Source organism: Mytilus edulis, chromosome 4, assembly GCF_963676685.1.
Source record: "Mytilus edulis chromosome 4, xbMytEdul2.2, whole genome shotgun sequence".
NCBI lineage: Eukaryota > Metazoa > Mollusca > Bivalvia > Mytilida > Mytilidae > Mytilus > Mytilus edulis.
The window spans coordinates 25861950-26139965 of record NC_092347.1 but is presented as its reverse complement, the minus strand read 5'-3'; the positions used below and the strand labels follow the sequence as shown (position 1 = coordinate 26139965).

The 278016-nt window shown below is 31.5% G+C and overlaps 4 protein-coding genes and 1 long non-coding RNA gene across 9 annotated transcripts; 4 read left to right on the top strand and 1 right to left on the bottom strand.

The window, feature by feature from the left end:
* Nucleotides 1–62007: 62007 nt before the first annotated feature.
* Nucleotides 62008–92838, top strand: LOC139519305 (transcription factor COE3-like). 4 transcript variants are annotated; one of them, XM_071311282.1, is made up of 16 exons: nt 62145–62537; nt 62853–63006; nt 63211–63274; nt 64660–64715; nt 65672–65745; nt 66669–66737; nt 81298–81379; nt 82779–82899; nt 83788–83859; nt 84142–84272; nt 84718–84844; nt 86925–87013; nt 87953–88139; nt 88826–88963; nt 90670–90866; nt 91304–92838. In XM_071311282.1, the coding sequence occupies exons 1-16, from the start codon at nt 62404–62406 to the stop codon at nt 91307–91309; spliced, it is 1701 nt and encodes a 566-aa protein (XP_071167383.1). In that variant the 5' UTR covers nt 62145–62403; the 3' UTR covers nt 91310–92838. The 4 variants fall into 4 exon arrangements, with proteins under 4 accessions (XP_071167386.1, XP_071167384.1, XP_071167383.1 ...); XM_071311283.1 differs by lacking the exon at nt 83788–83859 and having other exon boundaries at nt 62125–62537; XM_071311284.1 differs by lacking the exon at nt 90670–90866.
* A 17493-nt stretch (nt 92839–110331) lies between these two features.
* On the top strand, nt 110332–145028 carry LOC139519304 (kinesin-like protein KIF11). Its single transcript, XM_071311281.1, has 25 exons — nt 110332–110468; nt 112897–113124; nt 113711–113852; nt 114102–114221; nt 117908–118032; nt 118649–118739; nt 119454–119599; nt 120001–120097; nt 120542–120637; nt 124329–124417; nt 124687–124774; nt 127084–127293; nt 129036–129243; nt 129729–129901; nt 130411–130539; nt 131226–131381; nt 131586–131630; nt 132784–132845; nt 133782–133881; nt 134348–134431; nt 138133–138228; nt 139511–139733; nt 140210–140391; nt 142760–142864; nt 143624–145028. The coding sequence occupies exons 1-25, from the start codon at nt 110410–110412 to the stop codon at nt 143768–143770; spliced, it is 3201 nt and encodes a 1066-aa protein (XP_071167382.1). The 5' UTR covers nt 110332–110409; the 3' UTR covers nt 143771–145028.
* Nucleotides 145029–148101: 3073 nt separating this feature from the next.
* LOC139519303 (uncharacterized) lies at nt 148102–153209 on the top strand. Its single transcript, XR_011663561.1, has 3 exons — nt 148102–148356; nt 150108–150283; nt 151129–153209. It is a non-coding gene; the product is annotated as an uncharacterized lncRNA (long non-coding RNA).
* Nucleotides 153210–157839: 4630 nt separating this feature from the next.
* LOC139521783 (probable JmjC domain-containing histone demethylation protein 2C) lies at nt 157840–247533 on the bottom strand. The gene is made up of 22 exons (XM_071315404.1): nt 247159–247533; nt 222003–222155; nt 216649–216765; nt 211448–211654; nt 205404–205488; nt 193347–193444; nt 185468–185552; nt 182232–183897; nt 179953–180148; nt 178127–178243; nt 175094–176902; nt 172676–172858; nt 169883–170171; nt 169232–169424; nt 165387–165604; nt 164804–165082; nt 164314–164426; nt 162389–163244; nt 160912–161133; nt 160245–160510; nt 159100–159411; nt 157840–158767 (listed from the first exon to the last, which is right to left on the bottom strand). Exons 1-22 carry the CDS (start codon nt 247312–247314, stop codon nt 158690–158692), a joined length of 7698 nt encoding a protein of 2565 aa, XP_071171505.1. The 5' UTR covers nt 247315–247533; the 3' UTR covers nt 157840–158689.
* Nucleotides 247534–251464: 3931 nt separating this feature from the next.
* Nucleotides 251465–276254, top strand: LOC139521782 (receptor expression-enhancing protein 1-like). Of its 2 annotated transcripts, XM_071315402.1 has the most exons (10): nt 251465–251607; nt 262494–262566; nt 263179–263255; nt 264443–264563; nt 265747–265860; nt 266863–266992; nt 267343–267420; nt 269619–269732; nt 270600–270685; nt 271489–276254. In XM_071315402.1, exons 1-10 carry the CDS (start codon nt 251576–251578, stop codon nt 271555–271557), a joined length of 894 nt encoding a protein of 297 aa, XP_071171503.1. In that variant the 5' UTR covers nt 251465–251575; the 3' UTR covers nt 271558–276254. The 2 variants fall into 2 exon arrangements, with proteins under 2 accessions (XP_071171503.1, XP_071171504.1); XM_071315403.1 differs by lacking the exon at nt 267343–267420.
* The last annotated feature ends 1762 nt before the right edge of the window (nt 276255–278016 follow it).

Here is a 278016-nt window from a genome sequence, read left to right as displayed (position 1 = left end):
TGCTTTAAAATAAATAAATGCTTTAAAATTCACATTAACAAATTAGAAATTATTAGCAAGCAACTATTAATCTATTATTGTAAACATCAGAGTTATCTTTCTTTCATAGTGATAATTTATACAAACGTTTGGAAGACTTATTGTTTTTGCTATGTGTTACCCATAGTACACAGTCAGTATCAACATGTGTTTTATACTATTAAATTGTCTTTAAAAAATGACAAGTGTGTATTCATGATGCCAAACTTTATATCCATTCCAAGTTCAGTGAAAATACCAGTAAAACATCATGCAAGACAAACATAGTTGAGCAATTATTATAAAACTATAAAATTATTGCAAATAGAATGAAATTCAAAACAGTGTGGCTGTGGCTATTGATTGACACATTAAATTCATCCATTGACTGGGACAATTTACGTGAACGTGTGTCTGTAACAACCACTGTTCACGACGTACCTACGATAGACATTTAAACTGTGGGGTCACCAAAGGTTTCTTAACGCCTTTAATTATAAAATAATTCGAAAAATTAATCAGGAATAACACGATGTTTTGATTTATATAAAATGTATAAATTAAAACATAAAGGTTATTCCTGATTAATTTTTCGAAATACTTTATTAAGGTGTTAATGACCTTTGGTGATCCCATAGTTTAAGTGTCTTTAAAAAGTACACAGTGAGCAATGGTCGTTACATACAAACGTTCACCTAAATTGTCCCAGTCAATGGATGAATTTAATGTGTCAATCAATGGCCACAGCCACACTGTTTTGAATTTCATTCTAGTTCTGTTTCCAAGATGGTAGATATTAAAAAATCAAAATCCAACAATAAGCTGACATTTGCAGCTAAAAATGCAAGTCAAAACAACCATTTATTCTCACATGACCAAGTGTGAACTATTCTCCTTACTAGCCAACTCATTTTTCATTCATCATCATCCATCTATAAACTTGTAAAAAACCTCCTCTGTAACCACCTTAACAATTTTTATTCATAATCATACTTAAGGTATTTAGTTCTATTTGTTCTTGATGCTTCTGTGATATAATGATTGAATCATGGTCACCATTATTATAAATCGAACGTGCTCGTAAAATACAGGCTATTGTCTGTTATCTTGGAAATCGTTATTGGTATAGTGACAATGGTCAGTTTGTCAAGATCTGATCACTTCATTTCCAACCTTATTATAGGAGTCTGAAATGAGGATTTTTTACCACTTCAAACATGTTTGCACATTATATTTAAACTGATTTAAATAGAGAGAAATTGTAACTGTAAAAATGATCAGCAACACACATCTATACCCGATCGCCAATTTGACTGAAAACAAGAATTTAAAGACAACTTTAAAAAGGTGGGGGGAAAACAAAAATACTGAACTCCAAGGAAAGTTAAATTGAAAGACGCTGACCCATACTGCATTTTTGCCTATTAACTTGAAACAGAAATGGATTGGAGCAAACTTGATCAAACAAATACCAGTATGACGTACTGTCAAGATGTTTACTCCTTATATGAGTTGTTTCCCTTAAGTGACCAATTCGAGCATGTTTGGATAGTATCTCATCTTGAAAAACTGTAACATTATTACTGAAACTGTAAATACGAAAAAAGTAATTAGCAAAGATTACAAAAACTACCACTATGATTGAAACGATTAGCATACTATAACTATTTAACTCTTGAAGGTCTACTCTCAAGCCTCATCGTTGAGCACTCTCAACATAGGTTGCACATTTTTAATACATCACGCACAACCAAGGAATCCACTTGTGGAGGGTTATAACTCTCAGTCAAGAGACCTTGTTCACTTTCTAGACCCAAGGGTATTCATAAATGAAAATTCCGGTTCAATGCATATTTCAAAAATAATATGGTTGCAGAGTTGTCTTTCTTCGAATGATCATGGCTTTAGTTTAAACAATCGAAACGGAGGGATGGCTTTTTTTTATGCCCCCATTATTATGCCCCCCCCCCCCCCCCCCCCCCCCCCCATTAAGGGCATTGTGTTTTTTCGGTCTGTGCGTCCGTTTGTTCGTCTGTCTGTCCCACTTCATGTTAAAGTTTTAGGTCAATGTAGATTTTGGTGCAGGGAGTCCAATCAACTTGGAACTTTGTACATGATTATGTTCTCTATGAGATGATCTTTTCTAATTTTAATGCCAAATTAGAGTTCTGACCCTCAATTTCACGGTCAACTGAACATAGAAAATGCCAGTGCGGGTGTACTATGGACACATTTTTGTTCTTTTTGTTATTGTTTTTGTTGGTTCATAAGTTATGGGCGTATATGAATAGAAAAGCTTGTCCATCTATTTTTTTAAACAACCTAAAAGTCCTCCAATCTTTACTGAAAATTAATGTAATGTAGATTGATGGTTTATCAAAATTTTAACGTATTTCGGACATGCGACCAAATCATGAATGCTAAAGCTGCTTCAAAGAGCAATTTTGAAAGAATTTGGCAAAATTTGCATTAGGGGCGGCCATTCAGGTAGTGACCGCAAAGTAGTAGACGACAATCACAGATTTTTATTTTTATTTGGTATTGTTGACACATTTTCTGCGTTAATATCATTAGATACAGTCACAGAATTTATTTTTTTAAAGTACTTTTCTACTCTACAACAGATCCATCCATTAAACAATCCATTGGATTACCAGTGAAGATGATACATGGCTGAAAACACATTTCAATTCATAATTTCTCAAAATATCTAACAGCACAACAATAATGTTAAATCTTCAAAGGAGTAGGTCCAGTAAGACCTCTTTTTGGCCCCAAAATATAGCAGTTTTACAAAATAAAATATAGCAGTTTTACAAAATTGTTCAAATGTAAACTTTTAGTTATTCATTGGATGGTAAAATGCTTCTGCTACATAAATATGGGCTGTTTTTGACAAAACAATGCACATATATCGGGTACTAGCACCATTAAGTCATGCTAAATTACTGAAATCTTCACAATTCTAGCATTTTAGTTAAATTTTAGACGGTTTCCGTGTAAAACGAAAGTGGCCGCATTCGTGTTCATCCAAAATATTGAAATATAAGTTGTATTTTATGATAATACATAACATATATAAAGGTTGAGGATAAACACGGATGCGGCCACTTTCATTTTTGACAAAATCTATCTGAAGTGACCTTTTTCGGCATATTTGGTAGATTTTTCATATTTGAGCTTGAATCGGATCGTTTTTAGTGACTAAATTAGTTAAAATCTTTCACATAACTTAATTGAATCAAATGAAATAGATACTTAAGTGTTTAAAAAGTGGTCAAAATCTTTTGTCGGATGAATCTGAAATTTGAGGCCAAAATCGGCCCTTACCGGACTTACTCCTTTGTGGAAGAAAATTTGTCTTCTTCCCAGTCGCTGGAATTCGAACGCATGCTATTGGGATATCGTGCCAACACCGCCTGCACTGTGTCCATTGTTCTAGACCACTCGGACACCTTTGAATGGACAGTACATACTCATAATGTTTCATTAAAGGTTCTATACGTGAAACATTGAACCATGTCTAATAAAATGTCAATTTTTATGACTTGGCTTTTTCACTGAAAGGCTTGATTTTTGTAAAACACTATTCTAATTTATTAAATTGTTTTGTGGGGAGTGGAAAAGGCCGTCCATGCACACACTCAACAATAAAAGTTTATAGAATGGTTACCTTTTTGAAGCTTTATTATATTTCTAATAGATGCCATACCTCATAATCATTTTTTTGTATATTTACGCTTACTCTTTGCATACCCAATTCTTTCAAACAATTGTGATGTTTGATGTCATGAGGATTTCAATCCTTTTCCACTGGTTTATCTGATGATAAACATGCAAATGAGTGAGGTTTATTATTATTATTATTATTATTATTATTATTATTATTATTATTATTATTATTATTATTATTATTATTATTATTATTATTATTATTATTATTATTATTATTATTATTATTATTATTATTATTATTATTATTATTATTATTTGATTAAGGTTTATACTGAAAGAAAGAAAGAAAGAAAGAAACGTAACCAGATGCCAGAAGGGCCGGGTTGTCTTTTATTTATTTTACACCAGCACTATTTCAAAAAAGCTTTCAATCCTTACATAAATTCATAATATCGCATCTCAACTTGTGTACAGCTTTAATCATATTTGGATTAATTTAGAAATAATAGATCAACAATTTGTAAAAGATATGAAAAAACCCACAAGTTTGACAAATTTTTGTATGTTTATACCCAAAAAGACATCCTTAACCAAAATTCCAACTGTATATATGTTTGATAACAAACAAATTCAGAAACAAATTAAATCATCTTCATTTCTGAGTTTTTCAAAAATTTAATTTTGTATCAACACCCCTTTAACGGTAACTTATGTCAGTAGGGCTGAATAGCATTTATGGAAATAAATGAAAGTGTGTTAAAAATTATATAATGTCAGTATGTTAATAGAGACCCTAATATTCAAATTCCGGTGAGGTTTGACACATTAAATTTTAGATTTGACCCTTTCAAGTTTGTCTGAAACAAATATAAGGAAAATTTACACTATCTCTATAGAATAAATGTATGAAATCAATTACGCATACACCAAAAGATACCAAATCGTCGGTTTATTTATGTGTGCATCTCATTCGTTGTTACAACAATAAAACATAAAATGCCAACATATATAACGTAAAAGTATGAACTTCAAAAGACTGATCGATGATTCGATGGTAAAGTAGTATTTTATTTCAACTGCACGAACAGTTAAATTTCCCAGACAAATGTTTGCGCTGCATCCTGCTGTGAAAATGATAGATGGAATGAAAACCATAACGGTATCATTACAACACTTTCTTGCAGATATTTATCCAAATTTGGTGGACACAGATGGCGATTTACTCTGAGACCGTTATAGGACATTTTCGTGTCAAATTATATGTGAGCGTCACATTTTAACGATCGACCACCTTTGTACTAGAGTCAGAATAATTGTATGTCTGTCAGTCAGCATCTCAGTAGGTCACTACATTCTATCATATTTAATTATTGCTAATAAGAGCGTTATTTTCACGTTTAAGTATGCCTTTAATTATATTTTGTTTCAAACAGATGAACTGATCTAAAAAGATTTTTATTATAATTTGATTCCGAGAAACCAAAATCTTTTAGAACGAAACAACGTTTTTTCCCCATTATGATGACTATTTTGATGTTCGGGAGAGGAATTTGTAAAAGTGAATCTTCACTTGTTTTCCTATTAATTGATTTTGATAAAAAAAAATATCTTAGACAATTTTTGTTTTGATGTTTTTAATACGTCAACATTTAGGACAGTTAGGACATTCTAACTTAGATGGTCCAATAAGAAAGTTTTTATGTCCATTCTCCTTTACTTCTATACCATCCGGTAATCAAACTCATGCCGAGGGGTCTTTCTATAGTTGGTGTGCGGGATGCAAAAATACGCAACCGGCCACGTCTAATCAGACAGGTATTTTTTATTAATCTATTTTTTTATATATAAAATTGAGAATGGAAAGCGGGAATGTGTCAAGGAGACAACAACCCGACCAGAGAGCAGACAACAGCCGAAGTCCACCAATAGGTCTTATAGTTGTTAATTTCTGTGTCATTTTGGTCTCTTGTGGACAGTTGTCTCATTGGCAATCATACCACATCTTCTTTTTTATATGAACTAAAATTTAATAAAAAAAAAAAACATACAAGACTAACATTGATCAGAGGCTCCTGACTTGGGACAGGCTCAGAAATGATACCATGTTTTTCTCAAGGCTTTATAACATAATGTAATACTGTCACAGTCTATGCTGTTTTCAATGACGAAACAGAATTATTTTCTATGCCCCAAATAAAAAAAAACAAGGATAGATAATCGTTTAATTACACAAAGTCTCATGTTGAAACCTAGCACTTAGAACATCTTTGATGATAAATGGTCAGATAATGAACTTATAATGACATGTTTTATCTAGGGATTTTCATGAAAAGAAAGTTTATCTTTTAATATGCTTTTTATGAGGAATAATATTTGCTTTTCAACAAAGGTTATTATTCTTCTAACGAGTAAGAAGCTCGGTTAATGATTATAGCTTGATAATTGACCTTAACATTCTAATCTTTAAATATGGACAAGATTTGCCTCTTTCTGTGACAAAGGAAAACTTGCATTAAAAATTGAGAATGGAAATGGGGAATATGTCAGAGACAACAACCCGACCAAAGAACAGGTAGCAGCCGAAGGCCACCAATGGGACAACGCAGAGAGAAAATCCCGCACGCTGACCCCTAAAAAAATTGTGTACTAGTATTAGAATGTCTAAGTTTGCTTTATGTGAATTTAATGTAAAACCAAATTGTGTCATTCCATATTTCAACAGTAAAATTAACATTGACCATAACCGTTTATTGTTGTGCAAACTAGGGCGCAATCATAGATCAGTACAACTCTCGACCAGCCGAAACCAAATGACATATACTAATAGAAGTTTTAAACTATTATAGGTCATTAATGAGCAAAACCAATACTGCATCGTAAGGTATAAAAGGCTCAATATTTACAAATGTAAACAATTCAAACGAGAAAACTAACGGCCTAATACAATGTATATATATATATGTTTATAACAATAAACTGAAAACAAATATGATATATACATGTATATAGCAAAACACGACAACAACTGAATTACATGCAGGCTCTTAACTTAAGACAGAGACGCATATACAGAATATTGAGGGGTTAAACTACAAGCCATGAAACAACAACCATCGCAGACATTTAATATAATATCTGGTGGTATTTTATCCAAATTTAAAAATGTTTTAAGTCACAAACAAAGACAAAAATTTATGTAATATAGAAATGTATGTATATTTATAAACGGTTATACTAGTCTTACATTTGACGAACAGTAGCTTCTGTTTCGACTTCATCACTAATATTGTATCCCCAAATATTGAACAACATTCTGTGAAGGCTATTCAAAATATGTATCATATTTTCTTTCAGAAAGATATTCATCGGATGGGTATCATAATTTTATAAGATAGGAATAATATTCCCAATAAAAAGAAAAAACTCTATGGAAATAGCTATATAATTATATTGTTAAATAAATTAATTCCTTTTGATATATTTCGTTTGATGCAAAATGTTTGTCATAATTTAAATTTGCAAAGCTGTAATCTACAGCAATTCGTTATGCTCAATAAAATTCTTATTTTGTGAACATTTGTAAATATGTTTAAAATTGTGCAAAAGTATATATAAAAAAAAGTGTTGTTTTTTTTATATTCAAATCCCTCTAGGTTTTATTAACTTTTCCATTTTACCAACGAATTTAGGGGAAAGCTGTGATTATAATAATGTTATCATAACAGGTCTGGTGGAAAGTGACTATAAATTTGCGACATACAAAATTAAAAAGAGTAATAAATAAGAACATTTTATTTTATCTGTTCTGCAATGGAATCATATGGAGCGCATTAGTGAATTTAGAAAAATAACACCTAAACAGATTCTCGGAGATCATCCTAAATTTCTCAAACGGTTTCCAATTCCTTTCGAACATCTGCTATCATTTGTACAACTGTAACCATTTAAACTAATTTGTCGGCCGATTAACTTTCAATTATATCAACCTTATTTGGAAAATAAACATTATTTCTGACCAATAAATGATTAAGTAAAAGAGTTAAGTGATTCTGACCGTATTTTGTCTAATAATATTTTGATACAGTTCCTTTGGGCAATCAAAAGAACTCCTTTTGTAATTATGTGCTCCTAATTTTCCCAACGTACGCCATAATTTCGTTATTCTTCTTGGGGCACGTGGCTGTGTGAATTTACCCGTGAGAATATTTTTATCCTTAGGACATGTTATGCGTGGAACTTTGAAAACATTCCTATGAATATCCTCCGTGATAAAAAAAAAAAAAAAGCAAAGCAAATTAAAGTTCATATATATTTTTTGAAATATTTTCTCTAATAATAATACTATAGCTATAATACTAATAACATGTTTAACCCCGCCGCATTTTTGCGCCTGTCCCAAGTCAGGAGCCTCTGGCCTTTGTTAGTCTTGTATTATTTTTAATTTTAGTTTCTTGTGTACCATTTGGAGTTTAGTATGGCGTTCATTATCACTAAACTAGTATATATACATTTGTTATGCGGCCAGCTGAAGGACGTCTCCGTGTGCAGGAGTTTCTCGCTGCATTGAAGACCTGTTGGTGACCTTCTGCGGTTGTCTGTTCTATGCCCGGGTTGTTGTCTCTCTGACACATTCCCCATTTCCATTCTCAATTTTAGCAAGGAGGTTATATTCTAATATAACCTCCTTGATTCTAGTGATCACTGCTAAAACAAAGAGAATAAAAGTTCATATTTTTTTAAAACATTTTTTCTATTGATGATACTAGTGACCATAGTGTGGTGATGGTGGGAACGACGGAACATATTTTTTTCAGATTTAATATACACATCATTTTTATATATACCGTAGCCTACAGATGTTACTCAATATATAAATCAAATGTTAAAAGAAATGCAATAGCATTTTTTCCAATTATGTTATTCATTTCTATTCGAATTGTTACTTGTATTTTTATTATTCTAAGAATTACCATTAAACGATAAAATATCACTGATACCAATTAAAAAGATTAACATCACTTTAGAATACAAAACAAAAATTCTGCTTATATTTTATAAACTGTTCTAAACAGATGGCATCCTATTTTATTCCGTTCAAGTGTGTCATCACAGTTTTCTCAAATTTCAACATCCATCAGAACCATTAAGATTACCACTGAATTACAATAATAACAAATTATATGATGTAAAAACGTATAACCTTTCAATTTATTTTTGCGTTCGGAAAAGTGTCTTTCACTCCGTATCCCATTAAGAATTTCCGTGCGGAAAGATCATGCAATCAAACAAATTGCATGATACTATATAATTACAATTCTTTGAATGTAAAGATTTGTTAGCGATAAATATAACTTTTTAAATAATCATAATATTTTATTTATTGCATTCAAACTATAGACAGACAAATGTTCTTTAATCTTTAATGGTTCAATGCTCTTTAGTGGTTCAATATCATAACTATGGAAACAAATTCTAGTTTGATTTTTAATGATAATTAGTTATTTTAACGAATACTTTTTATATGAATTTATAGTTCATAAGTTTGTATATATGCTGTGAAATCTTATTTCTGTTATTATATGCTGTGAAATTTTATTCCTTTTATTTATAAAAGGAATAAGATTTCACAACATTACCAAACAATCAAAATATATTCTCACTTTTATAAGTGTATTATGAATTTTTAATAAGAAATTTGTCAGAAAGAAATTAATTTTTGTTCAATTTATATTTTTTTCAGGATGTATTTATTGAACGGATTTTTCAATACACATTATATTAAAAATACTAATACTTTTATTTTGGTATTACTGATTTAATATTCTAGACAAAACAAGGAATATATAACTTCTTATCAAATATAAATATACATATTCACATATACATGAAACATCTGACAATAAGTTTACTGAAAAAGATAAAAATGATATACGTGTTAGATTCTGCAGACATCTCTTCAAATATTAATTTCTCCTTTTATTATAGGCACCATGAGAGAGAAGTTTATTATAGGCACCATGAGAGAGAAGTTCAAAAGTATCGTGTGAAAGGCGCGTTTTCTTCACACCACAAACCAAACATTTGTAGTTGTTTATTAAATTTTCTAGTCTCAAGATATAATTAAAGCAGCGTTTCTTACATTATTGTAGAAATGTTCTAACAATATGCTTTGTACGAGTTTCCTTTGGGATATATAATCAGAGAACGACCGACCTTCCAGATCCGAACGATTTCTTCATTAGATTAGGTCTAAACTAACAGGTATAGATTGAAAAATGTATTCAATGGGGAAAAGTAAACATTATCCATTAATCAAATTTTACAAATCCCTGCCGTAATTAGTTCCTATGTTATTTTCTCAGAGCTCATCTTTAGTGGAAACATTACCACTTTTCCTGTTGTAATTTGTATTACGATGACCTGACAACGTTAACTATGGATAGATGGACTTTTACAGTAAACGAGAATGTCACAAGAAAAAATAATAAAAAAGATATATGAATGTCTAATTATGGTAAAAAAAAGAAACATTTTTTTAACCTCAATTCTGCTTAAAAAAAGAGTCTCAGGACAATAATATAATATTATAATAATACAGTTTTTTTTCTGTTAGTCGTTTGACGTTTACCGAAATCTCCTTTCAGTCGCAGATATTTAAAGAAAAATATATTCTCAGATAAAAATTGAAATGTATGAAAATTAATTACTGGATAATGGCAAAATATTATATCAATTGTGGTGAAAGTAAATAAATAAGAAAAGAAAAAAAGACACCCGGTATTTAACCGAAATAATTATTCATTTGACTATGTCTGTTCAAAATATACATTTGGAACACACAATATAATTCACTGTGTGTGCTTTAAAATTTCTTTCAAGTTACTGACATTATCTTAGTCCCGTCCAGAAATATCTGGACAACTGATATATAGATGAATTTGGCTGTTTGGTTTTATATAGCTTACTGTATCTACGTATCTTCACACCCTTGATTCGGACGCACGAATTTTTTTAATAAAGTTTTAGATTCATAAACTAATTTAAAATCATCTTATCTGACTTTTAAGTAATATCTTAAGGTGTTATCGTTTATGAAAGCGAGCATCACTATGCGAAAAATAGTCCAATAGTTCCAACTATTTGTGATTACAAAAACATTTAAACTTTTTTATATGATTAAAATACCATATTTTTATATCTATGATATATACAAAGTTGCATAGAAAAAATGTCAACACATTTTCTTCCTATAATAAGGTTTCGGTATAAACAACTACTTTATAATCGTGTTTTATATACTATAATATAAATTCATAGTTTCTGCAAATATCTCTTGGTAGACAGACGGATGCTTTTATAACACACGTTATAATTTCTCTTTTTTTAGTTTGTTCAAGTAAAGAAGGCCCAACTGGAATATTCTTTTATCTTCCAAAACTGTTAATTTTGTTCTTAAGTTATATGTGTTGGGGTTCTTTATGATTTGTATTTTCTTGACTCTCTGGAGAAATTTCAAATTTTATCTTTCATACTTTGGAGAACAAGCAAACTGCCATTGCTATTATAAATAACAATTTCTACCATTTGATAACCATGCTTAACGAATGTTATGTAGATAAGAATAACTCGTATGAAAACATTTGTTATTAGAGAATTTTTATCATTCAAAGCAAGTGTAATAAAAGCCACGAAAAAGTAATAAGTAGGCGAGATGTTCAAGGTATAAATGATTATCAGAATAATAATGTGTACTGTACATAAGTATTATCTAACAAAGTGTAATACTTCCAGTTACTGTGGATCTCAAACCTATTTTTGTTATCATATTTGCCTGAAATATATAACCTTCCGATACTCGTAGAATAGCGTCTGATACGGTGCTTTTTATCCGCATTTTGCTTTTTGTCCGCATTTGTTTTTGTCCGATAATTTTGCTTTTTGTCCGACACTTTTGCTTTTTTTCCGTTGCCTTTTGTCCGTTTTGCTTTTTGACCGTTTTTCCTTTTTGTCCGATAACTTTCCTTTTTGTCCGACACCTTTGCTTTTTGTCTTTTGCTTTTTGCCCGTTTTGCTTTTTGTCCGCTGATTTTGCATCCTTATACAGTTGACATTCTCAATGATAGATGCAGTAAAAGACTTTAAACTGTCGCTGATATCTGTCTGTCTGAATTGCTGGATATCCTTCTCGAATCTGTCTGTCTACTGTCTGTCTGATATCTGTCTGTAGGAATCTGCCTGATATATTTATATCTGAATCTGTCTGTAATCTGCCTGCCCGATATCTGTCTGTTATCTGTTTAGCTGATATCTGTCTGTTGTCTGTATGCCTGATATCTTTCTGTATGACTCTGCCAGAAATATGTCTGGTTGAATCTGCCTTATATCTGTCTTTCTTAACTATCTGATATCAGGCTGTCTGGATCTGCATGATATATTTCTGTTTCACTCTGTCTTTTATCTGTCTATCTGATATATGTCTGTCTAAATCTGCCTGAAATCTGTCTATCTGATATCTGTCAGTTTGTCTGAATCTGATTGATATCTGTCTGTCTGAATCTGTCTGATATCTGTCTGTCTGAATCCACCTAATATATTACTGTCTGACTATCTGTTATTGGACTATCTGATATATGTCTGTCTGAATCTGCCTGATATTTGTTTTTTGTTTCTTTTTTTTTTTTTATATATCTGTTGTATGTCTTTCTGATATGCCTGTTGAAGATACGTTACATGTCTGATATCAGAATGCATCGAGCCTTCCAAAGCGTTATATATAAAGAAAAAGATTTGCGAACGAACTTGATAAGATTCACCATTTCTTAATCTGTCTGAAATAAGCTAAGACCAAACGAACTCGCGTATATCGCTTAATATTACATCAGTGTTTCAAATTACATCCCATTTATACATCAGTATGCAGCTTTTGATAAATGACTTTAAAGAAAAAAATTATTAATACAACTGACAGAAAAAAAACTCAGGAACAAGTTTGTAAGAGCTTATTTTGTTACTTTTTGTTACTCTTAACCGCTAATATTGATAACATTCTTTTTCTCCTTTAGAAATAAGCTACTCATGTTTTTAGCTTTTCTTTTAATATTATGTATCATATTGTCACTTGTTTCTTACCCTATAATAAAATTCTTCTCACTCTCACCCCCTATTTAATTCTTTGGTATATGAAATATTCCTTCTAAGTAGTTTTGCTGATTTTTTTTTCTTTCTTCTGTTTTTTTACATATGTCAGCAATATTTAAGAATATATTCATGAAGGAGTCGTCAGCTTATTCTTTAAAAAGTCCATGTCTGAAATGTATTTAAAAATACTGACAATGATAAATCATCTTTTAAGACAAGTGATATACGTTGAAAACTGAATTTGACTCTTGGGAAAAATAACACTGGTCTACAGATAAACAAAACCATTATTAAGTGAAATATTAAGTAAAGCTAAAATTTACAACAACGTTTCTTTTCATAATCGGTAATGAACATAGGAGATAAAATATTTAACTGTTGAGAAAGAGAACGTTATCAATAATTTTTTTTCCAGAATCCAACGGTTCGACGGATTAAGCTAGTTTTAGTGCTTTCCAATTCGATTTAATCCTTTCTTTAATCTTTCAGCAAGTATCAACAAAACAATTAATTTCAGAAAAGAAAATGTATAGAGAAATTGACTGCATGCAAGATAGACTGCAATTTGTTGGTGACATAAAAACATAATCACTTAGAAAAATTGCCATGGCCATACTCACGGGGGACATTGTTTTCGACATGACGACAAAACGGAGTCATCATTGCCGCGTTACACAGTGTCTACGGGGACAGGACTATAATCATCTGTTATCTTTACAGCTTGTTCTAGTGCATGTACATATCCTCAGAAGACTTCCCATTTGATTTATACTAGAAAGAAAATAATTTGACTTTGTTATATTGTCTAAAACAGAACGAACAATAAAAATGTCTTGATTTTCAATTAGTGATATTTGTAAAAGTAATAGGCTTTCTGATTTCTGTTTCTTTAATAAGTGTAATATACTTTTTTTTTAATTTTCCGTGGATGATATTCTTTACACCCGAAGCGATGTTTGCATTATTCTAAAATAACCATTCATATTTTGGAGTGGTTACATTTATTAAACGAAAACTTGACTGAAAGATGCCATATGCTAATAATAAAACAAATCAACTTATCAACGACTATTGGTGTCATCCAATTTTGTATTCTTTTTAACAAATCATAATATAATTTCAGCAGTAGAATATTGAAAATAAACGGAGATCTCATTCATACAGGACTAAATCATGATGACGTGACAACATAAACACATAGAAAACGTAAAAGGGACAGGTTAACGAAGGGCTAGTTTTGTTTGTAGGAATTCAATATAAACATTGGCATCTTCTGGTTGCAGAACATAATGAACATTTTTTTAGCCCAACTATCTATTATTACATCTAAAATTGTTTGCATGTGGTTGGGTTTTTGCCTTGATACGCGATACTAATCCCACAAAATTCGACAGCGAATTTAGTAAATGTTCAATTTCTTTTCAATCTGATAGTGCTTCCATTGAAACTGATAAAACTCAAAACATGAATATTCAAAATATTTTGTAATTCTTTATCCTTTTTTTCTATAAATAAAAAATATTGTAATTTTGCTGCTTAAGACGTTCAGCCTTGTATCAATTATTCGTCTTCTCCAATTCGAAGTGGCAGGGTTACATTATTGTTTCATCTTTAAGAATATAAAACTAATGTACAATATCAATATTAACCCAGAAAATTACATTACAGTTATCAGTTAACCATAACCATTATCATTTCCGACAATTTTCGACTTATCACCGAGAAACTTGGACCAAAGTTGTCATTATTTGCATGCTTAATTTGTAACCCGAGCCATAATTCCTACTTCTGGTTTTTCTTTTTCAGTCGAAGTTTTGATCCTAGATAAAGAATGCAGGTTATTCGGAACTCCATTTGTTAAATCGACAAAGTACTTTTTGACATGATCCGAGTAAAGTATGGTGGTTTGGATTCAATCACGTTAACAATTATTGGCATATTTGGTCATTTTATATTATTAGTCGTTGCTGTGTCTATTGTTCTGTGATATGATGGATTGTCATGGTTATTGTATGTTCTTTTACTGGGAACTATTCATAACAATAACAGAAACTGAATAATGTGCAGACTACAATTATCACATTACAAAACAACTTTCTTGAAGTTACTTTCCCATATCGTACCAATTGCGTTATTTATTTGAAATGAAATACTTTTCTGATGCACACATGCAATAGACATGAAAGGTAATGCGAATTATTTATTCCCGTAAATAACAAATTTTGAAACCGAATGGTTCTATTAAGGAGAGTGACGACACAGCAATAACGAAAATTATGTATTATCTTTGAACGTAAAAAGAGTAAAACGGAAATATTAGGAATAAAAGATCATTATTATAAAAGGCAACAATATTTTACTGATGTTCAAACTCGAAATTTACTAAATCTATTTGAATATCCATAACCAATATTTAGATAAACTGAGATATTACCATGAACTTTAAACGGGTCGAATATGGCTGCGTGGACAGGGTAATTACCATGCATGCATATGGGACATATTTAAGAGCTTGCAGCTATCGGCTGCTACTTATATACTTTGCCTATAGAAACTGGTAGATGGTAAAATATACCAAAATTAGAAAGAAAATGTAATTTATGTAAAGAGGATATTGGTGATGAATATCATGTATTATTTGTTTGTAAAAATGAAGAGATAGTAAAATTGAGAAACAGATATTTACCACAATATTATAGAAATAATCCAAACATTGTAAAAATGGAAGGTCTTTTGTCACTTTGCAATATTGAGTTACTAGTATATAAGAAACTGTCAGTGTTAATCAGAAAACTGTCTTCTCTTCTTAAAATTTTGTTTGTATTAATTTGTTAATTACATGTTCATTTCTGTCATATTTAATGTATGTATGTTATCAAAAATGACCTCTTGTAAAACATTGTAAATGTGTCTGAGTGTTTTCCTAATAAATCTTGAAATCTTGAAATCTTGTTAAACTTCACCAGTGTCTGAGTAGAAAGTTAAGGATCAAGGGGTGTGTCAACGAAGTCTCGTCCTTTTTCTAACAAACTTCATTAGAAGGTACCAAGACCCTGTTGATAAATATTCCATATCAACTTCACAAATAGTACACGATGGTCTTGATGTAACGATTGACGTGATTAATCACCTAAATAACGTGTTTTATTAACCAACTAAGTGCATTATTGCCAAAAGTGACTGTTTATTAAAAATTACATATTTTCTGTAATGGCCCTGTTTTTCTGTAATGGCCCTGTTTTTTTCTGTAATGGCCCTGTTTTTCTGTAATGGCCCTGTTTTTTTCTGTAATGGCCCTGTTTTTCTGTAATGGCCCTGTTTTTTCTATAATGGCCCTGTTTTTCTGTAATGGCCCTGTATTAATGCCCAGTTTGTCTGTATTAAGCCTTGTTTGGGTTTTTGATAAAGTTAATAAAACTAAGTTGTAAAGAGTATAATACCTTTTTGTATTTTATTTAATTTGGTAACCAGCAACCAACATTAAAGAACCATATAAAGGGATCACTGTTCATCCTGTTTTTTAACACATATCTCTTTCAACTTAATATCTTGGATATTTGGTATATTTAAAGCTTTATAATGGTGAAGTGCAAATTATTTTGTTCAAACTAAACTGTCATTAAAAGAGTAAGACAGTACAGTACATCAAGTTAGCAGCAACACATACACTTTTGTTCAGTTGGTTAATAAATGTATTAAGAAATGGGTGTTTTTATAATGGCCCTGTTATATGTCCTCGGTCAGTAATAATGGCCTCGGATGTCTGTGATAGCCCTCGGCGTTGCCTCGGGCCATTACAGACTTCCTCGACCATTATTACAGACCTTGGACATATAACAGGGCCATTATAAAAACACCCATTCATTAATACCATAATAATATATGTCTTTATATTACTAATCCTACGGTTTAATCTGTTTTTGGTGATATCAATTTGACGCAACTCTGTATTTATACATCCTGTCATTGTATTATTGTGATATGGTAAATTTTTATATACTTGTCTCTCATATTTGCTCATGTGCTTTGTCTCTATGCCCTTTTGTGTATCTTTGTTACCTATTTGTTTGTTCTTATAGTACTTAAGATTATAACACAATGTTGACTGTTGTATCCCTATTTTTTTGCCATTTTAACCTATTATACATGTTCGTTTTTTACACACATCGTTAACATAATGGATTTTATGCGAGTGTCTTACAAGTAAGAGGTATAGCTAGCTGTAAATGCAGATGTTATCCACCACACAAGATAAAACCTGTACAAAGTCAGGAATATGACAGTTGCTATCCTTTGGTTTAATGTGTTTGAGCTTTTGAGTTTGCTATTTGATTAGATACTTTCCGTTTGGACTTTTCCTCGGAGTTCGGTATATTTGTTATTTTACGTTTTCTGTCAAGCGCAACCGCACTGACTCAGTCAAAAGATCACAAGCTTGGCATCTCGGCCAATCCTCCTCTTTGCGTCAGTACGTCGAGCACTGATCCAGGATACGAGGCGAAATCGTCACAGAATAGAATTTTTAAATCAGTCAACTTTACAAGATCTTAGACGGCAAAAAGAAAAAGCCTCTCACGAGTTCCTACACAGATACGGCATTCAAGGACAGCACAAATGACTGAAGTGCAGCGAGTAAAATGTGTATATAAGAAATCTGGCAAAATCTCTTGTTATTGTTAAGTAACATGTACACGTTTTGAACTTGACAACTCGGAATGCGAGGAAATGGAATGCTTTCACATGGCCATAAAAGTGCGAGGTTTGGCATGCCATAAAACCAGGTTCAACCCACCATTTTTTCCTTTAAAAATGCCCTGTACCAAGTCAGGAATATGGTCATTGTTATATTATAGTTCGTTTCTGTGTGTATTACATTATAACGTTGTGTCGTTTGTTTTCTCTTATTTTTGAGTGTAAATTCACATTGCGATAAGACGTGTCACGGTACTTGTCTATCCCAAATTCGTGTATTTGGTTTTGATGTTATATATATATGTTATATTTGTTATTCTCGTGGGATTTTGTCTATATGTGTTACATTTTAGTGTTATGTCGTTGTTCTCCTCTTATATTTAATGCGTTTCCCTCGGTTTTAGTTTGTTATCCCGATTTTGTTTTTTGTCCATGGATTTATGAGTTTTGAACAGCGGTATACTATTGTTGCCTTTATTTCATGTCGTTATTTTTTCTTTCTCATTTGAATCGACTGTCATTCAAGTGAGGAGTTTAGCTAGCTATAATACAAGGTTAAATCCACCATTTTCTACATAAGAAAATGCCTGTACCAAGTCAGAAATATGACAGTTGTTAACCAGTCGTTTGATGTGTTTCAGCTTTTGATTTTGCTGTTTGATTAGGAACTTTCCTTTTTGAATTTTCTTCGGAGTTCAGTATTTTTGTGATTTTACTTTTTACTATCAACTCAATTTTTTCCCCTGTTGCCTTTATTAATTAACCAACCATGTTCTGCCTGATTAAAGTTAGAAATATGCCTGTTTTTCCATTCGTTCGTTTGGTTGATAATGTCTAACGGTTGATTTGGTCAGTTTTTATGGACTAACCTTTTTTCTCAATTTACCTTGGAATTACAAGCATTTCTGTTTCGTATACCGTTAATTTCGGAATATTTGATATTTTCAAAAGACGACCGACTTTATTAACGATGTTTATTTAAATTCTAAACAATTGTTTAATTCCGTCTATTACCAGTGATAAGCGCATGCGGTATCTTTGTTATTTTTTTCATAAAATATTCAGAACTTGGACTTATAAGAAAGGTAATCCTTTTTCTCGATTTTCTACATCCTTCACTTATACTGCTACATTAGGAACGTTAATTATTCATGTGTTCAACTATGCCATACCTTCAAATAATAAAAGAACCGCTAATATGAAACGCATATGTAGTCACATCAGACTGAGTATGCTTAATAAAATATATATATGTATGGTTTGTAAATTTGCCAGGCTCTCGAAAAGTCCACAGCATATACAATAAAGTAATATCGAGGCGTTAACCCAATATTTCAAAGATAAATTGGAAGAGGAAGAAATGAAATGAGTGAATGGTTAAGCGTACTGGAAATTAAAAAAAGTACATAAAATAACAATTGATCACAAATTATTTCCATGAAAAGAGTTTTGATCATATCCCCATATCCACCCCCAAATAAGAAGCCAGTATATAAACCTTCTTTTCATTAGAGCCTGGTTATTAATCTTTAGTAATGGCATGTCAGGTTTAAATAGGGAATCATAATTCTTTACTCAACTGTGTTCTATTTATTCTGTTTATTCTTGCTTTATACATTATGATATGCAACACAAATGCTCCGTCAAATACTTAATCAATCTCAAAGAAGAGAAAGAGGTGTGATATACATTAGAATTTTTTTTTAAAGAAAAGAAAATATTTTTTTTACTATGTATAAAGATTTAAATATATATTCTTAATTCTTAACGTTTTAGGAAAATTGTAAAGCCATGTTCATATTCCACAAATGTAGGAATAAAGGCAACAATAGTTTCCGCTGTTTGAAAGTCATAAATCGATTGAGAGAAACCAAATCCGCGTTACAAACTTAAACCGAGGGAACACATCATCTGTATCAGGGAAACATCGAAACGACAGAAACACTGAAGTGCAACAAAAACAAACGACAATACAACACACATGCAGAGAAACGAACTATAAGATAGGAACTGTCATTTTCCTGATTCATAAATTAAAATGAAATATCGTCAAACCAGCTCAGTGGTGGCGAAACATTTTGAATCCTAGATATTCATTCCCATCATTGACTATGATACTTAGTCTATTGTCTACGTATCTTAGATTTAAATTAACCTTGTGGACATCAGCTTCTTCTAAATACAACTTTTAGTCTTGACAAAGAAGACAGTTTATTACAGTGATTTATGTGGACTTTATTCGCTGTAATCCCAGGATTTGTTATTCGGAGATATGTCTCCAAATTTATAGAAACATTAATACGCGTGTCATTCTGGATTGAATGAAAAATTGTCTGTTAATGATGAACATGTTTAAAATAAATATCCAGTGTCAAGATTAGTGATATAAAAATCATCTTAATGCATTGCGATTCTTAGACGATCTTACACTCTTAAGAAGAAACTAATTCAGTTAATGATTTTTTGTTGTTGGTTTAAGACTGAATATGAAATTTAAAACAACGTTTAACTAAAATAAATGAATAAAATATTAAAAAAAATATTGAAATATAATTTTCTATTATGCAATAAACATTTAAAATGTAAAATACTCAAATCTAATAGTGAAAGATTTTTCTCACTCTAAATGTTATTTACATTTTAATTGTCGCGAAAATTAGTCGAGAAAGAGTAGATAAAGTATTTATGAAGGAAGTGAAAGAATAAGAAAAAAATGTATAAAAATATTAAAAACATTTTTTGTTTAATGGAATTTACAAGCACTTTTTCATTGTTCTCAAAAGGTGAATTGAAGACCAAGTAAAATTTGGTAATATTATTTTTCAATGTGCAGTACTGTCAAATTTAATTTAAGAAGCCTTACACGATACATGTCATTCTGTAACAATTGTATAAAACAATTCCATCCAGTTATTCTATTGCTATATTTCCATTAATTGTTTGGCATTAATACGCCATGGGTCCCAACTGATCAAAAGTCAGATTTAATTTCTGATAAGAAAGAAAGAGCACGAATGTCTCGTCAATTAAAAATTTAGATAAAGTAAGGATGACCATTTTTCGTGATCAGATAGCTTATCAGCCTAATGTTGCATACAGAACTGTTATTGTTGCAACCTTAACTTCTAACATGGTGGTGATTCGATTACTCAGTGTCGACATGCATTTTGGAATGGTTTCTTAAATTTTTGTATCAAATTGTTATGCATTTACAGTATTCAGGCCCGTTGTCACTATTTTCTTGTTTCTTGTCAAAGTTTTTGTTAAATAGTTTGATAGTGAAAACCGTCGAAAAAAACTCTGATTAAATCATTGATGTACTTGGATGGAAAAAGTAAAATTATAAAAATACCGAACTCCATGGTTAATCCAAACAACGGAAAAAGTTCTTTATAATATGGCAGAATCAAAAGCTCAAACACATCTAATTAAAAAGAAAACAACTTTCATATTCCTGACTTGGTACAGGCATTTCCCTACGCAGAAAACTGTGGATTAAAACTTGTTTTACAGGTAGCTAAACCTTTCAATTATTAATTAGATTATAATCTCACCCTAATTTTATTTAAATTTGGATGGACTTGGACGGCAATCATTTAATCAGTATTCAAAGTTTTGTTGGACCAAGTTTGATAGTAACAACAGATGACTTTGACAAAGTAAAACTTGGTAGTAACATCCAGCTTTACATTTCTATTTATTTTTCTGTATTTTTTTTTTATGAGAATATAAACTAAAACAAAATTGCAATATCCTTTGGTGAATGTTTTATTATAATCGATACATAGAATAAAGATGACAGTAGTATACCGCTGTTTAATGGTCATAAACCGAATAAACGAAAACATTTCCAGGTCACTTACCAAAACAGAGTTAAACAAATCATCTTTGAGAGAAAAACAACGGAATAACAGAAACAATGAACTATTGCAAAAAAGGTTATTAACGTTAGAGAGATCGGATGTTGCTGCGAATGTTTACAGGTCGTACTACCAAACGGACACAGCCGGCCGAAAAAAGATCAAAGTCAATCTTGGAACAAATATACTGTAAACATAACAAATCAATTCAATTTGATGAGTCCAAGTATATTAAAATACAATAAATAATATTCGTCATTTGGATTCAACGACTACTTCGAATAATTTTGGTTTATTTCACGATTTCCGTTTTATTACAAATATTACATATATATGGACGTATAATGCATAACGATAACTAAAACTATGTAAAGGAATGCTTCATCCTTGAATCTTACAATTAAATGCAGCATAAAAAAAACACCAATTTTGGTGATGCGCTGAAAAAGGCCAGGCAGATTTGAGAAAACAGTAACTTGACTAGTGTTATTACAATTTTGGAATATTATAACCACAATCAAACATTTTTTTTTTGTAAGATCGATTCAGATGAAAATTATATAGAATGCCTTACAAAAAGATAATAACGCATCAAACCAAAGAAATTTTCCAAAACTGATCTTATGTGTCAAATTTAATACCGAAATAACTAAATAAAATGAAGATATAAAAAATCTGCGTTGTTTTGTTTTCCCTGCATCACTCTTATAAATTAACCTAATTTTGTATAAGATAAGCATGTTTTATTTACACTTTGTATTGCGTTTTGTTACAAATATATTACGTTTGTGTTTGACCAACAAGGCAGGAACTGCTTGAAAAAAGGTAACATGGAATGTGTTTAATTTTATACCCTGAACTTTATTAAAGATGCTTACATTTTATTCTCCTATGACTGTAATATTCAATTATGTTAACAATTAATTAAGCCAATTTTTATGTATGTGTAAAAAAAAACAAAAAAACAGTTTTGATTTTCGTAGTTCACTTTTTTTGAAACAACAAATCAAGGTATCAAACTTAAACTAAGGGAATCGCATGAACTCAAATAGTAACGAGGCTGACTAAATATAAAAATTTCAAAAAAACTCCGAGAAAAATTAAGGAAAGTCGACTGTCATACAAGTAAGAGGTCTAGCTAGCTATAAAACCTGGTTCAATAGAACATGTCTGTGCCAATTCAGGAATATAACAGTTGTTATCCATGCATTCGTTTTCTGTGTTTGAACTTCGATTTTGACAATTGATTAGGGACTTTCCGTTTTGAATTTTCCAATGAGTTCAGTATTTTTGTGATTTTAACTTTTCCCTAATCAAATGACCAAATCAAAAGCTAAAACGCTTCAAACGAATGGATAACAACTGTCATATTCCTGACTTGCTACAGGCATTTTTTTTTATGTAAAAAATAGTTATCAAATGTACCAGGATTAGAAAATTGTGGATTGAACCTGGTTTAAAAGGTCCCCTACTATGCATTCATGTAATGCTATTCAAATTTACACTCATAACAAATCTCACAATCTGGAATAAAACACAATCGGTTACATTACAGATCAGACGACTTTACTTTAGAGTGTGTATAGATCTTTACATGTAAAACATCAAATATACATGCACGGTCAGTTGCACTCTGTTTAATGTCTTACCCAATATTTATGAAAAAAATGTATTGAAATTGTGTAATACAGATTAAGGCACCACGATTTCTACAAAATACCCATCCTTAAATACGTATTTTTTTAGATGAACTATATTGGTGTGCAAGCTTACTGTTCATGAATACGCCAGAGCAATCTAAGCCAAGTTGAATGGAGGGTAGAGTGCTCAAAACATATTTTACTCTACTACATTCTTTGTGTGGCAGTCCTACACCAAGAGCCTATAACTACAGTGGTGTTCGTTCGTTGCTGTTTGTGCATAATTGTTTTTAACACCTTGCTTTTCGTATAAACCATGCTTTTGTTTCCCTTTTGGATTATTTTACATTTTGTCATCCCGGGCATGTTAAGGATGTATTCTTCTGACGTTTCAGTCTCGTTGAAATCTCGTTCTGGGATTATTTCCAAAACATGTTATACAAGTGGAAAATATCAATGAATTTTAAAAATTTCATAATCAAACATAACTCTGTAAAAATTTTTTTTATTTACAATGAACAGTTTTGTGAGTAATCCAGTTTTCAAATTTTATGACCATTCAGGTCAGTCTTTATAGCAAATTTTTTGAGAAAATTGACCAGGGGTACAAAAAATGATTTTACAAATTCATGTACATCCCATATCATTTTTGTCTTTACACATTTTTTAGATATGTATTTTTTCAATCATTTATAACAAACAAGTTGAAATAAGATGCATTTTGTTCTTAAAAATCGCAGATTTACAAAATTGACAGCATGGTGAATTTGACACAAAAATGCATCAAAATATGATAAAGTTTTCTTATATTAACACGTACCTGTAGTTTTTTTTAAGTAAAATTTATTCAGATTGGTCCACTTCATCTTTATTGAAAGCATGAAAAAAATTGTGGAACTGTGATTTTTTTCACGATAATAGCCCCAAAAATAGGTAAAAATTGAAGAAAAATATAAAGTTCTAACATGACGTCCTTCAAACACGTTGAGTACACTTCCGTGGTCAAACATGAATATGTTGTTTTGGCTGTTCCGATCGTACTCCCACGTCATATGCTTTTTTATGAATGAGCTACCCGACGTCATAGAACGTAGACGTCAGAATATAAGCATTTTACGGGAAAATACACGCTTGTGAAACCAAAAAATCATCACAACAAGGAAATGTAAAAATGTGATATATAAACCATTTTTGTAAACATATAACACATTTAAGTAAAATTATCATTTAATTTCATCCAAACCTATCTACATATGTTATTTTAAATAGTTTAAGCATGCCACTTATTCAGTTTGCTCCGTTATTTTACGCCAATTTAATAGAGCGTTTATTTATTGGCACGGCAAATAATGCCTTCACCTAGAGCGTTTCGATCCAAAAAAAATGGCCCTATTTGTCCTATTAGAATCGAAATAATTCATGGGGGCTTGAATATACCGTGATTTTACCACGGGTTGGCCCTTTATGACAATATCGCTCAGGGTAAAATATTTGTCATAAAGGGCCAACCCGTGGTAAAATCACGATATATTCAAGGCCCATGAATTATTTCTTAAATCATCAAAATTGGGTATTTTCGATGGGCCGTAGCAAAAAAAGAAGTGCACCGCCATATGATTTTTTGTTCCCTAATTTTTTATTTACAGTCATACAAAAAAAATCAGGTTAAAGAAAAAAGTTTAATTCTAGAAATGTTTGGCTCCTCAGAGGTGTACATCCTTAAAGCTATGTATACCTGTAATAGTTCAAATTCTTGTAAGTCGGTTCTTAGATGACAGTTGTTCAAGGGCAATCGCACGCGATCTCTTTTAAATTGCAGATGTTTAGATATGATTTTGCGGTTGCGAAGAAAAAAATCATTGTATAAAACCAGAAAGAAATTAATAAATAATTATTTGTTTTGTAAAACGTTTTGAAAATTACACAATAGCATTCAGAATCAACACATTAAAGTTACTGTAATTTTATGGAAATTCTTTGACATAATAGGTTTGCACTGTTAATACCAGTGAAGAAATGATAACATCTACATGGACTGTTACATTTGTTTAGTTTGTTAATACTATCACATTATGGAATAATCATGTTCAAATTGTCATCCTCATTTAATAATTGTTATTGAAACATACCCTTGTTAAACGAGACATTAATTACACCTTCGCAACAAGTAAAAAAGTTTAATTATGAAATGTACATCTAAAAGTGCTTTGATCACGACATGTTCAAAGAGTAACATGGCACCTTACTGCCCTTAGTGGATCCCTGGCGACAACCATAACGTTATATGATGTGTACCGAAGGGCTTGTGGGTACTCCGTTTGTTAGCATACTCAATGATAGCATATTGAGTATTGGTTGTTCCGTTTTGTAAAAGATCACTTAATCATTTGTAGTATTTGTGGAGGGATTTTGATTTGATGTTTAATTAGATGTATGAGATAAGGCTGGCAATAAAGTTAAAATATCATTGTTTTCCTTTGTATTACCAAGGGATATCCATTCATTTATTATTTAAAACGATATTTCATCTTTGGTCTATAATACTGATTAGTTTTTACTTTTTATGTGAGATTTGTCAAAATTAAATTCATAATTGTAGCATTCTGGTCGGGGAGAAAAATTTTGATTTCATATGGGAGTAGAAGAAAAATCAAACTTGTTCATCAATCCGTGTTTCATGTCTTTATCAAATGATAAACGAGTATAAATAATGTATGAGAATTACCTGTTCCTTCACCACAGAGTAATTGTGTGGAACGAATGGTTTAGAAAATAGAGTTGTCCTGTTTAACCCATTAACATGATGAGTTACCTTGTGATGGCTCAATTAAGCCTTTCACTTTACTCAGGCAGAGCTTGTTTTAGATGATGCCAGACTTTATCCAGGTGGAGCACTTGAAAGAGATACAGAAATGTTATTAGTGCACTTCAGACATAATTCTATAAAGTAATCATATTATTTTTTTGCTTAATTAGTTTTTCTCTCAAATAGCACAAATATAATAGTTAATGACCTTTTGGGGGAATTAGAACTTTTTTCGTGCTTTTTGATCAAAGAAATAAGATAGCATGAAATGTGAAATTCACTGTTTCCGTTAACTTTGTATTAGCATGTTCCTTTAGTACTTAATGGTATTTTAAAGATGTGACATTACTTCCAGGTACACACCTGCATCAACAAATCAAATTAGCGAAATTAATTGAAAGCATCAATATTCTTCTGCTACTAAAATTTTGTTTGCGAACTACGTTTGTATATATTTTTTCAAAATCTTTTCATTTAGCCTTTAGTATTCCATAATTTTCTTGTTATTTATTCATGAGTAGGTGATTTTCTATTTTAAACATTATATTGGTAATACTTTCTCCACTGGGTAGTAGATAACTAAGATGATTGATATTTATTTCGAAATACTCTTAAAGCTTTTTACAGCATATTCACCAATTGTTGTATGCAAAACGTATTGTAATTTTGTTGTATACACAATTTGTGAAAAAAAAGTTTTAACAATCAAATTATTTTAATAAATATTAAATAAAACAAAATTCTTCAAGGTCAATTTACTTTTTCCTTGGCTTTTGGTATGGTTTGTGTTACACAATTTTACTGATTATTTTTAGTAGTGTTTTGAGGATTACTGTTTGTATATTTGTCTGGTATTTGTTTTGGCTATGATGTTTTCCATTCGTTTGATGTGTTTGATCTTTTGATTTTGCCATTTTTGATAATTGAAGTTTCCTCGGAGTTCGGTATTTTTGTTGATTTTTACTTTTTTATTTTTTTTTATCTATAGTTTTAAATAAAAATAAAGCAATAAACAAAACCCATGCCCGTGGCAAGTTTAAATATTAAGCTAATATATTGTTTAAATGTTAGAGGATATATATTAAAACAACGTACGTTTCAATCGACGCTACTCACGAATCTGACCATGTGACAGCAATTTAATAAGCAAAATATGAAGATTAGATTTTATCAATTAACGAAAATCAAACTTCATTAACAAGTATATGCATATAAATTGTCATATTTTTGTATTATGACAGATGAGGAACATGCTTGAACAAAGGATCCAATATGACAATAAAAGTTTGTTGATCGGTACTGTATCTGATATGGTCAAGTGTACTTATACAGATATTGGTATGACAGTCCGCTACGTCGCGGTCTAATGATTCTGACAATATTATCTGATCGTACCGACACGTGAGCCAAAAGGCAAAAGTGTGCTGAAATACATCCTTCTCTATTGTTTTCAATCATCATCAATCAAACATTTTAGGAAAATTAATTCTTTCATTTCCATCAATTTAATAAAACACCAACACTTAATATCAGGAAATAAGGTTATTTTACCGTGGAAATGCATCCGGCGTATGCACCTATTTCGCAACATTACATCAAAAACGGAGCAAAACAATCAGAAAGCTTTTATATTTCCTGCGGCATGGATGATACGGCGATAACTAGTTTGCCGTACACAATAAAACACCGCAGTAATTGCACTGTAGTATAACATTGCAACAAGGAATTAATTTCATAATTGATATTGAATTGGGTGGTTTTTATGAAATGTCATCCGAGTGACAATAGTAGTTTTCTATTTAGTAAATGTATATTCTCTTCCATTAGAGTGATATTAGCTATTGATTGATACAGATGGCATTCTTTTGGTTTGTAAATGATGGGCAATGAACATTTTATTTCATATCTTCCATTCTCTGTTTATGAAATGTTATGTTGGAAATGTCTGTATTAACTTAAACCAACTTTAAAGGAAATTTAATTATGTATAAAGTGTATATCATAAGATATAAGTTAAGGCGAATGATTCCAGAGTGCAATGGGAATACTTTTAGTACGGTGGATCAACTTTATCTAACAAACACATAAAATATTTCATTGATGATGTATTTCATTAACAAATAGGAAAAAAACTTTACTTTGACATTCAGAAATTAATGTTTAATTACAAAAAATCAAACAAAATATTATAAATGATTTATTTCATTGATTGTTGAGGTCCAGTGGAAGCAAAACGCAAAATGCAACACTTGATTGAAGAAACATCAAAAACTTCCAAAAAATAAATGCGAGTTAATAAGCAATAAATCAGAATCCACATAATATATTATACCTTAATTTAAAAAAAAATTAAAAATAATTACAATAGCGTTACTGAAAGTTATACTCATTTAAATATAATGTGTTTCTTTTTTTAAAAATGAAACAATACCAAGATTATAATTCAGTACGCCAGACACGCGTTTCGTCTACATAAGACTCACCAGTGACGCTCATATCAAAATATTTATAAAGCCAAACAAGTACAATGTTGAAGAGCATTGAGGATCCATAACACTTTTAATATATATCCAAATGTTTGGAGAATTAGGAAATATTATGGTCCGGGATAAACAGACACTAGCATTCAAACATTCTCTAGTTGAAGACCATAAATTATCCTTTAGAACTCTTTTTTTTTTGGTAGTATAATATGTTTTCAATGGATAGGTTTCGTCTACTTTTTTATTTATAAATGAAAAACAATTTCATAAAGAACAAACGCGGCAATTTGTTCCTATCTGGCAAAGTTGAGTTCATTCTTACTATATTATTTTTCATAGAGATTTAGATTTAAATTTTATGAATGTTTAGTGCAGACTTTAAAACTATTGTAACCAGATTTGTGTCTTAGTTAGGAAAACAAGTTTCAACATCACTAAACTTTTAACTGAAGATTCAGTGTCTACTTTACAAATAATAATACCTAATGGTCCTGGGGCACAGGAGTTAGGTACTGAAGTTGTGTATTTTTTTTTATATTTTAAATCAGTTTTCCCGTTATTTGTATTCGTGCAATTGTGTTTCTTTTTGGTCGTATGAATTTTGACGCAACTCGGTATTTATGTATTCCTATCGGGTTTTTAAACTTTTCGTTTTTGGGTATTCCTTCTCAATTTTGTCTTTTTGTCTTGAAGTTTTTAGTCAGTTGTGTTGTATGTTCACATTATTGATTGCTGGATACCAATTATTGTCAGTTTAACCTAATGGGTATTTTTGGGTTGCACTTTTTTTTTAAACAATCGATGGATATTGTCCAGAGCTTTCAAACCAAATTGTTCACTCAAAAGGAACACACTTGTTATTTTATACCATAATTACTTATATGTAAAAAATATTTCAATTGTTTAACCTGTCATCAGGAATATTTGGATATAAGTACTTAAAGCGTCCACATATATAAATTTGGCAATAGTAGTATACCGCTGTTAAATGTTTATAAATTGATTCAATTGTAAAAAAAATCGGATCACATTCTAGAACTGAGGGAAACACATCAACTATAAGAGGTAACAAAACGGAAGAACATAAACAAATAAAACTTAATTAATGTCGTTTAAATAAACCTATCATAGATACCAGGATTGAAATTTTATATTTGCGCCAGACGCGTGTTTCGTCTACAAAAGACTCACCAGTGATGCTCGAATAAAAAAATGTTAAAAAAAGAACAAATAAAGTACGCAGTTGAAGAGTATTGAGAACTAAAAATTCCTATGCATTTCTGCCATTAGAAGACTCATCTCTAACCGTGGTACACAAATCCTGTATTAAAACAAACAGTTAATATAAGTTGAGCTTATCATGTTATTACTTGCACTTCATTTACTAAAGACAAAAAACGATCAGTACCAAACGCACTACAGAAAATATTCGATTAAGCAACATGATGGATCCAAGAAAAAACGCGTTCACTCAAATTTACGGAAGGGAAAGCAGTTACCGTGCAGTTGCCCATGGCTGGTGAAAAATAGTTTTTATATTGCTTTTATTGATGGTACAATGGAAGAAATGAATGAAGAATTGTTGCTACGACAATTGGAATATATCCGTGTTCATCTTTGACTCGGTTATATCCCATAACGGTTAAAAAATAGTTCACAATTGGAAAATTGAATGCATCACTGTTGTCTTAAGTTCTCAAACGACCATAATTGCTAATTTTTATATACAAGTCTTAATATTTATCACATGTTTTTGTGTATATTGTATAAGTTCAATGGGCTCAATGGATCAGAAGCCATCAATAATTTTAGACACCAAACTTTTAACTGTTCAGAGAGAGAGAATTATCTATATACCGAAAGCAATTTCATGAATACAGCTAGTTCTTTCTTTATTATTATTTTATTGTTCTGTGGATCAAGTCTGCCACACAATGATAAAAAAGAGTAGAAAAATTGTAATAGGAATGTCGTTGGAATGGGGACTACCTGTTAAAAAACGCTTCCTCCAAACGAAGTATTCTTTTGTCAATTGGAATTAAATCAACCATCTGGAATATAACTCAATCAGGTTGGTTTTATACACAGTGTGATCAAGGCATGTGAACTTAGCTGAGCACATTTTTAATGAAATAAATTGGAACATATTTTGCCAATCTATCTTGAAGTTAAAACAACTGATAAAAATTTGTTTATGGGTAATGAAGTCAAATATTTTATCTCTTGTGTGAAAATGATTATTTAATTGATAAAATTTGATTATAAAAAGTAAAATCACAAAAATACTCCGAGGAAAATTCAAAAAGGAAAGTTCCTAGCCAAATGACAATATCAAAAGCTCAGATAAATAATCGTTTGGTTTATGCAGTTCAATTATTCTGCTCATGACTATAATTGTTCGATACTCTAAACATTTTATCAAATCGGCATCCATTTTATTACTCTAAACATTTTATCAAATCGGCATCCCTTTTGTAAAGGGAGCTATTTGATATTTATTTGAAAACAACATTGTTTATTACACCATCATAATTTGATCGACTGTTATTGAATATCTGAGTAGTCAATGCGCTCTCAAAACTTTTCAACTTCATACTTGTTTGGCATTTTAACTATTTTGTTCTGAGAGTCACTGATAAGTTGCATGTAGACGAAACGCGCGTTTGACGTATCAAATTATAAGCATGGTTCCTGATAATTATTTACACTGATGTGTCGATTTCACTGCTGGTGAACGTTTCGTCCCCCATGGTATCACCAGCCCAGTAGTAAGGAGTCAGTTTCACAACAAAAAAGTCACGACTATAAGATTTACCCTAAGTATACTGAATTGTTAATGTCTTACGATCAATCGTAATCGTTTTTTTGTGAAAACGACTCCAGCAATTCGGTGTTTACATGAATATCAATTATATGATCATTTTTTTAAATTAACTGTTTGCAAAAGTATTATTTGAAATACTTACGAGTTTCTTATCACAGCTAATTTTGAATTTTGTGTCCTCAATGCTCTTCAACTTTATACTTGTTTGGCTTTCTATGTTTTTCTTCTTAGCGTCATTTATGAGTTTTATGCAGAAGAAACGCGCGTCTGGCGTATCAAAATATAAGACTGGTACCTTATAAATATTTGTTACGTTTGGGGACGTTTTTTTCAACAAACTATCGTCATTCCTATAGAAAATAATGGTGCCCCTCTTCTTGTCGACTTGCTTCTTTATAATTGTGAGGCTGACTTCATACAGGAACTTCTTATGAAGAAAGATAAGAAGTTAGCAATATCCTTTTACTTAACTTTACGCTATATAGATGATGTTCTCTCACTAATTCATTAAAAATTTGGTGACTATGTTTAACGCATCTATCCCATCGAACTAGAGATAAGGGATACAACAGATACAGTTATATCTGCCTCCTATGTTGACTTAAATTTGGAAATTGACAATGAGAGTCGGTTGAAACAAAGCTTTACGACAAAAGAGATGATTGAAGCTCCCCAGTTGTGAACTTTCCACTTCTATGTAGCAACATACCAGCAGCGCCTACATACGGAGTATATATCTCCCAATTGATACGATATTCCCTGGCATGTATTTCCTATCATACTTACCTTGATAGAGGGTTGCTGCTCACAAGGAAGCTATTAAACTAATAGTACCAAATGGTGAAGTTGAAATCATCCCCTCGTAAATTATACGGACGCCATCACGAGTTGGTTGACCGTTATGGAATAACCGTTTCACAGATGATATCGGATATGTTCCTTATGTCGTAACTACAATCCCTTCCATTTTCGAGAATGTCACATACCGAATTGTGGAGCAGGATCTGTTTACCCTTCCGGAGAACCTGAGGTCACCCCCAGTTTTTGGTGGGATACGTGTTGCTTAGTCTTTGGTTTTTTATGTTGTGCCTTGTGTACTATTATTTGTCTGTTTGTCTGTACATTTTGTATCTTTTGCTCCTCCTTTACATAAACGGTCTTTTTTTTCAGCACCAGATACGCATTTTGACTTTCAATTTCTTTTCAGTGATGCCCAAGCCCAAAATATTTGAAAATCATAACTGAAAACAGTAAAACACTAAATAAATTTACGGTCACCATCTCGAATTGGTTGACAAATTCGATGTGTCTTTATCTTAGAACTAACAAGCGATGCGTTTTTGCGTCATATATACCAGAATAGTCGTCTGATATTTTAATCTACCGATTTTGTCCTTTGGGTGTGTGATGCATGCATAACAGGAGATGTTTTACCCTGACGAATCACCAGATAAAGCATCGTGTTGTGTTCCTGCAATTCCCTCATTTATGTTTATAATATTGATGCATATCTTCTTGATTGATTTATGAGATTTGGACATTGGTTAAAAGCTGTTGTCTCTGATCTAATACTGTTTTGTTTATAACTTATTCGAATCATATGTGAGAATTTGTCATGTTAAGTATTGTTTTGTGTTTGGTTGCTGTTTCGTTGACTAGTTTTTGAAATATTTCCATTACTCATATATTCTTTATCAATTATATCTTTCCCTATATGTAAAAAGTGTGATATATCTTTCGTCTCATACGACAGTTATGCGCCTGGTCATTTTCCTTTGGGACCACATGCAATTCTAAATGTTTTCATACAAGCATTTACCTGTTTATAAGATAAGAAGTTTTTTCGGTTTATCATCTGTGTATTCATTTTTTGGGAAACTTTTAGTCGTTGAAAAGAAATAGTCCCACATTTTTTCTTCAAGTTTGGATAGTATTTCGATATGCATTTTATATGATGATGAACTACCATATAAAACATTAATGCATGAATTTTCACATAGAATATATTATACAAAAAGTGTTATTGGTATGAGTGCAATGGACATTATTAGTGTGGAAATACAAAGCTTCATTTTAATTCTGTTATAGAATAACTGATTAAGTTAATGATACAGACATCAATTCAACGATGATGATTAATTAAATATCAAAATTCTAGAAATATTATTTATCAATTCAGATAATAGAGACAGTATCATATATGGACGCAGCTGAACTAGCTCTAACATTAACAATAAATTCTGTCTGTTTCCAGCTAATTGGGTATGCACCTCATATGATGTCATATGACAAGATGTAAATCGTCGCCATTTTGGACATGGAAGCGTGTAAGTGACACCGATCAGAACTTTATTTGATTAACATGCCTTCACAGACGCCATCCCAATAAAACGATTAAGTTTGGCACGTGTTTCGGGTGGATTAATCTACGTTGCTCCAGTATAATGCTGACATATTAATATTCTTCCATTTCATTAAAGTAGAATATTTTGGCTTAGACTGATTATCTTGAGACTAATTTAAATCAAGCAAGAAATAACATCATTCTCCAAACAGCCATAAGTTTAGAACTACACGCAACAATACACTGTTGTTGAACAGTTTGGGACTACTTTAACACAGTAGTCTCAGACAGCGTATATTATAATTAATAGTTTAATGAACTTTTGTTTACCCTTTTAAAATATATGACGGTTATGCATAGTAGGTGTCCTTGTAATTCTCAGTATTTAGAACTATTCTGTCTTGATGTTTACTCTAGAAAGATTGAAAAATATTCGCTAAATTAAAGGCTTGCATCACAATATTATTCAAAACACTGTAATGAATGTGCAATTGTCACGTAAATGAATCAAACGTGCTGGTCACAGAAAAAAAATCTTATCCTGATTTGAATGTGCTTGTCAAGCAAATGGCTGAAATCATTCAATGAAAAGTGCTTGTCGACGGGTGCCACGTGTGGGGCAGGATCTGCTTACCCTTCCGGAGCACCCGAGATCCCCCCCCCCCCCCCCCCCCGTTTTTGGCGGGGTTCGTGTTGGTTAGTCTTAAGTTTCCTATGTTTTGTCTTCTGTACTATTATTTGTCGGTTTGTCTTTTTATTTTTAGCCATGGCATTGTCAGTTTAATTTCAATCTATGAGATTGACTGTCCCTCTGGTATCTTTTGTCCCTCATTTATATGGTTGATTAAAAATTTTATGGAGAAGACTTGATAAGTATGATTTACTTGTGTCTAATCCATTTTGCTTTCATTCAGCAAATACAATAATGTTGAAACTATTAACTAAACTAAACTAGAAGTTTTTTACCCTTGGAATGTAGTCATACGACTTTGGCTATTGTTGGTGATATAGAAGTCTACCTTTTAAAGTGAACACAAGAACACAATTAAACCGTTTACATTGATTGACATTGATAGCCATGCATTATGGCTATCAATGTCTCTTCAGTGATGCTCGAGCCCAAAATATTTGAAAATCCAAACGAAAACAGTAAAAGATCGTAAAACATTAACAGCAAATTAATTCATACAAATAAATAAGATATATAGTCTGTTTACCTCTTACAAGCGTTGTAGCCTTTAATTGGTATTTTTTTTTGTTTACCATTTTTTTTAAACTTTTTATCTCGATCACTTGATTAGATCTGTATAAGAATGATTAGCAACTCAAAAACGACAATTAATTCAAATGATCGAAATAGTTGTTCCTATTAACATCATGGTAGCATTTTATATTGAAATATCTGTCCATCAGAAATTATCAAGAAGACAAGATGGATGCCCCGCAAATTTCCGTTGAACCCAAATATGAAATACTTGTACTGGCATTGCATTTTGTTTTGTGAAAAATTCCAGGTAAGAAAAATTGGCTCATTTGAGCTTCTAATTCATTTTGAATCTGGATGGCACTCGAAGAATTTTTTGACAATTCGAAATGTTCACAAAGTTTTAGTAACTTCAACTTTTCACTGGGTGTTTAACAAAAGCAGGAAAAAAATGGCACTACCTCTTCTAGTGATTATATTTACAAAACTCAATCGCCTGACTATACAAAATTAAAAAAGAAAAAATGAAAAACTGGGGCGTTTCCTATAAAGATATTCAATTTCTGGTTGTCTGTCAAAGGCTATATATTGTAACAAAGAATAATTGTGTTTTAATGTACTTATTTATTAGAAAGAATTCAATACTATGAATGTATACGCGTATAGGCAGTTAATATTTAATTCGCAAATATTCAATGATATGCATATTCTAATCAAAATCATTTGATATAGTATGTATTCTTTACGCACTAACAACAAAGCGGTAGCATGCAAAACAAGAATAGAAACGCTACAAAAATATATAAAATACGTATGTTAATATTAAATTTGATAGAATAGTTAATTAACAATACTGCAATGTCTAGCCTAACTATAGATAAGTAATTCATAATTTCGTAAAGATAACATTTATGTAAGAAAACATCTGTCAAAGGGGTAATATCACACAATATAGTTCCTGACTGCACGCGAACGTTCCCGCCGGGGCAAAAACAAATGACTCCCTTATGGTCTACTTATTCAAATACCAAACATCATAAAGTCGCTTTCGCTTCTCCGGTTTTAACCGCCTTTGTAATTGCAATTTGTCTATCAGAATGGATGTGTTTAGGCAACCCTCGCGAGAACAAAACTTATTAGAGAAGGATTTCTTTGTAATTCAACGGCTAATGTAAACAGTTTTTCTTTTTGCATGATCTTCCCATTTCTTGAAATAAATTACTTTAAGCACGAAATAATAGTTCCAAGTATCGAGGTTTACAAAGGCAAAAACAATCCCATTTCTTTGAAAGTTTGAATAAAATAACTCTCAAATGAAATAAACTGATCTTACTATAGTGATCTACTAGTATAATTATTATTATTACTTTTTTTTTATAATTATTATTTATCCAAACAGACACTAAACTTTTTAAAGTAGACATTGGTTATAGAAAACGTTTAAATATAAACACAAAAACACAACAATAGTATCTCCTCTATGAAATTATTATACATTACTAAATACACAAAACCCAACTTTTTTATCATTATTCTTATGATTTTAGTAATACTGTTGATATAATTTTAATACAGAATATTGAGGGATTTTTTGTTGATGTAGCTTTCAGTGGAGAACAAACTGTAGATAGAAAAGCATCGCCAAGTAAATTTTCTTAAGAAAAGTTTAATCTTTAAAATAAATGGATCAAATAGATCGACAAAATCTGTAAAACATATTGTAAAATAATTATAACATTCTCTGTATATTACTTATCGTACCGTTTCATCAAACATTTGGTTATTTTTGAATGTTTTGTGAAATATGACAACATCATGGGAATTTATCATTACTGATATCAATATATGATGATTTGGACGAGGCCTACCCCTTATCGTGTGCATCACTCTTCTTGTGTTTTACACTAAGTAAAGTCCATCTTTAAGATAAGCACGTCATTAAAAAGCTTTTTTGCTTTCAGTTGACTAATATTTGTGCAAGGTATGTTATGGTTCGTTGCAATGACAGTGGAAGCCACACTGTGGAGTACAGTATCTGCTCTGTGAAAATCACATTTTACAGCTGTTTAATTTTCGTATCAAGATTTCATCTTTTTATAGATGTGTCGGAACATTGATATAAATTACAATACCTGGTAGTATTGCGCTGTTTACAAAGTTATATCTGCAGGGGGTCTTTTTTGTTACTTTAACTCTTTCTTAATAACTTTAAAACGTTTAAAGTATGCATTCATTTGCCGTTCGTATAATTTATCGAAGATATAAATAATATTAAAACCATCCTCTATAAATGAATTACATTACACAAATAAGTTACTGGAACACTTCTATAAAACCATCCTCTATAAATGAATTACATTACACAAATAAGTTACTGAAACACTTCTAATTTAACTAAAGATTTTGATGTAGTGTAAATGATTATACGTCGTTTAATATTTTTTTTAGTGAGAACATTTACTGTGCAGCGTATTTTGTTTAAGTAACCTCATACATTTAAATGTTTTATTTATAAAAGGACAATAAAATCATTCGAATCATCATCATCATCATCAAAAAATCATAGGAAAAATGATATTTACATGTATATTATCACGTCTAAGCCACACGATTACATGTAGATGTCACTATGCAACAAAAAAATAATCAAAATATCTAAGTTAACCCCAACAATTACATTCATTAAGTATTGGAGTTACTATCTCATTGACTAAATCCCATATATATTTTTATTTCGAATACCCAGCATACTGAAAACTAAAGCATGTGCGACATAAACCAAGAGATGGTAGAGTATTTATATAAGTAACTCCGGAAGGTTTAAAAGTGTCAACTACTTCGTCATATTGTCCTGTAGTCGGATGCATTATTCGATAGGATCTAACCTGAGTTTTTGGCACACATGTTTTATATACCCTGAAAGGCTTAAATAATGTCAATAAATTGCCTGGTTAATTAAAAAAAAAACTACATTTCACATCATTCAAAAATAGACTATTTCAGAAGATCGTATGGATACATGTTTATTTTAGTTCCTTTTTGTTGTTGGGTGCAGTATATCAATGGCATTCACTCAATATATCCTATAATTCATATGCCAATTATGTCAGAGTATTTGTGTAAAGCATCGATTATATAAAAATAAAAATGATTGCCAAACAAGATATATAGTAACCAAAGTCAAAATGACGCTTAAGAGTAAATTACCCCATTTTTTTCTTGTTTAACTGTCTTCTAACATTTTTTTTTATCTTGTTGTAAGTTCCAGGCTTCTCTTAACAATGGATCCAATCCAAACTTAAAACAAATGCTTACATACCAAAAAAAGACCCTCGTAAACTTTGTGAAAAAAACCTTGAGGCTTTTGTTATATCACAATAGTAATTTAGTAAATATCCCAAACAGTTCGTAAGATTTTATTCTTTCATACATATTTCATATGATTTTAGCAGTTGGAGAAAATCGTTTGTGACTTGTGTGTATAATTAGACAAATGAGATATAGAGAGTGTATAATAGGACAATATTTCTTGTTACGTCTCCCGGGTGTAATCTAACCCATACAGACAGTTTGAATATTTAATTCATTCTGTTTTATGACTATACTTGATGCCTCTTAATTAGGTACTCTATGCGATGAAGAGTTTGCTTTAGGACCTTCATTTTATCATGTCTCTTCACAAACAGATCAATAAACAAACTTCCATTACAAAAATAATACTTCTGGATCATTGTATACATATTTTACGACCAATGAATAATAGCTCCGTTATTTCATTCAAATTTTTGAAAATGTCCCTCTTTATTCAGGATAAAATGGTTAATAGCCATACAGAGCAATAGTACTATCGTTTAAAAAAAAGTATCTACTTCTAATGTTTCACTCATATCATGTTTTCTGTGCGACTGGTTAATACAAAACAAAGAAGGAAATAGTACTGTTCTCTCTTTTGTTTTGTTATACTGCAGAGGAAGGCATGTACTCCTGAGAATAAATGCAAAATAAGAAAGGAAGTATGTCTAGATATTCGCATATGTAAATTTTTCTGTTTAATTTTTTTATCTGTCATGTGTATGCTTTTAGAATAAGTAAATACGTATCATTGCATTTTATATCTCAAAATTGCAATAAAAATATATGTATAAAAATATAGCAATCGGAAAAAAACTAATTTGAATCGATTAAAACAAAAACACGCAGAGTTCAATATTGAATATCTTTGGTTAAAATGTTCAAAATAATCTGCCTCAAAATGATTTTTTTAAATGAAAACATTGAAAATTAAAGAGATATTCTAACTCACGAAGGTTCTAGTCGCTCGTCATTTGATAGTCATATAAACGCCTATATCATGAGTTTTAAGTATGAGCATTAAAATCATATTAATTCCAACTTTGAAGTGATAATGAACAATTTCAGTTTGAAATGCTGATATGCTAAATATCAAGAGAAGCAACCTGAAGCTATAACAAGACTTGCTATGCTACACATTTGTTTTACGTTCATTTTTGCGTACATAAGTAAGGCTGTTGGTTTTCTCGTTTGAATTGTTTTACATTTGTTATTTTATAGCTGACTATGCGGGCTTTGTTAAAGGCCGTGCACTGACCTATAGTTGTCATTGGTTTCTTGTGAAGAGTTGTCTCATTTGGAAATCACACCACATCTTTTTTTTTTGTATATATTACAACAATTACACTACAAGAAAGACACGAACATACATGTAACAAATACATATATCTACACTGTAGATAATTCATGGTGCATTCAATTGAAAATATTATCTTCTAAATGTCTAGCATCTGGCGCTAATCTTGATTAAATTTTACCAAGGGAGTCCAAACCAAAATATTTGAAAGCCAGTATATATATGTAAAACTCGTAAGGAGAGGCATGATCATTGGTGTAAGATACAGAATTTAACAAAGACCATCGTTAATGAAATTAATGAAAATTGCTATTAGAACGATTAATTCTTGCAAAGGAACACAACATTAAGATATGGTTATGAAAGAAAACATATATGTAATTGGTATATGTTGGAAATATATGTTCCTTAAACTAAGTGATTGAGAATTCATCATGTATATCATCTATTTTAAATTTTTTTTTAGATATTTTGCAAATCGACACAAATGACCGACTCAAAACTATGAGTTTTGATAAATGACACGATGTTATAGATTTATAACACTGTCTATAATTCATGCTTCGGGTTATTCATTCTTTCCAAACTCTCATCACTAACGCGAACGACATCAGTACATATGTATTCAAACAAGGGAAACCATGTCCCGCTCACTCTCATCGTGAACTCTTGGTAGAATCGTAATTTGGCATAAAACCGTAAAAGTGTAACTCATAATGAACATGTGTACTTAGTTGTAAGTTGATGTTACCACAACTCCAATGTAGACTACCTAACCAACAACTTTGACCCGATACGGGACGGACTAACAGACAGACGGACGCACCAATAACTTTGACCTTTGCTACATATATCAGTGCCCCCATCATACTTGCAGCATCCAATTCTAAACAAAATCATACACAAACGTGAAAAATAAAAAAATAAAGTATTTCAGCAGGGCCCAGTTTCACGAAGCTGTCTTAGGACTAAGACATGTCTTAGGATGGTCTTACGACATATCTTAGTCCTAAGTGGGTTTCACAAAGCGGTCCTAAATTAGGACATCTCTTAAAGTTGGTCATAAAGTTAGGACAACGCGAGAGGTGTCTTATGATGGTCTTAGGATAGTTATACGTTTATTTATATAAATTACACTCATTTTTTATATTAATTTTGAAAAAAACATCTTATTCTTTTTTCTTAATTTTGCATTGAAAATTTCAAATTTATATTGATGTATTGTTTAAAGATAATTTATATATAACATGTATAAATTACTTTTATTTTTTTATATTTATTTTGCAAATTATGTCATTATATTAATCAATACGTTTAGAATAATTTATGGTAAGACATACTACATTTACATGATTTTTTTCCGTAGATCATATTTATATTTGAAAATATAAAGAACTTGCGACAGGTTTAGGATGTCTTAGCCAAGATGATCCTAAGACAGCTTCGAGACGAGGTCTGAGATATATCCTAGGATAGTCATAAGAGGATCATAAGACATGTCCTAAGATATGTCTTATGACATGTCTTAGGATAGCTTCGTGAAACCGGCCCCAGGTTTACGATGGCGATTTCGTATTTAGATCTTGTAATTTATATATTGTAATTTAAGGCTTTAATATATCAAAATATATTATCGTATTTTGCTAAATTTGCACTACACGTATCAAATTTTTCACATAATGAGAATAGATTTTTTTAAATAGCAAAATCATAATGTTTTTCCGTCTTTTTCTCCTGTAAATGACCTTCTTTAATTCGTAAATAAATTACAAAAGTAGGTTTTAATTTATTATGTAGTATACACTACAGAAATTCTATGTCTAGGTTTTATGAACATACATGTACGGTTTTTTTGATAAAAAGTAGTAGAGTAGTTTTTCTGTGTTGTAAGTCATGACTATGTCTAAGATATGCACAAATGTTGTCTAGAATTATAGAAGGCAATAACCGATAAACTTCTATTATAATACAGTTCGAAACATTAATATATTTTGTTCATTAGCACTAAACAGAATGTTTCTGCAGTTTTTGTTTTTTTTTCATATTTATTTTTTTTTTTGGGGGGGGGGGGAATTTTCAGCTGCACACGATTTTCACAATCAAGAATTATTTTATGATAGATATAACTTTTTGCCAACCTTTAAGAATCGAATTTCAAAATAAACTTTCATGTATTTATCAAGAAAAACATAAAAAATGGCGTGAAAATGCTTCGGTGAAAACAATTAAAAAAAAAAAATCCAAAAAGAGCAATCAAAGGACCAAGCTTTACAAGAAGTAAATACGAATTGAACTTTTTTAAGAATTACAAAAAGGGAATGTGCATTTGCATGAAAAATATTTATGTTTAAACTTAAAAATAATTAATCAACACTCATTATAACTTTGTATGTAGTCATTTTTGTATTGAAATACGTCTGATTCCAGCAGCAGCGGGCAAATGTCAATTTATGTGTTTTGAAATTTTAATATTGTAGCACAAATGTATTATCATTTAGGCTCAAATTACTTTTGGTCATATGTATGTGAAAAAAATTATATGCCGTAAGCAATCTTGGATGTTTATTTATATATTATCGGTAGTATTATATTACAAAAAAAACCAAAACAAACAAACAAATAATTTATTAGAGTCTCACCTCTTTAAAACATTTGCAGTAGGAAATTATAATTACAGAATTAAAATAAAGAGAATTTAAAAATAAATGATGGAGAGAAACAAAAATCATTCAAAACAAGTTTTTTTTAATCGCGTCTTTTCATTATATGGACACTATGGTACAAATCTGAATTTAAATAAAGAAAATAAGATGAAAATAAAAAAAAATAATATGATATAATTCAAAGGTGATATTCTAATAATCATATGATGCGTATATATTTAAAAGAAAAATATGTGACTCATTTATAAAATGCATTATAATAATTATTATTATCTTGTTATCATTATAATGGTTATTCATAATGTAAACCGAGGCAGCTAATTTAATCCATGTTTCGTATTCTTCTCGATTTACCTATATATATTTTTTTAGAAAAATAAAATATTTCAAATTTATTCCCATAATAGACATGTGATGAAATGGCACAACATACGTAAAGGAGATATCACGGAGGGAGGAAACAAAAAAAATTAATCTTTGCTTCACAATTTCAAATACTAGTACAAGATGTCTTCTTCGCCGTATCTTTCAATATATCGATCTTATTTTGACTCAAATAGAACTTGATTATTTTTTTGAATCAAATATAATATATAAAAAAAACTTTCATTAAAAACAAAGCTGTTAAACAAATACAATAAAAGCAGATTTTTTTCGCCTATAATAAAATTTTCTTCATTGTGATATTTTGTTAGAGGATTTTAGTTAATTACAAAAAAGATGATTTTCAGAATAACATTTATTTTGTTAAGCATCGTATTTTTATGTAGGTGTGGTAAAGTGTTACTGATGTTGACACTGTAATGTATATCGAGAAAATTTCATTTGTGTTTGCTTAAATATAAAACATTATTGTTCCATTGTCTTAAGTCTACTGATTTAAATTTCACAAAATAAAAAGCAGGAAGACAGTCACTAAAGAATAGATATCCGATGAAGATAAAATGAATTGCTCTGACTAATTCTAATTACTAATGTCATTTTAACAATTAACTCAAAACAATTAAAAATGGAGGGAAGTTTCAATTATACACAAATCGTGATGATCCAAACTATTTTCCACGATTAATTGCTCTAAGTAGTTTTAAAAGACTTTTATGATGTTAAAATCTATCAGCAAATAAAATCCAAAATGTTTTGTTTACTTCCTGCATTTGAAGCATTTCAACACAAACAGTCACTAACGATTACATCACCGATCTTTTACAGAATTGTTTAAAGTTTTCCACAGTTTTGTTCTATTATGTTAAATCCACTAATCCAATGTGTATGGTTCAGTAAACATCCATGTTCGAGCTGAGTCAATCGCCTTTTTCTATATTTCAACTCATTCAATTTACAAATAGAGCAAACTCCTCTTTAGAACACAATTATATGCACATGCGTACCTCAAATATTTTTTGAAAAAATGCCGTCACTAAACACGCCACATTTAGGTGCCCTATTTGTAAATCCACTGATCAACTAAACCTGTATAAAACTTTCCCTCCATTTAAAAGTTTTTGAGGACTGATAGAAAATGCAACTCACCCAAACAGTCCGTTCCTGGATATAAGAAAAATTGTAAATTACCATGTTCAGCTTTTAACTAGAAGTAATCTTTGAAATGAATGACTTCTGTTGCTTACTCAATTTTGTTTATCATCTAGTTTTAGTGCATTATGCGCAAAGAAAAACCCAAATGAATAGTAATTATTTCAAAAACTTGTTGTACGGTTATCTGATTCATCCCTTAGGTACTATACCATATCAAACGAACCCGAGCAAAGACATTTAGGGACTACGGCCATGATTACGTCCCGGTTGGGGAGTACTTCACGTGCTAAAGTAACCGTTGTTAACTATCCAATCCCCTTTTAATTGAATTAAACATGAAATTTTAAATATGGGAATAGAAAAAATCAAAGCAATTTGCACCGATTTAATTTTCAGTTTCTGTAACATTTTGAACTTTTCTTTTGACGTACTTGGGATAATGGTGATCCCAAAGCGGTATAAAGTTACAGAAACATGGATCGATACACAACAGAACGGAAGCTGATCTTTGTCTCTACCAGTCAAACTGAATTTCTAGGCAGGGCGATAAATAAAGATGGTTTATAATTTAAATAAAAATTGCGACCAGATGAAATAAATCATATTTATGAGTTTGTCAATTAAATATATACGGAAAATAACACTGGCTTTCATAGACGAACGTCGCTTGTATTAGTTAGGCCTCGTATTGCCTTAGGCTGGCCAATAAATTGTCACATTTTCCTAATTGATTTTGGCAGATTTGCATAAGAATTTTCTCCAGTGTCTTTCGACATTTATTGTACTGAAGGAAAGTCATAAATTTACAAGTTCTGAATTTCCATGGGAAATTAAATATACCATCTAGAAACAAAGGTGTCATTTTCAATTTGACAAAGTTATTAAAAAGTCGATTACAAAAAAATAGATCGACTTTGCTTTTGTTTTTGTCGTTCAGGCGATGGTAATGTAATGGTTTGAAGAAACACTAAGACAAAAACCGTAGATCATGTATTTGTCTTAAATTCTAGTATTTTAAAAATATTGTAAATTTATAATCCACAGAATAATTCGAGAATTTTAACATACATTTGAAATTGAAGTGAAAGGAAAAAAACACATTTTATTAGTACTGCTCTTCCTAAAAGTAAAGTTCATTGTACAATACATAAAATAGTTTGTTTTTTACATAATTCCTCTGCGTTTTAAACTGGGACTAGTAGTATGATAGTCCCACGTTTTCAAACAAGAAACTATTTTTAAATGTTTAAAAATGCTTACTAAAAAAAATCTTTGTGAATAAAATATACCAAACAATATCGATCGATGACTGTCAATATTGTTAGATAATATCTAGCCAGATGTTGGTAAATCCAAATATCATTATTATAAGACTATCTAAAATAATAACTATGAGTGTTTTGCAACTATTTCCTGTTCAAAAAACTTATTTGCTGTTCCATTTGGAATTTTTTTTATTGTATGAATTTCAAGATTGGAATTTTTTTTATTGTATAAATTTCAAGATTGGAACAGCTTAATCTAAGTAGACTGATAATTGATTTATTCAACATCACAATCATATATACCGATGAAGGATATCTGTTATCCGAAATATTTATAAATAATTACATTTATAGTTCCTTTTTATGTTATTGGTGCCGTTATGTACACATTTTAGGCGTTTATATATATTATAGCTTTCTACCAGATCATAAAAATCAGTTGTTAAAAATCTAGGTTGATAATACTGTGCAGTTTTCTAAACTGTAGGCTCTGACCAGTCTGGGGGTTTCGAATCTTGTAATTTTTCCTGTATAGAAAGAAGGACATATTTTTAAAAATATCAAAATTGACTTCTGATGAATTAGAACAATTTTACTGAGTCAATCAGTTTTATTATATAGGTATTTGTATGTCTGATTATTTTCATTTACCACCTTCAATCTGGGCTGAAATCCCATCACCCATTAGGCGAAATAACAACTGAACTGCAGCTAAATTAACTTTGCTAAAATTCAAAGTACCTCAAAAAGTAAAACACCAAAAATATCATACTCCGAGTAAAATTCAGAACGGAAAGTTCCAAATCAAATGGCATAATCAAAAGCTAAAACGCATCAAACGAATGGATAACAAATGTCATATTCCTGACTTGGTACAAACATTTTCTGATGTATTTTTTGTGTGCATAGAAAAAGGATTTGTATAGTCTCACTATACAAATTCTTGCATAGAACATGGTTTTAAAGATAGCTAAAGCTCTCAGTTGTATGACAGTGTAAATTTGGAAATAAACAAAATGATTTGTCTATGCAAAAAATAAGCTAGACCTTTGTAACATTTGAAAAATTAAAAAAAGACATCGAACAATAAAATATAAAGTCCATCACAGTAACTTAACGAAAAAATAAAAGTAAAATAAACACACTAAATACTGTGGACTATTTCATGTGCTCTGAAAGAGAAAATAATCCCTGCTCTCATAGTGTCATCTCATGTGTTTCTCATGACAAGTGAAACTCATGTGATTCGTAAGAATTGGATGTATGTCGTGTACAAGTGAGAGATATACATTAAAATTGCGACAAATGGAATATGTATCTGCATCAACTCTGACATAGATTATTCTGAATGGTCTATTAGTCATAATGAAGTCTGTTTAACTTTCGCAGGGTACATTTCATCCTTGTCATTAAAGCATGCGTTTAGTGATGAGTCTTTTGTAGACGAAAAACGCGCGTCTGAGGTATATATGAAATTTCAATCCTGGTATCTATGATGAGTTTATTTAGTAGTAACATTTTGTAAGATGCATCTCTCTTATTAGGAAATACCAGATATTTAAACATCAGTAAATTGCTGTTGCCTCTAATCTAATATTATATCAACTATAAAGATATCTATATTTCATGTGCGGATACTGCTGTTTACAGGTTGCTGTTAAATATGAAAAGTTTACAATAGGAGGATGCCGTTTACGGATACACCAGACATATGCTACAATAAATTATGTAACATACATAAGGACTATTTTTGATTACCTAGGAATAATAATGAAAAAAAAAATAGGAGTGATTTTGATCATACTGTTTCAATAGTTATCAGAGGTACAAGGATTATAATTTAATACGCCAGACGCGCATTTCTTCTACATAAGACTCATCAGTGACGCTCAGATCAAAATAGTTGTAAAGCCAAACAAGTACAAAGTTGAAGAGCACTGAGGACCAAAAATGCAATGCAAGATACCAAAGTAGCAACCCTGTGGCATAAAGAAGTCCAGATAGAAAGTGTCAGGTTTGAACATCGATTAATTACTGCCGCATTTTATCCACGTTATGTTAACTGATAATATAAACACTCCAGATGCAGATACGCTTTTACATGTTGCTATAAAGTATGGAAAATTCACAATGAGAGAAATTGTAACTTTTATCGATAACACAGACATGTGCTACTTAAAATACATAAGGAATGTATTTTAGGGTGGACAATAACTATCAACGTGTTTAGATTTGAAGGTAGTAATTATCTGGATGTTGATGTAATTCAATGTGCAATGCAATATTTGAATTGTTTAATTTATCGTGTCAGTCCTTTCAAAGGGAATGATGATGAAAAAGTGTTATTGGTTGGTTGTATTGAAGATTTAAAAATAACATTAACATCCGGCCCCTATCAGGTTTTTAAAATATTTTAGCGACTTTACTTGTTTTTTGCACTTTCAAGCTTCCAATTAATTGATTTATTGTTAATGCATAACATGTTAGACATTGGATATTTTCATATTCTTTTCTGCATGTGACTTAGTTCCTCGAAGGATGAAATGACTATTTTAAAACTTATACTATTACTATAAGGTATTTCATTATGTCAATCATGGAAAGCAAACTATCAAAAGACAAATATTTAAAAAAAAAAAAAAGAAACAGTTGTATGGTAAACAGTTATAAAAACCAAAGTTAATTCATTTACAGGGATTATTTTCAGAGAAAAATCTTTTTAATGCATACTTTCAGGAGGTAATGTCTATATTCAAATATTATATTTGTTTGGGTTACTCATCCGATTTTGTCAATATAACGGAATGAAAAACAGCTATCAAACAAGAGGATGATTAACCTAGCTATAAAACCAGGTTTAACCTATCATTGTCCTTAGAAAAATTTACTTTCCAAGTCAGGAAAAAGTAAAATATAAAAAAATATCGAACTCCATAGAAAATTCTAAACAGAGATTCCCTAAGGAAATGGCAAAATCAAAAGCTCTAAAACATCACACGATAACAACTTTCATATATATAGTCCTGACTTGATACATATATTTCCTGTTCTTAAACATTGTGGATTAAACCTGGTTTTATAGCTAGCTTATCCTCTATCTTGTATGGCAGTCACATGCAATTCCATTATATTGACAACGATATGATAACAAAACAAATAGACATCATAGGTGAAAATGTCAAAAATAGGTGGTTCAGCAGTCAACATTGATTTATAATCTTAAGCATTATAAACACAAACAAAAATGCCAATAAAGAAAAACAAAAAGGCATATAGACAAAGCACATTAGCAAAAACGAAAGAAAAGAATACAAAAAATTACCATAGCACAATAACATAATGACGGGATGTACCGAGTCTCGTGAAACAGACATTACAAAAAATAGACTTACAGTAAACGTCATTATTTACAAAGACAAAATTAAAAGAATACTTTAACACGTTATTAACAAATAAACTCATTATAGATACCAGGACTAAATTTTGTATATACGCCAGACGCGCGTTTTGTCTACAAAAGACTCATCAGTGACGCTCGAATCCAAAAAAGTTTAAAAAGGCCAAATAAAGTACGAAGTTGAAGAGCATTATGGACCAAAATTCCTAAACGTTTTGCCAAATACAGCTAAGGTAATCTATGCCTAAGGTAGAAGATGACAAATAACGTCAATACATAAGGCAATTGTTTTTCGTTTGTTCCATTTCTTGATAGCATTTGATTTTGTCAGTTTTTATGGAGTTTCCTTTCTACGGTTGCCTTGGAGATCGGTATTTTTGTTATACTTTTTTCAATACAAATTATATATATATTTCCGAACTTTACATCGTATAATAATAACGCGGGGTTTTGAACATTTGATTTAAAATTTCCTCAATAAAAGTTTATGCCGAAATTGAATGCAGTTAGCCAATGATTATTCGTACGAAGGCGTCTGATCAATATGAAAAATTATTCATATACATTATACGTTTAAAATTCTAATATAGGATTAATGTGTGCAACATCAAAATTTGATGACAAATCAACATTCAACCCTCCCAAAAATAAAAAATACAAGTAATTTAACTTTTGGTTATATATGAGCTGTTATACTTGACTGTATAAAAAATAAGATATGGTATGATTGCCAATGAGACAACTGTCCACAAGAGACCAAACTGACATAGATATTAACAACTATAGGTCACCGTACGGCCTTCACCAATGAGCAAAGCCCATACCACATAGTCAGCTTTAAAAGGCCCCGATAAGATGTTTACTTTTGATATTGTTGTAAAAAAAATATTTCTTTTTAGAGGTGAATTGATGTTTTTTGTGGGTTTTTTTTCTTATGTTTTCATACAGTTTATTATTATTTTTTGTGTTATATATATACTATTTTTTTAACATGTTTATTTCCGAATTTGTTAATATAATTATAGTGGCAATGACGGCACAAGCCCACAAAAAATATATAAGCATTGTAATTTTTGAAATGACTATCCTTTTTGAAACTAAGTAAATACAAGAGTAGTATACCGCTGTTTGAAATTCACAAAGCGTTCAGAAATTCATATAAAATTAACAACAGTTACAAAATTAAAAATTCACCTTTCTACATGATTTATATATTTTAAGCGAAAAAGTTTAAACTAAAAGGTTCCCATAGTGATATATGTTTTGGAAATCATTCACTATTTTGTGTATGAGTTGTGATTAAAATGATCAATACTGATATGCAAGTTTCTGAATACAGCTAAACATTTTGATATGCACAACATTTTCATGACTTTAATCTTCAAGAAATTTATGCGATTCCATTATATATTCATATATACCGATATAAACAGAGTTGAAGTCCGTACTTTGACCTTTAATTGTTTACTTTTTACGTATTGTTATTTAGATGGAGAGTTGTCTCATTGGTACTCATACAACATCTTCTAATTTGTATGAGTTACATTTATTTTTGTATATCAAAAGGATTAAAAAGCTGATATTTTATAAATTTCAACACTTCTTTCACATACATATAGCAAATGCATATTATCAGAATTAACTATTATAAATGCAATGTATTCTTGGTAATAAATAGGAAATACTAAAATTGAAGAATTGAAATAGTCATAACGAACAGTTCATTTGGGAACCTTTAAATTTCTGTTTGTCAAATTGTCAAAGTCTGCACTTTGCATCACGCAGGATAAAGACATCTCTTGTATATCTTCTACATTTATTTAACTCTAGAGATTATAGATTAAGAGGATGTGTTTTTTTTAAATTCAACAAAAAACTAAAAACAAAAAACAAAAATATTAAAAAAAGGGAAAAAAGACAACAGATAATACACGGAACAAATTATTCACATAAATTTATGTGATAAAAAGAAAGGAATAATAATATTCTAGCAGATTTAACGAGAAAAATGGTACTTAGTAAATATTTGGATAAATTACAAACAAGATTCTAATAATTTTTAAGTTTGAGGTAAATGCTTGAAAATGACAGAAAGAGAAAAGCTTGCAAAATTTCGTAGTAGGTAGGCATATGCACATCAAAGAACAGCATTTATATGTGTTTGTGTAAAATTATTTTCAAATATTTCAATTTATTACTTTCAAAACTGATTTTTTTCTGTATTATAGGAACGCATCAACAATCGGTTTATGTGCTACCTGTGTTATAACTCAAGTTACTTATGGATGTAGTTCAGGACTATCCATGAAAATGGATAAAACGTGAGTTTAACCAAAACTGGACACTTTATTTAAAAATCAAAGTTGCATTCAGAAGCACATCAAAATATTCATGTTTAAATGAGAACATGGGTTTCTTACCCTTTCAAAGCTAAAAAAATTTCTCTCAGATGCTATACCGGGTAACTATTTTTTGAAAAGTCTTACTGAATACTTTGGAATTTATTCAAACTAAGAATCCCTCATAAAACTTTCCATTATTTATTAAACAAATCTGTCTCACTACTAGTCTTTCTATATGTTATTAACACATTTTTTTAAAATAAAAGATCGCAAACAGATGAGGTACATACAACCAATAGTTTCTGTCCGAATACGTCATCTCGTTTGAGCGTCCATTGACTAAAAAAAATATTTCAAAAAATGTATTTATCTGTGGATATAACTTTTGTAGGGTTTTCTTCAATATATAATATTGTGTAATAATTACATTAGCTGTATGTTTCATTACCATTCGTTATTCTGATTGGCCACCTGCACATCTCGCGTTATTGCTTACTATTCAAATGCATTACACAATAATTACATTAGATGTATGTTTCATTATAATACGTTATTCTGATTGGCTAACTGCACATCACGTGTTATTCCTTAAGCAGTTGTATCACAAAATAAAACTTATCATTCATGATGACACGAGGTCCCATAATAAAGTGCACAGGTAAATTGAATAAAAAACTTGATGTAAATCGTGTTTTCATGATCCTAGCTAAAAAATGTAATTATAAGTATTGAATGCTTCTTTTTGTAACTTCATAGGGTTGTAAAAGCGTTGACCGTGCGCACATATTTAGAATGAAGCGCTTCCGTACTTCATACAAAATGTACTTCGGTCAACGCTTTTACACCCCAATAAAGTTACAAAAAGAAGCATTCAATTCTTAAATAAAATTTATCATTCACGATGACACGAGGTCCCACAATAAAGTGCACAGGTGAATTAAATAAAAACTTGATAAAAAGCGTGTTTTCATGATCCTAGCTAAAAAATGTAATTATAAGTATTGAATGCTCCTTTTTGTAACTTCGTATATGGTTGTAAAAGCGTTGATCGTGCGCACATTTTTGTTAAGACGCGCTTCATACAAAATGTACTTCGGACAACGCTTTTACACCCCAATGAATTACAAAAAGAAGCATTCAATTCTTGAATACACATCTTAAAACATTTAAGTTTATTTATATATGTATATATAGTCCTAAGATTTACAATATACGAACAAGAAAGATATATAAATATGTACGGTTAAATTAGTTGGCTTTTTGACACTCTTGCATTTAAGAAACATGTTCTTCTTATTAAAAAGATATGTTATGTAACTTGACTTGGATGTTAATATCGAATTGTCAAGGTATAAATTTGTTTATGTCATCCAGTCAAGAACAAATTAAAGACAATAAATAACGAACTGAAATCGTGACAACGAACAGTTCATAAGGGAACCCTTAAATTTCTGTATGTCAAATTGTTAAACTTAATATTCTGCTGGAAGAACCATCCTGTGTATTTTAGTTTATATAGCTCCAGAGATTAAAGATTAACAGGATGGTTTTAAAACGAAAACGTTTCTTTTATTCATTGCTTACCCTTAAATTGAATTTTTTGACAACAAAAACATAACAACAGTTGAATAATTACCCCCTGTCTTGCAATTAATGTTTTAACGCTCAATATGTTTTTCTCTCTTTTATGGCAGTTTTCCAGTACAGAAATAATCTTTATGTAGATATAGGAAGATGTGGTATAAGTGCCAATGAGACATCTTTTCATCCAAGTCACAATTTATAAAAGTAAACCATTATAGGTCAATGTATGGCCTCCAACACGGAGCTTAGGCTTGGTTTGGTTTGGTTTGGTTAATTTAAAACACCTGTTCAACAATTCAATGTTTTAAATTCCCTTATTATAAAAGATATGGCACAATTAAAATCATAGACTACAGATGAAGACTTTCAAAAATTTACATTTTTTTCCATTTTCTTTCGATCGATTCTTAATTTCTTGTACTACTTGTCTAATCTATTGAAATCGAGTTGAAATTCCCATTTCTTTGATATTCCGACTGGTTTCGTTATAACTGGTGACATAAATATTGTAAACAATGTTAACGCATCTACGGAATGCGTTAAAAAAAAAGGTAAGCCTACAGAAGAGCAACTTGCACTGAAATAAAGCACGAAACCATAGCTTATTATGACAGTTTCAAGTTCATTTCACTGTTCGTTCATTTTTGGTTACTTTAAATTTCCGAGGGAAGAAAGAATGTTGCAGTGTTTTACTGATGCTTGGTCCGTTTCTGTGTGTGTTACATTTTAGTGTTGTGTCGTTGTTCTCCTCTTATATTTAATGCGTTTCCCTCGGTTTTGGTTTGTTGCCCCGATTTTGTTTTTTGTCCATGGATTTATGAGTTTTGAACAGCGGTATACCACTGTTGCCTTTATTTACATCCTTGTCATTTAGTCAGATAGTCATATCAGGGGCGGATCTAGCCATTTTTAAACAGGGGATTCCCAACAGCCCAGGATAGTGTCAAATGAAGGGGTCCAACCACATGCCCCCATTCAATGGCATCGATCATCAGAAAAAAGGGGCGTTTAACAACATGAACTACCTCCTAGATCTGCCACTGCATGCATATGGTGGATGTTGTGGATGCAATGGCATTTTTACCACGTCTTTTTACACTATCAAATCCTGTCTCCTTCTGCTGGATTGGCTTAGTTATTGGTTTGCCATCTAGTTTGTATCTTATTTGTCAATTAAGGCGATTACCGATGTTCAACGCGTTCGTTGTTTATCGTGTTTTACTCTAGTTTTAACAACTTTCCTCTTCAACTTCGTATTTTATTTGGCCTTTTAAACATTTTTTTATTCGAGCGTCACTGATGAGTTTTTTTGTAGACGAAATGAGCGTCTGGCGTAAATATAAAATTTTAATCCTGGTATCTATTTTTATGAGTTTATTTGATTCAATGTTCTATGTTAAACGAAACAAAATGTTCAAAGATTGTAGTCTTGCCAATTTTTAATATGTTTTACAAAATTTATACGTAAAATGAATGTTAAAATGAATTGTGCTTATTGTTTATGCCTTAAAACAAACTTTCTTGTATATCCATGATGATGGATTGTCCTCTCTGTAGTCTTTATAACTGTTTTTGTGGAACAGAAACTGTTTTCTTAGCATTTGACTTAACCCTAAAAAGATTAAAGAAAGGACAAATGAAAAGTTATAATTTGAAGAAACACAGAGATGCACAATGGGATTACTTGGAAGAGAAAAACAGCAGTTTACGGAACACTACACAGAAAACATAATGTAACGCCAACTCGAACCACGTAAAACCGCAGCTAATTTCAGGTGACTTGAAAGTGAAAGCATTCTTGCTCCTCGAGATAGCTTCAACTTTTGTTATGGAATTTTACAAGTTCTAAAAAAAGAAACTACCCAAATGTCAGTTTCTAGATTTGAAACAAACTTATAGTTGTATCTGTTGTATCTTTTGTAGAAACTTACAGATACATGTATAAGATTGTGATTTATCATACATGTGATGAAAAGGACCAAGTCTGTTTTAGTATAACAGTTTGCTTAACCAGCGGTAATATTGCATGCCTATCCCTGGAGAATAGCCGAACACAAAATAAAATAAAATCACCTTAAAAACTAAACCACTCAAAATGAGATGTTGGTTACTCATCAGAGACTGTAAAACATGAGATATGTGTGAACCATCAAAAAGTAACAAACATAAGATGATTGCAAACCATCAGAAACGGACAGACATTAAATGATGGCAATTTATCAGAGAAAAACAAGCATGAAATGATGGCTACTTATCAGAGAAAAACAAGCATGAAATTATGGCTACTTATCAGAGAAAAACAAGCATGAAATTATGGCTACTTATCAGAGAAAAACAAGCATGAAATTATGGCTACTTATCAGAGAAAAACAAGCATGAAATGATGGCTACTTATTAGAGAAAAACAAGCATGAAATTATGGCAACTTAACCTAGACGAGCAACAGAAAATGATGGTAACTCATTTGAGACAAACAAACATGAAATAATGACAACTTATTAGGGGGAAAACATAAGATGATTGCGAATCACCAGAAACTAATACACGTTAGATGATGGGAAATCATTAAAAACAAACAAACATGAGATGATAATAACTCTTCAAAAACGAACAAACATTAGATGATGACAACTCACCTGAGCTAAAACAGACTTATATTATGGCTACTTATCAGAGAGAGAAAAAACATGAAATGATGGCAACTCATCAGAATCGGAAAACATGAGATGATGGCTACACATCACAGACAAACAAACATGAGATGATGACAACTCAATTGAGGTAGACAAACTTTTAATGATAGATACTTATCAGAGAATAAACCAGCATTAAATGATGGCAACTCATCAGAATCGAGTAAACATGAGATGATGACAACTCAATTGAGGTAGACAGACTTTTAATGATAGATACTTATCAGAGAATAAACCAGCATTAAATGATGACAACTCCTCAAAATCGAGTAAACATGAGATGATGACAACTAGTCAGAAACAAACAAACATGAAATGATAGCAACTCATCAGAGACTAACAAACCACACATGATGGCAAAACATCTATTATGGACGGACTCACATGATAATGGTGATTCATCATAAACGAACAATCTTAAAAAGAAATGGTGACTCATCCCAGACAAACAAGCATGAGACGATGGCAACTGATCATGGACAAACAAAATTAGATGATGGCAACTCATCAGAGACGATTAAACATGAGATGATGACAATTCATCAGAGACGGAAAAGGATGAGAACTCTTAAGGACGAATAGGCATGAATTGATGGCAACTCATTAGAGAGGATTAGTACATTGTATTTATTTAATATTATCAAGACTAAAGAGCAAATACAGCATAAACATGAAGTAATGTATGGTTTTACCGTTTACATTAAACTGTCTGTGTTTCGGAAGGGCAAGTGTGTTATAATACAGAAAATATGACAGACCCGGTAACTAATGAAGTATATAGAGATATGAAGCACACAAAAATGTATTGACAATCAGTTGTTATATTCCCTATAATACGACGTATACTAATAGATATTATAAACATGTTTACTTTACAATAAAAAAACAGATTAATATTAATTGTTGGCAGTTATAAATTTTGTACAGAAAAAACCTTCATGAATACGAACAGCTAGTATATTCACGTGTGTAAACGAAAAAAAACCCAGACGTATATGAACAGAAATATGAAACCTGAGCACAGGACAAAAACCCAGACGTTTACGAACAGGAATTAATATGAGGTGTTGAGACCCCTAAAAATATAATGTATATAAGCAGCAATAACAAAACTAAAACAGCATCAAACAAATACGCAGACGTATATGAACAGCAATAAAATGACTTTTCAGAACTTCGAGACTTCAATATTTGTGTTGGTGGTTTTTCTTTTGTGTGTTGTTTTTGTCTTAGATTTTCTAATGTTATGATGTTATGCCACAATTTCTTAAATTCGCTCGCAAACATGATTTAAACACGCCGCATTCTGTAGGTTACGGTCCCAAGTCAGGACCCGGTATTTTAGTTGTTTTTGTTGGTTGCTGTATGTCATATCTGTTTTTCGTTTATTGTTTTTAACATACATCAGGTTGTTAGTTTTTTGTTCGATTTTTGAGAAATGAGACTTAGAAGGTATATAATTTCGGCTTTGTCGTCAGTGTCTATACATTAAAATAAAATGTGGGTGGCATTCTTCAATTGAGACTATTTTGAATTTCGTTGAGTAATTTTTGTTTATATATATATTTGCCTTGATGTTAAGTACATGCATTATTTCCTTTTTATCGCTTTCTTTTGTGTTTAATCTTTTGGTTATGGAGTTCCCCGTGCAACAATTAGATATAGAAGAAGATGTGGTATGAGTGCCAATGAGACAACTCTTCATGCAAGTCATTATTTGTAAAAGTAAACCATTATAGGTCAATGTATATTTAGCAATCAAATCATGTTCCTCAGAACTTTTTCTTTGATATTTGATAAATGTGCTAGATTAAAAAAAACTTATTTTTTCTATTTTTCATCTTAGCTCCACCAAAATCTTCAATCAGACAAAATAAAAAATATAACTTTGATACTGGATAACGAGTCATTTGGGAAAACTTATATTGAAAAATGGCAATATCATCCCATAAAATTGTGAATATAATAGAAAAGAAAAGATATAGTCTAGTTTTATTACTTTACTGACACTTATTTGAGATCTATATATTTTGTAAGGTATGATGGCTTTTTTTGTATACGTGGATTGTCTAAAAACTTGCACTAAATGCAATTTGGGGAAAAGTACACCCGAAACGGAACAATTTAAAAAAAAAAGTCCTGCAACATTCGGTGATTATCAACGAAAAGATACTTTATATTTTTATTTAAATATTATTATGGTTTTTTTTTGTATTTAAAGGGGCACCGGCTGTTAAATTCATGTTCACCGATTTTACTCAAATTCTCATACTTAATTTATGACAATGTAAAACATTTATCCAAAGTATAAAAAGTCTTAAATAAATAATTTACACGGCATGGGCTCTAGAATATGTAGCTTTGTTTCGTGTGTATCTTAGTCTAACCGCCATTTAATTATCTATTAAGTTGACATCCAAAGACTTCCGATGGTCATATAAGCGAAATAAACATAAAAAAAAAGACATGAGTAGAAAGTGGACTTGTGCAATTGGATTTTTCCAGGTCTGTTTAATTTCATTTAATATATAGATTGAAAATATATGTTAATAATCGTTTTTACATGTATAAGAATGATGTTTTGTGGATCGAATCAGTCAATCAAATGATTTACCTTTGTTTCACTTTCAATGTTGACCATCTGTTCCTTTAAATAGATCAACACGCACAATGCATGCGTTATGAATCTGTAGCTAAGGATTTAAATTGAAGTTCACATGTATACGGATTCAATGAGGTTGAATTATTCACTTGCAAGTGAATAATTCATCATCACAGTTTCTTAGCTTGTTTTGACAAAATTGAACCATATTGGTCACTGAAAGCGAATTATTATTTCACTATTTCACGTTCATTAATGATTGAACAAAAAAATATTTAATTTTCATATATCCCTTTAAAAACGAATATAAAAAATTTGCAACTGGTTTTAAAATTTTTAAAATACCTACCGAGTAATCAAATTGGAATTCGAAAAAGTACGTTTTCTTAGAAGAAACAAGCTTGAAAAGATTGGACACCAGCATGATTTGGGTTACCGATATTTGATATGTGTGTACTCACGGATGACCATGAGGTGTATGTTTCGCTTGTAGTAGCAACAATCCTTTTTTTCTTTGTTTATTTATTATATCATCAATTGCCACTCAACAGCTTTCATCAATGGAGCATGATCTGCTTACCCTTCCGGAGCATCTTAATTTACGTTTTTGTGGGGTGAGTGATTCCAGATGTTTGGTTATCTTCGTGCATATATATATAGTGTTGTTTCGAGTATTGTCTTTTTCTTTTTCAAATCGACTTTCTTATTAGACTTATGAAATTTGATTGTTCTCTTAAATTATTTTCTTTTTTTCTCGATCACACAAAATTTCGTTCAAGTCAATATAAGAAATACTTCAGTCTTTGTTTAAATTTTTTGTTACCATTTTCAACATATTAAATGCTTATCAACATTCCTGCATTAAATACTGCATAAAATTACGAAAACTTCAGTTCAGCATGGCATAATTTACAAATGATTTAAATTTAATTTCAAGACGGTAATTATTTCGAAAGAAACGACACATAAAGATTGTGTACTAAAGATAGATCTAATCTAATACTTACATATTCTTCAAGCCTATTCAGGCGATTGAAATTAGTCACCACTTCGTATTTTTCCGCGAATTAACTGGATTCAAAAAATCAAAATGGTACGTTCTTTTTTTTAACTAACAAAACAAGTGGGAATAAAGTACAATTTTACTTCATGGCGGTTGTGAATTTGGACGCTCTACTATAATAGAAAAATCTAAATTCAATTTTTGTTCATTGCCATCTGATTTAACTCCAAAGCATTTTAAAAATATTATAAATATATATGTGCAGGCTGAATAAATTAGGCAATTAGGGTAAAGGCATATATTTTATATTCCTTAAACATTACAAGCAAAGAATAGGAAATATTCACTGAACACAGTTTACTCTTAACAAGTTTGTGGTAAAATATTTATTTATCTCTCTTTCATTCGTTTTGTATAATATGATATATAAGATTTATCAGTTTTTTCTCAGATAACACAAACTTTTTCTCTTTTTTTTTTTTATACAATATAGCATTGGCATTCCGTATGTGTTCCATTTCTTTGTATTATAACATTATCTCATGTTTTTAATAAAACAAATTCCGTTAATAAAACGCGATGTAGTGAAATTACTGAACTCCGAGGAAAATTCAAAACGGAAAGTCCCTAATCAAATGACAAAAACTTATGAGAAAAAATTGTCAACTCAGTTTAACATATATATATATATATATCCTGATACCGGTATCATCTTTGTTGGTGAAGCTTCATTCTGCATCGTATTTAATAGAGTTTAATAGAGAAAAATTAAGAAGAAAAAACTGTGAACACTGCATTACTTTGTCCATCTCATTTGAAATTTGAAATTTTTGACCAATTGCTGTCATAAATTCATTTAAAGTTTTATTATTTTCTTGAACGAGCAGTACTTGCATGTGGCGTATTTTTTTTTTATTATATAGACTGTAACTTACTGTACCGCTTTTACAAATTCAACCACGGAACAATATAGATCCTTGTTTTGGTGTTAAATATTGAGATAAGTTTAAGGTGTCTGGGCTCTTCAACAAAAAAATATACATTTTTGACTTATATTTCGAAATATTTCAATTTGTTTGGAAAAAAGAGTAAGCAACAGAAATTTCTCCCCTACATGGATAATATGTTGATGAACTTGAAATATATCTTTTTTTTTCCAAATAGATATTTATACTATTTTGTTTAAAACAAATGATTCAAACCAATGACGTTTTCATATATTTTTTTAATATATCTAGATCATGCATGCTCAACGACATTACTTCATTTCGCGTGCAATTTCAGTTTTTGTTTGAAATATCCTGATTAAATTTTAGTCAAAATATGAATAAAAGGTTATTTAGAGTATATACATGAACAATAACGAAAAGCCAGAAGCAAGGGAAATGAGGATGGTGGAATGGGGTGGGACATACAGTTTTGAACATTAGACAATGTATATATGTAATGCTCTAAATCGTATACAAGCCTGCCAAAATCTAAAAATAGGCAGTTCTCAGCTATATAATTTGATTTCATATTCAAATATACATGGCTTGATTTTAAATTTGCATCTACAAAAGAAGCATAAAGAACCGATTCCTAATTCTATTTCCTCATTAGTTATCTATCATGTATATGGAATTATGGAAAGAAATAATAAATATTATTTTCTAAAATGTATGCATGAGGCAAATAAAGAAAATAAATAATCTGTAACCAATGTATATGCTTTAGGCCAAGTTTGTGGTTACGTTCGGTTTAATGGTGGGTTTAGATGGTTTGGTGTAAAACAAAAACAAAGACCACACAAATGAAAAACAAATATTTGAAAACATTCGGACACTTGGAGGTAGCTCAAAATAAAATAGAACATGCATGTGTATAAGTTTGGTAAAAAAAAATAAAAACCCTGCTTTACACTACAGACTAACGAGATGAGCTGGATCTTTAACGTGCTAATATATATAAGCGATAACAGTCCGCAGGCGAACATGCCATCCTTCACGGACACACTAGCCTATCTCTGAGCAGACCTACAGTCTTTGCTATACTTACTCCTAAATACAGTTAGCTTAGCGCAGAAGCTATAAATAATTTATATTTTATACTCGAAATCGTACGAATGCTGCCCAAATGGCAGGTTTGAACTACCAAGTGTATAGTCATTCAGAAAGTGGCTTTAATTTAAATAGTACGAAATAATTGAGTGTTGTAATTTCATCAGAGTTTATTTAAGAAGCTGTGTTACTATAATTTTAGTAAATAAGTAAGATAATTGCTTATTTATGTTTTCTATATTTCAATAATGTGATGATGAACTGACGACTTGCAGCAAATATTACAGAATACATCTATAATTTACCTCATTGCTTTAATTCAAATTTAACTTATCAAAGCAGGAAATCAACCTTCTTTTCTACGTATGACTCAAAATGGTTATGCCAAAAAAACTTAAAAGTCTAGATCGTGTTTGAAATCAAAATGTGTATGATAACTTGATCAAGTAAATAAATAATTAGCGTGGACCAAACTTTAATTGTGACTGTTGTGGCATATTTATTTGTACTGTCTGGTCATTTCTATAATGGTGTTGATCATTAAGATTTTTCCTGAAACAAAGTATTGTGTATTGACAAAAAAGTTTTAATTATGCATAAGACACTTTAATTCAACTTTCAATACCATTAAGACCCATTGTTTCTATATCAATAATACATATTAATGGACGATAAATGTCATTTCAGTTTAAAGCCCCTGGTGATATCATTATGTCAAAAATATGGATTCAGAAATCAAATCTGTAGCATTTGTTAAAATGATCATGAACTGTTATGCAACATCTTACCCTACATTCAGAAAAGAAATCACTTTTTAATTATCTTTCTTCTATTTCTTAACTCTTGAAAAAAGTATATCGAACTCAAAACGGAAAACGATAAATACTAAAATACAATGCATTCGTATTCGAACAGTATGATTCCTTTAAATGATACAATAATTTCTTACATTTTGAACGTACACATAATTGCAGTTAACCTGGGAAAAGTATACTAATATATATTATGTGACGGATTTAACAGGATATAAAAGAATTGTTTATTTTAAATATAAATAACATACCATATTTAGAAAGAAAAAAAAAACACTACAAGAATACAACACTTGTCTGAATAAAAATGTTATAATGTATTTGTTTGTCTTTATTAAAGAGTGATGGTAAACTGAAGCTAGCAGGGGGATTTCTATTGTATGTGTGAAGTGTAGCGCAATTATATTATTATGGAATAGAGATAATATTCTCCAGATGGTTCAAATGTCAAATGACAAGTGGGCGTGACTTTCTTTACTACAACACGTGCTTTTGTTTTCATTTAAATTTATTGAAAATGCAATAAATTAGATTCTTTGTCAATCCGCATTGATAAATACTGCAGAATAAAAAAGATTTACATTCTAAAATAAATATATCATCTTTTTCATAATAATTTGCTAAAAACTGGTACCGTGAAATCGATATGGTTGTTTGATTTCCTGATGAGATGAAAATAACATGTGCTAGTGGAATCATCAATGACCCTTAATATCCATTGATTGGTTTTCACATTCCCACAGTTGAAGTCCCGTTGGTAAGGAGGCGGTCATCATTGGAATCACAGAAGCTGATTGGTTGATCAGGTGCCATCTTAATCGTAAAACAGTTTCCCGTGGGATATATTAGCATCCTTGGGGACATAATAGTTACACCATACACTGGAAAGCAACAAAAGCCATACCCGAGAGAGTTTGTTCCAGAACCCGAGTGAGACGTCAGCCCGTGTAAACAATAACAGTTTAGTCAAAACTTTTTATTCAATGAACAGCAAAAATATTTCTACATTTTAAACTCGGAGATAATATATATTGGTGTATATTGAAGTTTGAAAATAGTATGTGTTTATTGTGATCAAAATAATACATAAATGTAAAATATTATGATAAAATTTGTTATTTGACGAAAGGATTTCATGTTTGGAGTGACTGAGCCCGCACCATCAAGAGAATTAAGTACCGGTCCCATGAAGGAAGAACCTCATCCCGTTGGTCAGAGCAACCCCGTGAGAAACTGGATGCAGCCCACAGTCGTAGACCAAACCGCAAGGTATTTATTTATTATTTCTTCAGTATACTTAAAGCAGATTGTAAACTGTTTTTATTATTTCTTATCCTAAAAAACAGATCGTAAACTGTATCTTTTAAACTTGTTTTAAATATTTTTGCATTTACAAGCTACCATTTTACAAGGAATATTTAAATCATGAATGAAACCCCAAGAGTGTATTAAGTTATCTGTCGTTCAACTCCCAGGTAAGATTGTTACAAGAAATTGCCAAAATTCTCACTGGACCCGTCCTGTTACTTTTCTCTCTGTGTTTCCCCATTGGAATTTATTATCAATATATTAATATATTTGCAGTGTCGGGTTTGGCAGAGCTCACTTCGAGAAACAACCTCCCAGCAATTTACGCAAAAGTAACTTCTTTCATTTTGTGCTAGCTTTATATGACAGACAAGGACAACCCATAGAAGTTGAGAGGACAGCATTTATAGACTTTGTTGAAAAGGAAACGGTAATATACTATTTTCATTTCCCTTTTTTTTTTAATTTACGGTTTTTGAAATTTTTGTGATATTAGATATATTTAAATAGAACATGCCTTTTTGTAAAATACATTTCTTCGTGAAAATTCTGTTCCGTTGAATTTGTATTTAAATATGTACAATTAAAATATAAGGACATACAATATATCTAACAAGAAATCTTACTTTTTCAGGAAGTTGAAGGACAGAAAACAAATAATGGAATTCATTACCGATTACAATTATTATATTCTAACGGTAAGGTTTTATTTTCTTATTATTATCATTCACTATTTGTTTATTTATGCAGCTTTGTTTAAAATATTGACAATAAATAACAATTTAATATGCGTGAAATAAAAAAATAAGGGGAATTTTATTGAATGAATATTAGCAAAATTGGAATATTTTGTTTTTATTAAGTACCATAAAATCCGTATGAAAGGTTTATTAACCGTAGCAAAGATCTTTGATGACAAATTATTCAATGCATGATAAAATTGTTGTTAGGACATTTCATAAAAATAAAATTTTCTAATAACCAGAATTGCGTGCTGGTAATTTTCATTAAAGTGATATCGACCACCATTGCCTTAAAGTCTCATCTTTGTCGTCTGTCTAGGAACAATTTTTGTGCGATATCAACGGTCAGATTTAAAGAGGATTAAAACAATATTTGTTTACAAATGCTTTAATCGGATGTTTTACCAATTTAAATTCAAAACCACACGTGTTAAGCGTACCGTTAATGCAGAAACAAGGACCGTTAAAATAATGTTCTAAAATATGATTATATGATTTGGAATAACATGTGGTATATAGAAAACATGTGGAAGTTTTAAATTATAAATGAATATTGACTTTCCGTGTTAAAAAGGCACTGATGATGACAATTAACAATATAACGGTTTTATTCTGAGTTTGGTCGATGAAAGCGAAATAAAACAAAAACAAAACCTGTAGAATTATAAAACTGACAGCCCCATTCCCTTGTGGTTTTCTTGTTAGTTATAAGTCATTCAAATACTAACATGTTTTAAAAAAAATCTTACAGTTTAACAATTTTAGTATATTTTTTGTTGTAAAATATAAAACTTTAAATTAACTCAAATCAAACAAAAAAAATAATTTCATATAGGCGTTGGATATCTGAATAATCTGTTATAAAATACATTCCATCCAATATTCTGATGATATCTTATTTATTCTTGTCTATTTGTCTAGATACCATGCATTTTGTTTAATTTGAATAAGATAATATTAATAAAATATTTCATAGCCTGATGGATAATATTCTCATGAAAATATATCACTTTATTAATTCTGTGCCTCGGAGGTGCTTTCAGTCAAAACCCTACATTAAATAGCTCATACCCATATTTTAAAATACTTATTTCCTTCCCTTTTCTGTTCCTATACTTTCCTTATATGTTCTGTTGATTTTTCTTATATGATTGTTTTATTCAGCGTTTGCAGTATTTGTTTTGTTATTGCGTTTTCATTTTTAAATGTTTTGCATGGTCAAGAAAAGGTTTTGCGTTCTTGTTAGGTTCAACTGGGACTATTATAGTCCCAGAGTTCATGTATATTTTTTTCTCATATTTTTGGACTGGATGCTTGATTTGTGGTTTTCTCTTTGACAGGTGTCCGACAAGAACAGGACCTATTTATACGGCTCATTGACTCCGTTTCTAAACAGGTAAGTTTTGTGATATTTATCATAATGTAGCAATTAAGCCCAAAATAAATGAAGCATAAACGATCATCACCCTTTTGTTTTCTCTTCAATGGTAATGGAACCAATACAATATCTATCCAATTTTCAATGACTTTGTAAATATTTGTTTTATTTTAAATAGGATTTCCTCTTTCTGTTTCCTCACCAATGCTTGTTGTAGTTGTCATAAATCATAATTATATTTCAAGGTTGGATGCAGGGTTAATTTGTATAAATGGAAGTAAAGTTGTCCTAATGATAAAAATTGTCACAATCTTTTTCACTATTTGCCGAAAAAGTTAATGATGGCGACCCTAGTTAATTGATCACTATGAACAATAATTTAATCACTTCAGTTCGATACAAGAATTTCTGTTTTGTATTCCGTTAATTTCGGAACATATGGCAATAAAGACGACCGACTTTGTTAAAGATGTAAATGAAATTCCAAACAATTGTTTAATTCCGTCTATTACCAGTCATGGGCGCGTGCCGAGTTCACACAATCCATCCATTTGAACATAACTACAGGCTCAATTTGACGGAACTAATTCACTGAAAGAACGTGATAGATATAACCATCTAGATTACCAAATGGCAAGAAATTGGTCCTCAAATCAATTAATAGCTACCCAATCTTTTTACTTTTTATTGAGTGCCGATTATTCCATTCAATCACTTTCATCATTCGGACCAATCTAACATTAATATTTTATTCTGACAGCGTTCCGAAATAAGATGTCGTCTGCAGTATTTGGCAATGAATAAGATATTGATGTTTAGTCAGATTTTTCAAGAAAAAGCAGTTTTAAGAAAACGTAAATCTCTGAGACAATTCAGAATTCGCCATTTCTCTTGCTGAAGTTAATTTATTTTTTTATAAGAATTCTTATTTTGTGTATGATGTACAAATTTTTCGTTTACTGTTTTTTTTCCAGGCCATTATATACGAAGGTCAGGATAAAAACCCAGAAATGTGTCGTGTTTTACTAACACACGAAGTTATGTGTAGGTTCGTACCATTTATCTATTTTTATATACCTATATACATTTTGTTAATGTAAGTCCTATATGTAATTTCACTAATTACCATTGTACCATTCATTAAAGTTTTGTTTGAAACATATATTTTTATATATATATATATATATATATATATATATATATATATATATATATATATATATATATATATATATATCCTGTTGAAATGTCAAATAAAAATTAAAAAAACTGTTGAGTGATCCTGGGTGGCATAAATACTGTATTTTCAGAACAGAAGGATTTTCATTGAGATTACTATTTTATGACCAAACAAAACGGAACGATTTTCAGTAAAAGAATTTCTCTATTTGATCATTTTGACACCGTCATCAAATTACAATGCCATTTTGTCTTTTATGTTTACAATTAATTTATATATTTAAAAATCTGACAAGACTATTTTTATTATCTCTACATGTTACTTCAAGATACAGTTAAAAGATGCTGCGCTCCCAGCTGGGATAGTCACACTCAGAAATTAATGCACGTGTAAAGCTTGCGAAATAATTAACTCCCCATTCGTTACATAGTTTCGACAATTAGTTTTTAATCAGTTGCTCTTTGTATTCGTTATCATCTTTACCCCCTCCTATCGCGCCCGTCTGGGAGTTGACGTTTCACATGCTTCCGTGAGTAATTTGATAATATATACATCTTAAATTGAATTATCACCATAACATAAAACATCTTTGAAAACTGATTACATTGTTCTAGTGGTTGAAGCAACATCACGGAAAAAGCAAACTTTTAAACAAAACGAAAAACTCAATCATAAAATAAAATCTTCCTTTTATCTTTTTAAGGCCTTGAAACATCAAAATCCTTAATAGACCAAAAACTGTGTATTTACCGATCTTTTTATTTGTTTACATATTTTTTTTTATTCTTCAGTCGGTGTTGTGATAAAAAGAGTTGTGGAAACAGAAACGAAACCCCTTCTGATCCGGTAATTATAGATAGGTAAGTTGTTATATGCACTTTCAGTTTTGTGTACTAGTATGACTTTTGTTTTGTTATTCATATTTTTTTTAAATATGAGTTTGTTTGTTTTTAAATCAAAGGTCAATGTTTAATCTAGTGCTCAGCAGATAAGTTAGTTTCAATTGTATTCGTTCCTTTTTATTGGAAGTTTGATGCATACATATTTGAATTGAGTGCTTAAAATTGCTTTTTTGGATTGTTATATGCTTTATTAGAGGTATTATTTGTTGACCCATTGATTGATCCAGATATTTCAGTACTATAAATTATAACCCTCTGTCGCTCTCGGGATAAAGAGAAGAAAGTTAAAGCCTTTTTACCCCGACTCCCAGTCCAAGGACTACCACACTATTTACAATATATCTACCCAAACTTGAAAGGAAAGAATGTCGCCAGTAATTTCGCTATGTAATGTTTTAAGTTTTTCTTCATGATTTGTAATGTTGTAGGGTTTTGTTCGTCTCTTTTGAATTCCTTCACATCTTTAATACTTGGCACAACGAGAACTTGCCATGGAAGCTTCTGTCTCGGGCAAAACATTAGATATTATTGGTGATATTCAGATGTTATATTTTGTCGAACTTTTGTTGTTGTTTGTAAGGCCATTTGAATTCATTTACCAATAATGCCCTATTATTCACCTTTATTCCATGAATGATTTGCTTGTTATTTTGAAGTGTCATAAATGCAATACGACAAACAATGTGTAATTTGAATGGGTTAAATATTTGAAAAGTTTTGAATATTTAACAGATATATTGCTATTAATAGAAATTAACCATATAGTAGTAAATAATTCAAGAGACTGATAGAAAAAAAAACATTGAAGTTTGTTTGACAGCTTAAATTTCTAAACTAAAATGAAATATTTACAAAATAATTATTGATGAGGAACTAGTATCGATTTTGGAGATGATAATTATCGTGTTTGTCATCGCGAGTCGATTTACTAATGTTTAAAAAGACAGTGACTTTTCAATGTTTTATAAGTTTAAAAGACTATATGAAGCGCGACAGAAAGATATGATCTAAATGCTTTTCTCTGGATATTTGTCCCGCACTATAGTCTATGGTCTATGCTTTCATAAGGCGATAAGAGATTATTAAGAAATAATTTACGATCCATTTTACACAGTGTTGAAACAAACAAATCGATGTTGAACATCTTCCATTTCCAAAGTTAATCCTGGTTAATACATCGAGTCTTCTTTATTATCTTATTAACAAACATATTGTATTACGATTGGTTTGGTTTACTGAAATTAATATTAGAAATCATAGGTCAGAGAAAAGAATTAGTTTCCCGGAAAACACTGCATACTCACGAAACATGTTTTTTTTTTCAATAGACATTTTTGTCATAGTTATTTCACATTACTTTTATAAATAAAAAAAATTGCAATTGAGCAAAGAATGTTATCTTTTAAATATCTCGTATCCCACTTCGAATATCTTTATTCAAAATGATAAAACAATGAAAATGAAAATAATCCCATAGTTATAATAATATTGTACATGTATATACTCTTGAAAATCGTTATATAAGACAACATGCATCTCTACAGATACAAGTATGTTTTATCTTATAATGAAAAAGTAATAGCCTATATCACTTATATTCCTAAACAAATTTCCTAGAGACCGTCCAATTGATGGAAATACATCCACTTCAAACACTCTAGTAGATCTAAAACGAATAAATTTTAGCGTTTTACTTTTTTCGTGCACCCTCCAGCATCCGGGTCTTTGATCATTGACATAGAGCTAGGAGTAGATTGTCACGCATCATACTGGTGTGGAGTTTTTCTTAGTTTTAGTAGATAAAACCATCTCTGGGGAGACATTTTACGTGTATCCTCCTTAAAGCTAGATTACCTTATCAATCCTGAGGATATTCTAATAAATTTTCAATATTCACGCACCATTTCTTAGCTATAGTTCCAGCATTTATGTGATGAAACCAAGAGCCGTGTGCAAAGTGTCGTCCCTCCTCTGGAAATCAAGTAATTATGTAGATTCAAATTTTAGATAAAAGGTTTCGAGAATTTTAAACTTTTTAAGAATTTTAGTAGTTAATTTGAGTTATAATATTACATTCAAAATTGTTAATATTGTCCGAAATATATAAACATTGAAAAAAAACATCCTTTTATATCACAAAATCTTTTCAAATATTTTGTTTTTAAAAATACAAAAAAAAAAAAGAAAGAAAATAATTTGTATTGACAGCAACAATTTAAAAAGGGATATAAAAAGTCTTTAGTTTATATAATTAGATTTTTGAACGCTGATGAATTAGTTTTACAAATAAAAGCAAAAGCTTCACATTGAAGAACCAATTTAATATATTTCATTGTCTATAAATCCTAAACACACATTTTAATCAGAAAATTAAAAAGACTTTTGAATGAATTCATAATATCATAAAAGAATAGCGATCGCTTGTGTACACATACTATTAAGGGAAGTCGGTACATTTACTTTGTGTATCACGAATGAGCATATCAGAGCATTATCAATTGGAATGAATTGAAAATGAATTAGTTATGAATCTTTTATACTTCTCTATTGTGCAAATGGATTCCAGGGCATGATAGAAAATGCTGGCATAGATATATTTATTCCCTCAGGTACTCTGGTGGTTGTTTCGTCTCTCTGTGTTGTAATTCTGTTAATGAAATATTTGACGGGTCCGCTATACTTAACTGCAAGCTAAAAGTATCGATAAATAGGTGTGAGTGAGCATAAGGCGAAAGTCATTTATAGTCTCGGCTTTATTGTTCAAGTTTGTTTTGACATCTGGCTCACGGTACGTCTTCACACGTAAACAATGCGCCACTTATACCTAACGTTAATCATATTTAAAACATAATTTCATTTCATTTTAACACAGATTAATTGATTTGGTGTAAATATTCAAGAACCAGTACACGTTACATAAAAAAGGACATTTATTCCCCATTTCCATTTTTATTCTTTGATTTGGTGCATATTTAATTTCAATACAATCTGTTATGTTTTTATAATATAAAACAATTTGTATTAATTTCACATGATGGTTACTAGTATCACACGTTTCAAACGCACACCCACAAATGTAAATATTGTTATAAATTTCTAGTATTGTCATATGCTCGGTGGCTACCCATTTCGTGGAAAAAAATATCTTCTTCAAATATGTATATTCTGTTTACTAAATTTAAACATTAGAAATTGTTACAAACTCAAATACGTATACAGGTTGACGTATGGCTTCGAGATTATTGTTGATAACCGTATACCGAACTTATAAGTCTTTTTTTGTTTGGTGTGGTTGTTCGGTTGCTGTCGTACTGACATATCCCCCACATCTCTTTTTATTCACATATCCAGTTACATCTATGCCATTCATCAATAGACGTATTTTAAGAATTTATATATAATAGATCTTTACTCTTAACATGGATGACTTTTTGGGGCATTTTCTGTCAAATTAAGCTTCAAACTAAACGACGTTGATTAAGTTTTGTTGCCACCAGGCTTTAGTCCCGTTAACCATAACTTCATTAATACCGATAGCCGATATAAAGGAATTATTTGTCTGTGTTTTTGTGACGGCAGAATGCTATCTTTTGCACTTTGTCAAGATCTTTGCTGTCTTTCTGTTTTATCTAGATGTGACTCGGCTTTAATTCAACTCTTACGTGATTAAGGGCATCAAAACAAATGAAAAAGTTTGAGGGAGAATATTCGTCCTGACTACAAGGCATTTAAAGATTCATTATGGCAACTTTACGGAATGATTTTTGACCCGACTGAAAGTGAGATAAGGTTTTTATGGTCTGATCTTAGATAAACAGATTGTTTTCTTTTTTTTCCAAATGAAATTTCCGACAATCCTTTTAAGTAGGAATTGCTGGAGACATGAAGTAAAAGCTGTATAATAGTACCGTTCGCTCTTAAATTTGTTTATTTAAAAATTTCATTGAGGAACATAATTGAGTAATATCATATTTTTCAGCCTTTGATTTTCTGCTAAAATTATATAAAGAACGTTATAAATATTTATTAATTTGTTTTAACATGTACTAATATAAACATAAACAATGGAAATACGACCTTACAGTTTTTTATGATAGTTTTGACATAAATCATAATTTGAGTGCGGACAGTAAATCCTTATTTCGTCGTTTCATCTGACCTCATTGCTTTAACATCCTTAAAACGTGAATGCTATTTGTATCTTCAGTAATAGCCGTGTAATTAGATTAGTTAGAACAATATCATATTAATTGACAAAAAATGAACATTCATTGTTTATAGAAAATGGAATAATTTTATTGTCCGGTTCATCGAGTTCTCTTTTCTGGTAGTGCGATCGTTTATAGCCTTCCATAGCTTTCATCGAGCCAATTTACAAGTACTTAAATGGAAACCAGGATCTCTCAGTTGTCTGACCATGCTTCGCTAAAAATTAAATAACCGACAAATTATATCTGACAATATTACTTCAATGTTTTTAAACAAGTCCTCAAGTCTTCGCTGAGTCTGTCATGTCTAATGTCATGAAACTGCCGAAGAAAATGTTATTTCATATAGTTTTACATTTTATCCTGAAAGCACGAGGGTTTGGAAAAGGGATTAATGACTTTACATTAATAGCAGAAAATTGAAAATAATGATTAAACAAATAAGCCAATAGTAATATAATAAAGAATTAAAGAATTTAGAAAAAAAAAGAAAATTTTCATATATAAAGAGAGAAAAAAGGGACACATATTATTTAATACGTAATATAAATATTTATATGTTAGAGAGTCAGTGTTGCTCATTCTTCAATTCATGTATATATATATGTAAAGAATATTACAACCCCAGCACGTTGATTACAATATTTATCCATTCTCCTTATAAATTTTCAAATTTTTATATCTATTATTTATATATTTAGTAGATAACTATATAGTAAAGGAAACAGTTTCTCTTTGACTTAATGAAGCATGCAGAGGCAATGTTCCGAAAAGTTAAGGCGAAAAATAACCGGGGATCCCGCAGTTGCATTTATGTAATTGAATCATAAAGATTTTGATATTACAAAAATACTAACATAATCATTGAAGGTTAAACACTTACCAAATAATGCTTCCCTACACTATACTAGATAATTTATCCCGAGGTGTTCTGAGAAAAAAGCTGTAAAGCAGGTAAAATTTTACAGCAAATGTGCAATAACGAAATGCTTCTGTTAAAAAGAAGGACAGAATTTATTTATATCTTTTCAATATCTTATTTTTCCCTTAGAAGCATTAGTAAAGAAGTGCTATAAAATGCAAACAAAGCTGCAGCGATAAATTTAAATTTGCATAGCTTAAGGGAATCTGCTTGTTTTAAAATTTCTCCGAGCAAAAATAAGAAGATGATGACTTCTTTATTACAAAACAAATGCAAAAAAAATCTTGTTTTATTGTTACACCTGAATGTAGAACTAGTTTCAGACATCGGTAACATGTCTGTGTCACGCGAACGTGTCTTCCTTCACAACTGATCGTTCAACAAATCTTATGTTAACTTGAAAAAGATTACCATTTTTATAAGAATTTATCAACACTGAATATTGATTCCAGCGAAACATTAAATAGAAATAAATATCGAAAGTAATAAAAATTAATCCAGCTTGATTGAAAAAAATCTAAATGTATCTGCTATAGTTAATCGCTTTTTAAAAAAAGTGATATATACACAGTGCCGTTAAATTGAAATTCTAGATTAGCAGTTTGTAGATATTAGAGGAGCATATACATATTGTAAAATAATAAGAAAATGTGGTGTAATTGTCAGTAAATAGTCAGCTATAAAAGGCTCGGAAATGACAAATGTAAAAAAATCTTCTTCTTCTGCTTCTTCTTCTTCTTTATTCGAATAAGCAGTAGTCTAACATTCCTTCTTTTTCGTAAGTCAAATGCTCAATTTGTCATTTTGAACAATAAACTATGTCTAAAAATACAATACACAGCCACAAACGTATACATAAGAATATAAAGCGAGTAAAAAAATAACACGAAACAAAAAAAAGCAAAATAGTTAAGTTGAATAAATATTAAAGAGATGTACAGTACTATTGGTTTTGTTTTATTGTACTCCTTCGTTGTTGAAATCATAGGTTTCTGTTCAACAACTTCGAAACTAATTTAGGACCTTTATCCCACCCTTCTCCCTCCCCCCAAAAAATAGCAAAATAATTCATGAGAATGATTTGCTTTACTTTATATATTTCAATGACTTAAATGATTAATTTAACGTGTTGCTTTTTTAATCCTAAACGTTTCGTTTTTATTGTAAATTCCCTTTCATTTGATTAATTTACCTGTAATACATATAGATATAAAAATTACAATAATCATTGAGAAAAGAGATTTATTTCCTTCATATTACATGCCGTCAACTACAATCAAAAACTAACTACTATATGCCGTGACAATACAAATGTCTGTAACGTGCCGTACCCGATCCGATAAATGATCCCCTCTTGGGATGATCTAGTTAAATAAAATGTTGTTCTTTCCTCCTGTAAGTAAACCGTTTTCGCACTAGATTAGAAAGTTATATATGGCCCCATAGGACTTGACTGTTTGTATTGGAATATGGTATCAGAATGGGATCCCACGCATCACCAGCTAATTTTATTTTCTGGATTAGTTTAACAAGGAGACCTCTTGGGATCCCTACTTTTGAATATTCATGGTGATCTCAACGAGTTTGCATTATCAAGAGAACAGTTATCCTATTAGGGAGAATAGTCAAATATATTTGGACAAGAGTCTCCTGTGGGAAAGTTAAATGCCTAAATCACGTATAATCACGTATCAAATAAGGTTTATCACATGACTATTTACATAACATGTTTATAGATTGAGTTGATGTTGTGACGTTACTACATTGCTGTCTAGGACGGTAAATTCAGAACAGTGTGAAATGAAATAAAAGTACGTTCTGTAAAATTATTAAAATACAAAATTCATCATCAGAAATTTCATTAGGGTTTTATTCTTTTTAAATGATTTTACTAATTCAGACGAGTGAATTTATAAGAGTTTTGTAATGGATTATTGATCTGGCGTGTTAAAACAGGTGACAAGTTGATGGAATCAAACGCTTTACAATTAATGTATGATATTATATCATGGCTTCTGTTTTCACCAACTTATTTATAATGGGAATACACAATAAAATTCACGGTCATATGGCAGTGAATAAGCTACCGATTCAGAAACTTGGTCCTGAATCTGATACGATTTCATCTTAATAGAATGATCGTATGGTGAAAAAGTTAATTGCATTTGCCAAATGACGGTATTCCTTCTTGAATTATTTAACGATTTACAGGATCGAGAAAGACAAGGATTAACACTTTTTAATGTTGCTTATTTTACACCATTGCTTTTTATAATACATATTCAGTTTTTGGACTGAAATTTATAAAATATTCATGTGAAATGTTGCAATTATTTCAGTAAAAGGGTTCTTCAAATAGAATTAATAATGATCATTGCTGATACGACAATTGAATCGATAATTCTTAGGAAATCATCACTTTGAAACAAAATATTTAGTTGTATCTACTTTGGAATAAAACATTGACTTTGAGTTCAGACGGGGCACAAAGATCAGAGTAGCAACAAAAAATAACTTTAGAGTTGAAGATTTAAATTAATTTTGTTGACATTTCGGTACAAAGACATTGATTTTTCCGTTATACCATAAAAAAGTAATATGAATTAGGCAGCAGTTTATGACTGAGTTTTTCTGGTAAATAATGTAGCTTTAGCATTAGTGGTTAAGTAAAAGATCACACTTCGGGACATTCTTAGTCCTTCTATAGTCTAATGGGGCAGAATTTCATCTGGTCACCAACATTAATCATTTTCCTCATTTTGTCTCAGTAATGTGATTAAGTCTTCGATTTCTTAGTTGATCACCAAGCTCAGCAGTCGCCATCAGGAATTTGCGCGCGAATGACAGAATTTATTGTATCGTCTGCCTGGGTGCAGATGGGGTCCCCTCTCCTATCTGATGAAAGCAGTAATTGAAAAGCGTTAACGACAGTCATTTTTCACATAACTGTTTTGTGGATCTCCTTCAAATTACCATTTATTTTATTTGATTGCCCTCCATTGTTCACACTTCTTGACCTATTGGCGGATCATTGGCAAGTACTATTCATTCAGAAATTCTGTTTTGTCTTTTCAAATAGAATATGGGCTCTCTGATAAAAATATTAATGAATTTTTATATAACTGTAAATTAAAATGTATGCATCACTGATCAAGTCAATGAGCATTTCATAAAATAATTTTATGACATTAAGATATTTGTTATGATATATTTTTCAGTAAATAATATGTTATTAAGTCTCCACAATTTGTTTTGTAACAAAATCATACTGATCAGTATGTGTGTGACTAATATGAAAGACAATTAGTCATTGGTAGTATATTTAACCTCAATTCAGAGAAATAAACAGGCAATCTAAACAAAAAAATTGTGTATCAAACACTTTTATACATGCAAGAAAGACCAACTTGCTGCGCTTTAGAGAATTCTGATGACTAATTAGGGATAAACTCCCAGTGGCTTTAGATTGAAATGTGAACAATTAAAGAGAGGATTGTGCATTCAGCTCAGACCTCCGCGTGACAAGGATCATATCCCATGGGAACCACGTGGTCGATGTGTATCGGGAAGTCAAAATTACAATAGTCAATGCTTTAATATTATCTGTAACTTGTTTAAGATATATTTTTTACTCAATCAATAATTTCGATGTTTGCTCTGTTTCAAATTAGGTTTATAAGGAAGATGGTTATGGTAATATCCACTGGTATCCGTTTTCCATGTTTTCTGGAGATAAAAAAGATGTTTCATTATTGCATTTTTACATGTGATTATTATTTGGATTCTTGCCTTTAAACTTTTCATACCTTATTGGTTAATAGTGAATTTTTAACGTCCAGCGTAAAGTATTACACGAACCTATGTCACAGTTTGCTGTACATGCACTCATCCGTGATGGGCAAAGTCATAGTTGATATTTCATATAGTATCAAAATACTTTATTTCGTCAGTATTACAAATGCTCCAAATGGGCTGGTGAATGACTTCAAAGTATTACATTTTGTCAGTACACAGATTTGAAACTGTAGTATGATTTGACATCTTATAGCCCAAAAAAATATTTATACGTTTTATGTCCTGAAGAAAGTTTGTTATGGTTTTTCTTTGCATCAGACTATATTTCACAATATGTGGATAAGTTTAAACTGCCACGAAAAGATATTATTTTCCATCTTTTCTTAACCAGCTCATCAAAGTTGAAAATTAAGTGGTTTGAACGTTGATGAGGGAGTTTTATAATGTAATATATTTTAAAGCGACAAACTGTTCCCTTGTGTACATTTTATTTAATAGAACAAACGGAAGATAAAAACATTTAGTTACTATTTAACCTCTCTTCCTTTACCAATGTTCTATTCATGACGAATTACTCTCCACGGGTTTTCTCGACTTGTCAGCGAAACCAGCTTAGTAAATTATCTAAATAGGACCCTGAAGAGATCCACTTATATTTATAGACTGAGAGTATAATTAGTGTTATGGTGCTTAATTGACTTTACTGCAAGTTGTCGATTAAAGGGGCAAGTTGTGTTTGGATGAAGGAATTGAAGAATGTAAATATAAGGACTATAGCTTACATAAAGATGTAATATAAGCATTGAATTATGGCAGTGATCATCTGTGACAGTTCGTGTCAGCCATTGAAATGCGTAGGTTTGTTGATGTTGTGCGTCTACTGGGGATTAGTCGTGACAATAAGCAATATTTTAAGACGAAAATGAGCCAAGCGACAGTTTAAGAGCCTTTCTGTTAGGACCTGTTAAAAAATAATATTTTAACGAGATATATCTGAAATAATATTTTAGCAAACACAGTTTGAATATAGCCATGTTGTCTTATACTTGTAATTTTTTAGGATTTAGTGCCGTTTGGTAAATCCCAATGTACACTTAATTCTAGGAAATTTCAGAGGCCCAGTAACAATTTACTGCATAGCTAATGATATTTAATATTATAATGTTCGTATAAAGTGGTTTTTTCTCCCATCTTTATATGTTCATAGCTTACCATTTATGAAATTAAATTAAAAAAATACATATGGTATTATAATTTATAGTTGTTTTCGTTATGTTAAACCAAGGTATGGTTTTGTGTTTGGAAGACGCTTTGATGGGAATTTAATTCCCTGTTTGTCCTTAACAAATATGAAATGAAAAATATTTATTTATTTATCAGCAGAACTCAACTTTAATTCATATTTTTGGTTTTCATTTTACATCAATTCTACTGATTTCTTTGACCATACCTAATACGAAACAAATGTTTTATCCCGCCTGACGTTAATGCCGTTTTACGGAACCTGGTTGGGGTTGTTATATGTTATATCAGAATGTATATTTGTATCTCTGGTAATGTTGTGTTGTAGAACTTTGAAAGTCTCTGTTATATCTATTCGGTACTATTTTTGTAAACTGAATACCCATTTTGTGTTCACTTATCGCTGAACTTCGGTTTGAAGCTTTTAAGATGGAATGGCGGACCAGTATTCTATTTTCGTGGTTATTAATATTGAGAGCATACGTATTGAAACTTGTCTATTATTGAATCCTGTATTTAAAAAGCAGCGTTTCTATATATAATAAAATCGGTATGCATGTTTTGAATACATAACGATCGTAATAAAACCAGTTTAAATTATTGCATGCATAAGTTCATTTAAAGCTCAAAACATTTCATAAAGAAAATATTTGATGGATTTTCCCTACTACATTTTTGAAGTGTTGTTATATTGTGATCGGGAATATTCCTTATCAATAAAATAAGGGCTAACCACCTCCTTCAGGTGCTGATATTTTGGGTAGAGTCATGCAACTTATGCTGGTTTGATTTTGAATAAGTCAGATTTCCTAAAATTACCATTATTTTTACTACTGCACTTTGTTTATAGTGTTCTTTTGCACATGGAGTATTTCAAAACTCAAATGCATTCGCCTTATGTAAAGTTTCACCAAAGTATAAATGTATGTCAACTTTGTATTAAATGATGTTTTGACGTTTAGAAGTGCATACTTCTCTAAAGTCATAATCAACTTTCAATGAAAAACTAAAAAGAAAGAAAGTACAATTGCTCTTACTAATTTGACACAAAAAACAATTCAGTGTTGACTTCTATGAAATTAAACATTATTTGATAATACACTTAGACGGCGACTAGAATCACCAACAAAGTCATCGATTGATTCACACTTGACCATAACTGACAGTGGTTCAAATTTAATTTTCCACGGGATCGTCAAGGTGTAAAACTTTTTGCCGGTTCGCATTCTAATAGATCATTCCAGCTTTATTGTTAATATTCTGACCCTATCGGCCAAAAGTTCCTGATGCAATTCAGGGTCTCTAGAGGGGTATTATTCATTTAACGAATTTACATCATTCACCTAATCAACTGGTATCAATATTAAGTTGATCTGTGTGCTTGGTTAACTGATCAATACAATTCCGGAAATCGTCATGCTCTAGAATATTAAGGTTTTAAATTAAAACTATATAGCCATAAGTACTTCCGGTGCCACTTGTGCATATATAAATTTTCTGTTCCTAAATATATATTTGCAAAGAAAACGATTATTGTTTTGGGGTTTGATTGTATTTTGGCAAATTATATCAAATGTTTTTGTTTTTATGTTGTGTTTTTTTTGCGATTTATTAATGAATTTATTGGTCCATTAGTTACTGAGTAAGGAAATGACCGTTTGATATTTGCCCACATTCCACTGACACGGTTGCAAAGCATTCATTTCCATTCTGTCTTGGGCAAAGTTATTCATGTCCAGTTCTTTCCTGGCTATATTTTCATATTCAAAATCTTCCAGTTCCCTTCCTCCCCCCTCCAAATAAAAATTATTAAAAGTTGGCCCTCTCAGTAATATCAGTTTTGGCACTAAAATGTGTACATTAGTTTTTCTCGCTATCATTTCTGTTAATGAAATGCTATGATTGAATAGTGTTTTCTATCGGGTTATCGACTAGAAAACGCTCTTGACGTTTAATGTATGGGATTACGATACTTTTGACGTTTCTAGCATCCGATGTCGTGTTTTATATTCACTTCTATCATTGTTTTTATTCATACTCCGGTTTTCAATAGTTGTAGATCGGAAACTCTTATTTTAAAATCGATTATCAAACTAATTCAATCAGTAATCTGTGATATCCGAAACATTTCCGGATTCACTTAAAACCAAATATCATTAGATGATTGCCGATGTAAACCGTTTCCGATTGGCATAAATGGGGCGGCTGCAACATTACTGAGACGTCAATCAAAACCAACCATGCTGAAAATAATATTCTTCAACATTAAACAGATCGATATATAGTTCTTTGTCAGGTAAAATGTTCGTAAAGTGGTTTTCAATACATTTCACTCTACTTTTAAATAATGTATATCCTTTTGTTTTTATACCAATCTTTGTTCTGGCAAACAACATAAAGGATTATATAGCACTACAATCTATGGGGATCTGTTTGTAAGATATATAGCTTATTTCCTAATTAGAACATCTTCTCTATTATTTCGATTACATTCAAGCATAGAGCCACTTGATATGCTGTTATTGTGCTGAAAAATTTTGGACTTTTTTTAGCTTCAACTGTAAGATTTCCGGTTCTTTCTTCATAGAACAGGTTGTGATAAGAACGTTTTTCCAAACTGTATCGGAATACCCGATTAATTCCCCTGTTCTATCTGGGTTTGTGTTATTAATTTTGATTTTAATTTTTGTTGGTTTTTTATGGGCTATAAATATTTTTCTGGTTTTTCTTGTTTCCGGTTGACCATCATGTTATCTACTTTTCATTATTCGTCTTGTTATTTTCAGCTTTTGTGTATCCTAATTTTTCTTGCATGATTATTCGAACTTGGTCTTGTAAATTTTCAGTAGCTGATAGTTGACTTATAATAGACAGAACTATTGTGGTTATATGAAACAAATATAATATTTGAGACCTGTTTATTGACGATGGATGAGATAAATGCATGGTGATGAGTTATAATGAAATGAAAAACGTTGCTGTTAATATTCAGTTGTTGATTTTTATCATTGAATTATTGATTGTAACATGCAATATTCATAACGAAAATGTAATTATAAAGTATCTTCTTAATTAAAAAATAACGTTGTTATTTTATTGAAAGCAATATAATTCACCTGTCATGATCAGTTTGTTTGTTTCGTTTGTCAGATATAAAAGACATGTTTATTCATCTCATTTTCATCCGAATAACATTTTAAGCTTGGATTATCCTTTTTTTCATTTCCCTAAGAGCTTAACTCTTTATTCCTTTTCTCCTTCTAAAACAAATAGTTAGTGTCATCTGTGGTTTTTGAGAAAACAAATAGTAAGTGTCATTAAAACAAATAGTAAGTGTATTATTTATGTGGTTCTTCTTCTTCGAAAACAAATACTGAGTGTCATATGTGGTTCTTGTTTTAAAACAAATAGTAAGCGTCATTTTTTATTCTTGTTCTTAAACAAATAGTAAGTCATCTGTGGTTTCTTGTTCCCAAACAAATAGTAAGTGTCATCTGTGGTTTCTTGTTCCCAAACAAATAGTAAGTGTCATCTGTGGTTTCTTGTTTCCAAACAAATAGTAAGTGTCATCTGTGGTTTCTTGTTTCCAAACAAATAGTAAGTGTCATCTGTGGTTTCTTGTTCCCAAACAAATAGTAAGTGTCATCTGTGGTTTCTTGTTCCCAAACAAATAGTAAGTGTCATCTGTGGTTTCTTGTTCTCCATAAAATAGTATGTTCTCCACTACTGTGCCAAAATATTTTACATCGTTCGGTCCAAAATTATTGTCAGTGCTTGCCATCTATCTATAATCATGCTTGGTTGTCAAATTTTAGTCGAAGAAAAGATTTGTAAGCTATACCAAGAACATAATTATTTTTATAGTTTGTTCTTATGTTGTACTGTTATACCACTGTCCCAGGTTAGAGGGAGGGTTGGGATCCCATTAACATGTTTAGCCCCGCCACATTATTTATGTATGTGCCTGTCCCAAGTCAGGAGCCTGTAATTCAGTGGTTGTCGTGTGTTTATGTGTTACATATTTGTTTTTCGTTCATTTTTTTTTTACATAAATAAGGCTGTTAGTTTTCTCGTTGGAATTGTTTTACATTGTCATATCGGGGCCTTTTATGGCTGACTATGCGGTATGGGCTTTGCTCATCGTTGAAGGCCGTACGGTGAGCTATAGTTGTTAATGTCTGTGTCATTTTGGTCTCTTGTGGACAGTTGTCTCATTGGCAATCATACCACATCTTCTTATTTATAATGATTTTCTTAATAAAAGCTTTTTAAGAGGTCTATTAAAAAGTTACTGTATTAAATGGCATTACCATTACCATGATCTTGATGTAATGTACTTTTATATTTGTAGGTTTTTCTTGAAATTCTTCATGAAATGTAATCAGAACTGTCTGAAAAATGCTGGTAATCCACGAGATATGCGCCGCTTTCAGGTAATAATTCCTTTTACTTAATTCTTTCAGGCAGTGATCTGAAAAGTATTGTTATATGCTAAAAGATTTATTTCAGTTCTAAATAGTTTTCGCAATTAAACATATATTGCTCAGACGTTGATATATGTTTCAGTTATGTTTTATTTAATCTCATTTTTGTCGTGTGAAAATGTCGAATCTGACAAATCAGTGAAACAATACAAGTATATAACGAGAAAACAAAGCGAAGAAAAAGCGCTATTGTTAATAGAAGTTGACTGTCTTTCAGAAAAATGACATTTAATAGAATTATTTACAAATTACAATTTACGTTAAACTAAGAAGACATTATAAAGCTTTTTTAAGTATTACCCTAAGTAGAGCTGAGAGGATTAGCCTTGTCAAAACCTAGTGATTATTGGGAAGATTTCTCAGAGTTAATCCTAGATTTTTATTAATGGCAAAGGGGCTTTTCTATATGAACTGATGCTTCTCCATTACGATTCCACGATACACCTTATAATCTCTTGTGTATTGCAACTGCTATTCCGCATATTTTCCACTAGAGAGTTTCCATTTCATAAAATCCTAAGCAGAAACGTATTGAGGCTAATAAGCTTAAGCACAGTCCGTTTACCAAACGAAAAAGCCTTAAACTTCAATGGGAAATGGCTTAGGAGAAAATAATGGAAGGTTGTTAGCGAGCATCGCAGAGGGATTTTTATGTCGTTTGTCAAATCTCTTATGGAATTATGTAGCGGTGACATTTTGTAAAGAATGATGTCTTCTCAATCCTAGAACAAACAAATAAAATCTTATTGTGATAATAACAGTAGTTTTAGTGACGTTAATTAGCTGTCGGTGTATTAAGAGTAAACAAACTTTGTTTACTGATGTGCCACACGGGAGGTGTATTGGTTAATTAAGCCAATATCAGCATCATTAATTCACAACGTTAACCAAATATTAGGGCTCATAACATGAATATTAAATCCACTTTAACGATACATATATCTTTACAATACCCAAAAATAAGTAAAATGTTTATATCTATATCAACGAAAATAATTTGACCTTCTTTTCACAATAATGTAGCTTTATCTACTGATCTAAACAGTCATGTTTTTCAGTATATAGAAATTGTATTTTGATAAAAATTGTCCATGATTTTTCTTTTCAACATCACGAATTTTAAATTGAAAGTCATGCACGTTTAACGTTTTCACACTCTTTTTAATTAAGAATTTATTTATTTTATCATTGTATTCATTTTGGAAAGGATGAGAAGTAACGTATACATCCATTCGTTCTGTCCCTCATCCTTTTCTTTCTATCTTAGGTTGCTGTATGTACAACAGTATTATATAAGTAACGTAGACCTCCATTTGTTTTGTTCCTCATCCTTTTCTTTCTATCTTAGGTTGCTGTATGTACAACAGTAAGTATTGAGGGTCCAATCCTGGCGGTCTCCGACAACATGTTTGTCCATAACAACTCGAAACATGGCAGACGTGCACGAAGATTAGACCCAACAGAAGGAGGTATGCAGAATGAATTACTTTTATCCCTTTTTATTTCTTTTGTCTTTAATCACTTAGTTCGTGTTAAAAGACCTTTTTCTATATTAGATGCACGCTCCCTTTCTTAGATCAGCTCCAGAGTTCCTCCTGTGTATTTTATTTAGTTGTGTTTTGCTGCTTTTTCTCTTTTGTTTTTCTACTGCTTATTATTTTTTGTTTTATATTTTTTCATCAGTTCTTTTAAAACTTAACATAGTCCAGCAATATCAACATATATTTTTAACGTAGTCCAGCAATATCAACATATATTTTTAACGTAGTCCAGCAATATCAACATATATTTTTAAGATTGCGTTGTTTTACTGCATTTACAAACGATTGACAAGTTTTCATTGGAAGTTATTTAACATAAATAACTATTTGTTACAAAAATTATCAGAATGATTTAATTTTCATTTTCAATTATAGCTTGTCAAACGTTACCATCATTGAGGCTTGTATTATCGTAAGACAATTATTCTGTGATCAAAGACTATAATTTTAATTAGAACAACAAAGCGGAACGTTTGAGTTTGACTTTGCAAAACCAGCTGTGTGGAATTGAACTCCGAAAGTCCCATCTGGCTAACACTTCGGAACATCTGTGGTCATAATCAAATATGATAAAACGTTTTATCACAAAAAAAGACAATAGCCACTTTCTTCAAAACTGTATTTATAATCAACTTTCGAAATAATTTTCCATCTTAAAGATTTTATCCTCAGGATGAATAAAATAAATGTTTCAGAAAATCATTTGTTTTCTAAATAAAAAGCAAAACGAAAACTGAAGTTATTGGAATAATTTGTTGGTTTAATTGAATGACTTTATAGATATATATATTCTTACTGGTTACCCCTCTTATTTAGATACCTGGTTACTGGCCGACCCTTACTCCACCAGGGCATTTTCACGTTATCCAAGGGACTCGGGTATGCTTAGTAAGTAAAAGTTTATTAGTACCAAAATATTAGCTGTTAACAATATTTTGATGATCATTATTATGTTATGATAAATTGATTTGATAACCTGTATATTTAATTTTATTTGCACTTTCTTCCATTTTGTACTTGTGCACTTTTATTTTCTTCTCTCTCTCACTGCTTATTACTTCTGACGTCATTTTTTCTGTAAATGTGAAAATTTTCTTTTTAATGTTATTCGTTTTAGTTGTACAACTATACTGTGAAGAAAAAGATTATTCATTTTGATTTTTTTTTCAGCTACACCTTGTATAAAGGCTATCTGTCCGAGCGAGGGGTGGACGTCAGGTGGAACAACAGTCATAATCATAGGGGACAACTTCTTTGACGGATTACAGGTGGTCTTTGGTACAATGCTTGTTTGGAGCGAGGTAGGAACTTCAATTTTGAATTATCTTCCCCAATTGTTTTGTTCCTTAAACTCGATTTGGATTGTACTGTGTATTTTTCGACATTTCGTTTTATATCAGTTTCTTAATTGCAGTACTTTTTACAATAATCTATTGCATTAGTAGATTTGACACTTACTCAATTTTGGCTATTGCTGTACACCAATCAACCAATAACCATTCTTTTGATTCAATTATTGAAAAAACAATTGAAACAAAATAATTGAAACACAATGTTTTTTTTGTGTTTTTTTAAAAGGTTTTATGAACTAAAAAAACATTATTTTATAGTTAATATTTATTCCAGTAAGTGGTTAATATAATATATTCAAATTATTAATAATCCATCAATGTTATTCTTTGAAAATTAAGAATGATAATTGCTGTACATATTTGAGATTTATTCATTTTTGTTTTTGTTTTTCAGTTGATAACATCACATGCGATACGGGTACAAACACCTCCTCGTCATATCCCGGGGGTCGTGGAAGTAACATTGTCGTATAAATCAAAACAGTTTTGTAAAGGAGCCCCTGGTAGATTCGTTTATACAGGTAATTATACTCACAACCGGAATTTGTTTTACAGGTCATAACTAATACCCACAATCTGAATCATATTACAAAGTGGTCAGGTGCAATAGAAAAAGCTTTTGAAAAGTCGAGAAATACTTTCTTCTCATTCGTCCACAATTTATTAAACATATGTATAAGTTGTGTAGCACATTTGTTGTCTCGTAAAACATATGTATAAGTTGTGAAGCTCATTTGTTGTCTCGTAAAACATATGTATAAGTTGTGAAGCTCATTTGTTGTCTTGTAAAACATATGTATAAGTTGTGAAGCACATTTGTTGTCTCGTAAAACATATGTATAAGTTGTGAAGCTCATGTGTTGTCTCGTATAAAACATATGTATATGTGTGAAGCTCATGTGTTGTCTCGTAAAACATATGTATAAGTTGTGAAGCACATTTGTTGTCTCGTAAAACATATGTATAAGTTGTGAAGCTCATTTGTTGTCTCGTAAAACATGTGTATAAGTTGTGAAGCTCATTTGTTGTCTCGTAAAACATATGTATAAGTTGTGTAGCTCATTTGTTGTCTCGTAAAACATATGTATAAGTTAGGTGTGAAGCTCATTTGTTGTCTCATTGGCCTTTCATTCAATAATGATAAGTGTCTTGAGTTTTGTTTTTACTGCTCTTTATTTGCATAGCTATTTAGATGTACTCATGAAACAAACTCTTCAACATATTTAAGTACCCTATACCTCCTCATATATTGTTGAGTTTTCATTAAAACGAAAATGATACAAGGCTTTACAAATTGGTAATAAATGTACTTTTTAATAAACTGTAATCTCAAGTTTACAGTTTTGAAGCACAATGTCAAAAAACTATTTTAATTTTTCAATAAATACAACAGCTTTGTCCGCAGAATCTTTATCATAATTGATTGTGAAAATGTGCAATTGTTGTAAAGGATTCGTATCTGATCGCCATTATATTGGATATATGGATTTTCATCAACTTTTAAAAGCATTTGTACATTAGTTCTAGCCAAAGGAAAAGATTACACGTGTGGTTCTCCTTTAAGCATGAGTTTAATACTTTGATTAAAAGTGAAGATTTGAAATATTGTTTTCAAGAAACTCTTTAATAAGGAGATTTTACACATTTATCGTTTTCCACTGTAAAAGTTAACTGTCATTAGGTGTGAACAACTCATCAGCACATTTGGAGCGACATCAGCCAATGATTGGTATATCAAGAATATTAGACTTCGATCGTCCGATCACCATATGGGTTATTAATTTATTGTCATGTGGAATAAAATATTCCATTTCTAAATGACATGTGAATTTTCACTGGTGTAAAAATCATCCATCAAATTGACATACCCCCAATTCCTAAAGTCAGATTCGTAAACGCAACCGAAGTTTCGTATTAACGGTTAAAATTGGGTAAACCGACTCCGGGAAAACTTTAAACGATAATGAGTTTACTAGAAGGTTTTAACGCCTTTATGATTTAGCTTAAAGAACATGTTCTCCAATAACATGGACATATACTACCGGTCTAGCCAAATAATCCCTCTGTATTTTAATCATGCAATCTTGTGTGTCATCGTGATTCCGTGTAATACTGTGAGTAGATTCCTATCAATGTCCCATTCATCTGCCCGTGTTTGGAGGTGCTAAAAGCCATAATTATCTTTCAAGCGAAAATGGAACATATTTTCAATCGAATATGAATTTGATTCTGCGATTGAAAGAGCATTTGTTTTCTTCGTGTTTGATGGATGACATTACAATAGTATTGGATCAAATTCATAACGATCAAAACAAATAAAAATACTAAAATACAATATGGTAACTGTCTACGTACTTTTTTGTCAATTGATTCTTTATAGGAGTCGCAAGATGAAAATACTTATATAATGTGAATAATTATTATCCTTTAATTTTGTAAATTGGGGGATTTCCAAGTTGGCTTGCATCTACAGCATATTTTTAGATAGTTGATTATACAAAGGTTGATTGCGACATACTTTTTATTTGATGAACAATTGATGAGAAATCGTTTTAAACAGACAAACACGAGTGTATTGTTCATTTTTGTTATTTCTTGTAGCTTTGACGGAACCAACAATTGACTATGGCTTCCAGCGATTGATGAAACTTGTACCGAGACATCCGGGCGACCCAGAAAGATTGCCTAAAGTGAGTTTTTTCTACAGCAGCTTGCAATCATCATTGTGTTTTTGTGATATTTTATATCTTAAAAGGCCGATACAATTGCTTCTGTAGTAACCTAATTACATTATGCAGAATCGCTAAGTTGGCAGTAGACATATATGGTGTATTCCATAAGCTAATAATCAATTATTAATTAATTTAATTGGTTATTCTATTTAAACTCAATTTTGCACGTGTCATTAAAGTGTCGTTTATCAGCGTCCCATCTCTATAATGGAACCCTATTAACTATTTATAGACATGGTATTGTGAGCATTCTGGGTTCTGGCGATTTATTATGTTACATGATTATTGATAAAACTACACGCAGAAACTTGTCATACTGTTGACATTTTACATTTGACATATTAGTTTGCTGTTATATTTGAGGTTTTTATCATACTCACTTTTATCCACTGATCTTGCATGATTCCTTTGAAGTTTGTCTCTCGAAAGGGATTTGATAATTTTCGAATATTCTTAAAGTATCAATAAAAATTGTTAAAAAGATAGGGACAGAATTTTTCACACATGCATATATCTGTAGTCGTTTATGTTTATTTCGGCATTGTCATAATGCTTATAAATGTCCCATATATTTCACATGTATTGTGTGCCCTCTTCCTATGAGTCTTTTGTGTGTGTGCCTCTTTCTTTTGTATTAAAACAATATATACATCCTGTTGGATAGCACATCATTTTACCTCGAAAATGACATAAAAATAGCACAACAATTCGGTAGAAGTGGAGACTGATAAACCTAAGATTTGAAATTTTTATAGTACAAGTTTGTCAAATTGAAAAACTGAAACTAAATCACATTAAAATGATTCATTTTATATATCAAACCTAAAATATGTTTATGTGTTTCCATGCGTATCGTGATGAAGCAGTATTGAAAATGGTATAATTGTTTTATTTAAGGAAATAGTGCTAAAACGTGCGGCTGACTTGGCTGAAGCTTTATATAGCATGCCTAGAAATCCCAACCAGATATTACCACCTCCTAGATCTCCAGCGATCAACAATAGTTCACCAATGTCTAGTTTTAACACTTATACTGGCCAGTTAGCCGTCAGTGTTCAAGATCCTGGTAGCCAATGGGAAGAAGGTGAGTTCTTTTTTCAAACACTCTTTTTTTTAAAGAGTCTTATAAAAAGTATTGAATTACTTGTTCTGAAAAAAAAATTCCCAGTGATGAGACCAGGTTCTGGTTATAGCCCACCTATGACAAGTTCTCTGCCCAATGGGTGGACCCAGACAATGATAAAAAAAATTGTTGAATATACCTTGTTGTTTATGTCATTGAACACAAATCCTTCCCTCTCAAATCGATAATATGTATTATGGGAAAAGCGAATACAAGCGGAAATTTACTAAACATGCATTTTCATTACAATCTTCAAGCCTGGTATCTTTGATAATGTTTTTTTTTTAACTATTCTTGAACCTACATTGGACGAAGTTAAGCAATCAGCAATCAAACAACCAAACAATATTTTTGACATTTATGCCTATTATGTCTGTTTGTTTTGTTCACAAATCGTTGTCAATAGAATGGAATTTTATACGAATGTTATACAAGTGTGAGGTTTAGCTAGCTATAAATCCAGGTTTAATGCGCCATTTGATGCAGTTGTTATCCATTCGTTTGATGTGTTTGATCTTATGATTTTGTCGTTGATTTTGGATTTTCCGTTTTGAATTTTCCTCACAGAGTTCAGCACTTTTGTGATTCTACTTTTTTCTTTGAACCCCCTTTGTCTGACCTAAAAATCCAACATTATTTTCTTGCAGGTTACTCACGGGGACAGTCTTCTAGTGTTTCACCTAGAGGTTATACATCTAACGGCTCAACACCACACAGTAACGGAAGTAGTTATGGCTCTACTGCCATGAATGGTTACCATCCCACTGGGGGATTAGGTAATATGGGTAGGTATTTTTTCTTCCTATGAAATATTTTCAGTGTGCAGGGTAAACTTAAAATGTTAAAGTTTTAACTTTTAGTACAAACTGTCACGAAATTGGTAAGAACCTTTTAAAATATTTGTCCCTTTAAAAATATTTGTCCTTTAAAGTCCTTTGAATTATATAAACAGTTTCAGACAAGTATGTGTAATCATTAAGATGAACATTTATAGCAGACTAATGTCATTTGTTACAGTAATCTGTAAACATGTTGTATTTACAAAGATGATTAGGACTAGTTTTGTACCCTTTTTTCGATAAGAAAATTACAATGGAATACTGCATCATTATAATCTGAAAGCAAACATTGCGTAATAAACTATCGTGACTATGATCGAGAAGTAAATTTTACGCATTTTGACATTATTTTTCTGAAATACATTGACATTTTTTGTGAGCTCGAAAGGAAATACACTATTGCAGAAAGTAAAAATAATAATTTAAATCCAAGAAGCCACTCGTTCTCCTTTTTAATCCCCAGCTCGTACAGCAGCATTGTTTATGTATACCTGTTCAATGGATGACAAATATTTTTAATGGTTAACTTAATTCATTTTATCGACTGCCTAAACCAGGGCAAAACCTTTAGGACAATTTACTCTTTATTTGATGAAAATGAAAGATATCAATTATAAACGACTCCATATTTTATAAGATGACATTAACCATTACAGATTATAAAATTATTGAAAATTCCAAACAATGGGATATCGTTTTAATCATTCAAAAATACATAAGCAATAATATCAGCTGTAGTATTTATTACCAATATTGTTCTTGGACGAAGACTTTCTATAAAAAACCTGTAAAACAGACTTGACTAAATGATAACAATAAATGCAAATTGCCATTTCAATAAATTAAGAATCTTGGGTCAATATTATCAATGTTGTTCAAACAAAATTATTTAGAATTTATTTGGTTTGAATACCGACACTATCTGTAGCATACAAATGTATTAACTATTGTATTAGAGAATAGAGGGGATCCCTTGTGTTTTGTGTTTTATTAGCTAGCAAACAAGTTTGTTAGTTAGGGAGAAATCATTAGGGAATCGTGATGACATTGGTCATTAACTAATACGGAAACTGTATTTATGACTTTAGGTTAAATATTGTGTTAGGGGTCGATACATTGTCACTAACTTCACACTATGGAAAGTATAAAAAATCTCATCAAATCCTAATATTTTGTCAAATGGTAGGCTCTAATAAATTGTCAATCAAGTCATGGTGGGGAAAAAGAAGGAAGGAAGGAACGAGCTTTTGTAGACTGTTAATTGAATTGATGTTATTATTTGAAAACAGTAACATCGGCGGTGTTTTTTTAATTTTTAATTTTGAAAAAGTATGAAGGTACTGACGGGGCAATAAAAAGAACATAGGTTGAAGGATAGAACATCTCTATGGAATAAATTTGAAATAGTTTTAAAACCAACCAATAATTATATCGAAAGTAAGCAGGTCACCTTTAGAGCTATGCAGACTGTCTCATGGCAAAAAGTTTATAATAAAACATGATGATAAAAGGTCCTGCACGAAAAAAACCAATATGCTATGTACCAGAGTTTTATTATAACTGTTGTGTTATCTGTAACTTTACGTTTATCTGTAGTGTTGTAGTTTGTTTGTCCTTTCCTCTTTTAACTGTTTTCTTTTTGTTTTCCACAGTTGCACCCTCACAATCACCCTCCCTGCCCCACTCTAACTCTCATGGCGGAAGTGGAATATTCTCATTTTCACCAGCCAATATGGTCCACGCGGTGAAACAGAAAAGTGCATTTTTCCCAGTGATGAGACCAGGTTCTGGTTATAGCCCACCTATGGCAAGTACTCTGCCCAATGGGTGGGCCCAGACAATGATAAATGTTAGTATATTTAGTTATAAATATTTTTCTTTCTTCAGTACATCTCACTTTTTATCAATGAACAAAGTATACCATGTTTATTTATTTATTTATCTGGTAAGAAATCAGAAGTTATCTCTTTTTATTTCTATAGTTTTCATCACTTAAGTGTTCTGTACATATTGGCTGCGTGTTTTCCGTTTCTCTTTTGCATGAAGCTAAACAAATATAATAAAAACTGTTCCTCATTTCTCATTAGCATGAAGCAAGAAAAATACAATAAAAGCTGTTCCTCTTAATATAACTCCTTTATAACCTCTCATAAAAATTAGCTGTTGCATGACCTTAACACACCTTTGTTTTTGTGAATTTTTGCCAGTACTAAACATTTATTTGTTGTTACTGTTGAAACTATAATAAATTTTCGTTTTCAAAGATTTTTTCTTTTTTGATTACAGGAATGAGTGGTATTGTAGGATCTCCATTTTCTGCAGTAAATCCTTTCGCTCTACCAACTTGTAATGGACAAACTTATGGTAGTTCGATAATTTCAGCTGCAAAATAATCAGATATGTGGACTTCAGTGGTTGGTCAGCATAAAAGGGACAAGTTTTTGTTAAGTCGGAGTGAGTTTCGCTTAATACTAATTCTACAAATGGCAAACGTGGAGTTACAGAACGGTTTGGAAGGTGAAAAGGTGTCTAAGAAGCAAATTGCCTTAAATGATATAACAAAATTTGCTCAGAAACAGTGCAACTGTAATCAAATGTCTCATTATATAGTCCATTTTTATGAACATATGCATGTAAATACACATATTTAAAGCAGTCTATGCTGTCAGATGTATGACATTTTTAAACCATATTTATAATTATATCTGAAAGAATATTGAAGATCAGTGCTAACTGTGTCGGACTTCTTGAGACATTTTCACTCAAATTTATTATTGTGATATTGTTTGAACAAATACTCCTAATGTATTTTTATGTTTATATTTATATTATGTATATTTTGTTGATATTTTGTCCTCTAGTCTTGCTAAACAAAGAGTGTCTAGTCAGTTTTACGTGTATTATTAATGTTATTTTTATTATGATCGTAATGTATGGCCAATTTTCATACAAAGTGCAATGAATATGTATATTAGCTTTTTGAATCTACAGTTAAATGAATGCCAATCTAGTCCGTTTTAATATTTGCATTATAACTGTTGAATACCCATTGGAATATTAATATAAGTTACATGAAAAAATGTCTCAATTGTCAAACAAAAAGAAAGTGTTAACATTGTTTCATTTTGATTTGAAAGGTGGTTGTGATTAGCTTCAACTTCAATTAGTTAAGCAAAGAGAGTCCCAGTAATCTTAAATATAATGCTTTTTCATTGCGTGTTTTCTTTATTATTTTTAGTTTTGTTAATACAATTCTTCCACACCAAGACAACTAAATTGAAGAAAAGTAAGAAAAATTAACAGATTCAAGTTAGTTTAATTTTCTTCCGTCCATAGTTCTTTCTGTCTTAAATGATTTGTAAGAATTACATATAATCTGAGCAGGACAAATACGATATGTATGTACATGTCACAGTTTTTGGCAAATTTGGTAAGAGTCTTATATAAAGTATTGAATTACTTATTCTAAAAAAATAGTAGATAGATCAATACATTAATTGAAGAATATTCATACCCAAATACCCAAATATTTCTTTGATTAACATTTTGAAAATGTTTATGAAGAGGTAAAGAGAATATATATTTCATTATCTCAAATCGAAATCTGCATTGAGATATATGTTACAATTTAGGTGTGTGAAATATTTTAGAATATGTAATGATTTCTGTTTTTTGCAATGTGAGCATATAGACTATTTTAATTTATTATAAGAAACCCATTGAAGACAGTACTCAGGATTCATAGTTTAACGTCACTGTCAGATGTCATTGTATACTTTAACAATTTTTATGGATACAAATTAAAGAAACAAAATATCTTATAGTGAGTCATATTTCTCTGTCAATTACATTATTTGAATTAAAACATGTACAACAAATATATAACACAACAACAAAAACATATATACTGAACGTTTATGAATTTAGACACAAAGATCCTATTGCTTTGGTCAAAAACATTGCACATGCATTATCTAGTACACTGTACATATATATATATACATATTTAAAACAACGCTATTACTAAACTTTATTTAAAAAAATACACGAATAACATATATCTTGAAAACTGTAGTTGTAAATACGCAAGTAACAACCAATCATAACACTTATGAAACAAGAAACTTTCACAACACTATTTAAGAGATCGGACGTTGTTTTACTTTGTTTGGTCTTATTTGAGTTTGGAGGAAGAAAATACCAAGAGAGCCGTGTAACACATAAGTTAGAAGAAAAAAACATGACAAGAACAAGAAAAAAACCAAAAGTCCACAAAACTTTACAAAGAAAACTATTGAGCATACAATGAAAAACCGGAAGTTTAAGGTAATCCAGGAGAATCATTAACTTCCGCCGTGATACTCCTAATTAAACGTTGATGATATAAGTCATGTATGGTAATTAGACATCAAACAATAGCTGATTAGTAAAACTATAAAACATCAACAAATTAATATGACTGAAAATGAAAATACAGATTTCTTTGACGAATGATAAAAAAGACGCCACCTGTTTTTTTTTATGAATTTACAATCACAATGTTCAAAATATACGAAACCCGAAAAATGTTTACCCTAGGCAAATTATCTATACCGGTGTTGGCCTTCCAGCTTATTTTATAAGAGCATCACTGACGAGATATGTGTAGACGAAACGCGCTTCAGACGACCAAATTATAAGCTGGTATCATATAAGAAATAAAACAAACATTGCAATATAAAATAACAAACACAAGTATTTCTGACAAAACGCCCATTCACTCAAGCTGTATTAGTGAATATTGACAAAAACAGTGTTGATCTTTCAATAGAATTTTCCTAAAGGGATTCCTAGTACGTTTTACGTCAAGTAAGGACTTTGAAAACCATTGAGAGTAAACACTGCCCTATTTCCAACTTTGTCGGTATGTGCATTAAATACCCGACAACATACTTTCCACCTTTCTTACTTAGAATTACCATATGTTGACATACTGTTTCCGTCTAAGAAATAAATCAAAAAAGGAATTACCAAAATATGAGAAAGTACACCAAGAATTCTAAATACTGAGATGTGTTTATATGGTTGCCAATAAGACAACTATCTAACTGACACCAACGTAAGAGGATGTTAACAATAAGAGTTCGCTATGCAACTTTCAACTATGAACAAAATCATAGTCATATAGTTATCTATAAAAGATCAAATCATGGTAATATGTGAAAAGTAAAATCACAAAAATACTAAACTCCAAGGAAAATTCAAAACGGAAAGTTCCTAATCAAATGGCAAAATCAGAAGCTTAAACACATCAAACGAATTGATAACAACTGTCATATTCCTGACTTGGTACAGATACTTTCTTATGTAGAAAAGGGTGTATTAAACCTAATTTTATAGCTAGATAAACCTCTCACTTGTATGATAGTCGCATCAAATACCATTATATTGATAACCATGTGCGAACAAAACAAACAGACATTATAGGTAAACATGTCAAAAATAGGGTTACAGCAGTACACATTGTGTTGTAATCTTAATCACTATATAAGCAAACAAATATGTAACAAAGATGTCCAAAAAGACATATAGACAAAGCATATTGTCAAAAAATGGAAGACAATAATACAAAAAAAGTACAGAGCCACGTCATATGAATCAAAGAAACACAAAAATGCATATAGATGTTCCGGACAATATGCGTATTTGGATCATATCCGTATAGTCATGGCTGGCCATATGGGTATGTATTCACGAAATCCAACCATACGCGGATGGTATGGGTAATTAACAAGTTTACTTTTAACATAGGTTATGATCCTTTTAGTTGTCACGTCATTAAAAAGACGCTATAAAAGGTCCTTGTATTATATTATAATAATAAAAAAGATGAACTAAACAAAAATAAGCAGTTTCATACAGTTAATTTAACTTACTTGTCAACAATATCGAAACACATTTTATACCTATGACCATTACTGTATTTGTTATTACGAGTGACTGGCAATATGTCGACTTGGGAAGATAACTTCTAAAATTTATTTATGACGAACTGTTAAACAAGTATCAAGGGTACCAGGATTATAATTTGATACACCAGACGCGCGTTTCGTCTACATAAGACTCATCAGTCCCGCTCAGATCAAAATAGTTATAAAGCCAAACAAGTACTAAGTTGAAGAGCATTGAGGACCCAAAATTCTATTCCTGGGATAAGAAATTCCTTAGTTTTTCGAAAAATTCAATGTTTTGTTACAGGAATTTTTTACAAATGACCATATAATTGATATTTATGTCAACACCGAAGTGCTGACTACTGGGCTGGTGATACCCTCGGGTACGAAACGTCATCCAGCAGTGGCATCGACCCAGTGGTGTACATATAAATCAAAGGTACCATGATTATAATTCAATACGCCAGACGCGCGTTTCGTCTACATAAAACTCATTAGTGACGCACATATCAAAATAGTTATAAAGTCAAACAAGTACAAACTTGAAGAGCATTGAGGACCCAAAATTCCAAAAAGTTGTGCCAAATACGGCTAATGTAATTCATTCCTGGGATAAGAAAAATCCTTAGTTTTTTGAAAAATTCAAATTTTTGTAACAGGAAATTTAAACAAATGACCAAATAATTGATATTCATGTCAACACCGAAGTGCTGACTACTTGGCTGGTGATACCCTCGGGGACGAAACGTCCACCAGCAGTGGCATCGACCAAGTGCTGTAAATAGTTTCGTCTACATAAGACTCATCAGTGACGCTCAGATCAAAATAGTTATAAAGCCAAACATCGGAATGGCCCAAGACCTTGATATCGCTTCATGCAGCTGCTAAGTAGGCTAGCTTTTCATTTACAAGCAAAAGATGCAAGGGATCGGGCAAATGCACTAACTAACTAAGGAATTAATATCTTATGTTAATATAGCATTTGAATTATAAAATTAATGGTTTTCATGTAACCATCATTGGTTTTTTTTTTAAAGATACAGTTTATTGTATTATTAAAACGTTTCTAATGCATATTTGAAAAAACCCCACCTATATGGTCTAAAAACTCAAATGGTCCATTCTGTTAATAAACAAACAAGTATATATTAACATGGTCCAACCATACACGTACGGTCGGACCATATGAGTATACGCATATGGTCATGACCGTACACGTCTGGTCCAAATACTCATATGATCCGGAACATAGACAAATTACATAGATATATGCGAAAACAAGAAACGGAAAACAAAAATGACACAACAAATACCAGCAATCGTTAAACTACAGGTTCCTGACTTGAAACAGGCACATAAAAAATGTGGCGGGGTTAAACATGGTTTGAAAGCTCAATCATCCCTTTAAATTAACTGCCACATTGGCGTGACAGGAAAGATAAGCTCAAACTGTAAAAATTAGTAGTAAAGGTCTAGACTTATCAAATCGACATAGTCATTTTTTCAAAGACTAAAATGAATGTTCATATCTAACGAATCCAATGTAGAGATGCCATAAACAACCCAAAGCCATCTGTGTTAGTACCGATATAGACCATTTTCAAAGGTCATACTATAATGCTAAACTGATAACCTTTCGGATGATCTCATCCATATTTGCGGGCTCTGTAATATCGCTTTTGTAATAACATTTCTTCGGTCAAATTTTCTGCATCTGTGAAAAAATAAGTTTTAGTAATTTGTTCTAACGAAATCTTTTATATAATAATTTATCAACTCAATATGTTTACGTTCATTGTATCGGTACTGAAACTGGGTCTTCTCAGTTCCATTTCAGTTACCTGTCCTACCTGTTTTCTCTGACATCGTTTCTCTTCTAATCTTCAGTGATAATATTCACTGTTCTTATTGTTTTACACCAGAAATATTTCGACAATAAATGTCTGTTCAGAGATACAAGAGGTCGAACACTGTAAAACTCAAAAGGAATAGCAAAATCCAGGCGAGAATCAGAGCTTTGTAAACCTAGGGAGGTATATTCCTTAATAAAAAATGATTTTCAAAATTTTGTGACAGCAAAGTTCAATAACATATTATCCATTTTTCAGGCCAATACCCAATAACTGGCTACTGCACTGTAAACTGGTTCATCAACTTTAGGGTCAGCCACTGGTATCTTAAATATACGTAATTTACACACCCTGAAGTTTTGAAAAGTTGCTTTTATATTGACCTATTTTTATTTTGGAGCATCTGATATCTACTGTTTGATTGAGTTCCAATGTAGTTTTCTGGGAAGAGTTTTGTGAACCTTTGTAGTTTTTTCTTCTTATTTTGTCACGGTGCTAATTCTTTATCTCTTACTTCTGGTATTTTATTACCCTCTTGATATTATAGGTATTGTAATAATTGGTAGTAACATTAGAATTTACAGAAGATATGTCCTTTCTTAAGTGTTATATTTTAAATTTTATATTGAAGTGTTATTGTTATACTCCGTTCAATAGTCAGAGATTAACATCAACTAGGCTGTAGAAGAGGGGCGAAATAATCAGAGAGACAGTCAAGCTCATAGATTGAAAATAAACTGACAACGCCATGGCTAAAAAATAAAAACAAAAACAAACAAATAATAAATAAACACAGCATAGAAAACTAAAGATTAAGCAACACGAAACCCACCAACAACTGGGGTGATCTCAGGTGCTCCGGAAGGGTAAGCAGATCCTGCTCCACATGTGTCAACTGTAGCATATGATTCGCAGTCAGAAAGAAACACATATAGGCTGTAATTCAGAATTCTGACCCTGGTATGAAGGAACACCATTCGGACTGTAAAACAAGATTCTGACGCTGGTAAGGAGGAAATACCAGGTTCTAAAGGGGTCTAATTTAAAGACTTGAAGAGCACATACCATATTTATCGGAAAATATGGTATGTGCTCTGATAATATAACAACAATACTTCAATACAAAATTCAAAATTCGAAATGCAACACTCAAGAAAGGACATATCTTGATAACTGTAGCTGTAAATTCTAAAGTTACTACCAATTCTTAAACAAATTAAACAAGAAACTTATGTGAATTATAGCATTGAGATGCAACGTAGTTAAACAACAGATTGTTAGAAATGGTTGAAAAAGTTTGTTTTTGGAGGACGATAATATCAAGAGGGTAATAAAATACCAGAAGTAAGAGATAAAGAATTAACACCGTGACAAAATAAGAAGAAAAAACTACGAAAGTTCACAAAACTCTTCCCAGAAAACTACATAACCCAAAAGTTAATGAACCAGTGTAATGTAAAAAAAAGCCTCTTCCTTTTTCAAAAAAAAAGTTCATCGGAAGTTACCAAGAATTTATTGATAAATATTCAGTGCCGATGATTTGAATAATTAAAGTTTAACTGATGAGAGTGAAGAAATATCGTATAAATACACGTTATAGTGGTGGAATCTGTTTCTCTAATAATTTGTATCCTTACTTTTCAAAGATTTGTAGAAAATTGTGTAGTTTTTATGTTACGTCATCAGACATAGTCGCCTATTTTCATGACTTCACAATAGGAAAATTCAGAAGAAATCAAGAAAAATTTGACGCTGAAATTCAATGTTGACCAATCATTTGTCGAGAACAGATATTTCAATAGTGAGGAGAAATGTAAAAATAGCACAAAAATTAGAGAATCTCGGTACTGACTTTGATTATCATCTTAATTACTTGTTCTTTTATTTGTTTCCGTACCTTATTTTGTAAATTATTAACCTTTACCGTTTAATTTTTTTTTTGTAATATCCTTTTGGCCTTATCGGTACTTGTGATACCCCCCAAAATGTGTTGTTGTTCTGTTGTCCCTTTTTTTTTATGTATTCTTGTCTTTCATTTTTGCTTATATGCTTTGTCTATACAAATATTTATCTTTGTTGATTTCTTGTTGTTTTTATAGTGATTATAAGATTATAAATAAACTCATCATAGATACCAGGACTAAATTTTATTTATACGCCAGACGCGCGTTTCGTCTACAAAAGTCTCATCAGTGACGCTCGAATCCAAAAAAGTTAAAAAAAAAAAAAAAAAAAAAAAAAAAAAGCCAAATAAAGTACGAAGTTGAAGAGCATAGAGATCCAAAATTTCTAAAAGTGTTTCAAAATACAGCTAAGGTAATCTATGCCTACACAATGTTGACTCTTGAACCCGGTTTTTTCTAACGTTTTGGCATATAATGTCTGTTTGTTTTGATCTCACACTGTTTTGGGACTCTCGTACAAGTGAGAAGTTTAGCTAGCTATAAAACCAATTTTAACCCACCATATTCTACATAAGGAAATTCCTGTACCGCGTCCATTCGTTTGAAGAGCTTTTGATTTTGCCATTTGAAAAGGGACTGTCCGATTTGAATTTTTCCTTGGAGTTTTGTATTTTTGTTATTTTATTTTTAACCAATTGTCAAAATCAATTTCTCAACACTGATATACCTCTGTGCATTGTATATTGCGCTTGCTTTATTTACAACCACTGGGTCAATGTCACTGCTGGTGGAGTTTTTATTCCCCGGGGATATCACCAGGCCATTAGCAAGCACTTCTGTGTTGACTAGAAGTATCATTGATATGGTAATAATTATAAATTAAATGTTTACAAAACTTTAAAGGAGTAGGTCCAGTAAGACCCCTTTTTGGCCCCAAAATATAGCAGTTTTACAAAATTGTTAAAATGTAAACTTTTAGTTATTTATTGGATAGTAGAATGGTGCTGCTACATAAATATGGGCTGTTTTTGACAATACAATGCACATATATTGGGTACTAGCACCATTAAGTCATGCTAAATTACTGAAATCTTAACAATTCCAGCATTTTACTTAAATTTTAGACGGTTTCCGTGTAAAACGAAAGTGGCCGCATTCGTGTTCATCCAAAATATTGAAATGGAAGTTGTATTTAATGATAATACATAACATATATAAAGATTAAGGATGAACACGGATGCGGCCACTTTCGTTTTTGAAAAGTGGTCAAAATCTTTCGTCAGATAAAACTGAAATTTGAGGCCAAAATCGGTCCTTACCGGACCTACTCCTTTTAGAAATACTAAGGCAGTTCTACCTCAGGAATAGATTACTTAAGCTGAATTTCGCAAATTTTAAGGAATTGTTGGTCCTCAATTCTGTTCAACTTCGTACCTTATTTTGTCTTTTTGTAGACGAAACGCGCGTCTGGCGCAAATACAAAATTTCAATCCTGGTATCTTGATGACTTTATTAATGTATCTCAATTGAAACGTTACGCTGGTGCATGGGACGTGCATATTTCACAAAAACTTCTCCAACAGAGTTACGAAGAATGACGACTGAATAAGTTTTAAGGTGATCATCAAGAATTCGTTGACCGATTATGTTTCTCTGCTCATTTTTTGCATTCCTCAGTAAAGGCGTCTTATTTCACCGATTGTGACACCTTGACGGAGTTTGAAATCTTTTTCGCATGGTGGGCGAAGCATGCATTGTACGAGACGCTTAATCTCTTAACGCATTTGGTTTGTCGAACTCCTTTTGGAGATTAATCCATTCCCTCTGCTTTTGTTTGTTAAATTAATATGTCTTCTCAGTAATAATTTATGAGATTTAAATATCGGTAAACTACTGTTGCCTAAATCTACAATACAACATTAAAAATCACTTATGTTAGGGATTAAAGGGCCCCAAATTAATACAACTTACTTTACTGTTTTACTCATTATTTAAGGCCATGCAGTTATCTGTAATTGTTTACATCCACCTCATTTGAACCCTAGTGGATGGTTGTCTCGTTGTAAATGATCCCACATCTTCTCATCTTATGTACACTATGTAATGATGTGATATCTTTAGGGTAATTTCGCAACAGGTGTACGAAACCTGGAAAATGTTATATGGAGAAGAAAGTTTGAACACAACCTTTGATTGTTTCAGTGTATCTATGACTAAACTTGTTAGAAATGCATTGACGTGCCAATTTTCGTCCGTTTGTCTTTACAGATATTCTATTTGAAAATCGTTTTTATATCACTTTACATGCTGCACGCTACATTTGCAAATTATATAAACTTTATTTATAAGGTATTGTTCCGAATGCAATAACTGAACCAGCAACTAAACGGTAATGGACAGAGGACAACTGGATTGGCGCTACACAAGTAAAACGGTCGCCGGCACGAAATGGTTGACCCAAACCCACGTGTCTAAATTCGCAATAAACATTATTCGCGGACTAACATATTTTTAAGATACCAGGAAAGTGGTCCGACTGAACATATTCGTTTTCTACTATGTGACATGGCAGGAAACGTTAACCTCGTCCGCCATCGATCAGCATGGATTCCATGCGATCATCTGCGTTTTTCATCTGTTGGCAATCATAGCACTTATATTCGTATTTCGTTATTCGAACACCGGTAAACTCATGTTGCCTTTTATCAAATAGTTCATAAGAATTATCTATTAGTACTCAAGAGTATAACAGGAATCGCGAAAATATTGGGCAATACAATAGACACATGAATAGACCACAGCCACCACAATCACCAACTCATTCGAAAAAGTAGACGAACAAAGACAAATAACATCATGTTCCTGTGTTTGAGGAAGAATTTGAATACGCTGCTACACAGGATTGACTTTGTTCGGGATGTTGTATGCATGCTTTAATGGTTTTGTCTCTGGTCTAACTCTTACTGAACTGAAGTACAAAAGCAAATCTCTCAGAGCTATTGAATATTTATTCAAAGGGCATTAACTCTTACTTTATTTTTAATGTATTATTTGGTGTTATTTTCACGATAGGGAAATACCTTATATGTGTTTTTCTAATTTTATTTGCCAAATGTTTAAAATCAAATGTGATTTCTTTTTCAGATAAAGAGACAACATTTAGAAGAAACAGATTTTTTCTTTAACATGCTTGGTATTATGTGTTTTAAGAAATGAAGATAATTAAGAACTAGACTCAACAATTGACTTTTGTCGTCAATATTCATAAGAATGATTATGCCTTTAAAACCAGATTTGATTAAGGCTTAGACTTGCAGATTGAACAGACACGTCAATTAATTAAATCGTTTTACACTTTCTATTTTGAAAAAAATAATTGCTTAAAATACAATTAAAGTCGCAAACGTCCTAAGAAACAGACAGATATTCTCTTCCCAATTATGTTTATTCTCAAGATTCCATAATTGTAGCACACTGACTTAAATAAGAAAATGCCTGTACCAAATCAGGAATATGACAGTTGTTCTCCAATCGTTTGATACGTTTGAGCTTTTGATTTTGCAATTTGAATACGGACTTTTCGTTTTGGAGTTTGGTATTTTTACAACTTAACAAAACCTAATATGAAGAGTAATCTCTCTCTATCGTTCCCTGATTCTCATTTTTGTTACTTCTGCATCAACACAAGCAACGAAAATAACATACAATACTGTAAACCATTGACCAACAAACATGTTTTCAAAAAGAAAAAAAACATTTCAAATTTAAGAAACATCTGTGACTCTGATATTGCTTTTCTACCTCAAGAATAGATTACCTTAGCTGTATTTGCCAAACTTTTAGGAATTTTTGGTCCTCAATGTTCTTCAACTTTGTACTTTATTTGGCTTTTTTTATCTTTTTTTATTCGAGAGATACTGATGAGTCTTTTGAAGACGAAGCGCGCGTCTGAAGCATATACAAAATTTCAATTATGGTATCTATGATGAGTTTAACTAAACTAAAAGTAAGAACATCAAATCTTATTTGGAGGAAAATAACCTTTCAAACACAAATTTAAAAAATGATACACGATGGGAGATACAGTTCCCTCAGACATCAGGTCTGTAAGATTCCTATAATTTAGGACAACTATATTAAATTTATATAAAAAAAAAAGTAAAAAAAGTAATATAGCGTAGACATGAAAAGAGGGAATATCTAAATTAAAACAATGGACAGATAATTTCCTCCAAAATTTCACACAGTAGCTTCTTAATAGGAAGAAAAAGAAGGGTATTAACATTAATCTTTAACCTCTCTTTCCACTATATAGATGATCTCTAACCTAATAATTTAAAGTTTGGTGACTAACGGTTGAATGTATCTATCCAATCCAACTTGAGATAAAGGATATAACAGATACAGTTAAATTTACCTCAAATCTTGACTTAAATCTAGAAATTGACAAAAAGGGTCGATTGAAAACAAAACTTTACAACAAAAGAAGATGATTTAAGCTTTCCAATTGTTAACTTTACATTCCTATGTTGTAATATTTCAGCAGATCCTGCATACTGACTATATATCTCTCAGTTGATAATATGTGTTACGGCTTGTATTTCCTATCGTAATTTACTTGATAGAGGTTAACTGGTCACAACCAATGAAACGATCTATCCAAGATTTTTAAGTTGAGAAGTTGAAATCATTCCTTCGAAAATTTTATGGACGCCATCACGATTTGTTCGACCGTTCTTGAATATCTGTTTTAACAAATACGATGGATATGTTCCAATTGTTGTTACCACAATCCTGTCCACTTTTCCCCATAGATTGTTATCTTCCAAACAAGACTTATCGTCGGGTTTGTGAGTATAAATCCCGAATGACGCAAGCCAGTGCTTTCGACTAGGATTGTCAGTTTCCATCTAAGGTCTGTTATTTTCTCTGATCATCCCCTTGTCCTCCACCGATTCAATTTTCTACAAGTCTCGAAACTGAAAAAACAAGAGGCTGTCTTGAACGAATGACTGCTGTAAAACTAAGAAATTGTTGTTTATCTCCTTGTGTAGACTGGTTCGCCTGTCTAGATCAATGTGCATATTACATATTTCATATATCAACAAGGTGATTATATATAGCGGGATCCCAGTCTATCTCCTTGTGATACATAAATTCGCATATAAGTAGACATAAGTCCGTTGTGCTTAGGATGTCAAATAAATTTAAAAAAAAAAAGTGTCGGAGTATGTTTTAATAAATCTACACGATAAGTTCCCACATTGTAAATATGATTAGAGACATTTATGTTAAGGTCAAGTTACAGCAAATGAGCTATTTCACAGATTTCAGTAAAAAAAATATACAACTTTGGCTCGTTGATCTACAACTGAAAATCGAAAAAATAATGGATTTATCTCATTTATCATTTGAAATATTACTAATTGAATTATTTAAAAATGGGCCGGGTAAACATTCGATGAATGCATTATTTTTTTTCGATTTTCAGTTGTAGTTCAACGAGCCAAAGCTGTATGCAGAATTTTAGCAAAATCTGTGACACACTAGTAGCCCATTTACTATTCCTTGACCTTCAGCTGAATTTATAAATTTCAATTGAAACTAGCTGCCACGAAAATGTTAACACACCGTAGATCTTCCAGTACTAAAATTAAATAACAATATGAACGTCACACATTATATTTCTGTGATTGTATCTTACGATTCTTTACGACAGATGATAAAGCAAATCTGAAATCAAGTATATTTCCATGCCTTATCCGGTATATCATGCACTGTGTTATAACTCTAGATTCTACTGACGCGAAAGGGTAACACTAGGCCACCGAAATCTGAGTTTTAGTGCAGTCTACATGGCCAGGTGGACTGGTCCAGATACTAGATTGCTGGACACAGTTCATGCTATGTTGTCCCGATATACCAATAGTATGAGTTCGAATCCCGACGAGGAAAGAACTAAAATGTGTTTCAGCAAATTAGAATGAATGATCACTGTTAAACTTAGTAGACATGCTTTAGCTTATTGTGATGCATAAATTCGCATATAAATAGAATTGTGTACGTTGTGCTGGGAATGTCATATTAAATAAAATATGTCTGGGCATGTTTAAGACTGCACGAACAAGAGCCCTTATTGTAAATATGATTTAAGACATTAATGTTATAAGCTAAACTTATAAACTTCAATTCAAACTAGATGCCACGAATGGGTTAGCACACTGCAGAACTTTCTTTTCATTTGATAAGGGACTTGCCGTTTTGCATTTTCCTCGGAGTTCGTTATTTTTTTGTGATTTTACTTTTCTGGAAAAGGTAATGGGACAATCGCCTTTAGTTATCATAATGATATACTAGTACTCCGTAAATGTTTCTCCCTTCTTTCTTTTTCCATACACCGTGAAGTTTACTCCTTTATAATTGAATCATTCTATGTGTTCTTTTTTGGTAATGCTCTTGTCGATTTCCTTGTGTTTACATCGGATCCCTCATACTCATGATTTGTCGGTGTCTGCTTTTGGTTTGTTTGACTATATATTCGATTGGTGTCTTGTTTATTCCCCATCTAGTGATCTAGTTCACTCCGTAAATTTATAGACACCATCAAGAATTGGTTGATCTATACGATGTTTCTGTGTCTAACATATATAACTAAAGACATTTTACGACGTCTTAGATAGTTATACAGAGAGTGAATTTACATTGCTATACGACGTGTCTCGTTGTTTTATACATCCAACATTCATGTATTTATTTTTGATGTTTCTGTTATGCCTTCTGTTGTATAATGTGTTATGTCTTATCGTTTGTAGTCCAAATACTTATAAATCTGCCTTTCAGTGTCATCATTGTCATGAAAACTGTTTGGAAAAATATTGTGAAAATAATAGTATAAAATTCAAGATAGCATGTAAGTTACGTAAACGCGTCACTGGTTCTGATACCCTGTGGTGTCTGTCGTTGGTGGAATATGTTCATTGTTGTTCTGTGGTTAGCATGTTGTCACGGTCGACTTTTATATTATTTGTTGATTTTCTGTGCCGAATGCTGTGCTAGCCATTAAACCTGGTGCAACTCCCTATTATTTCGTAAAATGTCCTATACTAGATCAGGAATATGGCAGTTCCCTCTACTAATGTTAGTGTTTGTTTTTGTTGCACTTCGGTGTTCCTGTGTTTCCTCTTATAAGTTGATGTGCTTCCCTCGGTTTTAGTTTGTGACCTGGATTGGTTTTCTCTCAATCGATTTCAGAACACCGGTAAACTCTAGGGTAAACTACTCTTGCCTTCATTCAAGTATAATATCTGTACTTCAGGTTTGTTTGTTATTAATTATTATGAAAATATTCATTATTATCATTATTAATATCATTAACTTTTTAAAAGTGCATATTTCACAGACGACAAAAGTCCAATCAAATCTTTGCTTAGCGTATATGAACAGAAAAACATCACGGTACCGTACAAGACATTTATTGACTCACCAGATAGCCCTTCCGTGAGGAAGAAAGAATTCCAAACATCTTTATTTAACAATTATCACCTTTTTGTGTCAAATTAAACGTGTAATTCTCACTGCATGATATCGACCAGTATTATTTAATCAGAACTTGTCAATCTTTGAAAGATTAGGTTTATATTGTATGCGACATTACCGAATACTGATAAATTATTTCATTAATCATTGAAGAAAAGAAGGTCTCAGTGTCAGAGAGTTGCACGGGTTTGACTGGCATCTCACTGCCGTTTCATTCTGTGATTCTCTCCATTGTATCAAATCATTGATTTTTGTTGCTGAAATATGCTAATAAGTGTAAAAGACGTTTATATTCAGTTCATACTCTGTGCTGCAGTCATTTCCATTAAAACCAGTCAGTATCTGACGTATTCACTCAGCTGCACTATTTCAGAGAAAACAATTTTCTAATGAGAAGTTGTTGCTTTAATCATGCAATAAACGTATTAACGGATTTAGAACTATTTAAATGAAGTCCTGATTCAAGCTTGTCGATGGCCTATCTGTTTAAAAAGCAAATTTTCAATATGGCGATTTAAAAGAACTTCAATTAGTTTAATTGAAGAGTGGAGCTGGTATGTCAGTAACTGCTAGTAGTTCTTTGTTAATTTATGTTGATCATTGTCATTTTACTTAGTTTCTTCTGATACCTTTTCTTACATCGGAATCGGACTTCTTTTAAACTGAGTTAACTGTGAATTTTTCTGTCAGTTTGTTTTTATTCTACATTGGCTAGAGGTATACTTAGAGGTTTGAGGCCTCATCAACCGTGTTGGCGGATATTCGTTCAACAGTTTCAAAAAAGAAGATTTTTTTTTAAAGCCGTAGCGGCCATGTTTTCGGAGGAAACAAAAAGTAAATCATTTTTTTCTAGATAACCCAAGAATCATTCACCTTAATTCAAAAAAGATGATATGGTATGATTGCCAATGAGACAACTCTCCACAAGAGACCAAAATGACACAGATATTTTAACAACTATATGTCACCGTACGGCCTTCGACAATGAGCAAAGCCCAAACCGCATATTCAGCTATGAAAGGCCCCGAAATGACAATGTAAAACTTTGGTGTAAATTGGTTTAGTAGTTTCAGAGGAAAAGTTTTTTTAACGTTAGAAAACATGATAAACAAATTGTGTAAAATTGTCCTTAAAGAACAATAAGTCCTAGAGGGGTTAATTGATCATATTAACTTATTTGTAGATCTTACTTTGATGAACAGTTTTGCTGTTACAATTTATCTTAATCTATAAGAATATTCAAGGTAATAACAGGAAACTGCAAAATTTCCTTATAATTACCAATTTAGGGGCAGCAATGGTTGGGATGATGCCACTAAATTGGTAGTTGGGTTGTTAGGTTCATCTAAAAATTTCAGGGCTCATAGAATTTGGCCTTACGAACATTTTTCCCGTCAGATTTGCTCTAAATGCTTAGATATAAACCAAAAACTGCATTTTACCCTATTTTCTATATTTAGCTTCGGCGGCCATATTTTTTTGTACGAAACTGACAACAAAACACAAACTTTATTCTAGATATTCTAAAGATCATTCAGCTTAAGTTTGGTTGGAATTTGTACAGTTGTTTCAGAGGAGAAGATGTTTGAAATAGTTTACACCGCTCGGACGTCCGGACGACAACAGACGACAAAAGCTCACTTTTCCTTTGGAAAGATGAGCTAGAAAGCTTATGGATAGTAGTTTAGTAACTAAAATAAGCTAACAAAAAAAGCAGAAGCACTGTCATGAAACAGAACAAATTTTGACAAGGTGAAAACAATGCAAAAAAAGCCTCAACAGAAAAACTAGTTTTGCAGGCAAACATCGGCATGATAAGCCAGACCAAGTATTTGCCAATTTCTTTATATCATTTACGCATCACAGTTTACAGCTCATTCAAGAGTATGTTTAAAACCTGCATACCTTAATATTAAACTATGTAGGCCGTATATATGCAGTTGTTCTCACATGTGGAAGGTCTGGTGTTTCTGATTTATAAAAGAGTATAAAAGAATTTCGTACATATTCGCTTAATGTGGGTTTCTTTACCAGGAGTATGCTCCTTGTACTCGATTTGCAAGATCAAGCATGAAATCAGGCATTTTGATTGGTTGGTTTTGGAGTATGAGAACAAAAAACAGACTCGAAAGTTTTATGACTTCAAGGTCTGAACTACTGACGTTATGCTGCTATCAATGATAAATTACTTCTATAATTGATAGAGGAAAGGACATGATTTTTATCTGTCCACTACAATAATGTTTCGACAAAAGATACTAGACGAACAATACTAAAGTCTCAAATGAGTCTTTATTGGTCGCCAGACTTGATGACAAATGCATTTATATGACAAGCCGATTTGTAATATCATTTTATTTTTTTTTAATATATCAAATCAAATTACATGATATTCCCTGTCTGTTTAGTGAAGAATGATCATACCTTTCAAATCAAATTATTTCATATCCCCTTCCTGTTTGATGAAGAATGGGCATGCAGGTGTCCATTCACTATTCTGCATGCCAAAGAACGTAAACAATCGCCAGACGTCTGTGGTTCTACGATTTAAACCTGCTGACACATTTTGCGTACAACAAACAACAAATACGATACAAAAAAAAATGTGGAATGATTGGCAATGGGACGAATTTCCACCACAGACCAAATGAGTTTATGTTACCATCTAGAGATCTTTGTACGGCCTTCAACAATGAGCAAACCGATATCTTAGAGTAAACTATAAAGGTCCTGACATGGAAATGGATAATTAACATAGAAAACGTAAAAGCTTCTTTTTTTTTATCGAAACCTTTAGTATTAAGCTTCCTGTTTAAAATTTAGATATCAAAATACAGGACAGGACAGTTTCCATTGTTAGTATATATCAGCTTTATTCAAATTCAGTCCAGCAGGAAGACCGTAACTTGACCTATAATGGTTTACTTTTATAAATTGTGAATTGGATGGAGAGTTGTCTCATTGGCACTCATACCACATGTTCCTATAGCAATATACAATATAAAGGATATGAAGAAGTTAGAATAATGTATACTATGCCGAAATATGAAAAGTACCGTAAGCAATCACTACACGATAAGTGCAGCCCCCAGTCCCCGTTTAGAACTTTTAATTGGTTTAAATTGCATTTCACGGTTCTTCGCTTAAACTCTTGTGTAGTTTTCAACTATATTTCTATATCTGAAGGAATTTTTTATTTTATATTAATCAAATCATGTAAAATTAAAATATGATGGACACTATTTGTGGTTGATATTAAAAGTTTATTTAGTTATTGGCCCTAATCTCCTGACTTTAAGGGTGGAAATTTTGCCAGCGGGCTGTGTGTAAAACATCTTCAGATGAGCCAAGTTTCAAAATCCTCATAAACAAATACCAATGATCATCAATGCTCTCTCTTGGATTTTTACATCTTAATTGTGTTTTTTTCCACTTCAAACTTGCCAGGTAGCTGGGCAATGATTCAGAGAAAAAAAAAGAGAAAAAAAGTTAATAATCAAATCTATGGCGAAAAGTCTGTTCAGATATCTACCAATACAATTTAGAACATTAAGTTGATAGAGGCCTTCTTACAAATCTCACTATTTTTTGTCAAAATATTATCTGTATTCTATAGTGTTATCAAGGATTTGTATAGTAATCATTGGTCGGTTATAAAGGGGCATAAGTTAATTAACACAAAGTTATAAAGGAATGTTTGTAACGTTTATTTTTCGCTAAAAAAAAGAGCAAGAAAGTAAGTACGGTCACCCATTTTTTTCTTTTAATTTCTAAAAGCAATTCATAAGGATTGATGGCTTATCTTCACATTTAATATTTCAAGATTAGACCACTTATATTTTTTCAGATTTTTTTCTAATCTTACATTTTTTTATTTTTCTTTACCTCGTGTATCTTCTAAACAAGCTCGGTAAAATATGAATCTAACTAACTGTAAGTGTTTAACGACCTTGAATAGCTATACAGTAATATGAATCTGAAAATAGCACAATTTTGTTATACCCCATACATTCCGGAAATATTGTCCGTGTTTGTAATAATTTATTATTTTAAAATAATATAAGTATCAACCAATCAAAAATTTGGTTGCGTTCTTTTAAGCCCCTATTTCTCATTGGTTGTTTCGAAAGCCCACCATATTCGAATGTTTATTGTTTTCCTGTTTAAAAATGAAGCCTAAAACTGAAAAAGATAAGAATCAACACATACAAGTTGCAGTTCGTTGCAGGTAAAACTTTTTTATTTTACAAAAGAGTGAGAACTCAACCGATTGCCAAATTGCCCGGAACCAACTCGCCCAAAACTCAGGCTCTCAGCTTTTCACACATGAATACAGAATACAGAATGAATCTTTGTGAGTCCTGTTAGTGCAATTACTGTGGAGGGGTCTTTTAAGGGACAACATATGCTATGGACGTACAGGTGACCCTAGTCCGAGATTACTCTGACGTCCAACGGCTGTTTTGCCAGACAAACTGGGGCTGTGGCGACCCCAGCTTGTCTGGCAAAACAGCAGTTGTACCTCTTCTTCTTCTTCCGAATACGGGAGTAGACTCCTAGGTTGGAGTGTAAAACTTCCCAGAACTTGTGTGCTATGTACATATGGACTTAATTTAAAAATAATATGACAAAGAAAAATCGTTTACAATAACATATACATACATAATTTATGTACAGTGGCTTTGTAGTTTAATAAGTTGTTGTTGATCCTTCAAATGTTAGAGTGGATATGCCACTTTTGAAGGATTCCAGGTTGTCAACATACCTATTGCTTCAGGTAGTGAATTCCAGTCGGAAATAGTGCGGGGATAGAATGAAAATTTATAGAAATCTTTATTTGTTGATATTTGCCTAAATTTATGTTTCCCACAAGTACATGTACGTCCATCAGATATTGTTAAATTGTCCTTAGGAACTTCAACTAACACCCAATTTATTTTATACATCATAGTTTTTTTCCTTCTTATTTCTAAATTTTCCCATTCCAAAGATTTAATTAAATTTGAAACTGCTCCAGGTGATCTGTCTTTATAATCATTGAAGACAAACCTGGCTGCCTAACGCTGTACCTGCTCAACCTGAGTGATGTGTTGTTTTTTGTACGGATCCCAGACATGGGAAGAGTATTCGACGACTGGACGGACAAGTGATGTGTATGTAAGGTTTCAAACCTTACGTGTGCAGTTTTTCAAGTTCCTACGAAGAAAACCTAATGTTTTATTTGCCTTACAGGTAATATTGTTTATATGTGTTCCCCAATCAAGATCATGGCTTATAGTTACGCCTAAATATTTACTGTCTTTTACTGCTTCTAAAACATGATTGTGCAATATATAATCAAAAGAGGAAGGTTTACTTTTTTTACTTACCTCAGAGTAATCTCGGACTAAGGTTTCCCGAGCTTTAATAGAATTTTAATAGGGTTACTCTGGATTTGTGCCTTGCTACCAATGCTGCTGCGCTTCAGTGCAGGAGTGAATAATATCCTGCTGACCTAGATAACCTGTGTTCATTATTCTCTAGTTTTTCCATTACTTTCAATAGATATAAATAAACAATCGATAATCATTTGAAAACTGGTCAAATGTTTTATATTATAAGTAATCGAAATTTAGGTTTGCTATGTCAACTCCAACAAGATAGAGGTCTTTGCCTGGATCAGTGTAAAAAAGAAATAGATAACTACAAATCTTTATGTCAAGCAGATTTGAATGAGATTTTCAATTTTTACGACAAAGTTCACTTTGCAATGAATCTTCTTGCACATCATGTACAATCAACTTTTGGATTTCTTCTACTAAGTGGTCTGTACAATGTTTGGAAGCATGCTTAGTGTAAGCCTCCCAACAAAATCAAAATTTAGACTGTTATGAGTCTGAGGTATTGATAAAGGCTTAAAAAACACCTTGTGTAGATTATAACCATGAATTGAAAAAATAATGTATATATTTATTAACTCTTATTATGCTTATTGGTGTTTTGAATACGCAAACATGTTGTACATTTACATTTGTGACTTGAAAATGTCTGCTAAAATATCTCCCCCTCAGCTGTCATAGCTGGGAGAGAGACCTCCCTCTTGGAAGGTTTCAAAATTTTTCCTGAACAAGAAAAAAATAAAATTAATGAAGCTAAATGATTCAGTGCCACAATAAAAATATAAAATTATGAAACATTTGTTTGTGTTAATACATATAATTTTGCTGAATGTAAATCAACGTGATATACACTGATGCAAAGCCAGAACTTATCTACAGACTCCATCTACCTTTGTTATCAACAAGTTTTTTAAAGGTAAACTGTTTTTTCTATTGGAAAAGTTGATAAACGGTCAACCAGCTCAGGCAGCTGTGTTGCTTTCTTCTTTCTATAAAAATAACATACAATATTTGCTACGGTTCCTGAGATTTCAATTATGAAAACTATGAGGTCATTTTTTGCTGCAGCAAATGTTATAATAATTCCAGTCAGGCAAACATGTGTAAATTAAATTTTTGCAGGGAAATCTGGCAAAAAAAAATATAATTCACTTTCAGGAGTGATTGAAAGACTTTTTTAAGTGTTAAGATTTTTTTGTGAAAAGACCAACAATTTCTAAGAAATCTTCAGTTTTGTAATTCATTTGTAATTTACATTTATTTTTTATCTATTTTCAGGGGTATAAACTCTTCAGAAAAAAGGCAAGGCTCCTATTCAGTTGTTGATTCCAATGGAGACAAGAAGGAGATAACAGTTAAAGAACGCTTAGGAATCAATCCAACTACAAAGACCTACAATTTTGACCATGTCTTCCCACCAGCAGCCTCTCAGCTTCATGTTTATACCAGCATTGTTATACCTATTATTGAAGAAGTGTTACTGGGATATAACTGTACTATATTTGCGTATGTTTGAACAATAATCTGGCTGTTAATTAACAAGAATGTATATTTATGTATGCAAAGAATGAGTAATTTTTCCAAAGGAACCATTGATGATAATAACCTTCATTGGTACTATTTTACGAACCCTCTTGGATTAGTTTTTCATTATCTTAAAAATCAGCTGAAGAGGTCAAAATGAAATAAGAGAACCATTTATGATATTGATATTATTTATAAAGTCAATTAATGCTTCATTGTAATTATTATAAGCATTGGCACTTTTCACTTCCATGAAGATTATGTGGTCCTACACCTTCATGACCTTCAGTCATGATTCATTTTCTTTGAATGTTTACATATTGCCATTTTAATTTCAACATTTTGCATTATACTAATTAATATACAATAAGGGATCTATCTGTGTCTACAGTTTATTAAATTGAAATTGCACATGTTTAAGTTATATGAACAATTTTGAGAACATATATATGGAGTTTAAACAAGCATTGGAAAATGTGATTTGTCTTGCACAAACAGTAATGATCAGTCAGCAGTCTCATCTAAAAAACATTTTTCATTATTAAGATCTTTTGCTTCTCACCTTCAGATATGGACAAACAGGTACAGGAAAGACATATACAATGGAAGGAGAGAGAAGTGATGACCCCAGTGTATCCTGGCAAGAAGACCCATTGGCTGGTATCATACCTAGAGCTATGTTTCATATCTTTGAGAGACTTCAGAGACAGGTAAAAGCGATAACTAAGTGTAGAAAACTTTCAACTGCTGACGATACTTGTGTTTGGTTTTAATGTTCCCAAATTTATGAAATACATTGCAACAAAATTTGTTTTTAAATCACAAGTAAAAGTAGAAATGAATTTATTTTTAAAAAATCTGCTTTGCTAAACTAGTTGTTAACATGACTATTTCCAGTTTTAGTTCTCTATCTAAGCTATTAATTTATTTATTTCTTACTTAATTTGTTTGTTTTGAAGGATGTTGAGTTTTCCATCCGTGTGTCTTTTCTGGAATTGTACAATGAAGAATTGTTTGATCTGTTAGGATCTACAGACGACCCACTTAGACTCAAAATATATGAAGACAGTTCTAGAAAGGTTTGTTGTTTGAAGAAATTATGTTTTTGAAATTTTTTGTCTTATTTTGTGCTTACAACTGACACAAGATGAAATTGCACAGTGTTTTAAGGGAAAATCAAGAATCCTAGTGCTCTGGGTTTGTTTCTTCAGAATGGTAACAGTATATCTTTGACACAAGATATATTTTTGTTTGGAAATTTTCACAAATGTAGTTCAATGTACAAAGGTGGCCCTCCAAACATTTTTTTCACTGGATTAAACGATATATATATAATACAAGATATTTTAAAGTAAAATTAAGTTTAACAGCATTGTCAGATTATTTCCTTTCAATTGACTGAAGGATGATTATAAAGAAAATAAATACTTGAAAAATGAAATTATGGTTTTTGACCATGCTATAAATATTAACCCTTTCGCCGATGAGTCCCGTTTTACTGGGATTGTAATACCTCTTTTATATTTCCGGCTAAAAACAGTGCAAACATGAGTTATCTTTCTTTGTTGAATACCTGGATGAAAGTGTTAACATGGCGCTTTCGTTGTTGAAAACCGTGTCAAAATCAGAGGAAATTTAAGGAATTTACGAGAATTTGAAATGAGGGAACATTTTTTTTTAAAGAATATGGAAGACTTGAAGTCAAACTAGTATACTTTTTTGACATAAAATGTTGTTTCTTGTACAAAACACTTGGAATGGACATCGTTCAGTGTAAGGAATTTGTACAGCCTCATTAAGTTTTTCAATATTTTGCCGTTTTGGGTAAAAAAAAATACGATTTGGGGCCAAAGAGCAGAATTTTAAGAACTTCACCTAGATAATGCTGAAAATTTGAATATTTTGTGAAGAAAAAATTATCAAAACATGAACAAAACTGTGAACATGGTGTTAGTGAATGAAATAAAGACACAAATAACTACAGACAAGTTTTTATTGACATTTATTATGAAGATCTCCAACTTGAGTAATAGTAGCCAGGGAAGCCACCGTCTCAGAGTAGCTTCTGTCTGAGCAGCTATCAGTGAAAGGGTTAAAACAACTCAGAGCCTTCCCAGATTCATTTTAACATTTTAATTTAGTAATAAAGGGTGAAACATTGTAATCATTGTTGACTTCTGATTTGTGTTCTCGTCCAGTATCTTTTGATTACACAGATGTTTATTATCTAGAGTAAATCCAGGGCTCACGCTACCAGGCGACTTGGGCGAAGAAGTCGCCTTCCCGACCGTCACTTCGCTTTCCCCGACCCCCAAAAGCGAAAAACAAGTCGCCCTGTCCATGACGATACTCGCTTTCAGTCGCTTCCGTCATCAGACATTTTCAATTTTTACCAAGCTGATGAAACATCAGTTTTTTATTGATAATTAAAGAAATTCAGACATACACGATTCATTATCTTTAGAAAAGAAGTTGAAGCATTGTCTTCGCAGTGTGTAGCAGTTTATTTGATAAAAATACAACTTTTTATCACTTCATGCATTTCTGCAAGTTCTGGTGCTTGTTACTCGAAAACGTACATCAACCTGAATTTCGGCGTCAAAATAAGTTTATTTAAACGTGATAAAAGTTGCCTCCAGTAAATTTTTAATCCATTTATTGCATTAAAAACTTCATGTTCCTTTCCAAATAACTTGTCAAACATCGTTTATTTTTGTAAATTTTCTTGCATTCGTCCGCCATTGACCGATTTCTAAACTACGGATCTGAACCGGGGCAGCTATGACCGAAATCCGTACTTTTGCAATAATTACTACGGACGAACGGATGGAACAGCTGACAGAAGAATATTGATCCCAGAGGGAAAAATTACGCATTCAACACGCATAAAGAGACTTTTGGTTACATCTACATGATCTAATTGATTGGTGTATATAATTCCATATATTTTTTATGGATTGTTTCAAACTATTGATTAAAGTTGCTTAACTCTGAGACTATCATACTAATATCAATATATTATGGCCCAGCTTAATAACTTTTATATTTTTTTATTAGAAACACTGAATTTCATACACAAGATATTTTAAATTAAAATGTAATTGATATATAATAATTTCTTTACATTTTTTATTTTTTTTATTATTTTTTTTAGTGCTAGATATATAGTTGGTAGCAGGGTTTCCGCTGGCGGTCGCCATTTTCGCAATTTAAAAAAAAAATTGTGGCGATAAAAATTCGTCATTTGCGAAAGAATTTGGCGAAAGAAATATATATAGAACGATTTGTTTACCTCCATCTTGTTAATTTACTTTTTTCGAGTTTCTCGGACTGTACCCGATCAGACAATACTCGGAATTCACCTTGACCTCATTAAGATTTGGACAGAAAATCAATAATCAGCTGATTGCATTTTATAGCTATCGACATCAAAGGACTAATTAATAAAGGTGTTGATTGAATTGTTTGTCAAAATGATATAGTTAAGTGGCTTCCGCTAAATGTCACATACAGAATTTATTTACCACTTTGCGACGCACGTGTTTGAAGCAAACTTTTGACGTCTCCTCTCCTTTTAAAGATAGTTTAGAAAAGAAAGCTGTTGTTGTGACGAAAAAATCAAAAGCAAGAAAAATCTCCGATTTAAAACTTTAATTATCCTTTGACTTTAATATAGGTAATTGATTAGGGAGACTACTTTAAAGTCGTTTGAGTGACACGTGTGTTTCAAGCATAGTTTTACGTCTCAACTTTTTCATTTACGATGGTCAAGAAAAGAAAACTGTCATTATAAAGAAATCTACCCAAAAGTTTGGGAACAACCCCTCGAATGAGAGTAGCCCTTCAATGTTATGAATACACATCAAATGAGGGATCAAAATATCATGTGATAAAAGCTTTTGTTTTGTTGTAAAAACCACTTATTAGTACAAAAGGGCACATCAATATTTTTCTTTTAAAGAAACTTTCCCTACGAACTATACTGGTATTATATAATCAAAAAATGTCCATTAATTTTGTTGTATTCCAGGACTTATATCTTCTTTATTATTAAAAGTATAGTGGCCCCCTCATTTAGAAAAGTTGTTTAAAATACAATGAATATTTTTCCCTTTTATGTTAAAAACAAAATCTGTTGTTTTAAAGTAAATGTTTAGTGTTTATTCATTAAATGTAGACTCTTAAATAAGTTTGACAGAATAAGCATAGACACAATGGGGCAAAAAGGGGGTGTAAGTAAAAAGGTAAATTTTAAACGAAAAATATAGTTATGTTACCTGGCGAAAAAAATAATAAAGTGGCGATAAATATATTGTTTTGGCGAAAGAGGTGGCGAAAAAAATAATTGACCAGGGGAAACCCTGGTTGGTAGTTTTTCACAAGAACTTTAGTAAAACTTTAACAACTTTTAATTTCAAATGTAACTTTAATTGTAATTTTTTTACTTAGATATGAATTGAACAATATAAAAAGAACATTATTTACATATATTGCCCTTTATACTATTGTAAAATCCAAACATTGCAGCGCACCGCACGAATGAGCACTTCTCTTTCAAATCTCACCACTTCTCCCTATCAGTTTCAAAAAGAGAAATCACTTCTCCCTATAATTCTGAAGTAGTGTGAGCCCTGAAATCCCAATTTCACCACCCATGATAAGTAAACCTTGTGCCATTTGTATATGAAAAAAATCTCTATTATCAAATACAAAAAAATGATGGAGTAAATTTTTATGTTAATTACTATTTACTGACATATTTTAGGGATCAGTTATCATTAATGGATTAGAAGAAGTGGTTGTAAGATCTAAAGATGAAGTTTTTCAAATAATAGAAAGAGGATCTGCCAAAAGACAAACGGCTGCTACACTGATGAATGCTCATTCAAGGTGAGATAACTGAAAATCTTGATAAAATTACTAAAATGGGTGAATATTTAATCCTCCCTTAAAAATCATCTCTTGAACTGTTTCCTAACTTCCTCTTTTCATTTCTCCTACCCACATCCCCTTTCTGCTCAAAAACGTTTTTTTGTATGAAAATTATATATTTCATTGTTCCAGTCACAGGGTTTTCACTTTAAATGATTTAATTAATTCAATGTGGGAATTTTTAAAGAGAGTTTACTCAAAGACCACATTTTTGAAGCACATTCTAATTGTGTGCAATAAAATGTTCAAATAGCATTAATGAACAAATGTAGAACAAAGAAATATCTTATCTTGTCTGTCTTTCTTCACTCATAAAATTCTAAATGGTTCATGCATTGAGAAGCTTCAAGAAATGTTTTGTTATTTCACCTATAAGGTCAAACAAATGACCGCTGTTCCAGAGATGAGCATACTAACACAAGACCACAGATCATTCAATATTTAGAGAAAAACATTATTTGTTTGATGAAAGTGTGTCAAATTATAGATGGAATTAATTAAAAGATTAAAACAAAATCTTAAAACACAATAATGACACTATAGTCAGTATATCAAATAATATTTCTATTTACAGTCGTTCACATACAGTCTTCTCAGTTACTATACACATTAAAGAAAACACGGTTGAAGGAGAAGAATTATTAAAGATAGGAAAGCTGAATTTAGTAAGTACTGCTCAGTATATTTCTTGTCTGATTAGGAATAAGTTTTTGTTCAATCAGCTTTTCAAATACTGATATGTTAAGCAACCAATAGTCAATCAATCATTTTCAATATCCTTATTTAGCCTATTGTTACGCTGTTTTAAACTGCAGAATAATGACATCTGTAGAAATCTCAAATTTCTCTAAATCAATAGAATGATTTTCTTAAGGTACCATTATCTTTGTTTGACAAACCATTTTTCAAACTCCATGTATAATCCCCCCACCCTTCATTTTCAGTGGAAACATGCTTTGTCTCATCTCAAACCCATTTTTTCTTGGGAAACACATTTGCATTTAAACAATTTATCAGCCTCCCTCTTCCATTATCATTGTTAACTCGAGATTCAGAAGGTTTTATATGCCATTGGTTACCCTTTACCTTGATTATTTCAGTTTCTCAGTTAATGTAAGCTAATGTAAACTATATTTGGTTTATTGGTAGAGGTTTATATTAGGTTAGACCAGGTTAGTCATAATTGTGACCTGGAATATCCAGTTTTATTCAGCCTAGAATATTCTCAGGACAAATAGTTTCCGTCGGGATTGATCCATCTTTATTGGTAGATTAAAATTTGTCTTCTTTTTCCCCCAAAAAAAGCTTTCAACTATTAAATTGTCATCAATAGATCATAGCTTTTGTCCTTTGACACATAATAAAAAAATATTTTTAAGGTGGATTTGGCTGGTAGTGAAAACATTGGTCGATCAGGAGCTGTAGACAAGCGGGCTAGAGAAGCAGGCAGTATTAACCAAAGTTTGTTAACATTAGGGCGTGTGATTACCTCACTTGTAGAACGTTCTCCTCATATACCTTACAGGTTAGTCTAAATGTTCTTTTATTTTTTTTTAATTTCAGGACAATTTCTAAACTTTTTGGCTTTTAAAAGGTAATTGAAAAATTTCAGACACATAAATTGATTTGTTTTAACTATTGCTCTAAAGTTATGATTTTGTCAATATTATATGACATTTTTGTGTTCTGATAATCTGTTTCAGGTAACTTTTTTTGTTGTTTTATATACATTATTATATTATCAGCACAGTTTCTATGCATTTATAGGTATCGGGAAGGTAGTAAGAACTACTACTTCTATATGTTACTTAAATAATAGAAACCTTACTTTACTTTTATATGTAAAAAATAGTCTTGATGATTAAATATGGGACAAGTGTTATGTTTATTTTATTATATTACTTATTTATTGACTATTTACTCCAGAGAAAGTAAGCTGACAAGGTTGTTGCAGGATTCACTTGGAGGGAAAACAAAGACATCAATTATAGCTACGATATCACCAGCATCCTGTAACTTAGATGTAAGTTTTAACATGGAGGGGGGGGGGGGGGGGGGGGGGGGGGGGGGGATGTAAGGATTCACTTGGAGGGAAAACAAAGACATAAATTATAGATACAATATCACCAGCATCCTGTAACCTAGATGTAAGTTTCACGAGTGGCTCCATGTTAAGCTTTATTTGAATTCTTGGACTAGTTATTGTCATTATTACATTGACATTTAATTTTTTGTAGAAATAAATTAGAAAATGCAAGGAACTATATCTTTTTCTGTACAATCTCATCTGTTATGCTGCTATTTCATCAACAATGTCTTGACAACACCAAAGAAGGGAAATTATCAGTTTATTTTTTACTGGGAAAAGGTGGTATTTATTGCCACCAATGTTATATAAAGGTATATTTGATACTATATTTTATATACCTTGTAATAGATTTAAACAAATAATTACTGATATTTTCAGGAAACTTTGAGTACACTAGACTATGCACACAGAGCTAAAAACATAACTAATAGGCCAGAGGTTAACCAGAAATTGACAAAGAAGGCTCTTCTTAAGGTAGGTCTACATGCTAAATGAGACTTATAACCAACTTAAGTAAACAAAAAACTGACAAAGGAGACTCTTCTTAAAGTTGATATCCATATACAGAATTAATGATTAATGATTTTATGAACATGTAAAACAGAAACTGGTGAACAGCATGTGTTTTAAAATTAGATGAGAAGATGTGGTAATGATTGCCAATGAGGCAGCTAAAAATGAAAGACCAAAGCATAACGATGTAAACAACTACATTTCACTGGAAAACTTATAACAATCAGCAAAACCCATATAGTAAAACCCAGAGAGCTACAAAAGTCATCAGATACAAGAAGGTACATGTACAAATATATGTGTAAAACATAACAACAATCAAGTTTATTCTTCGAAAATATTTTTCTCTCTTACCACCTTTTTAGCTCACCTGGCCCAAAGGGCCAAGTGAGCTTATCTCATCACTTGGCGTAAATCGTCGTTGTCGTCGTTAACTTTTACCAAAATCTTCTCCTCTAAAACTACTGGGCCAAATCAAACCAAACTTGGCCACAATCATCATTGGGGTATCGAGTTTAAAAAATGTGTCCGGTGACCCGGCCAACTAACCAAGATGGCCACCATGGCTAAAAATAGAACATAGGGGTAAAATGTAGATTTTGGCTTATAACTCTGAAACCAAAGCATTTAGAGCAAATCTGAAGGGGCAAAATTGTTTATCAAGTCAAGATCTATCTGCTCTGAAATTTTCAGATGAATTGGACAACTGTTTGTTGGGTTGCTGCCTCCCCAATTGGTAATTTTTAACCGGATTTTTGTGACAAAAATGTCGGTTATTGATTTGGGGATGTACGGCGGGCGGCCGGGCGGTCGGGCGGGCGGCAATCAAATGTTGTCCGTGCATTAACTCATGAACCGTTCAACCAAAGCTTTTAAAATTTTAATATGTTATTACTGACAACTATACGAAGGTCAAGTTCAATAATGGCGATTTTGACTTTTACCGTTCAGGAGTTATGGTTCTTGAAAGGCGGCAATCAAATGTTGTCCGTGCATTAACTCATGAACTGTTCAACCAAAGCATTTAAAATTTTAATATGTTATCACTGACAACTATACGGAGGTCAAGTTCAATAATGGCGATTTTGACTTTTACCGTTCAGGAGTTATGGTTCTTGAAAGATTGAAAAATGGAGTTTTCAGTCGTGTCCGTGCATTTACTCATGAACTGTTTTACCAAAGCTTCCCAAATTTTAATATGTTGTTACTGAGGACAGAATGGAGGTCAAGTTCAATAATGACGATTTTGACCTTTACCGTTCAGGAGTTATGGTTCATGAAAGATTGAAAAATGGAGTTTCCAGTCGTGTCCGTGCATTTATGCATGAACTGTTCTACCAAAGCTTCTGAAATTTTAATATGCTGTTACTGATGACAAAATGGAGGTCAAGTTCAATAATGACGATTTTGACTTTTACCGTTCATGAGTTATGGCTCTTGAAAGATTGAAAAATGGTGTTTCCCGTCGTGTCCGTGCATTTTCTCATGAACCATTCATCCAAAGCTTTTGAAATTTTAATATGTTGTTACTGATGACAAAATAGAGGTCAAGTTCCATAATGACGATTTTGACTTTTACTGTTCAGGAGTTATGGTTCTTGAAAGATCGTAAAATGGCGTTTCCATTCACGTTGTTGCATTTACTCATGAACCATTCAATCTAAGCTTTTCAAATATTATTATTTCAAAATGTTGATACTGATGACAAAATGGAGGTCAAATTTGATACTGATGATTTTCACTTTCACCATTCATCAGTAATGGTTCTTGTGATATTGCCAGGACACAAATAAATGTAAATAAATCCGGTTTGCTGTCGTTGTGACAGCCTCTTGTTAAAGAAATTTTCGGCTTTTGGTTTATTATCTTGAATACTACAGGGCTCACACTACTTCAGAATTATAGGGAGAAGTGACTTCTCTTTTTGAAACTGATAGGGAGAAGTGGTGAGATTTGAAAGAGAAGTGCTCATTCGCGCGGTGCGCTACAATGTTTGGATTTTACAATAGTATAAAGGGCCATATGTAAATAATGTTCTTTTTATATTGTTCAATTCATATCTGAGTAAAAAAAATACAATTAAAGTAATATTTGAAATTAAAAGTTGTTTAAGTTTTACTAAGGTTCTTGTGAAAAACTTATTCCAACTAAATATCTAGCACTAAAAAAAAAATTATTTTAAAAAATGTAAAGAAATTATAATATATCATTATTACAATTTAATTAAAAATTATCTTGTGTATGAAATTCAGTGTTTCTCATAAAAAAATATAAAAGTTATTAAGCTGGGCCATAATATATTGATATTAGTATGATAGTCTCAGAGTTAAGCAACTTTAATCAATAGTTTGAAACAATCCATAAAAAATATAGGGAATTATATATACACCAATCAATTAGATGTAACCAAAAGTCTCTTAATGTGTGTGGAATGCGTAATTTTTCCCTTTGGGATCAATATTCTTCTGTCAGCTGTTCCGTCCGTGCGTCCGTAGTAATTATTGTAAAAGTACGGATTTCGGTCATAGCTGGTCCGGTTCAGATCCGTAGTTTAGAAATCGGTCAATGGCGGACGAATGCAAGAAAATTTACAAAAATAAACGATGTTTGACAAGTTATTTGAAAAGGAACATGACGTTTTTAATGCAATAAATGGATTAAACATTTACTGGAGGCAACTTTTATCACGTTTAAATGAAGTAACAAACTTATTTTGCCGCCGAAATTTAGGTTGATGTACGTTATCGAGTAACAAGCACCGGAACTTGCGAAAATGCATGAAGTGATAAAAAGTTGTATTTTTATCAAATAACCTGCTACACACTGCGAAGACAATGCTTCAACCTCTTTTCTAAAGATAATGAATCGTTTATGTCTGAATTTCTTTAATTATCAATAAAAAATTGATGTTTCATCAACTTGGTAAAAATTGAAAATGTCCGATGACGGAAGCGACTGAAAGCGAGTATCGTCAAGAACAGGGCGACTTGATTTCGCTTTTGGGGGTCGGGAAAAGCGAAGTGACGGTCGTGAAGGCGACTTCTTCGCCCAAGTCGCCTGGTAGCGTGAGCCCTGTACTATTGTAGATAGAGACAAACTGTAAACAGCAATAATGTTCAGCAAAGTAAGTTCAAAAAATAAGTCAACATGACCAAAATGGTCAGTTGACCCCTTTTGGAGTTATTGCCCTTTATAGTCAATTTTTAACAATTTTCATTAATTTTGTAAATGTTTGCAAAATATTTTCCTCTGTATCTAAAGGGCCAAGTCTATTATAGATAGAAACAAATAGTAAGTAGCAATAATTTTCAGTCCAGTAAGATCTACAAACACAATTTTGTCATGAATCCATCTGTGTCCTTCATAGACCAAGGTGAGCGACACAGGCTCTTTAGAGCCTTTAGTTTTTATTATTGGAATTCATATCTGAAAAAAGTCTAAAGAACAATGCAGCCATACATTATAAACACTCTCCTTTTCAGAAATTTATCCCATGGTAAAAATCTGTGTATTATACACATTAAGACTGTACTTTAAATTTTATGGGGATTTCATGAAAAACAGCTTCCCAGTTCATGTGTAATATTTTAATGCCTGTTAACAGGTATGATATTTTCTTTATAATTTTAACGAATGTGAGTGGTTTTTTTAGGAATACAATGAAGAAATTGAAAGACTAAGAAGAGATCTTCAAGCTGCTCGTGAGAAGAACGGTATATACATAGCAGAAGATAATTACATGTAAGTTAGAATTGAGATCATTGTTGAGGGAGCCTAAAGTTTCAGGGGAACAATGTAAAAGCTGCTTGTGAGGAAAATGACATACACATAGCAGAAGATTATTACATGTATTAAATATGAAAACAGTTCATTGTTAAGGGAAAAGTTATTTCATTTAAAGATTTAATTTGATTAATATTGAAAGGATCATTTTAACAGTTCACAGCAAGAACATTCAAACTATCTCATTCAAGATCATATGTAATTGACAAATGACATATATATTTCAGTGCCATGCAATCAAAGATAACCCAGCAGCATGATTCAATCAGGGAAATGGAAGAAAAGATAGCTGCTCTAACTGAAGAAAGGGATAAGGTTTGTCATTGTACTAAAGTCTTGTCACACTGGAATGTAATTCTATCTAAGACTTTTGTTTTTAACATATTACTGAACATTTTCTGAATGTGTTGATAATGAATGGTCATATTACCTAGAACATAGGAATGTATTTAAAGTATGATGACTATTGTTTGAAATGTAACTAGAGAAGTAAATATTAGATTAGATACATGATTATGTTCCAAATGTAATAGTTTAAAAAAGATATATATTTATATATGAAGTACATGTAGTTTGGGCTTAAATTAAAATATTGTTTGTTTGCAGTTTACCGACCAACCTTTGAAAATGTGCCTGACTGTGAAAATTTTATTGCTTTTAATTTGAAGAAATTATTTTCAATACTTCTATTTACTCCATCTGAAATTTTGGGTCGTTTGGAATTGATTTAAAGTCTATGTCAATTACACGTTTGAAGTTAGGTTTTTCTTCCCTACCTGTCAAGCGTTCATCGGACCCTTTAATGGTAAAACACATGGAGATTGTTTAGGCCAAACAAAAATATATGTCTGTTTCCTGCTGCCAAGGCAAATAAATCAGGGTCGGTTGGTCAGGATTTTTTTATTTTTTATTATTTTTCTTTTTTGCACTCCCTGCAGTCGGTTCAATGTCAGGTTTGTTTGGGTCCTGTACCCAAAAGTGTGTTTATCTCTTTAAAGAAGCTTTGATTGACTTCTCTTTTTAAACCTTAATTGTAGCACATTTGTGCTGGGAGCAGCCATTTTTATTGTTTAGGCATTGTATGATACGGATCCAGATTGGACTGGAAACGATTTTTTTCCGGAATTTAAAAAAAACCCACCTAAGGTTGGGTTTTTATCCAGGGTCGGTCGGAAGCAGGAAACAGACATATATATTTTTTGGGCCTTAGAGGTATCCACGAAGTCATGGAGGAGTGCATTATTCTTCGTCTTCTGTCAATTTTAAGACAAATAATACACAGAAAAGTTTCATAGTAAACTTTTTATACTGATTCAAGCAGAATTGCACATGGAATGATGTCTTCGATATCATTGACGATGATGCAGCAGATATTTATAAAACAGACACGATAACCGTTTCTGTCTCAAACAAATCGGATACAGAATCTTTTTAGACTGACTTTATGGAACCAATATCAGTGGTTCAACAATTCGACAGCAGCCTGAAGTATGCCATATTTTCTTTAAATCGTTGTGAAGACAACAAAGATGAAACCACTCCTCCGTGACTTCATGGATACCTGTAAACATGCCTGTACGGTGGAAGGGAACATTTGAAATGTTAAATCAATTAGAAACCACACAAACTACACAAAGATGTAGAGAAAGTGAATGCCAGGTTGGCTTGAGAAATAAATATATTCTCTCTGTATCAAATCTATCTTCGATTGCAATGAGTATGCTCCTTTAGGATAAGGGGGGCTGCCCCACTCATTGCAATTATTTTCTCTCTTACAATATTAAATAAACACAAACTGTGTAAATTAAATTGAAACATGTCCTTAGGAGCTATGCTGCCAATTTTTTTATGCAGTCAAAACATTTCAGTACAGACCATTTACTTTTAATGGGGTGCTATGGATTTCACCGACCCAAAGCTAGTCTGAAGATTTTTGTTTGTTTGAATTAAAGCCTGGCATCAACATATCTTTTAAAATATAACCTTTATAACAGTCAGATGTCTAATATATTTTTTTAAGGTTGTCTTTTTTTTCAATTGATGAAGATTCAATGGTTGATTTTTTTTTAAAACACACTCCTACATTGTCTTTTGAATCTTCAATATCTACATTTTTCTGATGCAAATACTCTACTCATGAAGACGTTCTAGTATAGATGCATATATGTCTGTGAATATGTTTCTTTACAACAATTCTAGTCATTCCTTGTTTATAAACTTTATAAGTGTTCCAGTATTTCATAATACCATATTTGTATGTCATAAATTGTATAATGACACTATGTTAAGTTTCAGTTTTGGTTAAAAAGGTTTTTACCTGAAAATGCCTGTTCATTTCATGTTGGTTTTCAGTGTTTGTTGTTTAAAATGTTTTTTCTTCAGAAGAAACTTGGTTTGTTTACTGCTTGTTTAAACTTTAGTTTGGCTGATAAAATAAAATATTTTCCTGCCTACCGACCCTGCAGTCTGAAGGTACAGTCTGAAAACTGCAAACAAACACATTTTTAAGGTTGGCCTTGTGTTTATTGAATTGCACACTCGAAACAATTATTTGTATTATAAATGTATGAATTATAATTCATTTGTGTGCTTACAAAATCTTCATTTGGTTTAAACTTTTCTAGGTAACAGATTTATTTACCATGACAAAACAAGAGTTAGAGGAGACATCACAGCAGTTAACAATCACCACAGAAAACTTGGTAGCTACTACAGAAACATTACAGGAAACAAAGGTCACTTTAGGTGAAACCAAACAGGACCGTGATGAACAACAACATTTGGTGGGCAAACATGTGGAAGCTGAGGAGAACTTATTTAATGAAGCAAAACAGGTACGACAGAAAGGAAGCAACTGGTGTCACAGTTATAGGATTTATATTTACTTTCTTTAAATAATCCTTTTGTTTGAATATACACAGGATCTTGCTGTAAACTGTTACATACTTTGTCTTACACAAGGTGTAATACCACCATTGATTCCCCCCTATTAGTCTTTGTTAAATTTGTACTTTTCAAAAAACTGTGCAGAATTAATCTTTGTTTCAAATAAAGAAATACTTGGCATGAATAAAGTGTTATCCTGTCCAGTACCATAGAAAAAAAATCACTCAACATTTCATTGCATATAAGAAAATAACCATCACTGGAAGTTAAACAATCAAAGTTCTCCCCTTATTTAACCTGTGTACAAGATTTAGTAACCATGTAACCTCAAGTTTCCAAAATATTCTATAGAAACTCCAAATAAAAAAATAATGGTGCATTGAAATACCAAGACATATATTTATGACACAGAAATGTTTTACTGCAATAAAATGTAGGATTAATTACCTCAAACTGTCAAATTCAAGGGAATATTTTTTTCTACCTGTTTTCGTATACAACTGGATGTGATGTACCATTTTGGTAGTACAACACCATAATCATCTAACAGGGATACAGTTGCAATATATGATACAATAAATTGTTTCCTGTGATAAATTTGTTTGTTGGTGTTATTATGAGTGAAATGGTTGCCAGTTAATAGCAATATCCAGTTTACATGAATTCATAGATGTATTTATTACTGTATAATTCACAATTCACAACAGACTACACGAATGAATTTTATTTTTACAGGACATTCGGTCTGGTAAGCATCCTAGCTTTACCAGACCGAATGAAATCTTACCAGACCAACTTTTTTTACATCTAATTGTATATTATCCGACAAAAAACAACAAACATATGACTTTGTTGTGCCCTACTCCTCCCCAAAATGCACAAAAACAAAATGATGTAACAAGAGGATATATTGTTATGAAAGTTGTGCACAATTGCTTGAATGCATTACAGTGAAGAGTAATGTCCCATTTTATTGGATTTTGACAATGTTTGTGAACTAAACATAATTTAGAGTTTCTGTTTAAAATATTATTCCCTGTTTCTTCTTTCTTTTTCATATATCTTTTGGTTTTCAATTCTAGTGTTTATATTTCATAGCTGAATTTTGTGATTTGCTTGGATTTTTATTCATTTATTGTATTTATTCGGCAAACCCGGAATTATCCTTATCCGTTCTCAGAATCTGATCCGGTTTTCTTTACATTTCCGGTTGTGCCAATGATGGCAGCCATTGTTGTTTTTGACAGTCTATATGTTTTTACCCGGATTTACACATTACTGGTTGGTGATTTTTGGGCATAAAGCCAACGGTTTAACAAAATAAACATCGCTGTGATGAATAATAAAGATGAAAATGAATTTGAGATCGTTTGGCAATTTTGCTAGAATGTTAGAAAAATCCATGAAAAAAAACACCGGACATTCAGACCGGAATTCAACAAAATTTTACCAGACCGATCCATTCTTTACCAGATTTGTCAGACGGTCGGACGTATTTCGTGTAGTCTGTCACAATAGACTGAAATATCTTGCATATGAGTTCAATTAAAAAATGGATTAAAAGTGTGTACACTATATTGACAAAAATACATTCTGAAAAAATTCCAACCTAATGAATTATTTGATTTAACCAATTGATATTGTATAGGTGAAGTGATAGATCTTTACAATTTTCTTTACTTTCTTTCAGCTTTTGGATACAGTAGAATCTACATCATCAGATGTTTATGGCTTACATGATAAAATAGACCGTAAAAAGAAAGTAGAGCAACACAATGAGGAAACACAAGTTTCATTCCAAAATAGATTTCAAACTGAAGTTACCAGCATGCAAGACAAGCTGACAGAATTTGTTTCCTTACAGAAGACTTCTTACAACAGTCTTATGGACCAATCAAGTTAGTTTGTTTTGTCAGATGTTTTAATGGGGATCATGCCTTTTATGGATAATGATTCACAATTTAATTCAGGATACATACAAAGTACCACTTCTGATTACACGTGTGCAACTATTCAAATGTTTACTAAGCAATTTCATTCAATCCGGACAATTTTTAATCACAGATGAAACCAATTATTTTATTTTAGATTTGTTGAATGTTGTCAGTTTTTAAAGACATCCCAGTAAGTGAAAATTAACAGCTTACTTTGCATTGACCATAAATCATAATGATTATAAAGAATCTTTGTTTCTGATGGCTTCAATTCTTCATTCGATTTTTTTCTTCAGAAATCTAAAATCATAGAATTTTTTAAAACCCACAAACATGTAGCTTTTGATAAAATCATGAAAATTGATACCCACGAATTAAAGTACTTTCACAGTAAATGAAAAACACATACTTACCTGACTTGACTGTATCAATATGTTTTTTTTCTTCAGAGAACTTATTACAAAGGAGACAAGAGGAAGTATCTACACTTTGTTCACATATAGCTGATCTTCATTCTAATATAACCTCTCACACTGAAGAGTTAACATCCTGTCAGGAGAGACAATTAAATAACACAACCACATGGGCTGATCAAATTAAGACAGACACTACATCAAAGAAGGTAAGGTTAATCATCCCCAAATATTGTGTAAAGTTCCCAAATACTGAAATAAGAAAATGCAATGTTTGTTGAAATTTTCAGTTTAGAATTGATCCAAAAAAGATTCAAGAAACAAGTCCAAAATATATTCTAACAAAAGCAGAAGTTGAACTTTATTCAGATACCAATTTTGCTTTGTTTGTGCTTGGATTTGTGCCTTTTTACCAACACAATTGCAGTCATTTTAATGTTAGGGATATTTATTTTCAAACTGTAAAATTAGTATTATTTATCAAGAGGCTAGTATGATTTTTGATATTAAACTAATAAGAATAGGTGATATTTTGTAGTTGCACGAATGTTCACAAAACTATATAAACTTAGCAGAAGGTCTATGACAGGTATTCTCTTTCCATTTATAAAACAGAAGTTCCATTTCTCTTCCTCAGACATTGTTCTTATTTTAAACTGTGTAATACAACAAAAGTGATTATTATGTGGATTTTTAAAATCTCATCATATTATTTCAGATGGAGGAAAGTCAAATGATGTCTACGTTTAAATCTGAAGAATATGTTCCTCTTATGACAAACATACACCAGAGCCTTACTTCTACATTAAACAAGTTGTCTCATGAAAAACAGTCTATGACCACACAGGTTTGTAGTATAAATTGTCTTAATACCCTAGTTGTTGTCAAATAAACAGACAAGACAAACACATGCTTTTAAATATATGGTATTTACTAACACGTGTTTGTATAGTCCTGATCTATGACAACACTGGTTTTTAGTCACGAGTCAAAACAGTGTGTCAAAAACAATACATGTTTGTGTATGAAGTTCACTTATTTTGATGATTATATCCCACTTTAGGAGTGGATACTGCATTCAGTCCTTTAGTTGGTCCTTCTGTTACACTTGGGTACCACTGAACTAAATGACTTCATATTTTGTCAGCAACATAATAGTTATGATTTGTAACATTTGAGCACTTAGTGGATCTGTTTTTGTTTTTTAAAAATTTTGAGAAATAAAATCTGACCTCTATGAAATTGCATATAAGTACCTAAATTGGCTCTTAAAAATCAATCAATCATAATTGAGTAACATCATGTGCTGTAAATTCAGAAATTATTTGAAGGTTTTATTATAAATATGAATCATTTAACGGGGTTAGTATCACAATATTAAGAATGTGTATTCTGATATCTAATACATATAGCTGTATGCAGATTTTCCTTAAAATGCAATAATTATTCACACATTTGTGTTCCTTTCTTTGAAAAAATTGTGGATAAATCATGATATGCTGTACTTATATTCTGTCATTTTGTTTTTATTAGCAACCTGCTGTTGAGGATATGTTGAATGATTGGGCTACAAGTCTGCAGACAAGTTTGACTAGTATAGTTACCATGGTTACAGAGTACACAAGTCAACAAGAAGAAAAAATGGAATGGCTTCAGAAGAATCTGACAGAACAGCATGATATTGATGAGGTATACATACACAAGTTTTACAAAGAAAGTTTTGTCAATTTGAACACCCTCTGAAAAATAAAAGTTACAATATTTGGAAAATATGAATCATTGGAACAGAACTATGATAAAAAAAAATATAGGATTTATGAAGCATTTTAACTGCAGAAGTATTTTTCCTAGAACAATTTATCACATTTGTATTAAATATTGATTCCTTTACAGGAAATGATGAAATTATTGGAAAGAAGACAAGGCTTGTTGAAAAATGTAAGTAATTAAATAGTTATTTATATACAAGTCAGTCCAAAATAGTATTAAAGCTGTTTAATTTCAATAAACATGGGAATATAAAGTCATTTAAAAATTGAATGAAGTCAATTTGCCTTCTTGTGTTTCAAAATGCACATTTTTTGTCACATTCAATTGCTAATATAAAGCCTATATGATTGTAAAAAATTAAACTGATATGATAAGGCAAAGTGTTTGGTATATTATTTCACTTCTAGGTGTCATTTTTGGAAATGCATTATAAGATACATCATTTGTTTTATAGTTTTGAAGCTTGAAACTTTTTATGCCGATTAAATTCAGATACCAGAGATGTGCAAACTGTCATAATTAACATTGTTTGTTATCTTTTTTTTTAATTCCTTTTCAACTGTCCCTGAATTCTAAAATGAAGACTATATTAATACAGAATATTACATTGTCACATATTCTTTATAAGATACCTTTACATATGTTTTTCTTTTATATTAATGAAAACTTGAACCTTGGAGAAAGTTGCCCTTTTAACAAGTGTGTAACTGATCTCTCAATAGAAATACATATTTTGTACATCAGTTCAGGACCAGAAAAATTTGTGGAAGAAAAAATATGTAAACAAGCTATGTCAAATATAATTTTGACAGCTGCTTTCAGAATGGTCATTAGTCTACATCAACCTATAACATTTTTATGGTTAGCCTGAAACTTAGTTAATTTTAGCAATTTTCAATTGAGGATGCTCATTTGTGACCATTTTGTCTGTTAGTTGATATCCCTACAGTGTGTTTTTATGACCCATTTATGGGCATTATGTTTTCTGGTCTGGTCTGTTCGTTCGTTTGTCCGTCCCGCTTCAGGTTAAAGTTTTTGGTTGAGGTAGTTTTTGATGAAGTTGAAGTCCAATCAACTTGAAACTTAGTACACATGTTCCTTATGATATGATCTTCCTAATTCAAATGCCAAATTATAGACTTCCACCATTTTCACGGTCCATTTAACATAGAAAATGATAGTGCGGATGGGACATCTGTGTACTGGGGACACATTCTTGTTTTTTTCAGTTTTGCTTATTTAAAATGAAATACAATCATGTAACTCTGCCATTTGAGCCTTGACCTATTCTTATAATAATAAGTAATTTCAATAATTTCAGACAAATGAATTTGTAGAAGACCGAAAGCAAGCCATTAAACAGTTCTATCATAAAGCAGAAAGGTAAGGGGTCATGTGATTAAGCATGTACAGATTACAAGGTTTACTGACCATAGATACCTTTAAAAGGCTTTTATATTAAATATATATAGTCTCCAAATTATTCTCCAAAATTAAACCTGCCAGACAGGGGCGCTACATTACAAATTTCTCGTTTTTTTTTCAATGCATTGCTTAAATTAAATTAAACTGGTATCTGCTTGAATGAAACGGTACAAAACAAGTTAAAAAGACAACCGTAAAGTAAACCAGCTTTCGATATGTAAACTACAAAACATAATCAGCTATTAATCGTTCTGTTTTGGTGTTTCATACTGACTAATATGTTTTGTATTGGCTGAAGACCCTTCAAATATTAATTTCATAGATATACTAAACACTGTTTCACATAAGGATGGAACTGTTTTACTTTCATAGTTGATTATAGAGATATCTATTATGTACTGATTTCATCTGTCACCGTTTTTTTTCTTCTTTTACACATGCTATTCAAACTTTTGGGTTAACCAAAGACTTATTTTAACAATTGTGAAGTGTTCTAGAATCATTTACAAGCAGTTTCAGCCTCTGTTAGATGATGGAAACAGGTTTTTCCAAGAAAATACTACAAAAGACCACACACAATTTGAAATTACGGGGGTTTCATTAGACCTTTTCTCACAATTACAAAAAGTTTTTTTACCTGAATTTAATGGGGAGAAGAGGGTGCAGACTTTGTACCAGTGCGAATTATACAACCCTGATTATGGTAATGAGAAATAAGTACATTAATTAAGCAGGTTGAAGATTTCTGGACAATCAGTTAATGCAGTATTAAAGTGAATGAAGAAAAAAAACAAACTATAGTTTCTCTCCAACACCTTCAGAGAAACTATTGTTTTTTATTAAGATGTTTGCAAACATAGTTATAACTCAAAATTGAATTTGTATTATTTTTAGCAAATTAAAGGAGGTCCAGAAAGAAAATGAAGTGAGTTGTGAGAAGATTACCAAGTCAACTTCTGAAAACTGTCAGACAAATCTGATGGAGGTAGACAAGGTACGAAGCTAGTTATATTTGATTTCATTACTACTACAAAGTATACTGAGGTCCATTCACATGTTTTCTTTTCAAGTGCCAGCATTGACTAATTTTTGCATCTTTTTAATTATAAAAAAAAACAGATATGCAGCTCAGTATCAGCTAAAACATAACCAAAACCACCTTTTGAGTCATTCAAATGTATCATTAGTTGTAGCACTTAGTATACAACAGGGAGCAACTACTATATCACATAATATAAGAGGGAATCTTTACTTCTAAAGTTTTGTTTGTAGTGAAAAGCTTGTCCACTAACATTTTTTTTTCTGCCTCTGTAAAAGACAAGAACTGGGTGTAAACCTTAGCATATTCACCTAGGTAGTTACACTCTTTGCTGCCATGTTGAAAGTCATGGGTTTGATTCTTGTCTGGATCAAGCAATATGTTAGTAGTTGTCAAAACAGGTTTTACCTTTTATTTACAGATACATACAGAAGTTGCTACATGTATGGAGTCATGTGACATGTCTAAAAGTAAAGTTCTGGAATTCCAAAATGACAGACAACAGGTAAGTTATAAAATAACATTGTAATTGCAGCCAACAAACTTAATGAGATTTAACTGTGTGTTGGAGAATAGACAGTACTGAACAGAAATTTATAGAGGCACACAGTGTTCTCCCCAGAAATTTTGGATAGCATCACATTTGGCGTAAAAAAAAATATTGTAATTTTTTCAATGTAATTTGTCGCGTCGTGGCAATGCTCTATTTCCTTTATGTTATATACGTTATTGTTTATTACAAATTTATTATATAGTTTGTATGCTATTGGCCCTCATCTTTTTAATAAAATATTTCATTCCACCCTAATCTTTGTGTCTATTTTGTTGAATTCATAACTGAGAATACAATTAAACTAACCATATGATGCATGATAACAGATTTTTCAGTTTACGTTTTCTATATTCATTTATAGTTCCAGAATTATTTTTTTCCTCTTGGGCCAAATAAAAATATATTATGTTTCAGTTACCCTACCTACCCAGCTAAATGAATGAATGGTTTATTATAGTGCAACCTGTATAGATACAATTGCACTTAACCCTTTCGCCGACGAGTCCCGGTTTACCGGGATTCACGCTTCAGACAGCTGACGATGAGTCCCGTTTTACCGGGATCGGAATACCTCTTTTATGTTTCCCGCTCAAACAGTGCAAACGTGGGTTATCTTTCTTTGATGGATAACCCGGATGAAAGTGTAAACATTGCGGTTCTGTTTGTTGAAAACCGTGTCAAAATCAGAGGAAATTTACGGAATTTACGAGAATTTGAAATGAGGGAACATTTTTTTGGAAAGAATATGGAAGAATTGAAGCCAAACTAGTATACTTTTTTGACTTAAAATGTCGTTTTATGTACAAAACAGTTGGAATGGACATCGATCAGTGTGAGGAATTTGTACAGCCTCATAAAATTTTTCAAAATTTTGCCGTTTTGGGTTAAAAAATTACGATTTGGGGTGAAAGAGTCGAATTTTGAGAATTTCACCTTGATAATGACGAAAATTTGAAAATTTTGATATTTTATGAAGAAAAAATTGTCAAAACATGAACAAAACTGTGAACATGGTCTTAGTGAATAAAATAAATACACAAATAACTACAAATAAGTTTTTATTGACATTTATTATGAATATTTCCAACTTGAGTAATAGTAGCCAGGGACGCCATCCTCTCAGAGTAGCTTCTGTCTTGGCAGCAATCGGTGAAAGGGTTAATATGTAGGGAAAAAAAATGATTCTTACAAAAAAAAAAAAAAAAAAAAAAGGGAAGAGAAAGTATCATATAGCAATAACTTTTAAATTAAAAATCTTGTTCTTTATCATGTTATGAAATATATTGGTTAATGGTACTCAATGAATTAGTCCCAGTTGTTTCTTTTTATCAAAATAGTATTTATTTCCAACAAAGTTATCTAACAAAGTCTGTTAATGCTTAGGTATCATTGTTTTCTGTTATTATCCTAAAATGCGGATTTTTGTCATATCTGGTCCGGTTCCGATAAGGATTTTACACTAAAATAATCAATGGCCGCCGATAGCAATGAAAAATACGAAAATAAACAATGTTTGACAAGAGATTGGAAATGAATATGACGTTTTTAATGCATTAAATGGATGAAACATAACCTAAAACCAATTATGATCACTTTCTAAAGAAAGTACAAAACTTATTTAGCTCAATATCAAAATTTTCACTCTCAATTTACACGGGAAGAGAAAGAAAGTACTAATATTTTGAAAGTCATAAAATGATACGACTCAACCTCTTTGTAAAAAGAGAAAAATTGTTTGTTTTCTGAATTTTCATATTGCAAACATATATTTCGAATTTTTTGTTTATGATTTTCTGATTACGGCAGATTTTACAATAAGAAGGAAATATTGTTTTTTTGTATCCATCAAAAAAGCAATTGCTGAAACTGTGAAACAGACTGTGTAATGGAGTAATGCATTATGGTATTGAATAAAATGTGTCTTTCTGAGTAAATAAAAATAAAAATTACTCTGTGTTTGTGTTTTTTGTTAGAATTAGAGGATTTTCAATTTCAAAATATTGGACATGGAATAGACATCATGACCTACTTTACTGACATCCAGCTTATTTGGAGTGGAATTTTGAAGTATTATTTATAAGTGGAGCCTAATAACATGGACTTCTATTTTAATAAAAAGTCTTCTTTTGTGTTTTAATCATAACTTTAAGGCAGATTTTTATTGGTAAAGGCTAAAAAAGGTAATTTAATAATATTGTTGCTAACGTCACGTCTTTTCCGTCCATTGTGGTATGTCACGATCGCAATTTTCTTAATGGTTCTCAGACAGCCCATTGTAGTTATTTTTATCCCGGGTTTTATAAATAATTGAAAATAGCAATCATATTAAATTTGGATGACGTAAGGGGTTCAAAGGACTTGAGGAATCAATATCATTGGCTGTTTTATTTTTTGCGAACGTTACTGCTCGACGTTTCCGTCCAAATCAGTGTCACGTGAGCAACATATATTTAGATCTGTAACTCTCCTGTATAGGAGTTACGATATCGCCCTTTGCAGAAATAGATTTGGAGTCAGTTCCTTCACATGATGGGGAAGCAAAGAAGGTAAGTTGTATGTAATATCGTTACAAGAGGACCTTAAATGTATTCCGTCCACCAAAAAGACGTTCGCAACAAAATGTAATGTCATGATAGTAGATGTTGCTAATGTTACTATTACGAATTGGTTTCTTGTGTATTCATTTGATATAAAGTACACCTGCCAATGACATTCTGTATATTTAGAAATTCTAAACCAGACTGTACAATTTTATTACTCCAGGCGTATATTAAACATCACTGTGTGCATACATTTTAACTTTTAAAGATGTTGTTGCTCATGTGACATGTCCAAATGTCGCTAACGTTACTCATTTTTTGGTTTCTTGTGTATTCATTTGATATAAAGTACACCTGCAAATGACATTCTGTATATTTAGAAATTCTAAACCAGACTGTACAATTTTATTACTCCAGGCATATATTAAACATCACTGTGTGCATACATTTTAACTTTTAAAGATGTTGTTGCTCATGTGACATGTCCAAATGTCGCTAACGTTACTCATTTTTGTCTCTGTCACGTTAGCAACATGAAAGTAGGAGACAGAACACAATACTGTAAAATCTGCCATACATTCTTGTCGAAATTTCCGATTGCATACCACGTGGTATCAATCATGTCACAAGTGACAGCTTGGGGTATTCGTATCCAAACAGTTATCACCCAAAGGGCAATTAACACCCATTTAATCACTCTAAATTGCCTCTTTTGTCCGACTTGAAGGGATTACAATTAAAGGTAATATATTTTTTATGATCATAAGCGGTAATTAGAATAAAGTTCAAAATTTAGGACATGGCTTTGCCATATAGAAACGAGAAAAATAACATCCTGAAAATAATTATAGCATCGCGGAAATAATTATAGCGTCGCGGAAATTATTATAGCGTCACAGGAAGAAAATATAGCGTCGCGGTACCGCGACGCTAAAACGGCCTGGGGAGAACACTGGCACATATCTGGCACTAACCTTATGATACTTTTGAATAGTGTGGGAGGTGGGCTGGTGGTTTATAGAAGAATGGATGGATATTAAGGCCTAAAATAATATACTAGTGGACAACAGACTAGTGGATTTTACAAATATTTGTATTTTTTATAATTTATAGGTATGGTCTGCCTTTGAAGAGAGGATTTGCTCAAGCGTAGAAGAATTTAAAAAATCTAGTCAACAAAATTCAGAGAAATATGCAGAAAAATCAATGGTAAGCATTTTAATGGGATGGGACTTACAAAATAGTAACATTTAAACAAACAATTGGTAAAATGTATTGAAAGTTTATGATGTGAAGTTTTTTCCTCCCAGTATCAACAAGGCCAATGTAAACCAAACTGTATTTTTCTGGACATGTTTAATTTTCTTTTTAAACGAAAATTATGGAAAACCACTGTCAATGAATGTCGCACTGATGTTTTTGCATTATAAAAAGTGCAAAATAGATATTGATCAATCTTAACTTCAGACAAAATAATTATGGTTGATAAGGGAAAATTATATTTTGATGGACAAGTTTATGTACAGTTTAAGTTTGATTTAAAAACATACAAGTATACAGTATTAAACACAAAAACTTGTTTGATTTGATGTTGTAATTTTGCTATCTAATCTGCATCAATTTTATTTTGTAACAGTTATCCTATATCATATCCAGATCATAGGTTAATTACTCATTACATAATAAGTACACTATATTGCTGCGGTTCTTTTCATAAAAAATCTTAAATCTTTAAGCGTAAGATTTTTTGTGAAAAGAGTTGCTGGTGTATTTTTAAGATTTGTCAAAAATAGAATAGATATTTTTTAAAGATAGTATTTATGAGAAAATGTTATTTAACTCACAATTTCATTTCATGTTAGCAAAAAGATTCCAAGCTATATATATATATAGAATAACCATACCTTGTCTCGAAATATCAATGTTATGTGTACAAGGCTTAGAAACAGGTAGAAAGCGAGGCTGTGCCGAGCATTTCTACCTGTTTCGAGCCGAGTACACACAACATTGATATTTCGAGTCAAGGTATGGTTATTCTTTATATACTGCAACTTTTAAAATTGTTCTAAATGAAGTGTTTAGGGTAAAAACCATCATTTCCTAATATTGCGCGGAAGAGGTAAATTTTCCGCAAACCTGTATGTTTTATAGACGTCATAAATAAAATACTTCGGAAACACATTGTCAATGTCATAAACAAGGCGATACACGGTCAGTGACTATATCACATATAAATATACGGTCAATGCAATTTGGCTGCTCAAATAGCACAGCTGCAGTATATATTCAAAATATCCACCCTGTTCAATCGTGTCAATATACATTAAAATTCTTTTCAATATGTATGGTACCTGTATAATATGTTTGATAGCTACATTTCTTCCACATAATGCTGTAAAAACCATTAGAAATATTTCATTGAATGTTGATTAAATAATTTGCAATAGACATTGATTGTCTCAATTATTTTTTTAATTGAAATGCATTTTAGAGTTTAACAGATCACTCCAAGGAAAGCACAGATAAACTGGTATCCAGTGCTAACCAGGACCATACAGAAGTAGTCAAACATATGGAAGTCAGTCAGTCACAGATGACCGAACAGATAGATCATGTGACTGAATGGTCACAGTGTTTGACCTGTGAATTAAACAGAAGAACAGAAGATGTACAGAACTTTTTGGTGGATGAAATAAAGAAAGATATTCCTACTGGTTAGTCTTTCTATATTTGTGTAATATCTTCATCTAACAAAGATTTGACAGTAATTGAATTAAAAAAAAAATTGTTGTCTTTGTGTACTTTACATATGATTCAATTCTGTCAGTTATTGTTAATTTTAGTAGATCTTGGCAAGTTCCAACTACAAATTCTCTGATATTGCGCATTATTGCTATTTTACGATATTTTAAGCTTACTAACTGATAATTTCCTTTCTCAGCACAGTAGAGTGTTATGAAAAATTATCACTAGCAACTAAGGGTGCACATGCCCATTGTCAATGAAATGATTAACGTTGTCATAGGTAAAATAGCGATTAAGAGATTGGTCATCTCAACTAGATTGCTTTTCTAACTTTCACTGTAACGACTCAAGCGAGAAAATCCATCTCCTTGAGAGTATCAACTATATTCTATAATTAATGCCATGTATCTAGCAACTTTTATAACTTTATACTATTTTTGAACAGGTTTAACTCCACAGAGACGTGAGATAACTTATCCTAGAATCCTCACTAAAACAGATGATCATGGTGTGATCCTGACAGATTATAGATCAACATATCAACAAGATCCAATAGTGATGAACTTAGAATCACAACTAGCCACAGTTGATGAGGAGAATAGTGCACCAAGAATAGTTATTGAACAGGTAGGTACATCATATTACACCAACATAGTTATAGAACAGGTATCAAGTACACCAAAAATAGTTATACGACAGCTAGGTTATCATAGTACACCAACATAGTTATAGAACAAGTAGGTACATCACAGTACACCGAAATAGTTATAGAACACTAGGTAAATAACAGTACACCAAAAAAAGTAATAGAACACTAGGTACATAACGGTACAGCAAAAAAAGTTATAGAACACTAGGTGCATAACGGTACAGCAAAAAAAGTTATAGAACACTAGGTGCATAACGGTACAGCAAAAAAAGTTATAGAACACTAGGTGCATAACGGTACAGCAAAAAAAGTTATAGAACACTAGGTGCATCACGGTACACTAAAAAAAGTTATAGAACACTAGGTGCATAACGGTACAGCAAAAAAAGTTATAGAACACTAGGTGCATAACGGTACAGCAAAAAAAGTTATAGAACACTAGGTGCATAACGGTACAGCAAAAAAAGTTATAGAACACTAGGTGCATCACAGTACACAAAAAAAAGGGATAGAACAAAATGATGCATTACAGTACACTTTTTGCCAGAGGGATATGACAAACACCTATAATTTTAATTTAGCCAACTACTTCTATTTTTATGGAAAGCCCTGGACTGGTCAGAAAAATGTACCAATTCCATTAAAGTGTTCAATCTTTGTGTGATAGAACAATTTTAATTCTTTTTTTTATTTATAAATTGTTGCATTTCTGTCTTGAATTGGAAACTCTTTTTTTCTGACAAATAAATATTTTAACCCTTTCAACGCTACACAAAAAAATAGAAAAATGGCTGCTGCTGCTGCATTTTTTTTGTGTTCATTCATTAGAACAGTATATTCCTTTTCAGACTGCTGTATCTTTTTTATTATAAGAGATACAGAAAAAGTTATTGCATGAAAAATGCTCAGGAGAGTATGAACTGTAATGATAGGCAGTTATTTCAGTAAATTTTTTATCAGGTTACCTACATTTTCAGGTAATTAACAGGTAAAAGGTGTAATTTGTTACATTTGTGTTGAATTTTGAATAAAAACTACTTTTCGTCTTCATCTATTTTGTTTTTTTATCTGCCATATAATAAAGAAGACACCAATTGCTCGATTCCGTAGCGTATTGCACCATACACAACGTATTATGTAATCATGGCACAAATCAGTGGCTCCGTCCTCAAAATTTTCAGTCAACCTCCGTTTTCCCCCCTTTTTTTACGTCTCGTAATGATCGATCAAATCATATTTCCCACACGAATTGAATGTAATAAACACATTGAGATAACAAGAAACCTTTTAACTAATCCTCGTCATCAGTTTCGCCATAGAAATGCTGAAATATTTCCATATTTACAGCTTCGTTTCCGATTTCCGCCATTTGCATTTGTCAAAATATTTGTTTTTATTTTCCGTCAATTTTCCTTCTACTGCATGATTTTACAATAAAAATTGCCGGGATTTCAAGCGCAAATGAGACATTGCATATCCTCGATTCATACAAGGAAAAATTAGAGAGGACCCGAATGAAAACCGAATGGTTTAAGAGTCCTTATGCAAAATCCGTTGTCATCGCGGCATATGCCGTGAATAGCAGTGGCGGACAGCGTATGTCATCGCGGCATATGCCATGTATAGCGTTGAAAGGGTTAAAAGAATCAGAACTAATGTAATGATTGAAGAAAAAAGTTGAAATAACTGCACAAAAAATCAATATGTTCTTCCCTCTTCATGAAATTGGGACATGTGTATTGCACATCATGATCTTACCATAAGACATATTGAAGGAGTGATGAAGGTTGGCATATAACTGTGACTGGTTCCTTGTTAAAAGACAGTGATATTGTTTGCCTCAAATTGAATACGAAATTAGACTTTTTCCACTAGATAGAATTCCCAATTACAAAAAAAATGGCATAAAATTCCTCCCAATAAGTGTTGCATTTTCCGATTGCACTGTTAGTAATGTTAGTAAATTCTTATACATGTAATTATTTTGATATGAAAGCGCTTTTGAGATCTGGGTTTCTGATCAGAATCATCCAGTGTTTGTAACACATGTGGTTTTCAATGCATTAAGTACCATCATTGTTTCCGTTTCTTTCCTCTCCCTAAAAGTACCTTACAGGTTGAAAATGTCTTGACAACCAAAATATACAGTAGAAATGTGCAAAAGAGACGGCAATGGTCAGCAAAAAATGGAGCTGTGTTTAAAAAAATAAACAAACTGTCTAATTTCAATAAAAATTATAAATTTTTCCCCAAAAAAATTGTAGAGGTAGTTTTAAAAAAAGACAACCGTATCAGTAACGGAGAACATACTTAGTTCATCTTTTACATCTTAATTAATTGTTTTAGGTAAATGGAGAGGAAGAGATAATCCGAGATGATATGAGTGATTGTAGCAGTAGGTCATGTAAATCTTCAACGTCGGGAATCTCAACCATGTCAGGATTCAGTAAGGTAGGGTTTTATTATTGCAATGATGTGTCATGTTAATCTTTAACATCTGGTACTTCAACCAAAATGTGTAGTGTAAATCTTCAATATATGGTATTGGTATGTGAACCATAATGTGTCATGTAAATCCTCAACATTTGGTCTCTTAACTTTAGTGTCATGTAAATCATCAACATTTGGTATCATAACTTTAGTGTGTCGTGTAAATCTTCAACATTTGGTATCTTAACTTTAATGTGTCATGTAAATCATCAACATTTGGTATCTCAACCATGTGTCATGTAAATCATTAACATTTGGTATCATAACTTAAATGTGTCATGTAAATCATCAACATTTGGTATATTAAGGGCTGTTCCAGAAAATACTATGTCCCCCCCAGGGAAGGCAATTTTTTTAAATATTATGTGGGTGGTTGTATTTGAAATACCAAAATGCAAAGGGAGTGCTGTTCTAATTAAATTTTATTTCTGTGGGTGGTGGGGGTTAAAAAAAAGTGCCGTCCCTGGGGGGGACATAGTATTTTCTGGAACAGCCCTAACCATAATGTGTCATTAAATCATCAACATTTGGTATCTTAACCATAATATGTCATGTAAATCATCAACAATAGGTATCTCTACCATAACGTGTCATGAAAATTTTATACCAATTTTCTCAGCAGCTAAAAAGAAGGGGATACAATACATTGTAATCTTATATCAGTTGATATTTATTTTTGTTGTTTTATATCAGTTGATATTTATTTTTGTTGTTTTATAGGCATCAGATACAAAAGAGAACAGAGTGAGGAAACACCATACCAAGTCTACTTCTAGTACAACCAGCAAAAAACCTAAAACAAATCAAGACAATATAACACCAAGAGGGAAGTCACGACTTCCGCTAAGGAGCAACAATGATTCATGAGAAAAAAGGATTTTTATTTACTATTTAAAGCTGCATATACCTGTACATTAAGACATTTTAATTGTTTTAGTGGTGCTTAAATTTTTAATCGGTTTTAACTTTTTTAGTGCATTCATATCCAATTGATGTTTATTTTATTATAGCTCATCTTGTGTTTATTTACCTCAATGTAATGTAAATAAAACTAAAAAAAATGCCATAGAATTAGATTAATTTTTAAATGGAAAATAAGACATTTTGCTAGTAAGAAATGCATGTAAGGTTCTAATATTTAAATGAATTTTAAAGTTAATGAAAGTATTCACAAAAATTCCTCTGTAATTTGATTCCTCAGATGCAGTAATATATATATATATATCAATATTTTTCTATGATTAAAAATTGCAACTGCTTTTTGTTGTTAGAAATGATATTAATGATTCTTATGGAAGTATTAAAGATTCAATAAAAAATACAATATGTTTTTGACAAAAGCTCACTATTATTATGTTCCATCTTTCTCGGATACATTTTGCAAGTTTCTCAAAACCTAAGTATATTAATTATGATATTATGTATATTTTTAACCATAAAGACATCATAATATTTTTGTTTGTTAAGAGATTGCCTGTAGAATTTTATGAGTAAATGTTGAATTACTATTTTGATTCTTATATATGTTTCCTATCTTTCTTCTTTTTCTCGTCTACTCTTTCTTTTAGTATATACATGCTGAATTCATAATTAATAAGAGCATACTCTGTTACTGAAATATGGCAATTATAATCTTTTGTTTGAATGTTATCCACTATTAACATTTATTGTATATAAATGACCGGTAAGAAAGCTGTTCATGTTTAACCTTCAGCTATAAGTCATATGTATCAAAAAACTGCTGAATTCATTTCTTTTATTTTCTGTGTGATGTTATAATATTGTTAAGATCATTTCCATTGTGGCTAAATTTTCCTACAGTTGAATTTTAAATTGTTTTTATGATCCTTTAAAAAGAATCTACAATTGTGCTATAACAATAATGAAATGTGTTTCAAACACTCAAATTATTAACAAGTAAAATGTCAAAAAAGAAAAAAAATATGTTTTTCTAGTCAACATTTTGTGAATTCTAATATGTTGGTTACAACTTCTGCTAAATCATTACTGATGCAGCAACTTTTATCAATATTTATATATATGGTGTTTTAGATATGAGTTTTATTTAATTACACTTCCTAAAACTTTGAAATGTAACAGAAAGAAAAAATAAAGGTCAAGGTGTTGTTGGTTTTATTAATGGCATTACAAGATTACCTCCCTTGTTTTCTTAACTTCCTTACCTTTGACACAAAAGGAGAAGGTACACACCTTTTCTAATTAGCCCGATGGTATGGCATGATATAATATAGCAATTTATTAAAGAATTTATGTCATGAAATTTTCCTTTCTGATTCAGAAAGCAGTGGTTTCATAGCAATTTGACTTCAAAACTCACAAATATTTAAAGATTAAATGAAGACTATTTAGTATGCATTAGTATTGACTATTGTCTACTTAAAAAAAAATCTTTTACCACATATTCTAACCATTTGTATAAAATCACAAATATCTATATCGGTCAGAATATGAAGCCTAATTTACAAAATCAAATACTACCAGTAATAAAAAAAAGCCAAGAACTGCACTAAACTATGAATTAGCAAATAGTAAATAGTTTTGAATAAGAAAATGATCTGTTCAAAACACCTTTTAGATGGAGCAAATTAAACTAAACAACTACTTGTTGTTTTTGATCAGTATTTAATGCTGCCTTTAACAGGTAACGTAACGGTACCCAAATTGCACCGAGTACCCAAATTGCACCTATTTAGAAAAACTAGCAGCGAAAATCTTACAAGATTTCATAGAGACTAAACAATTTGTATTTTTATGATTTGATACTAAGCACATCTTTCAACATAGGTAAAAATATTTAGATATGCACAAAACTTTCACAGTATTTATCAACAGATGAAGTATTTACTGAAAAAGCAAAATGTACTGAAACCTCGCCATGCGACGTCATCAAAACGTCATCTTTTTAAAATGAGCAAATACAATATGTTACAAATATCCATTTAAAAAATAATGAAGAGTAAGCATGGACTAATATCCAATTGTTCAAAATATTTGAAGAAATTAAACAAAAGCTCTGTTATTAGACTTTTGACGATGTGAATTTAAGCATGGATGCAATTTGGGTACTCCTCATTTCAGAATAATTGATGGTTTGGAGGTCAGTTTAGGCCAATTTTTCTATCATTCCATATGGAATAAAAATCAAATTGGTGTACCTTTATAATAAAGAAGGATACGGCTACAAAATAAACACAAAATGGACATTTTTGTCTTTATCATAAAAAAACGTAGATGAAAAAACTGTCAAAATAGGTGCAATTTGGGTACCGTCACGTTAGAACATTTTTGACTATCAATTTTTGAATTTGAAGTAAGACCCCCTATAAAATTGTATTCGATAAAAAGACATCTACCAACACTATTACATTTGCCTCCAGTACAACAACCTGCGGATAAAATATATACCATCAATTCCTCCTATACATTTGTTTCTGGAATAGCCTTGACAAAATATGTCTTAATAGTAAAAGTTCAGTTGTCATTATGACATCATGTAGTCTGATGAACTGTATGAAACCTTTGATAATTGACATATCTATTAGTGCACCAATAGGTTCAGATCACTTTGGATCCAGATCTATATTTATCTCATCTGACCAAAATAAATTATTATTGAAAACTATCATACCTGCCAACTTTTCAAAATGCCCATGGGGTTTTTGCGTGCAAGATGGCTGTCACAGTCCAAAAAAACCTTCAAGGGGGCCTTCAAATACATTTTAATGTTGTTTGGCTTCTTCATGCTTTTATAAGCCTAGAGTCATTGTAAAATTAACTGTTTTGTTTAAAATTGGGGACAAAATTGCTGTTTCAAAATTTTAAAAAGAGCCTCCATGGGGGAAATCCCCCGCAAATAGTGACAGTTGGCAGGTATGAACTATAAAAGATAAAGAGAAACTTTTGACAGCAGTAAAGAGCACCAAGACAAAATTTACAATTAAGTCAAGAGAATTGACTACTAATGGGAGACAAAAAAACAGCAAAAATATTGATTTTTAGTCACTTTATTGTGTTGATGGCAAAACACTTAGAGAAAAAAATTAATCAGCATTGCAAGATAAAGAAGAAATTTACTTATGAATTCTATCATAAGACTACAATGTTGGTAAGTGACCATCATTGAAGATGCACTTAGATCAAGGTAAGTGACACATGTTAATGCCCTGCCTATGACTGCATTATATTTTACATTTTATGGGTTTATCCAATATAAGTTGGTTAAAAGGGGCATTAGTTGATAAATTGATTGATTGATGTAGAACACCACTTTAAACGTGCTATTTCATGGAGGTCAGTTTTAATTGGTGGAGGAAGCTAGAGAGAACCACCCAACTTCGGTAGGAAAACTAACAATCATGATCACTAATTTTACGATATGTCTGATATTTCTCTCTGTCAACAGATTATTTAGTATTCAACTCTTCCCCTTATTATCTTGTGTTATTGATGAAACAGGTACATGCTAGAGTATCTTCTTATATGAAGGTATGTACAGATATCCTGCTGGAATGGATCCCTTTTTTGACACATCCAATATATCAATGCAATTTCACCAAGGTAATATTTCAATGGGTCAATAATTTTCATCTTTTGATTAGATCTTTGTATAAATGTTGTTTTATTGTTTAAAATCAAGTCAAGATGTAAAAAATATAATGTATGTGATATTAATTGAGAAATATATGTCATATATGAATGGATTGTGATTTCGCCATAAAACATTTTTATTGGTCAGGATTTAACAAGACTACAATATATGAAGAGGGGGGGTTTAAATCCCAGCTGCATATGTACCCAAAAACCCATGTGGAGACCCTTATTAAGTCCTTATATATGCACCTTCAGTAATTTGCCTAGGTGAATATCATATCTCTGAGGGCAATAATTGTCGAATATTGGAATCAATGATGTCATGAAAGCTGTGCATATGTTGGAAAAAACGTGTTCATTCTTTAAATTTTTAAGTTTAATATTATAAGGTAAAATTCCATATGGAGGTGATACTAATTGACTGTGTCCTAATTGAAGGAGGCTTAGACTAACAAGAAGAAGCAAATAAAATGAATGATTTCCAAGACGTAATTATTATTGGGACGGTTGACAAAACCAGAAGCTGTTAAGTCGATTGATTTATATTTTCTAAACAGGTTAAGCACGTACAACGTAACTGAACGATTGGACTTTGACTTTTCCCTCTAGGTAGACGGCCAATCAAAATCGTCAAACACCACGCATTGACCGTATGGTTTCTAAAATTAGAATCTAGCATAACAAATCTGGAAAATAGTACACAGCTGACGAAGTGAATGCCGGTGAAAGAAGAATACTTACAGTTTCCTTATATGAATAGTCGAATGTTTGACCAGAAGACAATAGCAAATCTGTTTTCGGCCAGTGCTGCAACCAACGTTGCCATTCAGTTTTGTCACAAGGTAAAATTTTGACCCATATTACGTTACGTGACATAATACCCTTTTTACACCGAGTGTATTTATTAATTTAATTGTCAATATACATGTAGAATGACATTCGGTTATTTTGACTGTACAAAATTCGTAACATCAACAAATCATATGGGTTTATTTACTTATTTAGAATATACACGACTTTATTAAATTATAATGATTAAACAGCTGTTTATAAAATTTGATTAGTAAGACACAAGCACTGGGTTTTATCCATATCCATATAAATAGAATTTTGATGCTTCGTCCAATCAAGGATTTGTTATACTAAACAAATCCTTGGTCCGATTGATGTCTTAAATTTTGGAACAGTAGTAGAGAGTGAGCTCATTCATACATGTATTTGCCTTTATTTACCCGTTTATTGACAAAATATAAATGACTATAACCCGAATAATCCAGTCGTTATATTCCGATCACTTCGGTCACTCTAGTATACTCTAGAAAAGTAGTGGATAGAGAGCGCTGAATTATTCAAGTTAAAATGACCTATACACAAACTAAACATGCCAGTTAAATCTGAACTGCTGGATAACTCAACCGCCGGTTACCATATCTATATAAATAGGGTGCAAACATTAATCCATCATTTTGCCTCTGATGAAGGTCCTTTTCAGACCGAAACCGGTCAGGCTATAAAACATCACCAGGCGCTGTTAATTATGTGTATTGGTATATGTATACTATATTTTTATGCTTAAACATGACATTTACCCTAATGAAAAAATTGGATACGGATGCAATTGTAAATGATTCTGTATCATGGTGTTCAACGCTGAATGAAAATATGAAACAAATCTAAAACATTAAAATCACTTATTAATAGATTATTTATTTTTTTACAAATTTTTATCATTATAGCAGTACATGTTATTCTATTGACAATCAAGGATCTAAATTTTTATCCTTATGGTTCTGGCAGTCCATGTTAATCAATTGAAGATAAAGAATTACAAGGATATTCTAATTACCAAATTATTAACAGTGTCTAATCAGCACTAGACTGGCACATTTATGACACATCTCACTAAATAATACAAAATTTGGTGACTATGTTGAACGAATCTATCCCATCAAACTGGAGATAAAGGATACTACAGATACAGCTAAGTCTGTCTCATATCTTGAATTACATCTAGAAATTGACAATGAGGGTCGTTTGAAAACAAAACTTCACAACAAAAGAGATGATTTCAGCTTCCCAATTGTGAACTTTCAATTTCTATGTAGCAACACTCCAGCAGCGCCTGCATACAGAGTATATATCTCCCAATTGATACGATATTCCCAGGCTTGTATTTACTATCATGACTTCCTTGATAGAGGATTGCTACTCACAAGGAAGCTATTAATTAAAGAGTTCCAAATGGTAAAGTTGAAATCATCCCTTCGTAAATTTTAAGGATGCCATTACACGTTGGTTGACCGTTATGGAATAATTGTTTCACAGATGATATCAGATATGTTCCTTATGCCGTTACTACAATATCCTTTCCCTTGTCATGAATGTGACCTACCGAAATTAGACTTTTTACAGGATTTGTTATAACATAAGCAACACAACAGGTGCCACATGTGGAGCAGGAACTACAACAAAATAACCCAATTTACGGTACTTCAAAGCCTAAAAAAACTAATAAATGTAAATTTTACACTAAATATGAAATGTTTTATTGATATATACATTGTATATATAAATATAATTTCTTTACTTCCAGTTACTGTTAGTGCACTGTTTTTAACTTCTCAACACCAAGTGGTATAGACAGAAAACACAGCCACTGAATATTTTTTTTATCTTGTTTTAATATATTGGAATAATTAGTGAATACTCAGCAATTTATTGCAAAATGGTGAAGGATATGTCTGCTGTTCAACCAAAGAATCTCCCTCGGTATGTAGAAAAAAATTAGCAATATCAGATCATCTTTAAGTTGCAATTTGTGAATGTTTCCTTTTGTACAAGCCCTTATAGTGTTAAAATAACTTTGAAAATAAAAATATCAATTAGATTTTTAAGCCTCAAGGAGACGAGGGAGTGAAATAACAAGTGACAAGAGGCCATTGACTTTTAGTTGATCCTTAATTAATAACATGCTTAAGTAACTATACTATAATTATGTTAAAATTGTGATGTACACATAGAAGTACACTAGTATGTCGTACAATATCACAAGAAAAGCAAAAACTAAAAAACATGATAATAATTTCAGTTGTATGAAAAGTGTATCATCTAGACCAGAAAATGTTTATCGTGTTTATGATATTAAGTAAGAAAAAACATATAGTGTTCTGTTCACTGTAGCATTTTAAATAATAGTAGATTTTAAGTAGCATAATTCTCTAAAAATATAGCACCACATTTGTTAATAAACTCATCATAGATACCAGGACCAAAATTTTATATTTACACCAGACGCGTGTTTTGTCTACAAAAAACTCATCAATGACGCTCGAATCAAAAAGTGATTAAAAGGCAAAATAAAGTATGAAGTTGAAGAGCATTGAGGACCAAAAATTCCTAAAAGTTATGCCAAATACGGCTAAGGTAATACATTCTTAAGTTATGTAAAATCTATTTAGAAAACACAATAGTACTGTGTTCTAAAGATTATAAAAACATTTGTATTTAGAAGTACTGTATAGACTACAACTAATCTACATGTATATGGTCACTGGTGTGATTTTTTTTTACACAACATTGTACAATATCCATGTTAGAATCCTTTTATCTTGCAGGGAAAACAAACCTGAAAATATGCAAACAGACACACCTCCCTCTCAAAGAGCACATGATCAACAGGACCCAAACCAAGCTCAAGATAGGATGAGCATTAGGAGATCTGCATGGGAGCCAGCTTGGGGACCAGTCTTTAAGAACAAGGAACATTTTGTAGAAATGCACCTTTGTTAAAAATTTGTTGACATGAAGCTTTAAGCATTTCAGATTTACTAGCTCTTGAGAGTGATACTGTGCTGTATAATTTTGTATATTTTTTGTTTTGTTTGGTTTCATTTATTAACCAAGATTTTTTTGATTTATCATGCTGCTTTAAGATATTAGTCTATATCTATATATGTTTATAACATAATTTTGTTATAAATCCAGTTTTTCAACTAGATTGATAATAAGAGTCATTTTTCGCTGTCACTGAAAATGATATGTTTGGTTAAAGTCTTATATTTTCCAATGATTCATTGTTTTTTTTAGCTGTCATAGTTCCAATCTGATAGACTTATTACTACTAAAAACTAAATTAAGTGCAGTTGCAGACATTTTTTCACCATTTTACAATATTTTGCTTTTTTATGTTTTGTGCCGTGATATTTGCTTGACATTTTGTGCAATGGGGTGATGGTGTTTGAATCATATAAAAATAACAGTTACATAAAGAAATTTAAGTACGCAAACCCCTTTAGGATACCTCTGGTTTATTTACCTCTGTTCGGTGCTAGTTAATATAGGGCACATTAAATTGATATAACTGTAATACATGTACATATAGATTGTGTTGTCATAATGTTGTGAATTATATTTTGGATATACAATAAAACCTGTCATCATGGTCATGATAGACTTAATTTTTTGGTTTTTAAAACAAAACTAGCTGATTTTTAATATAATTAACTTGTGAGGGGTCATTCAGAAAAAAAACCACCCTTATATCAAGTATCTTTCAAGACATCTTCTGAGTATACTGAATCTACAAAAATTATTCAGCATCTTACTATTGATGTTTTTAATCATTCGTAATATCTAGGATTTTTTTTTTTAATCTCTTACTTTATGTATTACAGTAGTTTTGCCATAATATTAAACAGATTTATTTCACTATTTTCTAAAAAAAAATATTTTGAGTGTTTCTGTATTGAATGATTCGATTCAAAAATTTACATCCCAACATATCAACCTCCAGACAATATAGATGTCTAGATAGATGTTCATATGTGTTGCTGCTTGAAACTTTACAAAGCTTTACCCTTGTTGTATTTACTTCTGCCTTTTGAAATCATTCTTATTCCCTTTTAGCATACAAAATTGGGAAAAAATGAGTATGCATAATTTGAACAACACTATCAGCTTTGTAAAACATATGTATCTGACTTTTATTGTATAATTATATGTATTTCATTGACACAAACGTGAAGTTTTATATTTTTACCGGTGATTTTATTTATTGTTAATTTGGAGGAGTATAATATCATTGCATTTTATTTTTATACATAGAATAATGAAAAAGGTGATTTTTGCTTGTTTGTAGAGATATTTTGGATACTTTAAACTAAAATGTGAAAACTTAAATACTTTCATTTTTGAATTGAAATAACTGCTTAGATATTATTATTTGTTTTATACATGAAAGAGGCATTAATTAATGCAGATCTCAGTAAGGTAGAGATTTGTAGTCTTTTTAAAAATAAATGTAAGAAAAATGTTTGTTTTAAAAAAGGCAAGAATTTTTTTTTTATAAATCCACATGTACAGCTAGTCATCTTGAAAAAGAACATGCTTTCTACAAATTAAATTGTCTGTTGAAACATTATTTGTATCATTGTTTTTGTATTGTCAGATTTTGCACTTTTTTGGTCAGAATTATAAACAAAACTTCCAAAAGTCAGAAAAAAGCCAGTTTAAAAGTATTATTTAAATGATACATGTACTTATTGTTCCATTTTGATTGAATAACTAATGTGAAATGGTTTGTGTGTTTTTAAATTAACTTTAAATAACAACAATAAAAGACATTGATTATTTTAAATGAGTACATGTACTTGATTTATTATACTGTGTATAATACGAAATAAAAATGTAATTTGTATCTGTGTCATCTTATTAATGATCTTTTGTCCCACATCTTACTTGCTACTTTCGAATGGCAATGTAAAGGCATCTAGACCATATCTTTATATAAGCAGCTGCAGTTGATTCAGAATTGTCCAGAGTTGTCTTTCTTTTGCTGTAAACTTATCACTTAAAATAAGTTATTCAATACCCAAGTTAATTTAATTTATGGATCCAATTTCTGAAACCTTTGTTAGAAAAATAAAGCTGACCATACAAACAAATTTTTCTAGTATTTAAAAAAAATCTACCCATATGGTTGAAGTGATGTCTCCATACCAATTTGCATTGCCCTTTAAAATACTATCATTATTGACAACAGAAGTTGAAAAATAAATTCCAGAAAAAGTTGTTTGAGAATCTGACTTTCATCTCCCTTTTACTGATATAGAAATCTGTGTTTATCTTCTATACTGAAGGACAGTGACACGGCTACAAACTGACAAGATCTACTTATGTTACTTATTGAAGGTTGTTTGTTTAATGTGGGCACTGACTCAGAAAAAATAATGTGATGAAATAATTCAATTATTGTTTAAATTGTTTGTACATTTGATACTACTGGGTTGTACATTTTCTGAATTGTGTGGTATTGGTGGATTTTGTTATAACACTGATTGAGATATAAAAGTTTGAATACTCACAAAAGTAGAATATTCCTGTTCCTAGTTAAAAACGGCATAATTGATTTTGTTTCAATTATGTCCTGAGCATTTTTCTCCTTAGGGTAATAAGTTGTTCAAAGTGGATCTATGTAAGATTTGTTGACAACCTGACTATACTTTGAGCAATATAACAACTAAACATATGTTGTAGGAAATTAAACTATTTGTGGTTATGTTTGGTTAATGTCTCATTGTCTACATCTCCTGGTATTTATCTATTAAAATGTGGAGTCGTCTCATTAGCAATCATACCACATCTGATTTTATATGAATTCCATCATCTAAATTCCACACCAGCATCTGTACTTGTATCCTTGATTCATTTCATAAGGAACCAGATGCTCCGCAGGATGCAGCTTTATACGACCGCAGAGGTCGAACCTTGAACAGTTGGGGCTAGTATGGACAAACCATTCAAGCTGGATACAGCTCTGAATTTGGATTGTGATTAAATAGTTGACACAACATAGGTTTCTGACACAGAATAAATGTGGTCTAATGAACCTAATTTTCTTTTTGCATTTGAGCAATTCACTATGCCAGTGAATATTAATCCTCTCAAAAAAAAATATTTGAAGTTTTTCAGATTTAATTTCTGAAATCTGAAATGAGAAAAATTGACCCCCCCTATTTCTTTTTTCCACCTCCCTCTTTCCCCTATTCCAACAATGATCTCAATTACTACTCATTTAAATACATCATAAAATATTAAAATATAAAATGTCATAGTCATGGTTAAAATTAATATTAATTGATAGTAACTTCTAAAAAAATAAATGGGGAATGTGTCCAAAGGGACACAGATGATGCCCCCGCTAGCATATAACGTTATAAAAGGATATAACTCAAGAACTGTAAAAGTGAAGCTGCCAAAAATTGAACTTAAACTGAGTTTAGAGGTAATAAGCATTATATACACATTTCATTAAATTTAAGTTAAGAGAACAGAAACTAAAAAATTCTTTAATTTTTCCATTTTCCTGATTTGGACCAACTTGAAAACTGGGCCCATAATAAAAAAAAATAAGTACATGTTTAGATTCAGCATATCAAAGAACTCCAAGAATTCAATTTTTGTTAAAATCAAACTAAGTTTAATTTTTTTGACCCTTTGGACCTTAATGTAGACCAATTTGAAAACAGGACCAAAAATTAAGAATCTAAATACATAGTTAGATTCAGCATATTGAAGAACCTCAAATGTTCAATTTTTGTTGAAATCAACAAAGTTTAATTTCGGACCCTGATTTGGACCAACTTGAAAACTGGGCCCATAATTAAAAAAAAATAAGTACATGTTTAGATTCAGCATATCAAAGAACCCCAAGAATTCAATTTTTGTTAAAATCAAACTAAGTTTAATTTTGGACCCTTTGGACCTTAATGTAGACCAATTTGAAAACAGGACCAAAAATTAAGAATCTAAATACATAGTTAGATTTGGCATATCAAAGAACCCAAATAGTTCAATTTTTTATGAAATCAAACAAAGTTTAATTTTGGACCCTAATTCCTAAACTGTTGGAACCAAAACTCCCAAAATCATTCCCAACCTTCCTTTTGTGGTCATAAACCTTGTGTTTAAATTTCATAGATTTCTATTTACTTATACTACAGTTATTGTGCGAAAACAAAAAAAATGCTTATTGGACCCTTTTTTGGCCCCTAATTCTTAAACTGTTGGGACCAAAACTTCCAAAATCAATCCCAACCTTCTTTTTGTTGTCATAAACCTTGTGTTTAAATTCCATAGATTTCTATTAACTTATACTAAAGTTATAGAGCGAAAAACACATGTCTTCGGACAACAACGACGCCAACATCATACCAATATATTGGTTGGTGCTAGTGGGTTTGTGATCAAGTATCTAGTGTCTTGTAGATTGGTGATTTGGTAGTATGCTTGATGAATAATATTCCAGTGTATTAGATTGTGATCAATGTACAGTAGATGTCTTATGATATATTAATAAGTAAATGGTCATAAATAGAAAATCAATACAGGAATCAGACTCCATTTGAGTGAGTAAAGTAACACCTGTGAGTAAAATAACTAGTGTCAAACATTGATTTTGTTCCTTTCTGATGGTTCAGTATAATTGTCTCTAGTATGTTGATTCTTAGTCAGTGATAAAATGAACCAGTGGTTTAAGGTAATCTTATTGATTGATTATAAGTGGTTTAAAAGGCCTGATACATAATTTTTTACTTTGTTGTTTGGTTGTCTGGAATTGGTAATCTTTGGTGCTCAGGCACCCTCTTCTGTTGTTTGAATCTCCTTTATATTTGCAGACATAGAGTATGAAATATACTGTATGTCATTGATATTGGTTAGTTATTCAAAGTCTGACTTGCTGATGTTTATACCATTGATGGTGGATGGATGTGCAGTTTATTGAGAAGGTTATCATATACCGTAGTTTTCAATGATTCTGTAAATAGGGTTTAAGATGTGTTTGTATATGAGTTCACTGTAGCTTATATGTTTATCTTGGTTTGTTTTGCTTCTTCCAAGTTGTTTTTTTATCTTTTTGATCTCCACACCTACAGAACTGGATGAATTAAAAGTTGATAATTACCTTTTTCATTTGTCTTTAATTCAGTTTAGAAAGAGAAAATCAACAGCTTTTGACAATCTTTCTCAACAAGATTACAGCAATACAAGGTCATTAATGATTACTAGTATATTGTAGTGAACACCATATCTAAAGTTGACAAGTACATGAACAGGTTAATTTGAAAACAGCACAATCTGACCTTAATGACTTAACAGATAGAGCCCACTCAATCATTGTTTTTTTGCATACTGGTATTGATTGTCAAAAGAACATAACTCTCAATACCATGGCTGATTATTGGCAAGTAATACAACAACAGTTTACTCTAAAGATCCAAAAGCTCTTCATATATTCTTTTGTTCTAGAATTGATATGATTCAACATGATCTAATATAGAATAAATTGAATACATGTATTGTGGAGGACAACAATCTAATATAGAATAAATTGAATTCCTGTATTGTTTAGGATATTGATCTCTCTGATGTATACCATATGATGTTGACATTCCTATTGACATGTTCAGGTAACATGTAAGACTTTCCTGACGTACCATTCAATGAATGCATGATAGTCAATTTCTACTTTGTATTAAGCTTTGTTTGTTATATGTAGTGGAAATCTCCTGTTACCTAATTTTTTTTATTTTTTTTTTATCCTTTAATATGGAATCATATCTGGATGGTTAAAGCCATGTGGTACAAGTGCGACACACATTTTAAAAAGACTCGACAAATGAATTTCATCTTGGAGGGCCATAATTAGTCTGTTTTACAGTAATTTAAAATCTTTCCTCATAGGTTGCGAGTCCACTACCTTCATCATGTGATCTGATTTACCATTTCTTGTTGTTTGAATACAAGGAGCAGATTGTTATCATGACTGATTGATTTTGATCTTGTTTATTGTGTCCTTGTTAAATGAGCTTCTGTCAGTAGAACTGGAGGAAATTAAATTTGACAATCTAGATGGAATCACAGGACTATTACTTATAGATAACTCAAGTACATATTCTTCAACTACATAAATTTCTTTTTTGAGCTAATGTCTGACAATATAAAAATAGGAAGATGTGGTATGATTACCAATGAGACAAATCTCCATCAGAGACCAAATGACGTAGAAGTTAGCAAATATAGGTCGCTCTACAGCCTTCAATAGTCTATATCAAGTTAATTCACAACTTTTTTAGACTGGATTAATTAGAGCTTGACATATAATATTCACACCTGTCGATTGATGAAGATTAAATGATGACCCCTTTAAATGTCTATGTTATTTTAGTTGTTGGGCACTGTCTCATTCAGGTATATCTCACATATCAGCTATATATATAACTATGTACTAGACTGCAGACAAAAAACAATTACCAACTATTCATATATCAACTTTAAAGTATTTTTATTCTCTTTAAAGTACAGCAATATGATATAAGTAAAACCATAACATATTAAAGACTTTGTTTAAATAAAATTTTCAACATTAAAGAAACAAATACATTTATGTAAGAACAAATTTTTGTAATTATGACATAGTCTGACATTTTGTGATTTATATCACATTAATCGTTAGACTTTTTTAAAATGTGAACAAAAATTTACCACGTCATATAAAAATATCTTCCTTTTATCATATTTTATATATAATATATACATAAGGCTACGTAAATAAACAGTACTATTTTAATACAAAATCTGTATAAGCAGAACAATGAAGAACATTTATTAAAATGACAACATGTAAAAAGCACATGATGCTGTTATTTGAGCTATTGTGATATTAACCTTCTATTTATAGATTAATATTTACATAATATGGTTTTACCATTACAATACATGATCAATGAAGCACATGAAATACTTTGGCTGATCCCTGAAAATGGATCTAAATGATCAACGGAAGATACTTTGTGTCATATATCTCTCACACACACACATCCATACACTGGTTGATATAGTTTCTCTTCAATATGTATGGTTCATTTCTTTTCAGAATCTGAATGACAAGTATGCTTGAAAAAAACAAAAATATGTGTTGTTGAAAGATTTAAAATATCCCTGAAAATTTGAGATCATTGAGATCGTGGCTATGTGACAGCCATTTATAATGTGTCCTAAATCACTTTAGTGATGGCACTTTGTTTTACTGACATAAATATCCCTGGTTAAGAAATGACCAGTCATTAGCACTGAGTGGAGACACATTAGGACTTAAGATGTAGATAAATGAATTCCTTAGTCATCATCATCCGGGTCATGTTCCTGAAGAACTGCCATAGAATCTTTAACTGCATGGTACATTATATTCTTTACCTAAAAAATAACATAAGCTTCATTAAGATTTCAGTTTATACTTTAATAAATTTATAATAAATTTATAATAAATTTATAATGTAATCTGTAATTTTGATCAGAGTTATCTCTCTTTGTTCAGAGTTACTGTATGTTACAGCTACCGGAGTTAAATGCAACAGCTTTAATGCATTTACAAATTATTATGGTAAACTTATAAGCTTTTGAAAGTTAGCTTACAGAATTTAAATTATTTTCTTTACATCTCTTTCAAGTATTATGAAAATGCAACAAAAGTTATGACAGTGGCCATCTTTGTATCAATTATTCAAATTCATTCAACAAATAATTACCTGTAGTTTATCCTCATGGTTGGAATGTGTATCTGACAGACCTCTGAACTCTTGTGTGAGACTAACACAATGATTTAAGTGTTCAGGAGAAACAAAATCTTCAGCAACCTTTATACAACTGTGTAGATTACGAACTTGATGTGGTGCCCCTGCAGGTATGAATATGGCATCTCCCATACATTGTACAATAGTGTAGCCTAGTACACCATACTCTTTGTAAAGTCGTTCACGTAATTCCTCATCTAAATACCATGCCTGGTCATGGATGGGATCATGTTCTGCTTCTATCTCTTCACCTCTTTCTTTCCCAACCTGAAGCATAAAGTATTTCATATATATAAACTCTTTACTACACTTTAAATCTTTCTACATTTATTAGTCAAAGCTTTATAAGAAAACACTCAAAGAGAAGTGAAATGTGTGCTGTTTCAGAGCAAGAGCCTTTCAAACAAATGGTCACATTACTATTGTATGTGTTTATGAATGAGACATTTTTACAGACCTAGAAAAAGAGAGTTCCTATAAAGGTTCAATTTTAAGCTTTTGCATTGGATATGGTATCAGCATTTCACAAAAGGGCCTTTGTTTGAGATTCCATTGTGTTTATGAAAGGTCACATGACCTTTATTTACAATATTTGATATTTATAAGTCACATGACATTTTGATATCTGAACAATGAGCTGACACCAATATTTGTACATATTTATGACACTCAACTTGTCTAAAGTTGATTGGTGTATGAAATATTTATTTACCACAAAGTAAACATTGATATTAGATAAAGAATTATTGATTTAGGTCAACACTACATTTCCTTTGATAAGGCATTAACCATTTCAATGGAAATCAATTGACACAATTTTGTAACAATTAAGTGTTCAGCTGATTTCACAGAAATCAATAAATAATTCTATAACCCAGGTACTTGTTTAGTTTAAGTGGTCTCTTCATGCATAGTGAAACATTGATAGTTTAGTACAATTATTGGTAAACTGAGAAAATAAAGTAATTACTTTGTTCATCAATAAGACAACATTTCTGAATTTCGATTAATTTATAAAGTTTAAGACCCTCCCTATTGGGTTGTGAAGATTGTTTGATAGGCTGAATTTCCACCTTTTCCTTGAATGATTACAAACTTACCATATTCAGAAAGTCTCTCATTTTGTCAGCATCAATGGCATCAAATATATGCCAGAGAGCTCCTGGTACTTCATACACCTCTCGTACACGTCTCTTGGTTATGATATCACATCCAGCATTATCAATCGCCTGTAAAGCAGCACTTTCATGTATTGCTTTTCCACCGGGTCCATCATCAGGGATACCAACAAACACCATCACATTGACAGCATCAGAGACATCTAAATGCAGATTGGTAGTACCCTCAGCAGGAAAATATGCTGAGCCTGCAATAATAAATAAGTTACATATAGTTTTACACTCCGTAAAGGACAATATGGAAAAATAAACATGTTACAGTGAATTATGATTTTGCTGTCAGTTAAGGACAGTTTATACAATCTCAAATGTCATAGTTGACATTAAATTAACATTTAAGTAGAAATTTGTGCTATTATTGAACATCAAAGTGATATTGATATACAATATTAAAATTTCATGGTAATTATTTTTTTCCCCCTGTTCAACTAAGGTGTTGTATTTTTCATTTATATCTATATACTTTTAAACATGACTAAGGAATTCATTTTTATTGCATCTCCTAATAAATTTTATTTACATTCTTCTGGGTTTTGGATGTTGACATTAAGTGTATATTACAGAAAAATATTAGCATTTAAACACATACCATATGCATTGTACATTTTTGGTCCTAGATCTGGTCTAACGAGGAAATCAGGTAGACGTGATGCCAAGTTAAGTTTACCATGACGATGAGTATATTCTGGCAGTGGCAAAGCTTGCATGAGATCATCGAAATGATTTGGCATAATGTCGCTGAAATCATCACCAGGAGGCCAGTCCTTTAATTTGAGTAACATTGGGTTCTGGGTCTCATCAACCAAACGCTCTGCAAAAGTTAAAAATGTCTTATTATAAAATGTCTTATTATAAAATGTCTTATTATAAAATATGTATAAACAAAATGATCCTTAAACTGCTATTATAGTAATTATGCTGCATATCACAGAGGTGATATCTTGTAATCATAATATGACCAAAAGCTATCAACTTGGATAGAAAAATGGTCAAGGTTCATGTTTTTAAAAATAAGAATCATGTATATGGTCCTAAATAAGTGCTTTCAGGGATTTATATATGATCAATCCACAGCACTTAAGCCCATAACCCTCTTGACATTGTATAGACATCCATCATCACTGTCTAAAGCCCTTCTTTTCCAAGCAACATTTAATAAACAAAATAGAAAAAAGGTAATATCCCTCATCTGTTTATCTGTTTTAAACATTGTATGGTGATATATAGTACACACATTATCAGGAGTATAAATCAATATATTGAAGATAGTGTCTGTAATTTATACAATATATAAACTTAAGTTTCACACCAATATTAAATTTCAATATTCAACTCCTTTCAGTATGGCAAGATTATGTAATTCTAAATCAAAGCATTAGCAAAAGTAATTTGATCAATTTTCTCTGGTTCTATATAAGTTTTTTGGCAAGAATATTAAACAGATTACATGATTACACAGTCTGAACTCATTGGGTGTTACCTGTCAGATCTAATTTATAGCAGTTATTATCATGCATATGTTAGCTTTCATTGAAACAGCATTATAAATCATTCTGAAGAGACTCAAATATTTCATCTCAAATCAAATCAAATGAAATAAAAATCTTTTGAAATGTTTTGATGCTCTGCTAGGTCTGTGAAAATATAGTAGACCTGATTTAATAAATATCAACCATCCATTACACCTCAGATATTTGAGCAAGGAAAAGGTTCAAAGGTTTTTTGAACTCATGGGATATAACAAGTTATTTTTATATCACTTGTAAATGAGAACTGTTTGTTACTATCTAATTTTATTCATGGAATTAAAAGTTATAAAATCCAGTCTAAACATGATCCTCTTTGGGTTGACAATTTTCATTTGAAAAAAACCCAGGTAGCATTAATTACCCAGAGAAAGTTATCTTATAGTCCTTCGATCTATCATCAGAATTTAAGGTTAAACAGTGCATCAGTACCCTTGAGGTAAGTATTATAAAAGGTTTTACTGTAATAATAACATAAACAGTAGTACATTTATAGTTAAGTTTTTTTTTATACTACACAAGAACTATAAGAATATTTACCTTCAAGTTTTTCAAATCCATCCCAGAAATCTGCCATTGGATGTCCAACCAATAAACATCCAGTTCTTGTATTTATCAGATCATTTTTTATTTTTCCAAATTGTTTACTAAAACTAGAGGGTCGCCATACTCCTTGATTTAATAGTTTATCAACGCCTGACACTAACACGGGCTGACCCCGCTTCCACTGTTCCTGAAATATTTTGATATTTCCTTTGTGTCGTGCATCATGAAGTCGTAACAAACGTCCATCACAAAGCCAAGAATGAGGAACATCGGGATATAAAACACTAGTTTCAGTCAATGTGCGTTTTAGAATGGGAGCATCCCGTGCTATCATGCCACTATGACCAAATTTTGGAATGTAATGCAGTAGTTTAATTGGATTGTTATTCTCCACATCTTTAGGTAGTTGTTTTTCTACAACTGACTGAATTATATCATCTAAAGTATTTCCAGACTTTTTCGATTTTTTTGTTTCACTAGATTTAACTTTGCTGCCTGCTGTTTTAGTTAATAATTCCCTCAAAGTAGAACAACTAGCTGGATTTTTCTTATCTCCTTCATTTTCCCCACCTTGCCCCCCACCACAGGGTGACACAGGCTCAGTGATAGGATTGTATGATTTCCCATATTTGTCCACTTTACTATACGGAGATTCACTACGGTCTCGGCTATTCTCAGAGTCCATAGACGCTACGTCTGCTAGTAAACTTAACGGAGATGAATTATCTGGATTGTAACTGTGAGCTTTGAAATTGCCATTATGTTTTTTACTCCCTTTGAATGACTTTCCATGTTCATCTGTACCATTCACCATTTTCTTTCCATGCTCAACTGCTTGCTTGGCAAGTTGCTGAAAAATATAATGCAAATACTTAAAATCAAATCAATTAATCTATATTGAAATCTAACAAATGAGTATAATATAGTTTTTTTTATTTCATTCATCATAAGAAAACAGAAAAAAAATCAGTAAAATGTCATGTTCATGGCTTAAACAAGAAATAATATGCATAAATTTATAGTCATACACACATGTTTATAAATTCTAAGAAGTCCATTTCCCTATCATCAATGAGTCAGTTCTAACAGACTCCTAAATTCTTTTTAAGACACTGGTTAGATGAATTGTAATAACTAATGTAAGTAATTGTTTTACAGCTTATCTTCTTGTTTATTTTTATGATTATAGATCTAGATGAAGTTAAAGGTCATAATATTGTTTGGTTTTTAAAAAGACAAGGGTACATAATGCATAATGCCTCTGTATACTTGCTGATCTGTTTAAGAGAAAAAGAGAAGTAATGTACAATGATATATCCTAAAGGACCCCTCACCCTGGACTATTGTTCTACAAGTGCAATATGAAGGGTAATAACTCTTTAACAAGAAATAGTTGTCAAGTGTGCATTTGTTTGCATATTGCCTAAAACCATATAAAATATTTCCTGATATTCTAATGAATGATGAAGCTTCAAGTACTTCTGATGAATTCACTTTCACCAGACAAGGAAGCACAATTCAGGGCAAATCAATACATCCTCTCAATACTTTATCATCTCAAAATAACATTGATTAAAAAATTCTGATCCAATACCTTTTTTATCTTTATGTTGATGTATTAAATATTCTAAATCCTACTTAATTAAACAATGATGGTGATAAAATAAAATAATTCAGTAAAGTCGGCAAAGAACAAGTTAAATTAAGTTTAGCAAATGTTGACAAATCTTGTCCATAGAGAGCCACAACAAGTGTAGTCTATCCCATATTCTATGTCACACAGATATAAATAGAACAGGTGTAAACTGTACTTAATAGACCAGAAAAAAACGGCTCCAAGCTAACGTTATGTCATATCATAAATCTTTTTTTGTGTTTGTTTTTTTATATTTTTTTCTACATATATGTCATACACATACCTGATTTATTCCATTTTTCTGTTGAAATTTAACAGCCTTCTGACACAAGCAGGTGGCTGGAAGATTCCATTTTGCTCTCATCTCATGAAGTAATGTTCCAACTTCCCATAAAGCTAAAATTAAAGGAAAGAAAAACTGGTTTCATTTACTTATCATTTTTTTTATAAACCTGAAACTCATCATTTTTCTTTATCTTGATGAAGACTTGCATTCAGATCATGTTCTTGAAATTTATCTAGTAAAAGGCAAAAGTCTGATCTGAGTCTTCAAGTCTGATCTGAGTCTTCAAAAAATTAAATGGCAATTCCTATCCATTTCTGGATAAAACAATGATGCGAGTTCACTATTACTTGGTATATTTTCTATGTTGTATAAGTTTTCACTAGTTACATTCAGAGAAACTTACATTTGAGGTATACAATGCTGCTGTATAAGGGACCAAATAACCAAACTTAACTGATATGAAGGTAAAAACCATCTATTTACTTACCATTTCTAGGAATAATTTGTGTTAACATGAGTTTATCAATCTCATGCTGTTGTCGATTGGAACTACAAGTTAGCCATTCTCTCTGTTCCTCATCGTCAGCGATTGGCTCCATCTGACCTTTCTCCTCTCTTTCCATCTGTTTCTTTTTGACTTTGTAACAGTCGAGACAGACCACGAAACCACACTTGTGACACACCCAGTGCATGTTGAATAACGTTGTATCACAGACATCACACATCTCACGTACACCGGTAACTGCTCTCTTCCACGCAATTTTGGCTGCAAATAAAAACATTTATCAAATTTCATATGGAAAACTAATGTGAGAGTACCAAACTGTAGTTAAATGAAATATCCTTAAAATAATGCAATTTCTAATATCGAAGAACTAGTGAATATGTTTTGTCCAAAGAATGAAAAATATGCTGTTTTCACAATACTTCATTTTCTCATCATATAATAAATTTATATTCATAACATTCAGATAGGTGCCTCAGTAAGCCTCAGACTATTCTTAAAATTATTTTGTTTACACAAAGTTATACTACATGTTCATCTCAAAGAGTAAGTCACTTATACATACCATCCTCACCAGCCTCGGCTATAGCATTTCTTTCTTGTTCAACCAGTTCACAGAATTTATCTCCCACTTTAGCGGCTATGTATTTACATGTTTCCAAATCTAACTTGGGTTCCATGACGGGTGTATGAGGTAACCAAGGATCAATGTCATCTTTCTCGGCATCCTCTAACTCAGAAAACCCAGCGATAGTTAGGAAACCCTTCTGACTAAACCTCAGTCTGAAAAGAAGAAAAAAATTGTTGAGAAAATCATTAACATTTCAAACTTCAAGCTCTTGATCATTTTTATTTTTACTGCTTGTAAATTACAAAAAAGTAAAATCTTGTCAGAAATCCTAATATTTTAGCAATCTTATGGAAATTCTAACATTTCTGCTGTACATTATGACTAAATTGACATGATTGAGGCTATTTTAAGATTGCTTCATCAATTTTTATTTCTTTAATGAATTAGAATTTATCAAAATCTCTTAAATGTGTCTTTTAGTTTAAGTAATATGAACACAAAATGAGTCAGAAATGTGCAAATTACAACAACTATAAAATAGTTGTACCAAGGTTTATTGACTAATAACGGAAGTTCAAAATGACAAATCTATTTACTATCTGACAGCTACTTGTAAGATTAGTGCACACAGATAGCACAAACTGAGCAGTCAACAAACTCCCATCTAATCTCAAGATTTATTATTATGTAATGCTCACAGAAATTTGTATTTTAATTAAATTTATTCATAAATCACTCAAGAGTTTTTCTTTTATCACTGATCTTATTTTCAAACAACCTTGGAATTTTCAAATTATGTAATGTTAAGAAACCTATTACATTTCCGAAACACCTTGTGTAACAGATTAATTATGCAAGACGTATATTAATCAAGACTGACCATAGAAAACAGGAAATGGAAATTCCTAAGACATTTTATTATATCTATGAAAAAGAACTAATATATGAAGATGATTAAACAGAAAATGGATATTGTCACCACTAATGACACGTCAACACTATTATGTGACTAAGTCTTGTGGTTTTATGTCATACAGGTGGGGTCCTTTAAACATTTGACTCCTAGATTTTTAGGTAGCAGACAATGCCATGTCACATGATTAACTTTGAAAGAGATGCTACTAACAGAATATAATGCCAACCCAAACTATTTAAAAAGCATTGCGTAGCGTTGATGACCTTGTCCTATTTTTAACCTATGAAGGGGACAGAGATGAATTACCTGTAGTAGTTTGTACCTGGAGGTGTTTATTACACGATTAATGATATAAAGTTGCTGCATTAATGTATAGTCTCTATGGGCCATTAATTCAAACTATGTCAACATAAAAACATCCATTTACTTAACTATATTTACACAGTGTCAACATAAAAGTTATGAGTTGTTTTTATTTTTCTCATTAGTCTGTAATGTGACTTGTCCTTACTTTCACTTGTTCTTGGTATTCATACAAATTTGCATACAAGTTTTAATGGAGAATATTTGATGGGGATTGAATCAGTCAGTTGTCAGACCAAAGATGACATCAGCTTATTTATGAAGAAAAATGAAAATGAAAAAAATCTCCAAATAAATTAGACCACTTTTCTACTAAATATCTTTTTATGACCTTGACCAAATGCAATAGTTCAACTTGTGTTTATAATATTTGATTGAAGAACAGACTTATATCATTTTAAACTTTCCCCTATGTCTCGTAAATTTCAGTTGTAATTACATGTCTATACAAAACAGGTCAAAAAGTAAATGAAATGTAAAAGCTATTAACATTTAATACTGCTCTGTGAATTATATTGATTTAGATTTAAATGCCTGAAGGAATTTCTTTGAAATGTAAAATGAGAATTAATATTTATAGGCAGCCATTAAAACGTAGATAGAGTGCATTCTCCTGACTTTGTAATGGATTGCTTTATGATGATGTTTATCTATGGGAAGCTAAAAATAACATGTAATAGCATGATATAATGCTGTCTATTTCAATAATTAATGACAATACACCTTCACGTCAAACTTTAATTACATAAAACATACAGCTATAATGTAGGCAATAATGTCAAAGCCCAACTCAAAACATCATGGGTAATAAAGAAATAATGAAAAATAAAACCTCAAGGTCATATATGTAAGCTGCCTTCATAAACTGACAACTGGTTACTGAACCAGATATTGAGTTGAACACATGTGTTCACTGGTTACCTCTACAATAAGGTGTTGTATAGAAGTTACCTTTACATACAAAGAAACAACTTGATCAAGATAGCAATTGTGTTAAAAGGACATCTCTACTAAAATACAAATAAGTCAGAGGCCATCTTTTACTAGAATACAAATGAGTTCAGAGGCATATTACAGAAAACTGAGTTATGAAATCAACCTCAATATAACACCAATTATGTTAAGAGGGGTCTATTTTAGAGGACATACATGTTCAGATGTCAAACCTGATTATGAATGTAAAGAATATAAATGTATAAACTTCAGTGGATAAAAGTAATTATTCAGGGCAATAGCCTTTAAATGAAGATCATTTGATTCTGCTATTAACTTCTACTACAAGAGTAATCAGTCTGTTTCAGTCAATAAACATGATAAACAACCAAGAATAATCAGTCTGTCTCAGTCAATAAACATGATAAACAACCTAACTCCAGATACTGAAAACAATGGAACATTTCTTAACATTGTTCTCCATACAAATAAAATTCAATAAAATCCTATAAAACAACAGAACAAATCACATAATTAAGTATTGGAAATCTACACAATGAACGCCCCGCCCCCAAAGATTCAAACTATGTTAGGATTTGCAATTAAGTTAAATGTCAGAGAGGAATAAATTTCCAGATAATAGAGTTTTGTGTAATGAAATTTAGATTACATGTCATAACCAGAATGTACTAACTTAAGTACATCCTACACATGATCTCTACAACATTCTCTGTAGATTCTATTCTGGATTTATTTATTTAGTCTGTATTTTACGGGAAAAAATAGTTTTTGTTTGTCTGTCTATCTTCATGTTTGTATTGATGATAATACCTAGCACAAGACTACTTATACTTTTTACTTCCATGCACCAGAATAAATTATTTCATTAAGAAAACAATCATTTAAGGCATTTTTATACCATGTTTACTGATCTTAATTCTCTACTCTTAATGAAAAGAAAATATAAAACAATATATAGCTGTTAAAACCCCTGAATTCCCTGACCAACTTTTTCTATGGGCTAGAATCGTGTTAAAACCATATATATGACAAATCAATAGTATTTAATCAGGTACATTTAATACATGCGGGTTTTAAATCTATTTCCAATTATTGTGCAAAGTTAGAGATCTATATTGTTTGAATTCTTGATCTGTGTAATAGGATCTATATAGAATTAAACAAAGTCTCTCTCTAATCTCTATATATATATATATGTACTAATCAGTTGTGATATGACCCTGTCATGACCTTGAAAACAAAGCTTCTGTCATTTTGTAATTCAAAGAATTATGTCTGGATATAAGCTGATCACAATTTTAAGAAATATAATGAATGAAATTGAGAATGGAAATGGGGAATGTGTCAAAGAGACAACAACCTGACCAAAGAGCAGAAAACAGCTGATGGCCACCAATGGGTCTTCAATACAGCGAGGACATCCTTTTTCATTTGAAGGTGTTTATGCAAAGTTATTAGGTAGGCTGTTTTGATATACCCACAACCATTACATATGTTAGGGATAGGAAATACAAATGAACTGACTGCCAAGGGTAAAAAAATAGAAGTAAGTAATTTCTAACATTCATCAAGCCTAGAAGCTACAACAGTTATTTGAGCAACTTACCTTCTGAAAGCATAGAATCTGCAGAAGATGTTTGGTAACTTTTTGCTCCTCTGATTTGGTGTCATTTTACATTCTCTACACTTCATCAGCTTTGGAGTCACTTCACTACAGGAACCAGCTTGTAAAAATGGCTGACATGTCTTTTTCAAAGTAGCTATAGAGGCTTTTACCAATGGCTTGTTGAAATTGGAACCTGTGAAAAGATAATACAAGTATGAAACTTATGAAATATCATATATGCAGAAATATCAAAATTCTTATTTACCATCAATATAAATTCATTAATCTATATAAATCCAAACATACCATATGTTATTGTTAAGTACTGGTATGTGAGAGTTTGCCATAAACAAATCTATTTTTATCGAAAATAAAATCTTCAATATGTTGAACTTTCTTTGTTTTATCAACAAACACAGGTAAGTTTCACATCAAAAGATTTCATACAAAAACACAGATGAGATAATTTGATTTAACTTCTTATTTCTGTTTCAGATTTCAAATTCTACATTCCAACAGCTGCTGATTTGGCTATATTCCTACATGTACTTTTAATGTTTTTATAATAAGGATGGATTTTTGTTATTTTGCCTATTCTTTGTCTTAGCTTGTCATTCATTCCAACTATAATCCATATCTTGGACAACTTACCTCCTGCAGGGTTAGTTTCTACTGGTTTGGTGACACTGGCTATAATGTCCTTCACCTCCTTCAATGTTGCTTCCTTTTGAACTTCTTTTAGTTCTTTTAGTTCTTTTAGTTCTTTGTTTTGTTTCTTGTGTTTCTTTTTCTCTTTCTCCTTTTTCACTGGTTCTGGTTCTGTTTCCATTACAACTGGTACTTGTTCTTCTGGTTTTTCAATCTCAACTGGTTCTTCCTCTTTGACCACATTAACCTCTGTGTTTTCTACTTCCATTTCAAGTTCTGAGGTAAACTGTAACTGAAAGACAAATGTCATATAGCTTATTATAACATTGCTAATTGTAACATTGAAAACATTTTCAGTAATTTACACTGGACTATAACATAAAATTGAGAATGGAAATGGGGAACGTGTTAAAGACACAACAACACGAACAGACAAAGGCCACCAATGGGTCTTCAACACAGCGAGAAAATCCTGTACCTATAGGTTATAACATAAAACTGTTTAGTTAACCTATCTAGTTAACCTATGGGCACTTCAAGCTATTCAAACACATAATCAACATAAGGACTGGTGTTTCACATCCAGTTTGCAAATATTACATGCATATCTGGATGAGATAATGTTTATATGAATAAAATCTCTGCTTTGTACTAGATCAACATGCTGAGCATGAATTTCATTGTGATAGTTGACAAGGATTACAAACAGTTTAGCCCCTCCTTCCTTCTATCTACAGATTGTGTTGTTATCCTGGTTATGGGTTTACATCAGCTATCAAACAATCAATCATACTTAATACCCTAATAACTATTCTCATCCTCAATCTGTTTATCTTTCATGCATTTGTGGAATTTGTTGGTACAGCAACATGAGTAAGGAATGTTTGTGTTCTATCATTTAGAATTAACAACAATATTTATAGCAACAGATTGGTGGTATTTCAACTAGTTAAACCGAATATCATATGATTCATCAAATATGTATAGACTGAATAATACACAGTGATCAGGAAGGACGTGCGCCCTGCGCCTGTAGCGCATATCGACCAGAAATGGCTCATAGAGTGACTTATGTAAGCGCCCACGTGGCGCACGATATTTTTCACTTCGTTTCGAAACGTTTAAATATCATCAAAATGGATTAACGATCGTATTCCGTGCCGCCATGTGTGTGTACACAACTGTGTAATGTTCCTCTAATGATAGGAGCACCTATATTTTTTTTTTTATTTCCCAAATTACAGGGCCCATAAAGGGCATAAAATCCGATTCACCTATATATTGGGACGTCTCGGGTGTTTTCATATGGTAATAATAGAACCATGCGGTACAACTGATTACCAAAAAAAACGTAATTAACCATCATTCATGGTATGATTTTCATAAATAACTTTAAATTTGTAAAATTTGGCTAGTACAGACAAGATTTATCTCTAATTATAATCTTTTAAATTAGTTTAGCTTACTATTATATCGATTAAAAAACCCCAAAGCTTTTTTATGAATATATTTTTTGTCTCCATAAAAGGCGCTTAACTGTCCTTGCCACTTTTTGGTCTTTGGCTCGTTTTGATATTTTGTAAACATGCAATTAACGAATTGTTGTTTTGTTCTATCATTTAATGATACTCTCTACTGTTATTGTTGTCATTGTGATGAAGTAATGATAATACAAGAAGAGCAGAGGATATGCCAGAAACATCCTCTAATACGGAACGTTGGAATAAGTATGGTATCGACGAAGACCCAAATTTAATGTAAAAAAAACATGAACATGAACAAGACAACAGTACCAGTTTAAACATTGTAAATAAAGATTATCGTAAATATTGTCTGGTTTGGAAGAACTTATTTTATATTCTTTGAAATTGAAATTACAAAATCAAAGCAACAATATCCATGATATCCATGATATTATTTAGAATCAGTAAGGTAAGTACAAAAAATGTACCACCACCTCTTCAAATGGCGAAATATACACCATTATTTTTTTTCCACTGTAGTCACTTCAAATCATGCAAATCAAATGGCCCACTAATTTGACAACATGGCCCATATTTTTTTTAAATGGCCCATTGAATTTATTTTTGAGGGGCCCTGGGCCCATAGAGAAAAAATCCTTCCAGATCACTGTAATACATAATAGTTATCAAATGCACTTGTAATTCCAATTAACGAAAATCAATTTCATTAAAAAGTATAAATTGTATTTTAATAACATTTGGACACTCATCTTTCTATGCTATAAACTCCCCCTATTGATTGACTATATATTAAATCCCCCAAGGTTTCATTAAAAGTTAGGTCAATAAAGATTAATAATTTACACAATAGTTGGGAGGATTTTATCAGTCTTTCTAGGTTGGTGAACACTCAGACAGAATCCATATTCTTTATACACTTTGTTTGCTTAATGGGAATTAGAAAATCATTCAGGTTTAAATGGCCTGTACTATTATAGAATAGAAATATCAATACGTTTACTGTTCTCAAATACCAAACAACATGTTTAATCAGCCAAGAATCATAATAAATAACTTTAAATTGAACTGTTATGTTTCACAAATCCATTTAAATAGTTATACATATTTATTCAATAACAAATTATTATACTTTAAATAACTCAATAGGTTTTTTAAAATTCAAATGTCATGCTTGCTTGACTATAAAGAAAGCCTCAAGGTTTTGAAATTCAAAAGGGTATTAAAAGACTTAAGCCTATGTCAGCTTATATAATTTTACACAACAATCATAAAATAAATTGATATTCTATTCTGTTTCTGTGTAAGAACTTACTGGTTGTGGTAGTGAAGGTTTGGTCAGATTTTCAATGACTGGTTCTTTGGAATCTTTTGGTTTTTTGGTTTTGCGTTTTGGAGCACTTATACTACTGCTACTATCATCCGAATCTACTTTGCTCTTTTTAGGATTTAATCTTTTTGTCTTGGTACGCTTTTTTCCAGAGGTACCATCAGTGATCTGAAATTTGCAGTAAAATTGTTCAAATATTTTCGGGAATGAGATAGACAGAATTAAGAAGATACATTGAGCATTTAGAAAGATCAAATGCTAAACTAAATAAACAAATATGGGAGCAAACATAACATTTTATAAGAAAACATCCACCTTTTAAACCAGGCAAGCAAAATGGCAGCCATAAGTTAGAATTGCTTTGTACTTAACAATAACCTTGAAAGGTTAACAGGGATTATCATTTATAGTATTAAGTGGTAAATTTCTCAGCAAATATTTGTGATGTTATCTAATAATGACTCCAGGATAGAAAATTAAAGGTCCTATATAACCCACACAACAATTAATGTGGTAGTAAAATTCAAATTTGTCAAATTTTGACATAAAGAAGCCATTTTTTTTGTATGTTTATTAAAGTTCTTAGTCATCATCAAAAGTAGGTTGTGGGGTTCCCATAAGGGTTTACAATTACTGATGCTATTTGTTAGGGCTAAGCAGGAAAATATTTAATGTATGGATATTTCCTCTTATTAAAGTACTTATACTTAACAAGCAGTAAAGTAGATTATCTATAAAACCACAGGATGTCATCTCCTTCCTTTATAACATTGTAATATCTCAAGTGTTAATGACATACACCACATTCACAGTCTAGTCATGTTTGTGTGCAATGGATTCATTCCTACGATGGCCCTTATAACCTATTCTGGTATAAAATAACTAAAAATGGAACCCGCCATACATTATTCATGTTTAAGAGATTTATATAATGATTAACTTGTACTTTCAGATGTTAATTAAATTCTGAGCAGAGTATAGTTTATAATTTCTTGTTTACTTGTACTTTCAGCTGTTAATTAAATTCCGAGCAGAGTATGGTTTATAATTTCTTGTACTAGATTTTAGGTGAAGTAAACAAAATCTTGACAAAACAGGTGGTAAATTAATCCCTGTAGCGATGGCAGCCAATCAAACACAAGTTTAACCAAGTAATTAGGTCTGTCTGTGTAGCACATCTAATTACTTACATTCTATGATCACTTAACCAAACTTTATACTGGCAATCTTCCGTCAGTCAAGGTTAATAAATACCAAATTATTCTTGCTCATTTTTCTGGATTACTTGGGTGCAGGGGAACCACAAATTTAAATGTTCAAGGAATTACAAATTTTCTAAAGGAATGTATGTAGACTTTGCAAAAACCAAGAAATTAAATATTCACCAATATGCAAGTTTTCCTAAAACCATGAAAATTGGTACCCACGAAAATAAACTAATCCCCAGTAATCCCTCATTTGTCCACTGGGATTATTTTAACAAAAGATATTGGCCATTGTATCATTATTCATAAGAGATCAATAATACATGCAGATACTTATTACACCACTTATAACTGATGTGCCAACCTAAAAACAGGTATCATTGAGTTATTAACATTAATAATTACCACAAATCTAAATAACTGTATATGATAAATACGTTAAGAACATATGCGTATCATAGGAGATTTATTTTCTCCATTTAATGCCAACCGTTAAATCACAAAACAATGTTAATAGCCTAAAAACCAATAATCCCAGGTTTCTCCTGTAACTAATTTCTTTGATTGTGTAATGATAGGATTCGTGACTTTTGATATCAGACAAGTTAATAATTACATCTCTATAACAATAAACTAATACGTTAGTGACATTTTTTGGCACAATAACAGTAGTTGATGGCAAGATTTCAGTAAATATTTCTGTGTAGTTTCTCTGGCAAACCTTAACCTATCACTCTATATTGCATCATCGAGTCTGGTCTACTTAATATAATCATGTAAACAAGAATCCAAATATAAACAGGAGCGTCTTCTACAACTTACATTCTGACAGCACTACACACATTTCTCAGAAACTGCTACAGTGTATTGAATTGCAGGATATATCAGTAAAATGATCTTCCATGTTTTTGTAAATTGCTGACTTTTAGTATGTAGATAGTCACAAAAATGCCAAATAAACTAATAAACCTGATTCGCCAAGAATATATCTTAGCACACATCCTGCATAGAACTGATTTATCTGTGCAGCCTATTAATCTCATAATCTTGTTATAATTTCACCCTTAATTCATTCTTACATAATCTATAAACAAGCAATTCCTCATAAAATGATGATGGAGTATGTTGATGGGTTTCATACTTGACATATAAAGAAGTATGAACAGGATTAGATTTCTTGATTCGTTACACTACTAACCTGGGTCTCTGTCTCTGATGCTGATGTTGTAGATTCATTCTCATCTCCTTCCTTACCAGTACCATTGGGTAACTTTAGAGCACTAATTGGAGATTTGGATCCACCTTCTTTGCTGGGTGATATGTAAGAACAATTCACATAACAATTTTTGACCACTTCACCTTTTTCATTGAGGACACTCTTTTCACTTTTAATCGAACTTTCAGAGTTTTCATCATGTAAAAGAGGTGAAGTTTTAGTTGAGACTTTATCTTCTGAATGCCTCTGAAGCCATGCTTTCTTCAGTTTTGGATGATTTGCTGATTTGTGGGGTGATGAATCTGATTTGACATTAGGTGGGGGACTAGGAGCACTAAGTGTATCACTGTCTGTATCTAATTGTCCATTTGCAACACGATTAATTGTTTCCAATAAAGTCACCTGGCTATTTAAGCTGCTTGTACTACTGCTTAGAGTCAATGAAGTGGCCTCATCATTTGCCATAGGAGTTAATTGAATGGGATCACTCTTCCGTCTCTCCTGATTTTCTAAACCAGTACTGGGTGCTATAGAAGTAGCAGGGGGTGTTTGGGACAACCCCTTATTACTACTTGATGTTGTTGTTGCTGTTGATGTTTTCTTATTCTTATTAAAATCAGGATCTTGGAAGAATGCATTCTGAACTGCATTTTCTACGAAAGTTTTAAAACTATCCATGAATCCTGACCCGGCTGCCGTATAATTTGATGGTGAGGTAATGTTAGATATTGTATTGCTGCTGCTATTACTAGAGGTTGTTGTGTACGGTGAATGATTGGTTAATATTTGTGGTGTTGTATTAGGAATGGAATTATTGCTGCTAGGTATTGGCATGGAATTTTCTCCTTTCTGACGTTTTCTGTTGTTGCCCTCCTTGTGGAATTTTCGTTTAACTCCCTGACTTCCGGGTGAGATTTCTTGAGCACTAGTACTAGATGCTGCTTTAACAGTAGTCTGAGAGTAGATTGGATTTGGTACCAGTCCTTGCTGTATTAGGCTGTAGCTGTAAGCCATGGAACCAGTCAATGTAACTGGAGGCTGAGCAATTGATGCCGTCACAGAGGAGGAAGACACAGGAGACTTAGACTGAACTCTGGGCTTACGCTGGTAGTCAAGAGGTTGTGAGATGGCTGCTGAGAGCTGATGGGGGTCAGCTATGTGGAGGGGACTATGACTTCTAGGGATATGTTTATCACGATGAGCTGACAAGTCCATTGACTGAGACATGTAATCCTGATGATGAGAAGCCAAGGGACTGCCTGATGTAAGTGATGAGTACTGGCGGTCTGGTGTATGTGCTGGTTTTGGTTGTGATCGTGGAGACGTGGACGGTACAGTAGAATGATGAGAATGAGCAGGACGTGGACTACTTGATTTCATCCTGTTATCAACAATAACAGAACTATGTGATTTGCTGTCTTTGATCAATGGTGGGGGAACAGACACAGTTGAACGTTTTGAGTCTTTTTCCTCTTTTCTGTGTTTGTCCCCTAGTCCATATGATTGCAATTGTTCTGAAGAAATATAGGAATGTTGAAACGGCTGATAACCAAACAAACTAAATTTGGGTTCCTGTTTGATATTAGCCGTAGATGAGGGAGTGGGATACCCAGGGTAATACATGTCCTTCCCTTCTTTTGTTCCTTTCTCTAGTTTTTGTTCTTGTTTAATTGAAACTTCTTTAACATGTTTCAGGTATTTTTCTCTTTCTATCATCTCCCTTTGAAGATATTCCTGGCGAATTTGTTCTTCAGTTACATGATGCCTTTGTCTTAACTGCTGCTCTTTCTCCTACAAAAACAAATCAATGTACTACAAAGAATCAATAGATAAATTACAATAGTAAGGCCATTAATGTTATTCAATACTCCAGCTTTTATGTAAATTATAGGATATATTCAGTCAATAATGTGACGCAGATAGATTATGTGCTTTCTGTAGAAGCAAACCTTCTGTTTTTCTGCCACTCATTATGAGTAAGGACTTTCTGATTACTGATTTAATAGAGCTGAAATTTCTAGGGCAGTAGACTCCTGAATAAATCAAATCACCTTAAAAATACATTTCCATCTTCAGTAATTGGTTCTAAATTTGTTCAAGTTTGATTAAATCCAATATTTTACTGCCATCACACATTTGATTTAGGATTGTGACAGGAATTCAAATAATAAAACAACCAAAATGACATTAACAAAACCAAATGATGCACGATTCTCAAACTCAATGAAAACAACTTTTATGAAGGAAACGATTTAATTAAACTGTATTAGTATCATTCAAATTTAAGAAGCATAGCCTAGGTTTTAGGTTGTTTTTACAATTCTCTGGATTTTCTTTCTATTTTCAACAATCTAAGACCACAGTCCTCTTCTTATATATGGCAAAATTTAAAGTCTTTAATCCCTAAGGATCTTTTAATGCCTGTTTTTTTTCCATTGATCTAGCATTTGTGTTTTTTTCGAATTTGACTTTTTTTTATTTTGTACTGTGAGCTTTCATTAGTATGCCTTTTACTTGAACAACATAAATGTTATCATTACTGATGGTATTATACTTTCTCCAATTAAGTATCTCACACAGAGTTTTAATGTCTGGGAAAATACTACTCTTTTTAACCCCTACTTCCACCTTCCAGTAACAAATAAATTGTAAGTACACAGCTTAGTCACACATTGTATATATATGTATCAGTATTCAGTATGTATAATTCAGTCATAATTTGCATGTAGTATGTACTATCTCAAGGTCAAATGATAACAAACAATACCCTGGGAACCAAAGAATTAGGTCAATGTCTTACATATTTATGAGTTTAACTAACCAAACAGTATTTATGTACATAAAATATATTGTTTTCACCAATCAAGATTCCTTTGTGATAACATATCAACAAAGAATGGTTAATGGATTCCATCTGTGTTGAGGCATGAATCAGAGTTGAAGCAAGTAGGAGGCCTTGCTTACTTTTATGATTATTATACAAATTTCTAACTAAAAATTTAGGTGCATGCGTACCTGTTTGATTTTTTCCTCCATAGATTTGGTGGCCTCTTGTCGCCTATCCATACCATGATGCTCAGATTTGGGTGGCTTTACTGTGCCTTGAACTATTGATGGTCCAGACCACTGAGCCTTAATGAAAGAACAATAAATTATTGTTAGCTCAATCTGTTTTTCATACATCAATGCTAATCTATTTTTTTCATGAAGATTATCAATGGGAATTCGGGTGAAGTCTTTTCAAGCTTCCATAAACAAAAACAAGCAGACTTCAAACAGACATGCAACATCTGTATAGAAGTGAATTACACCTAAAAATCTTCTTTCTTTATTGAAGAGGTCAGACAGAAATAAACTCATCAACAATATTTGGTCAACAGCCAATACATAGTTGTATCAAATAAGGAACGGTATTCATTTACACACAGCTAAACATTGGCATCTATTGTAACTAGGTATATCAAAATAGTTCAAGTTTTTACTAAATAGCTGACTATTGATACCTTACAGTGACATGCAATGCCATAAATAAGCAGGTGTAATGGAGGTAAAATTTCCCTGCAGTTAGATATTTATAAAATTAGACAACCATCATTCAGAATAAAATCATTATACATATTTAGATCTTATGACATGTTTTGTCCCTGCTGACAAAATATATAAACACTCATGTTTTTCTTTTATTAGGTGAAAACTAAACAAGATAAATCTTGTCTATATGTACAGGTATCTTAATGAAAGAACTAAACGCCATGTTGTGAAACCTAACATGAAGTTAACCTTGAAATACAAATAACAAACACCATATTTGGTATTTTTAAACTTCGTACAAATCAGGTTACATAAAACACACACAGTCTAACCATGACCATTTATCTCAGGAAATCTTAATTTCAATCTGTTGAAAGATGACAAAAGAGATGGGTACACTTCTAAAGAATTTTAAAATAACTAAATACATTGTTAATGTGCTATGCTGTGTATTAATTACTTGTGTCAGGACATGTAGTGATTAAGACCTTCCATAGAAAAAGAAACTTCCATCTAATTACCCAGTATTTCTCAACAATTTCGTGACCTTTGAGCATTTAAACCAGCAATGTATAGAAACTCCTCAGACCATATTTCCCTTTAATAACTATTTAAATGTCACCATTACTTGGCAAGGAAAAAACCTTCCATTTCAACTGTGAATCTAATTATTGCTATGTGTAAATACAAGTTGTTAATAACAATATTTGCCAATAAATAATTGAAAAGTCATTCAATGTAAAACCAATGATAGAAATCAAACTTACTAATAACAATTCACTAGAGCAGAACAAATGCTGAATTGGATATTCTATACTTAAAAGGCTTTAATTGATTTTAACTTGAACACCATAAAACTTGATATAAAACCCCTACAGAGACATATGAAGTCTGATTTATTGATAAGTCAATATATACAATATTTACTTTCTAACTTTCAGATTTAGTTTTGTCACACATGTTTACTACACAATAAACCTTGAACTATTTCGAGTTATGAAACGCAAGAAAAGAAATGTTGTTACAACATATGACAATCTAACAAAATTCTATAGAAAGACCTACTACTTTTGTGGTCAATTTGACCAACACAAAATTTTGAAAAAAATCTGTTGCCTCCCTTTGTTTATTTTTCATAGTGCATTCTATACAATTTTTATTTTTGAGAATGGTCTAGAGGAGAAATCACAAGTATTTTTTTTGTTTTCACTCATCACTATTTACTATACTTAAAAATCCTGTCCAGTAAAAATTTGTTTCTGCTACTGTTAAAAGCCTCAAAATTCACTACTAAAGAAACAGAAACCTACCTTCTGATTGGCTAACATCAGAGACTGTTTAAAGTGGTTGTCAACAGCAGCTAAAGTGTCAGCGGATTCTTTCAGAATTCTCTCCCTTTCCACTCTTTGTTCCCGTTCATGTTCTCTCCTCCATTCATTCTTCTGTCTTTCTTGTCTCTCTAATCTATCTTTTTCCTCCTGTTGTCTTTCTCTTTCCAGTTTCTCTCTAAAGATATAAAGATAACACCATGTACAAAACATAAATTGTCATAGACAACAGCCAACTTCTCAAAATCTCTTTTGTGAATCAAAGCACAGCATTATCTAATGCATTGTTTGGAGCAGATTATAAATATTAGCTTAAATGCCATTTTAACTCCTTGGAATGCCTGTCTTGAGGTTTATACAATGAACGAATCTCCAAGGATAGGGTAGCCTGAATTAGCCCAGGCACAAAATGTGGTAGTCTCAAATCAGTTTAGCAAATACATATTACTGTAATTTCTGTCCAAATTTTCATAAGATGATTTTTTGAAAATTTTGGAAATGATAGAGAATAATATGTTGTTTATGCTTTCTTTTATTTGACAATTTTCTGTCTCTACGCAGATAAAAAAACGTTGTTTACTTTGACCTTATACAGGTATAAAATTAAACAGAGAGCTAGAAGTGGGTTGAGTAGACTTGGTGGTTAACCATGATAAGAAACAGATCAAGTAGGTCAGGAAGTGCATGTTTAACATTTCAAGGAAGACTTCACTTATTTATATTCAGACATATGATTCTGTCGTAAATAGAGATTTTTTAAATCGGAGTAGGTTTACCAAGGAGTGTAATTTTATATACTAACAGTGTTCTTATCTTATTTGGGTTTTAACTGTCACCACAAAAATTTCACCATTAAATGATTTTGTGTGCATAATTAACAGGTCACTCGGAGCAATGCATAAAGGTTTTATTGTTCTTATACTATACAAAATACTGGGTATTCAATTACAGAAAAATATGTACTATCCCTTAAAATGATCAACATTTACAATATCACTGAAGGAAATTAAAGGAATCAATATACTGTCACTGAGTCAAAATGAAAAAAATATAAATTTTGTTTTTAGATCACCCAGTCCTACATAAATTGTCTGCAGTCATTAATCAAGTAGAAATCTTTCACTTTAAGTACACATAGTTGTGGAGAACCTAATTCAATAAAATCAATTCAGCATTAATGTTTATCTATTATCATAGGAATCAGGCTTGTTTGGTGAACATTTAATAACAGTAGCTTGTAAATGTCAATGGTTCTGGAAAAACCCAATGTTGTGAATAAGTAAATTAATGACATCAGACTACAAACAAATGTTTTAACATGAAAATCAATAATGGAATCAATATATTACACTGTCAATAGAATTTAATACCAACTTAACAGTTTATTCCTGTAACATTGTAAAGCTATAATCAATATTCTTTGTAATGACTAGATTATATAACATTTCACCATCAGGGGAAAATGTATTAAGTTTACTAATTAGTGTCAAGTCTGGACAGTTAGTGTTATAAACATACAACACAATAGGTAATTATCCTAAAATATATCTTATTACTTCTCTTCCTCACTTGTCTAATTTGTCTCATTTTTTGTTGATTAATGGAGAACACAAAAAAAACAAAAAATCAGTACTAATTGTTTCTGAATCTTTTTTCAACATACATTGTACAGTAAACAATACTGAGCTGCAAAACATCTTAGCAAAAGATCATGAAAAAGTTGAAGGAGATCAGAGTGTATCCTAGTACATTACAAACATATAAACCAAATAACAATATAAATTTCAATGATAAATGTTCTTATATAAATAACAACTTATTGTTTCATTTGCACATGTACACATAAAATCAATCTGCTTTAGGCTAGTATAAGATTCTAATCAGTCACAAGTTATATAGACATGTAGTCACCAACCTACACATTTACCAGGCAGAAACATACACACAGCTACTTTTTATCATGAACTTTATTAACATATGAGGGATTATTCTGGTTTTTTTTTTAAAAGATGATGGCTTGTTATTCAAATGACAATATTTGTCTGACATATTTTCACGAAGAAACCATTTATAACAGGATCTTATTGATCATGTAGTTGTAACAAAGGAAATCGTACAAGGCAGTAATGTCTGCCTACAGCGGTAATGAGATCTTGGTGTTATCAGAAAATAATTAGATCTTATTTAGTCAGCGTAAATAATAAATCAGTAGCTAGTGACATAAAAGTTTTAAATGCATAGTAAGACAAACTGTTTCCTACCTTTCTATTCTTTCACGATCCTGTCTTTCTCTTTCTATTTGTCTTTCTCTCTGTTCCCTTTCCATTTTATCCCTTTCTAAACGTTCCAAATGTTCCTGTTCAATGCGTTCCCTCTCAGCAATTTCCCTCCTTTTGATATCATACCTATCAATTTCTCTCTCTTTTAAAGCATACAAATCACGAAGTAATTCTTCTTGGTTTTTATTTAGAGCCCAGTGCGGGGGTACTGGAGTAGACGGATGTTTCTGCTGCCACAAGAGTTCAAGTTGCTGTGTTAGATTGGCTGGGTAAGCCGTAGCAGTCCTTTGTAACAGTAATTGATACTGTAAAAGTTGTTGTTGTTGAATGGCTGCATATGTGGCAGGGTCTATACCCATCCCCGGCGATGGCATGGCGGGTACCTGGGCTAAAGGATGATACAATGAAGAGAGATGTGATCTCTGTAATGAGGACTGATATGATGATGACCCAGAAGGCATAGCACTAGCTGGTGGTGGAATTGGCATGCCTGGGTAGGCTGCAGGCATCTTAGGATGCATACTCTGCACATTGCTGTGAACTGTGTTTTTCTTCATTAATTCAGGATCCCTGTACGGGAGAACTGGTTCAGTTTTGTCTAAAACTAATGGACTTGATGACGGACTGTTTTTTATTCTGTCTGATCGTGATCCAGGTCTACGATCCTCACTAGTTCCTGATGAATGTTCACTTGCACGAGAACTAGACCTAAATTCTGTGTTATTATAATGCGGAGATTGAAATGCATTCACATGATCATATCGGTTTTCTTCTGAATGTTTTGTAGATGGCGATGTTGATTTCCTGGATGTTTGATGCTCAAAACTATTAGATGAATGAGTTTGGGTTTTTGCTAATTTGGTTAGCTGGTCGGTGACAGATTGATTCACATCGATTTTTTCTGTCAAGTTATTAGACGGAGAATTTGCTTGTGAGTTGTTTGCTAACAAACGTTGTTTCATAAAGTGCATATTATCTTCTTCTTGTTTCTTTTCTTCAGAAGTTGTATTATCCTCTGAACATTCTTCCACTTTAATTGATTCTAATTTCACAGTTACTTCACAAGAAGTATTTTCTTCCTCATTTTTATCACTTTGTTTTATGTCATCACTAATAGATTTTTCAGTGTCTTCACTTTTTATTAAAGTTTCACTTTCCTCGTTTTCTGTCTTTGGTTTCTCTTCTTCTTTCACTTGCACTGAATTAGTGTTTGTAATATCACATGAAATTGACTTCTCCTGGTCAATATGAGAATTTTTCAATGTTTTATCACAGTCATCTAATCCTCTCTCTCGCTTGGTAGGATTAGGTTTGACAGATTTGTCTTTAGTTGATTTAGATGATTTGATGGGTTTAGATTCCTTGGTTTGGCATGGTGATTTAACAGTAGAATCTTTCACTTGTCTACGTGTTATTCGATCAGATATTGGTTCTGCCTTTGATTTTGCAGACTTACAGTTTGACACAACATTTGCTGGTTTAGCGGTAGATTTATTAGAGTCCTTTTTAACTTCCTCATTTACACGATTCTTTCTTGTCTCTAATGATCGTGATCGTTTATTTACAGTTGACACATCAGGTTTTGTTTCAACGATAATTTGCTCTGATTTTCTTTTTCTATCTTGCTTTGAAGATCTAGAATTTTTATCTGAAAAGATATTAAAAACCTTTTGAGTGTTCTTTAACACAACCAATTAAAATGATTGAAAAGATAGCTCTATATTTAACATTGATTGTGTTACCTGAAACATACACACGATCCCTTGTCTGAGCCTGCTCATTCAAACATCAATAAACTGGTTATTACCAACAGTGAATAGCCATTCTGATATGAAAGGACGAATATTGAAAAGCTAGTATTGATTCTGTCATGCAGATTTCATTATTATAGTCGGTCATATTGAACAAATTCTTAACAGCAGACCAAGTATGAAAAGAAACAAAGAAAGCTTATTTTGATGATTGTACTAAGCCATACAAAGCTCAAAGAGAATTGATAAATAGTGTAATACTTCCTCTGATTGTATGTCCATATGCTAAATATAGCATCAGATCTCTTTATATTGTAAATACTTGTTTCAACATTGAAAATAAAGATAAATGGCTTGCCTGTTTCGTAAAAGGTAGTTTTCCCATTAACACTTAATAAGTAATTTTTTTACCTCCATAAAAATGTACTTTCTCCTGATCTTTATAATAGAATCCTATCTTACTTTAAACTGTCAAAATATCTGCCGTATTTTACTCTGTCAAAATATCTGTATGTTTTTTACACTGTCATAATATCTGTATGTTTATGCCTTAAAGAACTGATTGTATTGAAACGTGTACAATTCCTGTTCAAACTTGTCTTCTTTGTACTGTTATAGGATTATCTGATTAAATCCCTTGCCTGAGTGACCATGACGGATTAATAATATGTGTATGGAATTCAATATTTAATAATAAATAAAGAGATTACAAAACTAATACACCAAAATTAAGGACTTATCAAAAATTAAGCCTAAATATGTTTTACATGGTAGACAAGCTGATTAGATCCCTTATGAATATCTCCTTCTGATTAAACTAAATTTAATATAAATTCTTTTCAACATGTACGAACACTGACATAAATATCTCCCTTTTTCATGTTTAAAATATTTGATATTTGATGTCTATCAGATGCGCATTTGAGTAATTCATTTTTTAACATCCTCACCGACATATTGGTGATAAAAACAAATACACAAAGGATAGATATGTTAATGTCTTTACACTATGCGGCCTAGGAGTGACTTAATACAAAATAATTTATTTTATTTTTCTTTTCTTTAATCTTTTAATCAAAATTCAGAAAAACTTTGATTTTCAAAAAAAAAAAAATCTATTGAATCAGCATATTTCCCTTGGTTGTTTGAAAACAAACAAAATCATTGATTTTCAAATGACAATAACATTATTTGTTCAATCACAAACAAAAGAATAATCATCTGCTTTAATGTTCGAATTATACTCAAATTCTAATGTGCTATACTTCTTGATACCATTAGATTTTAAATCGATAAAATTGCAATTGCGTAATCTGAGCAAATAATAGCCAAAACTTGGTCAATGTCTTTATATAACATACAAATAATAAAGTGTACTTTTTTAAAAGGAATGACGCAAACAAAACTTTCTTCAATAGAAAAGTAAGCAAATCAAGAGCCAACAATAAATGGGTGTATTTTGCTTACCTTTTTGTTGTTCAGTAATTGATGGTTTTTGTTGAGGTTTTCCAGACTTGTTTTGATCGGCTGTGGTGATGATCTGACCTGATATCTGGAATGATAATAAAAAAAGATTCCTAAAATAACAGATCCACTGGTTGGTTAATTACACATCATGCTTAATTACACCAAATCAGATACAATCAGATAATTAACCTCCAAAGGCTGAAATGTAACTCACAATATTATAAAATATGGGTCCACCTTCACTAATTTGAAACAATAAGTAAACTGTTTTCGTTATGTCCTTCAACTTGTTCACTGAACAGATATTTATTCCCACTAAAGATAAATGTCATACAATAACTTGTACTTGGCAAGCTGCCAAACTGGCATAGGTTGTTATTAACACATTAATACAACTAAAAAACCTATAAAATCTACATAATAGGTTTACAGCTATGTAAACTTGTAATAGGTAATTACATCAAGATCAATGGTTTGTAAAGAAATAATGAATCCAATCAACAAATATACCAGGCATAAGTTTAAAATTCTCTCCCACAAAGAGTACACATATAATCTCCTTCTCTTATCTCAAGTATTTGGCTTCCCTCTCTTTATCATGAAAATGCCTTGAGCAACTGACAAACACTTCACTTATCAATTTACATTAACAGGAGGGAAGATCTCAAAATACTTTTTCACTGACAACCATGTCTTGTTGGAGTGCCCTCTGGGAAAGATATTATACAAAGTACAAACACATATTTGTCTGTTGTGTTAAGGGATAAATTGAAGAATTAGAACTGGCTTGTTATTTATTGTCTTCCTTTCAAATCTACATTTTAATACTTTGTCAAAATAGCGATTGTCCTATTATTCGGTCAAATTACTGACCACCTAAAGTTTTGCTTTAACAAGTGGACTATTTTGTTCCTCGAGTCCAGTAAAAAAAACCTCTTTTAACTAATGAATGCTGTTATGAAATGAAAATAAATTACATGTTGTATGAGCAATTATAAGGGGCATTGACCTTTTTTATTTCCGTTATCAATTTTCCGATGTGGATTATTTTTAGTTGTTTTCTACAATCAACAATCAGTTTGTTTCCTGATATAATACCTTCCTCAGATCTCAGACAGTTTATCTAATAGAGAAGTATTGATTGTACTTTTTCCCCCTGAAATGAAGGAGATCTTTCATGACAAACAAGCTTGATAGCTGTCTATTCTAGTCCTGTGTTAGGTTTATTACAGCGGACATTTGTCACTGCCTTAAATGGAATGTGGTTGTAACCACGCCATATACAATAATCAAACATTCACAGTATAATCCAGTGAGAGACAAGCATATATCAATAAAACTTTCTCCATCAAGGGAAATGATTTTAATGGATAATGGCTACATAGAGAAATCTATTGATCATCCAGTTTTCTCTTAATGGTATGTAATGTCAAAATCACTGCTAATATTTAGCTTAGCATGCAAATATTGCTGGGAAGGGGTACCAGTATTAATTTACAAGTGAGGGGTAACAAATTTAATTTTAAGTGTACACTACTATCTATCAAAGTAGACCGAAACAACAACTGATATTTGACCTTGATCAAGTTCATATAAATCCTCCTGATAAACTAGTTATAGATTAAACACAGTAACTAGCCGACATACAACAAAAAATTCCTACAAAAATGCTGGAAAATTTATTTAATGGTAGAGTAAGATAACAGCTACAATATTAAAGCTTTCTTTCAAAACATTTAAAAAATAAATGAAGAAAGCATGTTTTCCAGACAAAGAAACCCTTGTTTTCCCCCCTTGTAGAAGGAAAGCATTACACATGGTTACCATCATCATAAAATAATTACATTAACACAGACATGTAGAAAGAATTCCAGCTAAATATAATCTGCCATTATGACTTCCTCCATGTTTTAATGGTTTCCATTGGGGAAATGCCATCAATTGTAATTTTATTACTTCTCAAGATGAAAGAAGACATTTTCTTTATTACTTTGTCAATTGAGAAACAGGAGTTGTACTTTAGATGACGTTTGAAATATGCGTTATTTTTTACAGAAGATAAATGATATGAACGTAAACAAGATTTAAAACAGGTCTTCCATCATACCAGAATGACATAGACAAACATATTACTGCGTGTTTCACTATACATACAGGTGGTACTTAACATTTACTTCTTTTCATCCAAGACAAAATTGTTATACCCATTTTTGTCACCAGGACTGAGATTATATTGTCTTATATTTGAAAAGGTTTGACAAAGACCATTATTTAGTGTGTAACAATAGGTCATACCAGTGTCCAGATTTTTTTTACCTATGATTATAGGAATAAAATTTCACACCTCTAACAAAATTCACACCTAGATTTAGCAGATGTGATAAACTGAAAAAGCAGATGGTGTTAAAAAAAATGACACTCTGTAGGTCCAAACTAATGACTAATAAAAATATATTGATTTTCTCTGCATTATAATGCACCTTTAGATTCTTATCCATGAGTCATGCACTTGCATGCTTCCATTTGTCTAGCACAGTTCATTGTTACTAATTCTATGGACAGACTGGATTTTCAAATTTCTGTTATGACAAATATGTTAAAAAAGAATGTGTGCATTAAAACAAAGCCTTTCATAATAATTTTTGTGTGTATTCAGTTGGACTATTATGCATATAATTGTTTAAGAAATGATTTTAATTTTCACATTTTTAACTTGGCTTATACACAGCATAGACGGATCCAGGGGGGCCCTCAGGGGGGCCCAGGTCCCACCCTTTTGTGGGGAAAATTTGTTTGATTATATATAGGGAATCACTGAAGCGTGACTGGAGCACCCCCTCCCTTTTCGGTCAGTCAGCGAGCCCCCCCTTACAAAAAGTTCTGGATTCGCAACTGCACATTCCCGTCAAGTAAAGGCCAGTATTGGTACCTTCGACGTAACAATACAAATACAGATACATTGATCCACAAACCATTTTAAAGATAATGAATTGGTGAACGTTAAAGTCACCTCTAAGACAGGACACCCTACCTGGACATATTTAAATTTCCATAACACAAGATTATGTGCAAAGTAAGTCACAATTAATATTCTTGCCACCAAATAAAAAATTCACAGTTAACTACCTTATATTTAACTGAACTAACAGGATGGATGAATGGAAACACAGACCAGAACAGTTATGCCCCTAAGGCCCCACTTTCTATCATTATCATTGGGGCTTAAAAAATGTTCATATTTCTTACTAAAAAGCTTTTGTACTGGCCTATCCATTTCGGACAACTTCTTTGTTCTCAAAGAATCACATTGTAACCTTAAAAAGTAAGCAAGTATCAAATTTCAGTAAGTTATCAATAAACCAGCTGACAATCCTATCTTAAGAAATTATTCAGACTTTTCAAATGACTACGAAAAAAGAGATCTAACGAAGCGGAACATGGTAACAATTCCTAACAGCAGTTTGACATGAATGTAGGTCTCTGTATAAAAACTGTTTATCATCAATATAATAATACCTTCAGACATTGTCATTCTGCTTGGCTAATCACGAAAAGACAACTTAAGGTAAATTTGTCACAAAAATACAGGTATGTCCTCGGGGTCACGTGAATCATTTATTCTTCTCCTAACAAAAGGTCAGATCTTGTAACTGTAAACAACCCACATAAAAATCCTTGGAAAGATTTAAGATAAAATCCATAAACCTGTTCTTTATATGGAAGACGTAAAGATTTTATTTTATTCGGTCATGTTTTATTATATATATACAATACTTTAAAGCTTTTAAAAGATGTTGTTGTGATTTCTATTTGCGTCATTATTCAAATGCATCACATTTAATTAAATGCATCATGCATAACAATTGCATCTGCTTCTTGTTTTTTGTTTACTTAAGCCATTGTGTAAGTTTTTCTGGCAAATGATTTGATTTGAAATCCAATCTGAAAGATTCTTGATTATGCAGAAAAACAAACACAAAACTGCAAAAAAAATCAGTTGCATAATAACCTTGTATCTTAGATTACATGAGATTTTGTTTCTTTGAAGGTAACTAAAAATAAGTGAATAAATGTTTGAAATCAAGTGTTGCTGGGTTGCTGTCTCATTCGTGTTAACCTCCTTTCAAGTGTAGATGCTAACCTGGTCAAGGTGTCTTATAAAATTTGAAATTTCTTTGTCTGGACACATAGGAGATAACGTCATTTAAGTGTCATTTAAGTGTCCTTTCATTTTAAACTTTGGTTGTCGAAAAGAAGGATAAGTATAATCACATGACACTGTCATCGAGTGTAAGTACTTTGTGGTTTTGCCGAGTTATATAATCTCTGCACTCAATGTTTACAACAGACCTGGTAACCGCACCTCTCACTCTCCAATTTGTTAACCACAATCTGCTTAATGTTTCAAAATCACTAAATGATTGATTAAATTTTAAAAAGCCAGGTCAATACCACACTATGCGTCATCAAGTTTTCTAATCTTAACTCCATATGCCTGTAATTTGATGGCGGTACATGGAAGTTCAATGCATTAATCTATACCTATAATTTATTTCTTCCTACCTCAAACCATTACCAATAGAACATTACATTTGAGCTTTGCTATAATTAAAAGGGAAATCCATTTATGAGAATTTCCATTACTATTGAACAGAATGACATAACTTTAATGAACATTTTTCAAATGAATGTATTTGCTTTCTTCCTGTTACTGCTGAAAGAGTTAATTAAAATGTCCTTATATCATTTTACTAGCAATTGTTTAGTGTTGTTTAAATTACAAGAAACAAGAAAAATCTTTTTCAGAGAGGAATCAAGGACGTTCATTTTAAGGGCTAATACAAGCAACCCCCCCTCCCCCCCCCAAAAAAAAGGTTAAAACTTAATGCCCCCTTCACTACGTCAGGGACATAAAAAAAACAATGGAAAAGACTATGATGGGTGACCTCACAATAGTCCATAATACTATAGCTTACTGTGCCTTCAAAAATTATCAAAACTCATAATACCCCACAGTAAACTTATTAACAGGCACCAAAATAACAAATGATAAAAAATCTAACTAGAAAACTAACAAACTGAATATGTACAAAACAATAAATGAACAAATAAATATAATATACAGCAAAATATGTCTGTATTTGAAGTATAGAATATCCCAAATTCAAATGAAGAGAAATGATTTAGGTGTGGCACTGTAATCCTATCTGAAATTTGTTAACTTCAGTTTTAATGATATACAAATAAAAACATCTTTCACTGACCTGTAAATGTTATGTTAAGCCAACAAAATGTATCCTGAACACTGCTTGATTAAGTAACAGACCTTAATCTCTTCCTTGAATAATCCAAAACTATCTACTCAAGCAATAAAATTAAATCACCTGCCTAAATATTTCTTAATCATGTATGTACATATAAATATCTGGTGTAATAAAATCTTGTCTGTCAAGAAATGAATGATTTAGTAGTCAGCTGGCAAACAAAGAGAAGTCAGCCATGTTTTGGTGGGAAATGAGGCCACATGGCAAAGTATGAGTCATACCAGATAAAAGGCCTGCTAGGTGATAGTAAAATGTGTGTATCAAAGTCTAAAAGGCACTTTATAGTAGGAGTATCTGTATCCTGTTGTGTGAGAAAGGAGGATTGGAGTTATAAATAAACATACAAAGCTTACACAAATATTTCCTCTTATTCAAATCTCAGTTACATGATATATTTACATGTTTTTCAAGGGTAAATTAAACAATTTAGAAGTACAAAGGTGCAGTATATTGAATGGTGATTACGTAGGTTCCTTGTTAAAGAACATTTATATCAAACCAGTCACATGAAAGCTCAATTATATTAGTTAGGAAATCTATTAAACGATTAATGTAACCGAGAATTAAACACTGGCAACATTGAAATGTAAAAGATATTTTTTTGAAGGTGAAATGTTCAGATGTTACACAAACAACACATCCTTCTGTGAGAGAGATAACATACTTGGTTGATAAAACAATCTGGATCTGATCCAGCATTTAGACTGGAATGATAACTTAAACAAATACATATGCTAATCTATATTTGTCTACAACATTGATAATACATACAATATCCTTCGCTATACCAACTGACCTATTTACTTCCCCCAGGTAGAACTCCTCAACACTTTTTCTATCTACCCTGGTGAACATAGACAAAAGTGCAAACCCATTTACAAACCCTACTTAAAATCTAATGCTAATTAATATTCTATGATATAATAATGGAAGGATGAAGGTAAAATAATCTTTATTTCAGATACAAAGTCGAATGCGATATGCTATAAGCTGAAGCTAAAAGCTCCGTTATTGACCTGGACATTTTCCGTCAACCTAATTATACACTAGGTAATCAATGGTTCCACCTATCTCTTAATGAAGTAATAGATAAGTCAGATTTGTCATTAATCAATTCTGTATCCCTATGGTTTGATCAATAAACAGATATACTGTAAGATTCCTATTATAGTGACCATTGATCAATAGATCAGTAGACTTCTGGTTACATCTCTACTAGAGGGGCGTATATAGGGATAGACATAAAGGAGGACAACAATAAGTGTAGGGGACATAGATTGAGATCGATAAACACCCTTGGCAGCGGTGGGGTAATAAAATGTACAGATTTCATTGGAAGCAAAGGGGTCATCAATTTAACAAAAACATTTAAACTGATAAAAAAAAAAATATGGCGGGGTCATCAGCTCAGCTAAAAACAAAGGGGTCATTAGATCAACAAATAACAATGGAGGGTTCTTATTGTAATTGGAGGGGTCTTCAGATCAACAAATAATAACAAAGGCATCGTCAGATCAACAATAATACAATTATCATGGAGGGGCTATTCATATCAACATTCATAATGGAGGGGTCATGAGATCAACAAATCCCTTTGGTACTAGCAAGGTCAGGAGATGAACAAGTCCTGGTAGCGGAGGGGTTATAAGATCAACAAATCCCATTGGTAGAGGAGGGTTTTTGATACCAACAAAACCCATTGGTAGTGAAGGGTCATCAATTCATTTTTTGCTAGTCTTACATATTCTAATAAAAGGAACTAAACCGTATGATTCTCAAAACAAGAGATTAAAAATATTGTGAATCTGACAATGACGTGTCTATGTTGTTTATAATGGTTACCCCCTTTGTACCTTATTACTAAACTCCAAGATAATTAAACATTCATCACATGTTTTATCAACTTTGTCCATGTTAATTTGTACAACTGGTATCAGATATAGATATTATTGATATCAACAACCCTAATCACCTGACATTCAATGTGACCTCTACACCTGCATGTTCAATGGAAACCAACCATATTTAGATTTACTGAAACAAAGCCATCTTTACCAGCACAGCAAATTTAATATCATCTCTATGAAGCTATTGCAAATGGATGACAAAACAATGACATGTCAACTGTTCAACCAAGATAAGAAAAGGAAAAACTTTTATTTACTAATTCATTTATTAAATAACAACTAACAAGAATATAATCAATCTTTTAAGTAAATCCAAATCAAACATATTATGTGAACTAAAGGCCCTACCTACCCCTACATTTTAACTTATCAATGATAAATGACCTATTTTCCCTGGAGGCTAATTTTATAAATTTACATCAATCCTAAATCAACTCATTAAAGATGTAATAATTCCTGTTATATTCCCTGGAGGTGACATTGATGAATAAGTAATGTAATTGTCATATTCTGGGGGCTTTAGTCTAATACATCACATGTCCTCAAGTCACATGGATGTGTTAAAATTACAACTGTAGTCTCAGGGTTTTTTTGTTCAGACATTGCAAATATTTCTATTTAATATATATAATAATAAATGTGTCTTACCGAATTAGATGTTAGATCCTTTTCCTTATCCTTGTTAGCCTGTCTTGTTCGACGCGGTCCTATTCCAATCTCAACTCCTCGTAGTATAGAGTCTACCACTGAAAATTAAACAAAAGTCGGCCATTAACAACTAACGCAATGCAGTTAGGTCATATATTATGCATACAGCTTACGAAAATTAAATCCCAGGTGAATAGAAATACATTTGAATAGGTTCAATTTACACTACAATCTAGAATAAATAGATGCAAAGAAATGTTAAGATCAGGTGACTCATAAAAAACAACTTTATAATCCTGCAATAACATTGAATAAACATGGCGGTTATGATACCAGGAGAAGCATTGATGAATCTGTCTCACATACCATACAATCTAAGTAGGAAGATAACATAACATTAAAAGGTCAAACTATCAAGGAAATCCAAACCACAATTAATATACCTTTCTCTTTCCAAACTTCCTTCTAAAAAATTCTAAAAAAAATACTACCATCTTGAACAAAAATAAAGGTATCAAAGACAATTTGGCAATCAGCATTACACATCTAATGATTTTTTTTTATCTTCATTTGAAAAAGGAGATAAAAAACACGATATTTACCTTAAAAGTGAGATGAAATTTCCCCAAAAATTAAATTTCCGTTCAAATGAAAACTTAGTGTTATCACACTAACACATGGACTGTAAAGTGAGATTGTAATGCCTTGCAGCTAAATTGGACACACCATGTGATCTGTCCTATATTGATCAAACTTGATAGGTGTAACATAACAATTATAATATCTTGGTGACAGTGTGTGTGTAGTTATACTGGTGTATTGAACCTTTAAGCTAAATGTAAAGGTCACAGTCTGTGTTATTGAATTCTTAAAATATCATTACAATGCATATTTCTATTGTTAGTTATTGAATTACAAAATCATTTGCCTGCTGCCATATGTGTATATGTTATTTGATTGTATCTCAGTAGTGAAATATGCATTAATATCGTGAAATGGAATTTGTAAACAGGGGAATATAGTAAATTAGGTCATGCTGAAGCGTATCAGCCATCTTGAATGGATTTAATGTTTCCACATTAATATTTTATGACACAAATTGCTCATATACTTGATTTAAATCCAGAATGATGTGATATGCTGATCTAATAGTAAATGTTTATTTAAATATGGTTCCTTGAAAAAAAGCCAGAAAATAGACATAACACATGAATCTAACAGGAAGACTTTTACTTTCTTAAATCATGAAATAAAGGTTGTTGGCTCAGAGCTTGATATATTAATAAGAATATTGTATACACAATGCTTGTCTAATGTTGAAAACTTAATATGCTGACCCCTATATAGAGCTTATTGTTCTGTTTTGTTGATTGATGGCACCAATTTTTATAAGTTAAAAAAGTCTAAATACTGACAGCCATAAATTAACAATGCATAATTTCTGGGGTCAACATACAGTCTTCAACAAGAAATGAGTGAAAAACATTGTCAAATTGTACATTTTAAAGAAAACTGCTCATAGTTAATATAATGCTGGCTAGTGACAAGAATTAACTTTATCCCCCCCCCCCCCCCCCCCCCCCCCCCGCCCCCCCTTCTGGTAAAAGTGATGCCACCAAAATTCACTCTTGATCTGTGTTTTGTTGTAATATGCATCATGTACAAGTTTCATAACATTTGGTGGAGGCAAACTACAGTTAGAGAACTAGAAACGGAAGCAAATTTTGGGACGGACGTACAATACACACCAACAGACGACAGACTTACAGACAGACAAGGGTAAAACTTAATTCCCCCTCTGCAATGACAGGGCATAAAAATAGAATTTCCATAGAAAAAGTCTGATTGCCCTGTACTGACCAGAAGAGATAAGAAAAACCGCAACAACTAGTCGTTTAATGAGTTCATTGGAGTTCATTGTTTCTTTATCATTTTGTACATGTATGCTGACTTCAAACAAATTTACTTACTTACTTACAAGCTAGTTTATTTAAATGTACCTTGTTCTGGAAAACTATATAATTATAAGGGATTTGACACATTTACACATCACAGGACTTACCATAGGAAATATGGTACAGACAGGAGGGGCATAGATTAAAGGAAAAGTTAAGGCATGGGCAGGTCCAGGGTACAATAAAAGACTGACGAAACTGTTTGTTAAGTTAGAAACATTTTGTAGACAAAATTATGCATTATTAAATGGGGTACACCTTCTACAACTGAACTGAATCTACCACTGAATAACACAAACATAACAGAGATACTTATTACCCAAATGTAGAAACATTTTCAAAATCAGACTTCTGACTATCAGACAAAAACAAAAAAGTTATTTGTATAGAATTTTTGTCATTTCATTAACTTAATCTGAACAAGTTTCAATGTACGAAGAAATACCTTCCAGACTTGACTATATTAAATTTATCAAAATTACTGATCTTCAGGATAGCTCCAAGGTACTTCAATCAAACAAATTTTACTTTGAAATAGGAGAATGTCTCTTCAATTAATAATAATATCTACTAAGAAATGAAAATTTAGGGACTAATTTGAAGTGTCAGACCAATAAGTCCAATCTTAACAGTGTAGGAGTAAAAGCAAACACATTATTAAGTTGAGTTGTTCTGTATATCAATTAGATGATATTCATGCTACGAAAATACATACGAAGCCATAAATGTTATGAAGGTGAAGGTCATGTTTGATGTAAGGATTTGATTACTGTGCGTCATTTGCTATTTGTTTTCATATTTAATATTGATGTTTTCAATATAACTACATGAACAGGATATTATCACATTTAAAGGCCTAGAAATGGCCTATTTCTTTCGCAGGTAATATATCAACTCAAATCTGATTGAGGAAAGGCTTTCTCTGGTATCAAATACTTTTATCTGGATAAACACATGTAAATGAGAACCATAAAATTCACTTCAAAGGACACCAGACCTATACAAAAATGCTAACAAAGTATAAAATGGGCAGAGATGTGAATCAATAAAGATCCTATTAAAATACCATTTACACAATCAGACTTACTGTGCAGTCTGGTAATTGTGCAAGGATATTGATTTTATTATTCATCAGAAGTTCCCCAGTGTCAATGTAAAGCTTAAATGGTATTCTATGCCTGTAGAATCATACTCCATTAATCTTTTTCAGGAAATTCTAATATTTTTTTTTTCTTTATTCTGATGGAAAAATCAATAGCAGATGAGACTTAGATTATAAACAAGAATGTTTGATTTTACCAGAGGTCATAGCTCCAATCAGACAACATACTGCCAATCACAGCTGCTGGTTTCATTGAATTCAAAATTATAGAGTAATTCACTGCATTCTAATCAAAACAGCATTACATTTCCCAGGCAACTATTAAAAATGTTGCCCATCCATCACACAACATGCAAAATTTTATTGAGATACACTAAACCTGAGGACATTGGGTAAAGATCAAACCATTTAATGATACTATTAAAGTTTACAAGTTATCATCAAATAACAAGAACAAATTCTGTATTCCTCAACATAAATAAATGTATCAATCATTTTCTACTGTTGGTTCATGATTTATTTTCTTATTGCACTCTTATACCTTTTCAAAGTAAAGATTTTTTAGTGTTTGAACTGTGCAAAAAAGACATTTACAAACATATAAGCATGACCGATTTTTATTGCATATCTTAATTTTTTTTAAATAATACTTAAGTTATATGTTGTTGTAAATAGATCCCTCTAGATCTAACAAGACAATCAGACCCTATTGATTTTCTATAATGCTGCAACATCTGTTATCATGTGGGAAGGTATTTACACAATCAGTGCACTTCTCTGGTTAGTCAACTTAAATTCCAAAATACAGATGGATATAATACATTAAAACCTGCCTAAAAATCAAATACCTTGTTTATTCTACTTCATTTTGAATCTGTGTTGGATAGTAAAAGTTGTGAGAGTAAATTGACAAGGAGACAACAAAACAACAACAAAATCTGACCAAGTCAACCTTCACATTGAACATTTAAAATTATGACATTCTACAGTAATGTACAGTAAAACGTGATTCTAGTTTTTCCTACAGAGTCCTCAGTGCAAGAACACATACACTACACCATAAAACCTGCCTATTCAGATACAAGTGTGAATGTTAATTACTAAACTGTTACAGTAAAACCTGAATTAAGTTTTTCTTACATAGTACTTAGTGCAACACAATAAAACCTACCCATCTATCAGTGTGAATGTCAATACTAAACAGTAAAACCTGCCCATTTTTTGTTTTCCTTATGGATATCAAATCAAAAAGAAATAGAATAAGATTGAACCCATGAAATAAAAGGATCAGCAAAAATCACAGGAAAAGTTCTTTTTTTGCAGACTTCATCCAGACAGTTTCAGGACAGATGAGTTTATGAATTCAAACAACAGCCCACAATAAAGTACATAAAGAGGTAGACATTGTTTATAAAAATAATGATATGTGTTGAAATAATGGTGATGTATGCAATTATAGGCAACCGTTGGACCATCAACAATGAGAAAAACCCATTCTGTATTTTGTCAGCTATAAAAAGCCATGTTATTTAAACTAACCTATAAAATTCAAAGATTTGCAACTATACAGTAAAACTAACTTATATAACACTACCTATACAGATAATACAATCTAACAAATTAATGTACACCTGCAAACCTAAATAACACTCATTTACATAATAATATACAATAAAACCAGAATAACCAATGTTTGCACTTAAGTTGTACAACACCCGTAATTTACTGTAAAACTGCACTACAATTGTAAATGCAGGTACTAAAGAATTAATTGAAAAAGTTCCAAAAATAAAAAGTTAATGAAAACTTTATACAGTAAAACCTGTACAAGTTCATGAAAACAACCAACATTATCAATAAGAATATCCGTCAAACAAACCATTGCAACTTGTCTTGTTAGAATATATCTTTTTTACTGTTGTCATTTAATACAATAAATAAATGGTTTATTCCCAAATTATCTTGTTCCAAAACCATGACAAAAAGTATGATTTTCTGCATAGGTGGATTCAGGGGGAGGCTGCCTCCCCCTCCCTCCCCTTATGAAAAGTTCTGGATCCGCCACTGTCCTGTACACTGACAGACATGTTACAAAGCTGGCCTGCACAATCATACAATTGGATTTTTTGTGGTACCTTCAATTATCAACATAACTGGTGCCACATGTAGAGCAGAATATTTACCCTTCCAGATCACCTGATATCAGCCCTAGTTTTAAGTGGGCTTATGTTGATCAGTTTTCAGTTTGGCTGTGTTTTGTGTACTGTTTGTCTTTTGATCATATTTTTCTATGGCATTGTCAGTTTGTTTTGAGACTTATGAGTGTGAATAACCCTTTTGTGTCTTTTACCTCCAAGTCTCTTATCTAATATTTTCCCAACAATCCACAAAGTTATAATGATCAACAACCCATCTCAATGTAAAAAACATTATTACTCTAAATTCATTGACTTTTCTGCATGGATTTATTGATGAAAGTAATATTTGTGTGGGACAGATGTTTCTCTATTTTTCACACATACAAATTAGATTTTCTATCTCTGATGAGTTGAGGAATATGACATCAGAAACTATCATGTTATGGTTATCATGTTATGGTTAATGATTGAAGATTCTGGCTTCATTCCTAGAGTCAGTAATTATCTAGTAAGGTGTAATAAAGATTAATGACAAAGACAGACAGAGGAGAGAACTTTGTACTAGGCAGTAACGCAGTATATATATTTGTTATACATACAATTAATTAAATACACTTAAGATGTAAGGTCACACTGAAGTAGTAGCAATAACAGTTCACACAACTCACTATTATTTTCAATTCCACATGTTGAATAAGGTAAAGTGAGATAGGTTGTTACTTGCTAAAACGATACCTGTGACACCAAAGACCATTTATATACAATGAAACCCAATCCTGGGGATAAGATTTGCAGACACCTGCATCTGGATTGATTTTTTTTTTTAAATTGAGCTCCAAGACTTAAAAGCAGGAGCCACTCCAGGCCAAGCAAGCCCCTCCCCCCCCCCCCCTTTCCAAAAAAAAAATAGTTTTGGAGGGTAACAACCACTTTTTTTTTTTAACATACTTGAATTTCCAGCCCCAAGTCTTGATAAAAACCTTGGACCTTTGGTTTTGAATAGCCCTTGGTCTGAACCACAAGGCCACACAATTTGTTTTGGAGCGACCGAGTGTATGAAATGTGTCATATTTAAAAGAAACCAGATTTAACCATTGGACAACTGGATTCAGTTGAGTAAAAACAAACAGATCTGGTAAACTATGAAAATATGCAACTCCTTTTTGTGCCTTATTGCGTCTTCCCAATCCCTATTATAAATGTTCTTGTTCATGATATCAGTCTCAAAGTGACAAACAATATTAATATTTCCAAAGTACCAAGAAAAACTGATAAATTGACCACATTTGCTACTGACAGACATCAGTGACAAAGCTATAAGTTTATTTTTCTTCATGCCAATGTTGCTACCACATTGTAAGATGAAACACATTAGTTATGAACAAAATATTTGCTTAGACTTACAGAATTATCAGAGGAATATGTAAACACAGGTATGGGTAAATATACATACTACACTGTGTCACAACTTGCCCTTTTAATCTCTATTTACGCATTTGAATATGACGATAATACATTGGAAAAATTATATAAATCTATATATTCTAAATTAAAAATACAAATCTTTATCCTAATCTTACAAAGAACAGGCTCAGAGGGCATTAGCTAAATGTATTTACAATTATAAAATATATATAATAGTTTGTCAAATTTATCATACTGTGTCAAATCTGTTTAACTTGCAAAATATAAATGGGAAGAAGATGTCCATAGGGTGCAAATAAATCTATATTCTATCCTCTAAACATAAACAGTTAAACAACATAACTTTATCTGATTGTACCAAGACCAATCTAAATTTGACTTAAGTGATATAGAAAATCTCTCTATTAAAATCCCAATAATTTATAGACATTGCAATAACCCTGAAACCTGTCTACAAGAATCAATTTTCTCTAAAATGTAAATACCAGTTGAGTAAATATCTTAGTTCTGCAAGAAAAATCATTGTATAAAGAAGCCGTGCTACAACCTTTAACTACTCTTGACACTGTGTAATAACCTTAAAAGTTCATATCACATACAGAGCTAAACAATTCCAAAAGACATCATTAAACTCAACTTAGATACACAAATCTATGGACCAATTCTCATCATAGAAATTTGAGATTTTATAGATTGGAACATAAGATAAAATTTTAATAGTCAATTTGTGATTATTAATGCATTACAATTTCTGTATAAGTTGTTTATTCACTGTGTAACCTTCAAACTATGTTTAGCCAACTGTGAGAGGTTAAAGGAAATCTAACAAACTCTTGACTGATTTACTTATCAATAGCCACAATTGCTTGACTATCTACAAAGCTACGCTCAGATATCAGCTATTATTTACATATAATTACCTACAAAGCTTTGTTCAACATTCGTTTTCTGACCTCAAAATACACAGCATGTTTTCTACCCTCTTATAAGAGTGGTGTCATCATTACACAATATAATACTACTTGATGAGTTCTATTTTCATGTATTGTAAGGGAGATTAAAGTTCAAATATAGTACACACACATATTTTGATGAAGTCTTCAAACAGCTTTGTTGTATCAAAAGGGATACAGTTGTCAAATAAAGTCATTTCTGTCAGTGGAACTAACTGTTATATGTATGATATGTAAGCTGTCCATCCATGGTTAATCATAGGAATACAAATAATAATTTATTATTTTCAAAGTTAATTTCAAGCAGGGCCCATAAGGATTAAGTAGAATATATATTCTATGATTTCAGAAATTAGTTCAAAGTCTTCATGACAGATATTTAAAATGTTAATAATAAATGGTTCACCCGATAGGTCCTTATAGGTCAGTGGAATCAGTCCTTTGACAGAACAGAAAGAACCAGTGCCAAAGTTTATGCTGAAGTTTATAGTGCTGGTTTATTTTTGAATATTTCATTATAAAAATAAGGAGATGATGTTATAATGATTCCTAATGTGACAACTATCAGCCAAAGTTCAAATAAAAATTGATGTAAGCACTTAAAGGCAGCAGTACAGCCTTTTTAAATAATGAGGAAAAAAACATACCATATAATTGGCTATAAAAAGCACAGACATAAAAAATATGTTACAATTCATTTGAGAAAACTTACATCCTTAGTACTTATAATAAAGCAATTAATAAAATTTTGAAGCATGGTTTCTTCAAAAAGTAGATGAAAGCTGCACATCTGAAATGTCAGGATGATTGAAAGTAAAATTTCCTCAGTCTATTGAACTGTCAGAAGATATCTTAGGTAGCCATAAAGTAAGGTTGAAATGTTCCAAGGTTAATAAATTAGACTCACCCAAGAGAATGATATAAAGACATAATCATTAATCACAATCTGAGATAGACATGTGTACTGATGATGGCTTTGTCAAATACATGTACCACGGTAGGTTATATTTAGCTCAAAACTCAAACTGATTCATTATCATTTTTTGTTGGTGTTTATTATGTTTTCATATTTAAAGTGGCACAACATGATCCTAATAGATACATGTACTCTTGATGGAAATAGCTCAAAAGTAACTTAGACTATGCCCTCCATAAAGCATGACTTGGCCAATCAGAACATTAAAGAGGCACATCATGCAATAACACATTTCTATTTGGTCCATCATTATTTTTTTGTTGACAAATCCTACTGTTGAATTGCCTTTATTGTATACCCATGAACTATAATATATATATATATATATATATATAATAGAGGGAGAGAGAGAGAAAGCAGTGGAGTGGTCTAGAGCGTCGGGCACAGTGCAAGGCGATTTGGTGCCATGATATCTAAGTAGCATGAATTCAAATTCTGGACAGGGAATAACAAAAAATTTGCTAATGGGAATTTATAGATCTAACATTGTTGGGCTGTTATTTAGACAAATTAAATATATATAAGCAATAAATAATTGTTATATAAGGTCATATAAAGAATTGAAAATAGTCTGAAGAGCATCTAAAATGAAATATACAGCCAAGTTGAATTGTCCTTGAAAGCAACTTACAGTCTTACTTAATACTTATATGATTTTATTGACTTGACAACCTTAAATTAGGTCACTAATGTAAATCATAATACACATTGGTGTTTTGACTATGATGGTACAACAACTGACAACATTATACTATTAATTAGTCTGACATAGTACATGAAGAGGTTTTAAAACTTGGCAGCTGAATAAATTAACTCATTATCTGGTAAACACATCATACTGGAGATCATTCCCTTGTCTATCAGCAGGGTATTTCTCTTTTATTAATTTCTCTTTTGATAAATAATTAATATTCATGCAGTGGATTATAAATCAGTGAAAAAAGTCTACCTTTATACCATCAAAGAATTACTGGGATAATAAGGTTTTCATATTTTTTAAAATAATCTTTTATCAAAAAATCTTGAAATTTTTTAAGCAGTAAGCCGAAGTTTGTGACAACATAAAAGATTTTCTACAATGGCTGCCTAATTACATCAGCTGTAAACTCATTATAGATGATTTCTCAGACAAATTCTCCAATAACTTTAGGTAACTGTATTAGGTTATACCTATAATACACTAAGAACTAATATCAATAAAAGTACTTTGTAGATGTCAATATCCTTTACAATTTCCTACCTACATCAATTGTTGATGCTGCATTAAAAAAGATGGAAATTTTACAATTTATCCACTCCTACTCATACAATGAATTGGTTGTGTTAATATGCCGTAATAAAATTCTAATGATTTACTGAAACTCAGAACCAGAAAGAGTTGTGTGTAAAAATTCGTTTTAATGGAATGAGACAACTGTGACATGGGAATTTCTTAATTAAAAAACCTCCACTGACATTTCACGTCTATATAAATACATCTGCAGTTGATCAGCCTTAAACGGATAGTAGCTACGATTTTCGTTAAAATTACTTTTTTAATCTATATGCCGGATTTTGTACAAAAAGTAAAATAATTATGATTAAAACAATTACTGGTTACGTTCCATTAAGCATTTAGAAGTTTTTTAACGTTTAACACCTACATTTATTTATTATCTATAGATAATAATTCGATGTTAAGCCCAACCCTTATTCATATGACCTTTACTCGTCAGTTCCCAATGCGCAATCGCATATTGTGCCTCGAAGGGAAAATGGTCGAACAGGGGAATGTTATCGCGGAAATGGTACGCGAATTTGCAGTTTCAGCGAGAAAAGAAACAAAAAAGAGGTGCAGACTAATTATTTTAAATTAAAAATACAAAAAACGTCGATGAGATCGGTCATTAAAATCACTCAAAACACCTGCGACGCAGGCAAAGTCAAACAAAAGTAGCCGACGGTTTGCGTAATGTTTACAGTTCTTAAATTTTCCAGATCACATGAAAAAAATCTCAACGTGTTCATAATTGTCAAAAATATGTTTATAAATTTACGGGCAGTAATCTCCCACCTGAGAAGAAATAAGAAATCAACTTCCTAAACTTAAGTATTATTCTTCAAGTGTATCCTTCATGGAGGCCCCGATTTAACACACAAACACGTGTATACATTATCGGCAATGTTTAGTCATACAAATGTAATAACAAGTGTATAATATCGCCATTGTTGGAGAATCTTGGGTTGGAATAATATGCCGGTATTTGTTTTATTTTTTATTTACATAATTTGATAAATGGCGTCAAATATGTACTTTTAATAAAGAGTAATTATCAAATATGTAAGAAAACAAAAAGCACGTGTTCGTATCTATATATATCTTGGTTAGCTCACTCGCTATGTCGGCAAAGTTCGGGAAGTAAACCCGATGCATAATTAATGAGATGAATAGGCACACAACACGATATGAATTATCAATTATTAACACTTCTGTAGTTTATGAAAACATTTTAGCGATCTTATTGCTTATATTTAGTACATATCTTTGATTTTAGCAGCTTTAAAACTTGTTCATAATTTTGTCAAAATCGTAGCTACTATCCCTTTAAGTACATTAAAACAACTGGTTATGTTCATGGAATTATTATTAGAAAAAAACTTGATCTTCCTTAAACTAACAGGATATCACATCCTAATTGAAACAGTAATGTGGTTTATAGAGCCAGCAAATTTAGATACAACCAATTTAAAATTTACTGGTCCTTTTAATAAACTTTTTCTTATGGTTAACAAATTAGCAATCATTGCACATCTCCTTATTTTCTAAATTGGGCAATAACATCTAATTCCTAATTGTGCCCATTTTCTTCTGTTAAAATGATTTCACACTTACAATAGGCTGTAATGGCAAGGATGCTAATAATTAATGATCTAACTTAAAAATGAAAATCTCTGATATTACATAATAACAATAACATGTACATGTCATGTTGTTATGAAACCTTATGCAGTCAATTAGTAAATTAAAATGGTAGCTAACAAAATAGGCCTGACTGACAGGTAAAAGTTCTAAAAACATAGGTTGGGAAGTGCTTTACAAGTTGTTTATGCTGCAGTAACTGTTAAACATTAGAAGACTTTTTATTTATCATGAACCAACTGCATTGCATACCATCATCAAAAGCAACCTTCCAGAGCTGCCACCACCAAATGAATCTTCTTTCCATCAAAAGCAATGTGTCTATAAATATGCTCGTCATAAAAAGCAATCGGCCCCTGATGCATTTTAAGGTACTTGTTATCAAAAGCAATGTGCCACTGAAACCACCTCTATATATGTATGTATTTGTCATCCAAAGCATCCTGCCACTGATCATGCTGATGCCACCTCTATCTATTAATGAATTTGACATCAAAATGACAATTGCCACTGATGCCACCTCTATGATATATCTATAAATTGTACTTTTCATCAAAAGTAACCTCCAACTGATGCCAGTCCAATCTATAAAAGAGAAAAAGAACTCACCTCCATCATCGAGAAGTCGCATCTGAATAAGACATGGATCTTCATGGTGTTCTTCTAGCACTGTGTCATCAGTAACAGCTAATGTCTGCAAACACAAAAGAAATTCCATAAAATTAACATGTCAATTTAAAAGAACAGCATCAACATGTCTAAAGCCCCAGGATTCCAGGACTGGTTATATAAATAAGTACTTTCTATTCTGTGTCATTTATACAACATTGCTGATCAGATACAAAATTAGTATAATGGAGAGTTGCAATGCCAATCTTTATGGATTTCCATAAACAGTTTTTTTTTATATGAAAATCAAATTTATCCTAATATATAGGTTTTAACTTTGGTAATGAACACATATCACTCAAATACTGTTGTGACCTTGACCTCTGACACTAGTGACCTTGACCTGAGCATAAAATTAATCATCTTCACCCAATAACTCAGCAATTTTACAATCAAGTGTGGTAAAGATATTGTTTATGGTACAAGAGTTATTGTCTGATAATAACAATGTAAATATCTGGATAAGCCAGACATGCCATTCATCATATTGTAGGCAAAACAACATTTACATGAAACTGTTGATAAGGTCACACAATATTTACTGTATACAGGTTCAATGGAAGGACAGAACAGGAGAATGTTTCTGGTTTTACACTGTTATTGGTTTTTACACAGGAAGCACACAATAAAGGATCAATACTTACTTAATATTTTCTTCACAAATCAACATAAAAAGCAAATTTTCTGATGAACTAAAAGATTAATTCATACTTCAGTAGCGGAAATAAATGTTTGTATAATTTTCTTTTGAAAACAAGTCCCAGGTAGAATCAGATTTCATTTTCTTTCATAAAAGTTTGAAAGCTGACCTAGAATCAATAAATACTTGAAGATCATAGATATGCCAAATCTGTGACTCATCAAGTGTTTCTTCTTGCAATATCAGAAACGAAGGGATAATCTCAAAACACAAAGCATATTTATTTTCTCCTCAATCTTTGTTATGTAAGGTCAACATCATACTATTTATTCAGAGTTTACTATATTCAGATAGCATCTTATTCTTTGGGAAAATTTACATTTAATTGTTCCTCAAATTCTTTGATCTACAAATGCATTGTATATAAACCTATGATACTATTTCACCATGTATTTATGTATGTGTACAGTGATGCAATATTCAGAAAACTTTCAATGGAAAATATGTCAATAGTGGGATGGGAAGAAAGTTCCTTCCTTCATAGACCCCCACAGACTTTTGTCTGGAACTATCCTGAAAATGAACTTTTCATCTTCTACATACTTGTTTCTACACTTAAATTGCATTTGCAGAAATTCATGATAAACCTAAGAAAAAAAGAAAAGAACTTTCATAGGGAATAAGATTAAAATAATTGAATTTTGTGTCTTAAAATTAGAACAGTTTTGTTCCTTTGTGTATGATTTAACACCAGGAATCAATAGTTGAGCAGCTGCACCACTCACTGCATCTAATATTGCATGATCTTCAATACTAACATGTCAACTTTGGAGATTTAACATAAAACTTTAATTAATTTACTTCAATAAAGAACCTCTGTATCTTAATTCTTCTGCTGAGTTGAGGAATAATTTAATCAACATCTTCAAGACACTCTAAATTTGAAAAATCAATTTTCTCATCATATAAATTTCTGGATTACAATTAGCTAAAACTGAACCTTTTGTTCTAATTTGATTTCAAGAATATGACTTAAGACAAAGCATACAGAATTTGGACCTTCAATGGAGGAATACCTAGTTTACTTTGAGTCTAAAGCTATAATGATACCCAAGAAGTGACTATAATTTGAAGAGTCAAAATATTTTACTTGAAATTTTTTTAACATTCTCCTTTATGGGTTTTATACTACATGTGCATCTGACATGAGGAGAAAATATCACTCAGCAGATTAACTCTACTGATTCAGTACTTAAAGGACAATGATGATTTTCGAAAGAAAAACATTAAAAGGAAACAAACAAAGCTTGTCTTCATTATTATTCATGTTAGTGTGTGTTTTTGTACCAAAAAATAAGTTTTTGACCTTGAACTTCAATTTAAAACAGCTGTACACAAAGTTGCAATGCTTGAAATTGTGAAGCAATAACATGTATATCATGCAACTTTGAATCTACATATGTCAACCTTTTTCCTTTATTTTTTAGTTCCTTTTTTTATCAGTAGTAATAAGTTAACCTTTAACTTACTATTACTTTTACTATTGAAACTGTATCTGGATAATTATGTGCATGTCGTGATTTCTACTTTTGTTGAAAGATATTAATTTTGTTCACTGACCAAAGGTTTTCTAATAATCTACAACCTTGCCTTAAATAACTATCTTTCTCCATATCTGTATATTTAGATTAAGGGTATCAAGTTTGCGTTTGGTACATCTTGAGATAAACAATACATATCTAGCCGGGTGATCTAGAAATTTGAAAATTATTATTGATCTTCCCTGTCTAGATCGGAGGATAGATCGGTGAATAGATTGGTGAACTGGTAATTCCTCGACAATACAAAATTTGCAGTCACCTAAAACTAACAAAATTCTATGGCACTATTCATGCATCACAACTTTTTCATTAGTTAAATTTGCCTTCTCTTTGTAAATATCTAATGGATTTTATTCATCAATAGGCTCAGGTAGATTCTTTTTATTTGGATTTAATATGAACGCTAACAAATAATCTTTTATATATTGTAGTACAAACATATCATGGAATATTTGTACTGAACAAACAAGGTTATTCCGGCTTATAGAAATTTGTTCAAATCTATCTTCATGTAATGTTAGAAGATATTTAAAGGGTTTTAATGGCAATGACAAGAAGGCTAATATATAAACTGAAGTTGTCCTTGGGGGGGTTTTAAGGAATATTAATGTAAATTCTAAGTAATAATTTGTCAAATGTCCTATTATGGAAAAACAAGTTGTAATGACAGTTAAACCTTGGCTAATAGTTGATAAAACAGGTACACAGAGACATGTGTAAGGTTGGATGCTTGTCATATGATCTGTTTTGGCATGTTAAAGGGTACATGTTATTTTCTCATTGGTATTTGAGTGGTTGAGTTAATTTTGTCTAAGTACAAGATGCTATACTTATGCTAGAAGCAACTGTTCAAATGACCTCAACTTTTCAGCACAGCACATATTGTACCCTAACAGTAATATTCCACAAACCATACAAGTCTTACTTGATTAGCTGACTGAGAAAACTGGTTTTTAATGACTGTTCTATGCTATTTTTTCAGGGAAAAAAACATGGGATTGTACCAGGATAAATATGGAACATCTCCCCCTGAGCTATCAGTGTACTTGCATAGTAACAAATTATTCTACAAGGATAAATATGGTATGCCTCTATCACATTTGTTGCTAAAGGGTTTTCAAACACAAATTCTTATAAATTTGCAGTCTACAAGGTGAAGGTCACTTCTTAAGGCCATTCAAACAAATTAAAAATAAAGGTCTGTGGTAGCTTTTTGACTGAATTTTTCTGATACATTTAGTCCAAGGACAATTATTCCTATTACTGTAAAATAAAAATGCAAGGTGACCGTATATAATTTTCTTATGTTTTCCGGCACAGTTGGTATATGTATTAGTGGATTTTCTGAAGTTCTAAGCCATCTCTTGAAAAAAGAATTACAGCAATTATCAAAATGTGTAAATATATTTTTTGTAAAAATAAATACAAATGTAGTAAACATTGTAATAGATTTGTTTCTGGCTTCCGTGTTGTTGTTTTTATTGCAGGTTATTTTGTCAATTTTAATGTACAGAAAACAATCATATTATCTTTAAATAACAACTGCGTTTTTGATACATTTAATCAATGAATTATACCTTCACCAAAGGACAGCTTATACATATATATATGTATTTATATTCTCTTTAAATATATTGAATCAACTTCAAGTTGACTGGGGATCTGGTGAAGTGACGAAGTCAAATCAATTAACTGAGAATATCTAACTCTTGCATAAAAAAAATACCAAGGACTAAGACTGTAGGTAATTATTATGTTTCCTTGGAGATTCTCTATATCATGATGAATGAAATAATTATTTGCACTCTTAAAATGTCATTATACATCACATTATGATGATATAATATATGCACTCTTCATATCATGAAAAGAAAGCCTTCTCTTTAAATAATTGATAAAGTACTCTTATTAACCTTACTTCAAACTCTATTCAAGTTATAATCTATCAAAAGTGCAAATATTGAATTTCTGACTATTACACTGAGGCGATCACATCTTTGAGTTTAATTATTATGGTCTAACTTCTAGATCTTGTAACAATGACAAAATAGATAAACATTTTCATTTTATGAAAAGTTCAAGAAGTGAGGGATTTCCGAGGAACATAATAGACTATTTTAGGTATACCCTCCCCTTTTTATATTGAAAAAAATATCATTTTCAGCTCCAACTTGAAAAAAAGAATTCCCCTTCACTACGCTTAACACAATTTTTACTACATTTGTATTACATACAACAACACCCTATTCTGGAACCCAGTAGTTGCCCCTAAGGGCAATATCTATGAACACAAACATTCCTTGTTCAACATACTACTAATGCTTGATATGTTTATAATACTATTAATACCTGAAAAACCTGCAGGATATTTTTTTTATTTCTATTTTTTTGGTTTACAAAAAAAAAGGAAAAGGGGAGAAATATTCATGATGTAGCATGTATATATATTAATATACACCAGTCATTACCTATTTATTTCCAGATAATTTGATGAAAGATAACACAGTACATTGTCCTTGAATTATAAATGTACTTAGACAATAATACATCTATAGGTTATCAGATACATAATAGATTGTAAAACATGTAATGGAGACTGGTGTAACTTCACAAGTATCTAAATGTTGCTCCTTAAACAACACCTAATTTTTCAAGTGTCTCCATCATGCCATAATGTTTTATTCTCACCCAGCTTAACATTCTTATACTGTTTGCAAAAAAAAGGATATATTGGGTATACATCAATGACTCAGACACTCATTGAAGCCATCAAGGGGTCAACATAGAGAGTTCAACACTAATAACAGGTGTCCCTACATCCACTCACAAGATTCTCTATCCCAAGCAAATAATATCTATATCCAATGACAACTGGTCCAGATCAGGATGTTAAGTAAAAGAGAGACAAAAGATACCAAGAGGACGTTCAAACTCCTAGGTCGAGGAAAATAAACTGACAAGAGAGACAAAAGATACCAAGAGGACGTTCAAACTCCAAGGTCGAGGAAAATAAACTGACAATGCCATGGCGTAACAGAAATAGACCAACAATAGTACTCAAAACACAACATAGACTCGAGCAACATGAGACAGTGCATGATGGTGTTAACCTTATTGACAGTTCTAAGTCAAAATTCCTGTTTTCCTTAAGCAACAAACCAAACACCCCTTCTCCTGGTTCACTATGTACGTATTGAACTGGTTTAATCGTCCTGAATCAACCAACAATCAATTAAATTTATGTGACAGATATTGACAACATGTTTGGTGACAGAAGTCTGTTTACTCATATAAAGTACATTTCTCCTTTCTAACCAACAACCACATGATTCTCCTCTTTCCCATTAGTGAGTATTCTAACATTGGTGTTTTACTCACCTTTTCAGAATGATTGGATAATACAATGCCAGCTATTATAAGACATTGACAGCTATTTACTTCAGTTTTATACCCAATACTCTATGAGCCCTTTTTCACTGAAGAAATGGTAAGTAGTGACCAGCCCCACCATGCCTACACCTGCTAGCAAATAACACAGTAGTTTTGATGGGTACACACTTACACAACACCTAATGTCAAACTCACCTTTTGTAGAATGATTATATGATTAAATAACAGCTGTGTACCACTGTGTAGTGCCCTCTGCTCTGTAAACTTCTACTCTATAGCCAACTAACAGGGTAGGTGTGGTCAGTAATGACCAGTAATGACCACACTTACACAACACCTTACGTCAAACTCACCTTTGTAGAATGATTATACGACTGGATAACAGCTGTGTACCACTGTGTAGTGCCCTCTGCTCTGTAAACTTCTACTCTATAGCCCACTAACACAGTAGGTGTGGTCAGCAGAATCTTCTGACCATCCTGGTAATCAAACCAATTCTTGACAGCTTGTCCAACCTGTGGGAACCTCTCTACTGTAGGATGCTGCAGCTGCTCTCCTTCCTGAAGTACAGTAATAAATGACTATCAATTATCCCAAGAGTGGAAAGAATTATCTAGGAGTCCTTAATTGTGTTTCTGTAGCAAATCATTGGTGAAGTGACCCCTGACTGATAAATCAATTTGCAGGTGGTCTATGTAATGCCCTTCAGATGACCTACTTAAGAATACCAATAGTTTCTTTGTGTAAACACTTAATAATCAGGTGATGGAACATCTCAAAGTACTTAACAGTGATTCAGTGATTGTAGACAAAGACTGCACTTTAGGGGTATCAAATAACCACAGCATAAAGACCTGCTAATTATTCTGCTTCTATAATCATCTGAATTTGTTTTGTAGGAAAACAATGACACAGTGTTATGTAACAGCTTGGATGATTTTTGGATGTTTAAATTACTTTTAAAAGAAAGACATCTTATAATGCAGTATTTCATTTCTGTATGAATGTGAACTTTTATGTCTGTCTTCATACATCTGCATGATTGAATAAATAATTGGTTCAAATTATTGTAAAATAATGTATATATAGTTGTCTTGAAGATAGTAATGCTTGTAGATAATTACAAACTGAGAATCATCTTCTACAAATTGTTTTGAACTGTTAGTTTCAATAGACAATGTATTTAACTGAACCAAGCGATTTTTAGTCTGCCTTTTTACAGATATTAGTGTCTTGAATACCCTGTCTAAATGTTCAAATAATGGTAGCTATCTAGGTTTAATAGTTTATTTTACTCTTTAAAATAGCTGTGATTACATTTCTTATGATTGAACTATCAAATCTGAGACTAATGATGTGTCAATAAGGAGAGTATAAAGGCACATGAGAACTAAGAGTGCATTTGTTTCTAACCCGAAATTTTGTCATCGATGACTATCGTTTAGTAAACGTTAAGCTGCTAGAAACAAATATATCGTTTAATAAACTTCATTGACCCCACATAGTCAGACAGAAATAGATTACACTCACGCACTGTAACAGGTAAAAGTGCGGGAAATAAATAACCAGGACTTTGCGAAAAGAACACGTGCTCGTAATTATTTAAACGACAGATGCAGAAACAAATTTATCGTTTACACGTCTCAACGATAAACGATCAACGACTACGCGACTATTTTGCGCGTACATCGTTTATGTGAACGATGCCAACGTTGACCAAAAAATGTAAGAAACAAATGAATTAAACGACTACGCACATAATCTTTTACATCGTTTAGGTTAGAAACAAATGCGCTCTAAGCATGTGTCAATACAGACAGGAGAAGTAAGTTAAGTACATGTGTAAATAAGGACAGTACAGATGCACATGAAAACTAAGTTAAGCATAAATGTCCATGTCAAACCAATATTTAACCAACTTAACAAACTTGTCTGTACCTTCCTACAGTATTAGTTTATTACATGTCAAAAGCAGATATTATGCATGTTTTTAGACATAAATATCTTTTTTATTTTAAATCTTGTCTGACAAGTTGAAGAAACAAGGAGACAAACATGGACAGTAAGAATGATAAATGATATGGTGTACAACATTGTGAATTCTAATTTACATTTATTACAGAATTCATAAAACTTTAGGAGGTGTACGTTCTTTATCTAATTTGTATGAATAGATTTCAATGGCCAATAACAATATGGATATTTACATTCAGCTAAAAACATAAATTTATGTCTTCATAAATCTTGAACAGGAAAAAAACAAGTTTTATTTGTCAAAGAAAATTCATAGCATTGTTTAAGTTCTAAAAAGGTATTGATTTATGAGTGAGATGTTTGTTTGACATTTAAGTTTAGTCTAGATCAATACTGATTTGACAGAATTATGTAATATCAAATCTTCCCCTTACATTATATCTTTTATAAATTTATTTCAAATGCAAGCCAAAATAGTACTAAAGAGCCTTAATTCCTGTCTCTAGCGACCAATAAACCAATAGCAGCCTTATGAAACTGATGAGTTTTTCATTTTGTTCTGAAGTGACGATCTTTCCAAATAAAGAACTATTTTGCTGGTGACCTCCTTATTTCAATATCAACTTATTTTAGAAATTCTTATTTGGGTGTTTATATCAAACTCATGATTATTAATGTATCTTATGTATATATGTAGCAATATATCACGTGTATGCAGGTTTATTACTATATCAACATGTTTGTACTGTAAATTTAGAAATTATTGCAATGTTTTTATTTTTGCGAAAAATGTGACTGGGTTATTATAATCACAATAATTTAAACTCTCATTTTAAAAATTTTCATATGAATTAAACAGGATTTTTATCAATATCTCAACAACAACAAAATCGCAATTTAGTCTAAAATGACAAAATCCAAATAATAATGCATGCAATAATTTTTGAATTTACAGTATTTCATTTTTATTTTTTTTGCAAAGTTGTAGTGAATTGTTTTATGTGAAGAAATGTATTGCTGTCCATCAAGGTCATTATTTGGGGGAAAATAACATTCTTATGAAAATTTAAATATTTAGAATAAATACAAGCAACAACCATATAAAGAGGAACTGTTTACAAGTTTTGAGCTAAATGAAGGCTATTCTAAGAACAATTAAATGTAGGCTGATTACATATATATAATCTGACAAATCCAACATTGCCAATTATATTGTAAATAATTCATAAATAAATACATGGGCTAAATAAGTAGCAGATTAATCCACTGCAATATGTCACCTAACTATAAAATAAAAGTAACAGTTGTCAGAATGAATGTGTTGTTTTTTATTTAGATAAAACTATTAAGAAATGTTACCATGAATAGTAAATCTATATCAATTCTTTGTCAATCTATTTTACAGGCATAGACAGAGCTCAAACAAAAATCAATTTATGGATAGAGTTTGTTGGCAAACTTCCACATGAACATTTGATTTAAGATGACTATAAAGATGACCTTGTCACAATCATACATTATTCATATCATCACTAGCTAAACATTAATTAACTTTAGTTTTTTAAGTATATAACAGGAAGTAAGTCATGTGTGACTATAATTATAACAGCCTGAGGCAAATTATCCAGAAACATGGACAAGCTGATTAAAATACTATTCCCATTACACAAATAAAGTCTCTTATCATTTTGGATGCACTTCAAACAATTTTTTTTGCAATGTTCAGCAACATTAAAGAATTGATTTCCTTGCACTTGCTCCCATACATACATTAGATGGAATTAAAAATCTTCCAGCTGACTTAAATTATTAGGTTTTTTGTCATTAAAGCTTTTACTATCATCCCACAACCTGTGATAATGTTTCCTGTAGGTTGTTTGAATAATGTAATAGACATTCAATCATTGTTGATAAACGCAGACTTAATGAAAAAGAGGGTGGACTGTCATGTTAGAAAAGAACTGTCAGGATAAATTTCACCTTACCTTTATGACTGAAATGTATGTCAATTAGACACCAAGACAGCGATATTATAAAACCAAAATCTATTTAGGAAATGACCACTTAACTTATATAAACTGTCCTTTTGAAAAAACTGATGTTTTTTTTTATTAAAAATGTATATCTTATAATTTAGTTATGGATCCACCAAGTCGCTTTTCATGATGAGTTCATCCCTTCATCTTTTATTTCAAAAACTAAAATTATCATAACATATTTAGGACAAATATTGACCATTTGAACAGAGGCCTATGAAAGTTTGTGTGCACTGGCATGGTAAAGCATAGTGCAGCATGGAAAGAAGTCAGAGTGCTTTAAGTCCTACATCGCGAGTTGAAGCTTTTAGTCCGACATTACATAAATGTATTCAAGTAGGAATTCATATTGTATACATTATGCTACTACTTCTTTATCAAAACTACAGCTCAATCACATGTCAGTGTGTAAACAATACCTTTTCATTAAGTTTCAAAAGCATTAGTGTTTAAAAAATTCTATATTTAAACTTCCATTAAAAATATTCACAACCTTAAGTAATAACGTATTAAAAAGCGCTATTTACCAAAGTTAGATTGTGTTAAAGGTAGAATTAATATTGGACACGTTTTATAACTGAACAAAGAAAATTTCTCAAGCACAAATAATGTTCAAGTTAAACTCAAATATTGACATAAGAAGGGAGTATTCAAATGTATAATCTTGATTTAAAGGAACTTAACAAACAACTCTATAAATATAACTATCTTATACCTGTAACCAGCCAGGTAGGTCATTGGGGGAGATTCTCACAACATACATAGATATAAGAAGATGTGGTTTGAGTACCAATGAGACAACTCTCCATCCAAGTCACAATTTGTAAAAGTAAACCATCATAGGTCAAAATATGGTATTCAACACAGAGCCTTGGCTTACACCAAACAGCAAGCTATAGAGGGCCCCAAAATGTATGTCTACTACAAATATTAATGTACCAAAATTTTAAAAGATTTTAAGTGATGACCTCACAAGATATTACCCTTTAATTTATCGATTAAAATTTTGGATTTGAATTTCATATAGTAAATCCTCCCATGAGTAAAGATGCCAAGTCACCTTTTTTTGTAAACATGAAAGAAACTAGAATATGTGTCCATAGATTACTTACTATGCCACTTTTCCAGGTTTACTGAATTGTGAAATTTGGATCAAAACCTTAATTTGGCTAATTATATTTTGAAAAATTTACATAAAAAAAAATATATATGCGCACTTACTTTCAAGGTGATGTAACCACATCTTCATGATTTATTCATTATGGCATATAATGCCTTTATTTTCATCATTTATAATGGCAACTACTTGAAATAGATCTCAAGGGTTTCATGTAATTTTTTTTATTTTTTTTTTAACATTTTATCTACAAGTAGTAGCAAGGGGGACAGACTTAAGGTTCTCTTTTTCTATAAAAACTCCAAAAATGTGCACATCAAGACTGTTAAACCAACAAATTTATGAGGAGAAAGCAACATTAGGTGATAGCAAAAATATCAATTATTTATTACACTTCTAATTATATTTACTATTTTAATGTACAAACCTGAAAACTTTTTATAATCTTTTCGTCAACAAATGCAATCTGCTTGTCCACTAAAAACTCAACTGGTTTTCTTTTACTTGTAGCACAACCTGATCTGTCCACAATGCAACGGAAATTCTGTAAAACAAAATTTATTTTGTTATCAATTCAATGAAAGGGAAATAACTCTATCCTAAGAGGTTAGACCAATTTACCACAACCCTACAAATCTTGACCTTTTAATGTTAAATGCTGATGAAAAAAAATATTGTTTTTCAAAATTCATATACATGACAAAAACTCATAAAAATTATCTTCAAAATCATTGCACTTTTCATAAATACACTCATGGGAAATGTCTTGAGAAATATATTATCAAAACAGTCCATACTATCAACTGTTTATTTGACCTTGAATGAATGTAATCAAATACAGCTGTGTATTGGGTATGAAAGTAAATATTGATTTCAAACTGTTGCTTAGGAACATCACAGATCATGTCAAATTGTTTCTATTTCTAAACAGATTACACAATCAAAGAACCTGGTATAATCTACAATAGGAAAGTGAGAACTCACAACCACACTTAACAAAGAATACAGATATATACAGTAGTTGTCTATACAAATTATTCACAATTTACATTCAGATAGGTTGTTATTGTTGAATATATAATAAAGGTTCATTGCTGAGATACATAAATAGATCTCATTAGTTGATACAACTGATAGACAGCCAAGTAACTAATACTAAAACCTAAGTTGATGTCTGATCTCCACATTATGTGTTGATATACCAGGTAAATAGTATGAATTGTACAGGTGGTAATCAAAACAAGTTGCTACACCTAGTGTACACAGAGAGTACGTAAAGTTTGCTAAAAGTTAAAAATTTCATGTGTCTGAAGAGCTTTTGCAATGGGAGAATAAGAGGCTATTTCATGGGAAGACCAACAACAGTTGCTTCCACTTGCATAATAAACAGCATGTCACTAGTACTTGTTTCATCTTGTAACATCATGAGATAATACACCCAGTATACAACATAAATGCTACACCCATAAACAACATGAAATTGCTACACTCGTTGAACAGCATACAATTGCCACACTCGTTGAACAACATACAATTGCTACACTTTAAGTAAACATCATGAAATTGCCACACTCGTTGAACAACATACAATTGCTACACTCTGTGAACAACATACAATTACTACACTTAATATCAACATACAATTGCTACACTCTGTGAACAACATACAATTACTACACTTAATATCAACATACAATTGCTACACTCTGTGAACAACATACAATTACTACACTTAATATCAACATACAATTGCTACACTCAGTTAACGACATACAATTGCTAAATCCAGCAAACAATACAAAATTCTACACCAAGCAAACAACATACAATTGCTACACCCAACAAACAATACAAAATTCTACATTCAATGAACAACATGACATTGATACATCTAGATAACAATACAAAATTCTACACTCAGTAAACAACATGCAATTGCTACAATCAGTGACCAACATACAATTTATTCATAGAGCAAACAAAACAATAAATTTCTACACTGATCAGTTAACATCATAAAATTGGTACATCCAAAAATCAGGTAGACAGCATAAATTGCTACCCCCAGTAATAAAAATATATTGGTTCATCCAGTAGACAGCATAAATGCTAAACCAAGGAAATAGCATAAATTTATACACCCAGTAGACGGATTAAATTAATATACTGCTACTCAGTAGACAGAAAAAATGTTATACCCTGAAACAGCATAAATTGCTACACCTAAGTAGACAGAATAAATTGTCATACATGTTCACTGTCAACAGCATATATTTGTATACCTAGTAGACAGAAAAAAATGTTATACCCTGTAAACAGTATAAGTTGTTACACCTAAGTAGACAGAATAAATTGTCATACATGTTCACTGTCAACAGCATATATTTGTATACCTAGTAGACAGAAAAAAATGTTATACCCTGTAAACAGTATAAGTTGCTACACCCAAGGATAACCACTGAAATACATTCAAAAATTGATGTGAATGCAAATTACAAATAGATAACAGAGGACAATATCATCAATGAATACCACAAAAATGTGGAAGTGGTTGCAGAAAAATATGGTTATCAACTGAATTTTTGTATTGATTTCAAACCTTTATTTATGAAAATGTGTTTTTGATAGACCAACATAAAATTTTTGACAAGGAAAACCATTTCAAAATTGCACCAACTCATTTTTATGGTTAAAGGCCCGCAACTCTTCACACATCATAGGTCATGCTAGAAACACAATTTTTAACAAAGAAATCATAGATTCAATGTGTTTTTAATCAATTTCCATACACCATAAATAAGCTTAACAAACAAAACAGAAAAACTTAACATAACAGAAACCTTATAATTTATTTTGAAATTCTCCCCAGTAAAGGTAATAAAATAGGTCAGTCATCTCATCAATCAATTGGAAGTGACATTTCTTTATACAGACAAATTACCAATGAGAGCCCAGGAATGTAAATCAACTCTTCACCCCTTGTTGTCTATCACAAAATCAATATTACTTTAAAAATCTCTATCCATTAGGGGTTAGGCAAAATCAATAACAATTTAATTTACTTTCATTAGGCCCTAACAACTTGTCTGCTTCTAGAACCATGTGTAATGAAAACAAAAAGCATTCTGAAGCATATAACTTGATGAGGATCTTATTCTCACATGTTTTAATGTTATTTTATCTGCATCTTTCAGATCAAACTGTCATTTCAAACAAGTTAATCAATAAATTGGAATTTCCCACAGCTGAGGCTTTAACAGTGTGATTTCTCATATTTTTATCAGTTGACAAGACTTGTCTGATCTAATAGACTTTATTCCTCTAAAAAAAACTCCAGGAAAAGAACAATCAATCAAAAAAATAATAACTTTTGATACATAATAACTTATTACTTCCTGTTTGAGTGAGCTATTATTGTTGATGAAAATTGAAATTCTGTTTTTATGTTAACACAAGGTGGGTGGAACTGTGTACTTAAACATATGTCTCCTCGATATCCATAGAAGTCATACTAGTTAAGAGAGGACCAAACAAACACAATATAGTACTCATATGTATTGTCCAGAAAATTAGACTACATATATATGTTTGAATAATCAGAATCAGTAGTTTTTTATATGTTTTACAAATAACGATATGGAAGGGGCTATACTCAAGGGACAAAACTTATTCTCTACTAAAAAGCTTTAATGGAGCAGTGGGAAACTGACCCATTTTATACTAATTGTAAGATGGGGTTTTGGCATAACCAAATCTTCAAAGGGACATGAAAATGTCCCATAAAAATCAGCATTTTTGACCAAAATCAAAGGTCAAGGTCACATCAAGGTCATGATTGCATGTGACACATTGTCATATTACAATACACCTTTATACTAAATATCATGAAGTCTAGATCTCTTCTCATAACTAGAAGACAAAACTATTTTGGACATTTGTTTCTGATTTTTTTTTTACTAATCAGACAGTTGTGCTAAAATAAAGTTTGCAAAACCCTCTGGCAAATTTGACCTTCCATGATTTTGTCTGTTTAGAACGTTCAGGGTTTAATGCTCTTTTGGTGAATGCTTCAAAGAGACAACAACATGACCAAAAGAGCCGAAAACATCCAGAGCCCACTGCATAATAATTTTTTTACAAACCTTACTGACTTAATTTCAAATAATGTTGAGGTAATTTATATGATGCCAATATTATATGAATTAACTATTTCAACACGCTTTGAAAATTATTTAGTTTATAATAATTTATCCTTTTTTTATGTGTGTGTTTGTTTGATTATTTTGTAATTTGGAGGGGGGGATCTCCACCCTTCCTATCTACCGCTAGCCAATGTGAAATGAACAAAGACACCACAATACACAAAGACACAGTAAAATTCAGTCTTGAAACTTTTCATTAGCCCTTCCCCTTTTAATGTGATGCCCTACCATTAATCTTTTCATCTGTAAATTATAAGACATACAAAATATCCTCATGAAAATGACCTCACCAGCCATCAACAACACCTGATCGAACCAACCATCAACACCCGACTCCTTTTGAGTTTTGTAATCACCAGACATCAACACCTGACTCTTCTGTGATCACACCAGCCATCCACACCTGATTCTTCTGTGATCACACCAGCCATCAACACCTGACTCTTCTGTAATTACAGCAGCCATCTACACCCAACTCCTTCTGGTCACACCAGCAACCACCACCTGACTCTTCTGCAAACAGACCAACCATCAACATCTGACTCCTTCTGATCACACCAGCCATCAACACCTGACTCCTACTGATCACACCAGCCATCAACACCTGACTCCTACTGATCTGACACACCAGCCATCAACACCTGACTCCTTCTGATCACACCAGCCATCAACACCTGACTCCTTCTGATCACACCAGCCATCAACACCTGACTCCTTCTGATCACACCAGCCATCAACACCTGAGTCCTTCTGATCACACCAGCCACAACACCTGACTCCTTCTAATCATACCAGCCATCAACACCTGACTCCTACTGATCACACCAGCCATCAACACCTGACTCCTTCTGATCACACCAGCTATCAACACCTGACTTCTTCTGATCACACCAGCCATCAACACCTGACCCATTTGATCACACCAGTCATCAGCACCTGACTCCTTTTGATTACACCAGCCACCAACACCTGATTCTTCTATGATCGCCCAAAGGATTTTATCGCACCAGCCATCAACACCATACTTTTCTGTGATAACACCAGACATCAACACCATACTTTTCTGTGATAACACCAGCCATCAACACCATACTTTTCTGTGATAACACCAGCCATCAACACCTGACTCCTTTTGATCACACCAGCCACCAACACCTTATTCTTCTATGATCGCACCAAGGATTTGATCGCATCAGCCATCTACACCTTACTTTTCTGTGATAACACCAGCCATCTACACCTTACTTTTCTGTGATAACACCAGCCATCAACACCATACTTTTCTGTGATAACACCAGCCATCAACACCATACTTTTCTGTGATCACACCAGTCATCAACACCTGACTCATCCTTACAACACCCCATAAACAAAGACAGAAAACAAAGAACTACTCTAGTTCAAGACACCTATAATAACACATCCATACAATGACACCACCCAAACTATTTTGGTCACATAAACAAGTTGTTTTGGAACAGGGGTTGGGGACAAAATCCTCAAAATTAAATGGCTATGTTCAAATTCAGAAAATATAACTTGTATTTGCACAGAGCTACATGTATATCATAACACTTACCAAAGCTGGCCAAAACACGGTTTCTTTTGGTTCCTCAGGGTCCTCTCTCTCTGCCCAAATTACTGTATGTTCAACAAGAAATATTTGGAATATGTCATGAACTCGTACCCACTCTCTTCTTTTCCAATCTTGATTATCAAATTCAACTAGTATCTGTAGAACAATAAAAATATGATTAAAACAAATCAATACTGTAACATTTATATGGAAGAAGGAAGTAGGCGTCTTTCTACAAATCATTAATTACTATGCAGCAGAATGCTCTACCAGATGTTTTATTCTGTTTTCTTGATGGTTTAAAATCATGCAAGCATCTGAAGATCATGTAATTAGTGCTTTACTATCTGATTTTCTGAAGAATCTGTTTCATGCACTTATTATATATTGCTACTAAGATTTTATGTCCACAGAAATACTACATGCATAGTCAATTGTTAAATAGGTTAATGATTATGAATATAAACCCTGATTTGTATAATACATATACCCAGAGGTTTATTGTTCATATGCTAGTCCATATGTTAACAGTTCAAAATAAACATTGTAAGTACTTTGAGATTGCTTTCAGTAACTGTAAGCATCATCATATAATCACACAGTTTTGTTCATTTCTTATACTGTATATGCCTTTTCCTACATTTGTACTTATTTTCATGAAATATCTGATAGCTGACTTAGTAAAAGTGCATTTAAATATAAATAATACATTATACATGCTTAACAATGCTCAACAATTCTTAATGCACCTAAACATTGTTTACCGAACTTAATGGATTATTCTAATGCATGAATTCATGATATAAGTATGTTGTTATAAAAATTTAGAAATCAAAAGTTCTGCACTTATTGTACATGTAGTTAATTCAAGAGAATTTCATTTAACAATGAGTTTATGCTAATTCTCTGATTGCTTGAATTATTTGACATTTCAAGAACTAATAATGAAAGTGACTTATATATATATATTAACAAAGTACTGGAGAAATAATGGGATTTTCAATTTTTTCAAAGTAGGTATATACTAAGTTTAAATTTAATTGCTACTACAGAAACATGCCATAATAGTTTTCTCTTATTATCCAACCAACAAGGAATCCATAATTAACTAAATCAAAACAGTCACTTTTACTTTTAATTGTAGTAACTTAAAGGTGATGAACTTTGAGACCTTGGAAGTAATTATGATGTATCTAACAAGAACTATTTACTGAAGTGAATCTCTATATAAATCTACAGAAGAAAACAGATACCTGCTGATTAATGTGGAGGTATAAAAGTCAAAATATTTATGTCTACATCATAAAAAAATAAAGATTATTTCTGAACATAAAAAAGTAAAGTATAGCTGATATTTACCAGAGCAACCAATTAACTCTCTCCACTTGACACATTCCAGATTTAATTAATAAGATCCCAGATGCAAGTAGATATTATTAGACTAGCGTGGGAAACAAAACAGTACAACAGCAATCTTTATACCACATCCCATTATTTCACATCAAGTTTTCAAATTTCTAGCCCAGAACTGAGAAGCAATATGAAATGCAATCTATCAAAAACATTTTTATAAACAGAATACAAACAGGAAATAGGAGAAATGTAAAACAATTTAATACTTAAAAGTACCCACAATACTATTCATTGTCTACATGCAAAGTACACAATCATCAAAGGACAAGACTAAAAAACCCTGAAGTCAATGAGACTATCAAGAATAAAAAAGTGAAAGTTATTGAAAACTACATATTTAATAAAAATCCCTCTTGTTTTGCTTATTTTTTGTTCATCTCACTTCAAATTCCCATAAAGGTTTAAGTATTGTAAAGCATGATAAAACAAGTTATAAATTTACATACAAAATACAGGTCTTGCACAATTGAATTTACAAGAAATGCACTATTCAGGTGACAACAATAATCATAAATGTCCCAAATAAATGTTGTGTGATGTATGAGTCAAGTCTAAAATGTATATTCAAAGGCTATATTTACACCATAAAGTACTAAATGAACAAAGAAAATAACATGAATCAGTTAGAAAAATAGGCAAAATATTCAGTTGTGTGTTAAATTCAACAACTACTGTCTACATGATATAAAAAAAGAAGTGCCAATGAGAAAACTCTTCATATCATATATCTTTTTTGTTTGTTTTTTGTGGTGTATCATGTAAAGTATTATTTTGTTTTTCACATATGCCGTCAACCCCATTGGCATATATCAGTGCATGTTTTTTTTCAATTATTTAACTGAACTTTCAAAGGGTTTTATATTGTACTGCAATTACTTTGTTTATGATCTAAAGTTTATATGAAAAGTTGGACCCAAAAGTCAGATCTGGCTGTGAGGTAATTTCTTTCACTTAAGTTATAAACAACTTCATGTTTACTGAAATAAGGGAGGAAACTCCAACAGTTTTTTTTTTTTATCAGATAAAACTATGCAATTACAATAATACTTTTGTTACAACAAAACCTGCACCGAAAATTTGATATCAGTGATAGCCTTTTCAGTCATGTCTTTTGTTATACTGCAAAATTGTTTGAATTATAATCTTAAAATCAGCCATTTATTTTTCCTCAAGGCCAAACAAAAGAAACTGTTTTGAGATTTCCCCCTGTATTTACAATAATCAATTTCTTGGTATCCAGCCAATCTTAAGTGTTGTGACCTGAATCAGCTGTAGAAAGCTTTTCACAGCAAGAATACACTTGTTACAGACACATATAAGTGTGTACCATCAATTATGAATATCTCAGATTCTAACTGGCAGATTAACAACATAGTAAAAGGAAATCTGAATAGATTTGATTCAGTGTGCATTTCATAACTATGTATTATGCAAATATCTAACAGGTATACATACATCAGACCTTTTATTAACTTTAAATATTATGTTATTACTTGGTGTTTCAAGCTATCTTAGCAGTAACAGGTTTGAAAATTGAAAACTCTAATTTTCTGTAGGGCTGGCCATTTGTTTAATGTACATCTATATATAACATATCCCTTTATTCAAATCAGTTAAGTTCATTGTACGTAAATAAAATAGCAGTATAGAACCAGGAAGTTATCAGGTATCATTGCCAAAAGCACATCCCCAAGACAAAGATCTACTGTCAAACAGGAGTAGCATAAGAAAAACAAAATGACAGAAGAAGTGTTAACTTACTGTGGATTCAGTATTATTCGTTGGATACCAATTCTTGTGGATTTCATTGGTAAAGGTGAACCATGAATTCAAATGTTTAACGAATAACAAATTATTTATATGCAGGTATACAAACTTCAGCAAAACCATGAAATTAAATATCAACGAACATGCAAGTTTTCCTAAATCCACGAAAATTGGTACCCATGAAAATAAATGAATCCACAGTATTCCTACACATAATACCATAACAAGGACCTGTTACTGGCAACTGTTCCTACATATAATACCATAACAAGGACCTGTTACTGGTAACTGTTCCTACACACAATACCATAACAAGGACCTGTTACTGGTAACTGTTCCTACATATAATACCATAAGAAGGACCTGTTACTGGCAACTGGATGAGCCAATCCTCTGAATGTAGAAATCAGGATTTAATCATGACCTTTGAAACTGATTGGCTCTTTTGATATACATTTTAGAAATAGTGTATATGATACATGGTAGGATAGGCCAGATATAAGGAAACACTTGAGCAAAGAAATGCAAATGAAACAAAATAATCTAATACCTAGTAACTTAATTTTGTTCTCAAACCTGAGTCAAGAGCATTGTCACAACAAAATATTTGCCTTTATTATCATTTTTCTATGTGTATCCCATTATTTGTTATACCTTGCCATTACTCCAATGTGACATCTGTCACTTAGTTTTGAATCTATGTACATTTGTAACTACTATATAATTATATCACGAAATCTTCTACTCAGTAGATTTATATAAATATATGTAATGCAGTCTTGCTTGAAACTCATTGGTGTTTATTCTGCATTCATGAATAACAACTGTTACATTTTATTTTGTTTGTTCTTCAAATATCTGTTGTTTTATATCAAAGCAAAAATTTAAAATCAACAATTTAAACACTAGACTTCTGTGATTTTATGACTTTTTAAATTTTTGTAAAACACCACATTTAGGCTATTTCGTGGCGGCCAGTTTTTATCGGTGTAGGAAGCCGGAGTGCCCAGAGAAAACCACTGACCTTTGATAGGAAAACTGACAATCCTAGTCAATTAAGATTGGAGTCAAGTGACCCGCACGAGCGGGGTTCGAACTCACAACCTCACTGTTGACTGGCTAGTGATTACAGTAGTAACTAATTAAACCACTCGTCCACCAAGGCCCCTTTTTCTGTGAAATAAAACACAAGTCATGGAAGTATAAACTTCACCCAGGTGAGCTCCTGAGTAATCTTTTAACAATTGCTCTTTAGGTTTTTCAATATAAACAAAACATTTTTTTAAAGTGAAAAACAAAGAATAGCTATATTAAGGCATACATTTTACTGATAACATTGGTGTACTAAATTGTATAGGAAGTACACAGTCATGACAGTTTACCCAGGTTGAGCATGAAAAAGTCTTCAAGGTACCGGTACATATTGAAATATTGGAAGCCACTCAAAGGAGTAGGTCGAGTAAGACCCCTTTTTGGCCCCAAAATATAGCCGTTTTATAAAATTGTTAAAATGTAAACTTTTAGTTATTTTTTGGAAAGTACAATGCTTCTGCTACATAAATATGGGCTATTTTTGACAATACAATGCACATATATCGGGTACTTAAGCATCATTAAGTCGTGCTAAATTACTGAAATCTTCACTATTTTAGCATGTTTAGCATTTTTGTTAAATCTTAGATGGTTTCCGTCTTAAATGAAAGTGGCCGCATTTGTGTTCATTCTTAATATTGAAATGTTGAAAAGTTGTATTTGATGATAATATATATTGGTTGAGGATGAACACATATATGCAGCCACTTTCATTTTTGACAAAAACCATCTGAAAAGTGACATTTTTAGGCATATTTGATAGATTTTTAATATTTAAGCTTGAATAGGAGCGTTTTTAATGACTCAATTAGTTAAAATCTTTCATATACACTAATTGATTCAACTAAAATAGACACTTAAGTGTTTAAAAAGTGTCCAAAATCTTTCGTCAGGTGAACTTGAAATTTGAAGCCAAAATCGGTCCTTATCGGACGTACTTCTTTGGAGTTATGGATTTTATTCTGATTAAAAAATAAAGAGTTTACAGTGACCTCCAAATTTAATGAAGCCTTCTAATAAAATGATATATATACATTTAGTAAGCTTAACTATAGTTAACATCTGATAAATCGGTAAACAAATGTTGACATTGTTGTAGTGTATTTATGTTTCAAACAGCTTTTATTTATCAAATATATGCACATTGTTTTTATGTAGGACACATTAAACTGCTTTTAATTTTTGAAGTTTTTTCATACATTCATTTAATTTTTATTTATTTTATACAGTTATTTCAAACCTTTTGAATTTAAAAATAACAGACCAATGACCCATACACAATGTGTCCTCCCCTTTTCCCTCTGCTATCACACGGATCAGGTTTCTTTTATTTTTCTTCTTTTTTTTCATTTTAATAAGTTTTTATAAAAATTAAAAATAAACAAAGCTAAACCTTTTGACCAGAGTTCAATCATTTTTCATGGCATTTTCTAGAAAGTGAAATTTTTCAGTTGATAACAAATTTAATACAAAAATACAGTTAAAGGGAGACAACTGCTAATTAACTTTATGTCAAACAATCAATAACACATCGAGTTTGTGTACATATGTAAGTAGAGTAGTGTATCATAGTAGTAGATAAAGGTAAAACACACCTGTAATGGTAAAAGCAATGTTGTGAAGTCAAGCACAAAGATTTTAATCCAAAGTAAAAACATGGGTATATTTCAAAAGATGTATTAAAATACTGATATAATAAAACCTTGTTCTGTGAAATTTTTAGTGTTGACAAATCCCACTTTTATCACAAGTAAATATGACCAGCTACTTATACAATAAAAAGAACAATACAGTTAAAACATTTGGATAGACACGTACAGGCTATGACCAAGTTTATCTATGATTACATCACACCACTACCAGTTTTCACAAAAACAATCTTTTAGACCTTAAATATATCTCGTCAAACTTGGGAGTATTTTTATTAAGGATTATCGTATGGATTTTTTTACTGGCCTATCAAATCATGTGTTGGGTTAGTGATCTTCTATGAAGATTGAATCATTAAAACGTAAAATAATGTAAAACTTGATGCATTTTCCTTTCAAACTCAAAGTTTCTAATGCAGGTTAAATGGCCTCGATCCAATTCCATTTGGATTTGAATAATTTAATACAGAACTCAAACTTGTCTTCAAAAAGAAAAGACGACAAATACACAAATTTTTTATATATCTAATACTTTGACAACAATGGAAAACAACTAACATAAGCAGCTTTTCAGATTTTTTAAATTTATTGCATAATGCAATATTTATTTTGGATATAAAGATCACATTTAATTTTCATTACATATATGAATCTGATGACCGCAATCATACCTAGCTTATATGTATCCAACATTGTATTAGGGTCAAATGATCAGTCATGGCTGAGATCAATAGATTCCTTTGTCCTTAGAGTTAGAAAGCCAGGAGAAATGCAGTAACGAGCCACTGAGGCTTTCAAAACTTCTCTTTCAAGTTTAAGATAGAATGGGCTTATATTTTGTTATTTCAGGGCCTTGTTGGCTGAACAAGATATCTGGTATGTCATGGATTAATTTGGGGACTAGTAAGGGAATAGATATCTGGTATATCATGGATAAATATCTGGTATCTTGGGGACTAGTAAAACGCTTAGCCTGAGGGGGAAAATATTTAGTATCTCATGGATTGATATCCGTCTACTGTGGATTTTTGTGGGGATAGATATCTGGTTACTTGGGGACAGGTGAGTTGACAGGTATCTATTATCTCATGGATTGATATCTTTCAACTGTACAGCTGTGTTGAGATAGATATCCAATAATTTGGGGACTAGTGAGGGGAAGATATCTAGTATCTCATGGATTGATATCTATCAACTGTAAAGTTGTGTTGAGATAGATATCCGGTAATTTGGGGACTAGTGAGGGGAAGATATCTAGTATCTCATGGATTGATATCTGTCAACTGGTGAGTTGTGTGGAGATAGATATTTGGTAACTTGGGGACTAAAGAGGGGAAGATATCTGGTGTCTCATGGATTGATATCTGTCAAATGGGGAGTTGTGTGGAGATAGATATCCAGTAACGTGGGGACTAGTGAGGGGAAGATATCTAGTATCTCATGGATTGATATCTGTCAACTGTAGAGTTGTGTGGAGATAGATAATTAGTAACTTTGGGACTAGTGAGGGGAAGATATTGTATCTCATGGATTGATATCTATCAACTGTAGAGTTGTGTGGAGATAGATATCTGGTAACTTGGGGACTAGTGAGGGGAAGATATCTAGCATCTCATGGATAGATATCTGTCAACTTTGGAGTTGTGTGGAGATAAATATCTGGTAACTTGAGGACTATTGAGGGGAAGATACTTAGTATCTCATGGATTAATATCTGTCAAATGGGGAACTATGTAGAGATAGATAATTGGTAACTTGGGGACTAGTGAGGGTATATATATATATATATATATATAATATCTCATGGATTGATATCTATAGAGTGGGGAGGTGTGTGGTGATAACTCTCTTCTAACACTGGGGACTTTTGAGTGAGGGGAGGAACACTTCGGAGTTCATGTTTAGTCTCATATGATGTAATAATTTGTTGATCATAATAAATACTCATCTGTTAATGTGTTTACACGAAATTTTATCTCCTTTAAATGGATGTTTGCAGGTTTAGTTAAAATAATGATGGTGTCATGTTAATTCTCATGGGGGAAATCTCTGATAAAAAAGGAAAGTTTGCTGGTACACTCAGTGTATGTACTATGTATATATCCCCAAATTAATTGCTGAATTAACAGTTATATTTTACAACAGTATACTTCTCTTGAAGTTGACAATACACTTATTTAAAAGACCTAAAGTAAAATAATAAGTACATAATGAATATTCAAAGAACTTGTGTATTGAAATGGTTTTATAAACATTGATTTTTACACAATACCATCTGTTGCCTCATACATCTGTTGTTCCTATGTATATACTTTCTATTATATCAATAATATGGTCACAAAATCTCTATTTCTAATTAATATTTTATTCTAAATTCTTTCTTAAAATAATAACATTCAAGGCAAGAATCTTTATTCTTATAGTTATTTCTAATCTTTTCATATTTTCATTTGTTATCCTGTTGTATCTTTTAGGATGATCGAGCATACACTATAAAAATTTGCATATATTTTAATTCAACTTTTTCATTTCTGTTAATTTTTCCCAAAAAAGATTTAAATTTCTAAATAAATATTCTCAATTTTACTTTAAGTGCTTTACAGATTAATTGTCATCAACAGCTTATCTGAATATTGAGAAAATGGGCAGACATAGGTGGATTTCCCCCCTAATTTGTCAGTTTATTCTTATTTCTATTGAGTTTTTTTTTATCAAATCTCTGAATTGTGAATGTGATTACATTTCATTTGACTGACCTGTCATGCTACATTTCTAACAGAATATCTTCAGTCATTTTGAAAAGGTGCAAACTGACAAACAGTTTTAACTATCATTTATCAGAGACAATTATAACTAGACTTCAATCTATCATTGACTATTAATCAAAGACACATATACATGTAGTAAGACTTTAACCTATCATTGACCAGTTTGGTACAACTACCTTTTACCAGAGACAAGTATAGTAAGATTTCAATTTAACATTGACCAGTTTGGTACAACTACCTTTTACCAGAGACAAGTAAAGTAAGACTGCAATCTATCATTGACCAGTTTGGTGCAACTACCTTTTACCAGAGACAAGTAAAGTAAGACTTCAATCTATCATTGACCAGTTTGGTGCAACTACCTTTTACCAGAGACAAGTATAATAAGACTTCAATCTATCATTGACCAGTTTGGTACACCTACCCTTTACCAGAGACAAGTAAAGTAAGACTTCAATCTATCATTGACCAGTTTGGTACAACTATTTTTTACCAGAGACAAGTATAGTTAGATTTCAATTTAACATTGACCAGTTTGGTACAACTACCTTTTACCAGAGACAAGTAAAGTAAGACTTCAATCTATCATTGACCAGTTTGGTACAACTACCTTTTACCAGAGACAAGTATAGTAAGACTTCAATCTATCATTGACCAGTTTGGTGCAACTACCTTTTACCAGAGACAAGTAAAGTAAGACTTCAATCTATCATTGACCAGTTTGGTGCAACTACCTTTTACCAGAGACAAGTAAAGTAAGACTTCAATCTATCATTGACCAGTTTGGTACAACTACCTTTTACCAGAGACAAGTAAAGTAAGACTTCAATCTATCATTGACCAGTTTGGTACAACTACCTTTTACCAGAGACAAGTATAATAAGACTTCAATCTATCATTGATCAGTTTGGTACACCTACCTTTTACCAGAGACAAGTATAATAAGACTTCAATCTATCATTGATCAGTTTGGTACAACTACCTTTGACTAGAGACGAGTATAGTAAGATTTCAATCTAACATTGACCAGTTTTGTACAACTACCCTTTTACCAGAGACAAGTATAGTAAGACTTCAATCTATCATTGACCAGTTTGGTGCAACTACCTTTTACCAGAGACAAGTAAAGTAAGACTTCAATCTATCATTGACCAGTTTGGTACAACTACCTTTTACCAGAGACAAGTAAAGTAAGACTTCAATCTATCATTGTCCAGTTTGGTACAACTACCTTTTACCAGAGACAAGTATAATAAGACTTCAATCTATCATTGATCAGTTTGGTACACCTACCTTTTACCAGAGACAAGTATAATAAGACTTCAATCTATCATTGATCAGTTTGGTACAACTACCTTTGACTAGAGACGAGTATAGTAAGATTTCAATCTAACATTGACCAGTTTTGTACAACTACCCTTTTACCAGAGACAAGTATAGTAAGACTTCAATCTATCATTGACCAGTTTGGTGCAACTACCCTTTTACCAGAGACAAGTATAGTAAGACTTCAAGACTTCAATCTATCATTGACCAGTTTGGTACAACTACCTTTTACCAGAGACAAGTAAAGTAAGACTTCAATCTATCATTGACTAGTTTGGTACAACTACCTTTTACCAGAGACAAGTAAAGTAAGACTTCAATCTATCATTGACCAGTTTGGTACAACTACCTTTTACTAGAGACGAGTATAGTAAGATTTCAATCTAACATTGACCAGTTTGGTACAACTACCTTTTACCAGAGACAAGTATAGTAAGACTTCGATCTATCATTGACCAGTTTGGTGCAACTACCCTTTTACCAGAGACAAGTATAGTAAGACTTCAATCTATCATTGACCAGTTTGGTACAACTACCTTTTACCAGAGACAAGTATAGTAAGATTTCAATCTAACATTGACCAGTTTGGTACAACTACCTTTTACCAGAGACAAGTTAAGTAAGACTTCAATCTATCATTGACCAGTTTGGTACAACTACCTTTTACCAGAGACAAGTAAAGTAAGAATTCAATCATCATTGACCAGTTTTGTACAACTACCCTTTTACCAGAGACAAGTATAGTAAGACTTCAATCTATCATTGACCAGTTTGGTGCAACTACCCTTTTACCAGAGACAAGTATAGTAAGACTTCAATCTATCATTGACCAGTTTTGTACAACTACCCTTTTACCAGAGACAAGTATAATAAGACTTCAATCTATCATTGACCAGTTTGGTGCAACTACCCTTTTACCAGAGACAAGTATAGTAAGACTTCAATCTATCATTGACCAGTTTTGTACAACTACCCTTTTACCAGAGACAAGTATAGTAAGACTTCAATCTATCATTGACCAGTTTGGTGCAACTACCCTTTTACCAGAGACAAGTAAAGTAAGACTTCAATCTATCATTGACCAGTTTGGTACACCTACCTTTTACCAGAGACAAGTATAATAAGACTTCAATCTATCATTGATCAGTTTGGTACAACTACCTTTGACTAGAGACGAGTATAGTAAGATTTCAATCTAACATTGACCAGTTTTGTACAACTACCCTTTTACCAGAGACAAGTATAGTAAGACTTCAATCTATCATTGACCAGTTTGGTGCAACTACCCTTTTACCAGAGACAAGTATAGTAAGACTTCAATCTATCATTGACCAGTTTGGTACAACTACCTTTTACCAGAGACAAGTATAATAAGACTTCAATCTATCATTGACCAGTTTGGTACAACTACCTTTTACCAGAGACAAGTAAAGTAAGACTTCAATCTATCATTGACCAGTTTGGTACAACTACCTTTTACCAGAGACAAGTATAATAAGACTTCAATCTATCATTGATCAGTTTGGTACTACCTTTTACCAGAGACAGGTATAGTAAGATTTCAATCTAACATTGACCAGTTTGGTACAACTACCTTTTACCAGAAACAAGTATAGTAAGATTTCAGTCTATCATTGACCAGTTTGGTGCAACCACCTTTTACCAGAGTCAAGTAAAGTAAGATTTCAATCTAACATTGAACAGTTTGGTACAACTACCCTTTTCCAGAGTCAAGTATAGTAAGATTTCAATCTAACATTGACCGATTTGGTACAACTACCATTTACTACAGTACAGACATGTACTGTTAGTTTTCAATCTATTTGCCATCAACTAGTTTTGTACAAGTACTATTTACTAGAGACAAGTATAGTTAGATTTCAATCTATCACTGACAAAAATGTTACAAATACCATTTACTACATGTATACAGACAAGAGCAAGAACTATATTTAGAGTGCATTTGTTTCTAACCCGAAATTTTGTCATCAATGACTATCGTTTAGTAAACGTTAAGCTGCTAGAAACAAATGCGTCGTTTAATAAACTTAATCGACCCCACGTAGTTAGACAGAAAAAGATTACACTCACGCACTGTAAACAAACAGGTAAAAGTGCGGGAAATAAATAACCAGGACTTCTCGAAAACAACACGTGCTCGTAATTATTTAAACGACAGATGCAGAAACAAATTGATCGTTTACACGTCTCAACGATAAACGATCAACGACTACGCGACTACTTTGCGCGTACATCGTTTACGTGAACGATGTCAACGTTGACAAAAAAATGTAAGAAACAAATGGATTAAGCGACTACGAGCGTAATCGTTTACATCGTTTAGGTTAGAAACAAATGCGCTCTTATTTATACAAAATCTAACAAAGAAAAGTAATCATAGTATTTCATTGTAACCAATACAACATTAATACAAAATACTGACATAAAAAGACAAACCTTGGAAAACTATCCAAAATATACACTGACCATGGCTACTTAATATGTTGAGATCATAATAATATAAAATCAGGTTTGGTTGGATGGAGAATAGAATTGGATAAAATTATTCAAAAAGATGTTTCCATAACACAATAATTTGTTGAGAAATTCCGTGGCACCGGCAACGTCTTAAATTACATTAGTATCCAAAGTTCACCTCACATCACCTACTTAGCTTTAATATTGCATGTAGTAACAAGTTAACATCAAACAGTAAAGCTGTTGTTTGTTATTTAGTCAGAAAATCAGAAATCTTAAGCTTCCCCACATAAGTTATTGTCTCTATTTCCATATATATATATATATCATACATGTACATACAACTTATTTCAATAATAGATATGCCTCAAATATGCTCTTAAACATTTAGAAATGTTTTTTACAGATGAAACAGCATGACCAAACACAATTGAGTATAAAAATAAGGTTAAATTAACTATCAAAACATTTTAATTCAGCCTACATGCGCAGCATATATATTATCAACTTTTATCACATTTACGATTTATAGTAATGAATGAAATAAATATAATGGAGCCATACATCCTCTATGAATCAAGCAATCATTATAAGATCAATATAAAAGAAATAAATCAACATTTATTGATATTTTTAATGAAAATCCCCCATAAATTGTAGCTCTGTACAACCTTCTTTAAATGAACCTCCCAATATTCTATTATAATTAATAAAAATTTCATGTACACAGCAATCTTCTTTACATACTAAATATTAATTTAAACACATAGATCTATCTTTTATCATGGATGACCTAGTTTTGTATATTCAAAGGACTGGTTAAATCTCTATACACAAAGATATTGTAATGGTGATTCATAATATTATGAAATGTCTATCAAAAAAGGTTTTGAGATGGTCCCTCTTTAGATTATGTTATGGTTCAAATCAAGTGAATGTCAATGGCAGATGTTCAAATGAAATATCTGCAGGCAATAATACAACAACACAGCATGTTGTAACCAAAATTTCCCAAAATACCTTCAAAATGAAGATATGAGTGATCCTTACATGAAGGCAACATTTTAGTTTGTGTTTTTTTATCTATCAAATAGCTGGTATAATGAAGTTATATTTGTTTACATATGAATCTGAAAATTAATGGACAAATTCATTGGTGGTGCTGATGAAACAAGCATAATGTATAAACTTTCTATTGTAAAAGGGGTAAGTTTCATATGGCATCCCCACCATACTAAATCAGTTTATTCTGTGGGGGTGCATGCCCTATGGAACTCTTTCTGTAAAAGGCAGGATAAAAGTGTACACACTGATATGTTCGCCTGCTTTCCTGACAATATAAATTGATTTTCTAGCACAGATTTCAGCACAAGAAAGTAGAGTAATGATTAATTTGCTGAGCTATAGTCAGTAAAAGACCTTATTTGGCAATAATAATTAAATAGCCACTAGCCAGAATGCTGGTGAGAGCAAGAAATACATTGTATGTTTCCCACCCTGACAATTACACTTTTTAACAAATTTTAATAATATTTTACAGATGTTTTTAATCTTAATTTTCTGAAACTCTGAAAACAAGCTTTAAAGCAAATTTGTTTCCTTATTCATTTAAGAAATAATGTTTCATACCAGAGGGGAAATATTTTTTGCTAAATTTTAAGTATATGAGGGGGAGTGTCTGTTTCACTGACTCTGGTGAATATAAAATAGAACAACTGCCTTAAGTCTTAATCATAGAGATGGTGCCCCTGCTTTGCAGCGTTGAGCCTCACAAAAGATAAAAGTTGAATTTTTATCAGTCAGTGTAGCAGGTAATGAAAGGAAAATATATAAACAGGCTATTATTTCAATTTGGAATTATTTTTTATTAGGGAATTTGCTTAATTTCTTGTGCTTGAAATTTTAAATCAATTCCATGTTTATTCTGTATAAGTTGAAATAATACTAGCCTGTTATATGCTGTATTTATACATAGGAGCTTTGTTTCTAGTGACATGTAAGAATTGAAGGATATTTATGTAACCAATCTACTGTTTAAGAATCTAACTACCAAGACATTTATGGGCACAGAAAGACATTATATGAGTTTAACTTTAACGCAGAAGCACGATTTGGACAAAATTGGAAAAAACAACATAAAAATGAAGTGAGTGGCAACAACTCTCAAACATGAAACTAAAAGATGACTGGACATTGTGGAGTTTTACAAGTTCACTATAGCATAGATTAATGTTGTTGGCATAGACTTTTGTTGGCAATAGTTATTTTTAACTGTTCAAGCATACTGATAAACTAACAGAAGGTGATTAGGACAATGACCCTTATAAAGAACATCTGATAGCTCAAGTTGTCCCTGTATACACAAAAACTTTTAAAGCTTTATACATCCCCTTTAAATCTTGCAATATACACCACACTGCAACAAATCACACAGTGACATTGTTCTTTCATACTCATATTCAAAGAGCATCTTGACATCGAGAAATGCTTTCAAATAAGATCCGACATTTTCCAAAAAAATCTAGTACATGTATTACCATATTTATCTATTGTAATAAAAATTAATAATATCTAATAAAATTTGTAGATTTAGCTAACAAAGTCCTTATATTTGTATAACGTAACATTCGTTTATAGTGGTAAATTGTTTTAACAATAAATAAGTTACAATTAAAAATTGCTTGATAGTCCCTCTCTGTGATTAATATACTCTGGTTAATTTTCCAATCAATCTATCATGAAGGGGAGATAATTAATTCAACTTTCATTTATAGTCTTTTTTCAAAAATGACGAATGGTTCTTTATATTGGTATTTAATTATTTTAAACGTTTCAAATTTATGAAATTATATTCATACATCAATGTTTTGATACACCAATAACAAAAACTGAATAATATTGAATTGATACATTTTGTAAATCTACCGATATCCTGATATCTTCAGGTAAATATGCTACATGTATGTACTAACATAAATGTATATATGGGTATTAAGCTAAAAAATTTGGTATACTGATAATAATAATAACTTTGGAAAATCTCTTTCAGGATACCTTGTTAGTGTAACTGATGTTAAATGTAAAACGTCCTACAAAGGACACTTTAATAACAACTGTTACATGTACACAGTATTCATGAAGTACCCCCATAAAAAAACAATCCAATGTCATCTAATATGGATTACCATAAAGTATTATCTTGAGTTATGAATATTTACTGCACAGGTTAAAATTAAAGTTAACTTAGAAATATAAATTACCAGGACACTAAGTTAAATTACTATTTTCAGTTTGCACTCTTAGCCACTACACTAGTCCATCATCGTCACTCCAATTTGTCCCAGACTAGTGAGTAAATGTATTTGCAAAAGTTTAGTTTTAAACAGTATTTATTAATGAAAAATTACAAGATAAAATATTACAATGTTGCATAAAGTTCAAATATGGGAATCGGAAGCAACTTTGGAAATACTTATAAAACTCCGTCTCCCAAAACTTTGTTGAGACTCACAAGAAATATGGCAGAAATTTAGTCTTCGCCTCTTCGGACTAGTATGTTGCAAACTGTATTGCATCGCATTTTCTGTTTCTTGTGTACACAAAAAAAATAACTTGCAAACTGAATTACACGGTACTGGGGGTATGAAGTATTACAATAGATCAAGTTTATTAATATCTTGGGTGAGCATGTTCTTCACAACAACACAAAATGTTGAAATTTTTGAAAGGAGTAAACAGTCAGGCACCCTATGGTGGTAGTGAAGATTGATATTATGTGGAAGACAATGTTGATTTTTTTATATTTATCTCTCCTTGATCCCGATTTTTATAAAGAAAATTATTCAGATTATCAAAACCTTTATCAAAATAATGATCAAGACTCTTTCTCTTTTTCTCGTGTAACATGTATGTAAAAGAAAGCAGGAAAATAAAAGTAAACATTTATCATAAATTATAATAATTATTTTTTTTTATATTAGTGATGGTAAAATGAATGTCAATTTCGCAGAACCAGTAGATTTGGAGAAGGACTAATAGATTTTTCAGTCCACTGGTCTGTCTGACCAGTTCACTAAAAAACTTAAATTAGACCCCTGTGTTTTATAATAAACATTTTCAACACAAAATTTGTTAATCACTAAAAACTTCTATTGTGAGTAAATGAATGACCATATAAATGAGGTATTCATAGGCGGATCCAGGGCCCCACCCCCCCCCCTTTCGTGGGAAAAATTTGGTTGATTATATAGGGAATCATTGAAGCATGACTGGAGTGCCCCCCCCCCCCCCCCCCTTAGGTCAGTCAGCTGGCCCCCCCTTAGGAAAAGTTCTGGATCCGCCACTGGTATTTGAGCATTTTGAGTGGGTCCATTAAGTTTGGAATTCAATAAAAAAAAAAAAAAAAGGTGATTTTATAGTACATTGTGTGTATGTGGGTACTAAAGGAGAAGACCTTGACTAAGAATAACAACCTTAAAGTTTACCATATATACCAGACATCTTAAAAACAGGTACAATGTGTAAATAAAATACACATTGACAGTTGACCTAGTTTTTCCACAACCTGTGTGAGTCAAGAGTCAGCTATGTCATTAGCAAAGATATTACAATGACAGTATGCTGAGATTTTGAATTAAATATTTCTTCTCTGTGTAGTTTTCAAACCATAGTTCAAATTGGGTGACTTACACAAAGAGAATTCTTTTGACTGAATGAATAGAAAAATAAAGGGAACATCTCAAAAGAATTAAACTTAATATATTACTGCTTTAAGAGGGAATCTAAAGGTTGGAATTTGGAAATATCAAATAAATGGAAGGCACCTTTTTTTGTAGTAAAAAATATATCTATATATTCTGAAGAATAAGAAAATATCACAAAGCACTTTTAATAACCGATTTGTAAGTACAAATGTACATAAATTCATCTTTTTTCCAAAATAAATCGGGAAACACTTCCCAAATCTTTTAACAATCAAAGTATAAATACTATGTAAATATACTTGAAAAATCTGCAAATTGGTTTTATTTAACTTGAGGTATATTTTCTCAGGAACACTTACCTCACTTTTATTTATACATGCAGGGCCATAACTACATTAAGGCAAATGCCTCGTGTAGGAAATTTCAAAACCAAACGTTTAAAAAAAAACAGTAGCTTATTGTGACAGACTATGTGAAATACATTTTTGTGTTATCATGCATATTGGTCTTTTGATGTTGTCCCTAGAAACTTAAGTCTAACACTGAATCTATACATTTTGCTTTGAGACCAAAATATTGTCAAAAAATTATTACAACAGAACTTGCACTTTCAGATTAACTAAGAAAGTGTCTGGGGAACACTCAGAAAGCATGATTTTGCATCATTTGTTTCAATAGCTTCTTGGGTCTTCAGTGACTCCAAAACCCTTCAAAAAACATTTTGCCTCGCTCTGCTCGGTAAAACATGATTGCCAATACTTTAAAAAAAAAAAGGCTAGTTACAACCAAACTTTAATACTGTGTATGTATGCAATACACGTATATGCAGTTGGGAATATAGAAGATACTTTCCGGAGAGGATGATGATTAAATTCTAATTAAATGGTACATAATGACTTGACTATACATGTATTATTTCAAAATTGTATGTTTTCGAATGTTATAAATATAGTTGTGAAAAAAAATTATCAGTCCCCTGCTTTAATGAAAATTAAAAATCTTGCTTCAATAGTGCAGAAAATAGATAACCTGTCCTCCTAGTTTACAAAAATAAATAACCGATTCAAAACAAATCCTCCTGGCCCCCAAAGAATATCAAATGGTCGTCCTCTTATAAGCTCTTGTCATAGAAGTAAACTTTTAATCAAAGTAACCCAAGGTCAAACCAAGACATATAATGATCAAAGTTTGCTAAAATTTAAATTCTCTCCTGGAGTTCTTCATTAGTTACTTTTTAGACAAATGGTTGGAACAATGTGTTAATAGTATAAATGTAGGTCTAAACAACACTAAAATCAAATAGATGGAATCTTTTGCTAGATATTTTCTGTCTTGAATCAGGCAGATGCAAACTTATACATATACGCTCTTAAACTGACAATAGATTTGGCAAACCACTTTCAACCTTTGTCATAACAGGTCATTATAATTCATATGACAGATTTAGTAACTTTAGACATCATCATGATCAGTACTAAAATTCTAACACTAGCTCTACTAAACAGTAGCAGAAATTGAAACAAGATCCAAGATCAAGTTCAAAAATCAGTCTATATGGAAATTTTTATCAAAATGTAAATACGGGATCCAAACTGTATAGTATGCCTCAACAACTGGTGGTCCTGGATTTCGATGAAAACATTGCAAATTGACAGATTTTTGAACTTGATCTTGGATCTTGTTTCAATTTCTGTATTTTATAAGTATCTTAAAAAATTATACATTTTTTATTCAGAAATAACTCATTTTTATCAAATGTTCATGAATGTAGAAATAACATAATTATCGCTCGGGCAAAAATAATCACGAATATAATGCCTACCCATGTTAAAACTACAATAAAGTACATATAGCTTGCATCAATTATTTCTAAAATATGGAAATCCAAGCTTTTATTGACATTTTGTGACAGTCAGACTGCATTATAGAGTTTTCTGGCTTTAACTTTTGAGATAGTCCTCCATGTTAAAATCGTTCCTGTTATGGCCCCTGATGAACTTCACAGTTCCTTTAACATTTGAATATTCATGTTCATGTAAATGAAGACTAGATAAAGTCAAATGATACTAGTTACTGAATTTAAATGCCTATATACAACTGTATGTTTAAATCCATAAAGACCTTTTTCTGAAATCAATAACACACCAATAAGCTTTGATACCAAACAGTCTTCACAAAATGGATGTAAGCAATAAGAAATCCATAGGGTTATATAAATTTTATATAAATATCTGGAAAACCTGTCAATCAAAACTTAAAAGAAACGTTAAGAACATTTGGTACATAGATATAGGAAGATGTGGTGTGAGTGCCAATGAGACAACTCTCCATACAAATAACAATTTAAAAAGTAAACCATTATAGGTTAAAGTACGGCCTTCAACACGGAGCCTTGGCTCACACCGAACAACAAGCTATAAAGGGCCCCAAAATTACTAGTGTAAAACCATTCAAACGGGAAAACCAACGGTCTAATATCCATGTATTAAATATTTGTGTATACGTATACTACATACATTATACTTGGCAATGGGCATGTGATGGGATCAGACTTGGGGTAATTGTAATTGTAATCGTTAATCAGCTGTAATTGATTACAATTTTTCAAGTAATCAGTGTAATCATTAATCAGCCAAAAATCTGATTACATGTAATTTAATTTAATCAATTACTTTTCAAAATACCCTGTAATCATGATTACTTTTTGATTACATTCTGATTACAATGAAAAAAATCTAAAATTGTGTTTTGGTCAGTAAATGAACCTCTTTGTTCTTCATATTTGATAAATTTTTAACATACTAAAATGGTTTGGTTACTTTAAGCATGTCTACTTCAGTAAAAAATAAACTGTTACAGTATTGAAAAGTCATCATTAGCCTAAGCATAGACATATAATATAATTATAAACCTTTTATCTTGGTAAAAGATAGTTTAAACATATTTTATTGTTCAAAATGACAAAAGGATCAGACACAAGTTTTACAACTTAGCAACGTCTTCTCCAAAAAGATAGTGTACATACATGTATATTCATCGTTTTATAATGATCTTCATATTAATATTTGATAATAACTGTTATATATTCAAGTAATACTTTTCTTTAACCCTGAATTATAATCTTTTGTTAATTTTTGTGATTTTTGTCAACTTTGAATTGACAGGTAGGAGACTAATTAAGGTTTGTTTTTATTGCAATTACCAATGAGTATAGCTGTAGGGAAATATATATGATAAAAGATATATCAGACATGAAAATTTATCTAATTAGCACAAATTAAATTTAAAAGTTGGACAAATATGTTGTTTAAAATTTTTTTGTATTTGGACTGGACATGTAAAATGCAATGATTTTTAGTACTTACACATGTTACATATTGTTTACAATTTGATTAAACATTTCTATTAACATTTAACATAGTTATAACTGGAAACTTTATTTCATCCATATTTAAACTTCCATAAACTGCAACTTGGAATACATATAAATTATGAAAGAGGTCAGAAGACAAACAAAAAAACACTTGATTATGATATATCTTTATTAAATTTAATTCAAAATAATTCAGAGATCATTGGTGAGAAAGTGTAATGTATATCATGTATATGTTTGTAGTGAAATTTGGTGTTTATTTAAATAGATGAAGTTTAATTTAAAGTTATCATTTTATAATTGAACCAAATAAAATACTTTCTCAAAAATGCTATAGTTATATTGAATGTTTATTCATTCACATCATTCAAAATGTTTTGTTTTTAAATTCATTGTAATCAGATGTAATCATGATTACTTTGCCAATGTAATCATTAATTTAATCAGATACTTTCAGAAATGATGTAATCATTAATTTAATTTAATCGTACAAATGACAAAGTAATTGTAATTTAATCAATTACATTGAAAGTAATCGGACCCATCTCTGGATGGGATAAGGAAATACACTTGTACCGTTTGTATTGTTTGTACATTAACTGACTGATGCTTAAAAAAAACATAGAAATCTCTCAAATGTTCATACCACTTAATCTCAATCTTAGTTAACGTTGGTTCCATTTCGATGTTATATATGTATTTATTAAAGTTGAGCATACACGTGTTTTCTATTATGTAAACAATCACACATGATTGTGTGTCCGCATAGTGGTCATCTATTGGTGTTTATATTGGATAAACAGGTTTGTGTTTTAAATATATGATATTTCGGATTGGTCAATATTTGTCGCATTGCGTAAATATATTGAGTATGATATTTGTTATGTAAATAGCACGGGATTTTTAAAGCGCGAATAGTTGTATTGTTTAAGTAATTTAAGATATATGGTCATTCGAAGCTCGTATACCGTTCAGTAAGGCAGCTTAGTTTAGGTAAAGACCCCCCTCCCCCCCACACGGATTAAGATGCTTGTATATTTGAAATGTTTTCACGCATAGATAGATATTTATACTATCAGTAGGACATTGTCTGTTTTGGTTATTAATATTTATATGTATATATGATTTCTGATTTTGTTTTTCTATTTTGTAGGCTGTCGTGTACTACGCAGCGGTGTTGCCGATATCATGACATCGGGACTCAATATTTTGTTTTAATAAAATTTAACAGTAAGCTGCACATGCTGGCGAGCTATTCCTATGTAACAAGTGTTTGATTTTATTTTATAAATACTTTATATGCGTTTGAGTTGAGGAATTAGAATATAAACCTTGTTGTTATTGTTTTGGAACTAGCTTTTGGTAACTGTTCTCAGATCTGATTATTGAAAAGACATACTTTTTTTATTGGCTATCAAATTATACAGTGACACAGATTCCATAATCCCATAATATTAGATGAATAAGTTATGATTGCTCTCTGGTACATTGCAATGGTAGAATTCTTAATCTTATTACATTGTACACAGAAACTACAATATAATGATATATGTACTGTGTATTGGAGACAATGATTCAAATTATTGGTCATTGATCCTTAAACTTATTGACCACTCATGTCAATACACCCAATTCTCAGGAGTGTAAACACTTTACCAATTTGTTGACAAATGGATGGCAAACAAAAAAAGAGTTTGTTTTCACAAATGTTCAGGAATAAATTTTCTACATAAAACATATATAACCTAAAGTGTAAAGTCAAATTTAGAAATGTTCCACCAGACAGAATAAAACCTAGAATACTTGTAGTTGTATGTATGTATACATTAAGGAACCATGCAAGTTTGTGTAGAATATCTGTATTGACCTTCAGTAGCTCTATACCGTTTTATTTGCACTGAGCATTTTTTGAAGTAATAAAATATGCCTGCTTGAATAGTTCTGAATCTGATACCAGTTAAAAACTGTTTTTCTTAATGAATATCAAACCTGACATACTCCAAATGTACATGTACATGTAGTATACCAAATGAATTATTATACAACCTCGTCTTGTGTACCTCTACCTAAGAAATTACAAAACTACATCATTCTATGAATTTGAAAATTATTTATTAATTATGACAGTAGACACTGACATTCCATGAATCACACAATAACACCTCAGAAATATTGCATGAACCGGAGAAGAATACACTGACCAAATGTCTAACAAATATTAATAAAAAACCTAAAATCACCTTCACAGGGTCAATCTTTAAAGAAGAATTAAGTCTCCTAAAAACTAAACTGACCAAAAATAGTATCTCCAGAACATGTCCACAGTCTTCAACAATAGACTTAAGTACATGTATGAGTGAGTATGACTATACATGTACAATACCTCAAGCAATTAATCATCAAGAGTATTCTGTATTAAATATGTAGTCTAACAAAAAATGAAAGGAACAGTAAATTGTGTCTGTATTTTTCCTTGTGATTGCAATCTCAACAATGATTCTGGACTTAAAGTTTGTATTATTCTTGGTGTCAGATTGTGACTATGATGGTGCTGTGGACAGTTGTTGACTGTGTTAGTATTTTTCCTGTTGATTGTGATGATGATGGTAGACTGTTTATTGACTATTCCTGGTGATTTTGACAATGATCAGATGATAGTTTGTTGACTGTGTAATGTTGATGATTGTATTTTTCCTGGTGATAGTGATGATGAATGTTGTGTTTGTATCTCAAGGTTTGTATTTTCCTTGTGACAGTGACGATGAATGTTTGTATTTCTCCTGGAAATAGTGATGATGACTGTGGACTGTTGTTGGCTGTATTTTCCTAATGATTGTTACAATACATGTACATGCTATACGATAATGTTTGTATATTTCCTGATGATTGTAGATTGTATTGGATGTTGACTATTGAAAGTGATTGAATGATGCGGGGCCTTATATTGTTGATGACTGTTTTAAATAGTTGCATGAAAGGACAGTGAGGCAAATTACAATAACGTACAAGCATCCAAAAAAATTGCTTGGGATTTTGACTGTAACTGGCTAAATATTGACGATTGCAACTACATGTATCAATACATGTATTGTAGTGTTATATAAATTTTAATGTCTCATTGAATATGTGTTTGGTGCATTTTTGATGTAAACAAGTTTTTTAATGTCAGATTCAGTCTTCACGATGAACTGTTAAATCTACAGGCCCAGAGCTCATTTTTTGAAAATTTTTAATTAGATTCTGTTGACCTGTAAATATGATTTTTACAGGCCTGAGAGCAATTTTACAAGCCTGGGCTGCCAGGACTGCCACTCAGCGTGATGACTGCAGATTTGTTTTGTTTTAAACAAAGGAAACGAAGGTACAGGTATATATACAAATGTATGACCTACATGTATGTTTTTCTTTGTTTAAAAAAAAACAATAAAATACATTTGTAGCAAGCAAACCAATTTAGAAAACAAAAGGTCTTCAATGATGAACAAACGTCTCTACTATGAATGTACATGTAGAAGTCAAGCACTAAAATGCTCTTAGCTACATGTACATTTGTATATTTAAAGAAAGTTGACATCAACATAATGGTTTAACATCTAAAAGCGTAAAATGGATCTGGGGGGCCCCTTTTAGTGGGAAAAATTTGGTTGGTAACATGTGTATAGGAAATCACTGAAGCGTGTCTGGAGCGGGCCCCCTTACGAAAAGTTCTGGATCCACCACTGAAAAGCTTTGATAAAGGTGACTGATCTACCATGCAGTTTAGATAAGATAGCAAAGAAACTGAAGAAGGTCAATTGCTGAATTGGGTGAAATGCCTTCAAAATGTTTTACATACATGAACTAAAATTGCAACAAATCATCAACATAAAACAACAGCTAATGAAGAGACAGAATTCAATCATTTGTGGTCAGAGAATTTCTTTGTATGAAAATAAGATCAACCTGTATGGACAATACCAAATGTAAGATTTTAATCTCCAAATACATATAAAACTTTCAAATTACAATTAAAAACCATTCCACTCCTCAAAATGCATGTACATGCAGTATGTAAATAAATATGTGTACGAAATAAGCCACACCTTCCACAAGATAACAGGAAACAAGATTATGTTCTACTTCCAATTATTTAAATTTGTAAGTAAATAAATAAATACAAACATTTTTTGGCTATGGTATATTTCAACAGATTATCTCAAATATAGTCTCCCAATTTTGATCTTATTAGAGAAAATTAAATAATAATTTTAATCCTTGGATCTATATTTTATTTATAAGTATCTCCCCAGACGATTAGATGGTGTTTCAGTCCTAAATTAAAGAACAGTAGTGGACGTATTACATTGTATTCCCAAACGGTTCTCCAAGATAGTGGAGGAATCATACAAAAACAGAACAGAACTACAGCTGACAAACTTTATTTCAGTTCTGAGACGGTCCCCAAACATACATTGCAAACAACTACAGATTCCATGTATGGGTATTTTACTAACTACCTGAGCTTATAAATGAGCTAAAAGATGTTGTATTGCATTATGTTTTAGTTCTTTTCACCTTTTTAGTTACGCTACCTGAATAAATAATACTTACAGCAAGGTCCGGACAGGTTACATCTTTCAATGAAACAGCTCGAACAAATCCAGACCGCCATTCCCACTCACAAATTTTGTTAACTTTTAGTTTTCCAGGGCTCTGAACTGATAGAAATCTCTTCCCTACTAAATCCTCTCTACACTTAAAAGCCATTTCATTCACCAAGAACCCATATTAGATTTCACATTCTTCCTAAATCACAAAACTTTACAACAAAATTCCTTCGTATCTTACACTGTCGTACGCAGCGTATGAATTTACAACACACATATTTGACACGGGGTCAATAGGTCATATTTTATCAACAAATAGAGAAAATATAGTTCAATCGTTTAACAGAAACTGTTTGTTTGTATGTTGTTTAAAACTTGTGGCTATATTTTTAAGAGAGCTTCCTTTAATTTTACTTTATCTATATTCGACAGATTTTTTTAGGTGAAATTATTTTTAAAAAATCATGGCATGTCTTAACATGTGGACTTTATATAGATTAGACCGTTGGTTTTCCCGTTTGAATGGTTTTACACTAGTAATTTTGGGGCCCTTTATAGCTTGTTGTTCGGTGTGAGTCAAGGCTCCGTGTTGAAGGCCGTACTTTAACCTATAATGGTTTACTTTTTAAATTGTTATTTGTATGGAGAGTTGTCTCATTGGCACTCACACCACATCTTCCTATATCTAGTTAAAATTATTCAGCCAGTAATTTATTGCACTGATTTTGAAAGTATTTTTTTTTTGGTTATATCCAACTGACAGCATCAAACTTCACTTGCCATATGATTTGAGATATAGGGAGGAGGGCTGAAAAAATGATGGAATTATTGATGCATTGTATTATATTCGAAAACCGTGCATGCGTTGTCCTTTGGGTAAACTCGACTAGTTTTAAACATGGTTTTAAAACAGACCAAAGTTACAAATTAATGCAACGTATTTACGCCGTGGCGGATTCAGGCTGGGTACGGCCGGCGTACCCCTCCCCCACAAATTTGCAAAGCATGATTGGGGGTTTTATTTGTCAAAAATCCAGGATCAGTATTGGAACCATTCTATTAACAAAACAAACAAGACAAATGATGAGTATTTAAGAAGTGCCTGGAAAATAAACCACAGGTCAGATGAGATAGATGCAAAAGCAAGCATCGGTGGGATCATCGGATGAAGAACTATAATGTCTCTAAATACAACACGAAGAAAGTTCAAACTACACATTATTATACAGAATATCAAGCATACATACTCCAAAAGTCAACCATAATATCATACCATCCAAGTTGTTGCTATTCCACCAGTCATAATCATTAAAGCAGACTCAAGCAATTGAAAAAAAAACTTTTACTCTCATATAGTCGCATACATACATCTAAATACAAACCTCTTAACTGGTTCAGTGATAATGAACGTCACACTCAACTCCAAAATATATAAATGAACTAAATTTAAAAATCATACAAGACAAACAAAGGATAGAGGCTCCTGACTTGGGACAGGCGCAAAAATGCGCCGGAGTGAAGCAAGTTTTATGAGATCTCAACCCACTCCTATTCCTCTAGTCAATGTAGACAAATAAACACAATCGCGGCGATGCGTAAAAACTCAGTTTAAAAGAAGTCCGAGTCCGATGTCAGAATAGGTAACAAAAGAAACTAAGCAAAATGACAATGATACATTAACCTGTTAACAAAGGACTAATAGCAATTATACTGACATATGCCAGCTCCAGACCTCAATTAAACTGATAATAATATATATATATATGTAGGACTCTAAAGTGCGATGGTACTTTAAAGTGCGATGGTCACGCTAAAGTGCGATGGTCTACGCTAAAGTACGATGGTGTCTCACGCTAAAGTGCAATGGTTGTTTGTTCGCTAAAGTACGTTGGTTTATTACGCTAAAGTGCGATGGTCCAAAGGGTAAGATGCGAGGGGTTAAAACATACAGGTCAAAAAAGTTTTGCAAATGCTAGTATGCTAAGGTATAACATAAGTGATAGGCTTTATAATTTTCCGGTAGGCTTAAGTGATTGTTTCTAAATAAACAAGTTCGACCAAGTTATAATTGCTATAAAGGTACTAATTTATGTGTCGCAAAACATTAAATTTCATGAAAAATGAATTTTTAAAAATTTGGAGCGTATTCATGGTATTGAATATTTGGATAATTGGTATATATTGTCGTTCACACCAATGTTAAAACCTCCCTTACAGTCATCATTCAAAAATTATAAATATAAAATTCGTTCATTGTCGGAATATGCAACATTTATTCTTTATTTATAAGCTTTTAATCATGTCAAATGCGAAAGAAAGGCAATGTTCGCCTAGCTTTCTCCTTTTTCTTAGCGAGAACAAATACATGTTTTATTTTCCTACAATGTACAGTACGAACAAATGCAGAAAATTTATAATTCACACATGAAAACATGTATGTCTATTTTACCGTCGGACGTATCTTTTATTAAAATCGACAGCATTTTAACGAGGATCACAGAGTAAACTACCACATAAACAATGCTTCAAATGTATCCGTTTGCTTCTAATAGAAGCAGGATAAGTATGCGTATACTGTTTTGTATGTATTTAGTAAATTTGTTGACTACAGAATACAAGTCCTTCCAGCACTCGAAAAAAATAAACATTGCGCTACAGCCGACAAAGAACGATTAAGTTTAAATCAATTACTAGTTTTAAAGTCATGGACATTTATTGTATAAATTGTTAATAAAATATTCTGAATCTATCTTCCGGCATGTTCTTTTTTTTGGTTTGTATAAACGACTGATAACGTCATAATCAAACTACGTTTCTTACGTCTATACTTTCGCGGACCATCGCACTTTAGCGTGGGGATGCATCGCACTTTAGCGCATACCATCGCACTTTAGCGTAACCATCGCACTTTAGCGTCCCCATCGCACTTTAGAGTCCTACATATATATATAATATATATATATTATATGTCTTCATCATATGAAGATCAAGCTCACTCACTCCCGTTAGGTGTTTAGTATCATATGTGTCTCTGATTTAACCCATCAACTCAAATAACGTCAGAAAAAATAACTGGATATCAATGTGCAGATTTCACAAACAGACCTGTTTAAATGCTCAGTGTTGTAATCATACAATTATATGTCACTGTATGGTAATTTAATAAAGAATCTGAATCCGAATCTGTCTATGAATAAATATTTAAATAAATTAATTAGCCGAGTTTCAGTGGAGTATGCATGAAATCCAAATAAATTGTGATTTAATAACTAAACCACTAAACAATTCTAACCGTTGTTTTATTTCATTTGAAAAGTTAAGAAGAATATTTGAAAGTTCAGTTATCATACTTATGGCACTGAAGAATAGAACGAATTTCATCCTCAACCTCAGTACCACACAATAAGAATTTACAGAATGAGATACTTTCTGATATTATCAGATTTTTGTACCTTCCCCTCTCGATCTCGTTATTGTGAGCATTGATACGAAATTTTGTTAAATAATTTCTATATTTAAAATTTCCCTGCAAAAGGTAATTTTCTTCAACTTCGTACTTTATTTGGCCTGTTGATATTTTTAAAGCTTATTCCCATATAGTTTATTGCCTCTGAACTCATTATTAAGCTCAGTTTGCCATATTAAATCATATTTTGATTGCATCTTTTTGTATGAATAGTTTTTTTTAACTTGGTCTTTAAATTAAGTGCATAATTTTCATTGATGCTAATTAAAGTATGAAATACTTGTAACGTTATACCAGCTCTGAGGGGGAGGACAGGGGGGGGGTACCCTTCTCCCTTCTCCCACCCATTTTCTCCTTTCTCCTACCCCCGTTCTCCTTTCTCCCATTAGAACAAAACATCTCCTTTTGAGATATTTTTTCTTGAAATATTAGATCATTTTTTAAAAGGAGATATTTTATTTTTTCTCCTTTCTCCAACTTTTTCTCCTTTCTCCCAGCCTTCCTCTCCTTTCTCCTACCCCTTTTCTCCTTTCTCCCATCCCCTTTCTCCTTTCTCCTACCCCCTTTCTCCCTGTCTCCCTTGCCCCTGTCCTCCCCCTCAGCTCTTTTTCTGCTCAGTCATCATCATGTTATTGTATACTATACAGGAGTAACTTAAAGTTTGAGAGATTGAAAGCCTAGTTTAATAATAAATTATCAGATCCTTTTAAATGTATTTAGTATTAAACATATTCAATAAAACCTCCCAAAATATTGGATACTGCCCAGCTCGCCCATAACTGCAATATTTTGTCGACATGTCCATGTTTTATACTCTGCCAATAATTTCAAAATTCTTGTTTGTTTATCTCCCATGGAAAACAGAGGGCGCTGTTCAAGAAAAATGGCAACATTGAAGAATAGAACTTTATAAAGTTATGACGTCTAGTTTAAGCAGTGTCTTTAACAAACAAGAATGCTTACAGCAGTTTTTTCAAGACTTTTAGTGTAAGTTCACGTGTACCATATTTGAATATTGTTCCTAAGAGTGGAATAGATAAAACTACAAACGAAAACAATGGTTTTTATGATCAGTCAACTGACAAATCTTATAAAAATAAATAATATTTGGATGATTACATTGCTATTTCTAGGTTCATGAATCAAGTATATTTTGATTCCCAGGTAACGACGACTTCAAAAATAAAACAAACCGTGTCACATTCAAGTTTTTTACTATTATTTGGTTCGTTTAGAAGGTTATGAAATTAGAATGAGAGCACTAAACTTTAAAGTCTATATTTGATTACACATGTATGGGAGGGGGGAGTAGCAGGTGTCCTAATCCTGTAATCCCGGCCTAAAAACAAGAAATTCTGAGGTCACCGATATAAATTAATTTAAATCGCGACATCCCAAAATTTGAAAAAAGAATTCCCGGATCCCGAAAGGGTCAATCCCGAAATCCTGAGCTTTAAATAAAAACACCTGATCCGGGAGTCCCTATAAAGGTCCTATCCCCTCTCATGTATGGAAATATTTTACCCCTTTGCCATAACATGAGTGAGTGTCAGTTGTGCAGGTGATAAAGAGCCAGGAACAATATCCTAACCACATATCAAATTTTGAACTGACTAAGATAGACAACTCAACCAAAGGTGAAATCGTCCCACTTTTTAAACAACTTGCCAAACTTATGATAAAAAGTTTAATCCTGTTAAGATAAGTCCTGCCAACTGGCCCTAAAAGTGAAAAAGTTTTGCAAGTTTGCCCTACTTATGAAAAATCAAATTAGTCCTACCAACTCACCCCATTTATGAAAAAAATTATAATTAGTAAATTACGCAAGCTTCCCAACTGCTGTTAAAATGACTATTACAGGGAAAATACCTCTTGTTATACTTAATAAAAATAAAAAAAGCGAAAGCAAGCCAGCACTTAACCAAACTATCCTCTTCAACATGTGGTAGCAGTACCTTGAAAGTGCTCAGCATCTCTACAGCTAGACTTTAAAGTCCGCTTGGTCATGGTCTAGTCATTGAAGTCGAAAGCTACTATGAACTGAACTTTTTTAATGACAATCTAGTGTGTCAGTGCTGACATTTCATCTACTATGTTATGTGTAATCATGCCAGTGCTTTGTATTGTATGTTTGTTTTTAAATGTTATGATTTGTTATCATGTTATGAATACTCATGTTATGATGTACATGTGCAAACTTATCATCTGAAAAAGAAATTATGTAAACCCCCTTCATTTGTGATAACAATGTTGCGCCATCCAGTGTTCTCCCCAGGCCGATATGACGCTGCAGTGCCGCAGCCCCTTCATAATATTTTCGTTAATCCCACAGCGTCTTAATTGGCCGCTGTCCCTTACTACTTGATTCCGCAGCGTGTTAATTTTCACATTTTCATAATAAATGTTGGTTAAAATTGTCAAGTTGCTGAGCACTGCTGAGAGGTCGGTCAGTGTTACGCAATATCTGATAATATAGTTTTACCTGAGCCACGCTTATCTCAGCCTTATCGGACTATGTTATCATGTAATAGCGTAAATGATCATCAAGAAGATAGATATTTTCAGAAGAAAATTAAAAAAAATAAAAACTTCAGTGCAGAAATTGAAGAAATAGATCGCAAATACATTGTATTTAAGCATCGTGTGTGTGATTACTTGACCATTTGAATAACGATTTTTTTCATTGGTCGAGAAGAAGAATCTATTTAAACACGACCAATGAACATGTTCAATACACATGATAGATTTGAATACACATTGCTAAAGATATTTACGATGAAAATTATGAATGAGAGTATTTGTAGTTGAAAAAATTAAAATAAACTTTGATTTAAGATAACGAGAAGTGATTTATTTTAATTGAAAGTGAAAAATGTTGCTTGCAAGGTAAATTCGTTTCAAACTGTCATATTTTTAGAAATAAAATGATCATTGAACATCGATCGTGAGTCGGAATCGCCGCGGCTTCTGTATTAGTGATAAGTAAATAATTTCAACGGTCTTAACTTTAACGAAGTTTGGTTTATATTTACCTGCCAAAGATACGTTTTAAAAATAATGCACACAGAAGCGTAAATAAATGTCAAACTACGGAAACTTGTCAGCTGTTCATTAAAATATTTTTGTTTTAAAAAGTTGTATACCAACTTTCTTAACAATATTTGATTTTATTAATTCTGAATGAACATGTTCTCTGCAAATAACAAAGGGTGAATTCTAAGCAAAAGACATGATGGAAGTAGAAGGGTTTTTTTTTCAGATCAATGACTTCTAATGAAAAGGGGAATACACCTCCCTCTACACTCAGCTGTCAGTATAAGCAGATGTTATAATTGCTTTTCATAATCCCAACTGAGCTAAAGTTTTAGCAAGTGATAACAGCAAGCACCATGTTTCTGGTTTCGGTGACAAGTGGCTGACTGAGTTTTCATAGCTTAGAAATGTTAAGGGGGGTATAAGAAAAAAGTTATTATGAGAGGGGGTTTTCAACCCTGAAGAGGATTAAGACAACGTTGAGGAACAGACTGTCCAACAAAATAACACTACAATGTATCTTGAAACAATATCCCTAGAAGTAGCAGAGAGTACAGAGATGAATATTTATATTTTGACTTTCTTTAATTGACTGAATATAAATAACTTTTGTGTTTTAAATCAATTTATTTCATATATAGTATATTCTTGTATAAATTCATTAATACTCTGCATTATTAAACACACAACACAAAGCAATATTGCATGTTATGATTTATGACTAATTGATTCAGATCACAAAAGATCACTATAAAAAAGGAGTTACGCGCCCTTGAATTTTGCGCCTTGAAAAAATCCTGGGGAGAACACTGCCATCTATTGGTTGAAAAAGGTTGTGCCCATTTCGAATACATTACTCTTGAACTCTCTTTAGTGTGGAGGTGAAAATACTGTAGAGACTAGAGTCTACAAACTTGGTGAAGCAGGAAACAAAAATATGCGTTGACATTCCAATATTTGTTCAAGAAATATACACAGGAACTTCTTTGAGAAGAACATTTGAATTTTCACGAAATATTGTCGTTTGTTTTGGGGACCAAGACTTGTTGAAAAATCAGCAAGTGGTTATTGTTTATCTACATTTTCCCCATTTAAAAATTTGATTATGTTACAAATGTAATATGCACTTCTTGATTGGAAATTTGATTCACTTTTACAGTTCTTGAGTTATGTCCCTTTATAACATTATATGCTAGCGGGGGCATCATCTTTGTCCCTTTGGACACATTCCCCATTTATTTTTTAGAAGTTACTACTATTAATCTATACTATTAAACGAGAAGACCTCATTTTGTGTGTCGCTTCTCTTCCTTCCACGATAAATAAATCATCATGCCTCTGTGTTCTATAGGTAACATGCATAGTCGCTTTTGTTATCCATTCTTATGATTATTCAGATTGAGTTAATATTTTTGGAGAAAAACGACAAAAAAGAGTCTGGATATTGATTCCGTCATCAGACTGACTTTTAGTCATAGATTAGACTTCCGGTTTTAAACATGCACAAGTGCAACCAATCGTTTGATAGATAACAAAACTGAAAAATAAATAAGCCAATCAGAGTGTTCTCCATATCATGATGTTTAGGTAGCAAGAAGCACAACTATAATTCCTCCTTATAGTGGACAATTATTTTTTGCGTTTATCTAGCTACATGTAAACTACGAGTATACTACTTTAATATATAGAGCCTCTCTGTATTCTGTCGACTGTTTTCTTTGAAATGTTTACTATTTAAGGGGTCATACCAGTTGCATATATGTATATATATTAAGATAATTAGTAAAACATGAGGAAACAAGAATGTGTTCTTAGTTCACAGATGCCACATCGGCACTGTATTTACTAAGTTTCGAGTTGATTGGACTTCAACCACATCCAAAACTACCTCGACCAAAAACGTTAAGCTGAAGCTGGACAGACGGACAGACGAATAAACGCACAGATGCACAGACTACAAAATATAATGCCCATAAATGGGGCATAAACATTTATTGTTGAAAGTGAAAGTAGTGATTTGGCAAAAATGAAAGTAGGGTAGAGTTTAGAGGGAGGCAGCCTTTTCAGGACGTCAAGATCGGGTGTTTTTAAGCTCGGGATTTGGGGATTGATCCTTACGGGATCCGGGAAGATATTTTTCGATTTCGGGATATGAATTTCTTTAAATTCTGCTTCTCGGGATTTCATTTTTTAAGCCCGGGATTTCGGGATCAGGACCCTCCGACCACCCCTCAAATTAGCCTTAGTCAGTTAGTCGGTCTTAGTCATTTATACTTGTAAGATTCATATCCTAACAATGGCATGTTAATAAGGCTCTCAAAAGAAAAAAACACCGATGGATTGTCCTAGAAGCATACTTTATTAGACTAATAATGGTCTATTATATATATATATAAGCAGTTACATTTATTTCATGTTTGAAGCGGTGCAAATTTTTAACTTTATTTGACTTTTACCAAAACATTGTAGCAAAGGAGAAGAATAAGTGTGGGCTGAGGCCAAAACACAAAAAATATTTGAATTTAACAGAGAGGAAACAAATATTGGACCTTGAAAAAGGGAGAGGGCTTTTGATTAAAAGTTTTATGAAATTCTCCATACATAATATCTTTTACAAAAAATCATCCTACAACAGTTTACAAGCTGTATATGCCTGCGATTTCGCGGGTGTGTTCTAGTTAATATTTATTTTAACCATGACTGTATGGCATTTTATATTTTAATATTTTATGTTGTATTTAAATGAGTAGTTATTGTTGCAAACTCCATTAGAAATTTGAATTGAGATCATTTTTGGAATAAGGGAAAGGGGGAGGGGGGGTAAATTTTTCTCATTTCAGATTTCAAAAATTAAAAAGAAAATTTCTTCAAATATTTTTTTTTGATGGAGAATTAATATTCATGAGCAAAGTGAATTGCTCAGAAGCCAAAAAAATAATTTTAAGTTCATTAGACCACATTCATTCTGTGTCAGAAACCTATGCTGCGTCAACTATGTAGTCACAATCCAAATTCAGAGCTGTATCCAGCTTGAATGTTGTGTCCATACTTGCCCCAATGTTCAGGGTTCGAACTCTGCGGTCGTATAAAGCTACACCCTGCGGAGCATCTGGTTAAAATTTTAATAACTTTCTTTTATTATCCTGGATTTGGACAGAAGCTTGTTTTTGTATCTAGAAGGAAATTTTTGTTAAAATTTTGTACCTGTTTATCTGTATTTCACTTATAAATGGACTTAGTTTTTCTTCCAGTTAACATTACATACATTCGCAGTTAAAGTTTTTTTGAAACATTTATCATATTCATAAACTATCCTGAACAGAAGCTTCTTTCATGTACAATCAAAAGATAGTACAGAGAGGATTATTTTTTCCTTATTTTTGTTGAGCCTGCGATTAACAGCAAAAGTAGGCCAGACACTGGGTTCCATGGAACCTTAACAAATTTTCTATCCAAGCAGCTCAAAGAACTCCTACTAGACAGCAGGGGTTTCATTATCTTTCATGTTGACTGGTACTTTCCACGTTTCTAGGTGGTACTTTTCAATTTATTCCATGAATATCTTATATAAAAATTCCAACATTTAGGCTGTACTTGTCAATAGCATAGGAGGGTAAAAGTACGGGGTACCGCCTCCTTATGAATGGCCTGTAGACAACTGCAAGTTTTTTTTTTTGCTTGGAAACCCTCTGGCAAGTTCTGTGCATGGCACAGTCATAACTTCGTGTAACCTGCAGTAGGTTTTGGCATGCTGCTAGTTGTTGGTGTCCTTCGTTTGAAGAAAGAAAATTACGTTAACAATCAGCGGCTTGTTTATATTTTCACATTATGAATGACTGCTTTTAAATATTTGGTTAGTCGTTGTAAATCTTGATTTTGTAAAATAATATTTCAGTTGACAGTTGAAATTGACTTTTACAAGAAAAAACTCATTTTTGCCTCGCTTGATGGAGTCGAAAAGAGAGACCTGCTACGGTGGTGTCAATAATGTATTAGATTGTGATTAGGTCTAGTAAAAGGTGAACCACTAGTGGTAAGACAAAGATTTTTTATGCAGTTGTATTAGTATTGGCACATCTCATTGCCTTAGAGATTATTTGGCCTCACCCCCTCAGTAATGCCAATGGTCTATTGATTAAAAGTGATTAATTGAAATTGTTAATTTCTGCTAAGTTTAGTTTTCATTTATTAGTTTGTGATTAGGACAGAATCATTATGGGGAACCACTAGTAGTAAGTGAATGATAATTGGTATACAGTTATATAAGCATTAGAATATCTCATTTCCATGGAAAATATTTGTGCCAAGCCCCCTCAGTCATGGTCTATTGAATAATGAATTGAAACTTTTGCATAGTTTTCATGTATAATTATAATTTGTGATAAGGTCGGCTTATGGGGAACCACTCATAGCAGTGATATTATTGTCTTTTTTCAAAACTACCTGTACCGTTTTTTATTGGGAAAAATGCATACTTTTTATTGAAATCGGGAAATTTGTATATTTTATTCTAAACACATCTCCGAATTTTTTGCTCACCTTTGCTGTCTTTTTTGTCCTGTTTTTTTATGTATATTTTGGTTGTCAGACATTTTCAACCTGAAAGGTACTTTTCAGAGAGGGGAAAGAAACGGAAGCAATGATGGTACGTAATGCATTGAAAACCACATGAGTTACAAACATCATGATGATTCTGATCAGAAAACCGGATCTCAAAAGTGCTTTCTAATATCAAAATAATAACATGAATACGATATTCATAAACATTACTATCAATGCCATCACTGTTTGGGGAAAATGTAAAACTTTTTTGGAGGAATTTTAAGCCATTTTTGTCGAGCCTGCAACTTTTGTTGCAGAAAGCTCGACATAGGTATAGTGATCCGGCGGCGGCTACGGCGGCGGCGTTAGCTAACTTCTTAAAAGCTTTATATTTTAGAAGGTGGAAGACCTGGATGCTTCATACTTTATATATAGATGCCTCATGTTACGAAGTTTTCGTCAGTCACATGTCCAATGTCCTTGACCTCATTTTCATGGTTCAGTGACCACTTGAAAAAAAAGTTCAAATTTTTTGTAATGTTGAATTCTCTCTTATTATAAGTAATAGGATAACTATATTTAATATGTGCGTACCTTGCAAGGTCCTCATGTCTGTCAGACAGTTTTCACTTGACCTCGACCTCATTTCATGGATCAGTGAACAAGGTTAAGTTTTGGTGGTCAAGTCCATATCTCAGATACTATAAGCAATAGGGCTAGTATATTCGGTGTATGGAAGGACTGTAAGGTGTACATGTCCAACTGGCAGGTGTCATCTGACCTTGACCTCATTTTCATGGTTCAGTGGTTATAATTAAATTTTTGTGTTTTGGTCTGTTGTTCTCATACTATATGCAATAGGTCTACTATATTTGTTGTATGGAATGATTGTAAGGTGAACATGTCTAGCGGGCAGATGTCATGTGACCTTGACCTCATTTTCATGGTTCAGTGGTCAAAGTTAATTTTTTGAGTTTTAGTCTTTTTATCTAATACTATATGCCATAGGTCAACTATATTTGGTGTATGGAAATATTTTATGATCTTTATGTCAGTCGCGTAGGTTTTATTTGACCGTGACCTCATTTTCACGGTTCATTGCACAGTGTTAAGTTTTTGTGTTTTGGTCTATTTTTCTTAAACTATAAGTAATAGGTCAACTATATATGTTGTATGGAAGCATTGTTAGCTGTACATGTCTGCCTGGCATGGTTCATCTGACCTTGACCTCATTTTCAAGGTTCATTGGTCTTTGTTTAGTTATCTTGGTTAATGTTAAGTTTATGGTACAGTTGTTATAAAGCTTAGCTTTTTACTTAGGACTAACAAAATAATATCAATGATTAGTATAGAAGGCGAGACATTTCAGCGTGTGCACTCTTGTTTTTAGTAATTGGGAATTTTCTCTAGGGGAAAAAGCAGAATTTCGGCTGTAATTTCAGGCAAACAATATCACTGCATAGTAGGTCAATGATATTTGGTATGCAGTTGTATTAGCATTGGTACATCATATGACCATGGAAATTATTTGACCCCGCCCCCTCAGGTATGGTTTATTGACTTTGAAATTTTGCTTAGTTTACATGTATTAGTTTGTGTTATGGTTTATTGACTTTGAAATTTTGCTTAGTTTACATGTATTAGTTTTTGTTATGGTTTATTGACTTTGAAATTTTGCTTAGTTTACATGTATTAGTTTTTGTTATGGTTTGTTTAAAGAATACTACATGTACTTATGATAAGTCAATGGTATTTGGTATGCAGTTGTATTAGCATTGGCACATCTCATTTCCAGGTAAATTGTTTAGCAATGAACCTTCAGTCATGGCTCTTTGACTTTATATATTTGTTGTTAAATAAGTGTTGCTATTTTAATTTCAACATTTACTTTATCGAAATTACAAAAAAGCAAGACACATCTCTGTGATAACAACTTATTTAAAATAATAATACACAAAAAAACACACAGAATTGGATGGGGGAAAAGATGAAAGGTCTGAAAAGCTAAGTACTGTTAAGAACCAAGATATTAAATGGTAGCTTTGATTGGTATTAACATGTCAGATCCAAATAAAATTTGGCTCTAATTTCATTGGGCAGCTCAAAGGCAATGCATTAATGATCTTGGTCATGCAAGTTTTGACACATTCACAACACATTCTTAGACAATCAGGGATCCAGTATTATGGAGTTATTGATTAAAATCATAATGAGGCAGTTGCACTATCAGGGATTTATAAGCTGAATCTAGAAGTGATAATTATATGATTTTATTACGCAAAGGAACTTACTTAATAACCAAAAGTACACACCTTTATTTCTTACCAATTATAATGAATTTAGATGAGAAGTTTATTTTGAATAAAGTGCCTTAATATCAACATTTTACAAATAGGGAAAGGGTGACCTTAAAGTGTAGGCATTTGTCCGGAGAGAGCCTTCTTAGAAAAAAAAGACAAATGCCCTTTTTAAAAGTTGCAGACAACACTTTGCCATGTTTACCTTTTGACACTATCAAAGTACTGATAAACACTCATGAGCATTTTATGACAGCACTATTATTGTGAAAACACATGAACAATACCAGTGGGATCAAACATTTCTTGAGGTCTAAAGGCTGTAACTGACTTGAGAAATGGGAGATCTTCTCAAACTCTTCCAGTTAGAATTTTCTTAACATCGCCAGTCACACAGCAACCTTTAAACTGAATTGTTAAGATAAATACACCTGCATTACAAATCAATTGGGAAGAATGTAAGCGAACACATAAATGTCCTTTTAGTAAAACTACATTTTTAAAGATTATTTGTATATATGTACGTTGTACTAGATTTTTTGTTTTTTTTTGTTAAAATGCTTTTTGTCCAATGAGTGAATTGATAATGTCCCATTTAATGTATAAAAAAAACATCACTATAAATTCTCCAAGAAAGTTGCTCTCCCTGTTGTAAGACTTTTAATCCTTTCTAATGAAAGTATTCTATGGATAATGAGAATTTTCAGCTATTAAAGATTATTTAATATAGAACACTACTATTATTCTCTGAGCCATTATTTAAGTATTGGGTTGTGACCTCTGGTAATAGAGATTTGATTGACATTACGAGTACACAAAAGAATAGGGGTCAATACCTCATTGGTTAACATGTTAATGAGGTCATTAGTGTTCATTGAACTTTGTATTGATTCTTGTCTAATGTTCAATAATATTCAAGGGAAGATAACTTCAGTGAAATTTGTGGATAGTCGTCAATCAGATTGATAAACACACACTCATTTTGTGTGCATCTTCAAGAGACAAATTTTTCCTATAATTGATAAATTTTGATTTTAACCAGATATGTTATATATCTGCAGAAATACTATATTATAGAAATATACAGTTGTTAAAAAGGAGGTGCTGGTTTTAACAAGTATACACAGCATTATTTAAAAAAAGGGAATAGTTTGCTATAAGTAGCCAAATAATTAAAGATCAGCTTAAAGCAGTATGAAAATTTATGGAAATTTGGCATATTATTGTGTTTAACTACACCATGTTGTTTATGTACAGAATAATACATGTAAATAAATGGACAAATTATACATTGTCAACCATTCTTCAAAGAAATTTTGTTGTTCTATTTAAAAGTGCAAAGGGCTTTGGTGTAAACTTTTTGTCTATAGTTGTTTTGGACTCTCACAGGAAATATGAACAATTCACACAAATGCAAAAAAAAATGGCATCTGAAATTTAACCTAATTTCACTGGTGTGAGTGTAAAGGGCAGGTCATATACAAATGTACATACTATTATTGTGATAAATTAAGATCTGTTGCAAGGGTTTGATATGAAAATGTCTCCACCTTTTTTTCCCTAGAAGATTGTTTATTTTTAATCACAGATTTTAGTTTATTTCTGGTATCCATAGCAACTAACATGACTAATATGTAATTGGGTCATACTATGATGATAGTACATGTAGTGCATTTGTTTTCATTGTTTTGATAAGAGTAATATTGTATTTACTGTACAATCAGTGCACTCACAAGGGACCAAGGAATCTGATTATACTTAGAACAGTAGATAGCGTACAGGATACAGATTTTGAACAGCTTCAAATTAGCCTACAATTTTTCTGTATAACATGTATAATGTAGACAAGATTGTAAGACACAAAGTTACAGGGATGTTATTACACGATGATGAGGAAATATATTTTCAGTTACAGGGATGTTAATACACGATGCCAATTTTGAGGGAATGGATTTACCATATGTTTAACTATGTCAGTCAGTTTATCTATTTACTTTGCAGGCTTGTATTTGGTACTCTGTACCCAGCTTATGCCAGCTATAAAGCTATACGAACCAGAAATGCCAAAGAATATGTGAGTTACTTAAGATATCAGTGCATTAAATAGGAGTATGCATCAGTGATATTAAAAGATAAAAGATGAGGGTATAAAAGTTAAATGGAATGAAATTAACAACTGAAAAGAAAGAACAAAGGACATTCTCTGTTTATATAAGAAAACAGATCATCATGTATTGTAGATACGTTAGAACTATTATTTGGTTTTACACAGCAAACAAACTTAAAACAATTTTAAATGAAACTGACACAGAAAAATATAAAAAACTATGTCATGTATGTTTTAATATAAATTATTTATTCAGTGTATATCAAGTACATACAATGTAGTCAAGGTTACATATACAACATGTTCTTTTCTATAGGTTGTCAACATGATTATATATTTTAAATGGTAGATTAAGTTCATCTTGCATAAGAAAAAAATCACAGGGGAAACTTTTTGTAAAACTTGATACTTATTTTGTCATAATTTAGATGTTCATGAAACTCTTAAGATTTTCAACCCATAGAATGTAAAAAAAAATATAAAAAGAATATATACATTGTGTATATTATTGAAGAAGAAAGGAGATTTAAATTATATCACAAGTTGTAGTTATCTTTTCTTTCTTTCTTTTTTTTTTAGGCCAAATGGATGATGTATTGGGTTGTGTTTGCCTTCTTCTCATGTGCTGAAACATTCTCAGATGTCTTCCTCTCATGGTAAAAATAGTTTATGGTGCAATTTTATCTTCTCAATTCTCAGATAATTCATACTATGACAATGCAATATGTCAGAAATTATGAAATATTATATGAAATTATTTTTAAACTGCACTGATTCATGAATTATATTTTTCATAACCCATTTATGGGCATTAGGTTTTCAGGCATGTCCGTCTGTCCGTTCGTTTGTCAGTCCGTCTGTCTCGCTTTAGGTTTAAGATTTTGATCAAGGTAGTTTTTGATGAAGTAAAAGTCCAATTAACTTAAAACTTAGTACTGGTACACACATTCCCTATGATATGATATTTCTTATTTTAATGCCAAATTTGAGTTTTTACCCCAATTTCACGGTCCACTGAACATAGAAAATGAATGGGCCGATGGGGCATCCGTGTACTATGGACACATTCTTGTTTATTTTGTGAATACATGTACCGGTACATTGTACCAAACAGTCTATCTCTGGTGTTGATCTGGTGTTCATACAGAAAAACAGTACAAATGTACTGTGTTTGAGTGTTGCCACATCAATTGCAGTGGCGGATCCAGAACTTTCATAAGGAGGGCCCACTGACTGACCTAAGGGGGCCTGCTCCAGTCATGCTTCAGTGATTCCCTATATAATCAACCAAATTTTTTCCACAAAAGGGAGCCCCCCCCCTGGATCCCCCTATGAATTGGGTATTTGACAGTCCCAAATATCCATTTTACTAATGCTGCCTACCTAGGGCCAGTCTAAAATAGGATTAATGAATCAGGAACTGAAATTGAGGACTTTTTTTGTGATTAAAAAAAGAAGAAAATTATGCTATGAAATTGGCAATGGCATCATCAAGTTTAAATTTTTACAGATAAAAGCTTTTCAAACATAGATGCTGACGATTCTTCAATGTGTGAAATTTCTGTCTGTGTTACTTGTGCTTGGCCTCATTTTAGAAATAATAAGAGGTTGTTATTTTATTTTGTCACATGTCTGAAGTGTCCAATAACTCCAATTGTCAGTTTTCGTGATGGAGTGACCACATTGTTTCTAACAAGTTGAACACCAAGTTAAATGTTAATTATTCTATAGATGCTTTACTAGAGCCCATATCAGACTTATTCATTACACAGTACCTTGAACTCATATTCATGGTCCACTGCATCCCAAACTATTTCTCATTATATCAATATTTCTGTTACAGGATGCCATTTTACTATGAAATTAAAATTATATTTGTGATATGGCTGCTTTCACCTATGACAAAAGGATCCAGCTTTTTATTCAAGAAATTTGTCCATCCACAGTTAAAAAAGAGAGAAAAGGTTTGCATCAGAATTATTTGTTTGATTTTTAGATTGCTCATTAGGAAAATCAAATAACTATGCCATTGTGCAAACCATCAAAATCAAACGTTTAATTCTTAAAGAATTTAAACTTGAACATGAAATGATTATTCATCTGTATATCATGTATATTGGGATAGTAAAAACTAATGGTTACATTTAATTATGAGGCATAGTAAAGAAATAATAGTACTTGATATCAAGTAACATACATCAAGATAATTTGACTGATATTTATGTCCATGGCATTGTCAGTGTCAGATAACCAGAAATCCAAAAAGGGGATCCAAATGAATATCTTGCAAGCTACATCTCCAGAATGAAAAAAACCTTAGGATACCAAAATTTTATATCAACTCATTCATGATTTTTAACAATGATTTTCATGTACAGGAAAACACAACATCAATAAAAAAAAATCAAGATTAACATCCCATTGATCATTAAGCTAACAGTGCAATCAAACTTGTTGGTCTAAGGATAGATAACTCTGGCATAAAGAAAACAATGTACATAAACACCCTACAACCAAACAACATCATTGTATATGTATGGTTACAAATGAATTGATTGATAAATATAAGGTGTTTTATTTTAAATGATGAACAAATTCTTCAGTGTGAGTCCTTTGCAACATAAGAACTGTAAATAGTTATTTAATCAGGCTTAGATTGGTACCATAACTAATCGAGAATAAATATAAAGATAAAATATTGTGCTTATCAGACATTAAGCAAAATATAACTTTGATATCCACACATGAGATGTGGGATAAGTTTCAGTGAGACACCAACCCATCAATGAACTTGAAAATAAATCTAATAAACTTAAATATAGATTTTTCATGAAATATTCATGCATTAAGTGAAGCTCAAAATTTACCAGGAATGTAGGAAGTCAACAAAATACCATAGATTTGTCAATATAAAAATAAGAAGATGTGATATAATTGCCGATGAGACAACTCTCCTCCATAGACAAAATGGTGTAGAAGTAAACTACCGTAAGTCACCGCACAACCTTCATCAATGAACAAATCCCATACATAAAAAAAACCACTTTAAAAGATGGATAGAACCAATTGGCTCAAAATACTTAAGCTGCTAATATTAAAAATGTGTCTACCCTCTGAATTGATTGAATTTTATATTTTTATTTTCAGGACATTGATGAGTATATATCACAAGCTAGAACAAAGGGATATAGTGCAATACTTAGTCTAGGACATCGCGGTCTGAAATATTGTACAAATGTTGTTGTTAGAACTGCAATAAAGGTATGCTGTTTAGATGTTAGGATTTTATTCAATGTGGTCTAACTGATCATTTAATTGAAGTAATAGTCTCTTGACCTACCAGCATTGTGAGGTCTTGATTTTGATACACATGTGGTGGTTAGAAATGTAGAAGTTAAATAAGTATTTAGTCCTGCTTGTATAAACTTATAGGTCTGAAAGATACAAAAAAACTGAACCAAAGATATAAATCTATTATGAAAAAATAAAGGTATATATGTAATATCAGTATTAGGAGATGTATTATGATTTCCAAATGAGTCAACTACCATAGTTCAAGTGAAGTAAATGTAAGTAATTATAGGCAACATAGACCTGCCTTTAAAAAACATCATGATCTGTTCTATTATATACTGGGGATTCATTTATTTTTGTGGGTACCATTGTTCATAGATTGAGAAAAATCTGCATTTTTCATGGATACTTACTTGATTTGTGGTTTTGTTAAAGTCTGCATACAACCTAATAGAAAATTTGTTATTCGTTGAAACTTTAATTTCGTGTTTCACCTGTACCCACGATATCCACCAGAATTGGTATCCAACAAACAATAATGAATCCACAGTAGTTATACTTATAATGACTGCAATAAAGCTATACTTAACATGCCAAGTCCTTACAAAACGTCTTGCAGAGCATCAAAGGTATAACATATTTACAGATAAAGCTATGTATTATTCTGATTATAATATTTACAAATAAAGCTATGTATTATTCTGATTAGCACATTGAGAACTGATAATTAAAATTGATTTTCAGATGGGTCACGATTAAGTAATGTAACCGTTTGTTGTATTGTTCTTAACTTTAAAAATATTGTTACGTGTAGTTCATATGGTAATTTTTTGTTTGAAAATTATTTCTTGACTAGTTTAAAATTTTGAAGCAACAGAGTCCTTACATCAAAAGAAAACATTTGATAGAAACCAGTTTAGTTTATACATATTCTTTGTTTCACACAGATTGATTTCATTAATATTTTAGGGACAGTCAACTTTGACAGAGCATGTGAGAAAGAGCTACAGTACCAATGATCTAAGGGTACCAGATGATTCATCAGATCAGATGGATGATAGTAGTATATCATATATGGATGATGATGAAGATGAACTTGGTATGTAGCTTTTTGAACATACATAGACGTTTTAATATGTCATCCATCTTTGAAGTGATTTTGCTTAGTAATTTTCTTTTTATGAAAATAGCTTTCGTTAAGTTTATATCCCTGCAAAGTTTCAAAATAGAACATTGAGCAAGTAATGTGTTTTCAAGAGAATGAGTTATTGGCAGAAAGAAAAATTTCCTACATCAATTAAAAAAAATCAGTTAAACAACATGTTGACATTTAAAAAGTTGACAGATATAATACAATATAAAAAATATTCAGAAAGGATTTCTTCAAATGACCAAAGTTTATTTTAGTATTGTGTTACTAAACTATAATTTTTTGATGCTGACTTGAAGCTATGAATAAGCGTGACCTTGAAGTTATAAACGAGGAAATATCAGATGATGAAAAGCCTAAATATAAGAAAAAGAAAGGTGAGAGTGCAATCCTGGCTTTCCAGCACTGGGTTTACAACAATACACTATCAGATCCTTCTTTTACCCTGGGTTCATTTGTCTTTAGTTCAACCCAATTACATTGGCCTCCATGACTCTGAATCTTTTTATTGAAAAAAATCATAGTTTGTGCATATTATTAAGTTCTTTATGTTAACACCAATGATTTTATCCTTGCATGAATTGTGATAATGGTTTATACTGTGCCTTCTTGCATGTTTTTTTTTTACTGTGGGATCAATTGAGGCCAGTATTGGAATTGATTATAAGCTATACTAGAATGTTCATAATTTACCACTATTTTTTCTCTGAAGATGTTTTTGTTAAATTGATCTCAGATTTTGTTATGATTCTATAACTACACAATTTACCAGTGGTAAAAATGATATCCTTAATTTTTAAACAATGAAACAAGATGCATTTTGATTTTTGAGTATTTGGTAAGCACAGTGAAATGTGTAAAAAAGATACATTCACAAACAAGGACGGACTGTGTTTTATTAGATGGTAACAGTTAAATAGCATGAAGATACATAATACTTCATTAGATTAGGCAGTCCCATATTATTTATTATTTTCAATTAACTAGATTCATTATAGTTTAAGTATTTAGAATTTGTTAATAGCACAAAGCAGTACCATGTTCATTATTCTCTTTCTTCATAAAAAATCTGGTATAAAGAATAAAAAGGAGTTTAATTTTACTGTATATTTTTGTCATTTGTCCTCAATAATTATACTAAATAAAAGAAATGGCATCATCTAAACATTGATCATATTATCATGTGCAAATGCAGGTTTTTTTTAGTTTTTTTTTAACTGTTTGTGCATCTTTTAAAAATATTTGCAATATTTTGACTTAATTCTAGCTCCATTAATTATTTAAATTGTGAACTTTTATTTAAATCATATTTTGAAATTAAAAGTACACATACTGGTAGTATAAAGTACAAAGAAAAAAAATTTATAAAATGAATGAATCCACAGTTGTATGTTTTATCTAATTTTAGAGTGTATATATATATCCATATATAATAAAAACGTAAAGATACAGTTTACTATTGTTATCTCAAACTTGAAATTCTGCAAGAGTTGAAATATTTATACAGTCCAGAAGTCAGATACAGCAATTTATATGAAATTTCTCCATTGAGTCCATTGCTCTCTAAATCGTCAGGCTGAAAATTATGTTCCTAATTTCGAATTGTTAAATGAGTAGAAATTGCAGTTGGGATTAAATTTCTTCACCACAATAGTTGGCACTTGGCCTGAAACCTAATGTGAAATTTCTTTTATATAACAACATATTATAAGATATTATTAGATGTTTAGACTTATTTATTATCTACATTTTATATGCTCATTAAAATATAATCAGCTTTTTAACTACAAAATGATTGCCCTGATAAGCATTCTATGAAAGGTCATTTGCATAGTGATATGCAAGGGTAAGAACAAATCAAATAGTGTTAAAACAGATATGCTACATTATATCTTTAGTTGCAAAGCTGAACTTTAAAAAAAAGAAATAGTTAAAAAGTTATCAACTTGAGTAAAAATTAACCTTTTTTCAAATATTAACAAAACGATATCAAATGACGTCGTTAGTACCAGGTGTGATTAAATTAACCAGATACATATACTGTATGGTATTACATTGTCCAAATTAAAGTTCTGACAGCATTTAATTTAAAGATGAGAACTTGCAATTGACTCTCTCCAATATCACCAAAAAACCAATGCATCTAAAAATTCATTTGTGGTGAGTTTAAAGTTAAATAACTTAACAATAATTTATTTTATTGTAGTTATAAACCAATTTTCAAGATGTTTCAGCCATTGGAAAATTAATTGTTGCATAATCTTTCATAGAAGAAAAGACAAAATACAAAACAATTGTAATGCAAGTAACAATCTGATTATATAACATTCATATAATTGTTAGCATATAATCACTTAATATGCACCAGCATAGCTTTAAAAAACTGTACAAACCTTTTCTTAATAAAAATTGGAGCATGCCTAGTAATGATCCATGCAAAACAAACATAGTATATGGCTTCAACACAACAATGAAATTAATGCAGCAATGATAAAGAATGACCTTGGTATGCAAGCTAAAAAATGTATTGAAAAAGACTTAATTCATTTTAGAAATAATATTTAAATATTTTCAGATTCACGATTATATGAAGACAATAGAGAATTGGAGAAAAGAAAAAAGGTCATCAGTAGAAGTAACAGTGATCTTACTGATGTAAGGCGTGGCAATCTTAGATCTCAAAAAGAAGGTATTTAAACAAATAAAACATAAATCAGTAGAAGTAACAGTGATATGAAATATTATCAGTCCTGAGACATTAAAGTACATAATTCACAACCATACCTTAATAAGACCGCCTTCAATCATGCTGATGGTGAGAGGTGATAAGACCTGTTTAAAAGAGACATAAGAAACAGTGTGCAAGTATTTTTTTCCAAACTGATTGTAAGACAAAATATTATAAATAAAATATTTGTCTGCTTGACCCACAAAACAGCTATGAAATACTGATACTGGACCAAAAAGATTTTATATAATTGTTAAAAATATAAAAAAAAAAAAAATGTAATTAGGAAAATACAGAACTCATTTATAAGCTTGGTTATCTGTTTATACAACAGAGTTACTTCCCCTGAAATAAACAACAACAAATTTACATTTAATTTCTTTGCTAAGTTATGCCTCTACACTATAAGTTATATGGTTCGCTACTAACCCCCTTCGGATCCATAGAGGGTTAGTAAAATTCATAGGGGGTGAGGCCGGAGGCCGAATCTCATATGGACTTTATTCACCCTCTATTGATTCATAGGGGGTAAGTAGTTAACCGTATAACAAATTAATCGTGCTCTGTATTTTATCTGCTGCGTTTTTTTGAAAAATAAACAATGAAACACAACATCAATAGATGACTTCACCATTAACGCGTCATGAACCCTGTATAAAATTTACTAACCCCCTATGGTCTTATAGGGGGTCACCACGTGACATCTTTAAACCAATCACAACATGATAATTTACCTGCGGTGCGATAAAGAAGTATAGTTTGACAAATTGAATTCATCACATGGTTGTAGAAAATAATTAAGGGTTGTTTTATTCTACTTTATTTCAGCACCATTAGCTAGTTTGAATGAGGAAGATGAAGAAATAATCTACTCAGAAGAGACTTATTACCTTCCTACCAATAACAAAAGAGATGTAAGTCTACTAATTTAAAGGACATGTAAAGTTATGTTTGTCAGGGATGACTATTTATTACAACAGAATAGTTACAATATTCAGGAAACAATTTTTTGTGTTATACGTGTGCATATAAGGTTTTAGAAAAAGGAATTAATCAATTAAAAGCTGTTAATCTACATCAAAAATATTTAACACGGACAATTCCTTCAGCAGAAAAACTGAATGAAAACTCAGCACATGTGAAAAGAAGGTATACACATTTATACTTTTCCCTTATACTTACATCCTCGTACTACAGGGAAATATAAAACAGTACTCATTGCTCTTTCTAATTTGAAATTGCATGTACAGAATGAATTGGCAATCAAAAGTTTGTAGGATAACTAAATGCTGAAGTCATTGCAATTTTATTATAGTTAATCTATTCTACTGTTTTGTTTCATAAAGAAGTATTTTCAAAATAACTGCAGAATTATGCATCAGTGTTTAATCTACTGAGTTATATTTACTGGTTATGATATTCAAAATGTGTTCTACAATCACACTGGAAAGAAAAGGGTATGATAAGGGGGCTTTATTTTTTAATTAAAAAAAAGACAAACATTATAAATCAACTAAATAACATACATGAAAGGTTCATCAGACATTAGTCTGTGCACATCTGAATTTGTCTTACATTGGCATCACGGCTTCAAACCTCACTGATCAGATAAACAAGTATAGTTCGATCAAAGCACAGTAAATAGCATCAATTTTCCATACACTTCTTATTTTCTGTATATGATGAATTAAAACTGTTATACATTTGTTATTTGTAGTATAGAGCAGATCCATATGGTACATTACCAAGGACAAGGGCCAAAACAAGAGGGAAGATAAACCAATGATACTACAACACTGCTCAATTTCATCATTTCTACACAGAACACACATCACATTGGCACACTACTGATAGTGTGTTATGACACTAATTTACTGCTGTACATAATGTGATTACTTGACTTCTTAATCATTGCAAAAGTGTTTCTGGAAAAAAAATATTATAAGACAGAGTCTAAATTACCAATGTATTTTATAAGGTTATTTTTTTCCATTCATGGATTTTGTACATTTTCGTATAATTTCGTAGAAAAGAATACAGCTGTGTGGATAGTGAAGTTCTGTCCCAAATAAATGAAATTCTAGAAGTCAAATTTCCCCATGGCTATGTACAAAGTCCTAGAGGTTTATAAAACATAAATAATTTTAAAAATCTCTATGGAGCTGTTGCATATGTATCTCTTTTTAAATTTTACTTAAACATGTATAGCACAACCCTTAGAATACAAGGTTGTGAGCAGGTTATGATATTTTTCAAATCAACGAAATGTAGTGAATAACTAGATTTGAACCTTAAATGTCAAAAATATTTGTCTGTTGAAGAAGTATAATAAGATCTCTACTAATTGTAAATCGAATATTGTGAGTTAGTATTTCAATGATAATATGAAAGTCCCATCAAGTTCTACAAGGTTCAAATGTTTTATTGGTAAGATTGTGTGTAGAATTTTTTTTGTATTTTTTTGTGAGAAAGGTTTGAATATTCATACAAAAGTTAAAATGTTGATATTTAATCATTACAAGGCAGTTTGATGTTTTTCAAGTTATATACAAATTAGTTACAGATTTAGAGTACACTTCTTAGTTGTTGATAACTACAGCCCTTGAAATTTGACATTTGATGGAAATTTTAGTTTTTCCTAAAAAATTGTTGTGTCTGAAGATTTATAAGTGATTTTTAGAATGAAGTTACACTATTATTAATAAGGTTTTGGTCAAATTTGACTTATGATGCAATGACTAGAACACATTCAGAATTATACTTTATTAGTTTTCCATTTCGGCAGATAGATTTGATCTGAATGTTTGGATGTTTTTGTATACCTGAAATGATTTTGACAGGATTATTGGTCTTGTCCCTATCCTTGCTACAGACAGGGGGCATTTGTCTTATACAGACATATTTTGTTATTTTGGTTATTAAATTGTAAATACAAAACGATTGACTGTTTTTGGTTTTCAAATACAAGATTACTCATGTCAATCATTCAGTTGAAGATTCTAGGTTATTTTGTTTTAAATACCGGTATATATAGCGATACATTTATATATTAGTTATGATTTGTAATATGTTAAATAATTCCAGGGTTAGTGGTTATAACATGATGTTGTATTGTACTTAACTATAATTATTTTTATTTTCTTCAATGTCATGACTGATGGGAAGCCTAGGGAAGTCATCTGAAGGACAAGTTTAGAGAACTTTAAATGGGCATTTTGTATGTTTTTGGTTTTTTTAAGTGCAGGCTAAAGTTGAATAGGATAGGACAAAGCTTATCAAAAACTAAAAAGCTTACTAAGAGCCTATTACTTAAAATGTAGATGAATTTTACAGCCTAAATTTTTTTTAGAAAGAACCATTGCCATATCAGCGATCTTTGAATGACCTCACTTCAGCTTTTTATCACTGGTTCACAGTTTCTATTTACTGCACTTGTTTTTTAACCAATTTATTCACTATATTTATACACCAGACCAATATTTTCCCCAATATAGTTCTCCCTAGTCTTCCACTGATATAGATTCCTAGTCGGCACAGAATAGGAACATTGTCAATTCTTGCCACATTCTATGTCTCAGATCACAGTTGTAAACAACATTAACAGATAAAACATGTAAAATAAAGATGTTTTTCAACATTAAAACAAGAAAAACAAACTGAAAATGCAGATTTAATCTATTTCATGCTTTTACATGTTTCATTACTTTAACGAAATGTCAAAAATATAAGGATTTACTAAGACTAAGAATATTTCACTGTGCTATACTTTTTTACTCAGATTTGTTTTGTTGAAAAGAATAATTAATGTTAAATCTGCACACAAGATTAAACATTCTATAAAATATTTTTGAAAAGACCTATGATTTTCTTTTATTAAATTTCAAATAGGATAAAACAAAGAAATAATTTTACACGGCTTTGTGGTGATCTGTATAATTTGGATGATAAGCATTTGATGAACCTTTTTTATCACAAGAATGTTTTATATGAAAGAAAAAATGAATGCAGTGAGTGTATCTTTCTTTATTTATTTCTACATGATGTGTTGGTGTGTAATTTTTACATGATGTGTCAGTGTGTAATTTAATTTGAATCTCATGATATTGACAATGAAATATATCCTTCATGTAGCTTCTATATATAATTCTTTTTTCATTTAGCATTCTTTAAAACATTCCAATTTTGAACTTATCTTTTTTTATTCTTTCTTCTTTATTGCACATGGTTGCACAAGTGGGTTTATTATGTTTGCTAATGCTTTAGTTTGATACTTTTTATAATTCTTTTTCTACAGTTAATTTGCTCAATTTAGTTTCATAGTTTGTCAATGCAGCTGTTATGACTTTGAAGTCATTAAGTTGGATATTACAAATAATAGCTAAAAAGTTTGCTAGATAGTCTTAAACATATGGTAATTTGTACATCTTAGATTTAAATCAGAATATTTTAAAATATTCAATTGAAACACATACTGTATATAATAAATGTTATGGATAATTTTACATATTGAAATTTTAAAAAATGTCAGATTTGCATTTAAGTCTAATGATTATGAATTGGCTATGCACAAATAAAAGAAATCTAGAAAAATTGCTGTATGTGACAAAATGAATGAAATTGTATTACATGTACTTGCATGTAAATAATGCTCAAAGAATATTTTTTTGTTTTGCAATTTTGAATTATGATTTGAAAGTGACTGAGTTGTGATCAGATCTACACATGTAATAGAATTGTATTGATTGATTGGTTTGTGTCATATTTTCAGTCGTGTAACCATAGGTCGAAAGACCATAATAATTGTCCATGATAGTGATTGTTGTGTAAATAGAGAGAAGTCTTTCATAGTATTGTTGGTTTCCTTTAAAAAGGAAAGGTTATAGTAAGTTAATGTTGAGATGTCATCATCATATACAGTTGTAATAATTTAATTTGTTCATTCTTAAGAAGTATGTTCATCTGTATATGTTTTGATTATTTTAAATTATATCTTATTTTAGGGGTACCGTAGATAGTATTTACATGAAAAACACATTTCACACTTTACTTTACTTTACTTTTAAAAAATTCTTTCTTTTCCTCGATAAACAAAGTGCATGCTTCTCAGTTTTATTATTTGGTTTCATTATTTTTACATTGGAAACGCTCCATTAAATAAGTTGTTCTGATAGATAGTAATTTGTATTTCGAATTGTATTAAGGCATTTGTCTTTTAACATCAAAATAGAGTAACCTTTTTTTTTTATGTTTTTTTTTTTTTTGAGTAATTTTGAATTTAAAAAGCCATATGAAAATGAAAAGTTTTACATATCAGTTAATACTTAATATTGCATTTTGTCATTTATGCCAAACTGTATTTTTGTAGTTCTTTTTTTAAAGTTATGATTTGGCATGAAAGCTTATATCATTTCCCAAAGTACAGATTCACAAGACTGATTTCCTATATAAGAATGTTCTTCAATGAAATTTCATAAAGTGAGACGTTATAAAATCAAAGAAATTGGTCAGAAAGCAGGTGTCAACTTTTCAAACTTTTGGAGGATAGGTATCCTGGTGCTTTTTGTTTTAAATGTTTTATGGGTCAGGACTGGGGGAGACATGTATGACTGATAGAATCTTTTTTTTTTTATAAAATTGAGTAGGAAATGGGGAATGTGTCACAGAGACAATAACAAGACCAAAAAGCTGAGTTCACACACAATTCACAATTAAGTTGTTGAATTTGAAATAATCACAATGTTAAATACTGCTTTTTATTTAGTCAGTTTTTAGAAAAAGAAAAACTTTAAAAGGGATGTCTACAGCCATATAAATTCTTCCACTACATTTCCTCTTGAGAATTTATTTTCAAGAGAAGAAATATCCTATCACAAAAGCTATGGTGGTTTTGGATAATTCGTATGCAAACTTTATCTTTCTTTTTCAATAATCTACAAAAAGAAAGTGAATTTCTTTTTCATGTCATCAGCTAAGAGGTGATATATACAATGTTTCAATTTGTTTCATTTTTGCAGTAAAATTATTCATATAAAAACAAAAGATTTTGGATATCTATCTATGACACAAAATCAGTAGATCCATAACCAAAAAAAAATCAAATGTTTACTGAAGAACAAAACAACTGTTTAAATAAGGTCTTGAGAGTTGACATTTGTGAGTTGGTGACAATAATTACGTTTGGTTATTGTTTTTTAAATTTCTTAACTTACAATTAAACAAACTGTTGACTGATAAATTCACAATTTCTTAAATAGATTCAACTTGAAATTAATCTGTAAGAATGAAGATAAGGGTTAATGTTTATTTTTTATGCTTTGAGTGCATATATTTGAATTTTTTAAAAGAACAGTTGATCTGTTTTGACACTTGTTACAAAAGATATAGTGACACTTTGTTACAGGAATGACAGTTTATATTCTGTACGGGTGCTATCATATGTTTTATCTTTTCATAAATATATTAATAAATACATTTTTAACCATACAAGATATTATGTTTTATGAAGCTATTTTTGGAACAGTACATATATGGAGGAGTCGTTTGCTGGGTAATTAACATATTCCCAAGATCTCATTATAATTATATTAATTGGTCCTGTAGAATTGTAAGCATTGAAAATGAAAATAAACCAATAACATATAGGCAACAAATTCCATACATATACTTACAAAAAAGGCTCTGTTAACTTACTTTTGCTTGTATATATATTGGTCATATGGTCAGAGTATTTTGTCCAAGGTATATAATTGTGTTGTAATTCAGAAGTTGGTATATTAAAACTAAGCCATTTTAGAAAGATCCACCACTTAAATACACCCTGTCCCTGAATATAAATAGGTATTTAATGTTTTCGATTAATCAATGTTACAAATCTATATGACTGCCTTAGTGACCTAGTGTAAGGATGTTCGCTTAAAGTACCAGAGGTTGTAGGTTAGAACCCCTGACGGTTAAAGAAAAAGACTTTAACATTGGTATTTGCTGCTTTTCTGCCAAGCAATTGGCAAAGAACTTCAGTCAAAGTAATGTGCCTGTGCATGGTGACATTCCTGTTGACTTACCTTGGAAACTAGCACAATAAAAATTCAGCTCAGCATGTTGGTCTAGTACATAGCAGGTTTTATACACTGTATTACATCATGCTCGGTGGCAGAGCGGTCTAAGCAGTTGCTACTGTAATCACTAGCCAGTCAACACTGAGGTTATGAGTTTGAACCCTGCTTGTGCGGGTGCACTCGACTCAATCTTAATTGACCAGGATTGTCAGTTTTCCTCTGGAAGGTCGTGGTTTTCTCTGGGCACTCCAGCTTCTACCACCAATAAAAACTGGCTGCCAAGAAATAGCCCGAAAGCGGTGCTTAAAAGAGTGGCCTTAAGACACAAAAAATCAAATCAAATGAAAATTCAATCTTGTTTAAAATGCAATTACAAATGTACATAGACTTCATCTTCAACAAATACAAAGTAATTAGGCAATATAGGAAAGGTGTACTGACATAAGAAGTCTCTAAACACATTAACTCCAAATGGAGCTTTCGTTAGTAGAAGCCATATTAACTATGTGTATCAGTGAGAGAAATGTGAAAGCATAAAAATATAGTATATATACCAATACACATAATTAACAGCGCCTGGTGATGTTTCATAGCCTGATCGGTTTCGGTCCAAAAAGGACTGCCTCTGATGAAGGTCCTTTTTGGACCGAAACCGGTCGGGCTATGAAACATCACCAGGCGCTGTTAATTATGTGTATTGGTATATGAGGCCCCTCATGGGGGGGTCCTAGTAATCACATAATCACCATTTTTTTGCCAATATAATCACATAATCATTAAATATTTGCTTATCTTTAGTAATCAAATAATCATAAACTAAAAATACAGTCCTAGGTAATCAAATAATCATGAAATATTTGGCTTAATAATCAAATAATCATTAAAAAAACAGCCAAGTAATCACATAATCAAAAACCCCATGAGGGCCCTCGTATATATATACTATATTTTTATACAAATACAAAGTAATTAATTTTAGTTCCTTAAAAAAATGGTTTAATCTTTTGGCAGAGGCCTTTGATATATAATATGAGGTTGCTCTCCCTCGACCTTTAGTATTTAGTATTCAAGACAGTATCTAATCTGTGCCTTTTAGCATTTATACTTTATAAAGAAAAATAGCCAGAAATTAAAACATAGAACCTGGACCCAGCAAGCAATATAATCACCAATTCAGCTAAAAGACCTAT

Coding starts and splice junctions, on each gene's coding strand:
- LOC139519305 (XM_071311282.1), top strand. CDS start 62,404: ATGTTTGGAGTGACTGAGCCCGCACCATCAAGAGAATTAAGTACCGGT. Junction 66,738..81,297: donor GATCCGGTAATTATAGATAG/GTAAGTTGTTAT, acceptor TTATATTTGTAG/GTTTTTCTTGAAATTCTTCA. Junction 87,014..87,952: donor ACCCAGAAAGATTGCCTAAA/GTGAGTTTTTTC, acceptor GTTTTATTTAAG/GAAATAGTGCTAAAACGTGC.
- LOC139519304 (XM_071311281.1), top strand. CDS start 110,410: ATGAAGCCTAAAACTGAAAAAGATAAGAATCAACACATACAAGTTGCA. Junction 118,740..119,453: donor AGATAGGAAAGCTGAATTTA/GTAAGTACTGCT, acceptor AATATTTTTAAG/GTGGATTTGGCTGGTAGTGA. Junction 119,600..120,000: donor TCTCCTCATATACCTTACAG/GTTAGTCTAAAT, acceptor TATTTACTCCAG/AGAAAGTAAGCTGACAAGGT.
- LOC139521782 (XM_071315402.1), top strand. CDS start 251,576: ATGCTTACAGCAGTTTTTTCAAGACTTTTAGT. Junction 251,608..262,493: donor GTTTTTTCAAGACTTTTAGT/GTAAGTTCACGT, acceptor TTTACTTTGCAG/GCTTGTATTTGGTACTCTGT. Junction 269,733..270,599: donor TCTTAGATCTCAAAAAGAAG/GTATTTAAACAA, acceptor ACTTTATTTCAG/CACCATTAGCTAGTTTGAAT.
- LOC139521783 (XM_071315404.1), bottom strand. CDS start 247,314: ATGGCTTTTAAGTGTAGAGAGGATTTAGTAGGGAAGAGATTTCTATCA. Junction 176,903..178,126: donor TGGAGGAAAAAATCAAACAG/GTACGCATGCAC, acceptor TTGTTTTTGTAG/GAGAAAGAGCAGCAGTTAAG. Junction 172,859..175,093: donor CATCAGAGACAGAGACCCAG/GTTAGTAGTGTA, acceptor TGCAAATTTCAG/ATCACTGATGGTACCTCTGG.